Here is a 257446-nt window from a genome sequence, read left to right on the forward strand (position 1 = left end):
AAATAATAGTCAGAGATTCAAATGTCAGTCGCAGATATAAACCAGAATACAGTATGAAATAAACTATATTTCTTTTAGGAATTAAGAGTAACATTGCAAGGGTATAAAGACTCGTTCGCGCGTAATTCGAAACAAAATTAAAACAGATTTTGGAAAAACATTGACACTCCGTATTTAACTGCATGCATCATAAAAAATATTTAGTACCATATAACCGTGCAAGTATAACAGTAAGATAGACTATCAGCTTTGTAATAGAAGTATGGAAAGGATACATTGTGCTCTAGGATTTTTAGTTTCTTAAAAAGGTTAAAGGAAGTTAATCAGGGAAAGTATGGATTTGTAAAATAATTTACTTAGTGACTTCAAAATATAATATGAAAACAATTCATACAAAGACTAAATTCTTCGAACAATAAATCCTTTATACCTCCTGCCATTGCACAGGAACCAAACTCCGTTCCCTAGTGAACCCCAAATTGACCGATTAAACACAAAAGCGAAATGGTTTGTTAATTACGTTAAAGCTCTCAAATTCGCCATTAGTTTTAATCTTCTTGATAGTCAAGAATTCCCTCCTGTTTTAGTTACATTTTATGTTTATACGTTAAAGTATTAAGTTGCTGATGATTTTGGTTTTATAACCGTTAATTATAAATATAAGTTTTTAATGAAGATAAGTTTGTTGTGTACAGGGTGTAAAATATTATAATGAAACCTTGCATGCCTAAAAATTCTTGAATACCTTTCTTGAGGGCAAAGTCCCCAATATGCAATAGGCCATCGTGGTGGACTTAAGGCCGTACCCTTTCATCGGGAGGTAACCCTTGCCTAGCAGTAGGACAGTCATGAGTTAAAAATTCTCGAGTTTAAAGTTGAACAAGACAAAATATTATACGATTTGCCCTTTGCCCAATACGTGACCTTTAAAAAAATGGACAAAGGTTTTAACTCACGTCATAATTCTTGCTCAAAACAGTAATTTTTGGCCTCATTTTCCTATTAGAAAAATATAGCAGAAAAGATTCATAATAAATAAAATTCTGTTCATTATCAAAATCAATGTATTTGTAACTAAAATTTATAGTGCCCGAGGTGCTTACACAATAAGAATAAGCAATATTACTTATGAAAATAAAGCATTTTTCTGAGATATAAGTAGGTATGATTTATAGCGGGCCGCGGGGGTTGGTGTCTTACATAACATTACCATTAGTTGCCAAAACACGCTGTATATACAGTCAAGTGGGTCAGGAATAGAACCCACTGACTTATCGGTATATCATATCCACTAGCTGTGCCTTGCAGCTTCACTTGCAAATATGATCGCTACTCTATTATTGAACTGTATCATTTGCGAGAAATATTTCGTTTCTGTTTAGTAGTTCCTGAGATGAACGTGTTAAGGCAAACCTACTCAATCTCGTTAGGTTATTAAATTTGTGAATGCGCTTGGTTAAGAAGGTTGCCACTTTACTTCCGCTACAAGGTTTATGTAGGGTTCGATTCCCACATTGAGCAAAATATGTATGTGATATTAAAACAATTTTAGGTTTAATTATGGATTGTGTGTATATTCCCCTTCAATATGAAGTTAAACAGCATTATTTGAAACGCAAAAAAAGATAGACAATAAAATAATAGAGTACTGTATGTTTAATGAGATGCAAAAAAGCGATCCACCCTGTATATAAAAGAATGCACTAAATTAAGTAATTTTTACAGCCAAGTAAGTGCGCAATGAGATAGTATCTTAATATGCATTTGAGAGCTCCGTCCGGACATCGAACCCGTATTAATTTACTGGTTTATAAATACAGCAGTATCATTAACGAAATTAACATAAGTGTGTATATTAAAATGTAGGCTTTTAAGTATTAATTCTTTTGGAACTTCATTGGGAACTTTAATTAGTGTTAATTCGTACGGTAACGAAAATATCGTATCTGACTTTTGCATTTTGATTTTGCGTCTGTGTCTACCATAGTATGATGTTCTTAACCTGAATGTGTAGGCAGAACTGTTAGCAAACACCCACGCGGACGATAATATTTTTGACATGTATTAAAAAATACATAAGTTACTTCTTAGAACATCGGAAACTTAACAAACCTAAAACCTTTTGAGGGGGTAACACAAAGGATCAGGAATGGTCGAAGTGGCAGCCAGGCATTAACTGGCACCCCCACCCCTAAGATGAGATAAGATAACAAACCTAAAGTCGTATTTGTCCCACTGGGTAATTCCAAAATTCCATACCTGATGATCTGCTTTTTCATACGTTACCGCTTTAACTCAAAAGACAGACAAAAGCATTTCAAGAATGAAAATTACTAAAACAACTTCATGACCTAACCAAAAATTCGAGCCAGAGAAACATAAATTAGCTACTATAACATCATTATGTTAGTAAAAATTTTTTGACTGCCTCCGTGGCGCAGTGGTTTAGGTCACCACGTCGATACCACTGCATCGGGAGGTCGTGGGTTCGATTCCCACACGGAGCAATTATTTGTGCGATCCACAAATAATTGTTTCGGGTCTGGTTGTGCTTTGTGTCCGTTGTTTGTATGTTTGTAAAAGTCCCCGCGACACAAGAGCAATTCTTAGTGCGGGAGTTGTCTTTTAAAAAAAAAAAAAAAGAAAATACATTTACTCTTGGACATAAAATTCAACTATAAGGTACTATAATTACTTTCCTAAAATACATTAATTATGATAAATCACCATAAATTTTTCAAAAAGTCATCGTCACATATTAAAATAGATTTGAACGCACAATTATTTCCTATCGGTCATAACAAATGAATGATATTTCTACTTCATCATTTTGTCGAACGAAGTCGAAGTAATTACATAGCTAAGTATGTCTCCACCTACGCAAACATTGTAGTAATTACTACAAAAGTTATATTTATGTGACTGATTACGATGGTAATTATACTCAAGCTTGTTATAGTCGAAGATGTATATATATGTATGGCAGAGGTGTATCGAAATACATCTTACCTATTACCAATTACCAGGACGTTACCAAACCGCGAGTTACGAAAGGCATTCTGATTAAAATTTTAAAATACTCATTTCATTTTAAACACGTATATCGGGCCTAAGACCAGGATCAGGAGCCACATTTACTGCCGCTCAGATCACAGAAGTAGGTGGCAGTAATTTTTTTTCCAATACGAAATATCCCCACTCGCAAATCGAACCAGTGTTTTCGTAATCAGAAATACACAACAGTAGGTATTTGGTCCATAGAGCGAATAGACTATATCAGTCTCGTCAAAAGCAGAAACCTAGAATGTCATCTCTGTCTTTTATAACTCTAAAAGCATAATATTTACTATCAACATGCAACTAACTATCAAGTATTAAGGTAAGTTCAGTTTATATTTGACAAACGAGTGTTAACTTGTCGCACCTTTATTTCCGTAATTAATTAAGTAGAACAATGATGTCGGAGGTAAGGGGCACAGCTAAACAACGTTACTCACGCCGTGACAATGATAAATGTTACCTTAAGTAAACCCTTAGAAGTAGAGCGAAGCGTAGATGAGTTAAGTGGAAATAAAAACACACATCACACTTTATAATACTTTTAAATATTCGGTCGGGGAAAAAGTCTTTTCGCATTATAGTATGTATGAACTTGTAATAAAATCTCTTTGGCTTCAAGAATCACAAATGAGTACACGGTTCATTAGGTTTCTTTCAGTGAATTTATTACAAGTTCATACATACTGTAATGCGAAAAGACTTTTTCCCCGACCTAGTATATAATCAAACTCATGTCAGGACACACCTTCATACATGAGACGTTTATGAAGGAAAAGCGAGACCAATATGAAACATTGACACGATTTCATTGTCTATTTTAACTATAATAATTAAGACTAAACATTAAATTAATACATTAAATAATAATTTTATATGTACAAACGAAAAAAATAATAATAAAGGAATTAAACATAAATAAAATTAAAATAAGGCATCATAAAATATCTCCGCATCGCCGTCCTCGGGTAACGTGCCCAGAAGGCTGGCCGCTGTTTATTTTCATTGTTAAGATTAATCATAAGAGATAATACCATGTCTGTTATACCCGAAGGTGTGGGCAGAGTTGCATGAAATACACCCACGTAACAATAAACAATGTAAGTCCTATGAAATATAAGGTTTTATGTTACTTTATAGTATTTTTCTATTATTTAACTACGCTTCGCCCATCTTCGCTACTGTAGCCTCTCTCTTACAGACTTACTAGCGCCTAGCTAACAGCTCACAATTTGTAAAGGCTGAAAAATAAATGTTTCAAATTAATCATTTAAACGTCCCTACAGTAGGAATGTTTGATATCTTTTCAGGAATTTTATTGTTTTTCCGCAAGATTTGTATCTTGATGTTTCGCTTACAAATAACTTTGTTTACGATTGAAACTAGATATTAATCTGCTTGGCGTTTAGTTGGACGACTATTTCATTGTAAATGATAGTAGCACTTTAATATAAGTGTTTTAGCATGTCTTGAGTATTTAATCTTTCTCCTTAACTGTTTCAATTCAAACTTATTAGACAGACAAACTGAATCATTTTTTCTTAATTTAGCTTAAATCTGTGTCGTTTTTTGAAAAGCTTGAATTTTTATTCCGTTATTATGTCCTTTTGGTGTAGACAGAGGTGTTTGTCGTACAACACAAAGGTCTCAAGCCCACGATTTTGTTAGTTAGTCCTATATAATTTTTTCAACTTCCATATTTTGCCAGTAGGTAAATACACAGATGTAGATTTATCGGCTTGCATAGATGTCAGGACAATGTATGGATATTGTAACAAATTTTATGTCAATAAAGTGTTTTTGATTTGATTTTGATTTACCAAAATTCATCAATCCCTATGTCATAAATTCTATAGATACCAAATACAGTACAGTACCAAACCAAGTATAGTACCAAATAATACTACTGGCATACTAAGTACTACATCTAGGACAACTATCAGATCTAACTCGGAAATGATCCGGACTAGTGTCAATCACGTCGAGCTTAGCTTTGATGCAGGTCGTCACTGACATTGAGTTATGTCTCGTCCATTGTCACCCCTGATAACGTCTATCAATCATCGGAGTTTACATGCAGAGTACTTAGCGTAGTGTAGGGTATAGAGAGATAGTTTAGTATGAAACAAATAAGGCGTTATAATGTAGAAACTGTTTCATTAAGGCCAATACAAATTTTCCATAACTCCATATTTGTACTTTTTCACAGTTTCATAGCTTATGAATAAGTGACTGATTACCTATCCGATAGATAGAGTAAAAGCAAATGTATGAAAACCAATTTGAAAATCCAACACGACGGTTTAAAGGATAACTGCTGATCAATTTTTTACAAAATTTGTATTGAGATAGTTGAAAATCCGGACTCAAACAAAGCCCTACTATTTTTAAAATTAACTTCTATATATAAAAACTAAATACGAATGAAGCTGCATGACTATTATTTATATACACTTGATGTACATAAACAATAAATATCTGCAACACAGCAAACAATAAAACGCACTTACTCTCACAACTCAAACTCCGTAGCTTACATAACACATGAGATAATAACAATAACACCTTACCTTACATTATATAGCAATAACACTATGAACTGCTACATAATGTAACAAATAACAGGTAGGTAAGTATCTGATAGTTACCGGAACAGTCGTTAGAATTGGAAATTTCTGAAGAGTAAGGAAGTTTGTCTTTTGAGTGCCAGCTGCAGGAATTGTAAAGGTAGAGAGTCTTTAGACTCTTATTTCGTTGTTATTTCTTCCTTTTTGAAAAGAGGCATCTAACGAGAAGAATAAACGGAGAAAAGATTATTTTAATTTTCAAAAGTGGATCATACTAGTTGTTGAGGGTGTGGACTGTATAATAATAACTCTCTTCGTGGCTTCAGACTTTATTCTTAATGTTCATACTTCCGATGTTGACTGTGCACTGACTTCCGTACAAAAATGCAGGGGTATTTATTATAATCCATAACCAATCACAATTTAGTAATAATTTTAAGTATTAATTCTAACGACGATTCTCGTCCCTGATTGGTCGACGCGTTGCGATGCAGCGACACGTTTCCTTTTAAGGCCGCGCGTCCTAGCCACGCCACGCCGTCTCGCGCAAAACCGTTTCCTTAAAAGGTAACGCGTCGTCGACTGCACGCGTGCATCGGTCGCGCGTCGTTCGACCAATCAGAGACGAGATCGCTTATCGCGACCATTTATGGTGACGTGGCGCTCGTCGTTAACAGCTCTCCCCCCGGCGCAGCCCGCGTAGCCTCTTCTACTTCCACAATACGACGAGCTTCCTGACGGGACGTCGAATGACTTCGGTCTCGGTCCTTTCTTCGACGATCCTTCTTCCTCCGTCGCCTCCGGGGTGTATTCGGTCGACGATACCGCTGAGCCGGTCCCACTTTCTCCTTTTCAATCACTCCTGACTTGGTGACATGTTCAGCTCGACGTGAGCGCTCACTTAGTTGTCGTTTCTCTGTAGGCGCAGTAGGCTGACAATGTTCAGGTATGACAGCCAGGTGATAATTCGCTTGCTCACTTCTGCGATGGTCCGGTCGTCTCGAAGCATTACCAGAACTCAGACTTCTCTGGCTTGCTTTTCCATCGGTGGACGCGCGAGTCTGCGCGCATACTTCTGCTTGAGCTCTTCGTTCGGCGTTCCTATCCAAGCCGAGTATTTTGTTCTGACTTTGTTCTTGCCTTGTGTTCCAGACTTGTTGTGGCGAATCAGACTTTACCACAACGTCGTCGATGTAATTCCTCTTGGTTATAGTTCTAGCTCGTGAGAAACTGCTGTTTGTTTTCTCGTCCGTCTCTCTTGCTGAAGCGATTGCTCGTTGCTCGGCGTCGCTCGCTCGTGGTTCAGATACGATGCCGGGTGCTTCTTTGGAACGCTTCTCTACGAAGTCATGGAGCCGTCTGTTTTCGCTCCGTTCTGATTCGTAGACGTGCAGTACGTTCTCTGTCTTCATCATCAGATGGCGCGGTGCGGTTCCATGCACCACCCATCCCAGTTGCGTCTTGGAGGCGGCCGGTTCGTTAGGGCCTCCAACTCGTAGCTCTCGGGAAACTATTTGTTCCCAGTGGTCAGATCCCACAAGGATACCGGGTCTTGCTAGGTCGTAGCAGATTTCATCTGGTGGTAGATCTCGAAGGTGTTCCAGTTTCATCAGGGACTCCGGTATTGACTGTTGATGCAGTCGAAGATTCTTCATTGTGCGTGCGCGTATCTGGTGAAGTGTGGTCGTCTTTACCCCACGAACGTGCAGAGTGACCAGCTTACTGTCCTTTTCGCTCTGGTTCATGTTTACGCCACGCAGGTGTAGAGGTCGTGCCGGTCCTTCAGCGCCAATTCTCGCGGCTAGGTCTTCATCCACCAGAGTGATGGTGGCTCCTTCATCTAGGAGGGCGTACGTATTCACCTCCCCCTGTGGTCCGGCTACGACGACTGGGCACATCTTGAGCAGAACATCTTGCGGTCCGGCTGCAGATCTATGTGCCACTGACATCACGGCTTCTTGTACAGCTGGCTCTGGTTCCGTAGTTGCAGCTTTTTCTCGCGTCTGGTGCAGCGATGCGTGATGTGGGCGACGACACTGGCTGACGCCGCAGGGCTTCGTATTGCAGTGCCAACGTCGATGTGTACTCTGCGCGCACTTGTAACACATCTTATTCTCGCGGACGAAATCCCAACGCTGATCGGTGGTCCACGCCTCATACTTGGGACACCGAGTCAACACATGATCTGCTCCGCACGCTGGACAGCCGAGTTTCACTTCGCTGTAGTCGGTAACTGTGTATACGGTACTCGCCTTCTTCCTCTGCTCACTGACGACGGTCTTAAACTCCTTCTTCGATGCGGGTGTTGATCCTACAGATGGCGCGTATGTGAACTTCAACGCCCGATCTGCTTCTCGCATTAAGAAACGAGACAGCAACACGATCTCAGGGTCCGTGGTCTCTTCGTGTTCACTCGCGTAGTCGCACCATCGCGATCGAAGATAAGGGCTAAGTTTCTCCAGCACTTCTCGTGTCAGCAGCGGGTTATACAGATATCCTCGGCGATCCATGTTCTCAAGTACACAGATGGCGTTCTGTACCTTAATCGCGAAGCTGTTGAGCTCTGTTGAAGTCGAACCCGGGCGCGGCATCTTCCTTAATTCATCCAGTGTCCGGTCGATGATTACCTCTGGACGCCCGAAGCACTGTTCTAGTGTCTTCATGATCACGTCGGGGTCCGTGGCCGTGTGTAGTAGTGCAGCTACAGCGTCCCGTGCTTCTCCTTTCAAGGCACTTCTTAATCGCTGGAGGTTCTCAGCTGCCGATATGTGATACATTCGGGTGGTGTCTCGTACAGCGGCCTTGAAGGGAAGCCACTCGTTCACGGCTCCAGTGAAGGTCGGCAGGTCGCTGTGCCGTATACGTGGTCGGGCCATCTTCTCCAGCGCTTCAGCCAGTTTGTCCATGTCGCTCTTCTCTCTCGGCGATGGCGGTGATCTGAAGCGTAACGGTCGCGGCTCCTCCCTGCTCCCCCCGGTCGCCTCTTGTGCGCTGAGTGGGTTGGTTTGTAGCCACTCGTCCACCTTGCGGTTATCTTCTGGATGGGTGACCGGTTCTCCGTGCAGACTCTCTTGGTCATCTTGAATTGCCGATACTTCGACAGCTAACCTCTTCTTCACTAGATCAGCTTCTAGTTCCAGCTCTTTTCTTCTGATAGCGGCTAGCTTCTCAGCCGCTTCCAGCTCCGCCATGCGCAATCTCGTACTCGCGCTCGCTGTCGGACGGCGACTGTGGCGTGACCGCGTCGATCTGACCGGCGATACTGGCCGGCGTTGGTCTGTCATCACCTGACGGTCCGTCGTCCTCGTCAGCTCTGTGTTGGCGGTGCATACTCTGGCTGTGTGGTCAGCGGCCAGTCTTGAAAGTGAAGTGCCTGGTGGCTCCAGTGAAAGCCTTTGCACTCGTTCTCGTTCGATGCGCTCCATCTCGCGGCGCAAAGTTTCTTGTGTTTCTAGCTCCCTTCGTTCCAGGGCACTCTTCTGCTCCTCTGTTTCCGCTACGTCACCCTGACTCCGTGTTACTACCATCTTCCAGGTGTTCCAGGTGTTGGCGCAGCTGTTGCAAAAAGCTTGTAGACCGGTCCTACTTTGGTCTAGCTAGCTTCCTTGTAGGTCCCAGACCGCTCTCAGGTGCAGGTCTGGTTCCAGGTCTTCGTCGATCGGCACCAATGCAGCTGTGCAATGTCAGCTCCACCTCGTTGCAGGTTCCCGGCCGCTCTCAGGTGCAGGCCAGGTTCCAGGTGCTCGACGCTCCGGCGCTGATGCAGGTGTAGCAGGTGCTCTCGTGCAGCAGCACAGCTCCCGTGCCGCAGCTCAGCTCCCGCCTCTCCGCAGGTGCAGCAGCTCAGCTCCCGTGCTGCAGCTCAGCTCAGCTCCCGTGCAGCAGCTCAGCTCAGCTCCCGCCTCTTCGCAGGATCAGCAGCACAGCTCCCGTGCAGCAGCTCAGCTCCCGTGCCGCAGCTCAGCTCCCGCCTCTCCGCAGGTGCAGCAGCACAGCTCCCGTGCCGCAGCTCAGCTCAGCTCCCGTGCAGCAGCTCAGCTCAGCTCCCGTGCCGCAGCTCAGCTCCCGCCTCTTCGCAGGAGCAGCAGCACAGCTCCCGTGCAGCAGCTCAGCTCCCGTGCCGCAGGTCGCGCTCCGCCTCTTCACAGCTCCCGGTGCAGCAGGTCGCGCTCCGCCTCGTCACAGCTCCCGGCAGCAGCTCAGCTCCCGGTGCCGCAGGTCGCGCTCCGCCTCTTCACAGCTCCCGGCAGCAGCTCAGCTCCCGGTGCAGCAGGTCGCGCTCCGCCTCGTCACAGCTCCGGTGCAGCAGCTCAGCTCCCGGTGCCGCAGGTCGTGCTCCGCCTCGTCACAGCTCCCGGTGCCGCAGGTCGCGCTCCGCCTCGTTATAGCTCCCGTGCAGCAGCTCAGCTCCCGGTGCCGCAGGTCGCGCTCCGCCTCGTCACAGCTCCCGTGCAGCAGTTCAGCTCCCGTGCCGCAGCTCAGCTCCCGCCTCTTCGCAGGTGCAGCAGCACAGCTCCCGGTGCCGCAGGTCGCGCTCCGCCTCTTCACAGCTCCGGTGCAGCAGCTCAGCTCCCGGTGCCGCAGGTCGCGCTCCGCCTCGTCTCAGCTCTCGGTGCCGCAGGTCGCGCTCCGCCTCTTCACAGCTCCGGTGCAGCAGCTCAGCTCCCGGTGCCGCAGGTCGCGCTCTGCCTCGTCTCAGCTCCCGGCGCCGCAGGTCGCGCTCTGCCTCGTCACAGCTCCCGGCGCCGCAGGTCGCGCTCCGCCTCGTCACAGCTCCCGGTGCCGCAGGTCGCGCTCCGCCTCTTCACAGCTCCGGTGCAGCAGCTCAGCTCCCGGTGCCGCAGGTCGTGTTCACCCTCGATGCAGGTACAGCAGCTGCTTCGTCCTGGTTCTGATGCAGGTGCTGCAGGTCCGTTCTGACCGTTGCAGGTTCGGGCTTGACCGACGGCGGGTTCGTGCTTGACCGCTAGCAGGTTCGGGCTTGACCGTTGGCAGGTTCGGGCTTGACCGCTTGACCTTCAGTCTTGAGGTACTTCTTCGAGCTGGTACTTCCTTCTTCAAATCCTGCTCGATGGACCAACTGTTGAGGGTGTGGACTGTATAATAATAACTCTCTTCGTGGCTTCAGACTTTATTCTTAATGTTCATACTTCCGATGTTGACTGTGCACTGACTTCCGTACAAAAATGCAGGGGTATTTATTATAATCCATAACCAATCACAATTTAGTAATAATTTTAAGTATTAATTCTAACGACGATTCTCGTCCCTGATTGGTCGACGCGTTGCGATGCAGCGACACGTTTCCTTTTAAGGCCGCGCGTCCTAGCCACGCCACGCCGTCTCGCGCAAAACCGTTTCCTTAAAAGGTAACGCGTCGTCGACTGCACGCGTGCATCGGTCGCGCGTCGTTCGACCAATCAGAGACGAGATCGCTTATCGCGACCATTTATGGTGACGTGGCGCTCGTCGTTAACACTAGTTTTAATTATAGAAACAAGCCAATTGTCTTGCCTGCCAATGCCCTAAACGGCCTTTCGCTCATCCTAACTTGGAAGTAATTCAAACTTGGTGATCATAGCAAGATGTTAACCAACAAACTACTGCCATTAGTGGCTCATTCACTTAATGTTATAACACATTTACAAGTTATTATTGAGATCAGGCCTCAAGGGTATGGTCAGAAAGTTAGAACTTATAGTCAGAAATAAGATGATAATTAATTATTAGATTAGTCTGATTATGATTTTATGGCATGGTAGGTAGTGTAGCTCATTGTTGATCAAGAGGTCATGAAGTCTTAGGTTCGATTTCTGGGTTAGGCAAAGTACTACTAGTATTTTTTTACTTTTATTGAAATATTTCCCATTAGTGGCTATTTCATGGAGGTGTCATTGTTAATGGCGAAAACTGGATGAATTTTATATACCTCTATCTTTAAAAAAAAGTACAAAGTTTAAGTGTCAGATTCTTATGGACAGATATATATATATATAATTATTAATTAGTAATTTAGCCTTCCGTTGTGACTCACTGCTGAGAAAAGCTTCCTCTTCATTACTCCAAACCTCTCGGTCCTGGGCGATCTCTTTTCATCACTCAGGACCTTTGTGAGAAACCTAATCTTATAGAAAAATATACCTGTAGGAAAAGAGGCGCTATACTAGTCCTACACCACTAAAAAACAGTCATTATTACCACTTTCAGATTTAAAAAATAGCCCGTAAATATTCTCTTACAAACGAAAGTCATTAATTACAATAGTTTACGAATAACTGTATAAAATATCTGCTAGGTTCCGGACAGTTTCACAGTAATGTTACACCTACGTGCGTAGGACTCTGCTAAATGGATAGTGAGGGGAAACGCTTGATATCGATAACTAATATTTTTAAATGGATTTTAAGAAGATATGAGTATCGGTGCCTGTTATAGAACTGACTACCAAATTAGTGCCAAGCTTTGCTGTGTAGTTTCCCAAATCGGATAAACAGAAATGAAGTGAGCTATAAGTTGTATCGATATTTTATGCATGATTTTCTTGAAAACTGGGAGTATTTAATAACGAAAAAGCCTTGTTCCCATAAGCAAAGGACAACCAGAAGCAAAAAACGCCACTTGGTACGATCCTTACAAACTTCCCTTGTTTTAATAATATCCATACATCTAGTCATACAGGACCGCCGGTTACGAACGCTACACACCCGACCTTTTTTAAGGACTCCATCAATAGCAATAATGTTCAATTTAATTCCTTAAAAACCGTTTAGTTCGGACTACAAGTCTATAAGCACAAACCATTAATGCTACAATATCGCGACAGTGCAATAAATAAAATATCACAACAACCGAATAAAAGCGAAAACACACGATTTCAGTGACTAGTGCTGTTATTTAAATAATAACTTGCACTATCAATAAATGCAGCATGTGCAAAGCGATTTATCCGATTCATTAAATATAAAAACGTACCAATTGATGATGTTCTCGGCGAGAGCTTTGAACACCTCTCCACACTTTGAATGAAAGATGTAGCGCTGCGAAAAATAATGTTAATGTGGGAAAAGATGTTGGTTTTAATGATAATGTTAATATTTTATTTAATAACACTAAATAATGAGAAATCAAGAATTCAATATAAAACTGAAAAATCCATTCACATATGCTGGATTAATCGATGAACAAGCATTAACAATTCGTTAATACGTAGGTATGTACTTCTTTTTAAGTCGATACTCAAGCACACTACACAAACTAATGACTTTTTGAATTTGTAATTAATGTAATTATCCCTCAAACGGTGAAGGAGAATCAAAGTCCACAAGCTTTTGATTACAAAAACAGATAATCAAAAATCTAAATCAAATAATTTATTCATATAGGTCTAATGTTGACACTTATGATACTCAATGATACAGAGACTGAATTTGCCGCCAGTAATCGCCAAATAGAATGTTTGGGTTAAAGTGTTTATAATATTTTCTTTGAGGATATCACGAAGTTTTGGTGATATGCATGAGTGGCATTTACTATGCATTCTGGTAAACTCGAAGGAAGTGTTCTAAAACTTTATTTTATCGTAAGGGCTGTTGTAGGGTTTCTTCCCTTTTCCTAAACGATAAAAAAGTTAAAGAACTCTTCGTTCAAACTATAACAACAACTGTGGTATCTTACCCCCAAATATGCATCGAAAACTTCATGCATATAAAAGAATGATTTATTTTATGAACTTTTTTAAGTATCATTCTTTACATTCTGTTTATCATGCAATATGCATATAGACACAATGCGTGACATATAAAAATAAATACATATTTTTGAATGCCGGTATCTATTTCAATACGTAATTACTCAGTTATATTAGCTAAATCATGCAAACATACAACTAATAACACCCAAAAAATCGATATCAACAATTCAAAATCAACAATCAGGTCTACATCAGCTAAACTTACAAAAAACAAGAGCAAAAATATCTTCTTCATAACAAAATATATACTTCCAAGACACAGTATTTATTCGTTTTCTCGCACAACATTTTCTGTTTGGAGTGACAAGAAAACGAAGAAATCTGACCTACCAATTCCGTATCAGATAATAGGCAACAATATATTTTTTTTTGCTAGAAGGTTGATTTAGATAAATAATAGCAAAATATGCAAAATAATAACAAATCAGAAATAGGTGAACATAAGCAAAACAGAATTCCCGTATCTGGGGTAAACGTTTACTTAGGTACGAATATTTAAACACGTAGAACTTGGAAGTTTTGCACTTATAAATAAGTGATTTTACACAAAGGTATGGTTAAACAGTTACGTTTTTTCAAATCAATTACCTGAATTAAGCTGAATCATATGATCGCAAAGCTAAATAGGAGACATTAATGGGAAAAAAAGGGTAAAGAAAAAAAATCGTCACTACCTTTGTTTTGCTTCAAGAGAACATGGGGGGCTACTAAATTATATTTCCGTATTTATACCTAATTATAAAAATAAATAAATTCTGCATATGTAGTTTTCACGTTTGTAAAAGTCCTCGCAATAAGTTAAAGGTCCAATGCAAACCGACGCGGAGTAAAATCATAGCAGCTTTTGAATTTATTTAGAATTTTATCTCAGTATTCTTCTGACTTGAGATGGGCAAAATTTTTTTATGTCCCATTCTTGTCCCACTGCTGAGCAAGGGTCTCCTCCCAAACCATGGAGGGGGTTACGCCCGGAGTCTTGAGTGATTTTTATTGCTGGAGTATAAAAAAAAAACCATTTATCTCCCACTGCTAGGCAAGGGTCTCCTCCCGTAATGAGGGAGGGGTTATAAACAAAAAAAAAACTGCTGCCTATCGACAAACCTCGTCCCCTCTCTACAAGGTCAGAATCAGGTCATTTCTCTCAATCAGAGGCTTTTTACGGACAATAACACGTAATACCGACGTATTACGAATTTATTCACCCTCCCTAATGCTCGCGTTTATCTTTATACTGTTTTAACTAATGGGACTTAGCCGTTTGTAGGTAATAGCCGTAAACGATCTGTGAGTTAAGTAACCTTTGCCGCGGATGTTTCATAGATGGGTAGTCATTCAGTGGTTAAACTGCTCGCCTTGAACCCCAAAAGGAGGATTTTCTATTAGGTACTACTATCGACTATTGACTATCAGCCCGCTTTCGACAAATTTGTTACAAATGGCAATTTGTTGACAATTATTTTAAAGTTTAAATGAAAATTGTATAAATATGACATTAAAATAGCACTACATAGTAGAAGTTTAGTTAGTCTAAGTTGAGTGGCTAAGTTAAAGAATAAACACAATATCTCACGTCCTAAAAAATACTTGGAGAACACAGTTGATTCCCTTTTTTTGTATAATATTACAGATATACATATCTTTGTATGTATGACTGTATGTACATAATACATACCTATGTCTTTAATATTATACATTCCCAAATACTCAGTTGAAGAATCTAAAATAATATCAAAACATTTTCGAAGAGGACATACAAACAAATTGACTTTACATAACTTCAAAATAGAACTAATTTTAAATGCATCTAGTGAATGGACCTCGTAGTGTAGCTAAAAATAGCTGCACAAGTCCTAAATATTCAATGAACGAATGTAACTGAACGAGTGAACTTGAAGAACGATGAATGAATGATGCAAGCACTACCTACGTTACAGGTTTGTGTGTGTTTTAAACTGAAAACTAGCGTATTTCAATGTTTTACCGACTTCAAAAAGAAGATGTTATAATTTTATTTATGTTTGTTACGTGATTGCTTTAATGGCTGTGAACGAAGTCTTAAATTTTCTAATTTTACTTTTATTTAACTAAAAAGTGTAAGCAGAGGCGTGTGAACACATACTTTTTATGAATTTTACAATAACGGTCCCCGTATTAGGAATCGAATCTATTACCATACACTGAACAGGCACCAAATTACTTTTGAGAGTTTCGCAATAGAGAAACACATCACTCTCCTCTACGTTGCGCAGTTCGGTAAAAACATTCCAGTACTTTGTCCGACAAAGGAATCGAACCCAAGACTTCGTGACTTACAGTGGTTCACACTACCGTATTGTCACAGAAGCAATTATAAATCATACCTACTGTATCAATAACTTCTTAAATACATTTTTCATAAAGCAAATTATATAAGTAATATTATACAAGTAATTCAATAAGCTTGAAACATCAGTATTCTGTATGTGTATCAATTTGATTCCGTAAGGTCATTGACACCGCTGAATAAAGGATCATATCACAAAGCAAGAGTTCGGGAACTTTCGGCCGCTCTCGGCAATCATCGGGAGGGGAAAATTATGGAAATGAAAATGGCGTCGTTAATATTGCAGGATGTTGTTCTGTTTATGTTTTTTCATATGTGTTTATTATGGGTATAGAAAAGAAACTAACTATTATTTTCTTATTACTTTTTTTTTTTAAAAGACAACTCCCGCCCTAAGAATTGCTCTTGTGTCGCGGGGACTTTTACAAACATACAAGCAACGGACACAAAGCACAACCAGACTCGAAACAATTATTTGTGGATCGCACAAATAATTGCTCTGTGTGGGAATCGAACCCACGACCTCCCGACGCAGTGGCTTCGGCGTGGCGACCTAAGCCACTGCGCCACGGAGGCAGTATTTTTTTTTTTGTTATCAATGTGGAACTTTGTGAGAACCGACGTAGGTATATATTTATGGATGTATGTTTGCTACTCAATCTTGCCAAAACAACGGAATTTGATTTTTATTAACTACATAGATAGTTTACGACCTGGATTATCACATAGGATACGGCAGCCGTGAGCAGTAACGCGATTTTTTACAGAAAGTGTGAAATTTAAAAGTATTCAATGATTAGTTACTACGGCACCCGCTAGGTGGCTGATTCAGTTTTCATGAGAAGTTTGTCGTAACTAGCTGGTTGTCGAGAGTTGATAGTGGTAGGAAATCGCGGTACAGAAGCTAGTACCGAACTTCCAAATAAGTTTTTGTATATTTGAATCAAAGACGGATAAACGAAATTCATAATAATATGTAGAGTAGGTCTGTGTGTATAACTTCGATTTTCATATAAAATACTTTTTAACCCAGACGATCTTTTCAGTATTTCATTAGTTTTTCAGGACAGATTTTTGCCTACTTTTTATACGAATGGAGATAGAAGTAGTCAGTTAATTAAGTCAAAAAATATATCTCTAGGCAATTTTACTGTAAGAAACACGTGATGATTTTGTGTATTTACAGAATACATCAACCTGCAAATGTATCCTGTAAATACTCAAAATCACTTTTGGTCACAATCATGTCTCGTAGTACTTGAAAAGATTTCGCTTTACGCACTGTCTTGAAACATTACAAAATAGTGTTTCTATTCACATCTTTTAGTGCAACGTCACACCTGCCGAACCTTCGGCGTTCAACTAAAGGCGACGCAGTTTCGGCTGATGTATCTTAGGTGAAATAACACAGTCAGCGTGTTGTACCCACAATTCGGGGCTGGACGGGGCGCAGGTGTGGTACTAACCTTAAATCTTTTGTTTTTAAAATCATAAAACGTAAAAACAACAAGCCTTGAATACACAAAGAGAATTTAACGACTTTCACCGAGATCAAATACTTTGATATTGAACATAACACGTTTTTATTTATAAACTACAATAGTTATGTGTAAAAATTTCCACAGGTATGAACGTAAATAGTTTACATGATGTAAAGAAAAATAGCAAAGCCATGTGAATGTTCCGTTAATTTTTAGGAGAATTTCAGTTGTAATATAATTTTATTTACAAAAAAAGTCTTTTTTTAGTGTGTTTCTAAAAAGACTAACCTATTCGACGGTTTAAGATAAATTACGCAAAAAGATAGCTGAAAATGACCCATTTATTAAAGTTTGCATTGGTTAAAGTTCACTCGAATGTCATTGCAGTGCAGAAATATCCACATTAAAAACTCTTACAAATAGTTGTCGTATGTTAACATTGGAAGGATAGCAAGAGGACCAATACGAATATCTTAGAAACAACGCCCATGCACTTGTGTCTCAAATTAAGTTCGACAAAAAAATACTCTATCTCATTTCTCTTCTTACAAACACCTCACCGTAATAGAGAAGATAAACTACCGCGAAATGTGCATCAGAAACTGGGCAAAAGGCTAATATCTTAGTCACGAAAGTTACACGTCGTTATCAAAACTAAATACAACGAAAAACTTCCTTATTTCTCTTCCTACAAACATCTCACCGTAATAAAGTTGAACAAAAAGCCTAATCAGTGTACAACAAAGGCGGTGGTTCAGTGTCACAGCGTAGATCGAGGGCAGCCTTGAACGCAGGACATGAGCCGCCATCAGCTCACTCTACAGATCTTCAGTAAGCCGTGCCGGTGTGAATGATTTTCAATCAACGCCGGGCATGTCCGGCTGCGATAGCTGAAACCCTGTTACGAACAAACTTTTATGACGTGCTAACTTCTGCCTGCGACTTCGTTTACTACGTAGTATAATGTATGCTATATGGAGTGATAAGTAATGAGGTCTCATTTTCAATTCTCGGTATAAATAAATAAATACTATTATTAATGTCAAGATATTTTTCATGAAGGTACGAAGCAGGTATCGTACGGATTCATCCGCGTCACTGTGAAATGAACTTTTAGTTCACGCTCGAGCAGCTTGTAGATCCTCCCAGACAGCTGTGAAACCAGCCTCGATAGTATAAACCTTAAACGCAGACTAAAGCTACCTTCTCTGGGCCTGAACTGTCACTGATCAAGTTCTGTCTGCAGTCCCGCCGGATTTGCAGTGTAAGGGAAATCTCCTCACAGCGCACATACATCAAAGTCAATTACATAAGGAGGAGACCTCTCCATAACCGAAATCTGTTAGAAAGCATCATCATCAGCATCACATAGTTCTAGAAATTAATACCCGCGCAGTTGAGTAGTTTTAACAAAACCGATAACTTAAAAATCAGTGAAATTAGACTCCATAAAATGTTATAAAAATAGGCTACTGAGTGTACTAAAATTCTATATTTTACTAAAAACGCGTACAGTATTTGCAACATCGCCTCCCAGGCTATCGCGGCGGCACACTTACGCTACAAAGAGCCACTTTTGTCCCGGATACCTGTAGATGATGACTCCGTATATTACTATCACTTACCGCTTTATACGACTACAAATATTTACTGTAGATGTAGCCTGAGGAAACACGTGTGAAATCTAGATGATAGAGTTTTCGGCCACAGATATAAAACGGTTATTGAAATAGTAGCCAGATGCTATATTTGAGTCAGTTTTGCTTTCTTCATCAAACATTTGTTGAAGAAAATGTTCTGTTAATGTCTTTTAGCTTTAATTTAGCGTTTAAACTCATATAAAAATACACTTTTGAATAGATACACTACCGCTAAATGTACTCAGAAGTAATTGACAGATTTTTTGCTGGTTCTACCGGATTATTACATAGTAACTATTACCGAAATATATAATCAAGACGATATTAGTAACTATAACCTCTAAAACAGTCATAGTGTGAATCAAGAGCGAACAAGCACTTTTTTTTTTAATAATAAAAAAAAAAAAAAAAAATGAACAAGCACCAAACCATGTATATTTCCACAGTTCACTCAGAATTCTCACGATCAATTCAAACCTGAACTCACCTTGAAATTCCTCACCACTCTCATATCAATCAATACTAACTAAAAACTTCCACACATATTTAACAATATATATGTCGTTGTATGTTCACCTGTGTTATGTTTGAACACGAATGTTACACGCCAGCTGATTCATGCACTTTATGTTATTTCTGTAATAAGAGCATTTAACGTACATATGTATGTTTGTGTGTTATGTTTTGTGAGCTTGCGGTAAGATAGATGCGTTTGATACTTGTGAATATAATTAAAAGCTGTGAGGGAAAAGATTGAATAAGTATATTATATTGGTCCAGTAGCATAAATGTACATTATTCATTGGTAACTTACACAAGATATAAAGTATTCTATAAGCCTGCCACTTTCACTCCGACATGGAATAACAAAGTAATTTAGAAGAAAGATTTACTAAGTATATTTAAGATACTCAAATCCTCGATGCCCAACAACTTGCAAAACTGAGGACCTTAACATGGCGACGAATAACGCAATCGATGTCGCTGAGTTCTGATCAAAGACTGTATAAATAACATTATGGTGAGTCGTTTACTGGACAGAAAAGTGCTTAAATCACAAAATAACTATTACCAGGTACAAAACATTCTACCCTATGTAACAAGCTGTCCTACATAACTATCTAACTCTTTGAATCTCCAAGGGTTTCAACTCGGCGACCGTACTGAGAGTCGCGGTTAGTTAACTCAATTTGTTGTTACGTGTACATTTTGATCATTGTGTTATAATAATTGTATTATAATAACATTATTACTATAATTGTGTTTTAAATAATTACGTAATTGTATGTTATATGATGTATTGAACTATTAAAATAATATACCGATTATTACCAAGTAGGCTTTAAGCAGACTTTCTCGTGAAAAGAACTGGAAATTGTTGAATAGCTTTTGTTTACACCAAAGGTGTTAAATTATAATAGTTAATTATATGGCATATATGTTAGTTCCGTGGTTTTCAATTAATATTCGAAAATTAATTCAATCTAAGAAGCTTGTAGAGTCCTTGTTATAAGTAAATAAGTAACTTTATATGTTTCGAAAAAAGGCCCTATTACATAGCACATGTCTTGATATCTCGATAGCTGATACTACCTACTGATATTGGACTACGAGGTTTATGGAAGTCTTTTGTAGCATTCTTGTGAATTGTGCCCATTAAATCAGTCCTTCGTTAGTTCATTACAATTAAACTGGACGCCCGTGCCGTGGTCGAATTTCAGTTAGAAAACCATTATCCTCAGAAAGAGACGCAGGAAACGTCTTTCTTAAAAACACCTTCACAAGTGAATCAGTAGTTAAAAGCTATTTTAAAATAACATTGACTAATCACACAAAGAAATACAACGCACTTAGAAACCACTTTTTTACATTTACGATGTGTGACGTCACCAGTGTTATTTTTAATGGCGCCTTACATTTGTTTCATCCACAAATACATTAATGGGGCCGTAACATCACGACGTAACAAATTGAGACCGGCAGAGTGATTGAACAATTATTTTTATTTGATTGTTTCAAAGTTTTTGTTTGTTTTTGAACGTTTTATTTCGTGAAAACTGTTGTTTTGAACGAAATTGCAGTTGAGTTTTATTGCAATTGTAATTGTGTTGTTGAGTAGAATTTTGAAATGTTTTCATTGTATTTTTACATACGTACTAATTTTGATGATGTTTATTGTTTCATTACAATTATAGTTGAATTTGGAGACCAATATTAGTTTCCAATTAATACAAAAAAATATATATTTCGCTTATTTTCCTCACGGGCGCTAGTTTTCTAATATGCAAGTGACCGAAAGGCATAAATATTTGACCAACACGAATACAATTTCCTGCAATTAATTTTATGTTCATTTAATTTTTAATGTTTTTTGGACTTATTTACTTCATAAAAGCGAAGATTTTATCGCCAAAATTTTACAATAAACTTCAGTATGTGTAATTGTGGGAGTAGAAGACAATATCGAAAGATTTTCGTCTTAGCCTACTTCGATGGGAGAAGGGCGTGATTATCGGAATAGTTTACATGAAGCAGCTATATTTCTAGTCAAACCGCGCTAGTGAAACTTGATGTAAACTTGCACATATTATCAGCGAGTAGTTTTAATTAGCGATCACGTTGTACTGACGCAGTGTGAGCTACCGAACCCTTGAATGTGTTGCATTCGATGCACTTGGGTTATGTATGGCCTTAGAACAAGCGGAAAGATGGTAATTTATAGGTAAGATTGCAAATAAGACTCCACTAATATTACATGGATTTTAACTAATTAGTTTGACGTTCTTGTTAAATAAAACGAGTTAAGACAACAGCTACAGAATTAAAATATGATAACATCATATTTATTACAACACGCCTCTTATGCCCGAAGGTGGAGGCAGATAATAATATAAATAAATAAATAAATGTTATTGGACAACTCACACACGGTCATTTGATTCCAAACTAAGCAGAGCTTGTACTATGGTAACCAAATAACTGATAAACATACTTATATACTTCTAAATAAATACTTATATAGATAAATTGACATCCAGGCTCAGAACTAATTTAATACTCGTGCTCATCACACAAAGATTTGCCCCGGGTGGGATTCGAACCCACCACACGCGGCGCTACGGTTCTTGCGGCGAGGTGACCGCTTAAACCACTGCGCCAAACGTGCAGTTAAATGAAAATATAAATATGTATGAAACATTACCGTGTTTCGCCATTTCCAATATTACAGACCAAGCTTAAACCATGTGGTGAACGAGGGCTCGCTACAGAGTCTCCCCGGAGGGAGCATACTACAATATACACAAGAACAGCAGAGGCGGCTGTCTACATGAGTAACATATACATACAAGAAGGATCCATGTGGGAGTAGTGCCATATGCAATGATGACGTCATTGCATTACTTACTGGTTGCCATTGTACAAGATCTCCTCTAGCCTTTTGTGATCCGATCATAAGATCGGGTATGATTTGTCTAAAAATAAGATAAGGAGAAGTTCACGCTTATTTCATGGCCCCAAGTTCTGAACGCGAGTGTAAATCGAAGTAAGTTTGAAGTATGCAAGTTTTAATAGAAGCGGCGCCGCGGCTTCACAGCTTGTTAATTATAATACATTATTGACGATACGGTGTTACTTACTAGAATACGGTGCAGTGTGCTTCTAGATTTTATGTAAGTTGTGACTTTTCAGGAATGAAAATGAAAGCAATTCGAAGAAAAGAGTAGAAGAAGGCTTGCCACCAAGGTCTTAGTTTGCCAAAACGTAAAACTTTTCATCACGTCTTTTTAACAGCTACGCTAAGTATTTTTTAAGTTGTGTATATTTTTACAATTAACGTGATTTAAAGGATACAACTACAAACAGATGAGGAAAATCTGTTTTAGTTTTAAACGTACAAATTAGTATTTGTTTTTTAATTTCTTCAGAGTGGGAATCGAACCTAACACGCATCGAGAAAATCACTGCACATGACATTGCCATTGAAGATTAATCAATAACAATCATCTTAAGCGTCTCATACACAGAAATATCCCCAAAAAACATACTTACATTTTTCATCTTTAGTTCGACACCGAAACAAAACTTCCAAACAATTTTTATAATTTTCAAAGAATAGAATTTTTATGTGAACTTGTTCAGCTCGGCGACGTGTTCCGAATAACTTGAACTTATTCAATAAAAAACACTACAACTTTTTACAACACAATTTGTACTGACCTTAGGAATTTTGTTTCGTTCGCTTTCTTTTATAGCGCAAGATATATTTTTCTAAAATTTCGTATTTTTGGAAAATGTATTTTGATGTTGGAAGTCTAGTCTGATATCATAACTGTATATTACATTTTAAAATTGCCTTTATGACTGTTCTTTCAATTAAAAATCTGTGTAAACAGTCTAAGGGACTTCAACAAACACAAAAAATGGTCTCAAAGTTTAATTAAGACCAAAATAATTAAACAAATATTTGTTTTCAGTAGGAACCGAACCTACACCTCACTAATTTATGAGTGTGGAGACGAACAACCATACTCAGGACTTCTACAACAAGCTTTAATACGAGGTAAAAGTTAACAAGGTTCTAGCAATCAACTCCTTCTGAAATACTGAGTAATACACAGTACAAGAAACCTCCAAAATAAATAAATCCACATTTACATACAAAAAACGCAAACGTAATTACTCCGCAAAACGGATTTCTCCCAAAACTATCAAATGTAAGCAATAACATACATTTGGAGAAAAGAATTACACTAAAAGGCGGAGAAAAGCAGGGCTTACCAACAGTTTTACTAAAGGATTGTAACAAAAAGGTCACACTAACACTGACCTTGAGGAAATATATTTGTTACCGCAGCTGTTTCGTTTATAGCCGGATTCTCGGGAGAAAACTTACTAGAAAAGGATTCTAAGGACAACAGGAAAACAATGATGACGTCGTATAAAACTGCGACAGATTCAAGGGTGAAAAGGTCATGACCTCGATGGTAAAACGTCCAAATTATAATCTTATCTTTTGTTTAAATCGTCTTTAAGAATCCCTTCCAATTATTCCTGTTTATGTGAGTTGGGCAAGAAAGGTCGTCATTCTTAACCTGAACAATATTATGTCTAAAACTAATGTACTGCAAATAACTCAAAACTTTACAATTAAAATTAAATCAATACGGAGTTAGCGGTATGATCTTGACACGTCCCTGAAGGGCCAAGTAAGCGAAGTAGCCGAAGAATGTAAGTAACCGAGGGTTATAGAAATCTAGTCGTAAGACCTTCGCACAGCGGTGCTGCACTAACAATTTTGGTTATGACTAAACCTAACCAAAGGTTGCAAGCCTCATCGTTTAACAGAATTTGATTGGCATCAAACATCGGCAGCGGAGAGGCGATTGACCAAATTGCACTTTAGCAAATTGAGATCATCTCACGTGAAAACCGTATTCGTTAATACGCGCTCTTATCTTATTTACTTGGAGCATATATTCACTGGCGTAAAGATTACTTTTGGTAAACTTTTATTATAGAGAGATACTCTTAGAATAAGAATTTAAGTAAAGAAGACGAAGGTGATGTAACAGAATTCTGCCCAAACTATATATTTTTATATCTTTTACCCAAATAATATCTTTACCGCTGCGCGGAGTGATATTCGAAAGTATGTGGTATATAAACGGTAAATGAAAACATCGTGATGAAACCATACATACCTCAAAATATCTAAAATACATTTCTTAACGGCATGCAAAGTCCCCAACCCGCACTTGGCCAGCGTGGTGGACTCATGGCATGAACAATACGTAATTTCTGTTTCATAATCAAATGCCAAGCTAATTTAAATTTTAGGTGTACTTAATGACCATTGTTTTTGTATCTTTAAAAATATCACGGCACGAGTACATTTCTTGTGCTAATAAGGAATCTGAACCGCAATAATGGCAATAAAATTATCGTTTTTGAATAAACAAAGACAAAGGTTACAATACAATACAAGTGTAAAAATACATGTTACAGATTCTTTAAACAAAATACAGAAGCAAAACAGGAATATCAATTCATATACAATCTCGTGTTGTAGTGATGGACTTTGCGAAAGAGTAGTTTATTCCATGAATAACTTTGTGTAGTGTACTCATATCAGACGTTCCGAGAGTGAAAGATTCTCGTAATATGATGCTGTTTCTTTCTTTCTTAGAGGTTTTGAAGAAAAATAATATATGTACATATAGAAAAAATGTATAAAAAACAGCCGAAAATGTGTTTATTACACATTTTAGATGGCCAGGTCGACGTATTTGTTTTAAACGTAAAATATTTTTACTATTGGCATATAACAACTTATGTAATAACTTAAGACAGAAAGTCCTTTAAGTAGAGACTAAATTTTAATAGCTTCATCGACTTGGTATTACATAGATCTCACAACTTTTTACGGCCGAGAGATTGAGCTGCGAGACTTGGGATTTTTTACAGGATGTTTTTGATATCATAACAATTACATTATAAAAATATGTTCTTATCAACGGTAATCAGTTACACGCTGCACTACATCAATAATGAAATATCTACTTAAAAAATCTATAACAGAATAAAAAATTGCGACACATTTAAAAACAACGATACTTCAAATCATTTCCAAACGAAAAGAAAAACAAAACAAACACAAAAATATTTATCAAAGCACTATAATAACATCAAAAACAAACTAAAAACATAAAACAAAATCAATATCCATCAAAACAAAACTCCTTTGATTTCGTATTATTTTTGTTTTTCCGTTCAACACCGTTATGTTGCAGTTAAATCATATAAATGAGTGTCGCATGCGACGACAACATGCGGACGTTTTGAGATATGTCCGAGACTAAACTAATAGACATCATATTTATAAATGTAAGAGTGTTTGATGGTGCAAAGTATGAGCGAAAGCGAGTATTTAAATGTTTTGATACGAAAACGCCAATCGTAATATTTTTTTTCATTTCGGTGGCATAAAATAAAAATCACGACTGAAAATGATGAAAATAACGGGGTGTATGCTGTAAAGATAGCTCTTTTTTAGTATGGATAATCCAGCAAATTATAAATACAACATTTATACTTCAAATATTTCTGTCAACTGGAACTCCAGATGACAGAAATATTTATGAAAAACACTTTAATAGTTTTGGTTTGTTTATATGTATACATACAAGATCACTAAATAAGGACACGTCGTTCATTTAGATATAATGAAAACCTGCGACGCTATTTTCTACACTTCGTCGAATTTGAGACTTTAAATAATAAAAAAAATCTTATTAAACCTCTAGAAGCGTTGATTAGGCAAAAAATAATAGCTATTCGGATGTCAATAGTCTAGTGTTAAGAAATCGCCTGGCTGAAATACAAATGACTCTTAATCGTCAAGATTGTTTCCATTGTTCAAATTACTGTCGTTCAACGCTTATATCTTGTACCATTGTCCATGTAATGAACGATACGAAGCACCGCGTAAATATTTATATGAAAGATGTATTTTCGCCACTACCGTGCATATCTTCTTTGTTTACGTGTTTTACAAACATAACTGTCACACATACTGATTTGAATATGCATTTATATTATACAGCATAGCTACTGCCCGCGACTTTGTCTGCGATTCTAGTTTTCCCATTTTCACAACATCTTTTAATGCTGCCCCACTCCAATTCGTCAAAGTGGTCATGTAGCTTAAAGCCTTCCTCAATTCATAGACTTTTCGCTAATTTTGCTACTTGGCTAACTGATCTTTTCTAATTTTATTTAGAATCTTTCTTAATAGAAGCCCGGTGCTAGGTAACATGCCTGGTAAACGGCAATAGGCCCGTCTCCTTTTGGGACTAAGATTGTTAAAGGAGGACTTGGGTATATTTGATACATAGAATCTCTGCCTACACCTTCGGATAGAATACGCATGATATAATGTGTGTATTTTTTTTACGTCCTGCTATAGGGTTCTTGAACTTATGTCAACATTAAAATCCAAGGACATCTATCGACCTCCGTAATCTACAGGTAAAAATGTTAATACCTATAACAAACTTTTATTATGATATTGCAAATTTAATATCTGTTGTAAAATTCACAGATTATGGTCGTGAAGATACAAGCAATTTATTGAAGATTGGCTTGGAAGAGCCGAAGGTGTGATACTTTCAAAATTAATGATAAGATAATAGTAAAGAAAAACTAGAATACAAGATTTTTTTTGTATGTCATGATAATGCTAATAAATTGTTGTTTCAGGTATATTATATTGACTATTCAGTTTAATTAAATCACATTTTTCGATGGCATGCAAAGACCCTAACCCGGATTTGGCCAGCGTGGTCAACTCTATGCCTGACCCCTTCCTCAATTTGAGAGGTGACGTTTGCCCAAAAGAGGGACATAAATGTGGTTAAAAAATATATTCTTTCCATAACCATATTACTCTACAGTCTGAAGATTAAAGATAAAAACCTAAGAAACCGAGACAATTTTTAATGTCAAGTAGTAAAATCGTCTTTAAGATACAAATGTAAGTACTAGTAAAGCAGTACTCCAATCTGGAATGTAATGTTTTAGCCATTAACACGACATAACCCTCTCAGAAAAACAAACATAAAAACGCTTAACGACTTTAATTCTACATCTAAGTTTATCAGCCGTAAAACAGTTTGGTCTCGATTCTTTACGGTTGTCCTACAAAACTGAAGCTCTATAACGCTACCCCTTGAAGTGACCGTAAACTGTCATGTCTGCCCTCCATACGAAGCCTTAATAGCCACCCTTTCAAAGAAAAATCATCCTTGGATCTTCTCAAATATAGTCGAAATTCCCATTGACTTTTCGTTGATAGAAGAGTACTCCGGCCGCTATAAAACGGGCGATAAGTCCCGATGCATATTTATGATGCGACTTTTTTTAATACTCTTGAAGGAATCTTTTTAAAGGATTTTTTATGTTTGATACAGATTATGTCGATTGACGGCAGATGTTCTGACGATGAGGAAAAAGGTTAAAGGGTACCTAAATCTAGAGTAAAGGATAAAATGGAAGAAAGTGATTATTTTTGGTTGAAAACTGGCTTTCTGAATTTGGTCTAATTTAAATTTGATCTCAGATCCTACAACTACTTTTTATTGTATCTTTAAATGTGCCTTATTTGTATAAAATGGTCATGTTTGCATTTAGTAAGACTTAATTCACAAAAAGAGACATACAGAGTAAGGAAAACCGAAAAAGTAGATATCGATTTTGGTATCCGTAACCGCAAACAATTACGTAAAAACTTCCCCGGGACCCTTTCAATTGGTACGCCAGACTTTTGACAAATCCTTTTATGAACAATACAAAAGCGGCTTGGATGTAAGTGTAACGTTTTTACTCTCAAGCCCTTTGTGGTCAAAATAGCGGGGATTACAATTGCTGCCTTAACGGCTGCGGCTTGACAGATTTACGAACTAAAACTGTTTTTTGGGACAACATTTTAATCCTGCTCTGTAGAGAGATTAGATTTTAGACATAGGGCTTTTTGATTCTCAATTTCTGAGCAACTTTAAAGTTTAGGTTAGAGCTCAAATCATACGCTTGCAATGTTCATCACGCTGAATCGTATACTTTAAATGATTACTATACTTTATTAATGTAGAGGTATGATACTATACTTTAAATTAAGAAACTGACTGAAAGTATCATCCCGTAAAAAAGGTTAATTCTCGATGTTTTAGAAATAGGATTCAATTAACTTTTGGTTATTTTAGTCTTTTGTTAGCCTTTGTATTAAATCGTGTTAAACTTATAAATGTTATATTAAAACATAGTCAATTAAACAAAAAGAGAGTTTTTAATTCATTCGTAATTATGGATCTAACGGCCATTACGATTGGCAGACATGATTATGCATTAGCTAATCAAAGAACTCGTAATAAACAGGAGAATTGGCCTAGATTAATGCCATTAAATTATATTCTCATTTGTCTTAATAGACATAGAATCATCTAGAAAATGCCTCAATGAAGAAACAAGATCACAAGTTCCTTTCATATATTCTAGATTAGGTTGATTTCCAGGACCAAATTTGATTAATTCTAGCCTAGCTCTCCTGTACCTAACTGTTATGATTAATTTGATATCAGTCACAGAAAATAAGGCAAATATTAGCCTAGATTAGATTAAATCAAGTTTTCGTATAATCAGCAGCTTTAGTTCCCAGAAAAAGAAATTAAACCGCAATCTATCTCTTATAATATTATGTCGCTGAAAATGTGTTTGTTTTTGTAGATGCGCCTAACTCTGGAACTATCTGCAAGATTTAGGCAACATATTTTTGTCTATTATATTCAAGATGTCTCAGCTTTTGCTCAACAGTGCCCGCAAAACTTCATGTGTACGTTGTGGTACAATCAAGGCTTTTTACTAATGTAGGACTTTGAAACTATACAATTTTTTTAATGTTTTAAATGTAAGCAGTAGGACACAGAACTAAGGTGCTATAAGAACAATATAAGCTAAATAACGCCTAAATGATTTTCCTGTGAAGATAAAAAAAAACAAAAATCAAGTTAGTCAAAATTTAATTATTAAAATCACGACTCATGAAAGCGGAGTGTACTACCCGAAACACGACTGAAATTCTGAGACAAAACTAGTTGTTAACACGCATAAGAAACTATTCACCAAAGTAATCCTACTCCCTTATATCGGTTTCACATAACCTATTTCGTAATATCGAAGCTTAGTTTTGTCTCAAGGTCAACAAAATGTCCCCCTAAGGTCAAGAGTTGACCCTACGCAATAACCCTAAATAGGGAAACGGTTGGGTTCTCTACAGGACGCTTCTGCTAATTGTTTTGGGCAAAGGAAACGGTCACAGATAAAAACTAGTGCGCAGTTGACGGATTGTGAGTGCTATTTTATATGTTTCCTTTTGTTGTTTATTTTGGAAACAACACATTATTTTACTCCAGATCTTTCTGCTACAGTTTAGCGGCATCTGAACATCATTAAAATATATTTTCTATTTTTGTATTATTGCAATCTATACCACATTTCGATAAATTATACTCCAAGTTTTCTGTAACGTTTGCAATAATTATAGTATACTCACTCTTTTAACGTTGACATATTACTATAATGCTATCTAAAATACTCGCAATAAGTCCGATTAAATCGTATTACAAGCGAGTATTACTAGTCAATTCGTTATAGTAAGCAGTCATTGATAAGACGCCATCAGGGGGTAAGCAATCTTAGCGTGGATTTCGCTTATGGTAGGAGGGCACGTAAAAAAACAGTCCTAATTGTTGTCACTCAATGTAACAATTGTTAAACCATGACAAAGATCTTCGACCAGCTTGAACAATTTTGACACTAGGTTGACCATAACCTTACAATGAATTCATGTCACTATTAGGGTCTAAGAGAGTATAAAACTTTACAATTTTATCTAACCATACATCAAGGAGACTGAGAGCAGTAATTAATGGAATTAGGACATTAACTGGACCGTTTACCCTTTTAACGACACGATACATAGCAGGGAATTATATAATGAGACTACTTTGTTACAGTACGGGTTACTTTTTAGGGGATGTTTCCGGGGAAAAGAAAAATAAACACAGGATGTTTTGGACATTAGGATGATTAAAATTAATTATGATAGAAAAAAGGTTCGTTTCATAATGCTGATGGAATTATACTCTGGCATATTTGTTTCAATATTTTACCATGTTATTATTACAGTAGCGCGATTCTTAATTACTTATTTATATATTAAACCTTTTTTTAACACAGTTATTTAGTTTTCTACATTCGGCACAATAGTTTCTATGGCGTCTACTAAAGGCGCTGATTAACTTTTCATACACAGTGTTAATAGCTAGCCCGTTGGTTATAACGTATGTTTCCGTGATCTCTCTATTAAGTGTAAGAAACTACAATTAGTTCTCTACAATGAGGTACAAAAAACTTAAATTAGATATGAGAAAAGCGATTGTTGAAAAGAAACCGAAATTCTCCAATCATGGGGGACTTTACAAACACGTACAGTATCTTCAGAACAAATAACATTCACATGAGAATCCGTACGAAAAAGCAATTTATCCAATTAACAACTGGTCAAAATGAAAACTGGGACTGAAAACAGCTCGGTTGTTGAATAATTTGACACAATTACAGTCTGTAACTACCGCTGTTTCAAAATGGCGTCACGTTTCTTTGTATGCAGATTAATGGCTACAGCTCAAACGATGTAATTTGATGTTTTATATTGCAGGAAATGCAGCGGAATGGAAAATAAAAAGTCCCGTTGGGTTTCCAATAATGGTAAATGTTTAATTTATCTGAAATTGCTTTTTATTTTGAATAGTACATAACCTTTCTGTAGGGCAGAAGATTGTATTTTTTTAAGACAGGTCGTGCTTTATAGCTTAGTATCATTTTGTTGACTCTTTTACAACTGACAATCACAATATAGGATGACTATTTTTGAATCACCCCAATACTTATTGTGTTTCTACACATCAAACGATCTACATTCGCGCGTAGCGCTAATGACAACCTTAACCCAAACTTACGTCAAGATCGGTCACTGATTATGTCAAATTCTTTGAAAGTTATCGTGTTTACAGTTTATTACATTTTTTGTCACATACAAATAGGTAGTATCTGTGTTTATCCGACCTCGACCTCGACCTCGTGGCTCGAACCTGGTACCTCATTAAACCTTGCTATAACTTAGAAAACATTTACGTATTCACAATAACATGTATATTAAGGTACAAAATTGTATCTTCTTTAATCTCGATATCTCCCAAAATCAGCAACCTAACAATTCTAATCTAGAAATACAAAGATTGAAAAAATAAAACGTCCATTTTGTCTGTATTTTCCTCCGAGCCCAATATAAAGTTGTCAATGCCGACTCCCTAAAATTAACTTTCTATAAGTCTGGATGGCTAAGACCTAAAGTTTGTACACTAAAATGAGCGCAAGCCCTAGATTTGTAAACTGAGACAATTTTATTATTTTGCTAAAGTTTTTTGGGACAACTTAAAAACCTCAAGACCCTAATATCCAAAAGTGTAGGCTATGAACCATAAATACTATTTCTATTTTGATCATCATCATCATTCGTCTGTATCCATCTATTGGTGGTATCAGATAGAAGGATACCTGGAGGGAAGGAAGTCTTCGTTTGTGGCTAAAACGTCCTGATAATTTTGATCACGTGATCAGAGACCCAAAAACTGCTCTTCTGAACCCTTCATTAATTAGAACCCGAGACTTTGTGATTGACTATCGCATACACAGTCACAATATATCAAAGAAAATCAAAATATTTTTCTACTATGGTGCTTGTATAGAATCAGCAAAAAAAGGCACGACTCCAAGTGCAAAACTGTTTTATGATTCATTTTCAACTCTCACTCAAAATATTTTCGCTATTTCAAACACTTTTATTGTAAAGAAAATAAATCTAGTAACGTTCTAATACAGATTTTGTAGCTCAATAACAGAGAGAGCGTATAAAGTTTGTCGTAATATACAGAGAGCTGTTTATATAGCTGTGAAAATGTCGCGCTTTATATATTACTTACTGACTTTATACAATACTTTGTATAAAATTGTATTATTTTAGCTTATATGCTTCAATAAAACTAAAAGGTAGAGCACTGAATAGAAATATTAATATCCTAGCCTTTCCTCCAACTATGTTGGAGTCGGCTTCCAGTCCGACCGGATGCAGCTGTATGTTCTTGATGATGATTTGATTGATGCAGCTATATAGTCAGAAACCAAACATAAGCGCAGTCCAACACCTATGTGAAGGAAATCGCAATTGTGGGGGGGCTATATAATACTATGTTTCCCCCAGTAGGACCAGGACTTTATGATTTAAAGGAGGTACTGAAGTAAAATTCCTTCACTAAGGTCTTGTTTCTTGTCTTTCTTGTATATAAAATGGTTTATAGGCGAGTGATTATCTCGGCCCGCTCGTAACGAGACAGTTAGCGGGTCGCAGGTGGTCCGGCGAGCGCTTTCACTGAGGAACGGCAGCAGATAAAAAAATGACAAAAATAGTACAACAAATAAAAATATTTATTATTCTCCTCCTCATAACTTGGACTAAAATGACTCGTGTCATATAATATAATAGGCGGACTCTTTTTACGGGTGTTTTTTCTCGTGTTCTAAGACAAAAATTGAAGAAAATAATTATAACTCTTCGAATACACGATTGTATTCACATTTTATTAAGTCCGAATATAAAAGTAAACCATTGAAACGAATTTAAAAAATATCTTTACTGATATTATAAAGCTGAAGAGTTTGTTTGTTTGTTTATTTGAACACGCTAATCTCAGGAACTACTGGTCCGATTTGAAAAATTCTTTCACTGTTAGATAGCCCATTTATCGAGAAAGGCTATAGGCTATATATCATCACGCTACAACTATTACGAGCGGAGTAGTAACCCATGACCCATTCTCTCTTACGTGACGCAAGCGAAGTTTCGCGGTCAGCTGTATACTATAAATATTCACGTCTTATTTCGAAAAGGTTCCGCAAAAGAGATTGTTTTACAATATTCAAAAGAAGAAATAATACATACACACCCGAAAGTGCAGGCCAAGGTGTGTGAATTACACCCACGTTTCGCCATTAACAATGTTAGTCCCATATAATAGGGAGCGAGCCCTATTGCCACATACCGCGCATGTACTAAGTTCGGCACTATAACTTTTGAGAAATATTGTGAGTAGAAAGTCAAGTTTGTGTTCTATCGGTACTAAAAGTGAGTCTGATAGAGTTCTGAAGCCGTGCATCTGTTGGGTAATACGTAATCGTCTAGATCTGCCAGCTCTCTGGAGACACTTTCCACAGAAATATCGATTTATTGTCCTATATGAGTGAAAACATTCAACCGAGCCTTTCGGAACTTGTTCCGTGCGAGGCTTTTCTATTACTTTTACATTATACCCAGCTTTACTTCTTTATAAAGTCTTATCAAAATCAAATCAAATGTCAAATGTTGACACTTACGATAGTCGTTACGATTACTACCACTAGCTCGGAAAGGGAGTATATCCTTATGGGAAGAGCTGTCAAGAAACTCACGACTACTATTTTAAATCGCCAAAAGATTTACAATGTGGTTGATACTACAATTGATCATGTGAGGAGCTGGCAACAATCAGCGATATCTGAAGGTTTTGACTGCCATTATATTACTAACCCCTAGGAAACACTATCGGAGTAACAAGACAAAATGCAGACGTTTTAGATCTACAAACAATGTTTTGAACACAAGTTAAGCCACCAGTATTCTTTACAACAGTAAAACTTAGCTTCTCAAAGTACTGCACTCTCAATTAATTTTAACTGCTCCAGATAAGTAAATAAAGTACAATCTTTGTCCCCTTTATATGCAGAACAAAGAAGTCATAAACCTCATGCGTATTGTTCACATGCGATGTATTCTTTTGTCAGTAAAAACATATTAAGGTTTTATTTGCTAGTAAAAGTTTAATAGTTACCATATTTTTGGGTATGATGCCTTTTTCCAACGTTCTTAGTCACCTACTTGTGTGGTTTTGAAATGATTAGCAGGTATGGAAAATGTCTGATCACACTGTATATTGGTAGAATTAAGTACTATGATTACTAAGATGCGCAACGAAATAGCAGTTCGCAACGTCGGGTAATAATGAATATGGAATGGTGTATTTAAATTTTCATTGGGGATAAGATCCGCTGCGCGTTTTAGTAGTAAGTGTACATGTCACGATAGATTCAAAACGTTAAAATGCAACTATTATTGATCTATACTACTACTATACCTATTTTTGACGTAATTGTGAACAGAAGGGTAGAAAGGACAGAGCCCTTAGTCCTTATTGTCCCGTCAAGCGTGGAAGAGTCGCGTCTTTATCACCACAGAATCAAGGGGTTCCAAATAGATACTGTTTTTTTATCTCCTACATATTATATAAAGCATTTCCTATCTTCTGCCTCTTATAAGTTAAGGTGTCTCTGATGATCAGTCGGTAAACTGAAGCAAAAATAATTAAATATATTATATATTATACATGTTATTTAATATATTATGACTCAAAAAGTTGTAATAATTTACACATTTTAAACGAAAGCTTCAAACAGAATCAGGGCAGCGGATAGTTTTCCGCAGAATCCATTGAAACTTGTATAAAAAAGGGATTTATGTATAAAGTTTACAGAAGCTGTTGTAATCGTACGCAGTGCGTAGACAATAGGCGCTTGGCTCGTATAGACTTGTTTTATTGAATTGTACTGAGGTTGTAGTGTGAGCGAGTAGCGATCTTGTACACAAAAACTTTTGGTATGTTATTGCAAGTTTTGACTAAAATATGGTTTCGCTTTCATCTATACTAATATTATAAAGCTGAAGAGTTTGTTTGTTTGTTTGTTTGAACGCGCTAATCTCAGGAACTACTGGTCCGATTTGAAAAATTCTTTCAGTGTTAGATAGCCCATTTATCGACTAAGGCTATATAACATCACGCTACGGCCATTAGGAGCGGAGTAGCAACGAGAAATGTTACAAAAACGGGTAAAATTATGACGCATTCTCTCTTATGTGATGCAAGCGAAGTTGCGCGGGTCAGCTAGTTACTCAATATACATATTGTAAGACAAATGCCATTGTAGTATTTAAATAAACTACGAGACATGTTTCGTACATTCCACTAGATAGTCTTTACCTACCTTAAAGAAAGTCGGTTTTTAGACAGTGTGATATATGGCTTGAAAATCGAAATACTTTAATGATCTTCTCCGTAGAGCAGCGTATCATTAGTAAAAAGTATGAAAACTTTATGAAATCCTTTCGTGAAACTTAGTTTTATAAATAGTTTTAATCTTGTTTTTATTAACTACAATTGGTATATTTAAAAATATATTTTTGTCAAAATATTATAAGTAGACATAATTTTAAACAAATTAAGCTGAAAGGAATTCTTTATTAAAGTTGAAAAGCCAAATTAGTCCTGAGAGTAGTCTATAATTTGATTATATTAATATTACAAAATTCCTCCGTTCTTTGTCTATTTTAAGGCTTCATTTGAAACTAATACGGAAAATATCAATTCTATTTAAATTAGGAGTTATTTCAGAGTATAATATTAATTTAAGTATTTACATAAGTCTATTTTCAAATTCAATATAATCATTTCTCGTAATAAAGTTATTTGAAAACAGAGGTGAATGACTTTTTGGTTATTTTAATACCAATTACCCCTTACCGGGAATTATTAGACATCTTGTTTTATTTTAAAGTCAATGCTTGTTATTACAGAACAATTATTTTATTTAGACACTGCTTACCACTCACAATACTATATTAGAGTTAAAAAGATATAAAGCAAAAACCTTGAATTTTATACAAATCTGTTTGACCTAGTCATTTTAAAATAGTTACAAATATCGATTAATGTCTATTGACTAGTATTAACTATCGCTTTAGAACTAACAACTTATTAAGTTTTTTTTTATTGGAACGGAATAATTACAGTTTCGCGGCTTTAGTGTCAAGTAACCAATCAGTAGCTCGATTCTCCATTACTATCGACTGCCGACAACCGACCTGTCATCGAGAAATTTTGTATGAAAATCTGATAAGCGCATCTGACGGGTGTCGTAGGAAACATTTGGCAGTACATTCTAAATGACAAATGTCGATAGCTAGCCGGTTGTCGGTAGTCGATAGTGCTAGAGAATCGAGGTACAGCTACATAATCCCTCGCTCATCGCTACCAGTAAGAGCTATCTCTCAAGTAGAAGTAATGAGCAACAGTCCGGCGTTAAGTCACAATGTACTCCGTCACATATGTGCTATGAAGTACGCACTAATGCATAGTCGAAAGGTTGTGTACAAAACTTGATAGTTTGTACACAGCCTTCGTAAAAATAACGGATTGTTAATAATTTTGAAAGTAAGTACCTTATATGTTTGAGATATGTTATAACACTTTATAACTTATTATGAATTTATTTATTTATAATAGAAAAAATAACCACAATTCAGACATCCTCCTACTTTCTAAAGTCGGTAAAAAATAGATGATATTTTTTTCAAGCCCTTCTTACAGGTTTTTACGCTGAACTTGTGATTATAGCAAGTGTAAAATGCGCCAGAAACGTCAAGCAAACCCAGATAAAAACTATGATGATCGCGATAATTTCCCCGCAATTCAACTCATAATCATGCAACGCAAAAGTTTGAATGACAGCTAAGAATAACATTGAAATATATCTGAAAGTTAAAAGGTTTTTTCATTTTACTTAAATCTACTCATTATGAAAAGAAAAATCTGCAGCAAAACAATCGCTCAAGATTTCATAAATGAATATTGCAATAAGCACTCAAATACAATTTTCATACTTCCGTCTATATCCAAAGAAAACCAAATCAAAGTCAAGAACACATAATAATATTCTAAAAACAACACCATTTCTGCGAAAACATTGTATACGGAAAGCCTAATGTTGTAATGTTATTTTTTCCGGCCGATATCTAGAAAAACCCTGCTAAGTGGTTCTTTGACCGGGTTCCCGTTCCCACGCGTCTTTGCTTGCCTCCACATTTAATATTTTAGTGTTACATATACTTAGAAAGCCATTACGTCACATAAAAGATGTTAAAAAAACGTATTAAGTAATAAAACGCGGGAAAACGACTTTTAGAAGACATTACTTTAGGAATGTCAACGAAACTTTTTTTTTGGCAAAGGTATTAGGTACAGACATCTTGTTGAAATAACTTAGGTCGTAAAGCCTGAAAAATAATTTTAGATCCTCAGTTACAAGAAATTGTATGCTTTTACAATAAGTAATTAAGTATGTACTTTGAAGTGTTTTGATACAAATTATTATTAATCATTAATATGAAGAAGTAAAACGCGTTTATTGAAAACTAAATGATGATTGCGTAAAGCAACTAATATCAAATTGCATTTGAAATTGTATTCGCCAATTAATTAATTCAATGACTAACAATAACTAAATAACACAGAAACCTTCTAAGTTTTAATAGAGCCTTGTTACGTTTGAATGTTTAATTAACTCGCTTATTTAAATTTTCTAGCAGCTTTTACAAACGCGCGGCAAATTTTAATGAATTTGACAGAACGTGAAACGCTGTGGTCTCCATTATTTTAGTTTAAAAAAAAAGAATGCTTGCATTCTTGTTGAGAGGTTGCGTTCGGAAGTCGAATTTATTTTTCGTTCACAAATGAGTTTTTAATGCTTCGTGCTATTGTTTATGGTTGAATTGATATTGATCTGGCTTTAATCTTTTAGTGTTCTCATTTAGGAATGGAAAACATCGTTAATGGATTTTTTTCAACGTAAATATACAGCTGGAAAAAACACGGTACTACATATTCAAAATTATCATCGCGTTTGTAACAAACGTAGATGTATAGCAACATTACTACCTACCAAATGACTGAACAACGATAATTTGAGTAAAGTAATTATGCGATTACTATCTCAACCGGTTAAAGAAGGCCTAACAAAATAGTGAAAACATTGATAGAATATTGAAAAAATCATAAAATTCTTAAGTACATATTAACTTTTTTATTTATACCTAATAAAATCATTCTCAAACCAATAACAGTAGCACAAAAAAGAGTTTATACTGTCTAATGAAATAAAATAATCGACGAATATAACTATTAACAAATATTGCCCAATAAAATACGAGACTAGGCAAATGTTTTCGTTCATTTTGGCAGTTAACAATTGATTCACTACAACGCACTGTGCAGATCTAGCCATAAAATTAATTTATAGCCCATAACTTCCAACTCTATGATAATTTATACAGCCAATGTTTATGATCAGGCCTATTGAAATAAAAAAAAACATTTAAAAATGAAACTAATAATGTATGTTTCGAAACTGATTTAAATCTTTTGAATTTGGAAACAAATGATTTAAGACATCCGTTCGTTTGTAATAAAAATGGTTGCCATAATTATTTATATTGTGAAACTATTATTTAAACGTAAAATAGGATTTATGTAGTTTTATAGCCTTTGTTGTTTTTGCCTGCCCTGATTACATCAAATGCTTTGGTCTTTGGTTTTTAAATATTACCTAGATACATACACTGATGGCCGCTAATTAGCCCTTGAAAAGTTTTGTGTCGTTAAAAGTCATACAGCTTGTAATTATAACTAATGGAACAGTTATTATGCCCGATCAAATGATATCCCTTTATTGACTTAAGGTGACCAATTACAGCACAAAAAATGTAGACCTTAATTAAGTAACATTTACATCAATCAAATGTTCATACGCCACTTTAAATATTTTTTACTAATTTAAAAAATGATGAGGTTTTTAAGTCGTCTGTATATATTATTTTTTCTTGGATATTCACCGGTTAGTCTTTACCTAGTTTACGAGGCATCTCCATCGGTCTGATTTTACTTAAATATATGTATAGACATACATACATACATATAAAATTAAAATCAAATCATTTATTCATTCAGGTCAAATATTGACACTTATGATATTCAGCTACGCTATACTATCGATACATTACATACACATAGGTACACTTCATGAATACATTCGTATAAATCACTTATTTTGACAGATAAATAATGCAAAAGTAGAAGAAAAGTATCAATAACCTTAAAATAGTTATAATTTATGAATCCATGAATAATTGTTTATGATTCTTACATTACGCCTACGCGCGAGAGCCTACGAATGCTACGTGCTACGAAGCAGCTACGAGTCGTAGGCGTAGCACCATCCATCAATTATTATGGACCGTCATGTCAATGATCCTACGAGAATAGGCTTTAATTCAATATTATTTTATTATTACCCTATTTGTCTGTTTGTTTATGAAACCCTTTCGCAGAAATTTACGTCAACAGTGCTATATTTGAAAAGCTTTGTTCGACGAACTTTCTACAATGTACGTTGAATTTATCCGCAAGTCAAAAATATTAATTGTTTGAAGCAAACTGCTTCGATTTGCTACTTTGTTAAGTATTTAGCTTTCACTTAAGATTTACATCTATAAATATGTAGCCACTTGTATCACAAGAATCATCTTGTCCTTAGTTGGGTAGACAGCGCCTGAACGTCACTACCTACGATCCCTACATATTTCTTTAAATTTTGAACAACAAGAAAATATTGCTCAGCCCGGCACGCAAATCCGGAACTTTGTGATCGCATACCCATTCAGTCGTTGCATGTTTGATGAAATTTAAATATACGTATCAAAGCTGCGCCAATCAAGTGATTTTTGAATACCATTTCTTCTTTTGACACCAAAAGAATAAAGAAAATATATTTCAAAACTAATAAATCAAATCTACAAAACTATTCAAATAACGGTCAAAGGAAAGAAATCAAAAGATTTTTTTTATAAAACGCGTTGAAATTAAATACCGTATAAATGGAATGATTGATTGGCCATAACGCTTTTATACAAGTTGGCAGACACGCATCAATCATACCCGGGTTCGACTCCCGGGCTTTTACTTTCACCAGTCACCCCCGTCACAATTAGGGGGTGGGAGTGTAATGGTTAATGTTGACAGATAGCAATTTGAAAACGTTTATGGGGATAAATATGGATTTAGAATAGGGTCGAGAATGAAGATGGGGTCGTAGACATAAGAAAATAAAAATAATGCTTTGCTAGTTTAATCCATATCTTAAAGGGCATTTTTCTACTGCATTTGGCGATTTTAAAGATACATCTATGAATACAGCGTTTATAGAACTTTACTCACGACTAAATTCGCGCGGTCTTTATGAAACAGAAGAGTTTGCATTTTCGAGGGTTAAAGTTTTACAACGTAATATTGTTTGAGTAGTTAGCAGTAAGTGTAACGAGAAGACATACGTTTTATAGGATAGTTACTGTTTAATTAATATTTTATTTGTGTGCTATTTTAATTATTGATTTCGAATGAAATTAACGGTATACTTTTATCCTTTAATATCGGAAAATAAACGCTGGAATCGAAAGTATATTTTATTTAACGCACTACACAAAGCTAATCGCTTTTAATTTATTTTTATGAACACTTAAAGGTTCATCTCATAAACTCGCATTGATACTTTTATCCTCAAATTATCAAGATTTCCTCCGAATTCTTCACCGTTTCTTTAAACGATATTAAATTTAAATGTCTGGAAAACGGTTCCGTTTCAATAAATTCCCTATTCTTTGTGTTTTGCAGTCTTCCGTATATTATCTAAGATATATATCTTTGTAATGATATCTTTTAATAAAGTATCAAGATCTTTTAATCGAAGTTGACTATGAGACGGTCGTCAATGGCCGACAGTTTCATATTTAAGTTAATTTACGATGATTCTAATAAAATTTTCGATAGTTTTTCTTCATAGAAATGCTTGTAAAGTCTATTGTATTTTCAAAGTAAAGTGTAAGGTTTGAATGACACCAAATATAATGGAGACTGACTGTTTAACTGATTGGGATTTCAATTTTACGTAGTTCTAATTATAGTTAGATTCGTTTATAGAAGGAACTTGATAAAGGCAAGAATTAGAGCCAGGTTTACACGAATAATACTCACGTTTTCGACGTATAACAGTAACACAACATAGTAAATATTCGATGTGAATACAATAATGACAAGGTTAAAACGCTTTTGCCAAAGAATAATACTAGCATAAATAATCAGTATTACTTACCGAATGAATAACTTTCAGCTGCCGTACCGTAGTAAGAAGCTCTTCGATCAATCAAGCAGAAGGCTTTTCGTCTGAAAGTGAACAGCTTACTTTAATTTGTTAACACCTTAATACTCAATGATAATAATAAATATCATTGAACATCTCACACGATGTCATTAAATTCCAAACTAAGCAGAGCTTGTACTACCAACCAAACAACGGACAAACATACTTATATACCTTTAAGTACATCCTTATATAGATACATTAACAACCAACAACAATTACTTAGAACAAAACACAACTTTTTACAAAATATATACAAGATGTCACTTACGAGTAACAAACTGTGGTTGGATGACTATTTCTAATGTTGAATAAAGAATACGATTTATTGACGCGTGTTATAAGCAATTTTAAAATACAGTTAGCTTAATATTGCAATAATCTTAAAGATTCGGAAAAGGGAATATACTTATTTATAATTTATTATCATTACTCTTAATTAATAAACCTTTTTAAGCAAATAAATAATTATTTATAAGCCAGCATCTCGATTAAAAATAAAACCAATAGACAATTCTATTTTCAAAACATTTTTCTTAAATAAAACTGTCAACTGTAACATAGGACAAACCTACATGGACCCAAACCTTTTTTAATAATACACGAACATTCCGAAACCTAGAATTAAAAAACTTTTTTATATCTTTACTTTGTTCCACTTCAATTGTTTTTTCCTTTTTCTTTATTGTTTCTCTTTATTTTGTTTGTAGGTTATTTTGTTTTATTTCGGAACGTAATCAACTAATACTATACTAATATCAGTTGGAGAGGGGAATTATTTTGGCTTAGATTCTTAGCATTTTGGCTTTTCATTTAAGAGTTGGGTGTTTCTTATGCACGTATGATTATTAATGTCCACTTATTAAATATTACTGGTTTAGCCGAGGGTGTAGGCAGAAGTGTATTAAATACAGCTGCATTTCACTACTCACAATGTTAATCCCATGTAACAGGGGGCGAGCATATGCCATATGCATGCCATATACACGTTACGTTTATTTGATAATAACATATTACTATTATAATTATATAACCACTATAAAAATACTATCCACCAAGCAACGCATCAAGCCTGTCGCTCTTGCTAATTTATTCCCCAAAATTATACAGTCCTATTACAAAGATAGAAAATTATTAGGTACTCTTTAAAAGTTTACCCGGTTACAATGTCCAAACTTTCTTCTAAAGACAATCTCGGCTTTGAAGCTGGCCAGCAGTCTAGCAATGGCCACAAATAGTAGGGACGCATACAAAGTGCGATGTTTTTTGTCGTCGCGTCTCAATTAGGTCGAGGATTTTTTTTTTTTTTTGTATGTAGATAGGAATAAGTTTTAAGTTGACGGCTTTGGTTAGATCTAGAGGCTGAAATGTAGCAAATGTTGGAACTAAAATTTTAAATATGAAAGTCCGTCTGCAAGCGATATTTACAGGTCTAAACTGCTAGATTTTGAACAATGATATAATTTTCCATTGAGATAATTGAAGATCCAGGTCCGGGCTATTCAAACTGTAATAGGTGGTAATCACTAGAACCTACTTAATAGAGCACAATACGAGAAGTCCAAAATCATGTTTCAAACAGAAAACCCAATTGATAATTAATTTAGTACACTTACTACGTAAGCTAGCGTAAGCTTGGGACTGTGCTGCTTCTACCAAGTCTGTTTCAAATAATGTACTAATGTTTTAATGTACAATGTTTTACTGTGTCCTACCAATAAGTTTCCTTTCGAAGTTTGAATTGTTTCAAGCAAATTGACATTTTAAAAGAGCAAGCCGTGAGTTTCTTGCCGTTTCTTCTCACGAGCAACCAGCTTTTCCGAAACGTACAAAAGAAATACAAATACGTGACTATTTCAAATACTTTGTAAAGAGTTTACGAAATAAAGGATATTTTGAATTTGAATTTGAAAGTTTTATAGTAAAGATAATCATAATCTTTTGAAAACCGTCAAAGCAGATAAAGCGTGGACTCTTTTACCGCGACAATAGAGCCGACACACACGTGATAAAGGTCTGACGTATCCGCGGATCTATCTCATATTCCAATATCATGTGCGACCCACTTCGCTCTCAATAGCGATTTGCGTCAATCGTCGGATTTAAGTTTGCCTTTTTGTGGGTTATTATTATAGAGAGAGTAGGTATTTTGAATTGACTGAGTTGTAGTAAAAATTGGCAGAACTATTTTTTTTATATTTACAAAAATAATTTAACACTGTTCAGGGTTTTCTGACGTCGCGACATCTTTCATTTTATTCGAAGAACATTAAATACGTTTTTACAGATTAATTTATATTTTTTTTTATTACTTACATATTTTTTAAGTCATCAACTTAACCTACACTTGGTCAGAACGAACGGTCAGAACGAACGGTATTGAACGAAACAGTACCTAACAATTTATAAGTTTGTTATTTTACTTTATACCTACTTACATCACAGTCCAAAAACTCCTCAAAAACGAATGGTTTACCAATACCTACAAACTCCACATTTATTTATTAACAGCTCAATCGAAAGAAGAAAATAGCGGGTCTAAATGAGTGCCGGACACATAAATTGATTCAATCAGGGCTGAGAACGATGGCCGCCATTTATAAAGCCCTTTCTGTAAATTAAACCTGTCAATCTTGTCTGTTATATCGTCTCTCTGTGGTTACAGACTGTTGATAGTCGACAGAACTTATAGTTCTCAAATGACCAGGCTCGAAATAAAAGTGATTTATAAAAAAATATAGGTACTTTAAAGAGATCTGCGGAGTTCTTCTAATATTTCGTTTGGTTTTCCTTAACAGCCGGTAAATGTTTATTTATAGACTCGAGTATCAAATTGTTTAAAAACTGTTTAAAACCTAGGAAATTCAAATCAATCAAAAAGGAAAGTTTTCCTTCACCGTCAGAACAAGTGATAGGTAATTTTTTCTCATACACACATACATAACTTCGAAAAGTTATTAGTAATTTTACGTTGAATAAACTAACGTCTGGATTAAAAGGAATTTTCCTCTCATAAAATCCCTAGTTAACGGACATTATTCAGAATTAATAAGTGAAGGCTTTATTACAGTATAGTTGTTAGCTCGAGCTATAAATCTAGCTAAAGTCAAGCTGTATAAAGCAATATAAAACTGTGTCGCGCACTCGCGTCCGCTCGCTGTAAATCTGTCCAGCTAAGTGCTATATGAACTGGAAATTATAATTCCGTTATGGATAGCGTTTTATACGAGATTTTAATTTGATAACTATTATCTTGTTAAGACATATTTCATTTGTTAGCATATATCCTATGTGTCGCGGCGTCTTAAAATACGAAGTTAAAATACAATTTAATTTTTCACATAAGTGTCTGCGTGAATTCCATAAAAGAACTAGGATTCGATGTGGTTATCGAAGCAACCATCCCCCACCCTCAGAGCATTGTCACGTTTTTTAAATATTAATTCATAAGTATTTTTCCACACCTTAAGTTTAATTTATGTAAATATGTGTTTACCTATTTGAACTAACTGCCTTAGTTATTAATAAGCTTAGTTAAGTTACAAAATCATTAACTAGGGATTGGGTATTCAAAAGTTACATTACTTCTAATCAAACAGTAGGCAGAGACTGCACTGACGCGAAAAACACGATGTTACAGTTCTCTCAAAAGTTCCAACGTTTAATTTCAAAACTCGAAAAGCTATCTTTATCCATCCCACTTCAGATAATCCGGCAGACATTAAACTAACAATCGTGTAAACAATAAAATCAATTAATTCTATATTTGTGCACTGGCGGCCATATTTGTCATGTCACTACAAACATTTGTCCTACACTCGTCGACAGTGGAAAACTCTTTCATTTTGTTTTAATGAGAGATTAAAATTGGTTTTCACTTTAGTTCTAATGGCTTTTCACACAAAAATCATTTAGACATATGAATCCTGCAAGAAGAGTCTCAAATATTACTTTTATTTTGATTTTTTCCATTCTTTTCATTGTCCAAGGCATTGTCACTTTACTCTTATGTTGAAATTTTGTTTAGTAGCACGGAGAACAGTTACATTATGTGGCCGGTATTCGACAAAAGGATTGCTTCATATTATTGGGAAGCAACAATACAAACGTTAAAAAGTAAGTTAAAGCTTTGCTTACACCCTTGATAACGACTCAGATCACCATCAGCACCTCCCTCAATCTTGGAGAACACATATGACCTGCAGTGGGACAGTAATGGGTTTTCAACATAATAAAGCCAACGGTCGCTGAAATTTTAAATCTATAGAAAGGTAGGTAGGTACTTGTATTCTGAGTATTTTTACTGTTTTATTTTCTTGTATTTTACATGTTTAGCCCTAATTTAGACAAGTAAAAAGATACCCACACCTACCTACCTTATCATCAAACTATCCAATACACCTTTTACCCGATACGGCCATAAAGGAGCACGGGATTACTTCCAAACATCCATAATCCTGTCCTAGACTAGGCTAATGACCGCACCTGAGACGATTCATTTAAACCCGCCAAAGTGCCGTCTACCGCACTTTAGGCCTACAATTTATACCAGGCCTAAATTGACGTGGCGTACTTTCAATTAATTAGGAAGTAGATTGATATTGTTATGATAAGGTGTCTTGTTTAAATTGTCTTTCAGCTCAAAATTCAATGTCTTGCGCGTGACGCCCTCCTACACGCTTTTTGGATTGCCTGTATCGACGTCTTTAACAAAGTTCTAGTGAAATAAATGTTGACATTTTGTATGTGATCATATAGTTTTGATCGTTCATGGGTTTTTGAGCGAGTTATGATTCGAAATTATAGAACTATGGCTAAAATACATGTCTTTATATGCTGCTTTCGAAGCAGCAATACCGATTTGACCGAAAATAAGTAATATAATGCATTTTAATGCAATAAGTGTGTCATGCAAGTGGTCGAGGTTTGAAAAGAGTCTAAGTTCCTTTAGCAGTTCCTGAAGGAAATCAACCACTATTTAAAAAGCGTAGAGTTTTTAAAAAACTCCTAAGTACTGACTAAACTGCCTGAAAAACAGCCTAATCCGTTACTTATAACCTAAATCGTTCAACAAACTTCAACCGCGCATCGAACTCAAGTTGTTTATGTAGCAGAGTCAAGTAATTACTAAGCTATCAACAGCTTGATAGACTCGTAATACGTTAGTGCAACTTAACTTTATTATACGAGCGTTACGTTGAGATAACTTTTATAGGGTAGGACTACGACACGGTGGCTGAACGACTTTCAGTTCAGTTAGGACTAAATTTACCTCTAAAAACTGATGATAGTTACTGTAATTTGTTTATTTACAATAGAAATATGTTCACAGAGGCATATTAAGGGTTCATAACTCTCTATTACATTTCAAACTAGAACTACTTTTAGAATTAAACCGTTCAGTGCCTCTAGCGGATATCAAAAGAACTATCTGGTCTATGCTGCAACTTTGCAAGCAACTCAGGTTTAGGCAGTATTAATAAAGTACTCTGTGGCAAACTTTCTCTTCGTTTTATTTAAGGTCATTTGCATTGTCTTAAGGGACTTTAACAGAAAGATATTTCTAAAAAATTACAATTTACCACTGTTAACTTTTTAAGTGTCTTCATCCATAACCTTTTGTCTATGAATATATGGACTGCTAGGTGACCGGCGCAACTTCGCTAGCGTCCAATAAGAGAGAACGGGTGAAATTTTCCCCCGTTTTTGTAACATTAATTACTGGTACTCTGCTCCTTTTGGTCGTAGCGTGATGATATACATATAGTAGCCTATGTCCTTTCTCGGGTATCAAAATATCTCCATACCAAATTTCATGCAAATTGGTTTAGTAGTTTAGGCATGATTGAGTAGCAGACAGACAGACAAAGTTACTTTCGCATTTATAATATTAGTATGGATAATCGCAATAACTGCAAATATGCTTTACACTCATATCTTCACCATCTCCTGCCGTGCCCTAGTTATCCCACTAACACAATAAGCCTCACCACATAATAACAACATAGGGTCAACTGAATCTGGAGCGAAACCCTTGGTAATTTGATCACGACTCGATATGCTCCTGTTATGCAGTTAAGTGCCAATATCGAGATCAAATTCAATCAGAAGCTGATAGTAGCGGGCAATTTGTGATATACAAAATGGGAATAACTATAGCCCAATAACTTAGTACAGAGCCTTGTATACAAGGTTCGCGGCTGGCAGATGTATACAAACCTCAGAATTTAAAACATTAGTGAAATTTAACATAGAAATAGCTGCAGATCTCGGAAAAATACTAAAATATGATTGCCTAAAACAATGAAAATTGGGTTTCATCCTAATTTAATTTTTTTAGGCATAAGAAGTAATAATATTTAATTTTAATATGACGATACTGAACTGAATTGCAGTACCCTAAGTTCACAAAAATATCAGCAGCGCCATCTATGATCAGTCATTTAAAACATTGAAACGTAAAATATAAAACAGATTTTAAAGAAATATCGGGCAATTAAAATAATAAAATTAGTAATACCTTTATAGCTATTGCATTTATTAAATTCTTATGTTAATTAGGTATAAATAAATAATTTATTGGTCTGAAGACCAATTTTTCCATAACCAAATAACATAGATGGTCTTAACAGTAGAAAAGTTGGTCATTTTCTACAGACTTTGATAATATCTATATATTTGCAATAAAAACAATGGGTAAGGGGAATGATATAAGGAGTTATATATAAAACATCTTATCACCAAATATCATATTCATGCACACACGCATACTATGTTATGTTCTATTTCTATGTATAAATGTAGTATACCTACTATTACTAGTAAGAAATGCACATTTTACATTACATTTAATTTTGAACAATATTATGTTGATTATAATTACTGGTTAATCATACAGATAGGTAGTCACTAGCAATTCGCAACTGTAGCTAAGGTGACAAAACAATGAAAATGCAACAAAATGCTGTTTGTCTCATGTTTAGTCAAGTTGTCTTCTTCATAGGCTGATGTTTTACACACACTGTAATTTATTTGATTATACAGAGTTACAAAGGTATGGTTACATGGTTGCAAACAACTAGTGACTATAGTAACTAGGAATCATTAAACATGCATGACTTTAACAGTTGACTGTATTAACACATATGTTTCAAACAAACACATGTTTAGTTGGAAATACTGCATTTATAAAAGTTATTTTTTGTTTTACCCCTCACAATTACTTTTTATGGTTTTAGTCATAATGCTTTTTATTTTATCAACTGTCAAATCATGCTTGTGCTTTTTTTGTTATCATATATTAAGAACACTGAATTATCTATTAATGTTTAGAATGGTTGAAATCTTTAAATTCTACACTGCACGCACTATGTTTAGATTGCGAGAGTTCTGTATTTTCTTGTGTATTTTTGACCAAATATTTGTTTTTGTGGCAATATATTGCACGGTTTTCAACAGACTCATTCACTATTATCACTAATAGCATGAATATAAGGCAGGTCAGGTCATAAGCCCTTGTGAAATATTGAATGCCCAATTTTACCAAAATATTCACATTATGTGAATACCAGCTTAAAAACTTTCCTGCAAACCTTAATTTAGATGATAGGGTGACTAACTGAAATAACAAACAAAACCACAATATTCAAACACATATTATAATATGATTTATGTGAAAATTATACCTACAACCTTAACTTAACATCTTTTTCAACAACAAGGCAATACCCCATAAATCCCATAATACTTCGTAACCAATTTTACTCTAATATTAACGGAAAAACCATCATAGGCACTGAAAAATGTTATCAGTAAAATTGAGCATCAATAATTTACATGGGCTTTTAAGCCCATCCTCCATGACTACCACCGACGATATACCGATGGTAGACGTACCTGATTTGCCCTATAAACACACCATCAACCCTACACTAATAAACATGTACCATCCCGTAAATAAACGTCCAGAACAGCACATATGTGAAGAGGGCTCCGAAGAAACCGTTAGTAAGGAGACTCTGTCTAGATACGTAGTATTTGCTCCAGTTGGGACCGGTTTTCACCATGAACATCACCCAGAGGCTGACGACTGCGAACACGTAGAAGGCAAAACCGTATAGACCAGTGAGGCCTAGTACTCCTGAAATGAGAGATAAATTGTTTTCATTAACAAATGCAATGTTTTTGCAGGAGATTATTTGCATACTAACATCTGAAGGTTGTAATTTCTAAAAGAACATAAATACCTACTCATATTATTTGTACTGTGTCCCCGCTATGTTTCATTAAGTTCACATAAAATAGCTTAAGAAACTATGCATTAACTTAGGTCTAAATCTCTTCACATTAATTGTACAAAGTTTCCTTCAGAAATTACTGAGGAATCTGGTATTTCAGTGTTTTCATTTCCCAACTCAACACTTGTGTTTTAAAAACATTGGCTTTAAGAATGCCAAGACACTTTAACTCATGGCACAAGACCTTTATAACGTCCATATTAAAACTATATTGTATTAATTCATGATTCTTTAATTGCATTCAACAATGGTACCTCAGATGACTTGGTAGTTTTTCACAACTTGGATATTATCTTACTTCAAAGTACATTACCTACATTTGCGATTAAGTATATAACTACAAAACCGCTCACATATTCATAGAATAGATACATATTAATTCATAGAATGAATAATTACCCGCAGTCGATCCCGACAATGCAGCCATGGATGTTCTACAATATTCAACAACTACGGCATTGTTTCTCAATGCCGCCTCGCTGTACGCCACTCCCTCAGGCTTATTATCCTTTACTCTAGTTGTTCCCGACATCTTTTAGTCTTTCAGAAAGTTTTCATAGGTTAATTTGATGAAATTCAGGAAACATCAATTTATCGAATTCTAGATTCATTAAGAATTGACGTCTGTCTGACGTTTAGACTTTCACGTTTTGACAGTGATAGCAATGACAGATAGGGAGCTTGTTCATGGTTTATTAGAAATTTCAATAAGTTCAGTTACAGATATTTTCTTGAAACTAGCTGCACTTAGATCCGAAAATGTGGATTTTAGTACTTATTTGAGCTAAATGAAAATTCTTTAGCTCAGTGTCTTAGACTCTAACTGAAAATGTTATGTTTTCTTGATTCAGATTTCCGTTAACAAAGTATCATAGACATTTTCGCATTTGATTTTTATTTGACGTTTCGTTGCACTTTGTCGGTATCATTGTTTTATGTAAAAGGTTCCGTACATAATAACTATAATAATATTTGATGCAAATTTGTAAGCCTATTGATGCCACTTTTTTTCTCTTTATATCTTGTTTTTTTTAAACAAGATCAAGACGCAAACTTAATTTATTTTATTTTAGTGTGAGTGAATGGCTCCTTTAGTCTGTTAATAATAAGCTCAACATATTTTTAATATAATTATTCATATCCTTACTTGGTTACCAAATGCATGTATATTTCTTCGATCTAAATAAAGCAGTTAAATACTTATTAGCAGTTATTCACATTATTCCATAGTATTTTAATTAATAAAATATTAAAACATAACGGAAATCCATTTTCGAACGAATGGTATGAAATGTAACAGACTAACAGTAACATTCGTATAAGTAGGTGCAATATGTGAATATACCTAACAATAATTTGTATTATCAACAATTTTTCAGTGTGATAAAAAGAAAAACAATACTACTTCCTTGACTTTATGATTGTTTTAGAGAACCCTAAAAACGAACTATTTTGAAAGCGTCGGTAAAACAGTTGTGATAAGCGAAGCCATTGAACTGTGTGAAGCTATAGGGATGTGTGTGCATTCAATCTACACCAAAATATTCGTTGTATTTTCACACACACAAACACAACTTATTCATGTGTTTTCGCGGCACTGAGCGTCGGTATTTTTGTGGCGGAACTTATTTTCATTTGATATCTAGAAAATAGTAAATTAAAATTGGTGTTTATAGGTTTATTGGTGAGATAATAAACAATTATGTGTGTATAAGCTGTAGTGATGCTATCCGTAGTTTGGTTTCGCTGACAACAGCGAATGAAATTATGATGGCGCGTGTTTGACTCTAGCACTGGGTGCTTTCTCGTAACAAATTAGGACTTTGCTCGAACGATATTTGAGCGCTGACAATTATAGTTAATATTCCTGTTTCAGTGCTAAAGAACCTTTCTAAAACTGGTGTTGATGCAATTATAAGTGTAAACGTCGATGTGCAAAAAAGGAATTTAAGTTTTCGATCTACAGTGGTACAATTATGCATTGAGACCCCGCCAATCTGACGATTCGTCTTGTGCAAATTGCAATCACTGACGCGACGAAACTGAATTAATCGATGGTGAGTCGACGTAATATTAATTTAATTCATAAAAACTAGCATTTGTACGAACAAAATATGATATTTAGTTCAAATATTGAATTAACCTATTTCAGTAGAAAAACGAAACTTCATTTCGATTCTTTTGTTTCAGAAAACCAAGTGATACGTTTGTGGACAGTTGTAATCCGTAAATAGTGGTTTGTGGGCACGTTTGGCATTATATTATTGGGAAAAATATGGGATTGGATTAAAATATTCTAAATTTTTCATTCGCCTTACGATGTATTATTCTGTTACGTCAGGCGTATTTTAGAGGACTTGTATACTGAATACGAAGTTATAATGGACGATTCTGAGGATACCTTGAGTTCTGAGGACTTGAAGTCTACTGACAGCCCGCTGACAGTCAAGTCTAAACCAAAGAAACGGTCCCTGATTGAGCGGGAATTGGAAACAAGTTTGACCGCTAGAGTCACTTCACCGGTGACTAATGGAGATGGGACTAGTACCAGTAGATATGGCAGGGCTCGCCGTTTAAAATCAGAAATGGACAATCCTGATATTAAGAAAGTGGCTTCTGAACTTAAGTCACCTTTATCCGATAAGTCACCAATGAAAGCACAGACACAGTCACCTGTGTACAAGATGCATGCATCGAATTCTCCTCTGAAAAGGACAGAATCACCTAAAAAGATAGTTGTTGAAAAGTTTTTGGATGATCAAATTGAGAGTATTTATCAAGAGAACATATCATTGAGTCGTTTTAGCAATGAAGACTTGAGTAGCACAACACCATCTCCTGCGAAGAAGTTCCCTAAAGTTTACATACGTAAAGATTTGATTCAGAAGAGGGAACCGGAGGACACAGTTATGGTTATACAGAACATGTTTTCACCAACTAAGAGTGCTAAGAAATCCACAAATACACATTTGAATAATGTTCTTGAACGGTCCTCTGAGAGGTACAGTTTGAATACTAAACAGCAGAATGGATACATAGATAATTCCTCTGTGGTAAAAACTCTAGATTTTGATAGCAAGAGGAAGAAGAAAGAGGTAAAAGATGTGAAAACTCCTTCTAAAAGTGAGTTGTTTGAGATGGAAGCTAAATGTGCTTACCAGGTTGGTGACCTGGCCTGGGCCAGAATGGGAACTTATCCTTTTTGGCCTTGCATTGTGACCAGAGACCCTGCAAGTGGAGTGTTTGTTAAAAAGAAGTGTAAGTATAGAACTTTGTTTATTTATTATGCATTGGCTTATTTGTTTATGGTGTCTGTTTAGCTGCATATTTACCCTCTTATTTATAAACCCACTATAAACCTATTTTAGTTAAACAACTACTATAATATGTTTTCTCTCTTTAATTTCGCTAAGGAGTGAAAGAGACATAACTTTTTATAAGCCTTTTGTAACTTCATATATTTTTATGAAGAAGAGGGTTATTAATTATGAGTATTAGAATGGTAATTAGGCTACTAATTGAATTTAAATAATAAATTTAACCCATGAATGTCCCACTGCTGGGCAAGAGACCCCCCCAAAATGTGGGAGGGGCGAGGTATTTAATTAACAATAAATATTTATCCTCTATTGATATTTGGTATGTTATGTATGGATGAGTAAGGAAGTAGTGATAATATGACACATTGGTCATTAGGATTATAAGTAATCAAATATTTCAGTTAATTTCTGATACTCATTCTGAATGTTCCTTCTGGATAACTATCCTTTTTTATATTTGCTGTCACTATATCTAGTGGATAAGATATCTAGCTCTTATTTTTAAACTTTGAAACTAGCTTCATAGTTTAATTTCATATTTTACCTTTCTATGATATTAATAATTAATTTGATCATTGATAATTACTCAAGATATCAGTATTCTATAATCTCTAAATATGTTAATAAGGCCAAATTCAAATAAGTCTACCAAGTCAATTAAAATTAACAAAACTAAAATCTATTGAATAATGTTTGCAAACTGATAAAAATTATATACATAATATCTAAATATACATACACAGATAGTCTATACTTATATATTATATAACTTTATATTGACATTGAAAACCATTGTATTTACAAATGATAAAAATCTCTGGGGCATTTCAAAATTATGTCATACTCTGCAGCATTTTATTATTACAAATAAACATACATACATACATACATAAATCACTCCTTCTGCCCATAGGGGTAGGCAGAGAGCAGAGAACGCCACTTGGTACAATCCTTACAAACTTCCTTTGCTTCATTCACATCCATACATCTTGTCATACAGGATTTTTTCCTTTCAGAATTATGTAGTACTCTATACTATAGTATTTTATATTCTGAATTATAACAAGATAAAAATGTATTAACTTTTTTAGTTTTGTTGTAGATTTCATATTAAGTGTAGGTACTGTGTAGTAATTATTTATGTACATAATTTAAATATTTTTATTATGTTAATTAATGATATCCTTATGACTTGTTAAAGACATTTTCTTTCATGAATTAATATGCTATCAATAAATATATTAATGTAATAATATGGGGAATGAAAATTATGCAAATTATGTTTTTGATAACACTTGATCATGTTCTCTTACACGAAAGTATAATTTATTAAAGAAATATGTAGGTATTAGCCATATTTTACTATAAATATATAAATATTATCTTCAGAACAAATACTACCTTATTTCTAACAAAAAATCATTCCAAATTCATCTCAAAGTAAAACATTTCTGACTACTCAAACAAATAAATCTTCTCATAAAGGTATAATTATCACAATGTACCACAGCTTCCAGACGCGACCGTTAATCAATATTACACATCCCACCCTCGCACGCGTACACACACGTGACGGGAATTGGGCAGCCCCTCTGTATTATTTTTATGTCTATTTTTTGCATCTGTATGAAGGGTTGCAATTGTTGATTACGATATTTATTTTAGATTGTAGGGCTTTCTAGTAGACGATTCAGTAGAGCAGAACTCAAGCAATAATCATGATTTTCGTGTGAATATTATGATTTTTGCTGTTGATATAAAATCGGCTGTGGATATAAAAAAGTGGAATTGGGAAATTTCTCAACATCCCTCCACCCCCGCAACATTAACCCAAATTCGAATCTCCCGTAACATTTCTCCAAATTCAACCCCCCCCCTTCTCCGACACTGACCTACCCCAAACACTTATCTATCGCCTTCTTCCTGAATGAATTTCTTTCTTACTCTCACTAGGTATAAAAAACGTAATAAAATTAAAATTAACAAATATAATATAAATTAAATATAATTATGTCTGTTCGCAGTGTTCGGTCGTATTGAACGTGACGTGATCCACGTGACGTTCTTCGGGGACAATGGGCGTCGCGGCTGGATCGTGGACAGTATGCTCCGCAAGTACCTCGGGCAACTGGAGTTTGAGTCCACCAGGGACAATTTTACTCCTGAGGTGAGTTCTTATTATGAAAAGTAAAAGATATGGGATACTTATTGATAATTTCTGTTTCTTTATAATAATAAGTTTCAGAAACATGAGTTTGTTCAAAGATATCCATAAAATTGTATACGAAATATTTTTTATCCAAAACAATTAATTAAAAAAGTTTAGAAAACTTCCTAATTCATATTTAATTAGACAATAAGTACCTAGTTCTATATTATACATTGTTAAGTGAAAAAGTACTCACCAAAATAATAGTATCTTTGTAAGTAAAAGAAATAACAGATTTAAATTATTATCTATTCTAGGACAAGAAAAAAGACCCTCGTTTGTACGCAGCATTCTTCATATCAGAGAAGAAACAGCAGCTCTGGAACACGTCCGTCGAAGAAGCAGAGATGTTACTACGCGAACCAAAACGTTTAAGAATAGACATATTTAACGAAATGCTGGAAAAATCACGATCAACTAAAGTAAAACAGCCTAAAAGTAAGATTAGTCGGACAGACAGTGATGTGTCGCTAAGCGAGAGTTTGTACGACAGTCTGTTTTCCGAAGATGATGGGAAGATAGACAACACAGACCGGTCTAAAAATAGATCTAGGAATAAGTCTTTAGATATGATCGATGTTGTTACCGCTTGCCTTGATAATATGGCGGCCAAAACTGGTATTACAAAGATACAAAGACAGTCTCACATGGATAGGTGGTTGCAGAAAGCCAAATCCAAAACGCCTGAGAAAACTAAAGCGAAAACTCTGCCTGTAAAAAAGTTAGAAGAAAAGAAGTCTAAGAAGAAGAGTGTTTCTGCTAAAAGACCAGCACAGAAGAGTTATAGGCTAAGAAGAGATGCCCAGGATTTGGAGTCAAAAAACGATCATGATTATGGTGATGTGAATATGACTGATTCTGATCACACATCAACTGACACTGATTGTAAGAATGTTGTGAAATTAGATCCTGATCAAGTAGAAAATCTCGATCAACAAACAGAAACAAATTTGGAAAATACTCGGGATGATTTTTTAGAGTTTAACGGGTCTTGTGATTCAGAAACGTACACAGAAGATAGCAAAGATTCTAGTGTAAATTCTGGTAATTCAGATGAGAAACCAGAATTGAGGGAAATTAATGATCAAGACTCGGAAACACAGGATAGTTTTGCAACGAAAGAAAATAAGGAAGTGAATAATGAAACGCGAGAAAATAGTAGAACACCTAATGGAATCGATTTAGAAGATTCTCATAGTAATGACAGTCATTTTAAAGAATCAAATGAAGTAGAAACTAATAAAAACACGGATCCAGTTGAGTCAGACCTGGATGGTGCAGACAGTCAGGATAGTGTTGATTCTAAAGGGACAAGCACGGTTACAGAAACGACCATATACAATGAGGATACTAATAGTACAGGCCAAGACGAAAGTAGTATCGAAACAGACCACATTAGTCAAGACACTTTGACTAATCGTGAAGAAAAAGTGACTAATTTAGAAGAGAATTATGAGAAAACAGGTGATGATAAAGCTTATGATGATATGATTGATGATGATGAAGATGATAGTGATAGCGAAAGGCTACCTTACAGTCCTTTGTCTAACCTAGGTAATAACAGTGACGATAATCTCAGTCTAGATGACGTACCGTTTATAAATGAGACAGAAAATGATAAACCCGAAGGTGAGAAAGAGACATCAAATACAAATGAAGATTTAAACGCCGAGATAGAAAAAAATTATACTATGAACGAATCGATGGAGATTGATACCAGTTTGACTGAAAATAATTTAGAAAACGGACATATTATTGAAAATGACAAAAGTACAGAGGCAGATATTGATAAAATAAGAAAAGTAGATGAAGAAATTCGTATGAAAAATATGACAGATCAATTAGAGAGTAGTATAGATATTACTAATAATGGTTATAGAGGGAAAAATGTTAGGGAAATAGAAATGGCTGCAAAAGAAGTGCATTTACCTTTTCATGAGCCTAAAGAGAATGGTTATCATATGAATGGGGACTATGAAGACACAGCCTCTATTCACTCAGAAAGTAGCGTAACCTCTACGAAGTCAGATAAACGTAAGCTACGTTCTAAAACTAAAGATCTTGAAGACCCTGAATTTATTAAATATATGGAATTAAGACAAGATGCGTTGATGGATGAGAATCCGGAACTAAGTGAGAAAGAAATCGTAGCGTATTTGTATAAAACATGGCAGTACGAAGAGAGTTTGAAGTCTGATGACAAGAAAAACGACGATTTGAGAGAATGTAATTTAGTTAAAGGTTTAAATCAGACCGAAATAACTACAAAGAAAAGAGTTATTAAGAAATTGAGTTTGAATAGAAATGCGAATAAACAAAGTACTTTACAAAGGTTTTTGCGACGGAATAAGAAAGTTGAAAATGATTTGGACGAAGAGTTTTACGTGCCTAGAAAGAGAGGTTCGAGAAGAAATATGATTGAAGATGATGATGAAACAAATATGGAAGAACAGTCAAAGGAAACAGCAAATAATGTAGAGGAAAATGGTCCTTATGTACAAGAAAGTCAGTGTTACGATGATATAGAATATCCGTCTAGTGTTATAACTGAAAGTTCTACAGAATTTTCTAACAATGTTCAAGAAAAAGATGCTACTTCTATAGAAACACAAAATATAGATTCTATAACAGAATCTACGACAAATTCTGAAAATATTGAAGCAGTTGAACGTAATAAAACGCCGGTTGAAATATCATCACCTATAAGAGAAACACCTACGTTAGAAAAGCAAAAAATAAAATTGAAACAAGATTTTGATGGAGAATCTATCGACTCAGAAGATAGCGAAACACCTCTAATAAGATGTAAACTAAGATCTAAAGCGAAAAAAGAAAATGACGTCAAAGAAGAGAGTGTAGAACGAAAGATCAAAGATGAAGATGCTGTGTCCATTCATTCAGAAGATAGCGAAGTTTCTACCAAACGTAAGAAGAAATTAACGAGCAAAAAGATCGATAATGCTATGGAAGATCCAGAATTTGTCAAATATCTAGAACTAAGACAAGATAGTTTGTTAGAAGAACACCCAGAATTGTCCCAAGATGAAATCGTTTCTTATTTGTACCAAACGTATTTGTATGAAGAGAATACCAAATCGGAATTGAAGAAAACTGATGAGATTGAACAGTCTACGTTAGTTAAAGGTCTAAATGAGGCGCCACAGCCTAAAAAAGTTAGACGTAAAGTTCCTAAAGTTGAAAAGGTAGAAAAAGACACAGAAGATGAAGTGCCCGTAAAAGATAAACCTAAAAGAAAGAGTGTTAAACCTTTTTATAATGAGGAATATTCCGATGTTGAGGAGGAATTGGAAGTCTACGAAATATTCAAACCTAAGAACAAAGATGTACACAAAACTGAACCGAGTCACGTAAATGGAGAAACTGTTTTAGAATCGGGACAATCTTCAGAAATAGAAGTATACGATGAAGTAGAATTATATTTCGCGGAACTAACTAAACCTAAACCTAATATTTTCAAAGGTTTAGTTAGAGAGAAAGTTTGCGAAATTTGCGAGAAAATCGGCCATTTAGTTAAGTGTAAAGGTTGCAATGGTATGTTTCATGTCGACTGTGTGAAAAAACAGATGGAAATTGTTGAAGTGCCTGTTCCTGCTAGAGGTAGGAGGAAGAAGAAGAAGCCTGGAAGGAAACCAAAGAACGCAGAAGACGGCGATGACGACAAATGCCAAGACTTATCTGAAGAAAACAACGTATCTATTGATGAATTAATAGAAAACGAAGCCCACACAGTCGACGCGGACGTCCTAGAAGCGCAACTAAGCGCGAAAATGAAAGAAATATTAGATAGTACGGAAATAATCGAATACGACTCGTATTCTAGTGACGATTGTCTCGATTGGAACGACACGTTACCGGGGAAATGCGAAATTATCGATGTGAAACTAAAACCTAGACATTCGATATCGGAAATCGATTATTCGGATTTTAAGTGTAATAATTGTCAGAAGTATAACACGCCTGTATGCTTTGTGTGTAAAGGAGCGGTTTCTAAGAAAGATTCGACGAAAAGGCAGAAATGTCACGTGGCCCATTGTCATAAGTATTATCATTTAGAATGTTTGGACCACTGGCCTCAGACTCAGTTTAATGGAGGCGAACCTTCGAAGAATAATAAGAAAATTAATGAGTATTTCGAGGCTTTAACGTGTCCTAGGCATGTCTGTCATACTTGCGTGTCGGATGACCCTAGAGGGTGTAAGACCAGGTTTAGTGGGGACAAGCTGGCGCGGTGCGTGCGGTGCCCGGCGACTTATCACTCGTTCACGAAGTGCTTGCCGGCGGGCACGCAAATACTGACGGCGTCGCATATTATATGTCCGAGACATTATGAACACAGGTATGTGTATTTTCAGCTTTATTTTTGCTTTACTTTTCCCCTTGATAGTTCGAATAAAATATGAGTATCTTCAGTTTTGAAAGTTTAGTATCTAAAAAAGTAATAAAGTGATCCCTAGACAAAATGTTTTTTGTTATAAATTTGTTCCTATCGATAATTATTTACTCAATTTTTGAAATATTTAAAGTAATATAAAACCTTCACTTTGATTAAATAAAATCGTTTTATACCGTTATAAGTATATATTTAACACAGATCTTCCTAAACGTCTCCATAATATTTTATTTTGTCTGTAGGCCAGGCAAAGTGCCATGTCACGTGAACACAGGGTGGTGTTTCATCTGCGCGTTGGGCGGGTCTCTGATCTGTTGCGAGTACTGCCCCACCTCCTTCCACGCCGAGTGCCTTAATATTGACCCGCCGGAAGGTAAGACTCACTATTTTATAATTATACTTCGTTTTTACAACATTTTTTCCCTTTACAGTACTTGTTTCATGTAATAGGGGGCGACACTTGTAAAAACCACGTTAATAAAGTATTGTCAATATCCTTTATTGACAATACTTTGGTATTTGTAGAAGTTGGGTAAATTAACCCAATAGGACTTTACCCAACTGGGGTGATTCCCTGATTCCTGATTTAAATTGATATAAAACTTATAGTTTTGAATTATATGTGATGTGAATTATGAGTACATAAGAGAGACTAGATGAGATTCAGGTACAGTGTTTCTTGGTCTCTGCTTACATCCACGGCAAAAAGCCGTGATTTTTCGGATGCGTAGGTACATAAAAATAGTACGTATTTTTTAAACATTCATTTTCTTATTTCAGGTGGCTACATGTGCGAGGACTGTGAGACAGGTCGTCTCCCGCTCTACGGCGAGATGGTGTGGGTGAAGCTGGGCCACTACAGATGGTGGCCCGGCATCATACTGCATCCTTACGAAATACCCGAGAACCTGCTCGCAGTGAAACACAGTCTCGGCGAGTTTGTTGTACGGTTCTTCGGACAGTATGACCATTATTGGGTTAATAGAGGACGGGTGTTTCCTTTCCAAGAAGGTGTGTACATTGAGCATTGTGTTTTAGTATAAAAATCTTGATTTTAGTGCTTTTTGTTGTGTTTGTTTTCAGTTTAGCTAGTTTCTTTTCTCAATAAGTATGTAGTTAACGAATTTTTTACTTGATTAGTTCATTGAAACTTGAAAAGATTTCGCTTTTTAGTAATTATTTGTTAAGTGCTCTTTGTTGCTTCTTTTTGTTTTCGATATAGCATGTTTTCGCTCAGAATATGTAGTCAATTCTTGAACTCGATAAGTTCACTGAGAACTTGAAAGATTTCGCTCTTGGTTAATTTGGCATGAAAGTAGGTAAATATCATTCCCCTTTTGTTATGTGTCTGTTAGTAACTTACAATGTTATATTATAGAAATGTGTTTTGTTATAGGTGATTCAGGTCGAATATCAAGTCAGAAGTCTAAAATCGACGCCGCATTCACAACAGCTATGGAACATGCGCAAAGAGCTTGTGAAATATTGAAATGTAAGTAATAATTTACAATTATTCATACCTGTGTATAAATCAAACAAAACTGGACTTTATGAAATGCACTTCATAGCCTATTTGTGTATTTTGTTTCTAATTTAAATCCATCACTAAATACTCACCCGCGTATGTAGCATATGCTACCGTTTTCCCGCGACTTCATATTAGTTCATATCCCATTGGAGGTAGAATTGATCAAAATCCTTTTTTAGTGGATGTCTAAGTGCTCATTCACGTTGACTCGCGGGCGCGGTCACGAAATATCAAACATATGGCGATGTACCGAAGTGTTCACGTACAAACCGTTCGCGCGGTCAAAGTCGCGGGCGAGCTAGCGGCGTCGCGCGCTCGCGGCAATATCAAACGCGTGAAGATGTTCGTGTGTGTTCACGTCGAACTAGCGGTGGCGGGCGCGATTCACTCGCGACGTCAAGTAGGATCAACCAGTTTGAGCCAGTTTGAACCAAACGCCCGCCTGGCGGCCAACGTGAACACAATCGCCACGTCCCCGCGCTCGCGACCGCCACCGCGCCCGCGAGTTCCAACGTGAACAAGCACTTAGTCATAACATCTATCTACATGCCAAACTTCAGGCCGATCCGTGTGTTAAGTGGATTGGGCATGTGATCGGGGGTGTGGGCCGTGTTGATAGATCACTAGTACTCAGTCACGCACATTTGAGTTATGTATATTACGATAAATTTTACAAATAATTAACCAATGAGTGAAAGCAATGGATTATCTAGAATATTTAGTACTCCCTGCACAGTAATGTCTAAACACAATCTTTGAGTGAGAGAAGAGAGAAGAGAAAAAACGAGAAGCGCAAGTCTCACTGCGTTTCTCGTTTTTTAAGTAGCAGCACAAGCGTCTAGTTTTGACGAGGGTTTGTAGAATAAAGAATTTGATGTGTCCTCCAGCTGCCCAACCGAATCAAGAAGAGTCTCTCGACATAGCGTCATCTCTCCTCCCGCCGCACTACGTGAAGCTGAAGGTGAACAAGGCGTGCGGGTCGCTGGCGGGGCGGCGCGCCGACCACCCCGAGAGCTCGCTCACGCAGTGCGACTGCAACCCGCACGACAACGACCCCTGCGGGCCCTACTCGCAGTGTCTTAACAGGTACTTGACTAACTACATAGCATCATCTCTCCTCCCGCCGCACTACGTGAAGCTGAAGGTGAACAAGGCGTGCGGGTCGCTGGCGGGGCGGCGCGCCGACCACCCCGAGAGCTCGCTCACGCAGTGCGACTGCAACCCGCACGACAACGACCCCTGCGGGCCCTACTCGCAGTGTCTTAACAGGTACTTGACTAACTACATAGCATCATCTCTCCTCCCGCCGCACTACGTGAAGCTGAAGGTGAACAAGGCGTGCGGGTCGCTGGCGGGGCGGCGCGCCGACCACCCCGAGAGCTCGCTCACGCAGTGCGACTGCAACCCGCACGACAACGACCCCTGCGGGCCCTACTCGCAGTGTCTTAACAGGTACTTGACTAACTACATAGCATCATCTCTCCTCCCGCCGCACTACGTGAAGCTGAAGGTGAACAAGGCGTGCGGGTCGCTGGCGGGGCGGCGCGCCGACCACCCCGAGAGCTCGCTCACGCAGTGCGACTGCAACCCGCACGACAACGACCCCTGCGGGCCCTACTCGCAGTGTCTTAACAGGTACTTGACTAACTATAGACACATTTTTTGTATGACAAACTGTTCAGCGCCCCTAGTGAGCTCTGTTGGAAACTATTTTCAATCTAATTTTCAATGTCAAAGTAAAAACTTGATAGTACCGACGGCTATAGGAGGCTATAAATTATAATATGTTGTGACTAATTTAAAATAAAGTCGTCATCAATGCGCACTGACAATAACGTTTTCTTTGATATGGTCTCAAGCATTGCAAACCTACGACAAAACATCTAACAAGGGGTAAGCAATTTTCGCCCACCCTTTTAAAAGCTTTAATGTCGAAATCAATGTTAAAAATCTATGAAAATAGTACATACATTGGCCAATCACGAAAATGGCTCGATCAATTGAGATGAGATTAAATTTTTAGTGTTTAGTATGTTAATATAGACTGCTGACCACTGGTTGGGAACCAGTGGCCTAGACGGATAGTCCAAATAACTGAAAACTAACTGGCAATTATTTCATAACAAATGTTTTCATTCCAGGATGTTACTAACAGAATGCGGTCCCACATGTAGAGCGGGCGACAAGTGCAATAACCGCGCGTTTGAGAAGCGTCTGTATCCCAAACTGACGCCGTACAGAACACCCAGCAGGGGGTGGGGCTTGAAAACATTGGAGGATATTAAAGCTGGTAAGAAATTAATGTTAATTTAATTCATTAATGTGCGAGATATTATGTGTGATGTTATTTTTCTTATGAATGATTTTGCCCTTGTACACATGACCTTGAATTGCATATAAAAAAGCACTAACTAAACTTAATTTAACCTATTAATATCCCACTGCTGGGCAAATGAAGGAGGGGTTAGGCCTTGAGCCCACCACGCTGGCCAATTGCGGGCTAAGGCTCTTTCCTTCCTGTTAATTTCCTACGTTCATCCGTTACATAGTCATTCACACTAGTCACGTCAGTCACACAAGTCATAAACTGACTATAGTCCTGTTACTTTTTTTAACAATAGTTTTCATGTTGCAATGTCATAAAAGCCTTCTAATCTAACTTCATATTGTAGTTTTAACTATTCATCATACAATGACAACTAAATGAAATGTACGTATGTGTTATATACAGGTCAGTTCGTGATAGAGTACGTGGGCGAGCTGATAGACGAGGAAGAGTTCAGACGGCGCATGCGCAGGAAGCATGAGATGAGAGATGAAAACTTCTACTTTTTGACACTCGACAAGGAGAGAATGATCGACGCCGGCCCTAAGGGGAACTTTGCTAGGTAAGATGATACATAAACCCGAAATTAAGTAATATTTACCTCTGGTTTCATTATTTCTGAATAAGTTACAGTTACCTTATCAGGTGGAATTATCCTAGTTGTTGTGATTATGAGTTAGTAGAGTAACAGGTACCTACCTGTTAAGACTAAGCGTCCGATAACCTTATCCGGAGGCCGTAAAATTCCCTTAGATATTTTATAACAGAACTGACTAATTGACCTTTGTCTAGTGACTAGCAAAGGTTATGAAGATCGCATATCGCATATCGATTGTAGAATTGCATTATTGATATATTATTATAACTCGTTTTTTGTTATTGCAGGTTCATGAACCACTGTTGCGAGCCCAACTGTGAGACGCAGAAGTGGACGGTGCTCGGTGACGTCAGAGTTGGTCTGTTCGCTTTATACGATATACCTGCTGTAAGTATATACATAGCTACTATTACATACATACATGCATAATATCACGCCTGTTTCCAATAGGGTAGGCACTGTAGGCAAAAGACCAGAGATCACCACTTGGTACGATCTTTACAAACTTCCCTTGCTTCATTCGCTTCCATACATCTTGTCATACCGGACCACCGGTTACGAGACCGCACCTGACCTTTTTGCAAGATATCGCCGATATGATCTGTGTATGTCTTTCCAGGGCGGTATCTCCCGGCGTTTTCATAGTAAATTAGTAACGTACTAATTTGTTTACGTAACTAATTTACTTTTATTTGTTTATTTACAGCACAGTGAAGTGACATTTAACTACAACTTAGAATGCGCTGGCATCGACAAGAAACGCTGTATGTGTGGAGCTAAACGATGCTCCGGGTATATCGGCGCTAAACCTAAACAGGTACGAATTATTACTATCATAATACTATTATACCCAAAAACTCAACTCCCTATGGAAAAAATTACATAATTTATGACAATTTTCAGCCATAAAAATGTTTTATATGAGGTATATGATCTATTATTGCTTCTTGTGAACATTTAAGTCTCGTTTCTTTTGAAATATTATTTTGTTTACCGTGACATTGAACTGATGACTGTGCTGGCCTTGAACTTGTTCCTTATTTAACGATAGTTTATAGCGTGTAGCGATAGGCTATAATGTATCAAATCATAATGTCTGATAAAACTACCCTCTAATTCCAGGATGAATCTCAAACAAAGAAAAACAAGCTACCAGGCAAGCGGACATACAAGAAACGCAAGCCTGAAGAATCTCCATCAACTAAGAACAAACCTAAACGACCGATCGGACGACCGCCTAAGCCCAGAGAACTCACAGAGATCGAGAAAGACCTACTAATAATACGCAACGCAACCAACGGTATATCTAGCGACGAAAGTTCCAGAAGCTTAAGTTCAGAATTTGATCGAAATCCGAAAGCGTTGAAGAGAAAACGGGTAAGTTTTTCAACAGAAGAAGTTATAGTATACGACGGTACGGAGTCGCCTAATGTAAAGAAAAGTAAACTAGATAATACTTTAGAAGGGGATTGAAATTTCACGGAAATGTCAACCATTTTGAGAAATAACCAGTGTATAATTTAACCCTATTTACAACGTTTTATATATGCGACTGCAATATATACGACTATTCTTGTCTGATTAAAGTTTCGCTGTATGAAACGGTGGAAGGGTTAACAAAAATGTGCCTGAAAGGTTTTCAGCTGTTATTTAGTGTTGTATAACGTGATAAACGTGCCTTTTATATGTTAACAAAGATTTGTAACAAACATACAAATCCTGAAAGTACAATTACAACAAAACAGTGATTTTGTGTTCAAATGCAATAATGTTTGGTGTTAGTGGACTATCATGTTTATAACAATATGTATCATGTTATGCAACATTAGATGACATTTATTTTTTAAATTGTGAGTAATATCGGTAAAATATCAAAGATTGTATATAGTTATTATAGTGTAGTTGTAGACAAAGTTATGAAAGCTGATATCGCCTGTATACTTAGGAACTCCGGAATAATATGTGTTCAGTGAATGCAAATAGAGTTTGTAATGTAACACATAATGCCAAATTTTTGTAATGGATGAATTTGCTTGTGGTAGCTTTGTTAATAAAGTTTATATATAAATAATAATGAGTATATTATTTTAAATACACTACTTATGGCCGGTTAATGAGACACATTTAGCGGTAGTTTATCTATTCAAACTGACATTTTTATATGAGCTTTAACGCTATTCAATAGATAAACTGCCGTTAAATGTGCCTTAGAAACTGGGGCTTAGGAGGTTAAACAGAACACGTTTATGTAGACATAAAAATATATCTTGAATATAACCTTAAATAAATAGTTTTTAATAAACAATCAATTGAAATTTTACTTGTCTAAACATTTAACTTTAAAAATAGCCTAACATTTTAAAATTACCCTACAAAATTAAATTATACCTCGCAGATTCATAGAGCATAGTAGTTATAGCTACAAAATTTGTGTTACTACGCAATAATTAAAATAGGCCACAAGAAATTCATTCTATAAAACTAGACTAAAAGAAACAATCACTAAAACTACAGATCCAGTACATAACTAAATTAAAATATGTTTTCGAAGAAAAGGTGATGCCAATTATCAATAAATTAACCAAATAAATAATTATTTGGATCTTAAATTGTTCCTTTCGTAAGTATTTAAGTTTGTGCAGCGTCTTCTGTGCATAAAAAACGTTTCAGGTGATTGTTTCGTAATATAAAATCTGTAGAGTTTTGACCCATAGGTCAATATGATCCGAATGTTTGTTTAGTAGTTACAATATCAGGAATAAAACCTGCTTATTGTAAGGTAGTTTTGGCATAATTGAGAACTTTCAAACAAAATAACTGAATATTACAGACGTACATAAGTTCACGCCTCTTCCCTAGAGGTAGGTAGATCAGAAAATAACTGAATGTTCTATATTTTATTCGGGTCATTATTGACCCAGCGGGCAAGAGTAACCATCTAAATATTAAGGTATTACTAATGGGCTAATTTACTATTATGCGTATTAACCGATTCATGGCCAATGACTCAACAGTTGAGTCATTAAAAAACCTTTAGGAAGGCCGATGGCTCAATTGGTGAGTCAAACCAAAATTGTATAAAAACGGATATTAAAAAAAAAAAAACACTTGAACTACCATTTTTCAGATCTCATTAAACATTTCCGTGAATATCAGACCTGGCCCTTCAATTTAGAGAATATTTTTATTAGTCAGGTGTCATAAACCTTTTGTATAACTGCCGCAAAACATCTTGTACACTTTTTTGTAAAATTGATTGACTACAGCTTGGAAAACCTTGATTTTCTTTATCTTCAATTTGTTGATCATGGAAATCAGTAAACATTGCCTGGCTACATTCAGTAAAATCGTCGTAGTCCTGATTATCTACAAATAATATTACAATAATAAATAATGATTGAATACTACTAAAATGTTTACTACCTCTGCAATATTTCATTAAAACCAACAAATACTACCTTGAAACGCCATATTAACTTTTATTATCCACAAATTCGAATAGGAGAACACAGTAACACGTTTCTGGTTGTCAGACTGGCTCGAATGATGGCGAAAAGCATTAAATCATTACAAGGAGCCAATGACTCATCAGTTGAGTCATCCTTCAGGGAGGCCGATGGCTCAAATGGTGAGCCACCGACCAATGAATGGGGCCTGGCTGAATTGTTCACGAAAATGAAGGTGGCAATGAATCGGTTAAACTGTGAAAAAATAATTCTGTGATCGAAAAAATGTAGGAATTTTAGAAATTTGTAATTTATCATTAAGACAGTTTAAATATAAATACAATGCCGCTGAAAGACGTATTTTAAGTAATGACTACAAACTCTTAATAATATATATAGGTTTTAGCCGATCTAGGCTAGTTTTTGGTCTAGTTTTGAATTTAACTTCTTAACCTGATATCCTTCAGTCAATAGAATTTCCAAACTCATATTAAAGTGAAATTTATTGCTCACTAAAACCGGAAACAAAAATCATCCTCTACCGCTGAGTGATTTAAGATGGGTTAGCGCTTAGCCATGCTTTAGAAGGAACATAGGAAGAAGTATTATCTGTACCTAATTACGTTTCTATTATATAATACTTCACAGGAATTAATGCGAGAATGCATAAAACCTTGGTTTGAAAATTCTATTGCAAGAAGGCTCCGTAATCTTCGCTCAAACATTTCTAGATCTTTTTTCTTGTATAAACGGATAGTTGTATTCATAATCAAATGGCTTACATACTCGGACAAAATACATAACTATTTATATATGGGACATATTCTGGTAAACAATAAGAAACATTTATTTAGAGCCCGTACACATGACTAGCACTCAACTACAAATATTTTATTCAGTTCGTAGTTGTAAACACGCGTTCGATGCTTGTCATGGGACCGGGCTAGGCTTGCTACACATATATTCGGTTTGGCATTATTTGTCGGCTTAGCCGCCCGGCTAAAACAGCCGGCAAAGCTGAATATGTGTGGATGAATGTTCGGGAAAAAATGCGGCATCGCCACGCCGGAATGTTCAAACCGAATTGCGTCGATTGTTCGATCGATAGAACTACTCGATCGGTAAAAGCGATTTGTACGGTACGGTTTTGTTGTTAGATAAACAATGCCGAAACGAACGTGCTGAATCGAATATGTGTGAAGCGAACCCATTTTAAGAAAGAAAGATAAAATAATAATAAAGAAATCTTTCTTTCCTTTAAGGTAAATAGCTCTTCCATTGTATAAATTTTAGTTAAGACTAGCTTTAGTTTGAATATATTATTTTGTAATGTTAATTGGATTACTCTATATTTAATCCTAGGATCCTAGGAGTAGAAATCTACTTAAATAAATATATTTGGACAATGATCATCTGGTTCCAAACTAAGCAAAGCTAGATAATTGCTGTTTCGAAGTCAAAGTTGATTGACTGATTACCGGTTGGCAATATCAATGAATATAATATTTGTCTATAGGTAAGTTCCGCTGAATAGGGGTTTTACCGAGATACTAGGCGCCCATTATCCACAAGATTCGTGCGAGTTCAAAATATGCCCCTTATGGACAAAACGTGCGCGCGAAATATGCACAAAGAAATCGCGGCGAATGCGCCTCTTCTCTGGACAAAGTCTTGGATTGAATGATTTACGAGTCATTGTAATATTCTGTAGTAATACTTATCAGTGGAAAGAAATAATATAATTCTGATAAAATGCTGGTCATATTTTGTACTTTTATACAGTAATGTTGCGTTTACTATAAATATAGAGTATTCCCGTTAACGTGTATACGAAGTTACTGAATGCTTGCACTCGAAATAAAATATTGTTTATAAATATTTCTCTTGTATTATTTTTACTTGACGCTAATGGTTTTGATTCCGTAGTTCTGAAAAAAATAATACGCACCAAAGAAGTTTGTGTCTCGGAATAGTCGGAATGTAGCTGCAAGTCGTTGCAAGGAATTAAAATAATTAAAACAAGGGATGTAGTAGAGGAGTACAAGTGATAGAAAGAATAGACACCGTTGTTATTACGTCTCCATCACTCGCTCTTGTGATATTATTTCTTCCTCGCAGGGGCTTGCGGCTGAATTCAGGCCGAAGTCATTTGGCACGTGATATAAGTAAATGAACGATGAGATAATATTATTTTACCACTTACCTTAAACCAGCTTATGCTAAACTATACCTTCCGACCACAAGGAAAAGAAAAAATAACAATAACCAATTTAAAAAAATAATAAAAAAATATTTTAATTGACGAACATCACAATAGAGCACCTTATATAACATTATATAATATTAAAAATATATTTGTAATTAAAACTTAATATTAATCACTAACTTGAGCATTATACCTAAATCTACACACACAAACATACAGACAGACAAACACAATAATAAAGTCAATCAACCCCTCCACCCCCACCGCATGCGTCCGCAGACGATGTACCCCCGCACGTGTCCCCAGTATCACTGTAAAAAAATAACATACATAACAACGCTTGTTATAACTGAAAATGTGTGAAAGAAAAGTGTATGTAATACATCCACTTTTCGCCATTTACAATGTAAGTCCCATGTACTCCCAAAAAATCCGGGTAGTCCCGAGGTACGTGGAACCGATAATTTTCTACAGCGGCCAGTTTAATTGAAACGCCTACAGTCAAACCATAAAATAGTTTTGTAGGAATATGTGTAAATGTATGTGCCAGAATACTGAATAAATAAATAATAATAATAGCCAACGTCGCGCGTGTGTACATAATATACAGGTACGCTGTCTAGTCCATCAGTCTTATAATCCGGTGAGACGGATAATCGACACAAGAGAGAGACACTGGTCCTCCAAGCCACGGAGGTCTGCTATCTCAATTTTTTATCTTAGGGTATTACTCTAAACACTTCTTGACAGCATACATTTTTGGCCCGATTCGGGATTCGAACCCGAATTCTCTAGCACACTACCGACCGCACCACAGAGGTAATATTTTATTATGGACTTCTTTTATCTAAATATAGTCATCATAGTCAAATTTTCTTTCAAATAAATAAAATAAACACTTACTTAGAACAATAATTGTTACTCGTATCACCGCTTGGGCTATAATCATCGTCATCATTATCGTTTATGCCCGGATTGTCATATTCACCAAAAGGTGTATCCCCAAAATCTCCCGTACTATCATGTCCATTGCTTCTATTTCCCTTCTTTTTATTTTTACTGACTTCTACAGGTTGTATTGCACGTAGCAGAGGAATGGAACCGAATATTATAGGTTTAGTATCCCAGCTATTGTGGTGGAAATCACTTACGTCCACGGTAACCTGAAAATTTAACTATGTAAATCTAAAACCCACCCAAACAGCGTGGTGGACTCAAGGCCTGTATAAAAAAAAATTATAATCTACTAGTTAGTTCGCAGGTCTAGCTAAGTTTGCGAGTAACTTGCTTCCGGTTTCTTAGTACATTTAGCGGTAGTTTATCTATTATAATATATACTCATAGAAAAAAACGCTATTGAAGATATAAACTACCGCTAAATGTACTAAGAAACAGGGGACTATTTAAAAAAAAAATTAAAAGCGTGTTTTTCGAATCCAGATTTTCAATCTCCATGCAATCTCCGTCAATATTTTATGCGTATTTGTCGTAAAAGTGTAGCAGATTAACATACAAACTTTTCCAACTACATAATTAGTATGAAATTTTTAATATAACAAAAGCTTAAAAACCACTGAACTCAATTTGTACGTTTTTACGTTACGTACGTTCAAAAGACAGAGTGATTCATAAGGATGGTTTTGGCATCTACCTGTGCTATGCATACCTATAAATGCGTGTTCGCGTTAATTCCCGTATCCTATTATATATTAAACATGCATCGCGAGAGTTTAAAATGTATGAAACGAAAATAGTTCTAGTAGGTACGCTTTTTGAGCTAAATTACTGAACCAATTAAGATGACGCAAAGCTAAGGTACAGCTGTTGGCAAAACATATAATAAGTAGTAGCTAATAAAAATTACCTTTAATTCATATCTGATATGTATAAAATTACATAACTCCAAGTTATACACTTTTATAGGTGGGACGGGCATTTCAAAGTTCCAATTTCTGGTAGTGCGGCTGTAGATAGGACCGCGCCGAGTTGCTGCGACTGTATCGTGCAGTTTCTTCTTACCAGAGTTCGATTTTGCTATGTATGTTGTATGCTGTAGATAAAAGAAATATAGTACTTGTTATTAAATCATTTTTGGAATAAATGTTCAGTTAAGGCCTTAATTTTTTTTATTAATGTTAATAATTTATGTTTGGATGCTTTTCCCCATATTACAATAAATTATGTCTAGAGCTTCGTGTCGTGGTAAAAATAAAGTGAAAATAGTGAACTTAAAAAAAATATTGATTTTAATTTTAATCTTTCAAAAAATTGTAGAGAAAATTATAAATTTCTAAATCATATAAGGTTTGCGATAATTGTCTGGAACCTATTCTCTGGCGCTGGCCCACCAAATAAACACACAAAGCATAAAAAGGTCTAGCCATTCCGTCCACAAAGACTCAAAGAGTGTGACGCGAGATTTTGTAAAATACTTTTTTTATTTAAAAAGACTACTCCCACAAAAGGTTGCTATTGTTTCGAAAGGAAACATAGCACAATCAGATCAGAAACAACTGTTTGTGAATCGCACAATATTTCCGTGTGGGAATCGAACCCAAGACTTCCCGACGCAATAGTAGCAGCGTGGTTACTTTACGCACTGCGTCATGGAGGCAGTCAACCTTTATCAACTAATTATAATTAAATTACCTTTAAAATAGCAAGTCTGACTCCATAAATCTCCACCTTGCTGGGGTTCATCACTGACACTTGCACAGGCATTAGTTGTCCCGGACAGAATCCTCCAGACGGAATGGTGACCTTCACTTGAGATGAACCCTGGCGCACACAGCAGCAGGAGTACGAGTCCACTAAATTAAACTTTAATGGATGCTAAAAAAAAAGTTAATACATTTCAATAGATATCCCTTTGACCGCCACGGTCGGCTATACTCGGCAAATCAGAAAGTGCTCACGCTTTCGTCGGCAAATGTCGACAACGACACGTCGACACGTTCTGATTTGTCGAGTATAGCCGACCGTGGCGGTCAAAGAGTTAAGCCAGAACACAGGTTTTCATCTATTTCCACATAAAATTTTATGAAACTCTGTTCAGTAGTTTAGACGTGAAAGCGTAAAAAACGGATACCTTCGCATTTATAATTCAAGCATCTATCTGCCAGTGGCTTAGTCCGTGTGAAAAAAATCTCGTGGAAAAAATATAATATGCATTAACTTGTGCCAAATTGCATAAAATATCTATTTAAGCATCCACTCTCTTATTCATAAAAATATATGAAGTTATAAAAGGCTTATAAAGTGTTTTGATTCTTTCACGTCTTAGCGAAATGAAAAATAGAAAAAATATTATAGTAGCTTTTTAACTAAAATAGGTTTATAGTGTGTTTATGAATAAGAGGGCCAAACTTTTGCTTTTGTACCCATAGTATTGATGTATCGATTTGAAGGAAGGATTCATATTGTACCTGGCAATAAGGTATTTTATTCAAGTCCACGGCTGTAAGAACAGTAATCATCATAGACTTCTCTCTATCGGCTGAAAATGCTCCCTTCGCTTTAACAACCACTTTGATGTGGTATCTAATGTGTCCATACTTGCTTTCATAAGAGGAAGGCGTGTCTATCGGTATTGGAATAGTAAACGGATACTCGTGAGTAGCTGGTTCTAAAGTGTGTTCACCTGAAAATTGAAAAAAAATTTTTTTTAATATTTTTTACTTCCTAAATATGACACCTGAAAATTTAGAAAAACATGTCTTAAATAGTTATTTCGCATTTCTAACGTCAAAGCATGATAATTGAAAGCGTGAAAGTTTTAGAGCCTGTATTGTTTTGTAAGTAGAGTTAATATAAGTTGGATAGTATTACGTGTACACTTACTGTTAGTGTTTTTTTTAAAGTACATATTAATTTTTGAAAGAACAAACTCACGGGCACGCACGCACATACACATGTACACGCACTTATTAAAAATAGTAGAACTAAGACTAAAAATACATAAAGTTTTTGTTTAATAAATATTTTACCTTCAAGAATAGTATATTTTCTGTTAAAATATTCCTCATTAGATGATCGGACTACACTCGTGTTGTCAGCGGCCACGTCTGTCCATCGCACTGCACAGAATCCCTTGAACTTCACATAGAATTCTGTAATGTGAAAACAATAATAAAAATATAGCAATTCTAAATAAATGTTATCAACTAGTTTTTATTTATTGTTTTTAACTTTAAAATCTTTACGATTTTAGGTGCTTATTGCTATGTCAAGAAATAAATTTAGTAAAACTTTAATTAAGTATATTAATTAACATTTTAAACTTGAGAATCTTCTTTGCGTGTTTTTAAGTGATAATAAAAAAAATACAGGGGTATTAAACTTTTTTCCTTATTGTGACATCAAACAAAAATCCGCTAATTAATTCACCTAGTTTTCCTGATTCATGCATGACGCACATAGAGCTAGGTAGATATAATAATAAAACAGGTTAAAGTATATGCCTACATAACTTAAAAATAATAACTAAAATAAAAGAATAGGCATTCCTGACGCATTTGAAAAGGACTGATCGGATCTTGCCGCCGATAGGGGGATTTGGAAGGGAATGAGGCCAGCAGTGGGACACTCAAACAGGCTAAGGAAAAAAATAATAATTTAAAAATTTTATTTATTTTTCTTCTACCCACTAGTTATCTTCTATGACTTATGTAAATATTATTATTATGCAATAGTCTATCTTAGTAAAGGTCACCTAAGTTTAGAGTAGGTATTAGATAAGTCTAGTAATAGTCCTAGTTGAAACTAGATAATGTGTATGAATCATAAAATATATCCAAGATAAGCCATCAAATAACACTTATAAAGTTAATTTAAAAAAGGGAAAAAACATGAATAAATTGTGGAAATGGTTTTTATGTATAATTATTATGTTTTCTGATAACAATACCTATAATAAAATAAATTAATTAAACGCGCCAAAATAATTTATTACCTAAGTATTAAACTATAAAAATTCAACAATGTTGTTATCCATTAAAAAAAAAAATAACCAGCAGCGGGAAGCTTAAAGGTCTAACAAAAAAGTGTTAAGTAACACTAATCACAAAAAAGGTTCGGACTGCAAAAAGTTTGCATAGGCAGCTACCCAAACACTATCCAGAGACCGGAGTCCAAGTCTTATTTATCATACGAAACAAATAAAAATAAACGTAAAAACCCAATATTTACCTGATATAGTTTTTGGCTTAGTTTTAGTGAAAACAATCTTTCCAATTATATTCTGACCGGCGAAATAAACACCATTTCGATTGTTCAAAATAATAGTACCGTAGTCGAAACCCATAATGCACTAAAACTTTTTAATTTTGAAGAAAATAACCGCGAAAGCGTCCGCGCCGCGGCTAACTTACGAACTAATGACAAAGTCATTGTCACACATAACTTGTATTGAGTGAATGCGGGCATTTTGCTAAGTTGTTTCGCGAGCGATAAACAGGAAAATATCCGTTTTTATTTATTTAATTGAGATGACATTTATCAATATGCTTTCAATTTTGACAGAAATAAACTTTATTTTGATACTCAATGACGTCTGTGCATTTCGTTTTGAAACTGGATGTTAATATTTTTTAGAATAAAGTTTTGAAACGTAGTTATTTATAACTATTAAGCAATGCTGATTGATGATGATTCACACGTATTTATGATACTTAATCGCACGGGATTTCCCTTTTATACGTATCTTGATCTTATAGTTCACGTTGTGTGTGGGTTTCTCTATGCAAATATTATTATGTTATAATATTGTTTATTTATGTTAATAAGCCGCAAATTCCATGCTTGGGATATCCCGACCTGCGACCACGGCCAATATTACTTGCGCCTAATTATTAGGCAATCTGAGATAATAAGCTTTTTAACGTTCATTTCGTATAATTATTATGCATAGCACTGCCTCTGTGGTCTGAGCGGTAATGTACTTATGTGGCAACAGATCATGGGGTCTCAGGTTCGATTCCCAGGTCAGGCAGTGCTTTAATATCAATTTCTAATTTATATGAGAATATTTCTCAGTAGTATAGTAGCTAGAGTAGAGTTCGTTAATACGCCTGGCAATAGACTCGTCACGTTTCACAATTTATACGGACTAACATTGTAAATAGCTAACCATGGGTGTATTTCATGCACCTCCGTTGCACCTGCGAGTATTACAGCCGTGACGCATCATCATGTAGGTATTTATCACACATATATAACAGATATATTTATCTATCTTTCTATAAATAAATGAAATAAAGTGGTGTAACGTAAAAAGATATTTATCATAAATGCTAGGAAGCAAGTGAAATATAAAGTAAACACTACGGTATATAAAAGTTTGTGCCTCGTCTCATTCATGTATATGACGATCTTGTGTCTTTTGTCGAACAGGAACTCTGAACACCATAGTAGCTGAAAAAAACACAAATTACTTTTTATTGCATGGTTACAAAAAAATTAGTTATAACAGAAAATCATTTCTTTCTTCAATTCCTGACACTTTGGTTTTCAGCAAGAAACACAGCAAGTGCTCAAATAAAGTTGTCCAACACAGTAAGGTGCCAGGTTTAGCTTCAGTATCGGTCGAAGTTTAGGCAAGTTTTTGGATAGATATTTGGTGGTAACGTAATGTACTCAGAAATATGAAAATTCTCGGCAAATGGACTATGCTTAGTCCTAGCTATGTTCTCTCATCATACAATATTATTGTTGACTAGATTGGTCGTAACTTGATGATATATAGCCTATAGCCTTCCTCAACAAATAGGCTATCTAACACTGAAATAATTTTTCAAATTGGACCAGTAGTTCCTGAGATTAGCGCGTTCAAACAAACAAACAGTCAAACAAACAAACAAACGAACAAACTCTTCAGCTTTATAATATTATTATAGATATTATTGATATAATATAACACATTATCATCATACAATATTTTATATATTGATGACAACTTACGAAAGTAGTAAATGTTTCATAGTTTTGCGCTCTCATAAGCATAAAATTAAGGTTCGAGCGACTAAAGCAATATAAAAATCATTGTCTTCATACTCACAGCTCCAAAGAAAGCAACAAATATACAGCCAGTTCTCAAACTGAAAGTACAACTAAGATTCTCCGGATTGTTCGAGTCCAAGAACTTCTCGATCATCTCCCTTGATTTGCAAACATACGAAAAGATATCAAAAATTCAGATTTCTGTACATCAACAACGAACAAATACGCTTTAATTTGACATTTCTGAATGTTGACTATGACACACTTTACTTTTTTATATTTAGTAACTATGGTTGATGATGTAAAAATAAATAGGACAGACAGAAAGGTTCATCATTTTTAGGGTTCTGTACACAAAGGGACTATTACTAAGCCTCAGTTGTCTGTCCGTCCGTCTGCTACCAGGCTGTATCTGAGAAACCCCCATAATAGCAAAAAAAATCATAAATGATGTATTTTCGTTGCTGCTATAACAACAACTACCTATAAAAACCAAATATTAATTATGGGGACCCCCCCCATAATTTTTCGTATGGGAATAGAATCTACCACTACTAGCACGCTAACTTGTCTTATTGTCCTCGGTAGAAAAATTAGGCTAAGTTAAATTGAACACTAAAAAGGTCGAAAGAAAATCCTGTTTCAGCCCTCCATTTTAACATTTCACAAACACAGTACAATACTTTGTTATCCTTTCATTCCAGTAAAATCCTAACAATAATAATTTACATGACTACACGGCGGAAGTCGTGCGTATCACTTCTTTACGTAATATCCGGCGAGACAGGATCTCGACGGAGGTTCTATATGATGCGGAAATCATATTTGTTATCGTAAGGTGATTTTTACAATTGTATTGAAACTGTTTAATATTTTAGAAGAGGAAACTAGGAGAAAAAGGCATTTAGATCGAATGAATTAATAAATCAATGTTGGGTTCAAATCTTAAGGTTGTACAGCTCTCTTTAGCTTTCGAAAGTTTATATCTGTAAAAAAAAAATCCTATATTGGATTATATTCCTGTAACTACCAATAAATACACGAATATATAAGTACGAGTAGGTATTTAGTCATCAAATAATTTAATTTGAAGGGTATTTACGCACTTCTTGAAAACAGTTGATCAGAGATAAATAAATGTAGGTAATTTACCGTAGACGAGTATAGATACATTTTAAATACAGTAGGTATTGTTATATTACACCGATAGAATAATTTCTAAAATGACTGTGTCCGATAGCGCGACAACTATTCAAAGTTCCGAGAATCACGGACTCAAAGAAAGCATAATTATCACTATTACTCATCGAATAACACTACTTTACATTGTAACTGACTTTACATTGATTTTTCAAGTTCTAAAGTATTATTTATTTGAGGTTATAATCTATATTATGACTACTAAGTTTCATCAAAATCTATTGAGTATTTTGTGATCAAAAGTAAAATAAACGTTTTTATCAGTATAGTTCACAATTTTAAACCGCGTATCGATTTCAGTCGTTTTCCAAAGCCAGTATTAACACGTAGCAAGCTCTACTAACCCGAGTGCTGGCAGTAAGCCGATTCTAAAGCCGCTGGACGTTTAATACGATAAGCTGAGTATCCAGCCGTGAGTTACTTGCGGGCTTACTGGGAATTGTACGACACATATTATGTTTACAACTGTACCTATATAAGTTTTAAGATTTTTTATAGCTTCTGTTTTTTACTTTGGCCGTGTAAAAGATTTCCTGGGGTAAACCACCTTAAGTTTTACTCCAGATTACAAACAATGTGTGTACAAAATTTCATCAAAATCTATTTAGTAGTTCTTTTGCTTTTGGGTAAAAGAGTAGCAAAACATACATTAATCCTTATAAACTATCGCATTGATAATAATTTTGTGTAGGATTGTAGGATTTACAATATCACGCCTTTTTACCCAAACGTATAAGCAGAGGTGTATGAAATACACTCATGTTAAGCCATTCACAATGTTAGTCCCATGTAATAGAAGGCGAGTCGAGGGTTACCAAACTCTGAGCTACTATTGAGAAGTCTTTTACTACAGATGTTCAGCAGTCTTATAACAATACACATCATCACAAGCTTTTAAACATAAAGCAGAAATACACCACAGCTTTAGCTTTGAAACTCAATATTCCCCACAGCAAACATTTTACATAGCATTTGAAAGTAAGTTCGCTGTTAAATCGAGCGCGCCGCTAAGAATTGAATCAATCGTATCGAAATAAACATCCGGAGAGGAAATGTTGAGACTCTGACGTTTTAGGGAGCGTTTTCATTGAACAAGAACTCGGCAGAGTGAAGTGGAGCGGATTGTAAATCGACCAATCACAGTGCTTGAAATCTCTTGTCTGTTGCGGTAGAAATAGCGTCATTGGTAGATTCGCTATCCGCTACTCTTGGCCCTGTCGTGCTTCGCTTCCGTGGAAACGCACCCTTATACATCACAGCCTCTTTGGTAGCTCTGACGATCGGTAGCCTGTGCGATTACCGCGCAGAGGTCTCGGGTTCGAACTCCGTTCAAGCCAAAGACTCGTTTCTGTAATTTTCTGTCAAAAAATTCTCAGAGATAATTGCCTGGAGTTTGAAAGTAGTGTATGATAGTTCTTCGTATCTCGGAAAGCACATGTCGCTGTTGGTCCTGCGTCTGACCTGTCACTGTCACTGGTCGTGTCAGTTATCAAATAAAGAGAGTGTACCTGTAGCTTGGACACCGAAAATAAAGTCTTGAAAGTTGTCTGTTTTCAATGAGACTGGTTGCCTTAGCCAAATAGGTATCGAGTAGTATCGACCATGTGGACACTATTATATTATCGCCTATAATATGGGCAAAGGCTTTCCTCATAGCTTTTCACTGGAACCAGTCTCCGGTGGTCTTTATACCAGTAGGATGACATTATTTCATTAAATGATCTATCTTTAGTAACATCACGGGCATAAATAACTCATCAAACTCAAGTAATACAGTTAATATAACAAGCGTATATACTTAATCACATAAACCACATACTCAGGTAACACGGCAACTCTGTCTAATGTTTATCGCGAGTGTATCTTAAGTAGTTGTACATAAATACATTATATACTAGATAACGTATACAGGGTGTTCAAATTTAGTTGTAAATTTGTTGAGGCTTGTGATTAAGTATGCTGTAAAAATGTGTGGCTGTTTTGTTTCGGTTCGGTTTTTGGTTGATACAAAAAGTATAGATTTTTAAGACTATATCTACATTTCCAAAGGCAAGCAGAGCTTAGTATAAGTGACCATACCTGCTCTACCTTTAAAAAATATCAGTACGAACAAATAAAAAACACTTACTTTGTCCAAAATGTGTGATAGCACTTATTGTTTGATCCAGAATTGAATATGAGACCTCGTAGTGTGTTTGTGTCGAGGCTGACAGTTTATCAATTGAATACAAAGCAAAACTAATATGTCACGTCTTGAAACACCCTGTATACGTATATAGATGTATGCGTAAGTGCTGAAGTGGTTTGTGGCGGAAACACTAACCGCTGTACGTTTCACAGCCCTTTTATCGGTGACAGGAGTAGGCATTGTTTCGATTGCGCGAATTGTTAGCGGCAGAGTGAAAACAGTAAGCGGCTAACAGTTTGCTCGATATTATGTACTTACATATATACCTGTAGACGAACCCTGCTTGCGTCAAACTCATATTGTCGCAAGCATGGTTCGTTGTGTGGAAAAGCATTTTATTATACAACTTGCTAGTCCCATTAAGTATGTTCAACAGTCAAGAACTCAACATACTTACATTTGAAAGGCATTGAAACTTCGCACTCAGTTTGATTCTATGGTATTAGGTCTAATTAGCAGAAGTACCGTAATTAAAAATCACATAATATTAGTACTAGCAAATAGTTTGCCACAAACAATTTGCCAATTTTAAAACTAACTCCGCACTTAACCTCTCAGTATTAAAGGTTAACGAATATATTATATTATCTTTATAAAAATACTTGCGTATAGTGTATCAAGAAAAGTAATTTGTCTGAGACATTTTTACGAACTTACGATGAAAATTGTTTGACAGCGAATTTTTGTAACGAAAAACAAATTTTGAGGTAACAATGTTTTCGGGGAGGCCTGCGAGGATACCTTTTAGTAATATCGTTATGTTATATTAGCTTACCGGAAAGATATTTTGTTGAGAAGTATTTTGTATGTGGCATTAAAATATTGGAGTTTGTGCGTTAAGAAAATTGATTACAGAAACCTTCGCTACAAATAGTAGGGATAGTATAATAGGAATAATCAAAGGTACCTAGTCAAAAAGTCAATATTCCTGTGATTTCTTATTGTACTAATTTTTCTCTCTATCACATCCTTCTAGCAGAAAAAAACTGATTCGATAGGTTTTACTGCGAATCATAAAATCTTAAATTAGGTATATGCGCAGGTCGGGCAAAGTGCTCCTAAGTTTCTAAATTCCGCTGGAGTAATAGAAAACTTAGGCTAGTAACATATCCGATATCAGGCTCACCAAAGACATGGGACCTCAAAACATAAAACATGAAACGTTACCGTTTTCACACATCGCTCCTATCCTTCGGGAATTAAATTTTAATCGGAACCTAATCATTCTCACTTAAAAAATATAACAGCTAACCATTCATCCCTTATGTTTCAAGTACCATCATTCATCCGTTTCATCCCCACACGTAATAAAGATGAATGAGTTCTGCAAATAACTGGGAAGGCTACGGAAGCCCGAGGTTGTTCAGTCTTCCCTCGGGAGTGTTCTAGAATAATCGAGTTATTTTTATGTACAGTTACGAGCATAAATTGAGCACTAATATTTGGAGTTTACGTCATAGTACACCGGCAAGTGAGAAGCCGAGGTTAAAGCAGGCATACAACTGACAGTAATGCCGAATCACTGATCACTGTAACAAAAAAAAAATTTCTGCAATTGCAATGCAAAAGAAGATTTTAAGCATTTTTTACAGCTCTTTTCATCATTACTTTACAATTTATTATGCACTCAAAGTAAGTAATGTATAAACAAAAATTGAAATTTACTTTTGGATGGTCATCAATGTGCAAATAAAATTTCATTGAACTGTGCACCAATACACAATAAACTAAACAATCAGAACAATTGTAATAAAACAGCATTGTCTTACACCACTGCTCTCAACTCTATCAGACATATATCTATTCTCATAACTGTACATGACCTCAGCTCAGCTAATAACATGTTAGCAGTAAAACAGGCTTGTATCAAACACACTTAATGTGAAGGTTTCAGTACATTAGCGACGACATTGGAGAATTTTTAACTCGATTTCAATGAGGTTAAGAAGATTTATAGATGGCGGAGTTTAGTAAGATTAGTTTCGGAGGCTTTTTTTACAAACGAACAAATAATAAAATTCCTTTCTCTTTATTATATTGAAATATATGGGATGATAGCAAAAATGAACAAAGATGATATTAATTGATATGGGTCTGATTTCTTATTGTAAAAATAATTAGGTCGTCAACAAAATTGTTTTGGGTTTGGTTTTCCGCTGTTTGTATGTTTGTTAGAGTCTTTAGGACACAAAAGTAAGTCGTAGTATTAGAGTTACCTTTTTAAAATCAGAAGATATGCATTAATTTTGAGTGTATTTTACAGTTATTTAAAAACAATACACGAAATAATATACTGTAATTCAGATTGTGATTTAATTAAAGAAAAAAAAATAAACAATTTAGAAATGCAAATCCTTATCCAATTTACGAGACTATCAAACTTAACATCAATTTAAATACATTTTAAATTAAACTTTTCATTATTTATAACGTTTGTTAGTACAAAAGTATAGTGTTACACAAAACACTAATTGTCATTACTCGTAAACTCTCTTAGAACAAAATGATATAAAGTTTCATTTGACTAAGTACTCGCTTGGAATAAACTGAGTCTATTCTCTGAAGGTGAAAAACTACTTAAATACAATACATTATTTTGTAGCTAAAGAAATAAAAAAATGGCAGATAAAATATCTTTTAGAGCTTGAAAATGGATTCAAAACATTGTTTTTATATTAAATATTTGATTTTACGTAATGAGTATAAATCATAAGCAAAAAACTGCATGATGACATGTATTCATAAAATCACGCTATTTTCCCTTAGGGCTGGGCCAAAATAATGCTACCTGCTTAGATCCCTATAAACTTACCTCGCTTCATTCATATGACAAGACTTATGTACAGGACCGCCAGTTACGACAACTACATTTGAAAAAAATGAAAAATTATTTTTATATTAAAAAGAAACCGCCTGTTGAAAAGACAATACTTAACTGAATACATGTGCTACGAAGGGCGAAAGCTGTAACTAGTGCTACGAACACGTACTACGCGAGGTGCTATTTGCTACGCAGCGTTTTAACAATAAGTGCTTATATAGTACTTAAAATCTATGAATATTGGTGATTATGTATAAAACCCAGGACAGTAAGTATTTAGTATCTATATTTCCCTAGTATAGTTCTAATTACATATATTTGTAGTTCTTTACACTAATTCAATGTTTTTTTAACCACGTAGAGGCAATACTGAGTCAAAGCTATAAACTCTCGATACCAAGCTTTAAAATTGTCCTTAACAGGTTTTTTTATACCCTAATCAATAATTTGTATACGTACCTCACTTACCCCTTACCAAATAACGACATCACATCGTCAAAAGCCTTACACCCTCTCACAAAAACCTAATTACCACCAGCCACATCCAATCAATACCCGAAATCACGTAAAAATAAATAAAATAAGAGAAAAATAAGGTAAAAAGCGTACATTTAATCTGTAACCGGAAAGGGCTTGATGAAGGACATTTCATTCGAATAGATATGGAAATGAAATTAGCTGAACGTCCCGCGACGAAATATCGATACGACAGGAATCGAGACGAGAAAATGTAATCGAGTTATTTTTGTACGAAAATTGTGTGGTTTTTTGGAGGGGCGTTTATTTGTTACCAGGTTTTACAAGCTTGAAAAACAAAATTAAAATCATTTGTTATTTTAGGTCAAATGCTGACACTTAGGATAGTCAATGATCAGTCTCATTTGATACTATAGGAAACGTTAAAGTTGCTGAAGATATTTAAATGTAGGTATTATACTGTAGGTATATAATAACTAATACTGAACGGAAATGAATGTGATAACGTTTTTTTCCCAACGTTTCGGCCAATTTACATTTGTCAACGTTGGTCTTAGTGCAATCAGATTTATCAAATAATTTATTCAGCTTAATGCTAAAGCTATGTCATCTTAAGCAACTTTGACTCAAGAAAATCACTTACTAACTTCAAAAAAATACTCTAAAAGCTAATTTTAAATCAAAAATTTCTAGATTTAAAATCAAACCTGCGTATAATGAGTTTAAACCGTGAACCGGTGAAGTACTGTGCAGTGTATGTACAGATATAGAACTGTGTACTTGAACTTTGTGAACACGATCTACATACGATGCGGGGACACAAACTGTTTGTTGTGTAGTACTGTGAAGGAGATGAAGTTGGGACCTGAGTGGGTATATAGGAGTTGAGATCTAAATTATTAGACTTCAGGTTTAGAAAATTACTCTTATTCTAGAATGCTTCACGAAAATAGAATAAGAATAAAAGGCAATAGAAAACGGTTCTATTTGGCTCATAAATTGACATCATAGTCATAATAACCCCATGAAATCAATAGCTGCACAAACGTAAGATCAAAAACCAGACATGAACATAGTGCTATCACTAGTTTAATAATTATCTTTAAGAACCATTGCTAAGCCAAGTATGTAAGAGCTAATGCTCGCCTTAGAAACGATTAACATAATCATTGTTTTATAAACTATGACCCGCGCAACTTCGCTTGCGTCACATAAGAGAATCATAATTTTCCCCGTTTTTGTAACATTTTTCACTGGTACTCTGCTCCTATTGGTCGTAGCGTGATGATATATAGCCTATAGCCTTCCTTGATAAATGGGCTATCTAACACTGAAATAATTTTTCAAATCGGACCCGTAGTTCGTGAGATTAGCGCGTTCAAACAAACAAACAAACAAACTCTTCAGCTTTATAATATTAGTATAGATTAACTACTTACAGTAGCATAAAACTATCTACATCAAAGTAGTATATTTATTATGAATGGTTATAATATCGAATATGAAAGCCTTAACGCAAGTATCAATGTTCAAATTTGGACTAAGCGAAGTCACAGATGTCGAATGAGTGCTACAAGTACTTCGGGCTTTAAATTGAGGTCTTGTTGAGAAACCTAAAGATACCTAGTTACGTAAGCCATATAATAAAGTTTATTTACAAGGTTTTAATTAACTTGCATTGTTAATACGTAGGTGTTAAATCTAGCTAACTTAAAAAGAAATACTTCCATTTTAGTTTGATAAAAACGAGGTACTGTTGCCAGCATGATTAATGATTATAGCTCATGAAAATCGACTATTTTGCAAATATCTAATAATTTTGATCATATTAACATTTTGTATTTTTTTTAACCATGTATGTTCCTGTTTCCTTGATAGCAAAAAACGAGACAAAAGCTACTCTGAGTCCTAGTATGAAATAATAAATAGCATCTAAATCGGTACAGATAGATAGACAGAGTTACTTTCCCGTTTATAATATTTATTTATATAGGAATTTATTACGTTCCTAAAGCTTCCCAGCAGCATAAACTCCTAAATTAATTCAAGCCCTTTAACTTCAATGCAAACACAATAAACAACCAACAACACAACGTACAATAAATACTGCTCTCAGAAATGCACATAATTCATTCAATTCTTAGAACTTCACAATACCGGTGCAAGAAACGCTCCTTGCATAGTACCTACCGAGTAATTCTGTATACCGTAGTTAATAACAGCGGCCATATTTTATTCCTTTGTAACTTATCTATGTGATTCCAGTGCTGTATTTTTGTTGCAGAAATGTACCGGTTTCTAGGAAAATAAGGAGGTTTGTATCACAAAATGTGATAGTACAGAAGTGTTTAATGCATTTGTAAGTAGTTAAGGGTTTTGAACGATGATTTACGAAATAAATAATTTTGTATACTTTAATAAAAGGTGGTGAAAGTTTTAGAAGTCTTGACAATTTTAGAGTCTCTGAACGTCATTTTTATGAGAGAAAAGAAAAAAAATGAGTTTAACGATTGAGTCATAGACTACACCACACACCAAAAGGGTGAATTACGTGTTAGGGAATAACATTACTTCAAGAACTTTAATTCCATACACTAAATAATGTAGCTCTGATTGCTTCTTTTTAAAGAAATTATACAAACTGTTATTATTATTGTCCTATGATATTTGTAGCAAGCATTATTACACTAAGTTCATCCAAGTTTTGACTTATGTCGAACTCTGTCCGTATGTATCGCGTTTTCTTTGTCGATTTACTATCTGTAGTTGTTTACTTTGTGTTTATTTAAACCCCAGTGGCTAGGATAAGCTCAGTTGTACATTTTTTACAGAATCTTCTTTATCTCCGTGTCTGAGAACACAGCCCTGTACTATTTAAGTCAGAGAGTATAAATAATATAAATATTTTGCAACTTCTATCTGTATTCAAGTAAATTTGCTTGCGCTCTTCGCAAATTAAATTCCAAACATACATAGTTTATAAATATTTAATCATGTATTATTTTATTTATAACGTCACCCCTATTACATCCGACCGTGTAGGCAAAGGTGCATAAAACACACCCTCGTTTCGCCATTAACGATATTAGTCTCTTGTAATAGGGGGCGAGCCTATTGCCCACCTACCAGACTCGTTACCAAACTCCGGGCTACCATCAAGAATGTTCTAACATAAATTAGATAAAAAAAGAATTTTGCAAATTAGTACAGCCATTTAGAAATTATCGCTGAACATACATAAAAAAAAAATATCGCGACGAATTGAGAACCTCCTCCTTTTTTTGATGTCGGTTAAAAAGGCTTTTTCCGACTCAAAACCTAGTAGTAAGCAGTAACATTTATAACCACTCAGACCACAAAAGTCAATAATTCATGAGAATATTGTAATAATATAATTAAAATGCACTCTTATTTATTGAAAAACTGATGAAGAGATCATCAGAATGTTTCTCAGAATAAGCTTCTATTAAAGTTTCTCAGTAGAAACCTTGCAATCAGCACTTGAATACTAGAGCTAAATCTTAGCTTGATATAATTAGTTCAGGGTTAGTTCAAATCGAGCAACTCAAACGCCAAATAAACCTCAGTTTAACTCAATAAAGTTGACCTTTAAGCTTAGGGAACGGTTATGCATCGATTCATTTCTATTTAATTGACTTATTGAAAACTGGAGTTGAACTATTATAAACTTTTCCTTTTGAAAGCGTATGATCCGATTTTAGCTGAAAAGAGCCGATATGAGAGGATTTGTGTTAAAGTTTTATTGATAGTGAAAAAAGTGGGATCCATTACTGTTCTACTGCTAGGCAAGGGTCTTCTCGATATGGTAGGGATTTAGTCAGTCCACCATGGACGAGGTACGAGTTTATCATCACGATTTTTATCACCTTTGGAGCAAGTTATACCTACTCATATCTTATTAGCATTTGCCCGCGACTTCGTCTGCGTGGCCACTGCCCAATAATCTTTATAATAATATAGATAAACACAAAACTTCGGAAAAGTCAAGAGCGCAAAATCATGTTTCATGTCCATAGTGATTGTATCGTATTACATAACGTAAGGGTTCAATACTATTCAGTTGCATCCGATGAGACTGGAAGCCAACTGCTATATAGTTAGAAGAAAGGCTAAGCTTATGAGAACTATATGAATTAGCCAATCCTTTATTCATTTTGGTTAAATATTGTGTTTTATAAAATTGAGAATATGACAAAAATATTTTCGAACTACTGAAGCTGAAAATAACAATTTATTATAAACATAGGTTTCAAGGTGAAGTAAGTATAGTAGCGAGACAGTAGAGACAAGTTTTTAATTAGTTTGATGCGTTTTATCGAGTGGGCGGAGAAGAGGGGAGGCTTTGTTACCTGAGGGCTTGGGGTGGCTCTTATTAGTTTAGTGCTATAAATAAACTCATGTATTTAAGATGTTTAATTATAGTTGTTTAGTTTTATAAGCAAACTTTGTTGCTGCCTTAGTATTTATGGTTTCTGCGCTCATAGTTTGATTCCCGAATGAAAAAGTATTTTGAATTTTATAAAATTATACTGTGTGTTTGGTTTCTAAAACCTGGGCGCAAATTCCTACAGTCTGAACGATCGAGTATTGAGAGTTTGACATTTAAAATGTACTGTAAAATAGTTCCGACGGCGCCCGCTAGAGGCGCTGATCAGATTTTCATACAAAACTTCTCGATAACTAGCCGGTTGTCGATCTATGGTCTATTTTGTAGAGGAATATAAAAATGTAATATATCACCTTTTAATACAAACAGCTTTTATATCGGTAGCAGATTGTGTTACCTAATATGTAAAAAAACCTATAAAATATGTACTAGAACACGGAAATTAACACGAATACGCATTTTACCTTAAAATGTCTAACGTTTCGGCGTAGGTTGCACTCGCTGCGGTCACAGGCTGACTGGAGTGACTTGTTTAACTTAAGTCTTACTCATTAAAATAGCCATCAAGGCTTAAAAAATCAAAAATTCTACATTAAATAATTTCTACATCATCAAACTATAGCTATATCATGTTCATTAGCCTAATTCCGTCTCCCACGCTAGCAGCTCAGCACTCGTTGTACAGAACTTTCACAACAAACTTCTATCAACAAGAAGGCAAAGTAAAAATCCCCCTAACTGTTTATTTTCTTAGAAGTATTTCGTGTAAAATGTAATGGCGGTGAACTCGTAATTTAGTTGACTAATGAGATTTTGGTTTTAAGATATTTTTTTGAAATATGCTTTTTATATCTGTAGGTGTAGGCATTCCATATTTTACAATTGTTATAGTGGTCCCATAGGAAGGGTGCGATCGTACTGCCTTAATCAAAACTTAAATTTCTTTAGTGTCATGGAGCTATTTCACTGGTAGCAGAATATATAAAATCAATAATAGAATACGTGACATTTCGTAATTATTTATAATTAAAATAAAATTCTTTTTCTGTTTATCTATAGCATCAACTACGAAGGCAAAAATAAGCTTCCATATGTTTCTGTTCTTTTATCCTAGAGATTATTATAAACATAGCAACAAGTGCAACAACGCATATAAAATACTATCAGTATGTCATGGAAATATTTGTTCCAATCAGTATCAAATCCAGGACCCTTCCTTAAAAGAAAAACTGTAACCTATTTCTTTACTGACCTAGGCGATATACCATCAGTATTAACCTACACAATCTACTCACAATAATTAATAATAACCAACATTTTCACAACCTCTTTATAGGCATAATTCTAGTCTACCCACTTCTAATACCGCTGACCACACACCTACGATACAACAGATAATGATCTAGCCTCTATGAGCTAGCCACTCTCCCCGCTGATTGGATGCTCGCCTTTCATCCGACTTGTTACCCTACCCTCTAATTAGACGAACTAGGTCTACACTTGTGAAATTATGTTTTTTTGTTTGAAATTATAGTGAATGCATTTTTCTTTTCTGGTTGAATGCTGACATGTGATTCAACGTATATCTCTTAAGTATCATGCTGTCGTTGTTACATTAAAGTGTATATATAGCAACTTAGCCTTTCTTGTTTAAAAAAGACAACTCCCGCACTAAGAATTGCTCTCGTGTCGCGGGTACTTTTACAAACATACCAACAACGGACACAAAGTATTACCAGACCCGAAACAATTTCAGTATCACTTAAAATTGAATCATGTTTCTGCATTTAACTATAAGTGTATATTTGTGTTTATGCACTTACAACAATCTTTTCCGTAGATAGAACAGTTTTGGCTCACTCTTACTAATTCTTTAGTAATGTTTCATAATAAGCCAAATGTAATCTTTTGAGACAAGTCACGAACTGATTCCGACGATAAAATCCAGTGAAGTCTATCTTATAAATCTTAATAAAATGCAGCGTGTAATGAGAATATTATTTACATTGATTAATTACATTTTGGACAATAGAAATACAAAAACAAGTACAATTCTAGTTGTTTAAAGACACACTAGAATTAAAAAATACTTTCACATTTTTGGCGATGCTACAAAGTCCTGATTCTGACTTCTATTCTCGTTTTAAATTGGTGGTATATAAAGTAAGCATGCTTTTAAGGTATTTACTACGACCAGGAAGTAGAAGAATGCTGCAACAGAAATAAGAAAATTTAAAACAATCTAGTAAACATAAACTATGGGTCAGTATAGGTAGTATACTTAAGAGCTGGCACACTAGGCCTGTCCTCTTTGGCATTCTAGAAAAATGTATTAATCTGAAATGTAGGCATCCAAATTTGTTGTTTGGAACTACGGGGCACTAACTAGATTTTTAAGACTTAAGTTCAACATGGGAATTGTGTAAGGGCAGTCAATAAAGGTGACTTTTTGGACTAGAACTCTCAGGCCTCCGGCAATTGGATGGCGGAAAAGAGAAATCACTGATTGTCATGGTCCTATGCCAGCACGGAACAAACAATTTATGTGATTAACAAATTATTATTGTTTTGACCGTACTTCATGCCAATGGTCTCTATGTATTTGGACAGAAGATTACTAAATGATAATCGATTCAACTTGCTGCTGCCCCATTGAATAAATTTGTCCTAGGCAAGGGTCTCTTCGCGGAATGAGGAAGGGATAAGGGCTCGAGTCCACCACGCTGTCCAAATGCGAGTTGGGGACTTTGCATACTTTCAGAACTCGTCACGATGTTTTCCTTCACCATGAGAACAAGTGATCTTCTTTTTTTAATACACAGATATCTTCGAAAAGCCATTGGTGTGGTCCCTTAGGTTCAAACGCTTGCACGGGAGGCGATTGCTTAGATAACTAGTCTATAACTTTTACAAAATAGACTTCTAAAAAGATATAGTTTTTATTTGTTACCTGCATGCCAGAGAATTTGCAAAACTATCTTAATAATCACTGATCTTTCAACGACTCCTGTTCTATAAATTTTAAAAGATAGAGCGATGCAAGCGAAGACGAACATAGCGCAATTGAAAAGAAACGCTATCCATATGTACACGAAGATAGCTTTATAGTTGTACTGGAACAAGAGAAATTATAAGGTGTGTTTGTTTGTAGAGATTATAGAGTTAAAATCTATCCCAGTCAAAGAATATTTAAATAAAAGTAAAGTAAGTAAGGAAAAAACAATAGAGAATTGGATATACAGTAAAAACCCTTAAAACGATTCTTGGAATAAAGTAATTTGACTATAAAAGATGGAGTTTTTCATTGAGTTTACTTTCTCAGAATCTGATCAGAAAAAAAGTTGCCCAGTAGATGTCAACAAAAACGATTTCTAGAGCAATTTTGAGACAATATGTTTCATTGTTGCAAATAAATGAAAATTTTGTTGCGTCTGGTCGCAGTATATTATAATTTCATGCGCTACTAAACCTCGCAGAATTTTCTTTGAGATCTTAAGATTAAGAAGATGATCATACACTTACAAATATAATCCCAAGCATCAGAAGTCCCGTAGCGAACAGGAACATCATCACAAGCGTGGAGTACACTAACGCTGTGACCTTGAAGGGCGTATCTTTGTCCTTGAACATATGACCAGCCACATTGTCTGCACATGCCAGTTCTATGGCTCCCCAGATCTGGAGAAAGTGAGGTATTCAGCTGATGAACGATGTGATGATGAAAGTGATATATTTTTCTTTTTGGGAGAAAATTTTAAGGATACCGCGGAAATCTAAGCTTGCAACTGACCGGCAAGTACCGAATAGCGGGAAGAAGTATAGAATCACGAGATCTTCGCCTACATTATCTAGTGGTTCTTAAAGGTACAGGGAATCTGGGCCCTTTGCTGTTTTTTTTTATAAATACTTGAGACTGTAGCAGTGATAGCCGAGTGGTATAAGTTGACACCTCCCACGCAAGTGGTCGCAGGTTCGAACCCAAGGCAACACACCTATGACTTTTCGAAGTTATGTGTGTATTAGAAATTGCTCCAACGGTGAAGGAAAACATCGTGAGGAAACCTTGCATGCCCAAAATTTGTTTAATACGTTTATTGAGGGCATGCAAAGTCCCCAACCCGCACTTGGCCAGCGTGGTGGACTCAAGGCCTAACCCCTCCCTCATTACGGGAGGAGACCCTTGCCCAGCAGTGGGACAGTGATGGGTTAAATTTATTATTATTATTTATTTATTATAACGACTATTATATCCATTTCAACTAACAATAGTAAGTTGTCTTTATAAAAACAAACAAGTTTAGGGATTATCTCATATTCTATAAGATACCATGCCTGCATGTGATAATTTTAACATGAAGAAACTTTAAAAGAATATAGGGTACACCTGGACTTGTTTTAACGACCGACTACTAAAAATATGTAAGAACACTATAGAGAGAATAAATAATTTCGTTCTCGTTTCACTGAGTTCAGGTAGGAATTATGAAAATGTTGAAAACGTAGCCTCTTGCCAAGTTGTCTAGTGCACAGGTATTATGTGATTCAGAGCTCTTTGCATACAAAAATACACATTATGGAGAATCTTCGCTTCTTGTCGACAGAAAAGTGAGGTGCTCTCACACGGAAAATTCTGAAACTCTTTATAAATACTGAAAAGACATTGCAACGAACGTTAAGTTTAAAAAAGTAATTTTTTTAAAGATGAAATTTTGAATGTTATTCGTACAGTCCTAATTAATGCAGATAAATCTTTATATACTTGTGTTCAATGTTTTTCAGTTTAAGGCTGAAAAAACATAGGGGTTTCAGTTTAAGCATACAGGGTTCTAATAACATAATTTATTATAATAAGGACCTTTCTGTTGCCCAAGTAGCACTTAAGCAGAGTGTTTGTAATTATTTTACGCGAAAAATACAACATTTAAATTAGCTTATAGGATAAAATACTTTCTATCCCGAGAAATATTTTCCAGCAGGCCTAATACTAAACAACAATAATTTAGGAGTCTATATATGTACTTACAAAAGATAACATGCAGATGATAATAACAGCCGCTCTCAAAGGTATGCAGTAGCAACATTTGTACCTATACCCGAGGAAGTCTACCGGCGATCTGCTTCGTTCTATCCTTCTAGCCATGATTCTGTGGATACCGCTGTCTGTATGTACTGCTTCCTGGTAACAAAACAAAACAATCGTAGAAGCAGTCTTGTCCTTTTTCATTCGAGATTTCAAGTTATAAGTAAAGAAAATATCGTTGTAAAGCAGTGATAGTCTAAAGTGGTTTCAGTGGGCACTTCCCAAGCAAGTGGTCGACTGAGCGAACCCGAGGTGTATTTCAGAAATAATTATCACTTGCTCTAACGGTAAAGAAAAACATCGTGATGAAACCTTGCATGCCTAAAATTTGTTTAATACATTTCTTGACGGCATGCAAAGTCTCATCCGCATTTGGCTAGCTTGGTGGACTCATGGCCTAACCCTTCTCTCGTTTGGGAGGAGACCGTTGCCCAGCAGTGGGACAGTGACGGGTTAACAAAAAAAAGACATTATAACTTAGGTTAATGTTAATAGGTGACTTCCCGCGTATAGGATTTCACTTTGTTAATCATAGAAATCAGTTTTTGTCGTTTGACCCTTCGTACACAAGACGAATGTCTTTGATACTCAGCAATTTTAGTCTTCAAGCGACTATTGCTTTGCAAATTAATTGGGGTTCTACGGGTTGCGTCCTATCATTCGTTCCGCAACTGAATTTGAATGGCGGTAGTCGCATAAAGATTCAACTTAAACTATCAGTGATAGATATAATTTCTACATTTACATAATAGATTAACAGAATTTTAGAGGTTCAATTGATAGATACCTGTGCAGTCTCCCGTGTCATTAATTCTGTACGTACTACATTGTATATTTTCACACCAAAAATAATGTCAAACCGATGTTTTGACTTTTTACTTTTTCACAGATTGTGCATCATAGACAAATGATTCACAATTTAGACACTATAAAAAGTGTTTTATAATAGTTTTTTTAAAATAAAATACTATAGTACAAAATTAACCGTGAATGGTAGTTATGTATGAAATGATGCATGAATGTGGATGAAGCAAACTTTTTCAGTTTAGGCAGTAAGTGCGATTTGATAACTTAAAATTCCAACCGCTTTTAAAGCCTCAAAAGAAATAAACGGCCACACCCGACACTTATAAATAATTTACGCGGATTGGAATTGAACCTGGGACGATATAGGTACATAAATATTTGACTACAGTTACACCGCATTTAATCCGAGGCCCCGTTTATGTTTATATAAAATTCATGGCTGTTAGAAATGGTGGATATTTCATACAAATTATGTGAGATTTTCAGTTTTATAAATTTTAGTGAGTTTTAAACGTTATAAAGTTATTGTTTATCATCTTCTGATAATAGGACATTCTTTACAAACTATTTTGTACTACAATGTACTTTTTTATATACTTTATTACTTTCTCGAATGAGCTAATTTTTTTACATGGACCGAAAGTTTGTCTGTCTGTATAGTACGGTTACGCGCAAAACCACAGCCCCAGTTTTCATAGAATGATGCTTGGTGTTAGTTAAAGACCTAAGAGGAATAATAAGCTACTATTTTCGCAGTCAGAACCGCGGGCATAAATATAATTTACGAAATCTTTTTTTTCGCTTCGTTAAAAAGACAACTCCCCCACTAAGAACTGCTCTCGTGTCGCGGGGACTTTCACAAACATACAAACAAAGGACACAAAGTACAACCAGACCTGAAACAATTATTTGTAGATCGCAAAAATAAAAATCGTTCCGTGTGGAATTCGAACTCACGATCTCCCGACGCAATGGTAGCGGCATGGCGACTTTAACCATTGCGCCACAGAGGCAGTCAATAGTTTATAGTACCTAAGTAAAAGTTTTGATTGTCTAGATATAAGCCTCCAATGGAACATGTAACCACGTTCATATGAGTTCAGTAATAAGGTGGGCAGAGTTTTGGTAATATGCTACTAAGTTATGTGATATGATGACTGTTGGGCTAAGTTTACTAATAGAAATGTGAGCTTGAATTTTCTCATTTTCCTGCCTGGTTTGGGTGTAATGTAGCATGTTGCCTGTTATAGCCGAAGATACTTATTATATACATACATTCATTGTATTACATATTATGAAAGGAATCTATTGTTATACAAAATGAAAAAATAATAAGGCAACAGCATTATTTATGCTCCACATTAAGTTTAGGCATTTGAGAATCTTTCAATTATCCTCCAGCCCGCACTTACCTAGCGTGGTGGACTCATGGTCTAATCTCTTCCTCATTCTAGGAGAAGATTCTAATGGGTAAGCCTATTTATATGACAATAATACATAAATACCTAAAGGTGCAGGCAGAGGTGTATAAATATAATAATAATAATAAATAAGAATAAAAAAATATTTATTTCTCTTCAAAGGTAAGCACAATTTTTCAGTGTTACAATGAATATACATTTGCCATTTACAGTGTTAGTCCACGTGAGAGCGAGGTGTTTGCTATAAACCGGGCACGTCACAAAACTTCAGACTGTTGATATAAATGAAAAAAGACCAATAGTAATAAGCCACAGAGGCATTCACAACAATAAATTATGTAGAGGTATTTCATCTGCCATTGACTGCCATATATCTCAAGTATCAAATCCACGATTGTATGATAAAGAGCGCAAGTATCAAGTAGTGTTGTGTGAATGTTATAGGCGAGTCGTGTAAGATATAAACTCGGTGTACAGTGCGGCCACTACACACGAGGGCACTCTTGACCCGCATCTCGTATGCGGATATTGTAGGGCTGAACATCTAACATCGGTTCTAGATTAGAAAGATGTTGTGTCAGAAAGTTTACCATTTGAATCGTGTTTTTAGTTTTTTTAATCTATACTAATATTATACATCTATACTAATATTATATAGCTGAAGAGTTTGTTTGTTTGTTTGTTTGAAGGCGCTAATCTCAGGAACTACTGATCCGATTTGAAAAATTATTTTAGTGTTAGATAGCACATTTATCGAGGAAGGCTATAGGCTAAATCATCACGCTACGACCAATAGGAGCAGAGTAGCAATAGACAATTTTACAAAAACGGGGTAAAATTTGACCCATTCTCTCTTATGTGACGCAAGCGAAGTTGCGCGGGTCAGCTAGTAATCTATAAAACGCCTATTGTATGGATTTCGAATCCCGTGTTGAAAAAAATTGTATTTTTCGTCATTGGAATATTTTCGATAGACTGTTTTGTTGTAGAGTTGCCTCATTGTGCAAAACTACAAAGATGAACGGCTTGATGAACTTCAACAGCTTTTACTTAACGGTGGTAGATTAAAAATATAATGACGATTTTAAATACTTGTAAAAAGTTTATGAAATATAGTATATCGTTATGATTAAAAAAGAGAGATCCTAAGATAGTTGTTCGCAGAAAAAAATCGTTTGTGTAACTTTTACTGTTCTGCCATCAAGAACTGAGAAAATGAGAAGAATAATTCTTTCGATATCATATAAACCGCGCCAAGGGGAGTTTGTTCTACTGATTATATATTTAGTAGATAACCATTTAGTGCAACTGGTAAAACCACCATTAGATCAATAATAGTCCAATAAAATAAATCCATAATGCGTATCGTGACAACCCTATATAGGTTCCTCGCAAGTCGGACGTGTGAAGAGCTATGGTTGCCACTTCTTTGTTTTCTTTGGATCCCGTCTTTATAAACTTTATAAATAGAAACCCTAACCGCTTTACCGGAACTCGGCTGTTCTACTCGTCACTTGTCACTCTGCTGGCTTTTTACTGAGTGGGAGGGAGAGGGGAGGGGGAGGAATCTGTAATGTGATGTACTTACATGAATCTGCGCTTAACTATCGCGAGTATCAAGTTAAGGAAAGCATGGTTGTGAAATTGTGACATTGCCATTTTCAAAGCTACGCTTATCATTGATTTCCTTAGATTATAACAACGAAAATGTTTTATAAGAGGTTTAAGAAGGTAGTGAGGCTTTTTGCTGATGATAATGTTAGTACCATGAAAGGATCGAGGCTATTGCTATATTATATGAACAATATTGCCAAAATCTAAGTTACTTCTGACAGTATTTAAAGTACAAAAATACCTGGACTAGGTATTGAACCCGAGACATAATACTCAGCATAGATATATATGCTGCTCGAATCGCAGACGCAGTAAAATAAAATACTAATATGTTTTTAAATTTCAATTATTAGGAAACTTTGTCGACCAAATTGCGACAGAAACAGTTTTAGAAACACATAAGTTGTTCTTTAGAAAATGTCAAAGTAATCTACCTTGAGTGCGCCTGCAGTATACGAATAGGGTTCGTAATCAGTCGCAAAATACGCCACGTGTCGAATATAAAGGGATACATTTTAAATTCAAGCTTTTTTCAACACAAATGTCAACCTCGATGAATATTTCATGAGATTTTTTGACGAATGCCTACTGGTGTAAAGGCTGGAAAAAAGTATTGGGCATGAATGGAGACTGCTTTAAATATTTAAGATACCCTAATTTGTTGAGAGAAGGCTTAGGCTTTAGGGTTAGTTTCGCGACTTACGGAAAAGTGTTGGTTAGTTGTCTAGGTACACGTTGTCTCTTTGTCAATCAGATAAGCTATCCAGCACGTATCTGAAAGTAGTAAAGTTGATTTTTAAGTTATTGAAATTAAGTATCCGCATCTAACCAAGCTTAATAACAAGACAAGAATTCTTTCAATTCCTTATCAATGGCACAATTTTTTTTAACGATCTCGTCCTGTAATTTTGCCAGATGTGTTTTATGTTCATGCTAAAACAATAGTGTGTGAGAAATATCTCAAAAAATCCGGAAGTCAGACGAGGCATTGAGGTTACAAAAAATAATAATAAAGGCAAAAGCGGTAATTGGACTTTCATAAAACCTTACAATTCTCTAAAAATGTTTTCAATAACACAAAAAGTGTTCTATTTTTGTGCAAATGCACCATCTCATTTATATTTCTTAGTGCAAAGTAAATAAAAAACATCACGAAGGAGGTACCATAAATCTTCATTCATTGGAGATAAAGCCGCGAAATAAAAATAAAACAGAAATAAGTGAACGGACAATTTTAAAGCGAAACTTTTCAAAGTATTTACGTGATTTTGATAATACAAGTTACTTTTTGATACGTGGTATTGATTAGTCCTAATTATCTTTGAAATTGTGTTTAGTGATAGAGTATTTTTACAAAACATTTTATATACATGTGTAAGAAAACCACATCTGGGGGCACGGAAGTGCCCCCGCAAGTCGAGCAAAAAAAAGCGGCACGGCCGTAACATCCTTTTCTCGAAGCAATTCGGGCTATTTTTGACACCCCTATAATTTCGTTGTGGATAAAACAAGAAGCCTGGATTTTCAGCAACTAATCAGTCATTGTATAAACACGGTATATTTAAAATTTCAGTCAATTTGAACCAGTCGTTTAAGAATGACAACTTGTTGAAATTTTGAATTTTGTCACTCACTGATTCACTGACTCACTGACTCACTGACTCACCGATCATCAAAAGTCTAAGGTACTTCTAGCAGACTTAGAAGCTTAAAATTTAGAATACAAATAGAGTTTAGTGTCTCAATTATGGGAAAAATTTAATATTTTCTAATTTCGGTCCAGTTTTCTAAATACACCAACTGCAACAATAACTTTGTAATCCCATATAAATGTATAAGATTACAAGGTTACATTTGCAGTTGATGAATTATTATTATGTAGAAAATAAAATAAATAGGTGTAAATAGGTACCTACTATATGAGGCATAACGGGAGGGGGTAAAGGGTGGGTAAGGGTGTTTAGCCCATGAAACTTAACAACATTCCCATAGGAAAATATGTTGAATTATGAAAAAAAACGTCTTTCCATACAAATTGGACTTATGTTTGCTCTACAAAAAGAAGTGAGATGCCATCAAAAACATTCTGTAAAAACCTCAAGTCTCGCCGTAAAAAGTGGTGAGATCTATATAATACCAAGTCGATTAATCTATTTAGTCTCTACTTAAAGGACCTTCTGTCTTAAGTTATTACGTATGTTATTATCATGCCAATTTAAAAAAAAAACCTTTAAAACAAATAGATCGACTTGGTCATCGCAAGAAAACACAAATTCGCCATTAACATTTCAGGAGCGTTAACTTCTTGACGTGCTGTGTAGTGTGATACATACTAATAATCAAATCATGCGATGGCCAGGTCGGTCTATTTGTTTTAAAGGTATTTTTTTAAATTGGCATGATAATAACATACGTAATAACTTAAGACAGAAGGTCCTTTAAGTAGAGACTAAATAGATTAATCGACTTGGTATTATATAGATCTCACCACTTTTTACGGCGAGACTTGAGGTTTTTACAGAATGTTTTTGATGGCATTTTATTTTTCAGACGTGATCATTATATTTGCAATTATTTGAGTCTCATAACTAGCTTAGGTAAGCATTTAAGTTTGATAGCTATATCTAAGGTAGGTTTTTTCTAAAATATCGCTATGTAGTTATTTTTATTGTAACCGATGAAAGACTAAAGTAATAGATTAGATGTCTCTTTAATTAAATGTAAGAATGGCTTAAATGGTAAATTTTTTTTCTTGTCGCCTAAACCTGACTGACACTGTCACGTAACAATAGAATAGTTCAGCCTTACGACAGACCACAAGAATCTTATGACATGCCGAGTTTTCCTATCAAAACTGCCTGAAAGATCAAAAAAATGTCGTTCAGAGTCCATTATCACATTACACAACCGTAAACTGAATGAACAGCAAATAACTTGAAGAAAGTAGGTATAATCTTCTAAGTTTGGACCTCGGATCATCTCGAAACATCCCTATTACGTACAAAATAATAGCAAGAGCCAGCTTTATTTCTATTTACATCACTAAAACATTTCGTCTCGCCCGATTACCTTACGATTAAAGCTTACATACCGAACTTTGTGGCCACTAGAACAGCGATAAGGAAAAATGCTTGTCTGACTATGTTTAATACTATTTTTTAATGTTAATTGACTGCTTCTGTCTCAATCGCTATGCGACTGTAAATCGCAAGGTTCGGTTTCCAATTTGAGTATATAGTATATGATTTTCCAATTTTTGTTGGAATATTCTTGGTAGTTAATCGGAATTTGGTTATGAGCTCGATTTATTTTACGCCTACGTTTAGAAACGTGGGTGTATTTTATTTAGTTTTTCTACATCTGTAGGTAATAAAGGTTTAGCGCTAATAAAAAAAGTTAAGAATACAATACAATCGAAATTTTTTTATCATTTTCTAAAGACATTTTTGCTAATATTGTGATATACCATCACTATGTTGTTTGATATTTTTCTTAACAAAATTTTCGCACCAAAAGTGGCTAAAATTACAATACACAAATAGTAAAAATCACACAAGAAATACTAAAATAGCAGCCTTGCGATTTTCAGTTTCAATCACCATTAAAACCTTCAAGACTGAATAAGTTTTGGTCCAAAGTTATCGTTACAAAGGTCAGCAACTAGGTCACTTCCCGTCACTCAAGGTCACACGAGCCATTGTTGACAGATCGCGAGTCCATTTGAGACGCGCCTTAATCCATTCCTCTTAGTTGAAGACGTTTTGATATCATGATGATTTTGGGATCAAGATATTTAGGGTGTTTTTGTGTTGATGGGTATGTTTGTTTAGTTGCTTTAGTTTTCTATTAGGATATAAATACAGTTAAGAAGTATTTAAAGGCGATTACAAAACATTTGTCTATTTATATATTATAATAAATTACCTAAGTTGAACCAATATTTTATTAACTAGCGGTAGTAAATGTGGTAAAGTTATTATTCTGTCTGAAAACCATTCTTAAAATTTCCTGATAAGAAATTGACTGATATTGATAATGGCTTAAAGAGTTTAAATATATTATATGTTTATGTTTTAAATATGTTATTCCATGAAAATGACTTTTACATAGCTACTGGACACACTTTTGACTATTTGTAACGAAAATGGACTGTAAATCGACCATTGCAGAATATGGTGGAAAATGCAGCGTCATATAATTATTGGTTACAAAGAAGTCCATATTTTTAATGAGAAAGATCACTATTAAAATAAAGCAGAAAATATGTCCCCTGTGTTTTTAAATTATGTAAAACATGGCCTCAATGCGAAGCTGTGGGCTGTAAATTAATTAATATTTTCTACCGGATATTGGAAACAATAATGATTTATGAAGCATCATCAATATGCGTTTGTATCAGTTTCGAGGGTTTTTGGTTTCATTTTGTAGAGCTATTAATTACTTATTTTATAATTAATTTTATATGGAAGAGCTCGTGGCTAAGTAGTTACAGCTAAGCCAATCGATCATTAAGCCACGCTAGCCGAGGTTGGTCAGTGGATGGGTGACCATATTATACATACCAGCTCCTCCGTGTTTCGGAAAGCACGTCAAACAGTGGGTCCCGACTGTCATTTTCAAAGATCTTTGACAGTCGTTACCAATATAGTCAGAAGCTTAAGAAAAGTAATATGTATTATTGAGTTCATAAAACTCATTTAGTCGCGGTCTTAGCGGCCACATACTAAGTTTTCCAGTTTATTTGGCGTATATAAAAGGTTGTGTAAGCGAAAATTGAATAAATTAACTCTTAGGGAATACTTTTGGTTTATTTATCGGTTGGAAAGTATTAATTGCTTTTTGGATTATAATTATGAACGGATTGAGTTCAAATGAATGTTTAAACAAGAATACTTACAGGTAAAGTTGGACGTGTGTTTGATTAGCCGCCATCTTGGATTTACTGTCACTTTTGACAGTTATACGTTGAAGAAGGTATGTTACGGATTTTAATTTGTGTTTATTTTTAGAAGGTATCATACAAGTAAGTTTAGGTATTTACGCCTTTAGAATGTTCCGATTATTTTAAAACTTGTGTTTAGCATCGTTGTTGATAGATATCCATTAATTAGAAAGCGTTATAAACGCTGAAGGAAATCATTACGATGAAACTCTTTTCTGCAATTTTTAAAACAGCTCTTGAAGGAACGTAACGTCATCCATCCGCCCTCTGAAAGCGTAGTAGATTTGATGTCCAATCCTGCTCCGTTACCGCTTGTAGTGGGTCAGTGAAAGGGGAAATCTATTACAGTTTATTACCATACATGCATGTTGCGACATTTTTTCATTAAAATCCGAAGACAACTTTATTTTCCAACTTCGTGTCCATAACAAAAATTAATTTCCCTGCGACTTACAAAAAAAAAGGATAGCTTGGAAGCTGTCTTACAAGAAAAACACAAATCTTGTGCTATAGTTGGTATATTTTTTCTACAGTACACTTACAGAGTAATCTACAAGCCCCTTGAAGGAAACAATCTCGAGTTACGCTAAATTGTGTGGAAACCGCAGAGAATTTAATCAGATAAAGTACGAAGAAGGAGGATAAAGTATCGAATCTTATTAAAGGTAGCCCGCGACCTAGTTAACTTTGTGACCAAGCGAAATTTTGTATTTTGTTGTATTATAAAAACTTGGTGGAAGTACTGCCGTGAGCTCTCTTGATTGGATAGATATTAGAATCATCTTTATCAATTTTATTGATCAGCCTTGTGATCTTTTGGTACATAGGATTGAGTACCCACATAATAATAAATAGCACAGGGCAATTATCGAGAAAAGAAAAGTGCAAATAACGTGAAATGCTCGGTTTGTTTTAAAATTCCATATACTTCACTATTATTATTTCGAAAATCTGCGAAAATCTGTTTGGTGGTTTCTAACTCTTTCATGGTTAAGCTACTGAACCAGTTTTGATGTTTAGTATGGACTGTTTCCATTAAAGGATATAAGCATTAAAGGATAAATATAGTCTTTCTTTTAAAGAATCAACAACTGAATCCTTCATTTTGCACCCAAATTAGACGCCGGCTAAGCCACTTAGCTGACTATGATGAGTATTAGTAAATTAAATATTAATTGAAAGCATCTTTTCGAAAAATCAACTCACGAATTTCTTATTTACATAAATTTACAGCGATTTACCCGCATTTAAATCCCACTAGACTAAGAAATAGTACCGAATGTAGAAAATCTCGCTACAGTTTTCAGTGCCGAGTCTAAATGTTACTCAATTTGTATTGTCAGTTGTCATCAAGTCGCCGGATGGTGAAGTGTTGCAGATTTATGAGATCTCCTCGAAGGTCCGGATGCTGAGACGTTCGCCTTGGCACCAAGGTTGACGAGATAGGATGTATGCCCTAGTTACGGAGGAAGGGATGTTAAGATGTGCGTTTAAGTAAATGGTTATGGTACTTTCTTGCGTTGAGTTATCTAAGAATGATTCCTCGTTTACAAAAATAAATCGCAGGAACAATGTGTAAAAGTTACTCGTAATCGCTTTGTTAAACAATTATTTTTTCTGCTTCATAAATAAACATTTACTGATAGTTTCAGTGATAAGCGCAAACAAAGCAATCTAGCTAAGATTTTTTTAAACTTAATTTTTTTTTTATTAAAACAATTGTTATTATTATCAACAATCAATATAGATACCTATTACACAGGTAACTCGGTGGTACATTATTTGAGCGTCTCCGTGCTATAAGGGGACGTAAAAAGTCGGTCTCGGTTGTTGTTACTTGAGATAACAGCTACGACGTAAAGCCCTATCGCTAACCCATATATCAACAACTAGCTGACCCGCGCAACTTCGCTTGCGTCACGTAAGAGAGAATGGATCATAATTTTCCCCGTTTTTGTAACATTTTTCGTTACTACTCCGCTCCCAATGGTCGTAGCGTGATGATATATAGCCTATAGCCTTCCTCGATAAATGGACTATCTAATACTGAAAGAATTTTTCAAATCGGACCAGTAGTTCTTGAGATTAGCGCGTTCAAACAAACAAACAAACAAACAAACAAACTCTTCAGCTGTATAATATTAGTATAGATTTGAAAAAAGTAGTTCGTATTGTAGTAACACAATTTCGGAATGTTCACCCAATAATAAAGAACAACAAAATATAACCACAAGCCCTCAACAATATTTGTACCGACCACCTTAATTTGTCCGTTCCCTTTGCCCTATTGTTGAATATTCAAACCCTTTCCCTTTTACTTTAGGATTAATTAATTGACAATATGATAGGGCATTTCAACAAATTGTTGGATATCCGACATAATTACTGCTTACAGAATTATTTACGCAATTTTGTGGTTATTTTACTTTTACCGGTAATTAAACAGTATCCCTTCATTTTCAGTAATTATCTAATTGGATGGTAGAAACAAATTTTATGAACTAATTTTTGTAAAGGGTTCCGTCCGTAACATATTTTTAAGAAAAGTAAGCCACATATTTCCATGCGAAGCAGGCTATTTCGCTGCTAATTCGATGTAACGCTTTTGCAGTTTGATCCGTGAAGGTTACACAAACAGGCGGGCGTTCGGGTACGTATTATAGTGTTATTATGAAAATTATATTTTAAGGCCCTTAGAAAGTGTTAAAAACGAAAGCAGTTTAGCTAAATAAATCAAATATGAGATAATTTTTTTATTCGATTAATTAAAGAAACTACATACAAAATCACGCCTCTTTTCCATAGGGTCCTATGGGAAAAATGCTGAGAGAATGCTACTTGGTAATGGTACCAATTTAAGGATCGCCTTACAAACTTAATTTGCTTCATTGACATAGTAGGTGAAGAATGTCCACCATCTTGAAATAAAGTATTTAATTTGTAGTTTTTCTACCTCTACATTATTGTTCCTACACTAAAAGGAGCAAGCTCAAATAGGAAAAGGATATCTAAGTAGGCTTCAAATCTTAAAATATCGGTCAAACAATTAATACTATTTTAAAGACAAACATCGAAACATGTCCTAAACCGATACTTTATTTAAATATACTCACTAGTATTAAAACTGACCTCGAAGAAATATTCAGGTTCAATTCCAAGGCCGGCTTTAAATTTCTGTTGAAAATTGACTATTACAAATTTATAACCACTTGGTGTAATAGCGAAAGGAAAATATCGTTAAGACTTACATACATTTTTGATTAAATTGCTGTAGTTAAGCTGATTATCTTATTTTTACTATGAAATAGATAGTTGTGGGTTCGAATCTCGTGCTGAATAAGAATGTAATTTGTAGATATTTGTTTCGGGTTTCGTGTTCTTTTTTTGTATGTTTGTAAAGTTCCCGTGACAAAAAAATGTTGCTTAATATTTTGCTTATTTAATAATTAAATTTCCTTATATAGTTCCTTATAGAGTATATCATAATAAAATAATTGTAGGAGTTTCTACTTTTGGATGGATATGACAACATTTCGCAAAATCGGCTGGCAGGGTTTAGCTGAAACTTCGCTAACAGGTTACAAAGCCAATTTTTCTTCTGATAAACAAAGTCAGGGGCAAAAGTAAATAAAATATTATTACTATACGTGATAAAAAGATTGAATAGAAATATAAATACGTCCAATTATACCGACGGACAATACAATAAATCTTTACTAATCCGGACACAATGAACCAATATTTTTTGCCAATCAACATGAAATATCCCGTTTTGATTAGAACTCTATATTGTTTCAATACAAAACTTTGTTTATTTAATAAAGCCAATTTATTGTTTCATTAAGTTTATTTTGTATCGTTTCAATTATTTCATGAATAGTTTTAATTTGTAAACAAAAATTATTTTAATGAACTATAATTAAATGATTTCCCGTATAGTTCCATTTCCTGTCAGATTTTCGCGATAAAAACTATCTTATGTTCTTTCTCAACCTCAAACTTTTATCCAGATCGATTCAGCGCTTTAGGCACAAGAAGAAACAGACCGACAGAGCTACTTGCGTATTTTGATATAAAAAAGGATTGATGATATAGTTCAATTCACATCAATGTAACTTCTCAAACAATTTTAAAATCGACTGAGATGTTGAAATGTAAGCGCGTTCAGCCAACATTAATCTCCTTAGGTTCATTATATTAGTAAATTATTCTTAGTAGAATTTGTTTATAATTATATTTACCATCACACGACCTACCGGAGTGATCATAAATGCAAATAAATCTGTAGGAAACAGCTCAAATACAGTAAATCATCGTAAATGAGAAATTAACTGGATATAAACAGTTTCCTTGCAACGAGATGAATCACTGCTCCCACGTTTTATAAGTTATATTATTAACTTCAATAAAAACGCCCCCGATTACGAAGAACTGGACTAAACAGGAGAAGAGATTACATTTATACAGTTTCATTTTAAAACTTTGGGATGATACTGAGAATTTGTGAACATAAAAATCTAAACCTACGCTTGCTCGCAGCATGAGCCAAACGCCAGAACTTCTGGGAATTTGTTAAGAGGTAAAATATATGGTGCATAGAACAAATGGTCTTTTGTCTTCTTAAAAGTTACTTATAGTGAACATTTTTGATTTAGACTATATTCTGATTCATAATACTACTATACTTACTAAACGATCACAAAGTATTATGTTAAAGCTACTTTATTTAGGAACTATACGATTGTTAACTTTATTTTATATAAATCGTGCATGCCAAGGCTCTTTAATAAGTTGTCGCACTATACATGGTTTCTGGCTATAGTTTTAAACTTAGGTCTTGTACCTAGATAAAATAGACGCTTCAAAAAGTCTTTGAAAAAGTGTAATTTAATATCTCGATCTACATTAACTTTAATACAAATACGTAAGAAAATATGCATGACCTTTTGCTAAATTCTATTTTAACCGAAATTCTTTGAAACCCTACATCATTTGTCAGCATTGGACCAAGATGTCATTGAATAAGTAAACAGTGTTTTCTTCTTACTGCGTGTTTGAGTCATGAATATGGATGTCTACGGCTTCACTTGAAGCGAATTGCACGCAATGCTAGCCAAAAAAGGCTATATGCTTCAGGCAAATTGCACGCAATGATAGACTGAAAGTAGAGTCGTTTTTGCGTGCGGTTTGACAAAATAGTGTCAAAGTTAATCAAGTTTGGATCACTCTGACTTAGTTTAACGACTACTATTTTGAAGGATTCCGAGTGAACTGGAGTTTCTAGTATATTCTTACTAAAACTACCTTACGAACTGGCGACAATTTTGAGATTTTCACATAAAATTTAGTACAAATTTGGCAGATTTAAATTACTTGTAAAAATAATTATAATGTTTGTTTGTTTGTACAAACAAACAAACTCTTCAGCTTTATAATATTAGTATAGATTTTACAACATACGAACCGTAAATCTACAAAACTAGACAATGGTTGTGACAACGCTAACAAAGACCTTTGTCTCACGCGTCTACCAAATTAAACCACATACGAAAATTTACAGAAATTTTCCCTAATATCCCAAATTTTTGTCTAGACACAAACAGTTAAAATTGCAGCCCATTCCTAGAAACTTGACTGCACTAAGGCCTTTTTACATGAACCTGCGCTATAGGCTATAACTCACTGCAGCGGCAGTCAGTCTCCCGTCGCGGCCCGCGCCGGTCGTGTACTCTACCTTTACGAAACAAGTCTGTGTCTCTGTGTGCGTACGTGAATATTTCTCGTTGTGTTTAGTGTGTGTGAGTTTGTGCGTGTGTGTTTTGATTTTTTTTAATTCTTGTGGTAAGTTTTTTTGGATGTAATACAATTTATATATATGTAAATGAGAGAAAAGCTGTTGATTAAAATGTTAAAAGTTTTATGACAGATTAAAGTTAAAGTTTGAAATCTTTTGTTCAATACTTTTGTCAATAAATATAGGAATAGTTTTTATTAAATTGGTAAAATATTAAAGTGATATTCTTGATTACCGTGTACAAAAGTTTTAGCTACTCTTAATTTTTCCGGTCACATTTTAATTTAAATAATATTATCAACTACATAAAAATATCTGTGAAATCGAATGAAAATTAATATAATTAATTATTTATGGTGTTAATATGTTTAGAAAGAAACAATTATATAAAAAAATCCCATAACCAAAAAATTATCCTCACTTATGATCAAATTGTGCTAATTAGTTGTGTTTAGAAATATATTTTTAATTATGATAAACTTTAACACTTCAATTTAAACATCATGAAGATTATTTCCTTGTTTGTTCGTTTTGAAATAACATTAACCTAAATAAGATAAGGTAAATTTATTAATGACATTTATTTTAATAATGGTATATCTCATCCTAATGTAGATTGTATGACAAAAATATAAATTTACATACATATAATCACGCCTTTCCCTATACAGACAGGCAGAGTCAAAAAACACCGCTTGCTACGGTTCTTAAAAACTTCCCTTTCTATATTCACATCCATACATCTTGTCATAGGTACATAAGAAACAAAAACATAAACAATTTGTAATTAATAAGCCATAATAATGATTTCATTACAGTTTCATAATAAGTATTTAGGTACTTTTAAAATTTTGATCAAGTGAAGCTACTATTGGCGTATAATAAGGAATGGTGTTATTACACAAAACTTTAATGTAAGCTTAGTAAATTATGTGAAAATTATTAATTTGAATTGACTATAACAAAAATGATTTACTAAACTACTTAGGGTAGTTGACTATCAGTCAGTTTAAAAACACATTTTAGTATAGAAATAGGAGATTATGACGTCACTTAAATAGTATTTACGTTAGAATGAGTTGAGTGCCCTAATAATATAATGTTCAAGTCTGTAATCATTTCGATTTCAATTTTATTAAAAATAAAAATTAGATAACGTGAGCATTTTGGACTAATCTTTTTCAAGTACAAGTTAATAAACTATTTCATTTCAATTGTTAGGTCTAGATCTACAACTACACGCAATTGTTTTCAATTTACTTCAATAATACAATGACATACTTAAGTATGTGTAGTTTCTATTGAAATACTTTAAGACATTATACTGCTTTACTCTTTATCGAAGATAACGCTTTTGTTAGATTTCGTCTGAGAGATGAAATCTCTTTAGTTTTCATCTTAAATTGATAAATAATATATTTTTTATCGCTATGTATACTCAATGATTGAATACGTATTTTCCTTTATAATATTTTGTTTGGACAATATTTTGTTTGAACTGTTCATGTGACTAAAAATTAAAGAATGATGCAACCCAGTAGCTGTAATTCATATGTTATGCTCATTAATGCATGATTGTTATGCTACTTTTGCATACCGGAAAATTAATTGGAACCGAATTTAGATATATATTTTTTTATATACGAGGTTTTTTATTATCACATGCTAGTAAGTGCTCCCAACATACGGTATGATCAGAGACTAATAAATAACCAAGCTTTATTCATTTTCCTTAATTGACGTTTAGTCTATATTGCTGATCTCCTCGCATGATCAATTATTGTATCAACCACATTGTAAAACTTTTGGCGATTGAAAAGAGTGGCCGTGGGTTTATTGCTAGCTCTTCTCATAAGGATCTAACCCCTTTCCGAGCTTGTGGTAGATTTAGTAATTGTAATGACTATCATAAGTGCCAATATTTGTCCTAAATGAATAAATGATTTGATTTTGATTTTCTTGCTAGCTCTCGCCCTAGCTCGATTTATTATAGTTTCTGCCCACAAAATCTTAAAGCAAACATCAAAGACTACTTACACTTTATACAAAAACTATGTAACATGTCAATATAAAACTAGAGGAAAAATTGCGTAGCTATACGAGAGTGAATTTCCTTTGTACTGCTAGTTTGGATGTAATAAAACGTTGCGTGCTAACAGTGTGACTTTTGACGTGAAATTACTTTTCTATCGCGCTAACGTTGAAGTGGCAAATTGTAAGGCAGTTTTAGTTTCTTTTAGCTTTTTGCAGGTGTTGATTTCAATACGTTAACTCTAGCGTAATAATCCTGTAATACTGTAGCGTGAATCTTTACAGTGGATACTGTCGTTTATCGAAAGTTTGACAATTAAAATGTACTGCAAAATGGTTCCTATGACGTCCGCTAGAGACGCTGATCCGATTTTTATACTAAATTTCTCAATAGTTAATAAATTTTCAGGATTTATTTTTGATAGGTGTCAGGTAACGTGTCCGATAGATAATTGACGGCAAACGTGTGAAAAGAACCGCCATAGAATAACAATACTTATCAGATGATATAGAGGCTTTTCAAATGTCACAAACGCGTATATATTAAGATTGTGAATACTCGAACCATTGATTTCAAAATGTTTATTTTCCATGTTACTGAAATTAATTCTGTGTTAAGTTACAAACATACAAAATACAAGTAAATAAGGTTTAAAAATCACCTTTGCCACTTCACCTGTGCCGTTATTACATAGACTTAATTGTTCTAATAAATTTAACTAGGTGTAGGCGCAGGTCTTGGAAACACCCACGCTTTACCGTTTATATCATTACTATGTAATGGAAGACGAGACGTTTTCTATATAACAGGCATATAAACTCCTGGCTAGTATAAAACTATATACATATAATTACGCCTATTTCCCATAGAGGTAGGCAGAGGACAAAGAACGCCAAATGCCTTATATTCAAGAAAGATACTAATATAGTAAGTTGTTCAACACGAAAATCTAACTGAAAATGTAATTATTTGATTGTTCTTCTTACACATGAAAACGACTCAACCGTTTTGAATGTAATTTGGCAGGATTATAGATGTCCTAGAGAAAGATCTGACTGCCTCTGTGGCGCAGTGATTTAGCAATTTAGCAATTTTTAATGCGGGACTTGTCTTTTTAAAGAGAAAAATAGAAAACAAAAAAAAATATTTAATTAAAGTTTTTCAATATTTGGAAAGAAGGTAATTTGGAAATACTTGTTCTAAATTACTATAGTCCGACTACTTAATAGAGAGCCTTGAGATGCACAATCTATTTGATTGACGCTAAACTTGTGTACAAGCCGCTCTACTAAGTTGTTGGACTATATTTTTTTTGGTCGTTGTACTTAAAAGTGCTGCGATGTAAAAACCCTGATTTAATTATTGTTTGGCGTTCAAATGCCTTTGTAATGAAACTAGGGATTTGTAGTTTATTTTATAGGGTTTCTACAAAGATCTTTATTGTACTCTCGACACTCATCTGAATTGCAACTAACTGTTAAGTTTGTGAACATTGTAAGTTTTGAACCTTGTTTAGTTTGCTTTAAATGTTAAAGAATTAATACAAAACGTAATACCCTTTACAGTATAAATGCTATTTTCATAAAAAAAATACTTAACCCGATACTGTCTCACTGCTGGGCAAGGGTCTCTTCCTTAACGGGCTAAGACACCATAGTATAAAGAAAAACCCAGGAAGTATGTTTATTCGTCCGTCTTTTGCGTCCAAACGGCTGAACCGATTTAAATAAAAGGAAGACCATATAAGCTACATAAGCTTTATAGCATTCCCGGTGATATTTAACGTAAGAAGCTTAATTTTAAAGTTAATTTATATAATCGTTTTTGACAGATTTTTCGGGAAAATAATAGAGTAATTTTTTTTAACCACCAAATTAATCTCCCAAACCATTATAAATGTTACAATTTCCATATTTCATTAAATATTAGCCAGATTAGCAGGTGACCCGTATTTAAAGCAATGTATTTGAGCTAATAAAATCTGTCATGTTTCCGTCATGTTATAATGATATTATTATCAGATCGGACGCCGCAGATTTATACTGACTGTATAATATAATATAATTATACGAGATAAAGTTATATGAGTGAGTATGGTAATAAAATTAAAATCTGTTTTTCTTGATAAGTTTTCCTTGTGCATACATACCGGAATAATTTAGTAAATTACAGGTTTTATAGAACCATAATAATAAATGGTGCACTACTTGAGGCGCCCATAGCCAGTTGCGCTCACCGGTCGGTAAACGATCTGTGGGTTAAGCAACCCTTGGCGCGGTCATTCTATAGATGGGCGACCGTATAGTGATATTTGAGCTGGGCGTCTCCGTGCTTCGGGTGGCACGTAAAAAGTCAGTCCCGGTGGTTGCCAATTAAGATAATAGTCGTTAAGCCACGTCAAAGGCCTTCGGGCGGCTTGAACAACTTTGACACTAGGTTGACCACTAACCATACGATATATAAAATAATAAACCGTCTATGAGGTATAGGTGGCACTAGTGTGTAAGACAGCTGACTATTAGGTCTTGGGTGAGATTCCTGTGTCGGGCAAACTGGTCTTTATAATTTCAATTTTTATAACATCACAGGCATAAGTGTTTAAAATACACCTACGTTTTGCCAGTATCATTGTTAGTCTCATGTAATTTTGTGAGTCTAGCAATGTACCGGGCTCGTTACGAACCTCCAAAGAATATTAATAATAGTCTAATTAATATTAGAAAAGTGTGTTAGCTCATTGCCTGACCGGATCGAACCCGAGACCTAGTGATCAGCAATCGTATACTCCACACTCAGACCAGAAAGGCAGTCAGTTCGTATATCTTTTTTTTATCCCTTGGCTATCCCACTGCTGGGCAAGGGTCTCTTTCCCGAGAGGTTAGGCATATATCACACGTAGGTACGAAGCCTTTTACAAAAACACTAAAGTCTTTCATGACTGTTAAAACCTTATCTTCTTTCATTTATATCAAGTTGACAGATTACTTCGTAAGATTACTTCTTAGACTGGAGTTTTATGGGAGTGCTTGTTAAATATAAATAAACATGGTTTTATATTCATAGAGATGAGTCTGAAGATGATTGAAATTTTGAACGAGAATTGTACATTATAATATGGAGATGGTGTTGGTTTTGTGGAGAAAGTGTGATGGAAGCATGGTGTGAGATTGTGATAATACTTGTTTTTCTGTGCAGATGTTATGCTTAAGTTATTTTTTAAATGTTAAATGTACAGTTATAAGTATTCCAAAAACCAAGTAAATGTGCCGTTCCTAGAAAGACGAGATTTTTTTTTATTTATGTATATTGTCTGAATAAAATAAAATGGAATAAGTGACAGATATGGACAGGATTGCGCTATTTATTGTTCAACTAGCTGACCCGTGCAACTTCGCTTGCGTCACATAAGAGAGCCATGATTTTTCCCGTTTTTGTAACATTTTTCACTGGTGCTCTGCTCCTATTGGTCGTAGCGTAATAATATATAGTCTATAGCCTTCCTCAATAAATGGGCTATGTAACACGGAAATAATTTTTCAAATCGGACCAGTAGTTACTGAGATTAGCGCGTTCAAACAGACAAACAACCAAACAAACAATCAAACAAACAAACTCGTCAGCTTTATAATATTAGTATAGATTAGTATAGATAATGTTAAATTTCACACGAAAATCGTACAAACGATGTTTTTTGGCTAAATTGACGTGACATATCACGACAAAAAATGTAAGATCTAGAAAAATCTTTCCTTTATGGGTTTTAGATCCAGGCACTACATTCTCTATCTAGACCGCTAGTTTAAGATAAAACGGTGTTATTATCTTGTGTTATCTGTTATCAAACATGAAGATTACGATAACAATAGTGTAACAATCGTTTATATAATCTTTATTTATTAAGGAAACACCACATAATACCACAACTGTCATAATAAGAGAAGAGATTTATAATAATTAAATTTGATTTGTGACTTTATTGTTATAATATTCTACTAATATTATAATAGGAGGCGCTTAAAACCAGTTTTGTTCATCGGTGGGCAAATGATCTGTAGGTTAAGCAATACTTAGCGCGGTTATTATATAGATGGGTGACCACATTTTGTATTTAAGCGAAACGTTTCTGTGCTTAGGAGGGTATGTATATGTCGGGCACGGTTGTTATCAATGAAGATAACAGTCGTTGAGGCGCCCATAGCCAGTTGCGCTCACCGGTCGGTAAACGATCTGTGGGTTAAGCAACCATTGGTGCGGTCATTCCATAGATTAGTGACCGCATAGTGGTATTAGAGCTGGGCGTCTCCGTGCTTCGGAGGGCACGTTAAAAGCCGGTCCCGGTTGTTGTCTACTAAGATAACAGTCGTTAAGCCACGTCAAAGGCCTCTCGGGCGGCTTGGACAACTTTGACACTAGGTTGACCACTAACCATACGACAAACAAACAAGTCGTTAAGCCATTTCAAAAGCCTTTCGAGGATTTAATTAACTTTGGCACTAGATTTGATACACTGAAGATAAGATAAAATAAATGAATACCGATATCAGTATTGCAATAATTTGTCGGCGAGAATAGGTTGTTTAATAGACTGATTTTTGCCTAGTCATATAATTTTACGTAATCGAACCAGTACTTCTTGAGATTAGCGCGATCAAACAAACAAAAAATCTCTTCAGCTTTATAATATTAGTATAAGATTTGAGTAATTATTTTGACGTTTTAAACATGCATAAAAAATCATAACAGATTTTAAGCTAACTAAATTTTTTTTTTTTTTTTTTTTTAAAAGACAACTCCCGCACTAAGAATTGCTCTTGTGTCGCGGGGACTTTTACAAACATACAAACAACGGACACAAAGCACAACCAGACCCGAAACAATTATTTGTGGATCGCACAAATAATTGCCCCGGGTGGGAATCGAACCCACGACCTCCCGTTGCAGTGGTATCGGCGTGGCGACCTAAACCACTGCGCCACGGAGGCTGTCAAGTAATACTGCGTTTACTATACATTCTTTGAAAGACGGCCATTGCTTCTATAAATAAAGCAAGACGCCCAGAGTGGCGTGCTTAGTTTAAGGTTAACCCATTAATGTCCCACTGCTGGGCAAGGGTCTCCCCCCGTAATGAGGGAGGGGTAAGGCCTTGAGTCCACCACGCTGGCCAAGTGCGGGTTGGGGACTTTGCATGCCCTCAAATAATGTTTTTAAACAAATTTTTAGGCATGCAAGGTTTCCTCACGATGTTTTCCTTCACCGTTGGAGCATGTGATAATTATTTCTAATACACACATAACTTCGAAAAGTCATTGGTGTGTTGCCTCGGGTTCGAACCTGCGACCACTTGCGTGGGAGGTGTCACATTATACCACTCGGTTTATAAAAATAAAAAGATAAAAAATAATAAAGGTATAATGAGATCGAAATATTAATAATGCATCACGATTTACTACTTATAAACGAATATTTGTTTCATTTAAAAAAAAAAAATTGCAATAACTTAGTAAAGTATCTCGTTTAAAGTTTTATTTATGTTTGTTTTAAATATTAAGATAGTTTTATAAAGTGACTTTCACTTGGATTTTTTTAAACAATCAAGTGTTTTTTGAATTTCGTTTTTAATGTATGCTGAAAAGTTTAAGGGGTCTTTTTATTTTGGTTTAATATTTTGTATATATTTGAAAATAGTGGTGAATTTATCGGAGAGTAATTTAAGTACTTATAAAACTGTATTATAAAATTATGATTTTCGAAGTTAGTGTATTATTTTTCAACTAAATGTAGAAAGATTTTTGGGTTTGTATAATGCGTTTGTTCAAACGTCTACATTATTTCGAAATAGAGCCGTTCACGAATTTTAAAGTTTAATTAAAAGCATGTTTTTATAATGTTATCTGTTTAAATGTTTGAAAGCAATCAAGTTTTTGTTATTTATTAATTTTAATATTGTTCTACAATCATACGAGATGTAATTTATTAAAATAATCACCAACTAAATGCAAATAGATTTTAAAATCTTAATATCAGTAATATTACTCATTTGCATGTAAACATAAAATACTAAAAATAAAAACATGATTCTATTCTAAGGAGTATATTTTAAAAAAAATTGATTCGCCTTTTTCAGTACCCCTGAAAAGGGCGTAGTTATTCCATTCAACTAAACATTACTCCGTATTTTTTTTCAAATCTACCTTTTAATTTTTTTCAAATTCTTAATCATAACATCTTTATTTAAATAAGTTTACATTTGCCTCCATCATAAATACGTTACCTATAGGTATTTTACCTAACGTTATCGCGAACTCGCCAGCAGTTTCCCGGAAATTTTCTCGTTGAACAACTAAGTTTGCACGTAAATTTTATAAATGTAAGAACCCGTGGCCGCTTTTTGGAATCATATTCTTAATTTAGAATGTACCTTTTTGTAATATATGGGCGAAAATTTGAGATTATTGAAGTTTGAGTAAGGATATCAAACTTTAAGTTATAGTAGTCTGTACCACTACTGGTCAAGGGACTTGAATGAGGCTGGAATCCTGGAATGAGCGTGTTCAGGACTTGAGTCTATCACCCTAGCCAAATACAAGACATGTCATTCTTTCAAGAACAATTTGAAGACCTGTCATAGCATGCAAGCACGTCATAGTAATGATAATTTTTCCAGCAAAGATAACCGCTTAAAATCTATTTGTCTTGGGTTGAACACTCGACCATTTTCGTGCAGGAAAATGCTATTTCCACTCTACTTCTACATACCGATTTTCATGGAGATAGGCTGTCGACTAAAAAAACACTTTTTATGGTCCTAACATACATTTTTAACTTTAATTACATTCGTACATTTTATCAAACACGATCGCTGGCTGTTATATCTATACTAATATTATAAAGCTGAAGAGTTTGTTTGATTGTTTGTTCTTTTTGTTTGTTTTTACAAAAACGGGGAACATTTCGACCCAATCTCTCTTATGTGACGCAAGCGAAGTTGCGCGGGTCAGCTAGTTATACTATAAAAGAAAAAAAAAAAACTTTTACAAAGTTTCTATAATATGCAGATATTAAAACCACACATGTCCATGAAAAGGCTATTTTCAATAAAGCGGAAGTAATGCAGCGCTAAGAATCGATAGTCGAGTGATCGAAGGCTTCACATCAAACATTCAGGCTCATCAAACAACCTGCTTGAGGTCAGCTATTGTCTCGGAAAATTGTTGTTTGCTGCCGATATATACTGAATATTACTGTAAATTTATGATAAATTAGGTTCTACACGTGTAAGGGAGATTTCGGGGAATATCTATCTGTTCGTCACATACAGGTACATACAAATATATGTATGTATACATTCAGTGGATTTATTTCCTACTACCATAATATAATATATATATATCGTCTGACGGAATATCGACCGTCCACAATTTGTGTATGACAAACTGGTCAGTGAAAAAATAATTCTTACGGTATACATTTAGGCGGCTAAATGCATATCGTAAGAACAACAATTCTTTCGAGTAATTTGGATTGTCAAACTCGCTAGTTGATTATTCGCGCTACTAAATATTTTAAATGCTAAAGTCTGCCTTTTCGTTTGTTACAAATTTACAATTAGGCACTGATTTTCCAAAATGTAGCTTGGAGATACTTTACAGCCCAGTGTTTATAAACCACTTATCTGATTTTACAAACATGCAAAGTACGAACGCAAAAAGTCACTATTAAAACGTACCATTCACTTCGGTTATTTTATTATCCAACTTTTCGATTTTATTTCCTCGTAACAATCGTAAAGGCAAGTACCACGTCAAATTAGCACTGTCAAGTAATCAATACATAAGATTAATGATTCACGAACAAAACATAGAAGTTTGTGTTTATAAATTATGCAAAGTTCCCCCGGCACGGGAGTTTCAAGTCTCATTACTTATTGAGATGGCGTATTATCTGATAATGCCTTCTTTGGGCGACTTAACAGTGCTATTTTAAGTATTTTAAGTCATTACTACCTAATCTCTACCTTACTTTATATAAATAATTAATACATTTCGCACACGGTAATTTAATTCTATATTTAGCTAAGATTTTACTATAGTAAACAAATAAACATATACTTGTAAAGATAATAATTATATCTTTACGTATAATCTATGCCTTAAGAAATATATAAGTTTAGATTTCAAATCAAGACTCAAGAAATAAATGTTGTCCTAGATAGTCAAAAGTTAAATAAAAACACAATTTGCTATGATCCACGTAAAATTTATTTTAAACCAAGTTTACTACGGCGAAAAAATCTATTACATTTTTTTTTGTAAATGTGTAAATATAAACTTTCAGCTTTCTTTTGAGAATAACACAAACATATTTTTATGTGTACATCGAACGCATGGTTCCTACACACAATAGAGTATGATTTCAAGTCACCAAACTAATAATCAAAACCATTACGGCATAAACTACACAACACAATCTACAACCCATATTAAACCATCAATGTACACGTTATCAATCATCTTTGTCGATATCAGCTATCAAAGCCTTGTTTGATGAAGGAGATTTACCCGTTACCCGGGGTTTATAGTAAACTAGCTGACCCGCGCAACTTCGCTTGCGTCACATAAGAGAGAATGGGTCAGAATTTTCCATGTTTTTGTAACACTTTTTACTGTTACCTACTCTGCTCCTATTGGGGGTAGCGTGATGATATAAAATATGCTTTTTTTTTTCACGAAAATATTCTCAAAATTATTTATATCACTTAGTATAACGAAGTTGCGCTAAGGCATATCCGCCACTGAAACAGTTGCCATGGCAACGGAATTTTGTTAATTCAATGTCATTATAATATTGATTTTTCGCGACTTCGTTAAATTTTCTGAATTTTCCCGGGAAATGCGTCATTTTCCCGGGGTAAAAAGTAGCCTATGTCCTTTCTCGGGTATCAAAATATCTCCATACCAAATTTCATGCAAATTGGTTCAGTAGTTTAGACGTGATTGAGTAGCAGACAGACAGACAGACAGACAGACAGACAGAGTTACTTTCGCATTTATAATATTAAGTATGGATGGCCTAGGATTTGAGTTTATCTATTATCCTAAATGATATTTTATACGGTGTGATCGTGAACGTCGTTAGGTTAGCCTTGAAAACTTGAAGCCTCGAAAGCCTTATTTCCATGTGAGTACTGATTTTATTATTTATGTAGTTACTCAAGGCCTAAAATCTCGCTCATTACGGGAGGAGACCCTTGCCCAGCAGTGGGGCATTAATGGGTTATATTTATTTTATTTTACTTATTAGTTTTTGCTCGCGGTTACGTGTGAAAATATTCTGAGCGTAAAAAGTATTTTAAGTACTGAAGTTATAAACTACGGGGTAGGCAGAATTTTGTGTAGTTAATCCACATTTTCCATTTCATTTTTCATTAACAAGTTAGTCTTATATGTCGTGGTAAGGGGGGGGGGGGGGGGTGTCATTTGCTATAATATTCCAGGCGCCATATTAAACTCCTGACTTCTATTAAAATCATTCCAGTAGGAATCATTCAACAATTTTTTCCCGTTTGTAGTCAATAATACAAGGAAAAATTTGCTTTTATGATTACTATCAAAAATTGGGAATCTCAATTCCCACAACTCATGTAATTAATATCAATTCAGACAATATTGCTAATTGTATTGTTTGTCTTATAAATTTATATGTCCTTGTATGAACACATCGGAAATTTTGAACCTATAGTTATATGTTTATTTAATTTTGCGATTTTGTGTGTTTAAATGATAGTAAATTGAGTATGACATGGTCCATGACTTAAATTCATTCATTTATGTGTAGATTCAATTTAAATTGATGAATTTGAGGAGAATGTATATAAAAACAATCTTTGAAGTGTCAGCCGCAGCTAAAGAGATAAATAAGCACGTATTAGAACTAATACTTAAAATATACAAGATTTTATTTATTAGGACTGTTAATTGTATACCTAGGGACGGCATTTTCAAAATAATAGTCATATATGAGTCTATTACTATTTGATAAAAACAGATTAAATATTGAGCGCAAGATTGCTTAAAGAAATTCCTTAGCAATTGTTCATTTGCAATTTCATTTATCTATCCTACAATTAACTTGTAACAGCCTCTATTATCCCAGATCTGTATCACACACATACATACATACATACATACATACAAAGAGACATAGTGAACAAGATAACACGATTATTCAGTGGGGCGTCAATTTGTTAATCTTTGTTTACGGTGTGTCAGTAAATGGAGCTGTGTCGACTGTGATGAATACACGCATTATTTCACTGTTGTCAATACAACTAGTGTGTGGTAATTGATACTGTGGGCAAGTTTCTAGCCCAATTATATGGTTAAGTAAATAAATCTATACAAATATTATAAAGCTGAAAAGTTTGTTTGTTTGTTTGAACGCGCTAATCTCGGGAACTACTTGTCCGATTTGAAAAAATCTTTCAGTGTTAGATAGCCCATTTATCGAGAAAGGCTATAGGCTATATATCATCACGCTACGATCAATAGGAGCAGAGTAACAGTGAAAATGTTACAAAAATGGGGAAAATTATGATTATATTAAGTGACGCAAGCGAAGTTGCGCGGGACAGCTAGTAAATAATAAATTTAAGCCATTACTGTCCCACTGCTGGGCAATGGTCTCCTCCCGTAATGAGGGAGAGGTTAGGCTTTGAGTCCACCACGCTGGCCAATGGCAAGTTAAGGACTTTGCATACCTTCAAGAACTGTTCTAAAGAACTCTCAGGCATGGCTATCGCTGCTCTTTACTAAATACTATAGTAATAACGTTTCAATCGAATTACTTTTAAAGACAGGTAGGGGCAATGCTACACCGAGTTTTCTAGATTTGATTTTTCCGTGAGTAACCCACGACCTCTCGATGCACTGGTATAGCGAGGTGACCACCTTACCTGCGCCACGGATAATAAAGATATAAAATAGACTTTTATAAAATTCAGGGACTAAATAAATTATTGTTAAATCTATATCAAAACAAAACCTTTTAATATGTTACCTAGCCATGAAATTGATTTAGGAAGCTGTCAATAAGAAATTAAGATTGATTACTACCTGTTTCCCTCTATTTTAATATAAACATCAAGTTTGCCGTGCAATGAATCACGTTGAAAAATGAATGTTGTATCAACGATAAATGTACAGACATATCGTTTGTCCATAGATATTGTAGGGAAGAAAGGAAGGTCAATGTTTTGTGGAATACACCAAGTGTATTTAAAATGAATAGGGTTTTTGAAATCATCAAGGGCAAAAATAGGGGTGACTTGACAATATTTATGTTTTAAATGGCCCTGCGACTTTAAGTCCTTCCTTATTACGTGCGGAGATCCTCGCCCAGCAGTGGGACATTAATGTATACTAATATTATAAATAAAATTAAATATTTATTATTATTTATTTATTTTAATATTATAAAGCTGAAGAGTTCGTTTGTTTGTTTGATTGTTGGTTTGAACGCGCTAATCTCAGGAACTACTGGTCCGATTTGAAAAATTCTTTCAGTGTAAGATAGCCCATTTATCGAGGAAGGCTATAGGCTATATATTATCACGCTACAACTAATAGGAGCACAGTACGAATAAAAAATGTTACAAAAACGGGGAAGATTTTGACGCATTCTCTCTTATGTGACGCAAGCGAAGTTGCGCGGGTCAGTTAGTTAATTAAATAAATTGAGAATGATTCTAGTATTATATCAGCCAAAAACATATATACTATCCAAATAAATAATTAACTTTCAATAACAATGTCGTGTGAAGTACAGTGAGAACCAATAAAATGTCATCGCAATTATTCGTGTGTACGTCGAATGAGTGAACGCTTCGCCGGCGTTGCAGCCAATCAACCAGTTTGTTGATGTTGCACACACATACTGATAGTTATTGCTGTTGAACCTTTCAAAATAATTGTTTTGTAAAGGAAATATTTAATTTTAAAGCTATTTTTGTATGTGGTGATAATTTTGTGATAGATTTTGTAAGAGCCTGATAATTAGGTGTAGATTGTTAGAAATATATTGATGTGTGTTTTTGCTATCAATTGAGATAGAAGGAAAATAGATAGATAAAATAGATGTTAAAAAGTGCGTAGGGACATTTATTCGAATTGGTTGCTGGGGCAAGAAAGTCATAAGAAAGAAACATTTCGAAACAGCTCATCAAAATCTTAAGAGTAACTCATTTTCAAAACTCCCAAATTATTTTCTGTATAGCAACCGAGTTCAACTAAAATTGTCATTCCATAGCTCGGTTCTCTACTACTATCGACGACCCGTTACCAATCGAGAAATTTTACACGAAAATCTGTTTAGCGCCTCTACCGGCCTCCGTAAGAACTATTTTGCCCGTACATTTTAAAAGTCAAACTCTCGAAACTGACAGTACAGACTATACAGAATTGCGCTACTGCTTCACAACTACAATACAAAGACCGCGCTTTTACTAACCGAAAAATAAAACAAAAACTAGAGCTCACGGTTTAATAGCAACACACAAAGAAAGTAATAAAAACGGAAGAGGAGGGTAGTTCAAACACTTTGTGTCTTTGAAGTGTCTTGTGTCTGACACAAAGGGGTGACACTGTGACACGCATGTCGCATAATCGCTGACACACGAATTATATTACAGGGTGTAGTGTCAGTTTATAGTTTGCACAGAAGGTACAGTTACAAGCAGAAATATATATACAACTTTCATATTTTATTATTTTCATTTACGAAAAATAGTTTATAAATGCGACTATGAATACATTTTGGTGCTATTGACTGTACATGAGTGTCTTTAAGTTTTTAATTTTGAGGTTATAATTTGTATCTGAATCTGTTCCTTGATTTGGATCGTGTATTGATCAAATTATCAATAGCGACAAACTCATTTAAAATTCTAAACAATTTTCCTCAATCATAATTATTAAAGGGCCTTAAATTCAACCTGTAATCTTAATCCTCGTCGATTAGACCTCCAAGCCCTTATTATTCAAACGTACGCCTTGGGGTTAATTAATAAAAGGCACAAAGGACATTTTTCTAATACACCCCTCTCACTCACTCTCATGCAAAAGTCGTATGCCATCTCTTTCTTTCGTGACTGTTACAAATTACCGTTTTTGTACAGTCGTACACAGCTTTAGTTAAAGCGCAATACACATACAGAGCGTTTGCGGGACGGGCAACACTTATTTCAAATGGTATGGACGACCACTCACAACGCCCGGCCGTCGAGTGACTAGTGAGAGCTATTATAAAGATTGCGCGGTTTCAGTATATATAGCAGTCTCTACTGAGCTGTTTCCAGCCAATATTAACTATCGAGTGGCTGTAGTAAGAGTACTCGGTTCAGAATACTGTGCTAATGTTAGCTGGCTGCCTTTGTGGCACTGTAGGTAGTGTGTGCTAATGCTGCACAAGAGGTCTCGGGTTTGAATCCGGGGTCGGGCCAAAAAGTCTTTTCTGAAATCTACTGTTAAGAATTTCTAATAAATTGCCCGGAGTAAGGAAGTTAAGGTCGTAACCCTCCGTGCTTCGGAGACCACGTAAAGCTGTCGGTCCTGCGCCTGAGCTCTCACTGGTCGTGCCGGTTATCCGTCCCACCAGGTTATGAGGAATAGAGAGTGTACCTGTGTATTGTGCACATACTTGGACACTATAAACCCAGTCCTGCACCGTTGATCAGTTTCAATGAGACTGACCGCTGTAGCCGGATACCGGCTAGAACAATATAATTATTAATGTTAGCATGACTTCCGCGCGACGGTAGTGTTTGGAGTCAATCGATCGCACGACTCACGCACTGAAAACGCCACGCTCTCGTCTTCTGTATGTGTCATGCTTAAGTATTGTACATTCGGTGACACAATTAGTGATGACTGTAATCTTTGTTTCGAGATCATTGAACTGGATAAACGTATGTGTGGGCTTATGTATAGAATTGAGGCGCCCATAGCCATTTGCGCTCACCGGTCGGTAAACGATCTGCGGGTTAAGCAACCGTTGGCGCGGTCATTCCATAGATGGGTGACCGCATAGTGGTATTTAAGCTGGGCTTCTCCGTGCTTTGGAGGGCACGTAAAAAGTCGGTTCCGGCTGTAGTCTACTAAGATAACAATCGGTAAGCCATGTCAAAGGTCTTCGGGCGGCTTGAACAACTTTGACACTAGGTTGACCACTAACCTTACGATAAGAAGAAGACGATAATCTATGTTTCAAGATCATTGAACTGGATAAACGCATGTGGCTTATGTATTGAATGTGGGTAGAGGTTGATCGATAGTGAAGACATTAGCACTGTACCAAAAACAGTTCGCCTTTGATTTATGATCTTGTGTAAGCTTTTTGGTGTCTTACTTGATATCTAATGGATAGAGGTTTGAATTGTTTGGTTTGAAGGTTATATTATACCAATGTGGATTATCGAAAAACAAGTAACTAGAGAAATTGCTTGCATGACAAACTGGTCAACGCCCTCTAGTGTGTTCTGTAGGAACTAATTTTTAGCGTAGATTTATAAAATGTCAAAATTTCTATAGTGTAAAGGGGTATTCTATAGGGGTAGGGTAAATTGTACATGTGATAATTTTTGCGGAATAATACCATGAAATTGTATAAAACATAGATATCGGTCAAAAATACAATACTGAGAGTACTTATTAAAATTGTGAATGAAAAGCACTATACTTTCCAATAACTTTATTTTCATTCACGAAAGCCATAAAACGTGTTTCTATTTCTAAATATAAAAATGCTAAAAGAAAAAATATGTAGCTATTTTTTGTTCAGAATCTCATACATTTACTACTCGCAGTATGAAAATAATATGGCTAGAAAAAGTATTAAAATACCGCTGTAAAAAGCTCCAAGTCATTTGTTATCGTAGCACTCGTAGACCATTGTGTAGCTTCACGTAGGCGCTGCGTAGCGCTCGTAGCTTACAAATTAATAATGGATTTTTACTGATCTTTTACGATGAAGGCGTGACTTTGGTTATTTAAAATGCCGATTCTATGAAAACCGTGGTGTTAGTTTTTAAAAGAATACTTTGGCTTGGTTTCAAATCTCCTGGATAACTATAAGATAGCTAATAAAATGAAATTTAGTAATTATTTTTATATTCGCTGTTACTCTATCTAGCAGGTAGACTATCTGATACTTTCTAATCTGTGAAACTACCTGCCTGTGAGTTCGTGAAAATATTACTTTCAGATTATATACAATTTGTTTTCGCATTTCTATGCTTTTAACTGTACTTTTACTAACAAAATAATAAACATTTTTGAAATATACATCTGAACGTAGGCTTGTTTTTCACGTCACAAGTTGAAAATGGCGGACGATTTATTTCGGTATCTGCTGAAAATAAATGCTTTTGTTCATCGTCAGTGCTATTTCAGGAGCGATTTGATAAACTATTCTCAGTTCGAGTGCCATTCTTCATTCAGTTTTATAAGCTAACTTTGTAGCTTGAACGAACGTATTTTCAGACAATGATAGGTGAAAGGGAAAACAATGAAATTGTGCAAATTTATTGCGCATTACTTGCGCCAAAAAACTTTTAAATACAAACCCTCAAGTGCTTCTGAGAGGAGCTTATCCATTGACTTTTTTTTTGAGGCGCTCATAGCCAGTTGCGCTCACCGGTTGGTAAACGACCTGTGGGTTAAGTAAATCTTGGCGCGGTCATTCCATAGATGGGTGACCGCAAAGTGGTATTTGAATTAGGCGTCTCCGTGCTTCGGAGGGCACGTAAAAGGTCGGTCGCAGTTGTTGTCAATTAAGATAATAGTCGTTAAGCCACGTCAAAGGCCTCAGGGCGGCTTGAACAATTTTGACACCAGGTTGACCACTAACCGTACGGCAAGAACAAGAAGATTGACTTTTTATGTCTGGATGTTCGAAAAGTTTCACTCCCGTCGCAATGGATCACTCAATAATGCATTATTGTTATTTAGATTAGGTATGTATTTCTTAATTTATTTTTCGTTGCCTTAAATTATACCAAATTTCAAGCTCTTCCGTGCAATGTGCTTAAAGGTAGGTCTATCTTACCATCCCCATTAAGTTTTATAACCATACCTTACGCTTTTTTATATACGTGTATAGATTCAACAAGAAACTTTCAATTATACCCCGGAGTAGCTAAAATGAATAAATATTTTACCTTTACTTACTTTTACCTTAAAAACCAATTGGCAAAGTCTACTCCTAAAAAACCTTCAAGGAAAAACCTCCGAAAATACATGTATATTTACTTTATGTGCAAATAAATAGGCAGTCGCCTCACGTACAGTCACAATCTGCTTTCAAAGGGTGCGTAATATGCAAAAATTCCCTGTGAAAATTGCTCCTGTGCGAAGGAAATATACCCCCTGAAGACGAGGTGGATCGTGAGCATTATGGTCTTTCACTGATCGGTGAATGGGTTTCAAGATTTTAATAAAGGCAGACGATTTTTCCATTAAATTACACTCATTTTATTCTTCTCATTTACTCTCTAAAGCGCATCGGCAAACGTCCGATCTCGTGTTTATATGTTTTTACTTGATTCTTCTGTCAGGCAATAAACCGTTCTTATTTAGCTATCAGTACTACCAGAATGCGAGAGTAAATAAAGAAGAAAATGAAGAGTATTTACTAGGAATTTACATATCAATTGACAAATACTGAAGAGGCAATATACAGATACAGACACGTTACGAATTTTCTACAAACAACATCTTCGCTCTCATACTTTTATTATCATTGCTATCGTCAAATTCAAATCATCCAACCACATATGCTCTTATAATTCTCATAATTTGTGCTGTAAATTGATCCGTATTAAAAAGTTTATCTACAAATAAATAGACAAGTCTTCACGTCTAAAAGTGAACATAATTATCTTTTATACTAGTTAACTACTAATCAATTTACTTCATAGAACAAAGAACAAAGTTCTTATTGTTAAACTAACGTAGTTCCAACTTACTTTATTATTTAGTTAGAAAGTCGATCCTAAGGCTTGCTACACACATATTTAGCCGGCATCGACGGTTCGGCAGTATTTATCGAACACCAAGATCGGCGATCGAATATGCCGATCGGGTTAATCATTCGGCTCAACAAATCATTCGATTCGGCAATGTCTGTGGAGTAAAAAGGCCGACCCGCAATAACTACTACATAACGTTTTGGCTTATGCCGATCAAGTTGTGCCTTCGGATCAGATCGTCATAAATCGGTTTTAATTCATGTTGAATTCGGGCGTCATTTTTCTCAAACGTTTGTCTACGCATACTTTACTACCCGGCTGGGCCCGATTTATGCCGGCCCGAATATGTGTGTACAAAGTCTTAGTGAAACAGTACATTAATTAATTACTTTCTTCCCTTAGAGATTAACGTAATGAAACCACATAAGAACAAGAATTAGCTTTGTCGTTAAATAAATATGTAGGAAGTACGAAAAAGACAATTTGCGGAGAGCATTGTTCTTTTTTGGCACACATTGTGTTGGGGAACGTTGAGACGATATTGTTTTTAATGACACTATGAGAAAATGGCTTTGAACTGCATTCTCACTCGCGTTTGTGGTTAAAACTGTGCTTTTGTTAAGCGAAATGTGATTTTAGATACTTTTTAGATTTGTTACATTACATTTCAATAATCTAGGCTTTACTGTATTTTTTCTCAATGCGTGTGGGAATTCCAGAATTTAGCATGTCAAATTAAAAACATAAAAGTAATTACATTTTAATAGAAATACAACAGATTTGAACACGGAGTTTAGGACAACAATAATTGTAATTAAAGCTATCTTAAGTACTAAGCGGAATATAAATCCGTCCAGCTGTTTTGATTGTCGATAGCATCGCCTTAACCATTACGCCAAGAAAAACTATTTATAGTTCATTCTTAACTTTACAATATCCATACTAAGAAAACATTCCTCGAGAATAATTTACTTCACATAAAATCAAGTTAAAAAGAAACATTAGACCCCATAAACTAGCCGCGGCCCTAAAATAAAACATTCGGCAAAACTGTACGATAAATACGCCGCATCTTCTTCAGTAAATATTTTCTTCGGTCCCTTCAATTTATAATGGTTGCCCACACGATTTTTCTTTAAGAATTAAGCACCGAGACTTACAAACTGCTTGAATTGGGACACGTTCTCGTGAAGCCAAGGTAGAGAAAATTGTGTTAGGTTTTGCTGCAAATTGGTTGTCAGTTTATTGTCAGTATTGTTTGGTATAGCTGACTTGACAGCGAAAAAGAAGAAGTTTATATATTTTGACTCCGGATTAGTCCGGATTGACAACTACCTATGAGCAAAATTTTATGAAAATTGGATGAGGGTTTTGCCGTAAAAAGACTTTCGCAATGATTACTGTTAATGTTTATGAATGATAGTGTGTGATATAAAATAATATAGGTATTAATATAACATTGATATTGATAAGATCATGGTATCTGACATAAATATCAAATGCCCCCTCTCAATAGTATGGGATGTAAGCAATCGGGCTAATGATACAGAGCTCACAGTTTACTAAACGAGAACCTACCCTTACCTTATACCCTTTCCATACAAGTTTTTATACTCCTGCGGTAAAACCATTAAACGTACCCTTTTTGTGTAATAATTTTGGACCATATGGTCTGACCGTTTTTTAGATATTTCTCTTTGAAATATAGCGAGGTTGTCTGTAGTTATTCTGAAGGAGGTTGTGGTATACCTCTTTTTGGCCCTCAATTCTGTTTATTGCTATTTTTATGTACTTTTATTGCTGTATCTGTTCTTAGTTTATGTTTCGATGTATTTTTAGAAGATCGTTTTCAGAATTTGCTTTTGTCTGTCATTGACATTGCTTGAAAGTCACTATTACTAGTCACTGTTCATTTCGGTCAACCTTCCCTATCTTTCTCCTCCACTTCGCTCTATCCTCGATATCGTTTTCGGAAACCTCACACTCGCTCTGAATGTATTTAACGCTACAGTTTCTCATCTTGTCTTGGCCCGTCCTGCCAATCTTAATTTTTATGGAGATTAATTTAAATCGTGCTTTAAATACTACGTGCTTCATCACTATACCCGAGAGTCAGTGATGACCTCAAATTCTTAAGAGGCATCTTGAGCCTCCTAGACTTCCTCTCCAAGTCCTTATATTATTCCACATATAATAAAAATAATTCAAAACGAACTACCAACAATTTCACAAAATCCATAACTCAAACCCAACATTAAAATATTAACAAAGTTACAAAACAAAACTTTGTTGTACCGTATCCCTAACCCCAGTGGTGTGAATATTATAATACTGGACAAAAATCAATTGTGTGAAATAAAAGAGGGTAGTGTGGAATCGTTTCTAAATCAGGTCAGAGGAGAAGTTTAACGAAATTTCCTATCGAAATGGACGATTGGTGTAGTTTTTGTTTTATTTATTTGGGAGTAAATTGAATGTGGTATCTTTGGCTGTTTATTTTTGTAATTTTTAGCATGGGTGTTTCTTTGTAAGAAGATCTATATAAGTCTCAATATTTGACCTAAATGAATAAATGATTTGATTTTGATTTTGAAATAGACTGTAGACAAAAGAGCCGGTGATTTTGTTGCGAATTTTTGCTGTTAATTCTCAAAAATCTAGACTATTTGTTTTGCCTGTCTTTTGCATATTAAGGTAAATTATCCATTCCTGCGTTAACTCTCGAGTATTATTAGGTAACAATCATGTAACGCAAAAGTTCATAAATTATTACCTACCAATTAAACTTTACTAGGAATATCTTGAATTGACATCTAAAACTAACGGTTTTTGTTTGTTACTGCTAAATAAATACTTAAAATACAAATCTTTGCAAGACAATATTTTTGTAATTTATTACCAAAACAGTTATTAATAAAACAATATTTTACCAACATTCACAGTCATTCAGATTTCACTACATTATTATGATCTCATTTAGCTAATTTGGCCGTCTGCCAAATATTCAGATGATAGAAATGATTATTCACTCGTATAATACGACGCAGGAATGAACGAGATCATCCATTTTAATTACCTCTGTATGTTTGACATTTCGGCCATTTTCCAGTGGTGGACTTTATGTCAATTGTAAGTAAATATTGAATTATGAAATACCAAGCAAACCAAGGAAAAATGCATGATTTTTGTTGTGTGCTGAGTAATATACCTACATTTTGTGGTCTATCTTTCTTTTTCTTTTCTTATGCTTTCGGATTAAAGAAATCTTTGAATATTATTTAGGATGATAGATTATATTCTAAGGGTCATTCATTTGCTACTATTTTCAACAAAAAAAATCATTGCCAGCTCAAGACTCAAACTGGTACAATAATAATGATATTTCCGTATCTTACCATGCAATAAAAATTGCATATTATCCCACTGAAACACCTTAGTATTAAATCTAGAACGTTCTCCTTACTAAACAGTAGAATTTACAATAAGACACAGAAGAATATATCACACACAAAGCACGCATTAACTTTTATGATCATCATTAAGACATCTGCAGAGATTTGCACACACACAAACACACACACACACACACATACACACAAACACACGCACACACACACACACACACACACACACACACACACACACACAAATACACACACATAGTGTCAGTATCTACCAAATAATACCAACACAATGAGCCTCACGTGTAACCATAAAAGCAAAAATAATGATCACGAAAATTACAAATTATGCAGAATTTTATACAAAAATCCGGTCCCTTTTTTGAAAAATAACTAATATACGAACTCATAACGGCATACGGGTCCCGCAGTTATCGTAAATGTCACCGTAACTTGCCACTTTGTAACGTGTTTGATAAAAACTAACGGCAACGGCGCTTTCGAAACGGTTTCCGGCTACGTTTCGTTATAACGATAACGCAACGAAAACGAAACGGAAATTTGATTTGAGATTTAGCGTTTTGATAAAAATAGTTCTGTTTTGTTATTAGTGTGACATAGGGTTTTAATTTAGTTTTGAAAATATCTATTGTTAGAAAATGTGTGTTACGCAATGCGTAAGAGTGACTGTTATCGAATTTTGTGAGATTGATTCCCCGTAATTTTAATTATTTATATAAAAAGAATATATAAAAATATAGTTATTATAGTGTATAAAATAGGTACACCCACGTTTCGCCTATTACCAAATACCACGTTGCCTAATTCCGAGATGCAATTGTGAAACATTTAAATAAAATAGTGCCCAAATATATTTCTATTTTCCATGGAGGGTAGGCTGAGATAAAAAAACAATGCACTGAGCTCGTGCATAACATACTATACATAGACATTTTAAAATAATTGTAAATCTACCTAGTTTACTAGGATTTTATCATACACACTAACGCACACAATCTTTCCATATAACTATATTCAATCTATCCAAACTTAAAGATAGTTTTATGTACATAAAATAAATAATTCATACATTATAATAAAAGGTTCAATATCAGTAATACATAAACACTAAAGATGAAATATCGATGACAAAGCTCAGTAAGACCTCTGTCAGCTTACAAAAGGACGGAGGGCATTACAATAATCCCTGCCACAACGTTCTTATACGTCTCGGATCAGGCAACGACGCGGGATTTTACTATATCGAATATTCTTTGTGATGTGAAAGATGAACAAATAAAGCTTACCATCTAATGGATAGATTAAAGTATTTTTTTGAGAAATCAGTAGAAAGGTAGGATATTATTATCGATATTATATTTTTGTGCTCATCGGTTAGTAACGATCTATGTAAAGAAGACACCCCTTAGATGAGTGTCCGCTTAGTGGTATTTGAACTGAGCGTCTCCATGCTTTCGAAGCCACATCGAGCGCCTTGCAGGCAGCTTGGACAATTTTGCCACTAGGTTGATCATCAAGTTTGTTTCAACATTTGGCTGTTATCCCATTGCTGTGCAAAGGGAAAAAAGGGTTAGGCCTTTATTCCACCACGTTGCGGGTTGGAGACTTTATGCTCTTAAGTTTGTTGAAAAACTTTAAGGCATGCAAGGTTTTATCACGAAGGTTTCCTTAACCGTTAGAGCAAGTGATAATTATTTCTTATACACACGTAACTCGGCTATCAATGTTTGGCATTAAGGAGTTAAGTTGAAAATATCTCTTCTATATTGTATACCTAGCGATCTACTAAACCAAGCTATTCTTAGACTAGAAATCAACCTAAAGTTAAGCAAAATTCTAGGAAAATATAAAGTAGGAAAAGCAATGAACCCATAAGGATTGTAGGGGTAGTATTACTAGCATCTACGGCAGTTGTACCCTTCGAGGAAGGTATGTCGTAATGTTCGGTATGAATCGCGAGGAATTTAATATGTTCAGTTGTGAAGGCCGAGGCACTAACATCGGTATCCTGTCGTTATTAGTGACGATTATGAGTTATAGCAGCTACGGATTTGAATCTTGGTGAAGGGTTTATTTTGTTAATGCAGAGTAATATCAGAGGAGCTATTTTCTACTGCTATTCAGTAACGACAAGTAACTAGGTGTAGACAAATATTATGCAAAAAATCTGATCTGACACCTCTAGCGGGCGCAGTAGGAACTATTTTGCAGTCCATTTTAAATGTCAAACTCTCGATACTCGATAGTACCGATTGAAGAGAATCGCGCTACCGTATATTATGTAGAATTTGTAGGTAAGAAATTTGACTTGGTATGTCGAAGCAATAAAAAATTCCCCGAAAGACTTATATTCCAATTTTAGCTTGATGACTGATTGACTCAATTTATTAGGTACATTATATAGTACACAAACCGAAGGTTTACGCGTAAGTAGATACAGGCTATTTCACGATGTTTTGAACAATGACAATTTAATTTTTTTATAAACAAACACGCTTTAAATTTGAATTGATAACTAAAAGGCGAAGCAATACTAATTATTATTCATAGCTTAACAAATCAGGCTCATTGCCTAAAAGTCCCACCAATTAACCTCAATCTTAACATCATTATCACCAAATCAAGTTACATAGACATTAACACCGAAAACATTACTTATCCGGCAAACTAGGTGAAACAAGCCATTACATTTAAACAGATTAAATAGCCGCATTTATCATACAATACCATTGTATAACAATACATAATATAGATTATAATAATGACCTCCTAACCGATATTCGCCTACGGCAGCCAGTTTCATTGAAACCTGCCAACAGTGCAGGATTTTGTTTATATTGTCCGAGTGTGTTCACAATACATATATGAGTACACTCTCCATTTTATTACTCTAATGGCCCGATCTGACGGCAAACCGCCACAACCAGTGAGAGATCAAGTACACGACCACGACGTATTCACTCCCTTTCCATGGCCCAAATGTTCTAAAACCTACAAGATCCGAACTCTATACAACGATTAAAATTTCTTGACAGCAAATCTCAGGTATATAAGCTCCAGCATTGGCTCAACCCAGGATTCGAACTTGACACCTCTACGCGGCTGTTACATACATTAACTAGTTAAATATATAGTGGACATTATTAGAATCGATAACACTCGATCGATATAAACTGAATATTTCAAAACCTTTTACACACTACCTGACATACTTACTTGTGTGAAGTATTTTTAGCCGTAGATCTATCTATTCATTTATAATAAGCTTTCGAAGGTCAGGGTTTAATTGTTTGCTTTCGAAAGAAAATGTCAATTGGGTATCGAAGATTCTTGAATAATATTTGACTTTTTGAGGCTTATGATATAGTCGAAATAATTGAACGATAGATGCTTTTATTTTTAAGTAATTTGTCACTGCGTATTTGCTTGTGAAGACTCTTTACGTCATTATGGAAAAGATACGTTCTTTAACATTTCCATACCCCACAATAATAATAGTCATTTCTTATAAGTTCTTAAATTCACATCTTGTACATAGGGCTACGCAGAGACCAATGATCGACGTTTGGTCTCTACAAACTTCCTTTGCTTTATAAGCAGGTAAACAGTCTATCATTTTGATGAATCAGATCTTAATTTCTTTAGGCATTTAGCGCAGCAGACAGATATACAAACAGAGCAACTTTAACATTTATTTATAATATTGGTAAATCATTTTATATTTCAATATAGAATTGAAAATCCCAACATTTCAATAATAACTATCTAAAAACCAAATAACCCATCCCATTATATTGGGTCCGGCGTACCAAAAAAAGGTTAGAAATATATAATATATTCCATGTACCGTCCATAAACGATTTTTCACGAATCGCTTGGTCTATTTACCCGAAGGCAGGACCCTCTATGTATAAACTAAGTGTGCTAAAATAACAGATAAGGGAAGAAAATACACGTATCTTAAAATAGAGACACACGGGATACGGATAGTCGTTGAATGCATTATAATAAAAGGGTTTCCTGACTTCTAAAAACGATTTTGCAATGCCATTTCCTCACAAAATATCTGTTAAGTCTTTTTGTTGTCTCAGATTCAGTCAAAAATAAAGAAAAGCTTTTTTATATTTTTCTTTCACTGTTTGATACATTAGTCGTAAGCTACTATTGGTAAACTGTAATATAAATTAGTATGAGCAGTTTCCTAGACCCGGTAATCATACTCAAGGTCTCATGATTTGTAGCCGCGAATTAACACCAGTAAACTTTACTTGCCTATGGGTTTTTAAAACAGATTTTTAAAAGCAAGCGTAGTATTAACCTCTAGACTAAGTCAGCAGATAGATTTTTAAATAATCCCTTGCTCGTTCCGAGTGGAAACCCTTGCCCAGCAGTGGGACAGTTATAAAAATATTTATGGTTACAGTTATAAAAACATTGCTTAGAAATACTATTTGGCTGCCATTATTTGTCTCCGTATCAGCCATTTTCTGTTGCCCAAAAGTGGTTCGCCTACTTCAGTCATGTTGGTTGTCAAAATAAAGAATAAATAGTTAAGATGTGTATCTATTATAATTTGGTATTCTTTGTGTGATACAAGACCGTAATGTGTGTTTAGATAGTATTTCAAATAAGGCTTTGGGATCGTATTAATGTCCGGATTTACATATAAAAGTATGTTTAGAGGATCTTTAGTAGTTTTATATTTGTACTGTAGGACAGTTTTTTATACCATTGTGGGATATAAAAGATTAAGTATGTAACTAGCTGCTTCAAGTTATAATATACAACTACTATTATCTCTACTAATATTATAAAGCTGAACTACTGGTTCGATTTGAAAAAATCTGTCAGTGTTAGATAGCCCATTTATCAAGGACGGCTATAGGCTATATGTATATACATATATCATAACGCTACGACCAATAGTAGCAGAGCCGAATAAATAAAAATTGTACTAAGCAATTTATGAAGATCAGCTAATGTAAATAAATTTTAATATACTGTAGTCCACTGGGTTGAAATTTATTTAAAAGGAAACTTTTATATTGTTTCTCAAAAGATTTTTATTTTCCAACACTCGTATAACTGCACGTGCATTAGAAAAATCTCTCATAATATCAAAGAATTCGCAGGAAATCTATAAAACCGTACGATTCAATAACATTCGTGCAAACGGCTAAAGCGTGCTGAAAACGGCTGAAAGCGCTGAAAAAGGCTCTGTTCAGTAGAGCGGTAATACTCAATAATCCGACATAATGCCGTTTGGAGTTTTTCTCAACGGCATTTTCAGTTTTACGAGTATAATGAGAGGCTGTGTTAAATGTTTGAAAGTATTTTCATGAAACAGATATTTTCAATTTAAAGTGGTGATTAAATTTCATGTTATTTCAGTTATTAGTGACTTCAATGCCCATTTAAAATGAATTCCACTTTTTGTATGTTTGTTATTTTTATGACGAAACTACTGAACGAATTTCAATAAAATTTGACACACAGATACTTTATAACCTAGATTAACACATGATACACTTTTTACCACGAGAAATCTTCTCACGCGAACAAAGTCGCCGTCAGAAGCTAGTCTTTAATAAAAATAAAATGTTGCCTTAAAAATACGTTTAATAAACTCGTAGCACGCAGTTATTTTTACTGAAGCTTTGTGCAAAGTCCGACCTAGTTTTAACAGGATCAATTTGAAAGCACTTACTGCGGCCTGAATTAAAACTGTAACGTGTATATTACCTTTTGTTGCGTTAAAAATTGCCTTTTCATATATCGACTTTGATATCGCGGGGTATTTATAGAGCACTTTATTTTATTGTGGCTTGAAATGTTTCTAACACAATATTAAGTACAATATTGTTTTATTACTTTTGATGAACTGTGTAGGAATATAATGCAAGATTTAAAATAAATGTTTTGGAAATAAACACGAAGATAGGCGGTTAATAAAGCATAATAACTTAAAACTAAAAACTTTTAAAATTATTTGAGATTGTTGATTGGCGCAATAGCAGCTCGTGGCTCTGTGTTTCGGAAGGCACGTTGAATGTTGAGTCCTGGCAAGGCTGGTCCCAAGGATCTTAGACAGTCGTTACCAGTAATATCAAGCTTCAAAGTCTGACAACCACTGTTATCGATGGGTATTGTGTTATGACTCCGGTAACTGGATTGTGGAGGTCCGATAAGCAGTCGCTCCATGTAAAACACTGGTATTACCTGCATTCGGTGAGACTGGAAGCTCCAACAAAGGAGAACGCAAGTTTCCTTCATACTATTCTCTAGATCGTTAAAGCTTATTATTATTGAGCACTAAAATTATCTTAATTTTATTTTAGAAAGGTAAACGGGTAAGAAACTGTTAAACAATTAATAGGTCAACTTCTTATTTTCAATCTATTCCTTAAAGTCAAAACAATGATGACTTCTTATAAAAAAATCCCGCCGTCGATCCTGCTTCTATATAACATGACGTTTATATAAATGAAGGGATAAAGGCCATAAGATCCTATTATTGACCTACTGTTAAGAAGCAAGGGTCTCGTCTGAAAGAGAGGGATTAAGGCTGTAGTCCATCACGATGGTCAAATGTGGGTTTGGGTATTGATAGGCTTACAAAATTCACCATAATAGCACTTTTAGTTACCCCCCATTAATACCTTGTTTTGTGTTTGGAAATACTTCTTAACTAAATAAAAGACGAGAAGAATAATCGCAAGTTTAGCTTTATTTATTGTGCTTATAAAAAAAACTAAAATCTAAATATTAAAGAAATGTATTCGGATGTTATAAAAACTCGAGATCGATATCGAAAAAGGCTTCTAATATTTTTAAAACTACAGGTTCGCTCCTATGTAAGGCCACTAGCATAAATTCATAGAAATAAGCAATAAAAAAAACAACAAAAATCGGGAATCATAAAATATAAATAGCTAGCTTTTACCCGCGACCCCTATGTCCAAATTTCATGCAAATTAGTTCAGTAGTTTAGGCGTGATTGGTTAACAGACAGGCAGAGTAACTTTCACTGTTATAATATTAATAAAATAGTATGGATTATTAAGGAATCTTTAAGTTCGCCGTTTAGTTTTAATCATCGTTGGGAGCTTAGCTTGAACAGAATGTTATGAAGTTAGAGTACTAACACACACATTTTCCCTAATAAACAACATTATCCAGTGCCAATAACTAAACGAACACCTAACTATAGTACCACACTTAACCCTCAAACGCTTGTGACGTCACAATAAAGCGTAGTGTAGGAATGAGAACAAAACATCGTAGTGGTACCTGTTGATGTCTACGCAAATACTCGCTCAGCGATGTCGAGTGTTAAAACGTCGGGCCATTACATGGCGGGGTGTGTGGTCTAAGTCATAAGCTGCAGCGGGGTAGTATTTCTTTATTGAATTTTACATATTTAGAACTGATTTAAGAAAATAATTGTATTTAACAGTTTGGATTTGCCTGTAAAGCAGAATGTATACGGTATCTACGAGTATGTAAGTGAAATTGAGGTTTTCAATAGAAAGTACGAAGTCATACTGGTGTCTAACAGTGGCGAAGGCTCCCTATAACCCGATTCCTACCGGCTTTACCTTCGAAACACTCCTAATGCGTCACATAAATGTGTATTACTCTAAAAAAAAATCGTTTATTTAAATTAAATTCTATATTTATTACGACATTCTTAATATTTTCAATACGACTAATTTAAAATAAAAAAAAAATGAAAAAACGCCTGTTCTATTTGTCGTAGCAAAAGTTATTTTACCGAAATTGCCGTCAAACAACTCGACGGCGCGCGCAGGAATCGCGTAAAGGGAAAAAGATGTCGATGACGTCACGCGGACGTACTTTTCTATGGCGCGTTTTACCGGCGAGGTAACCCGGAATTCATCGGCTTATTGGGCGACTAGTAGGTACGACAGGCGCAGCGGCGCGGGCGGCGCGGCAACTAGCGAATGTGTGAGTGAGATGCAATGATATTTAATGAGAGAGACAATGAATGCAATTGTTGTGAATAGTTGTGATGACATTTATGATTTTAGATTTAGTTTTGTTTTCATTTTGCGCGCTATTTTAGGTTATTTTGGATTATTTTGTTTATTATATTTGGATTAGTTAAATTGTGTTAAATTATCGATGAATGTTATTATTTTGTGTAAAATCGTGGTGATTGTGTGAATGTACTGGTCTTATCTTACGTGTATTTGTAAGTATTACTTTCATTGTTATTGTTTGTGTATTGCGATCATGGACAACAAGTAGGTAGAAGTAGAAGCAATAAATATTGTTAAATTAGTTATGAATCAGTAAATTAATGTTGTAGAGTGTAGACATTGTTTTCAAAATGCTCCTAGTGCCAACATGTACGTACTTATCTACCAAAATAAATAATACAGAATGCAAAGGACATGATAAGTATTTTAAACATTCCCTTATGTTATTCTCTACGATATAACTTTATAAATTTATCAATGGCTTATTGGTACCTAGCTGTAAAGTGTTTTTATTATTTCTCAGATTGTTTCTAGTAGATAGCATTTGGAGTCAATCAAAGTTGTATTTAAATACGAAGACACTTACCTATTAAACACGAAATTTGAAGTAATAGGTAGGATAGAATCATTCCTCATTAATAATTTCGGTCATAGGTACTTAGTTCTTACCTACTATGAAAGTAGTTTGGTAGATCGGATCGCAATACAACGATTTATTCTGTTAACGTATGGTTAGTGGTCAACCTGGTGTCAAATTTGTTCAAGCCGCCATCGCGTCGGTCACCCACCTATGGAATGACCGCACCAAGAGTTGCTTAACTTTAGCTTAAGCAGTTTTAGCTCCGGCTTGCCTTTTAACAAAACTCACCCTTCGTCACTGGTGTCTAATAGTGAAAAGATAATAGTTTCTCCGTGGTACTTCGCCTTAAGTTTATGTTTATAATAGATGACATAGATTCTGTAATTAATTGACGATATCATAAACTTACAATATTTAATTCTATGATTTAACTCGCATTGGTAATTTGCATCCAAACATTTTTCAAATATTGCGCTTTACCGGATCAATTCCATAAATTAAGCTTAAGATTGATGGTTGTAAAAATTACCATAATAAACAGTAAAGGTTCGTTTTTTATTAATACATTTAAGTCACATAATATTTAGACTCAAAAAAAAAATTGACCAAAATAACAAATATTTATCGCTTATAACTCACTCCACAAATCCATGGGCATTGTCCTCTCATTATAATAATGAAGGCACAACCGCACGTCGCCACAAGTAACATAACAACGACATAAAGGATTTTAATTGTGCCCTTACACTCCTATACTATAGGCCGACAACTTTGTAGAGAGTATTAACAAGGTTCGTAGTTGTAGGAAGTATGACGACTGAATTTTCATGATCATTGATGAATGTTGTATTGTCTCATAACCTCTCTTACCGAGGGTTGTCGTACCCAGGTAATTGGGTTGTGGAGGTTCGATAGCCAGTTGATCTATATAATATACTGTTACTGAGGTGCATTTGGTGAGATTGGAAGCCGACTCCAACATAGTTTAAAGAAAGGCTAGGCTGATTTATTGATGTTGTATTAAAAACTAGCTGACCCGCGCAACTTCGCTTGCGTCACCTAAGAGAAAGGGGTCAAAATTTTCCCCGCTTTTGTAACATTTTTCGTTGCTACTCCGCTCCTAATGACCGTAGCGTGATGTTATATAGCCTATAGCCTTCCTCGATAAATCGGCTATCTAACACTGAAAGAATTTTTTAAATCGGACCAGTAGTTCCTGAGATTAGCGCGTTCAAACAAACAAACAAACAAACAATCAAACAAACAAACAAACAAACTCTTCAGCTTTATTATATTATATATTAAAAAATTAAAAATTAAAAATTAAAAATTTAGGACATTAATGACCCACAGGTTTGTACAGGTACCCGCAGATTTGTAGGCGAACTAGGCGACTGCTTATCATAAGGTGTCGTGTTCGATTTGCGGGTTGGGCAAGTGCTAACGGTCTGTTCAAATTTTTATAATAATATATAATAATTTATATTTATATAATAATTAGTAGCCCGGAGTTTGTAAATTCGCGCAATAAATGATAATATGCTCGCCCCGCAATACATGGGACTTACATTGTCAATGGCGAAACGTGGGTGTATATCATTACATTTAATATTATATCGAGCAAGCCAAGCCTCTCTACTAAGTTGTCGGACTATATATTTCTATACTACTGTACTCTTGTATTGTGTGTTAATGAGATTATGACCCGCACTGGTTTAGAGCCTTCGTTATGACTATATTTAGTCTAGTACGGGGCTGTGGCGTAGATGCTGTCTTTGAAGATATTATTTTAGTAACGAAAGGAAGTTTGTTGTGAAGTTTATTTTTTTGGCATTTTATAGGTTCACCAATCAATTGTTTTAATAGGTAGATTTAAGAATACTATTTATACTACTACTATTACTATTCTGTTGTTGAAAAATCTGCCTTAAACTGTGACTACGGAAATTAATTAATAATATAAAATAATAATAGAGAGTGCTAACTATGATAAAACTAACTGCAAGAAAAACAAAAGATCTCAAATCTAACTAAGTTTTATACCTACACTGTGACCGAAAGTTTTTAAATCAAAATAATTTTAACAATATTCCAAAAAAATCACTATAGTCTTAATAGTCCCCACGACACACAATCAATTATCTTCTTTACTAGTTACCTAAATAACAATACTTGACAGTTTATATCCGCAAGTCTGAAGTATCTTATAAACTTTAATCACGTAAGAAAAATCTAGGAGGAGCAACGACGCAATATCTTATGCAGGCGTCGTATCAGCACTTCCAACCCCCCACTATCAGCCCCTTTATATAGGGTTAGGTTTACACCCCACAAGCAGATCATAATATTTACATTGACATAAAATATGCATTTTATTTTACGAGTAAAGTAGGAAGGTATAAAAGTCTATCATACTTAGAGCAAGTTTTGCAGTTCATGGATAAGTGCCGGATAACTTATATAATAGATAAAGTGGAAATTAAACACCTATCCTAAGTTCCACATGATAACTTAACCAATACTAAATCAGTAGCACAATTTTGTACAGAGTTCGTAAAATACTGTTGATACTCGATAGAATAGGTACTATCGAGTACTTTGACATTTTAAATTTACCGCTAAAATAATTCCTACGACGTCCCCTAAAGGCGTTGTTGATATTTTCATAGTAAATATCTCGATAGCCAGCCGATAGTCGATAGCGATAGAGCACTGCGCTACAGACATAGTGATACCGGGTCTTGACGTAGCAAAATAGTTATTTTGTTTGTCGCAGCTGCAAGTTTATTTTCTTTTACGACGTATGTATATAAACAAACATACTAGCTGACCCGCGCAACTTCGCTTGCGTCACATAAGAGAGACATAATTTTTAACAATTTTCACTGGTACTCTGCTCCTATTGGTCGTAGCGTGATGATATATAGCCTATAGCCTTCCTCGATAAATGGGCTATCAAACACTGAAAGAATTTTTCAAATCGGACCAGTAGTTCCTGAGATTAGCGCGTTCAAACAAACAAACAAACAAACAATCAAACAAACAAACTCTTCAGCTTTATTATATTAGTATAGATATAAATAGATGTCCTTAGATATAAAACTGTATTGTCAACTTTGCTTGACGTGTTGATAAAAATATTTTTTTATTCGTCGATTGTCGGTCAAATTTATAATAGACATGGAGGTGTGGCACTATACTATGCTGTGTATGAAATAAGTCTCAATAAGTCTAGTTTTTTATTAAACCTGGGTGGCAAGCTATAAGTTGATGCCTAAGACATGACTTTCCTTTTAAAATGTAAATAAATAAGCACTTGCAATAAAAGTTAAGTTTAAACTACATGGTTTAACGGCGTATGAAAGCGTTTGCATAAACTTGCACTTCTGTAGATTCTCTTAAAATATATTTTATGCTGATTTCTGCTCCCAGCTGTAAGTTAAAACCAATAATAAATAGAAAATGTAATATAACTAACAAAATTGCTTAAAATATGTGGTTTTCGGAAATTCACTTTATTCGCTCCTATGGTGTAATTCTGCTCTATCAAACTTTAATAAGACAGTCAGCTTCCAACGTAAAATATCTTTTTTTATTTACCCCAATGACTCAAACATTGTCAAAATAGTACGAAAATTTACACAATTAGCTTTTTCGTATAGTACAGCATTCCTCCTCCTTGCTTCAATAGACAAGAAGTATAATTAAATTATATTCCATGATAGTTTATTTTATTAAATACTATGTTTATGTTTCGTTTATTTAAAAAAAAAGGAACCAGATGTGCCTGAGGCTATATCCGTTGTGAGGCAGTTCAAGGCAAAATACGTGTTGACGTTTGTTTCTCATTTCTGTCATTAAAAAATCTAAATCAAGACAAACATACTATCTAAGCATTCACAGATAAGTACGAAATTTCACACAATCCGGCTCCCAAAATCCACAATTTTAGCCTTGAAGATAAACCAATGTTTACCACTAATGTACTTATCATGTAAATACTACGTCTATGACGTCACATTCCGCGGAGTGGGGGTACAATAATGTCATTAGTGTAGAAGACGCGTTCGCGAGCGGCCGTTCTTATTATATACTAGTCTTTGCCCGCGACTTCGTCCGCGTGGTTTGTGTCTTAGGACAGAATGTTCATTAAAACTGTTAATCCTTTTTTTATCCCCTTGGGGGTAGAAATAACCAAAATTATTTCATAGCGGATGTCTACGTGATGACATCTACCTGCACGCCAAATATCAGCCCGGTCCGTCCAGTGGATTGGACTGTGCGTTCAAAGATCACTATGTCAGTCAGTTATCACCTTTGCGTTATATAATAATATATTTAGATACATACATAATATCACGCCTTTTTCCCATATGGGCAGGCAGAGACCAAATAACACTTATTTGTGCGATCCACAAACACTTGTTTCCGCTCTTATTGTGCTTTGTGTCCGATGTTTGTATGTTTGTAAAAGTCCCTGCGTCATAAGTGCAATTCTTAGTGCAGGAGTTGTCTAAAAAAGAAAACCTTCATTCTCTCTACATGACCAAACCATCTACTTAAGTATCTCTTTCTCAGTCCTTATCACTTCACCTTCTTTCAAACCACAACGATATCTTACTATGCTATTCCTCAATCTGTCATTCAAAATCTTCATTAAATATTAATGTATGTATATAAGCAAGGTGATAGGAAACAATTAAATTACGGCCTGTTTACGTTGTGTTAAGATGAATTATTGTTTTTCCGCCAGATTTTCCTTATAAGAGGATTGTTTTTTTGGAGGATGTTTTAATCGTCTTTGTGTGTTTATTGCGTTGAATAAGAAAATGTGTTTTGTAATGTTATTACAGACACTCTTAATAAATAATACCGAGTTATTTTCATGCTAGAATTTATTTACATTTAAAGCACTCTCTTTTTTCGACGCCGCGCTTTGCTCAAATACTTTATATTTAGCAACTCTAAAATCAATAGGTACCTTCAAAACATATTTAAAAAGAGTTTGGTACGTAAAATCATAGTTTTTAATATAACTAGCTAGTTTATGCCTGCGGCATCATCCGTGTGGTTATTTTTAACTTTGAACGTTTTTAGCCGTGCAAGCTTAACATACAAACTTTTGTCTCTCTACTATCAATATAGAGACATAACCAGACCGCTGGAGTGGGATACCGGCTAGGACAAAATAATCTATACTAATATTATATCTATACTAATATTATAAAGCTGAAGAGTTTGTTTGTTTGAACGCGCTAATCTCAGGAACTACTGGTCCGATTTGAAAAATTATTTCAGTGTTAAACAGCCCATTTATCGAGGAAGGCTATAGGCGTGTATATAATATAGCGACACGCTAAAAAAATGTTACAAAAACGGGGAAAATTATGACCCATCCTCACTTATGTGACGCAAGCGAAGTTGCGCGAGTCAGCTAGTTATTAAATAAAAATATCAATATAGATATTTAACTTTACTATTGAGAAGCGAGAAAATTTCGAACTAGAATGTTAGCCACACATTACATACTCCATAATCGATTATATCTCTGTGCTTCAGAGGGCACGTAAAAAGACGGTCCCAGCTGCTGTCTACTTAGATAACAGTCGTTAAGCCATGTCAAAGGCCTCTCGGGCGGCTTGAACAACTTTGACACTAGGTTGACCACTAACCATACGACAAACAAACAACAAACAACATCGATTATAATATTTCTATAAATTATTTTAAAAATGTTACTTTAGTATTAAGAAGCGAGAAAATTTCGAACTAGAATGTCATATTACATACTCAATAATTGATTATTATATTTCTATATATTCATATACTATTATGTTTAAAATATTACTTTAGTATTGAGAAGCGAGAGAATTTGGGAATGTTAGGTATTACATACTCCATAATCGATTATCCGTAACCCAGTATTGGCGGCACAATAATGACGTTGATGACTTTCAGCTGAAGAATCGCGAAGTCAAGTGTAATACCGGCCTCGTTAATGCTGAATATTTCACAAAGATCGCCTCGACCTCTGAATAAATTTGAATTGGGACTTTTTTTGCGATACGCTTTGTTTCGATGACAATTTGGGTGGAGGAAAAAATGTCTAGAAAGATTAGTCCATTGAAATGTTACATGAGATTTACATTTATTAGAGGACGCAATTTTATTTTTGGAACATGTAGGGGGGGGTCAATAGAAGCTTAACTTGAAGTTTGTGGGGTCGCCACTCTTGTCCCCCGGCCGCCATCTTGGAAAAGGGGGTAGAAACACTTTTTTCGCTATATCTCGGAAACTATGCGTCTTACAATGAAATTGTAAAAGCATAATTGTAGCAAATTATTTTGTCTACAAATATGTTTCATAACTTTTTGCCCTAAATTAACAATTAAAGAAGTTATAAGCAAAAAAGTGCATTTTTTTTTATAATTATTTTCTTTATTGCTCTATAACCTTTTTTAGCGACAGCCGCGCGGATGGATCTCTGAGGTTAAGCCACGCTTGCCGAGGTTGTTTTGTGGATGGGTGACCATCTTACACATATCGAGTTCCTCCCTCTTTCGAAAGGCACGTTAAATTGTGGGTCCCGGCTGTCATTTTCAAAAATATTTGACAGTCGTTAACAGTACTCAGAAGCTTGAAAGTCTGACAACCAGTCTTAACCAGGGGTATCGTTTTATATCCCAGGTAAATGGGTTGTGGAGGTCAGATAGGCAGTCGCTCCATGTAAAACACTGGTATTCAGCTGCATCTGGTGAGACTGGAAGCCGACTCCAACATAGTTTGGAAAAAAGGCTAAGCTGATATGAATAAATAAAAAAAAATTTACTCAGACCAATCTTGTAGAGTATTTTTCGAGGAAAATTTTGCCTTATATATTTTTTTCATTTCATTAATTAGAAACTCAGTAACAGCGCTCCGAAATAGACCGGATTTGGAAAGAAAATTTTTGTAAGAAAAATTTCACTAGTTTGCTTATAACTTCTTTAATTGTTAATTTAGGACAAAAAATTATTAGACATATTTGTAGGCAAAATAATTTGCTACAAATTATGCTTTTACAATTTCATTGTAAGACGCATAGTTTCCGAGATATAGCGAAAAAAGTGTTTCTACCCCCTTTTCCAAGATGGCGGCCGGGGGACAAGAGTGGCGACCCCACAAACTTCAAGTTAAGCTTCTATTGACCCCCCCTACATGTTCCAAAAATAAAATTGCGTCCTCTAAGAAATGCAATATTCGGCCCTCAAATTGTAACATTTTAATGGACTAGATGTCGGGTTAATGATCGTGTTCGGTATTTTTTTGTTTTAATTGGTAATTATGAAATTGTGTCCTGTGTCATCATAGTCGAAAAATTCCTGCCAGTCATAATATATATTTTTTGAGCTTGTGTTTTTTCCCACAATCGTTTGTGAGTATTATAAGATAGAGATCTGTAATTATAAGATAATTACAGATTTATAGAAGGAATTTGCTAAGAATCTGATATAATTTGAATTGAAATAGAAAGCACAGCTTTTGCTTTCCAAATCCTGAGTAGAATTTTTCATAACTATAATACTCTTGCAGAACTTTAAAAAAAACCAAATGAAATATACAAAATTACAGCATGTTTCTTTACCCTTAACTGCACAGTTAGTGATAATATATTATCTCATACCTATCCGAAAATGCCAAAATATTTACCAAACTATGGATTCTGGATCTTTTAATTCAAAAACACAGTCTTATACACAGCTGAAAGCCGTTTTATACAAGCACAAAAAACATAAAAGTTAGAATCAGCGCTGTCCATTAGAAAAGTATTTCAGTACACTCCAACATTCTGTTCATTAAAACTTTTTGTGCTTGTGTTTTAACGCGAGTATTAAAATAGCGGGAAATAAGCGAAATAATGAGAGGAGCCGCGGGAAACAACTTGTTTTTGTACACGTGGGTGGGATTATTTAAATAGTGGGTAAAGGTTAGATTTAACTTTTCATAGTTTTGATTTGGTTTATTTTTGAGTTCAAAATAAAAAATTATTCTATCTCTTTTTTTTATAAAAAATTGTGATGCATAATATGGAATTTCGCACATTGGAAATGGCGTTGCTATATTTAACTTTTCGATTCGTTGGAAGTTGCACCTTATGTGGGCGTTAATATTATTTTTATAATAGTAGGGAGTACTGCCATCGAATATTATTATTAGATTATGCAAAATATTTTAATTTATAAAGTATATTAATGCTAACTTTATACCCCAAAGTTAGGAGAGTGTAGTTTTGTTTGCATGGTTCTTGGAAAAAAAGGACTGCGGCTTCATAGTACAAGTACTAAGGTTCTGTTGTCACCTGTTGGATACCCGAACCTCAAAAAATAAAAAGTATCTGGAAATATAGGTACAGTTGCCCCCAAATATATAAGGAACGATTTCTAGGTCCGCTTTGAAAGAATAGCAGAGCGCGACGGCTAGGGCTATAGCGCTTCAATCGCTTGTTTGGTAGAACAGCCAACCGAGAGTCCTCAGCACTGGGTCTACGTTTAGTTTGCTTTCTAAAATAACTACTTGTGTTCAAGTTGTTTGGCGACACCTATACCTGTTGTAGAAAAAAAACTGCTTATGTTTCATACTGAGATATGAAAAATAAGCAGTTTTTTCTTTATGAAATACACAACGATATTCGGACCTCTAAATAAAATATTATATTTCAAGGAACCTTGTCTTATTTCTTGGGTGTCCATCTTTATTTTGCCGAACTTAGTACCCACTTCAAAAGTTTTTGAGATGAATTCCCCTGGCGAATTATTGCGATGAGTTTAACCTTCTAAGTTAAGGATATAATCGGTATTTATGTAGTAGATATTGACTAACTGTTGCTGACTCCAACTGTGGTCTGGTCGATAGTGAGTACGACTGCAAATCATGAGTTCAATTCCCGTGTCGTGTAAAATGATATGGGAATTTTCTTATTTAAATTAGAATACTGCTCAATAGAAGTCCAGTGTTATAGCGCGCCCAGCTTCGGCAATAAGCTTATAAGCTCGCTTCCTAATATGGGACTCAATTATGCTTTACTGGTTAGATTAGTTGTGGCCTCTGAAAAACGCGTTAATTTTTGTTTTTATTCCATTTAGGAGTTAAGAATATACTGTATAGAAATGCACAAAATATTGTTTGGCCCTACCATTGATGGCAGCATACTCTGCCAGTCTAACATACAATACTTTTACATATTAATACATCAATCAAATTTAACTAGGTACATTAGCACAAATTATCTCCAAACATACCAAAAAACACAGCCTTTTAAACAACTCTTTTATACCAAAAGTTTATCACCTAGGGACGTATTACTAATGACAGATTCAGTGTCGTTATGGGACCGTAACACAAACTTATTACATTTCAACTTAAACTTACTAAGCACTGTTTTATAGTTTTAGTCTTTTTGTGACAGGTTACTAAATTATGTACGAGATTTTTAGGCAAATCTGTCAAACCCCCGGTTTCTGAGGTACATTAAGCGGTAGTTTATCTATTCGATAGCCGGGTCCTGACTGAGCGAGCATCCTCGCGAGGCAATATCTAGGTCTCTTTTCTTTCAGATCGAAATGAGCAGGACCGAAATATTGCCAGGTCAGTGCCATCAGTCAGGACCTGGCTTAGCCTTTTTTTTCTATGAGTTTTAACGCTATTGAGTAGATAAACTACTGCTAAATATACTCTACTAAGAAACCGGGGGTAAGACATCACAATGCTATTTTGACTGTGAGCACATTAAAGACTCAGTAAGTCGATTTAATTAGTGTGTCTGAATTTGGCAACAAGACTAAATACGCAGGTAAGAAGTGTGGGTGTTGGAGACATCCATACTTCCATACTTATATTATAAATGCGAAAGTAACTCTGTCTGTCTGTTACTCAATCACGCCTACACTACTGAACCAATTTGCATAAAATTTGGTATGGAGATATTTTGATACCCGAGAAAGGACATAGGCTATTTTTTACCCCGGGAAAATGACGCATTTCCATGGGAAAATTGAGGTAGCGGATGAAGTCGCGGGTAAAAGCTATTACCATATAAATTAGCAAGAACAAAAGTTTATATTAAAATAAAATAAAATGTACCTATGATAAATATGTATCTTTTAATGATGTTTTACTTAATAAACATTAAAAATAGTAATAAAATACAAGGCTTAAGATATAAAGTCGTATTTCTAAAACATATTATGTAAAACGAAACTAAATCTGTTTACTTATTCCGAACTTGCGATGAAGATTAAGAACTTTAAGAACTAAAGCAATAAAAGTTCAAAAGAAAATGTATTTTATAACAATAAGAAGGTTTAGCCTTTTAGTAAACTAAGTAGTTTATACCTTTGACGGTGCTCGAACTATACATATACAGTATGACTGGTGAGATACCTTCAATATTTGTGGACGTGATAGTAAGCGAACATATATCATGAAATAAAATAACATAAAAACTAAACATTAAATAACTTCTAAGTAAACTTCGTACACAGTACACCGAGAGTCCAGTATTTAACTGTGGAATAATTGGACTATCGCAGCGCATTGCGCTATCAACACAGAATACATGGGCGAGTCCATTTTTGACAGCTTGTCGCTTAGCAACAAAACTAGTAAAGCGTGTCGTGAGTATAATATCCAAATTTCACTTATTTTTAGAGTAATTTCGAAAAAAATTAAGCTTCTATTATTTTAATATCAAGTTAACGAGAATCGAGTACCGAGTACTCTCCATAAGTATTGAAGGAATCTCACCAGTCATACTGTATACTATTATTATAAAGCTGAAGAGTTTGTTTGTTTGTTTGAACGCGCTAGTCTCAGGAACTACTGATCCGATTTGAAAAAATCTTTCAGTGTTAGATAGCCCATTTATCGAGGTAGGCTATAGGCTATATATCATCACGCTACGACCAATAGGAGCAGATTACCAGTAAAAAGTGTTATAAAAAACGGGGAAAATATGACCTCTTATGTGAAGCAAGCGAAGTTGCGCAGGTCAGCTAGTACATAATATCACGCCTGTTATACCTAAAGGTGTAGGCAGAGATGTATGAAATACACCCACGATTCACTATTAACAATGTTAGTCCCATGCAATAGGGGGCGAGTCTAATGTCATACACCACGTAAGCTAACTTTGGGTAACTATAGATTAACATTCTAAAATTAATTAGCAAAGACCACTAGGAATTTCGAGGCATAATTTGCTTAACCTACTGGTTTCCCCGGATATTTATTTTATCGTACAGTTAGCAGTCAACCTAGTGTTGAAGTTTTTCAAGCCGCCCGAAATTGACATTGGTTAACGACTGTTATCTTAGTTGACAACAACCAAGACTGAAATACAAATAACCACTATGCGGTTACCCATCTATAGAGTGACCGCGCCTAGGACTGCTTGACCCATTGATCGTTTACCGAACGGTGAATGTAACTATGAGCCTCTCTTCCCGACTATGAAAATGTAACATTCTATTGAGATTAAACATTTTCATAAGAAAAGTTATTGCTTTGTCAAATAATCTTCAATTATAAGATATTGGAATACCATCCGTCTTTGATGACTTTATTAGAAAATATCTCAGCGAGGTGAAATTGATCTAATAGGCTTGAGAGAGCGTGGGTTTTCAGATTCAGATATCCATTTCGTGTTATTTTTGATTGTTCAAATATCTTATTACTCTGACTAGTCTTTATTACTTAGGTTAAATTTCTCACTTTAGAGGGGCTCATAGCCAGTTGTGCTCACCGGTCGGTAAACGATCTGTAAAGCAACCGTTGGCGCGGTCATTGTATAGATGGGTGATCGCATAGTGGTATATGAACTGAGCGTCACCGTGCTTCGGAGAGCACGTACAACTTTGACACTAGGTTGACTACTTACCATACGATAGATAGATATCTTCTCACTGAAGATTTTTTTAAGTTCTAGGGCTCTATCATAAACGCTTCATATATTTAGGTCTATAATCTAAAAGTTTTTAGGAGAGACGCCTTATACTGCACTCGGATTATCCCCCTCCGAAAAAGTCTAATTGCGCTTTCTCTACCCAACTACTGCACGGGTTTCAATGAAAATCTGTAAACTGATAGGTTTCATTTTAGAAAAGTCATTTTCTAAATAATTGCTATATGGACTTCAATGATCAAAAGCTTGTAATTCTTACCTTATATTTTTGGACCTAGTAAACTTTTTCTCTTATTATTAGAATCGAATTTGGGACCATTTGACTGGTAGATATTATCGCTTTTCTAGTGAGGTTTAGTTTATTACTAAGCGTTTATAACAAAGGATTTTAGAGTTGATTAAATTTTCGAACGTTGATAAATACGAGACTTGGTTCATTAATTTGTAAAACAATGCTTTGTAGCTTCCTGTCTAAAACTAGATATTGTACTATATTATTTACAACATGAATTATTTGACAGAGACTGCGCGAATGGAAGTAACTAAATTAATAACATTGACAAAAGTGGTCTGAAGAAGGAAAGAAGGTGATGCTAGGTGCTTGCTTATAATAACTAGATTATCGACAAATGACAGCGAATGTATGAAAAAGCCAATATATACATTAAATCCAGCCCTTTTCGCAAAAGAAAGCCAATATCTAAACATATAACTCAAAGGTGACTGACTGACATAGTGATCTATCAACGCTCAGCCCATACTACTGGACAGATTGAGCTGAAATTTGGCATGCAGGTAGATGTTATGACGTAAACATCCGTTAAGAAAGGATTTTGATCAATTCTACCCCCAAAGGGATAAAATAGGGGATGAAAGTTTGTATGAAAATTCTGTCCTAAGTCACAAACCACGCGGACATCAACGACGCGCAAATCTTTTGAACAATTAAACTCGATTAGATAATTCCTGTTGGCTATTAATATATTTGTAACTGTCGGGACAAGGTTTGTACGCTATCAAAATTTCCACGGGAATGGAATCAATGGGATAAAATTTTACTATACCCCTGAACGAAGTCGGGCCAGTGCGCTAGTTAACTTATAAAGTTAAACATCTCAGATGATTCAATACCAGCTGTGAATTTTGATTATTCCACAGCTTACCCTTATCTAAAGGTAGGTACAGAAGGTACACGTCACGTTCTAAACACACTGAACACTGATTACTGTTCACAACTTGTGTAATCAAACCTGCTTTAATAGTACAACTTACTATTTGTCTTGGACTCGACACTAATGATTTATCTTCAAGATTAAACTACCAATATACGTAGACCTTCACACACGTTGGTACAGTCAGAAGCATAATATTAGGCACTGTCACTTTTGACGTTTTCCGTGGCGTAGCTGTAGAGGTGGTAGCCACACTAATACTAGCGCGTCGTAAGTTTGTGGGTAATTCTTTTGTCGTTTCGGATCTGGTTGCACTTTGCCTTTGTGGCGCGGTCGGTAGTGTATGTGACTGCCGTGCGAGAGGTCTCGGGTTCGAATCCTGGGTCGGGCCAAAAAGTATTTTCTAACCGGAAATGCAAAAGCCGAAGTTGGGAAGTTGAGGTCGAAGACCTCCGTGCCTCGGAGAGCACGTAAAAGCCGTCGGTCCTGCGCCTGACCTTTCACTGGTCGTGTCGGTTATCCGTCCCACCAAACTATGAGAGTGATGGAATAGAGAGTGTACCTGTGTATTGTGCGCACACTTGGACACTATAAACAAAGTCCTGCACAGATGGCCAGTTTTGAATGAAACTGACCGCCGTAGCCGAATATCGGCTACGAGAACTATGCATTTTGTGTCCATTTTTTGTAAGTTTGTTAAAGACTCCGCGATACAAAAGCCATTCTTAGTGCTGGAGTTGTCATTTTAAAAAAGATCAGCGTTTATGTCAATAAAAAATGTTACATTACTATTTTTGTTAAGTATATAGTCATTTTACAATTTATGTATTTTCTGTTGACTAATAGCACGAATTGACGTCTTTGTTTATGATAGGTCAGTGTATAACGGTTTATGCTTGAAATACCACCAGTTTAATATAATCTCTTGTCGTTTTGACATCTTTGCATAAAGTGGTTCTTGTTATATTGGTGATAATGTCCAGTTTTATTTGAGCTTTAGTTAGTTTGAGTAATTCAGTTGAGAGAGGTCTACAAATATTGGTTAAATCAAGTTCAAGTTTGAGATAGATTGATGTTTCAGGTGCGGTATTTGAAGTCAAGTTTTCTATTGAGATAATCTTAAAATCTGTTATATGTATTTAAAAGGACAGTATGTTTATCTGTCCTATTAGCATATCAGAATTGCTGAACCTATTTGAATAAAATTCTGCGAGGTGGTTGACAAAATTTCTAAAAATATATTAGTTTACTTCAAATTTTGAATAGCATGAAAAAAACGCTACCTAACACGGGAATAAAACAGAACATTTGTATCAGTTTCAGTTTCAGTTTCATTTCCTTTCATTCCATCTTGGTAAGGCAGAAAATCAGCATAGAAAAAGACCTTGCTGAAATTAGAAATCGAATTTACACTCTCCATTCTCCATTCACCCTGACTTTACCCAGGAACCTCATTTACAATCAGATTTATTCACCAATCTGTCTTTCATCACTGGGGGCGTATTAAAATTATATATTTTTACAACCTCCACGATTGGGCTTGTCCTACAGCAGTAAGAGTTATAAACGTGACTTATTTCCCTCGAGGAGTACGACTCATCAATCTGCATGAATTATTGAATTTATTTTACATACTCCTATGTTATTCTACTGACTACTGTTAGACTGTTTGACAGCCTCCGTGGCGCAGTGGTTTAGGTCACCACGCCAACACCACTGTGGCAGCAGGTCATGAGTTCGATTCTCAAACGGAACAATTATTTGTGCAACCCACAAATATTTTTTTCGGATCTGGTTGTGCTTTGTGTCCGTCGTTTGTTTGTTTGTAAAAGTCCCCGCGACACAAGAGCAATTCTTAGTGCGGGAGTTGTAAAAAAAAAGGAAAAAGGAAAGGAAAGACTACCTCTGTCAGGGTAATAGTCATGAGGCACCGAGTTAGATTCCCAGATTGGGCACAGTGCTACCGATCTTGGCTAAATAGTATTTCACTAATGAACCTTAGGTGACGCGCCCTGTATATATATGGTAGTATGGTCGCCTTCTTTTACATGGGACCAACTCTGCGAAAAAGACGTGGTCGTATTTCAAATACTTTTGCCTATACCATTTTCTTTTTCCTATATCTTATGGTCCTGAAACCGTAAATACTGAAAGAGGAATTCTCCAAAGATATGCCTTTCAAAATTACAAATAATTACATCATCGTTACACATAAAATAAACAACATAATTAGTTACCAAAAGTTTTCATAGAATACCTAATTACTAACTCAAAATAAAAGAAATCGTCAAAATGAACTATGTTTTAACAATCCAGACACCGTTGTCTATGAAGTATAAAGACTTCAATTATGTCTGAAGACTTTCCCAACTTATATAGAAGTTTAAAAGTGACCCATTCGAACTTAATTAGTAGAAAATTGAACTAATTGATAGTAATTTAATAAGTAATAGATGGATATTTAACGAAATGATTTGAAATTAATGTAAGTTAAGATAATAAGCGAATAGAATTTCATTATTAAATGACGCTCGATATAATTCAGTAACTGATAAAGACATATACATTCTTAAAAAGTTTATTGTTTGTTTTTTAATACTGTCCCATTGCCGGGCAAAGGTCTCATTCATTCTCAAGGTCTTTCTTAAAAAGTTTATTGCCAAAATAAAATCTAAATAATATTTATCCTCCAAAATCGTATTTGGGACCTCACGATCAGCTCACGTTCTATTGACTTCACCCAACTATACGTTAGGCACAGTTGTAAACATGGTCACTTCGCCGCAATTACTGTAACGCCCCGTGTAGTGGGTCCGAAACCCACCCAGGACAAATATTTGTGTAATAAGCATGAGTACCTGTTCTTAACTTGGTTGTTAATTCATCTACATAAGTATGTATTTGGAAGTATATATAAGTATGTTTATCAGTTATTTGGTTACAATAGTACAAGCTCTGCTTAGTTTGGAATCATATTACCGTGTGTGAGTTATCCGATGATATTAATTTATCAATTGACTATTACACATCACAATACTGCCCATAGCGTAGAGGTCCTAGCTTAACCGAAAAACAAATTAATAACACAGAATAAAAACTTCGGAATCTGAAAGGTATAAAACCACATTACGTGGTGAAATACATTGTGTGTTACGAAACGAGATTTAGGCCAAAGAGCTTTGAGAAAATAGAGCAATTTCCTCTAGTTTACAATATATACGTAGTTTGTCAAATTCTGTTTGTTGGCAGAAAAAGCTTTGTGTGATAGGTTAACCGCATTTTAACGTAGGTGAAGGAAAGATGTTATTATTTTTTTAACTTAGTTTAAATAGTTTCAGATTAAAATAAGCCATCACTGTCCCACTTATGGGCAAGGGTCTCCTCCAGTAATGAAGAAGTGGTTAAGCTTTGAGTCCAGTTTCAGATTAGGTTTGATAATTTTCGATGAGTCAGGATTTCAATAAATCTATTTTCAATTGCCGCTTGATGGCATTTGACTTTGGCTTAACGATAGATTTATCACAACTCTTAGATTATCGCGATGTCATGACTAATAACGTATAGTAAGTAATAATATGCTATAATCTAGGTAACTGGGTAGTGGAGGTTCAACAGGCAGTCGCTCCATATAAAATACTCGGATCTCCTATGTGGACACCAACATAGTTATAAGAAAGGCTGGGTTCATGATGTAATAATGATTAAAACATTTTTGCTTTAGCCAAAATAGATATTATAATTAATAATGTTAAATCGGGTCAGTCATAAATAAGCCTGTGTTGACCGAAACTTTAAGATAATCTACGTACTTGTATCTACTGCAGAATTATGTAAAACCTCGACATTAAAATAAAAATAAAAGGCACATAAACATTAATATAAACCTCACAAAACATCTCAAAACCATTTTAAAGCGAAGAATTCCGCAATATTGTAGTTGTAAATAGAAAATAGATAACAATTCGTCAGTGTCGTCGCGTACAAACAGATATTTCGTACATTTATTGCTTTTGTAAAAGGTCACTGTATATTGTGTATTGACAGTTGAAACGGATGGTAAATATTGCACGTGAGACTGAATGTATACATATTTCAATGGATAAAAGTCAATAAGAATATTTTGATATGTTTTTATTGACAACTAGTTGACCCACGCAGCTTTTATCCCTTGCTTCGGATTTGAAATGCACTTTTTTTAAAAGTAAGTTTGATGATTCCTTTTCAACTATCTTTGTCGTAAATTAAAAGTGGTTTAGCAATTTAGCTGTGAAAGCGTAACAAACAGATGTTAGCATTTATAATAATTTATTAGTATGACAAGATGTATGGATGTAAAAAAAAGCAAGGAAAGTTCATAAAGATCGTACCAAGTGACGTACTCTTGTCTCTGCCTGCTCCTATTGGAAAAAGGCGCGATATTATGTATGTATGTGTTAGCGTCTACTGTGTATACCTACCTATTAATAGCTATTGGTACATCTGTAAAGCTATGCTGATAATAATCGCTTAAAGAAGTATAAAAATCATTAGTTCTATACATTTGCAGTTGAATACACGTCTTTTTCTTGCAAAATCATTGTCAAAGGAGGCCTTGTAGATTACTATATATTTTCCATTTCTACAAATAACCTTTGCGAAACACCGATATTTTAATATTTGTTATCAATATTTACCCCAAAAATACACCGACAGCTGACTGACAGTGTAACGCGATATTTCAAATGAATATTCTCTTTGATAAAACAAGGATTGTACCGGTGGATGTTTGACGTATAAATGCTGAAGTATTGACGGGGCGACGCATACCAATTAGCGCAGGATTTTGTAGCGAGAGTCACTTGTATTCGATACAAGTGCGATTGCTTTTTGACCAGTAAGGTACCTGGGTCAAATATGGCCAGCCGAAAAATATGGCCACATACCATTATTAGAAACACAATATATTGCAATACGATCATAAATTGTCGCTAGTATCGCTTGTATCCGAACGGCGTAAAAAAAATTATGACCTTAAAGAAAATATCGAAATTGTGACTTAAAACGTTATTATTACATGACAACTAAGTAAAGGTAGGTTCTGGTTAGCACATCTGCTAGATAAAGAGACAGCTAACGCATGAAAAATACTGGCGAAATTCTATCTGATAAACTATCTGATGCTTATCCAGAAGGGGTGGAGCCGGGCCCTACTCCTCTTGCGTTAAAAAAGAGTTGTTGGCAGTGAATTCTGACAAGAATCATTGAGTATCAGAAGTCATCAACTTATATACGGGAGACCTAAGTTGTGATAGTGGAATGCCTAGACGTATTTTAAAATTACTGTCTCCAACTCATAAGCCTTGAAACATGCAGCATTTAGAATAACACAACAAAATCAGAACTCTGAATACCAAATAATAATTAAATTTGACACAGTTATAAAAATAAATTTAACCGCCAACTTCAAATAATAAAACAACTTTGTAAAGAAAAAGCCCCAGAATCTATCTGCCCTTACAAAACGTTTTCAAATCCGTATTATATTCGTTTCAACCCTCAACACATACGTACTACAATAGCTTGAAATAACCTTTTATTTGCTTATCAGCATAATGCCTACATTTTTGGCTCATAATCTCCAAACATAAGGGTTATTGTATCACGGATTTTCAGGCTGTTTTAGGGTTCCTTACCCATTGAGTAAAAGACCTTATTTCTAAGACTCTACTGTCCGTATGTCAGTCACCAGACTATATCTCATGAACCATGACAGCTAGATACTCTAGGTAGTTGAGATTTCCACAGACGATGTATAAATTTTGCCGTTATAAAAGCAAATACTAAAATTGAGTAGAATAAATGTTTGATTGCGGAAAAAATCAAGCAATAAAATATACATATAAAATTATTATTTAAAGTATTAATAAATGTATAGTTTTAATTATTGTAGTAGACATTGTAAAATTAAAGTAAGTGCATAAATAAATTTAAATAACCAAGCAATGAAAATAATAAATCACAATAAACGTGATTTTGTTTATATTTTTATAGGTAATGTACTCTACATACAGAACCCTAGTTGTGCGAGATCGATTCGCACTTGGCCAGTTTTTTTACAACATTTACGGTCATGTAAACATTGTCCATGTTGTTATAAATATTCATGAGTTCGTGTATTATTTTCGTTTCCATTGCTATTTATTTGGGGATCATGTGATTGAAATGTAATTATGAATTTGTAGCTGTAGGTTTTTTCGAAAGAGTATTGGTATTTTATTGGCATATATTTTGATTGGAACATATTGGATTGGGAAAGCGTAATTACCAGAAATTTAATCTTTTATACAACATACATACATAATATCACGCCAAAGAATGCCTTTTGGTACGATCTTTACAAACTTCTCTTGCCTCATTCATATCCATACATTATCATACTACATAATGAACGTTAACTGGCATCATACATATCATATTTTTTATACAATCGTTTCATTAATTGCAATTGGTTTTGTATTGGAATCAAATATTAAAAAAACATTTTCAAAACCTAAATAGACTATAAGTGTTGTCGAATTATGGGAACACCATGCAATCAGCAGCTTTCCCTTTTGTGCGAGAAAAACGAAACAAGTTTTCAAATTCAACTTCACCCTCTAAACCAAATCCAAAATGAGTCAGCTCAGTTCAATTTCAAATCCAAGGACAAATCCGTATCCTCGTGTACCTTTGATCCAAGCACCCTATAACCTCACAATAATCCCTCACAAAAAAACCTCTGAACAAAAGGAAATTTAACATTTTTCTCTCCCTTTTCAGGTACAATGGAAAGTGTTCCGGAGCCTCAATCCAACGCCCTCGCACTCACAGTTAATACGACTTGAAAATATGTGAAACATGAAAGTTGAAGTCGTGTTGGAGGCAGACAACTTTACTATAGACCTAGCGGACTTATCCACATCAATGTATCTAACAGATACATATGTAAACAGAACTTTAGAAGTGAACGAAACGACAAACGATTTTGTTTTCTACAATCAGTTCGAAGACGACCCGTTTGTCGTCTTTCTAGTGATACTAAAATGTTTAATCATGCTGTTTATAATCCTAGCAGCGATTTTCGGGAACTTATTAGTGATAGTGTCGGTGATGAGGCACAGGAAACTGAGAGTGATCACGAACTATTTCGTAGTGTCTTTAGCCCTGGCTGATATGCTAGTGGCTATATGGGCAATGTGTTTTAACTTTAGCGTAGAAATAACTAATGGTGAATGGTTGTTCGGTTACTTTATGTGCGACGTCTGGAATTCTTTAGACGTGTACTTCTCTTCGGCTTCAATTCTTCACTTGTGTTGCATCAGTGTTGATAGGTATTATGCTATAGTGCAGCCTTTGGACTATCCATTGATTATGACGACGGCTAAACTAGGGATAATGTTGGCTGTAGTCTGGTGCAGTCCTGCGTTAGTGTCGTTTCTGCCAATCTTCATGGGATGGTACACGACCGAAGATCACCTGAACTTTAGGAAGAGGTTTCCAAATGTGTGCAGTTTCACAGTGAACAAAGTTTACGCGGTGGTGTCGAGTAGTGTTAGTTTTTGGATCCCTGGGGTTATAATGCTGTATATGTATTACCGGATTTATATGGAGGCTGATCGCCAGGAGAGGATGTTGTACAGGTGAGAGTTTTATACATATTTCTTATAACATAATGTAGGTAGTGTTCATAATCTTATTCTTCTTTTTCCTTTTGCAACTTTTATGATGAAGTATTGGTTACAAGCACTCACTGCTCAAAACTATCACTACGTAACTAATATAGAAAAAAGTAATCTCGATGCGTCTGTCTCTCATTCCGTATGCGATAAATCTATAATAAATAAAATGATTCCGGAGGTACGTTTTAGGTATATCATTTGTTTAGGTTAGTCTGGTGCAACCTGGATCGCGTCGCTAATTTTAAGTAAAAAATACTTTTACCCGAATTACTTAAAATCTTTAATAAGCACCATTTCAATATCTGTCAACGTATGAAATCAAAAGCAATCTACCAAGAATAATTTACAGATTTATGTGTATTGGAAAATCGTGTTATCAATTCGTATTCAGTCGACTGTATTTATCTTAGACTTTGATAATTATATTTGTCTTGAAAACCCGTGCTCTAGTAAACAAATATTAGAAGCGTAACTTATCATAAATTAAATATCAATTACTGGGAAAATCTTATATAAATATTTTCTTATGAGAGTTAATTTTCCTGGTTATTTGGCCGCATTAAAAGCAGCGTATTTCGCCATTAACAATTTTTCTCTCATGAAATAGGGGACGAGCCTATTGCCGTTTACTGGGCACTAACTCCGGGCTACTATTAGGAAAACAAAAAAAAATAAAAATATTGTCAAAAAATCTGTTACAATATCCACACATTGTCCTGACATCTATGCTAGCCGAAGGCGTGTTACAGATGCCATTGTCTCCACCCTTATTTTGGAACATGACGATATTTTGGTATAAAACAAAAAGAGTATTAAGAAAACATGAAAATAAAACTATAACTATAAATCTAATGTTGTGAACCCGACCCAGGAATCAAACCCGAGACTTGAATCTCGAGATCAGCAGTTAAATACACTGTACTATGTTGTTAATAAGTAAAATGAAATAATTCTCGATTAACATGAGACTTTATCTATACAGATAATAAATAGTGTTTTAAATTGAATTTGTAGGTACAGTAACCCGCCATATGGCACGGACAGTGTGCTGCAACGACACGCAACTTACATAACTTACATATTACATTGAATTTCACAATGGATATTTTTGGAAGGAATTTTGTTCGCAGGTTTAGAATAGCGACTAGATTTTTAGGATTTACAGATAAATATCGGATAGTCTTTTGTAAGAAATGTTATGTAAAAATATATGGCAGATTTTACGATTGATAGATAAATGCCAGAGTCTATTTGTTAAATGAGTTATTTTTAATGCTATGTGAGAAGGTCGACTAAAATTCTATTGATAAACTAATCTGTACGAAATTCGTCGTAATTTGTGGTAAATTAAAATGCGTTCCCTGGTCTTAGCCCCTAAGAAGTAAGAAGGCGTGATTTCATGTATGTATGTAAGATGTTTTCTTAGTCTACTATGTTCATATTACATAAAACTAGAATTTATTTAACATTATAAACTTAGCTAGGTTTACAAGAAGACAAGAAAACCAAATGAACTGAAAACCACAAAAAATGTAAAAGTATCAAAATCTTAATACAATACTATTGTGCCAATATTAGCTCTCGATAAAATTTCTAGCCCGTAAACCCGTATTTTAACAAGCATTAAACCAATATTACGTATTAGTACATTTTTAAGAACATCGCTCCTAAAATAAAATTCCGGCTACTGTCCACGTAAAATTTGTTCCCTATTTTGAACTTTTTTTAAATTAACCACACGGAAAATTAAAACATTCGGTCGAAAACATAAATGAATTGTTAATTTCATAACCTCAGTTAATTAGTTTTAAATTCATTTAATGTTAGCAACAACGAAACGGGGTACGAAAATTTGCATATCGTAACGATTTCGTTTCAAAATAGAATTTGAATTTGGACCCATTTTTTTAATCATAGTTTAGTTTTTTTGACAATTTCGTTCGTAAATAGAATTTGAATTTTAATGTCACACTATTATTAAGTCTACTAGTTTTGGGTTCCGTATCAACAGTCTATTTTTCTTGAACATAGTTGAGATTATTACATAATATTCTAATGATACATTTTTGTTGTGATTATAACAATAAATACAAAATACAGATTGGAATAAATATGAATTCCATAAGTATCTACGACATTTTATACCATTAAAATATTAAAGTATAACACCACATGGGCACTGCTTATACTTATGTATATTAAAAAAAAAGACAGTATACTGAACTCCCAAAATGTGCCGACCTCGGCATTCGAAGGCCAGAAAGTCTATCTGATAAAGAAAAGAATACCATAAAGACGAAACAAACTGTCAACATTTGAATTTTAAATCTTTTAAAAATAGAACTCTATTATTCCCTCTCGCTCTTTCCATTTAACTGTTTATTTAAACAAAGAACATAAAGTTTGTTTAAAAAGCAGTTGTTTTTAATTAAAGTGAAAGCTTATTTTGTATTGCAGCCAGTTATTTTCTTCCTGGTTTTAATGGAGCGAATTTGTTTGGAAAAGGGCAGTTTTTTTTCTTATTTGTTGGGAGTGATTATGGAAGATGGAGACTGAAAAATAGTTTAATAGTTGTATTTTATCTAGAATTAGACAGATATGCCTTCTATAGTTTATATGGTGCGAGGGCTATAGCCAGTTTCAGTACAAGGTGTCGTTCAATTAGATTGTGCAAAATTATTGTTCTTGTAGGGACGGCCTTAGATCTAGAATTATTTGAGTTTATATCTGTGTTATTCGCGAGATAAGAGCTATATTTATAATTTTAAGGCCCTGAGTCTACTACGCTGACTAAGTGAGGGGAATTTGCATACCTTTAAGAACTTTAAGGCATGTAAGGTGATAAGTATTTCTAATACACACGTAGCTTTGAAAAGTCGTATGTGCGGTTTGCTTTGGTTTGCTTGTGGTTGCTTGTGTTCAAATTTCGTAAGATGTGCGTGGAAGGTCAAAAACCACTTGGCTTTCATTATTCTAAAGTACACACTATCAAACGAATAGTTAGTACCTTTCAGTAATGTTCAATTTGTCCCGACCGGAAATCGAACTCTATAGTACTCTATACTCACAATCCATTAGCAAATTACAGCAATCCGATACTGGTAACACACCATAAAAAAGACAACTCCCGCACTAAGAATTGCTCTTGAGTCGCGGGGACTTTTACAAACATACAAACAACGGACCCAAAGTACAACCAGACCCGAAACAATAATTTGTGGATCGCAAATGATTGTTATGAGTGGGAATTAAACCCACGACCTCCCGACGCAATGGTATCGGGACGTGGCGACCTAAACCACTGCGCCACGGAGACAGTCAAAAGCATGACCATGCTAAAAATAATTCAATTTGCCTGAAAAATATGCACAATTCCCTGAAGAATGAGACAAATTCAATTATATTCGTTAAGGCGAGAGCAAAAAATGTGCTTGCATTTTTAATTGATGCAAACTTTTATAGTGATTTGAATAGAATAGCTTTTAAAATTTCATGTTGCATGATCATTATCGTATTTTTCATGGAGTTTTTCGGGAATAGTACGCCATAAACGGTGTAACATTAGGTCGAGCAAAGCAAAATAAATAAATTAAAATTGTGTGCATTTTCTGGATTGTTTAGCGTACAATAAATATATTTTTAAATACAGGCCTGATTATTAATTGAATGTTCCCGTTGAAAATAAACATTAAACATCGATAATGTAAAATATCGACATCTGGTAAATAAGCATTATATTTTGTTCCGAGTGGGTATCGAACCCACAACACCACGTCGTAATGGCATCGTGTATCGTGGTATCCATTACCACTGTGCCATTTACGTCTTCAAAATAGTTTGTATTTTTTAAATTACGCTTTATTTCCCTATTTAATGTTCTTATATTTTCAAAAACTAATATCATAATATTGGTACAACTCCGCATTGCAGTAAAACTATTAAGTAATGACTTAGGCCTCAAATTGAAAAGCCGACCGCATCGACCATACACGATGTGTATTTTAAAATAACTATCATTCCAGATATTACCAAAAGACTAGCGAGGGTACCCGTATTTGCTCAGGTTTTTCTTTAATAATAATTTGATGAATGCCTTATACATTTGACCAGCGTGGTGGACTATACTATTGTGGTTAAGATGATATTAGATAGTGCCATAGTTAACCTGGGGATAGTTAGAACCCCATTGTAAATATCACAAAATAATTCTGGCCGAGTTTTCACGGATCGCTATCAAAACTTTCTAATCATAAAAATATATAAAATTTTAAACGAATCGATTCTCACACTCAACAAAATATTAGTTTTTATCTGTAAAAGTCACAAGAGTTCTTCTTTACGGCCTTTAAAATCAGGTTTTGTAAAATTAACACGGAACTATTTAAAACCATTTAGTTTGTGTAAAAGCACTTGATAACACTACCAACGCTTCGGCTTGCGCCTGATTCCCAAAATAGAGATTTAAAAATAACTGACCCCATTCTGTAAGCCGTGACCTATTTTAGTTTTTCACCATGAAAAGGTTTTACCACATCCTTTATAAGTATTGCTTAAGGGGCTCGGACTATATACTTTTGATAAACATATTTATGTTTTTTATTCATCGTATATTTAGTGGTCAACCTTGAATCAAATTTGGCCAAAGCTCTTTATAAAATTGGACATGGCTTAATGATTGTTATCCTAATTGACAACAATTGGCAACGGCTTTCACGTACCACTCAAGCATGGAAACGCTTAGCTCAAATATGTGGTTATCCATCTATAGAATGTTTACGCTAAAGTTGCTTAACCCACTTGCTCGTTTATCAACTAGCTAAGCAACTTTTTCTTAGCGCGGCTTTATAGCCTTTCATCTATGGCATAAACTATTCAATACTTGATAGTATGTTGATCATCAGATGTTACCATGTTGTATTCGTTGGTTTATTCACAAAAAGGCAGACAATCCATTCGTCTTTTATTGCGTTATGGTTCCAACGGATCAAGTAAAGTTTATTTAGTTCAAATAAATTAGACACACATACGAAAACACACCGAAGTACTCATTTTCATCCTAACAATATCAAAGCAGAACTAAAATTAGAAACAGAGAAAATCCCTTCAAACTTCATATTATTATTCAAAGCTCAAAACTTTCACTGCACTTGCATAGTTGAATATACTTCTCAATAGATGGCGCTTAATCCAATTTAATTAAAACCGGGACCACCTGTGAAAACAATCCGGGTATTCCAACTTTCCCGGGTATCTAATTTAAACATTTCAAACTATTACACCCGGCTGTTTTAAAAGGGTTGTGTACAAACTTAATATATGTTTTGTTAGTTTGTTTATTGGAGGATTTTGGGATAAATAAAGTTATTTTGAGCCTGTGGAAGGTCGCATGTTTGTCAAAATCTTATTTAAATACGTGGGGATGTGTTTTTTTTATTCTAGCTGTATTGTGATAGTACGTTGAGTGTTTTTTTTGCGTCTATGGTCAGAGTGGCGACTGCAGTTCACAAGAATTTGGATTTGATTCTCGAGTCATTATTCCTGTACGCATTAAAAAATAAATCTTAAATATTATACACGAATCACAATACAATCAATGTATTTGAGATGTACTTTGATACGACTCACCTTTCTTGCCGAATAGATAGGCGTAAACTAGAATAGAAGATATTATCAAACACATTTTATCAAGATTTGCTTAAGAACTTCATTAAAATACTATTTAGTGAAGACACAATTTTTGTTTCATTATAAAATACAGTTAAACTAAGGATATAATGAACTTCATTAAAAACAAAGACTTAAGTCCTACGAAATATAAAAAGAAAAATACCTTTTTAAATTATGCCTACCTAAATAAGCCCGCTAAACTTAACCCATAAATTATTTATCATACTCAACCCAGACTTAAGTAGGAATAAAACAGAGCATCCCTAACCTCGTTTACTTGCAAATTAAATAACGGACAACCCTAAATTTAACTGAGAGGAAAATTGTACAGTTAACTACAAAAGTTGCTGAACAAAACATATACCTACAGCACGCCTGTATTACCCGACGGTTTAGGCAGAGGTGTAAATACCCTCTCGTTTTGTATCTTACTATTTTAGTCCCACATAAGAAAGTGCGAGCCTTCTGCTATTATACCGACTATATAAATGCCAACTACCATTGGTAACAATCCAATAATAACTCGAAAAAGTCCAATAGCACTGAACTGGGAATCGAACCCTGAATCAGAAGTCGCATAAACTGACATACTGATCGTGCTGGACAATTCTAAGTTTCCACAAACTTCTTTAAATTATGATTTAATGCTTAGAATTACAGGACCTAAAACGATCACGGTTTTGATTTGTGTTGTCCTGGAGAGATAACACGTTGATACAAAACGATGTAAGATCAAAATATGGGGTATCAAAAATACAATTTTTTTCAGCGACTTTTGTAGCTGACTGTACAATAAAATTAACAATACTTTTGGTTTTTGACTTAGGGATATAAACCAGTGAATAATGCGACCCTTTGATACGCACTCGTTAAGCCGAGAAGACCCAGGTACGATTCCCAAATCTCGTAAAATTACAATTTGGGGTTGGTAAAGCTTTCGTTACAAAGTCACACGTAGACAATTATTTGTAGTAATAAATCTAACTGTAGAATCCATATAAAAGTGTTCCTTAGTCGAATTTAGTTAGTTTGAAGCTGAAAATAAATCTAGGATCAAGAAAATCTAGTGCCAAATTAAGATATCTATTTTAACTGGGTTTCCTTCAGGTAGGTATAAAAAACTTCGTTTATTTTATATGGTTGCTTGTTAAACTAGTAGTAAAGTTGTTTGATTTTCCTATAATTTTACATATGTAGTTAACGACTGTTAGGTATCTTTATTTATAACAATATTAGATTCTACCCGTGACTTCGCGTGAAAATATTTTCCAGGAAAAAAAGTATTCAATGTGTTAATCCAGGTTATAAATGATCTGTGTACTAACTTTTATAAAAATCCATTTAGTAGTTTTTGGTGAATAGTCGTCAGAAAGCTTGAAAGTCTAATAACCAGTCTTACCGACGGGTATCGTGTTACAACCTAGGTAACTGGGTTGTGTAGGTCCGATAGGCAGTCGCTCCATGTAAAACACTGGTATTCAGCTGCATCCGGTGTGACTGGAAGCCGATTCCAACAGAGTTTGGAGGCTAAGCCATGATGAAGTAACAATTACATACATGCATATATCCATCCTCACAAACTGTATCATTTATAACATTTTAATAGCATAAGATGAAACTGACTCTTTCCAAAGTATGAAGTTAGCTTGAATAATATCCATAAATATGACTATATATCCATAAAAGTGAATGCTAATGGTTGACCGGTAAGAGTTACTAGCTATAAAAGCCAGATTAAACAGAATTTATGCTTCCTACAGACTCTTATAAAATCCTACTACTATTATAAAGGCATAAGTAAGTGATTATGAATGAATGTTTGTTACTTTTGCAGTAAACTACTAAATGAATAGATACATAGAGGCACATAGAGAGTTTAAAACCTAGATTAACTCAGAGGATACTTTTAGCCCATAGCCAGTTGTGCTTTGCGGTTGGTAAACGATCTGTGGGTTAAGCAATACTCGGCGTGGTTATCCTATAGATCGGTGACCGTATAGTGGTAATTGAATTGGGCGTTTTCGTGCTTCGGGGGGCACGTAAAATACTTCTGGTTGTTGTCAATTAAGATAACGGTCGTCAAAGGCCTTCGGGCGGCTTGAGCAACTTTGACCCTAGGTAGACTGTACTAACCATACGATAAGAAGAAGAAGCCCGAGCTATCTTTTTATGCACCCGGAGTTGCGGGCAGAACTTATACAGGCTATTAGAGGCCACCCGCGATACCGCCCGCGTGGAAACTCTTCCCGGGTACATCCCGATCCTTCTATAGCTTATGTGTAATTCTGGGTCTTCACCTACCTTTATACCACATTTTATCGTAATCAGTTCAGTAGTATTTGCGTGAAAGAGTAACAAACATCCATACACATACATTCTCACAAGCTTTCGCATTTATAACATTAGAAGGATACACTACATGACAGTTACGACATCTTACACCAAACTTTACTTAAGATTCTTTCCACACGGAATCAGTGTTCTAGCCTAAAAACTTTATCAATTTGGCCTCGGACCAGTTTAGGATGTAACAAAAACATCAATTTAATTTGAGATGAGACTGTAGGGTCCAGCTAAATTGGTCGTCGTGGTCCCAAGCACTCTTGACAAGGGAAATATTTTTTTCACAATGGAACCATTTTTATTTGAGGTTCTTGAGTTTTATTTCGTCTCATTGTTGTGTATGAGTGAATTAAAAATGTCTTTGGGTTAAGAGATGTTGTTATATTTATAATTTGATGTTTAAGAATACTTGCCGTGGGTTATTACGTAATGGTAAAGATAGTCACCAAACGTTGGGTCGCGAGTTCGTTTCTCGCGAGCTGTCCTAAAGCCCTCTAAAAATTGCTTTTGTGTCGCGGGCACTTTTACAAACATACAAACAACGGACACGAAGTACAACCAGACCCGAAACAATTATTTGGGGATCGCACAAATAGCTACTAGTAAGACTACTGGGAACTGCCTATAGTTGTTACGTATGGGAATCGAACTCTCGACCTCTCGACGCAATGGTAGCGGCGTAACGACCTAAACCACGGTGTCACGGAGGCAGTTTAATAGAAATTGGTCATAAATTAACACCTTTATTATATACCAAATTTAGTTTTCACGTACTAGGATACTCTGTAGCTCGATCGTCTACTACTATCGACTACTGAGAGCCGGCCTGTCATCGAGAAATTTTGTATGAAAATATGATCAGCGCCTCTGACGGGCGTCGTAGGAACTATTTTGACGGTACATTCTAAACGTCAAACTTTCGATATTCGACAGTACCGACTGTACAGAATCGCGCTACAGTACCTCAATTCTCTACCACTATGGACTACCGACAACCGTAGCTAGCTATCGAAATTTTGACATTTAGAATGTACTGCCAAAATATTTCCTACGACACCCGTCAAAGGCGCTGATCAGATTTTCATACAAAATTTCTCGATGACAGGTCGGTTGTCAGTAGTCGATAGTAATAGAGAATGGAGCTACTGGTCTATATGATCTACAGTATTTTCAGGTCTATTAAATCAGTCTTCTTAAAAAGAAAAGTGTCAGGCAGGTCGTTCTATATAAACCACAGAGGTTAATTACTTTAATTTGGGTCACTGTTATTTGTCGCGTTCATTATATTACCAGCCATTTGTTCAAACCAAAATAGACTTGAAATTAAATGAAATGCCATTAAAACGTGACCGCACGATATTAATGCGTTAATTTTTTTAACCTGTTGCCTTTATGAGGGGACGTAGTGTGATTTTATGTATGTGTTACGCGCCATATAACTTTGAGTGTCTGATTATAGGAGTAAGTTATTGCGGGGAAGACGAAAAGTAAAACCTAGAGACGTAAGTATGGTGTTTTTGTGGATCGCACAAATAATAGTTCCGTGTGGGAATCGAACCCACTACCCGAAGCAATGGTATCGGCGTGGCGACCTAAACCACTGCGCCATGGAGGCAGTCATATTGTTTATATATGCATCTAAAAAATCCCGCCCATTTACAAACTGACCCGAGCGTTTCAGTTTGCAGGTGTTGATATAATTTAACTGTGTTTAATACGACCAGATGTATTAAATGAATTATGAAATTATAATCTTCATGCGATTTCTTCACAATCGGTTCAGTAGTTTACCAATTGAAGCTTTAAGGACATAAAGGCTTTCGTATTTATAACATCCACGGAGTTTTCCAAAATTTACCTTTATTTCCGTGCTTTTTGCTTGACGAACAGCGAAACGCATGCTCCGCAGCCTTGATTACCGAGACTGTAAAGAACACTTGTTCAGTATTATTCAGACTACCTACTGATTACACACCAATAATCTTACTTATCCTGCTTATAATATTGTACAAGAAGTTATATAGGTTTTCAAAGATTAGAAGAGGGTATGAATGTTTGTGTGGAAATTCTGACCGAAATCCCTTAGCCATGCGGACAGAGTCACGGATTAAAACTATTTAAAAAAAAACCAGGATTTATGTATTCGTAATAAGTAACAGTATGGGTGATTAAACATGGTTTCAGGGTATATTCAATTCACGTTGATTCCTGCTAGACGTTTCAACGTAGAGATCCACTAGCCTCGCCCAGACCGCAAAAAATATTTGATCAGTATTATTCAGACTACCTTCCGATTACATACCAATAATATAAGTACAAAGAAAATCAATCTCTCATAATATATGAGTTTCGTTCGTGATGGATGTGAGGTGTTATTTGACCGTTTTCCTTCTCAGTTAATAGCTGTTCCGTGTTTTGTTGAGTGTATCACTTAATCTCTCAGTAATCTTTGTTTGATAGCCGTAAGTGATGGGATTATTTCTTCTGTGTTCGTTTTATTTTTGTATATGCTATTTTTATCACTGCTATAGTACATATTAATATTTTTTCTTTACAACTCTATCTACATAGTATTTTATTATTGGCTACTCCCGTTCTAAGAATTGCTCTTGTGTCGCGAGGACTTTTACAAACATATAAACAACGGATACAACCGGTACAACCACGAAATAACTATTTGTGGATCGCACAAATAATTGTTTCGTGTGGAAATCAAACCTTCGACCTCCCGTTGTAATGGTAGCGGCGTGGAGACCTTAACCACTTTACGGAGGCAGTCTAATATCAAACAAATGCTTGCAGTCGATTCGCGAAAATCTCGAAACCTGGTAGGAAATTCATACCATAATTACCAATTGATGTAGTGTGATTCAAGAAGAACATATACATACATAATGTCAAGTTGTTATACCCGAAGGTGTAGACAGGAATGTATGAAATACACCTACGTGTCGCCATTAACAATATGTAGAGGTAATAGGGGGTGAGCTAATAACATTTACTTGGCAAGTCAAAACCAAATATGTTTTATTCCATAAACTTTTGAAAAGTGTTTGAAATCGTCATACCTAGTATTTTAAATCTACCACCGTTTCGGAAAAGCTGTTGCTCGTGAGAAGAAACGGCAAACGGCTTTTTTAATGTACGTTAAAACTTTATAACAAAAACTTAGTAATTACGTTATTTCATTTGTCAAATCTATGAATGAATTTAATGTTCGTAGGTCGTTAATAAAAGTCAAAGAACTCAAATATAATTTAAACCTAATATTATTACATAATCAGAGATACTGAAGGAAAAATTAAAGAATCCAGACAAAAGAAATTACAGGTATTGTAATTCTCCACCATTTTACCAATAAGGCTTGCTCCACACAGATTCGGATTGGCACGTTCGGTTCGGCAATATTTATCGAACAACAAAACCGAATCGAAGCAACAACTGCACTTTTTTGTATGTGCAGATCTGTAGCTCAATTCTTTAATACTATTGACTACCGACAGCCGGCTAGTTATCGAGAAATTTTATAATAAAATCAGTTTAGCGTCTCTACCGGGCTCCGTAAGAACTATTTTGGCTGTACATTTTAAATGTCAAACTCTCGATACTCGACAATACCGTATTATACGGTATTGTCGAGTATTCTCTATATACGGTCCGTATATAGAGAATTGCGCTACGGGTTCCTTCGGGTCCGATCGTCACAAATAACTTAACAATTCGGTTTAAAAATTCAAGCGCGGCGACTTCTAGAGCCATTTTTCCCGAGTGTGTCATCATGTTCGATATTGCCGCCCGGCTTGGCCATGCCGAATGCCAACCCTAATATGTGTGTAGTGTTGATGCCATTTTTTCCAAACATTCATCTATACCATGTTCGATTTTACCACCCGGCTTGATCGATTAAAGCCGAATATGTGTGTTACAAGCCTAAGCAAGCAAAATTTCTTCGCAATTTTACTTTTTTAATATCAATTACTTTATCTCGGTACTATTATTTCTTTAAGCTTCTAAGTTATTGGAAAAATATCTTTACTATAAAATAAGAGAATGAAAAATAACAAGCGATTAAATAAAGCAGTTTTTATAAAGTTGTCTCTTTATAATCGTAGCTCGTTATTTTTATAAAAGGTTTGCATTTAAAATTTATATGATTTTGCGAAACAACTTTATCGGGGATTTAATATCAGTTTTATATGTTTAGAAATGTACTTTATTATACTTACATAGTGTTTTTTTGTCCTTCAGCCTTATATTTTCTGAAACAAAAGAAATGGAATATGAATCTATGTCTTTCATCAAGACCTATACTGCCTCTAGCCTGTAGCTTTCTGCCTGCCATAATCTTTGTTCCCGGGATATATTCTATCACTCTACCAAATCTTATCTAAATTGGTACCGCCGTTTTCATTTGAAAGAAAGACAAATACATTATTTTCCATTTTCGATAACCGTATCGTCTATCTATATCTGATTTTAGTTTAAAAGAGAAAGTAGAGAGACAAAAACGTATGTACGTATATACGTTTGTAACAAATGGCTCAAAAGTGGACCCATTTAAAAAAAACACTATTTAAATGTTTCATTATCACTGATTAATATAGGTTATTTTAATTGCAGGAAAGAAAATAAATACATGTCTAGTATGTAAAGCCGGGGCGGGTCGCTAGTATAATATAATAAATAAGTAAATACATTTACAGTGGTGACGAAGAATCTTCGAATAAAAATAAATAAAACCCTTGTTTTTAAGAGGTCAAAGAGTTCATATAAAAAAGTCATAAATACAAATAAATTATTTAACTTTCAAACAAAAGTCAGCTCGTACAAATAAATAAGACCAGGCAAAGATCACCCACGTACAGCCTACGTTATCACAGTTTACTTAAATGTGGGTAGATGTAAAAATTATACTCCCACGTAAAATAATTATTTATCTTTGTTATGTAAATCTGTGATTTCGTATCAATATTGAAGTAAATAATCTTTGGAACTAGACCGATTATCAATAAGCTTTTTAAAAGGAAACTACTTTATACGTGAATGAAAATGTAATAAGTTATTTTTATTTAATTGACTGAATTACAAATTAGGGACTTTCGTTGGAAATGTTTCCTATTTTTATATATTTTATATTTAACATAAAGTCTCCAAATATGTAGGCGGAAGTGTATGGCATACATCAACGTTTAATATAATATAATACGGGAATTAACGCGAACACGCATTTTACTTTGAAATGAAAATGCGACCACGGCAAGTGTAACATGCAACGCGAGAGTTAAAAGTTACGATACATCAACGTTACAAACACTTCGGTAAGACAACCAGTCTTACCGAAGGGTGCTATAACCCAGATAACTGGGTTGTGGAGGTCAGATAGGTAGTCGCTCCATGTAAAATACTGGTAGTCAGATGCATCAGGTGAGACTGGAAGCCGACTCCAACATAGTTTGGAAGAAAGGCTAAGCTAAACTAGGTTGTAGAACTATAGTTCTAAAATTAACCGTCATCCGAGTTCAGACTAATCTACAGTACACCAAATGGATAGCTGTACATAGCTTCGTCGATGATACAGCGTCACTAGTCCGAACATTGTGTAGGTATCAGGTTGCTCACAAATTGACAGCTCGTATGAATGCGATATTGATAGCCTTGTAACTGATATTGTGGGTTTAAAACCTTTGTTTGGAATACTAAGTAATACTAGAATGTATTAGGTCGGGGAAAAAGTCTTTTCGCATTATAGTATGATTCAAGAATCACAAATGAGTACACGGTTTATTACGTTTCTTTCAGTGAACTCGTGAGGTACCCAAATGTCGAGCTTTTTTGTGAAGAGAAAAGACTTTATTACAAGTTCGTACATACTATAATGCGAAAAGACTTTCACCGACCTAATATTTTTTTAAACCCATTACTGTCCCATTGCTGGGCAAGAGCCTCCGCCCAAACGAGAAAGGGCTCAGGCCTTGAATCCACCACGCTGGCCAAGTTCAGGTTGAGGACTTTGAGTTTGAATGCCCTCAATAAATTTATTAAACAAATTTTAGGCATGCAAGGTTTCATCACAATGTTTTCTTTCACCGGTAGAGCAAGTGATAATTGTTTCTATATATTTATACTAGTATGTGTCATGTGTAATTATATTATTAAGATAGTCGCAAAGCTGATCCGATGACAAAAACATCTTTTTTTATATTGTATACATACAGACATAATATCACGCCTTCATCCCAAAGGGGTAGGCAGAGACCAGAGAACACCACTTGGTACCACCCTTATAAACGATATTTAAATTATATTTTAATTTTCATTAAATCCCAATTTACCTATAAACAATGAATTACGCTGAACTAATTGTTTTTTACTTTAATGTAAAATACAGAATTAGTAAAATTATTGGAATTGTTTTCAGTAAAATTTCCATGAATTTCCATAATACGTTATTAAAACTGCAATCCGGATTCCAATAAAATGGAATTTGATTCAAACGAAATGTTCAACATATATTATTCTGGATTTTGTTGATTTCAGTGAAATATCGTCATCAAATATAAAACTTAGTTTTGCCTGTGGCTCTGCCCTCACCTTTTTTAAAATATTAAGACTTTTTGAGCTTGATTCCTGGTTTTCTTTTTAGGGTTGATATTTTTATTTCTGTGTAAAGTGTAATTTTTTTTTTCTTTTCAATGCATTGAATATGTGTCCGTTAGATAATTATGTGTGTATATTTCAAACTAGCTGACCCGCGCAACTTCGCTTGCGTCACATAAGAGAGAATGGGTAACATTTTTCCCCGTTTTTGTAACATTTCTTACTGTTACTCTGCTACTACTAGTCTTAACGTGATGATATATAGCCTAACTTTTGTCGATAAATAGGCTATCTAACACTGAAAGAATTTCTCAAATCGAACCAGTAGTTTCTGAGATTAGCGCGTTCAAACAAACAAACAAACTCTTCAGCTTTATAATATTAGTATAGATATTTAAGGTATTTCTCATCCAAGAATACATAAAATAAATAAGGACATTAAAAAAGGAGTATACGACTACACCTAGACAACTGAACACGTTTCAATATATGGACTGTTGTAATAGACCTCGAAACACACCCTGTATCCTTTGGGGTTAAAAATATTGCAAAATAACGTCGAAATATACACTCCCTTGTGTTCTCATAAATAAGAGAATATTTCTTCATGCCATGTGGAGTATGAACATTTATGACTATCTACAGAGGAGCTCAACCTTTCGAATGTCTGCTTCAAATAATACATACATGCATACTTACATTTGACTGCCTCCGTGGCGCAGTGATTTAGGTCACCACGCTGGTACCACTGCGTTGGGAGGTCGTGGGTTAGATTACCACACGGAGCAATTATTTGTGCGTGTATATATGTTTGTAAAAGTCCCCGCGACACAACAGCAATTCTTAGTGCGGGAGTTGTCTTTTTAAATAGGAAAAAAAACATACATACATAAATTAAATCACACCTTCCTCCCATAGGGGTAGGCAGAGACCAGAGGACGCGAATTGGTACGATCCTTACAAACAATAGTTTTAAAGTCTAAACAATGCTTTCATTCGATTCCTGAAGTCCATTATTATTTATTGTTATAAAAACAATGATATTTTTCGCATATGAGCTGACATCATTTTATTTCCGTACATGCACACGTTGTCAGTATCGGTTTTATAAAATGAAATATCGGAATAAACAGAGCAGTGTAAACAATGCATATCGAATATATTGTTTTAACAATATTCATAATATAGAAAGGATCGCCAGCTTTGGATTAAAAAGAATAGATTTTATTTTTTGAAAGGAATAAAGAACTTTTCTTTTATTTTTCTATTAATTAACAGACATACATAATATCACACCTTTTTTAAAGAGGTGGGCAGAGACCAAAAATAATGCCACTTAGCACAATCTTTACAAACTTCCCTTGCCTTACTTAGATCCATACATCTTGTCACACAGGACCACCGTTAGTTCTTTTAATTGAATGACCGATAAATTAGATTTTAGTATTCAAAATCATAATCAAATCATTTATTCATTTAGGTCAAATGCTGACACTTATGATAGTCAATGATACAGAGAGTAAATTTACCGTCACTTCGGAAGGTAGGGCCTATGAGAAGAGCTGGCAAGAAACTACTGGCCACTCTTTTTTATCGCCAAATAGTTTTAGCAATATTTCTATTAGGTATACATAATTGATAATGTAGGGAGCTGCTACCAACACTACCGAACACACATAGGTCATAAGATTTTATTATTACTTTGGAAACATCATTATTATCATTGATAGCAAATAGACTTATCGTAGAATCAATACATCTAGAAAAGCGACCGCCAATTTCTCAAGGTATTTCAATATCTTCCTTCCAGCAGATATCCTTATCATAATTACTAGTTGCGCGTAAATCTTAAAATTAATTACCGAGACCGCAAATAATACTTGCTCACTATTATTCAGACTACCTTCCGATTACATATCAATAATATAAGTACGAATAAAATCAATCTCTCATAATATATTAGTTTGGTTCGTGATGGATGTGAGGTATTATTTGACCGTTTTCCTTCTCAGTTAATAGCTGTTCCGTGTTTTGTTGAGTGTATCACTTAATCTCTCAGTAATCTTTGTTTGATAGCCGTAAGTGATGAGATTATTTCTTCTGTGTTCGTTTCATTTTTGTACATGCTATTTTTATCATTACCTAAGTACATATTAATATTTTTTCTTTACAACTCTATTTACATGTTATTTTATTTTTGGCTACTCCCGTTCTAAGAATTGCTCTTGTGTCGCGAGAACTTTTACAAACATATAAACAACGGATACAACCGGTACAACCACGAAATAACTATTTGTGGATCGCACAAATAATTGTTTCGTGTGGAAATCAAACCTTCGACCTCCCGTTGTAATGGTAGCGGCGTGGAGACCTTAACCACTTTACGGAGGCAGTCTAATATCAAACAAATGCTTGCAGTCTATTCGCGAAAATCTCGAAACCTGGTAGGAAATTCATACCATAATTACCAATTGATGTAGTGTGATTCAAGAAGAACATATACATACATAATGTCAAGTTGTTATACCCGAAGGTGTAGACAGGAATGTATGAAATACACCTACGTGTCGCCATTAACAATATGTAGAGGTAATAGGGGGTGAGCTAATAATATTTACTTGGCAAGTCAAAACCAAATATGTTTTATTTCATAAACTTTTGAAAAGTGTTTGAAATCGTCATACCTAGTATTTTAAATCTACCACCGTTTCGGAAAAGCTGTTGCTCGTGAGAAGAAACGGCAAACGGCTTTTTTAATGCACGTTACCAAACTTTATAACAAAAACTTAGTAATTACGTTTGTAATTTGTCAAATCTTAAAATTAATTTAATGTTCGTAGGTCGTTAATAAAAGTCAAAGTATTCTAAGATAATTTAAACCTAATATCATTACATAATGAAAGATTGAAGGAAAAATTAAAGAATCCAGACAAAGAAATTACAAGCATTGTAATTCTCCACCTAACGAATAAGGCTTGCTACACACATATTCGGGTAGGCACGTTCGGTTCGGCAATATTTATCGAACAACAAAACCGAATCGAAGCAATTACTGCATTTGTTTGACTTGTGCCAATCTATAGCTCTATTCTTTAATACCATCGACTACCGACAACCGGCTAGCTATCGAGAAATTTTACAAGAAAATCTATTTAGCACCTCTACGAGTCTCCGTCAGAACTATTTTGGCTGTACATCTTAAATGTTAAACTCTCGATACTCGACGATACTGAATATAGAGAATTCCGCTACGGTTTCCTTCGGGTCCGATCGTCACAAATAACTAAACAATTCGGTTTAAAAATTCAAGCGCAGCGATTTCGAGGGCCATTTTTCCCGAATGTGAAACATGTTCGATATTGCCGCCCGGCTTGGCCAATGCCGAATGCCGACCCTAATATGTGTGTAGTGTCGATGCCATTTTTTCCAAACATTCATCTATACCATGTTCGATTTTACCACCCAGCTTGACCGATTAAAGCCGATTATGTGTGTTACAAGCCTCAGCTAGCAAAATTCCTTCGTAATTTTGCTATTTCAATATCAATTACTTTATCTCGGTACTACTATTTCTTTAAGCTTCTAAGTTATTGGTAAAATATCGTTGCTATTAAATAAGAGAGTGAAAAATAACAAGCGATTAAATAAAGCAGTTTTTATAAAGTTGTCTCTTTATAATCGTAGCTCGTTATTTTTATAAAAGGTTTGCATTTAAAATTTATATGATTTTGCGAAACAACTTTATCGGGGATTTAATATCAGTTTTATGTGTTTAGAAATGTACTTTATTATACTTACATAGTGTTTTTTTGTCCTTCAGCATTCTATTTTCTGAAATAAAAGAAATAGTATATGAATCTATGCCTTTCATCAATACCTTTACTGGCTCTAGACTGTAGCATTCTGTCTGCCAAAATCTTTGTCCCCGGGATAATATATTCTATAACTCTACCAAATCTTATCTTAATTGGTTCCACCGTTTTCACTTGAAAGGAAGACAAAAACATCATTTTTATATTTCCGATAACCGTATCATCTATCTTTATCAAATTGTAGTTCAAAAAGTAAAAGAAAGAGAAAAACGTGTATGTATGTTTGTAAAAATAGCTCAAACGTTTTGGGCCGATTCAATTTTTTTTTATGTTTATAATGATTATTTTAATGTTTCATTTTTATTTTAATTACAAGAACAAAATGTCCACTCGTGGGAAGCCGGGGCGGGCTGCTTGTATAATCTATACTTATAATAAATCTGTAGAGAGGTCAATTCTGTACATTGAATATATTTAAAAAAAAACCAATGGGGGATGTTTATTAACGGATACAGATACCGAATCTGCAATTTATAATTTTCTTTTCTGTCTGTCTGTCTGTCTGTCTGTCTGTCTGTCTGTCCTCCGTCTGTATGTGTCGCTATCACGTAAAAACTACCGGATAGAATGCACTGAAATTTGGTATATGCATAGAATAAGTAGTGGAGCAATTTCTAGGATACTTTTTATAGCATAAAATTTCAAAGATTTTTAGAAAATTGAAAAAAATACGTAGAAATCGTTTGAACCTGCGTTTCCCTATAGAGACCATAGATGGCGTTACAATCCATTTCACAACATTCGCATCATAGTTAACGCGGCGCCTGCCGTATCGATACCTGTTGTTTGCACCAACCAATAGATGGCGTTATAAACCGCAACAAAGCATGTTTTTTCTAATTAATTTATTTTGATGGCTTTATTGTAAAAAAATACCTTTGAAACATGCTATACATTTATAAGATTTTTAAACATAAATGTTGTATGATGGATTACACAAAAATGTTGGTTTACGTGGGTCCGGTGCGATTGGGATATCCTAGATGGCAAACCGAGTAATTTCGTTTGTTGTCGTTGTTCGCCGCAACTGACAGATGGCGTTGTTAATCGAATCACATAATATTTAATAACCAAATTAATTGGTTGCATTTGGATAGCTATGAAACAGACTATGTGGTAAGTTTTAAAAAATAAACAACGGATGATATAAGTATAAAAAATAATTACGGGTTACGCGGTTTCGGACGTATCATCGCAAGTATACATTATTACGCGTCTGAAGAGCTCCGGCGCAGATAGGACCTATAATAATATTCTGAATCCAGACGGGTAAGCAATGGTCGGTCTATTATAAGGTATTATATTTTACACTGTAAACTGCTACGGATACAGACGAGATCGGAAAAGAAGGTAACCACAGGAAATCAGGCCTGCCTGAGCCTGTGTCACATTGTGTGCCTTTCGGGTCCCTTTCGTAAATAACCATTAGATGACAAAAGAGTTGTTAACATTTTTATGTGTAGGTGTATCGAGTGCTTCGCAATTCGCGTGCTCAAACGAATAAGCAACTGTACGAAATTCACGCGAGCGGAGCCGCACGGGTCAGCTAGTATAATAAATAAGTAAACAAGCTTACAATGCTGACGACGAATCTTCGAATAAAAATAAATAAAACCCTTGTTTTGAAGAGGTCAAAGAGTTCATATAAAAAAGTCATAAATACAAATAAATAATTTAACTTTCAAAAGTCAACTCGTACAAATAAATAAGACCAGGCAAGTATCACCCACGTACAGCCTACGATATCGCAGTGTACTTAAATGTGGGTAGATGTAAAAATTATACTCCCACATAAAATAATCATTTACCTTTGTTATGTAAATCTGCGTTTTCGTATCAATATTGAAGTAAATAATCTTTGGAACTAGACCGATTACAAATAAGCTTTAATAAGGAAACTACTTTATATTTCAATTAAGTATATGTATTAGGTATATATCAGAAATGAGGAGATCCGCAGGAGAACCAAAGTAACCGATATAGCCCTAAGAGTTGCGAACCTCAAATGGCAGTGGGCAGGGCACATAGCTCGCAGAACCGACGGCCGTTGGGGCAGAAAGGTTCTGGAGTGGCGACCACGAACCGGGAAACGTAGTGTTGGCAGGCCCCCCACAAGATGGACCGACGACCTGGTAAGGGTTGCCGGAGTCCGATGGATGAGGGCGGCCCAGGACCGGTCCTATTGGCGCTCGATGGGGGACGCCTTTGTCCAGCAGTGGACGATTCCCGGCTGAGATGATGATGATGATGATTAGGTACTTTCAGGGGTTACTGTTTGCTATTTTTACCGAAAGTGTTGATTTTTATAATTCTAATATTTATTCTGTTTATAGCAGAAAACACAGTGACGGTCAAGTGGACTGTGCATTTAGCTATCAATATTTATTTAAATCTTTATTTTATAATTGTTTTTACTCTATGGGCTTGGACCAGTTCCATAAATACTAAACCTATTAATCTACACAGTTATTTTCTTAAAACTACATGCATAATATCACGCCTATTATATATACCCTTAGATGTAGGTAGAGGTGTATGACATACATCGGCGTATTGCCATATACCGGGCTCGCTCTTCACACTTTTGAGAATATTCTAATAATATAATTCTTCTGTAAGTGTGTATGTCACTGAACTTTTCCTAAACGACTGGACCGATTTTGATGAAATTTTTGTGTGTGTTCAAGGGGATCTGAGAATGGTTTAGATTCACAATTTTGTCCGCTGAACAATGTTTTTTTATTTATTTTTTTATGGCAAAACAACTTTTGCCGGGTCACCTAGTATTCTAATAAGGTAAGACCCATAGCACTTTGCTCAACCCCAGAATAGACACCAAGACTTCGTGATGAGGTGTCGTTTACACTTTCACCCAGGCCACAAAGACAGTAGCAAAATAGTAAGTAATCAGATAGTAAAATTAACCGTCATCCGATTTCAGACTAATCTACAATATAACAAACGAGCAGCTGTACATAGTACCGTTGATGATGCAACGTCACTAGTCCGAACATTGTGTAGGTAGTGTAGGTATCAAGTTGCTCACAAATTGACAGCTCGTATGAATGCGATATTGATAGGCTTGTAACTGATATTGTGGGTTTAAAACCTTTGTTTGGAGTACTAAGTAATACTAGAATGTATTAGGTCGGGAAAAAGTCTTTTCGCATTATAGTATGTATGAACTTGTAATAAAATCTCTTTGGCTTCACGAATCACAAATGAGTACACATTCATTAGGTTTCTCTCAGTGAGCTCGTGAGGTACGCTAATATCGAGCTTTTCTGTGTAGAGAAAAGATTTTATTACGAAGTTCATACATACTATAATACGAAAAGACTTTCACCGACCTAATATTTTTTTAAACCCATTACTGTCCCATTGCTGGGCAAGAGCCTCCGCCCAAACGAGAAAGGGCTCAGGCCTTGAATCCACCACGCTGGCCAAGTGCGGGTTGGGGACTTTGACTTTGCATGCTCTCAATAAATGTATTAAACAAATTTTAGGCATGCAAGGTTTTATCACGATGCTTTCCTTCACGGTTAGAGCAAGTGATAATTGTTTCTATACACTTATACTAGTATGCGTAAATATATTATTAAGAGAATAGCAAAGCTGATCCGACTACAATTTTTTTAAAATATTTTATACATACAGACATTATATCACGCCTTCTTCTACCCAAAGGGGTAGGCAGAGACCAGAGAACACTACTTGGTACGATCCTTACAAACGATATTTAAATTATACGTATTTCAATTTTCATTAAATCCCAATTTACCTATAAACAATGAATTACGTTGAACGAATTGTTTTTCACTTTAATGTAAAATACAGAATTAGTAAAATTATTGGAATTGTTTTCAGTAAAATTTCCATTAATTTCCATAATACGTTATTAAAACTGCAATCCGGATTCCAATAAAATGGAATTTGATTCAAACGAAATGTTCAACATATTCTAGATTTTGTTGATTTCAGTGAAATATCGTCATCAAATATAAAACTTAGTTTTGCCTGTGGCTCTGCCCTCACCTTTTTTAAAATATTAAGACTTTTTGAGCTTGATTCCTGGTTTTAGTTTAGGATTGCTATTTTTATTTCTGTATAAAGTGTAATTAAAAATATTTTTTTTCATTCAATGCATTAGACATTGCATTTTACCTTAAATTACATAAACACACATATGTGTGTATATGTAATTTAAAGTATTTCTCATCCGAGAATACATAAAATAAATAAAAACGTTAAAAAAGAAGTATACGGCTACACCTAAACAACTGAACACGTTTCAATATTTGGACTGTTGTAATAGACCTCGAAACACTCCCTGTATCCTTTGGGGTTAAAAAATATTGCAAAATATCGTTGAAATATACACTCCCATGTGCTCTCATAAATAAGAGAATATTTCTTCATGCCATGTGGAGTATGAACATTTATGACTATCTACAGAGGATCTCAACCTTTCGAATGTCTGTTTCAAATAATACATACATGCATACATACATTTGACTGCCTCCGTGGCGCAGTGGTTTAGGTCGCCACGCCGATACCACTGCGTCGGGAGGTCGTGGGTTCGATCCCCACACGGAGCAATTACTTGTGCGATCCACAATTATTTGTGCGATCCACAAATTATTGATTCGGGTCTGGTGGTGCTTTGTGTCCGTTGTTTGTATATTTGTAAAAATCCCCGCGACACAAGAGCAATTCTTAGTGCGGGGGTTGTCTTTTTAAATAGGAAAAATAAAAACATATGTACATACATAAATTAAATCACACCTTCCTCCCATAGGGGTAAGCAGAGACCAAAGCACGCCACTTAGTGCAATCCCTGCAAACAATAATTTAAAGTCTAAATAAATCTGTTTTTATCCGATTCCTGAAGTTTATTATTATTTATTGTTATAAAAAACAATGATATTTTTCGCATATGAGCTGACTACATTTTATTTCCGTACATGCACACGTTCAGTATCGGTTTTATAAAATAAAATATCGGAATAAACAGTGCAGTGTAAACAATGCATATCGAGTATATTGTTTTAACAATATTCATATAAAAAGGGACCGAAAAGAAAGACTATATTTTATTTTTTAAAGGAAATATAATGTTTATTTTATTTTTCAATTAACTAACAGACATACATAATATCACACCTTTTTAAAAGAGGTAGGCAGAGACCAAACGTCACTTGATACGATTCTAACAAACTTCCCTTGCCTCATTTACATCCATACATCTTGTCAAACAGGACCACCATTAGTATTAACTGAATAACGGACGCTAATTGAGGCGCTCATAGCCAGTTGTGCTCACCGGTTGGTAAACGATCTGTGGGTTAAGCAACCGTTGGCGCGGTCATTCTGTAGATGGGTGACCGCATAGAGGTATTTAAACTGAGCGTCTCTGTGCTTCGGAGGGCACGTAAAAAGTCGGTCCCGGTTGTTATCAATTAAGATAACAGTCGTTAAGCCATGTCAAAGGCCTTTCGGGCGGCTTGAACAACTTTGACACTAGGTTGACCACTAACCATACGATAGATAGATAGATAGAACGGACTAATTAGATTTCAATATTGTTACAGTGGAAATATCGTTATCATCAATGATAGCAAAGAGACTTAACATAGAATCAATACATCTAGAACAGCGACCGCCAATATCTCAAGGTATTCCAATATCTTCCTTCGAACAGATATCCTTATCATAATTACTAGTTGCGCGTACTAATCCCTAAGACGATAACCTCAGACAACAAGATCTTCGTATTATAACAGATAATCCAATAAGCGCCGTAATCTTATCGCGATTGAAACTGATTTCAATTAACTGAATAAAATATGAGCTGACTCGACTGATTGAAAGGTGTGATTTATTATTAATGCAAAGTGATTTAGTGATGATGACAAAAGGAACGGTTTTCGAACGAGTCACAATGGCTGTATATACTGTGTATAATGTGTATGGCTGTATATAATGATATGGCTAGGCCAGCATGGTACACTCAGGACCTAACCCCTCCCTTGTTCGAGAGGAGACTCTTGCCCAGCAGTTAAACAGAAACGGTTTAAAGAAGAAAGTTACTTAGCCAACGTAATGATTCCGCTAATAATATAATACTAAAAATATTTTAAAATGAGGATAATAATCTCAAATATCATAATATATGTATGGGTGTTCTAACAATCGCCTGTTAAGGCCGAAGGTGTAGTCAGGGGTGTACAAAATAAATCCCAATTTTGACGTTTACTTTGTTAATCCTTGCGAACCTTTTATCAAACAACTGTCTCAGAACAAAAAACCCTTAATCTCTTATGTTCAACTGGGAGCCGTCCTCGACATTTTGTAACGTTCAATAAAACCTTTAAATACTGCCAATCAGACCATCTCTTTGTAGAAATTTTTATAAATAAGTCAGACACATAGTATAATTATACTAAACTTTCTTCTCCATTGTTCTCAGGAGTAAAGTAGCAGCACTACTCCTGGACAAACACCTGCAGATCAACGGCATCTCCATGGGTGAGGTGATGAGAGAGCGGCACAGTATACAGATGCAACCCATGGCCAGCAGCAAGATGAAGAGGGAGAGGAAAGCAGCCAGGACGCTGGGCATCATTATGTCAGCTTTCTTGGCCTGCTGGCTGCCTTTCTTTTTGTGGTAAGTAATTGCAGATAAATGTTATTAGCTTTTTTGCATTTTGACAGTGTCTCCAACCCGCAATTGGCCAGCGTTGTGGACTCAAGACCTAACCTCTCCTTTATTACGAGAAAAAACCCTTGCCTAACAGTAGGACGTAATGGGCAAAATTTATTTGACAGTGCAATCGCTAGGATAACAAATAGCTGATGAAAAGTGACAGAATCGCACCATGTCACTGCTAAACATCCGTTTATCGTTATTCGTATCCAATAATCCTATTGGATACGAATATTCTTTGAGAATTTAACTAAAGATCCTTTGTATAACAGTCTTTTGTTTCATACTTTTAACAATAAAATTATTTATCCAGGTACATAATAACAGCCCTGTGTGGCGAAGCATGTCCATCACCTCCTCCGGTGGTGGCAGCAGTTTTCTGGGTGGGTTACTTCAACTCGGCACTGAACCCGCTGATCTACGCGTACTTCAACCGTGACTTCCGGGCTGCGTTCAGGAAAACCCTGGACTCATGCTGCAGGTATTTGTTTTTGTAAGTAGACCACCTTTAGTACCTATTAGATTTAGTACCTCTTTAAAACACTTACCTAATTAATTAATAAAAGTTTCCTCTTTCTGTAGTTCCTTGGCTGTTTTATCCAATTAGCAATTTAGAATTTGGAAATGAGCATATCTTTAAATCCTGTTTCCTATGAAGGTAGTTTGACGAAAGGCGAATACAAATTCGTTGCACCTATCTTAGGATATGATTAACTTGTTACGAAAGTATCTTTAGTATTTCACATTTATAAGTATTGATCAACAGTACGAAAAATAATATTTTCCAGCACCTACCAATTCTGTATTTAGTCCACCACTGCCACTGTCATACTCTGTGTAATTTCTGTACTTAGCGTATAGTTGTAGCATGGTTACTTCCGCACTAGTTTAGATTTTGTTACATGCGTGTAGGGTCAGACATTTGTATGTCAGTCTTCAAGAAACAAAATTTTCACTTTGCACAAAAAGCTCCTTAGTAATTTTGTGCCAAAGACTGCTTCCAAGTCCTGAAGCTTCTTTTTCTTAAATTGTGAACGGGTTTTTTTCCACGAGGTCTCTCTGTGGAGACATCGGTCGTCGCTACTGCTGCCAGCGTCCCCGTCGAGACCAGCATCATTCGAATGCCTCCTCAGACATCCACATGAACAACTGCGTCAAGTCCACGTCGGCTGATGTCCTGAGGGCCCATCATGCTTCGAGCTCGAGGCCGGAGGATATCGTGTTTGAGACTTAGAGATATAGACTTTTATTATACTTTTAAGGACGTTGATTGATCCAAGGCTATGGTGAAAGACTTCGTAATTTGAACCAGTTGAATGCAGGTGGATTTTTACTTGATTCAGCTGGTAAATTCTGATTTCCGAATTTAAAACTAATATAAGTTTTATTTTTTCCTAATTTAATCCATTACTGACCCACTGCTGGGCAAGGGTCTCCTCCCGTAATGAGGAAGAGGTTAGGCCTTGAGTAGACTACGCTGGCCAAGTGCGGGTTGGGAACTAATTTAACTTCTTTTTAGTAGGTGAAATCTTCATAAAACTTCAATTATAATTGTAATTGATACAAAATACAGCAGTAATTTCTTAATAAATAGATGCTGCATTGCGCTTAAAGCGTAAAAATGAACTATGAAACGAGGAGCAAAGTAGAGTTGTGGCAAAAATCATGTCTAACTGACACTCACGGCAACAGACATACATGTAATATTTTTTTTGACGCATTAAGGATGAATGTTTTTTAGCTTTTAGCAAGGTAAAAATGAACTCTATAAAAATACTATCACGTAGTCTTGGATCTGTTAATGAACTTAATTAAATAATAAGATTGTCACTTTGGTTTGGAACTTAAGTTGTGTATATAACAGATGAAATTATTTTTCATTATTATGGGTAAAATACAAATATTTATTTTCTGATATTGAAGTGCCATGTGTTACAGCTTTATTTAAAGAAGAAGTAAGAATATTTATTTTCATTTGAAACTTCGTAATATATAAATTGACTTAAAACAATATCTGCGCTAAGAAAGGCCACTAAAAATTAAATTAGAAAAGACAAAATAATCAAATTATAATTCTCGGATCTCTGCCTACCCCGATGGGAAGAATGCCTGATTTTATGTACAAACATATTATTATGTAAAATTTTATTTAAATTTCAGTGGCGTTTCTAAGTGCGATATTAAAGTGTATCAAAGTACTCTGATTGATATGCACTTCCAAGTGATATTTGCATGCAATATTTTGTGCAAATATGAACCAGTATAACAAATCAATATTGGTATACGTCAAAGGCAGCCGCCTATAGGCCAGAGTATATTTTATTTACACAGAATCAATATATGCCTTCCCGAATATCTGCAGTTATACCATATTCTTGAGGGGGAACCATGTATGTAGGTTGTACAAACAGCCTTTGAAGGTAATTTTAGACATATGGTATCGCTTATTACATATATATCAGCTTAGCCTTTCTTCCAACTATGTTGTAGTCGGCTTCCAGTCTCATAGGATGCAGCTATATACCAGTATATTTACATGGAGCGACTGCCTATCGTACCTCCAATACCTATTTACCTGGGTTATATAACACACGGTACCCTTTGGTGAGACTGGTTATTTATCAGACTTTCAAGCTTCTGACTACTGTTAACGATTGTCAAAGATCTTTGAAAATTATAGCCGGGGCCCACAATTTGACGTGCCTTCCGAAACACCGAGGTCGATATGTATAAGATGGTCATCCATCCATAGAACAACCTAGGCAGGCATAGCTTAACCTCAGAGATCGTTCCGCGCGCCTGCTTGTTACATACAAACATAAAATCACGCCTTCTTTCCAATTTGGTAGGTAGAGACTAAAGAACGTCACTTGGTACGATCCTTACAAACTTCCCTTGCCTCATTTACATCCATGCATCTTGTCATACAGTACCGCTAGTTAGTTACGAGTACTACGCACCTAAACTTTTTGCAAGACTACGCTTATATGATCTGTGTAGCATATATCCTATATATTATATTATATTCCACTTATTGATAATGTTACTATGCCCGCGTGATCTTATGAAAAAATACTAATATCCTTTACCTGGATATAATCTATTAGCTTTTCACACTTGACCTAATTCAGTAGTTTTGTCATCAAAGAAAAATTAATTAGCAAACGCATAAAATTTACTATATTAGTATAGATTATTATGTACCCCAAGAGTACGCAATTAGTCGACATTTACGAACAATTGCATCATAACTTTTAGACTTTCGCGTTGCATGATTATTATAGGTATTCTAGCAAAATCAGTCAAAACTACTTTTGACTAAGTAATTCAGTCAAAATGTTTTTATTGTATAAATTAGAATACGAGAATGAATGCAAACACGCATTTTACTCAAGAATGCCCGACGTTTCGGCGCGAATTGCACTGGCCATATTCGGGGGTTGAGTGCTGTGGTGTAACCTGCGCCTAAACGTAAGGCCTTCAAGGCAAAATACGTGTTCGCGTTAATTCTAATATTATACGGCACAATCACATGTATGAAAAATTATATTATAAATTTCCTACTAACATCAGCCAGCATTATCTTCAAACTTGTCTACACGTGACTCACAAAATTTCCTCCATCAAATATAATATTATATACGTTATACCTCAAAAGTTATTACAAAATCCTTGACTGATATCTCTTCAACTTTCCAAAAACATTTTGTTTTACTAAAACTTTGTACTCATAAGATTATGTAATGTAATATCGGACTTATTCTTCTGGAGTTGGTAGTATGCTTCACTCCAATATCAGTACGGTTTTATTCTAGTAAAACTTTATTTCTATCATTTATTCAAGTGAAATGCATTGAAGCTATGTGTTTTGAACAATTTGAGTGCCTTTTCAAGGTTTGTAAGATAATATAGGTTTTGTGTAAAGCATCTCACAAACTTAAACAGCATGTTATAGTACCTTCAGAAACAGAAAATAATTTTAAATTTGATTTGAAACTTGGACTAGATGTAGTCACAGAAACTGCAAAATTTAAGATTATTTCCCTTTATATGTATGTTTGTAAATCCTTTATGTGAAAAGATTTAATCAAAGCAAGTAATTCTAACAACATTTTTTTTCTAAAGTTTTTTAAATACTGTATTTTCAACGAATGAAATTAACCCAAGATTATTAAATAGATAAACAAACTAGTAATCTTATAAGAGTTCCGTATTTCTCCTTTAGAGTTACGGAACTCCAGAAATACTGAATTTGGAATTGCAGGAATTTACCACAGTCTAAGTCCATATTTCTGGAATTGCAATAAGTAAGGAACTATGAGCGGAATAACTCCACGGTGATATTCCAATGAATTTCGGACCATCCAATTTCGCAATACCAAATTCAAGATTCTTAGTTGAATTTGCATCGTTATTTAAATTCAAAGCGTGTTGAGTCTGACTCGAATACTAAATGTGGATTTACTTTTTCTTTTCTGATCTATTGAGGTTCTATTTTGTTTTATTGTTTTTCTTAACACCTTTTCTTTGCAAGTGGTTTGTTGTTTGAAGAACTTATGCTGAATTCGAGATAGGTTTTGCAACAATAATTAATCTTTATTATAAGTTAAACCACGTCACTTACAATCAGACCTAACAGTGCATTATATAGAAAATCACAAAATTATTATAGTTCAACAATATAGAAGAGATAGACTGAGTTGCCTTGTCTGCAACATTTTGAATATATGACATAAATGATACGCAGACCCATGCAGCGGGCAGTTACCGGTTTGGTACGGCGCTACTTTATTTCAGACATTGGGACATGTAAAATTATTCTAGATACATATATTATATCGTGCATGCCCATGCTCTTTACTAAATTACCGAACTGTAGTCATGGGGAATTAAGATATTCGACTTTAATTTGAAGTCTGAAATAATTAAAGTCCTATTCACATGTGGTGGAACAGTAATGCATAAAGATTCTTACTATGAAAGATCTTAAAAAGACTCTATGTTTTTCTGTACTGCAAGACAAATTTTTAACCACAAACAAAGAAAAGACAACAACTAATGTTATTATTCTCTCCTTATTCCGTCAATTATTTTCACCCTCAAAGTGGCTGGTACAACAGATCTCCCATCTCCCTCTAACACACTATACCGATATACTCTGTCTCTTTTCCTCACTGGTTTAGGAACGATATAACGCGATTACATACACTTTAGCTAACGATATCATAGCGATCGTCATTAGTTATTTAACAGGATCAACACTTACGATATTAGGTGCTTTAGCTAAATATACACATGCCTTTAGTCTAACAAATTTGTCCACCGGAAAAAAAATGAGGGATAAAAAGTATTTACTGTGTTAATTCGGGTTATAAACCATATTTGTGTTAATTCACCCTAATAACCTGAGTCGGTTTTGCAGAAAGAATAACAAACGGCTGTCTTTTGAAAATACAATGTTGATACGACTAATAGTTAGAATAGTGAGAAGAAAAGTGTATTATTTAGATTTGAGGCATATTCTAATGTAAATGCGATAAGCACAGTAACTCTTTGCCCGACACGGGAATCGACTCCGAGACCACATGATTGTCAGTCGTATACTCTACCGCCCAAACCACATTGTGAGGCATTTATTACCAAAAAACCAATGCCAAACATACAGGCAACGCCTGAAAATACAATTAGAGTTAGCAAAAAAGACTTTGTGACATTTTCATTTCTATCTACTATTCTATACATCAGAAATTTTACAGCCTCAAGTAAGAAAGGCGTTTGAAAAACATTCCAAGAAAACCCACACAGAAAAGTTAATATCATTAATGTTCTATTAAAAGACGTAACAGGTATTGAAGTCTATTTACCCGTGGGTTTTCAAAAACTTGTGGAATCTTACACGTTCCCTTATATAATTGAATAAATGTAGGTGTGAAAACCAACATCTAACTTTCTAGGAAAAACAGGTTTAAAGGCGGCATTACATTTGCTTGGAATGTATTACTTTATTTCTTTCGTTAGATGGATAACTAACACCTTTATTTATAATGAAGTAATTACTCGAAGTTATTAATTTCGGATAGAATACTAAGACCACGATTGTATTATATAGTTAGGTATAGGTATGCTTGACATAAAAAAAAATAGACAGCAACACATTGGTGCTACGTTTCGTTCAAAGATCTTGTATGCACTCCAATAGTTTGCTTTAAAAATATCAATAAAAAATCCGTATGAAGAGTGTCGTAGGGACCGATTAACCTAGAATTTAAATATAGGTACATAGGTACTTCTTTTGTCTTTCAAAGTGCAACGTGCAGTGGAAGATTTGTTCAGTTTTCAATCCTAGTTCTTGTCACATAAAGTGCCAAAATGGGACTACTTTTAGTCAAAACTACGGTAAAGCTCATCTCTAATACCACTAAGAGCTCTTTATCCCATGGGTCGTTGACCGACAGTTAAACGCAATTGACTTCGATAGCTCTAGAGGCCTCCCTTTCAGGAACCAAATTAAGAACCGTGGTGTGGTTTCCTCAAACATCGCTGCCGTTTCTTCTCACGAGCAATAGCTTTTTCAAAACGGTGGTAGATAAATAATATTTTGACGATTTCAAATACTTGTTAAAGTTTATGAATTAAAGCATATTTGACTTTGACTTTGACATCTATCCTGTAAAAACATAAAACTCATGCACTGGTAGGAGTATTGTGACAACCACTTTAAAATGCCACACTATGATGTTTTAAATGCTCTAAGCTATCTTGTCATTACCTAATATTACACGGGAATTACAGGAAACATGCATTTTACTATGAATTGCCCGATGATACATGCAACGCAAAACTTTGAAAGTGGCTTATTATGCCCTAGAACTAATTTTCTATTGTCCCTAGTAGTTACTATAGTAATTAGGAACCCTAGTACTACTAGTAGTTACCCTAGAACTACTCATAGGGACCCTAGTATTACTGTAGTCACCCTAGTAGTAGTTTTAGTGGACGTATTTATCACCATTTTATGCTGTTACACGCAAATTTCTGAACACCTTCACGAAAACTTATTCGAATTTTACCTCAAAAACTTAAATGAAAGCGAGACCTTTACAAAATATCACCTTATTACGTGCTTCGACACGAATTACATCGCTAATGGAAATAGCTCGGTGCTTATTTATAACGATGCCGTTGAATTTATTAATATCCTTATAATGTTATAATTATAGCAGGTTTTTAAAGGAAAATAGAAGGCTATTTTTAATTAGGTTAAGAGAACATTTTCTTTGAAGGGAAAGTCGGTGAAGTGAGATTGTAAAAGAGTTTGTAATGTGCTCATGTAAGCGTGTATGACAAGATGTCTGAATGTGAATGGAGTCATAAAATATGTATGATGTATGAAAAAAAATCCTTCCCGGTTTTTTTTAGGTTTATTAGTTGTACGAATTTGGTTTTTATATGAAAATTAAAGGCATATATTTAGTCTCTGCCTGCCATTTTGGGAACAAGGCTTGATTTTATGTATGTTTAAGTAACATGAGTCCCAGGCATTTTTCTGAGTCGCTTTCATCTATCAAAACCGGTCATGTGTCAACTCTATGATTCTACTCGTATACTTAGTTAGCAAGAGGAAGATTGTACCAAGTGGCGGTCTCTGGTCTCTGACTAAACCTATGGGAAGAAGGCGTAATTGTATATATGTATGTATGTATAATATTCTTGTACACAATATTAAATGTATTAAAGAACGTTACTCTAAGAACACACTCGTGATAATGTCACAAGATAATGTCACTCTAAGAACCAGCTCGTGGCTTAGTTTACAACAGCCGCACGGATCGATATCTGAGGTTAAGCTACGCTTGCCGAGGTTGTTCCGTGGATGGGTGACCATCTTATACATATCGAGTTCCTCCGTGTTTCGGAAGGCACGTTAAATTGTGGGTCCCGGCTGTCATTTTCGAAGATCTTTGACAGTCGTTAACAGTAGTCAGAAGCTTGAAAGTCTGACAACCAGTCTTACCGAAGGGTATCGTGTTAATACCCAAGTAACTGGGTTGTGGAGGTCAGATAGGCAGTCGCTCCATGTAAAACACTGGTATCCAGCTGCATCCGGTGAGACTGGAAGCCGACTCCAACATAGTTTGGAACAAAGGCTAAGCGAATATACTCTAAGAACACACAACATAAAATCTCATACTAAAACTATAAAGAAAATTAGAAATTTAATAATGATGGAGCAATAATTTCAAGGCACGCAGCTTCGCGCAAATTAATGGCTTGGTTGAGTGCTATAATGAAAATTCCCGCATTCCATCCCACCGGACATCATAGAGAACCATCTATTTTAGGAGAAGGAGAGGGTACTATAAATACTTATGGATAATGAACGGTTTGAATAGAACCTTAGATTTGTATACGGAATCATCATGAGAGGTTGGGAATCGGAAAGGTATATTTGATTTTATTAGGCTAGTAATGTTGTGTAGTAGATATTTTTGGGTCTGCTATAAATCTCATTTGATATCAGTAAAAAAGGTTAAGTATGCAGAATATTCAAATTTGTATACTATTCCGCTTGATCACTTTCATGTCACATCTTTTAAGAGCTAATTAGCGTCAATATAATTGATACGATGCATTAATTATGTTTCGGTAGGTTTAACTATACCATACTATACCGTGTTATATCGCAAACTTAACTCTCCGTGGTAACTGATTTAGTTTAAAGTAGTTTCGAGTTTATTAAACTTCACAACTTTTCGTCAGACCTATCAACAAATTTAGGTTTTATTACTTACGAAGGTTCTCCTTATGGCCTATTTTTTTCCTAACTATTCCCTTTTTAACGTAATCCAATCGATTATATGTTCAGGCTTACCAAGGGTATACCTCAAACGTTTTCCTGAACCATGAATTCTGTCCTTGAACCTAATACGAGAATAATACGTCATTACCTATTTGTTTTCAAACAAGAATAAAAAAATATTCTGCATAATTTATACACGGATTCAGTGCAAAGTTTCAGAAGGCTCTAATTTCGTATTCGTCGACTTCCGCCTACACTTCCGTCTGAAAGCAATTCTTGTTCTGATTCCCTTTGTTTTGTTCTATCTAGTTTTTGTTTTGTTTTGTTTTATTGTTTATTTTTGTTTGATTTCTGCAATTGTTTTGTATTTCGTCTCGTTGCGAACAAATGATTGTTGATATTGTTTTTGGATTATTGAATTTTGCTGTTACTGATTTCTGTGAAGTGTTAAATTTGGTAGTGTATTCTATTCTACTGAAAATAAAACATGTTGCAAAAATATTTTCCGACATTCATAAAACATAGAGTTTTACTTTATTTATTTAAATACTTGTTGCTATGTTTTATTAGTTAAAAAATAGAAAAAGACAGTTAAATTATTAAAAATACTTTTATATTAGCCTTCGTCGGTCGCTGAGTCTGTTTATGTTCAAAATGTATTGCGTTTTCTCAGGAAAAAGCCGATCGCTTTTCTGAATTTCTATTTCCGACTTAGTAATTTTGCTTTTGCTATTACAATAATACTACTGTAAATATAATTACTCAGGCTTTACAATTACTGATTTTTAAAAGCGTTAATTAGACTTTCATAGCTCTTTTAATTTTCTAAAGATTCTTTTCAAAGTGTCCACACCTAAATACACAAGATAATGTCAGTCGTAAAGCTTGTCAAACAAATCTTATAAACCGAGGGGTTTCAATTTAAAACTTTTTTGTAAGACCCACTCCAATTTCCTTCGGAGAAAATAAATGAGGGATTGTTGGGTTCTTGTCGTTTTCGGGTTAATTTTAAGCAACCGCAAAATTAGTTATTTTAATTAGTGAGGTTTTCTGCTATTTTGACGTTTCGGCAGGGTCTAGAAAATAGTTTGGCTAGAGATTTGAGTGCGTATCTGGTCTAATATCTTAGAAAAGTACAGTTATAACTTTTAAACTCTCGTGTTGCATGTTTAATGTATAATAATACGGGAATTAACGTGCACATGCATTTTACCTTAAAATGCCTAACGTTTCGGCGCACTCGCCGTGGTCGCAGGCCGACTATTTTTATGGTAAAATGCGTGTTCGCGCTAATTTCCGTATTTTATCATACATTAAAAGTACAGTTTGTAAAAGCTAATCTCCGTAAGTAGGTACTGAAACGTGCTTAAAGTCGTAGGAAAAGAAAAGTTTTACCCCAATGTTATATTTGTATCATAATATACGTGTTTAGTAAATTAAGTTTATGTCAATCAATTGTTTGAAAGGTTACGGACAAAGCCAAAGCCATTTCTTTCTTTCTTAAAAAAAATTAAAGTGTTAACTTGTAAACAACATTTTAAGAAAAGTGTTTACATTATTTTAATATTATTGTCTACAAAGTTATTTTCAAAGCTCCAATATTTCAATGCTTTATTTCTTTTATTCTGATATTATAAGCGGATCTACGTTTAGTATTTTATTTTCCTCTTCTATCTTGTAATATTTTTATTCAGCGAAGATATCTAAAATAAACCTGTTTACGAGGGAGTTTTATATAGAAGATCGATATTTCCATTCATAGTACATTCTGGGTAGTTCTACGTATAATACTAGGTCAAGACTGTGGCTTCGCTCACATTTTGTAGTTTAATAGAAAGAAAACGTTTTAAGTTTATATTTTAACTGTTAAGCTATATTATACTTGTCTGGAGGTAACTAAGCCGACCGTAGAGGCCTCTGTTTATATAAATTAATAATATATTATGTATAATAATAAAAAGTTTGTGAGGTTCGTACCAAGTAGCGTTCTTTGGTCTCTTTTTACACGTATAGGAAGAAGGCGTCATATTATGTATGTCTATAATGTATAATTTTGTTTTTCCGTATGTATACAGTTTTACAATATTTTAATATTTCTCTACTCAGGTAAAATATTATTTGTCGGTAATAATATCTTAGGCTACAACCTTCCCTTGGAAAGTTATTTTTGATGGGCTAAAAACATACATGTTTCCCTCTTGAGAAACATATTTACAATATTACAAATTATGAAAATTAATCCACAACATAGTTATATTTAATGTATTTTGTTAAAAGCTTTAAATTAAATACCTGTCAATGCATAAGTACAACCAAAGTGTAGACAATATAATACCAAAGTATATTATTATTTAATAAAAAAATATTTAAAATAAATAACAATTGAAATTATTGATAATTCGATCAATTATGAAAGTAATAATAGATGTTTAATAAAAAATGTAAATAAAATTATATTTAAAAATATAAATGTTTATTTATTGTCGTGATATAAATATTTTAAGGGGAGATTTTTTTATTTATTTTTATTAAACACTGTAAATATTTTATTAAAAATTTCATATTAAAAATATGATAATTATAAAAAAGAGATTATTATTAAATATATTAATGAAACTCCCTTTAAAATATTAATTAAAATAGTTTAATGATACAAATTGTGAATTTATAACATATCGGTGTAATTTGGCGATAATGTGCCAAAGTAGTTGTTCCTTGTACATAGTACCTAATGGTTATTTACATAGATCCCTATTTTATGATGTATGTACATTACATTAATGTTTCATAAATATATTATAATATTCTGTAATTCTATCGTATTGTGTGCGATGTTGATAAATAATTTACACTAACATAGTAATTTAAATTTATTAGTATACCCGTTAAAAAGTTTATATTAATTTGCATACATTTATCTATCATTCTTGTTCCAAAATTTCATACACAGCTATTTTCTAATGACTTACTTATTTTTTGTAAGTGACATTGCAATTAGTAAGATGGCAAAGTGTCTAATGCTTGAAGACATTTTGCATTTTACTAAAATATATTTTTTTTCAACAAAAATATAACACAAATTACATAACTATGTATTCATTATCGTTGTTGTATGACTCCAAGGGTAAACAAATATTAAAACAAAATCAAAGAATTATTCAAGACAATATCGTTACTAATTTTTAATTATTTTTAATTAAAATATCGATATTTTAATGTTTATCGTCATCGCACACAGTACATCCCTATTGTAAATATTCTAGTGTTGTACTACATTCCATGTCACGGGTATTAATTGTAACTAGATATTATTACATGGTAATAATTTAGGTTTGTACATAATAATGTAAGGATTGTATTTAGCGAAATAAATTCGTTATGCGTGATTGTTGTTTTATATACCCCATATTAAATACCTAATAATATATTTGAAATTAAATCATTAAAAACGGGATTTAAGGGACCGCCCAATTACGAAAATAAGGCTCTTGATACAGAAGTCTACGCAAGTCCTCGCCTTTTCGCCTTCAAGGGACTACCGCCATACAAATTCAGTCGCGGGACGAATGTTTGCAACGCGACTCGCGTCAATTGAAAAGCAACATTTAGGCTTGCGCTTTTCAGAAGTCACAATTTTTTTATGTGTATAAGGCTGCACAATAAAATACAAATACAAACGAATAAAAAAAATTCATCCTCTCATAGTTCTTGAAGGAATGCTAAGTCCCCAGACCACACTTGGCCAGGTAGACTCAAGGCCTAACCCCTCGCTCGTCATGGGAGGAGACTCTTGCCCAGCAGTGGGACAGTATGGGTTGAATTGATATATGACTTAATGTTGTAATTTATATCCGGTTAAAGGTGAGATAGAACAACGATTCATTTTCTAGAACGTACATATGTATTTAGTGTTACTTTAAAATTAAATATTACTAACATTAGTTTAACCTTTAACTACGTGAAAATTCAACCACGGCGTATTATTCAGTATTTAATTAAATAGTTCGTTATTTATTTATTCAGTTAGAAACAAAATGTTAGCCATCAATTAGTAATGGGGGAGAAATATGAAATATTCAGGAACAGCCGGTGTGTTTGTTTGAAACATAGTAACAGTAGTGATTCACTGAATAATTAGTGACCTTCGTCAAAATGTTAGAAGTTAGTATTGTATATCAATTTAAAGTATAATTTGTCTGTGGTTAAACAACAATTAAAAATATTTTTATTTTGGGCACTTTGCTTCGTCGTTTTGTGACAGACATATTTAAAAGCCGCTATGCTGTACATTGTTTTCTCCCTTAGATTATAGTGATTAACACGTTATGTCAAAGCAGCAATGTACTGAATACTGACCATCAATTTGACGTACACTAGTTGTCAACTGAGAAACATGATACGCATACAGTTGTGGATAAAAACATAACACAATATAAGAAAGCACCATGCTTGAGCTATGTGCATTAGAAATCATTTTCACCTGTCTGAAGGGTGAAGAAGAAATTCTTGACAAGACCCTAAATACCTGAGAGTTCATTAAAACAGTTATGTTGAAGGAATGCTAAACCTGCACTAGGCTTACACGCGGTACTCTCTCCTTACAAGAAGATATTCTGCTCAGCAATGGGATAGAATAGGCTTATACATTATGTATGTTCTTTATTAGTATGTATTTAGAAGTATATACCTATATGGTAACTATATAACCGATGAACATACCTATGTTTGCTCTACTTAGTTTGGCATCAGATGACCGTGTGTGAGTTGTCCCAAAATATTTATTTATTTATACTTTTTCATTGTAACTAGTACTACCTACCACCAAAATTTTTAAGGGTAATTGTCTTTCTTTATCCTTTTTTTCGTAGAGTAAATATTTTCATCTATTTATCGTAACGTTTATATATATATGAATGTAGTTTATCTATCTATATATGTATATTATAGAGTTTCTCAAAATACACTTAATGTCTCACAATAAGATTCATTTAAATAATCAATTTATGTGCTCATTATATTCACGTAACCGAAACCTAAATTGCTTTAACATAAAAAAGTTCAAGGCTAGCAAAAATAATATCTGTAAAATTACTTCAACTTATCAGATTTACATTGCGGTACTTTGGAAGTAAGTACACAGCCGGTACATCGTACTAGCGTTAAATAATAGTGTTAGTAGCTTTGCGGCTAACTGCCGTAGTCGTTAGTATATCACGCGATTTTGGGGTTAGCAGTTTCTGAGCTGTATTTTATATGAGGTATAATCCTCTGTGAAATTGTTTTTAGATCGTATTTTTTTGAGTAGTTAGTAAAAGAAGTGTTTTATGTGATTGTCATTTAATAACAACTGGGTGTAGTGATAGCGGGTTCTACTTGGTGTAATGAGGCGCCCATAGCCAGTTGCGCTCACCGGTCGGTAAACGATCTGTGGGTTAAGCAACCGTGGCACGGTCATTCTATAGATGGGTGACCGTATAGTGGTATTTGAACGGAGCGTCTCCGTGCTTTGGAGGGCACGTAAAAAGTCGGTCCCGGTTGTTGCCAATTAAGTTACAGTCGTTAAGCCATGTCAAAGGCCTTTCGGGCGGCTTGAACAACTTTGACACTATTTTGACCACTAACCATACGAAAGATAGATAGACTTGGTGTAATTATTTCTGTGATGTACTAAAAGTGCTTAGAGTCTGTTTATGTCCGTATTTTTACAACCCCATAATTAACAAACGAAACACAAAGGTTCAGTATGTATGTTTAGTTTTAGCATGTTTTGTTATTTTGCTGAACGGGAACATCAGGCGTAGTACAGACCGAGTTCCAAACTATTTAGATTGAGTCTCTTTATATCACACATAGCTGACAATTTCTCTACAGAAAACACGATTGTTTTTTTGCTATAACTCAGGATATAAGTACAATCAAGCATGTACTAGGAAATATGCATTAATTCCATTATAACCAGGTACAGTGCAAAATAATCGCTTCTCTTAAGTATCCAGGTAATCCAGTTTTACAACAGCTCTGTATATTCCACGAACATGTTCAGCATACTTCAGTTTATTGGAACTATACGGAGAATACCTGCAAAAGGAGAACGTCCATCGCTTGTTTACCGGCATTCGATTTATTTAAAGGAAAACTAATGTTTATTCTGTGTAAAAGTTTATGGATAGCTTTCATAAGTAATTTTGTGCTTTTTTATACCTTTGGTACTATTGAGTTCATTCGTCGTTCATTCGACATAAAAAATGACTCGAAGAAAGTTTTTCTCTCGAGATCAGTTTTTTATACAATATTCTTATAGTCTATCTGTAGATAATGGCCTTGGTGCCGCTTATGGCGCTGTTAAACGCGTTTAAATTAAATTGAGCTCATTTCAAATAAAACAATCTCATTGCAACATTTTGAAACAGAAGTAAACAATCTTTGGCGTGTTTTACGACTTAGGAATCGAACTCAAGGCCTTACATACATAACACTTGGACAAGGAAAGTTGTCTACTGTCGTTAAATAAAAAAATAACAAAGAAATAAATACTAAAAGAAACCTCACAGTCTCAAAAACGTATAAACCTCTATTATTTTGTACGCCAACACATACAAAGTATTTGAAAGCGATCGTGTGGAAAACTCTTTTTGTTACACCAACAATATCTGTCGGGCCTTACGTCCTACACGCTTTGAATGTGGGAATACGAGAATTTAGCCGTCTACGGTATTAAATGATGATGTACCTAGGTTAAATGTATTGAAGACTGTGGGCTTACGGTTGACTGTAACGAATTCGATCTAGTGGGATTCAAGCTTATGCCAAATTGTACTCTTAAATTACAAACTTGCGTATGATTGAATGCTGGTTTTAAAATAAAAATAATGTGAGTCAAACGATTAATTAATTCGACACCTGTCAATAAATTTCTGCAAGAAAAACTTTAGTCAAAGTCAAATAATTTATTCATATATTTATACATACATACCTAATATCGCGCCTTTTTCCCATAAGGGGTAGGTAGATACCAAAGAATCATTTATTAATTTAGGTCAAATGTTGACACTTATAATAGTCGTTAATTACTTAATCTACCACTGTAGCATGGAAGCTAAAGCTAAACTAAGCTTAAGCTAGCAAGAAACTCACGAACTCTCTTCAAAAACTAAATCCCAACCGAATTGAAAACCTCTTTCACTCCGAAGTTGCATAAAAATTTAATCAAAGCTACGCCAGATATTTCTTTTTATAAAGTCATCATGTAATATAAATATCACCCACATGTCATCGAGATTCAGTATGAAATTGCAAACAGATCGTCGAGCTACTATTATCGCAGTCAGCATTGGAAATGAATGCAAAAACTTACACGTGCCGACGTTATTAAAAATTCTCGCGATTCCTTTCAATGTTTCACCTTTTTGTATCGAAACAAAAAGGACTTTCAGATTGGAAAGTTGAAATTGTGGCCGTATGTACGTATTTGAGATTGAAATTGAAATGTTCTTTAAAATACTGGTTTTATTGTACCGCAGTAACTTAATAGTGTACTAGGAGAATTTTGCTGTATTATATTTTTTTATTTTAAACTGGACTGGCTCAATTTCGTCCGGGTAGAGTGCAATTTTATCCCGTTGATTCCATTCCCATTGGAATGTTGGTTCCATTTATCTCAATAATCTTGTTCTGACAGTTACAAGCATATTTATTTAAAAAAAAAACATATTCAAATTCCAATTATCCAATTTAATTAAGTTGTTCAATAGTTATACAACACTAGCTGACCCACGCAACTTCGCTTGCGTCACATAAGAAAGAATGGGTGAAATTTTTCCCCGTTTTTGTAACATTTCTAACTGGTACTCTGCTCTTATTGGTCGTAGCGTGATGATATATAGCCTATACCCTTCCTCGGAAATCGGACCAGTAGTTCCTGAGATTAGCGCGTTCAAACAAAGAAACTCTTCAGCTTTATAATATTAGTATATATTATACTTTTCGGTGATTCATTTTTACTAATATTAACTAGCGGCTCGGCCTGTCTTTGTCCACGTATATTGCTGTTGAGAATTCTTAACAATCGTATTATCTAGCAGTTTTAAGTATAAATTACTTAAAATCCTTCACATTTATAGATCCAGTAATCCTTCAATACTATCAACTTAACTCACTACAAAACAATCATCCACTAATCTGATCATTGAAAGTTAAGAGAACCGACAGACGTTCATTCCGTCGGGAATATTGCAATATTGATGAAGCCTTCAAATGATGTGACTAAGCCCTTGGACTGTCTTGTAATATCCAGGGTTAATACTAAGGTTGTGTTCATGGAGTTTTAAATTAAGGTCACTGGGATACTGCGCTTTATTCTTTTACATCCCGATATAATTTATTATTTTATTAAAAATACTTTTGCTTTTCATGCCAGTGGTCGTGAAATCCGTGAAATACTTTAGTAAACATTTTTAAGTTTTCAATGCCTTGCAGTATCGATGAATGATAATGAATCATGAAAAGCATTAAGAAATCGTCGTCCATTTTTTGTGAAGTATATTTGAAAACTGCGAGCCCAAAAAAGTAATCAAATCTCTAAGATTATACATATCTGGCAGGTGCTACGATAAGTGACCAAATCTCTGAGCAAAGTCTTCAAAGAATGCAAGCTAACCGGTCTCTTATTCCGATAGAAGGCTTTATGTGTTTGGTTAATATGTTAACTTGTTTTATTTGCAATATGTATTATTTACAAGCTAAAGTTTCGCATACGTTCTTATATCATAATAATTTTAGTTAAACAGCAATAAAAAGCCAGCCAGACATAGTCTGATAGAGTATAAATAGTCCAAGTAATTCGATTTTGAACCACAAAGAATTCTATCAATATATTTTTATCATTCGTCTAAAAAAAGATGTAGACTGGACAGAATTTTAATGTAGACTATAATAGATCTGAAGACCTCTGAAGATTAGATTATATTAAGATTTTCTTGAAGGACGGAGAACATCTGTTGCTATAAAAACTATTCTTCATACATATTATATTTTCATTCAATTAGTAATGTAATTACAGAGAGACAAAAACTGTGTCATCTGATCGTATATCTTTACTAGTAATATAGAGCCGAAAAGTTTATTTGTTTGTTTTACCGCGCTATTCTCAAGAACATACATAAAATCATGCCTTCTTCCTACAGGGGTAGGCAGAGACTAAAAAAGCCACTTGGTACGATCCTTACAGTTTCCTTACTTCATTCACATGCAAACATCTTGTCATATGGAAAACTACTGGTTTAAGGTTAATTATTTTTGTGTTTGATAGTCAATTTATAGAGGAAGGCTATATATAACAGCACGCTATGACCAATAGCAGTGGAGCAGCAATTAAATATGTTGCGAAAACGTGAAATATAAAGTCAACAGAGGCGAAATCGCGGGGCGGTCGCTAGTATTTATACAAAAACCGTCCTGTTTCGTATTAATTACTCGTTAATTACCCTCGTTATATTTGACGTTAATTATGTTTTTTCTTGTCGAACATATTGCTTTATGGAAATTATAATATCTTGGAATAAAGAAGGGGATGTTTAACGAAGTGTCTTTTCTAAGAAACGGTGGAGGCATGTGAGCTTAGGTCGAGAGATCGTTGGTTCATATACTACAATCTATTGCTTTTATATGTACCCTATTATCTTTAAATTGAGCCCTACAAAGCTACTCAAAGCGCGTTAAAGGATTATTTATCCTAATCTCAAAACGAATAGTCTAGCACATCTAGACGGAAACCATAACCATGTCATAAGTGTCGACTACTCATTATGTTGACCAAAACTTATTCTAATTCTGTCTTAAGTCACAAACCATACGAACGAAATCGCGGGATAAATCTAGTCATTCTTAAAAAAAATAGATGTAGAACGATTATAAAAAAGGTTTTTCTACATTTTCTTACACAAACAGATGGAAAAATAACCCAAGCTACTTTCATACGAGATATAAATAAGTCTGTATCAGCTTGCACCGGCAGAAGCATACTAAACAAATTGCAACAAGATATTGGTCCGGCTCCAGCATCCCCTGCGACCAGTCTCTTTGTAATAAAACGATATTGGTTCTGTAAAATATTATTTTTGTAATAGCAAGAGTGCAGTACTTTGGGAAATTACTTTTATTTAAGTAACATAACATTGAAAGGTACTTAACCCGACGGCTTTAAGGTCTCAGGTTCAATTCCCGGGTCGTGCAAAGTACTATGGGTGTTTTAAGGGTTTTGTAACTAAAAGGTTAAAACGGAACTCTATTACTAAGCCACCGGTGTATGTCTGTCCGTCTGTCCGTCTGTCACCAAGCTGTATCTCATAAACCGTAATAGCTAGGTAGCTGTAATTTTCACCAATCAAATATAACCGCAGCCGTTATAGAAAATAATACTTACAATAAAAAAATATATATTAAGTTTTTTTTATGATGTTACGGAACCCGTGCGTCGTGCACGAGTCCGACTCGCACTAGGCCGGTTTTTTTATTATTCTGTATTAGTATCCTGGAGTTTGGTAACGTGTTCAGTAGATGTTTACGTAGGTACGTTATTATATTTATAATAAAAGGCTTTCGTAAGTTTTATCGTAAATAGCTTTGTTGAGCATAAAAGCATACTCAAGTCAATTATTACCTTAAGAACATAAATGCACTAAAACTCTGGCTTAATAACATAAGTTATACCCGATTTTATTCGTCATAATTACAGGTTAAAAATTCCATTACACAGCATAACTAATAAAATAATTTTATACCTTCGATAAAAGCATAAAACATTAAACTAAACTTTAAATAATTCCCCTCTATATAATTGCACACACATTAAACTAAATTGCACGTCATTCGAAGCAGAAAAGCACACACTCACACACATACTTTAAAATAAGGCTGGCAATTTACCAAATCGTAGCAGAGGTTTCTCATTCTATACATACGGGCAACTATTTGTGGCCAACTTAAATACAAAAAGTAGCCAATAGTAGCGCAATTCCTTCAGCCGGTACTATCGACTAGCGTTTGACATTTAGAATTTTATCGAAAATAGTTCTTAAGTAATACGCTTGAAGCGCCGTTGAGTTCTTCAAACAAAATTTGTTGATAGCTACTCAGTTGATAGCAGACAGTAGGAGGAAATTGCGTCTTTGTAGTCTTTTATGTTAGCTATATTTGATTTCTACATAATTATATTCATGCTAAATTTCAATAATATAAATTAAGCGGTTTAGCCGTGAAAGGGTAACAAACAGATCCGAGCCTTTATTATGAACTAGCGGTCGTTGCGTGCCCGAGTTATCCCTTAACAATTTATAAACTAAAACTTTCCTCGATCTCATTTTAAAACCGCATGAAAATCTGTTGAATATATTTATTAATTTATAGACCAAAATCAATTCTCCAAGAACAGTAGCGACAGTATAAAATCGCTGATAGAAAAGTTGCTCGTGTATTATCATCTGTAACGAACAGATCCAACAAACTACTCGTACCTGCAGTTAAGATAACAATGTCATAAAAATTTAACGTCCCCCTGACCTTACTCTCATTTGTTCAGTCAGTCCGAGTTTCAAGGTGAAACTAATTGCAGTGACAATTTCATTGGCATTTTTATAAAGGCGCTTTGTGACTGAAAACATATGTGTGGTATTGAAAAGTTTGACTTATACATTGGTTCTAATATTGGTTAAAGAATTTCCTTGAAGTGTGACGGGAAAACTGAAGGATATCCAAACCACTATCGAGTGTATTTAAGCCTCATTTATGCTTATTATAACGATTGATGCATAGTTTAGAAAATTTGAAATTAAGTAACACGACGATGCTGAAAATGTTTGTACTTAGAAAATAATTTTATGTGGACCTTTTTGTTAACTGTTTACAAAACAGTGTTTTTTTTTCATACTGACTTATTACCTTCATTTAAAGATTAACTGAATATTTGTACATGTTTCCTTTTGTCACGTTAGAATGACAACAGTATCGAATTATGGGATGATTTAACACATCTTTGGAGTGGGACTATGATATTAGGAGAAAAACAGACGGTTTTTATACTATTTCCAGTATTTTTTCTAAACCAATAAACTTCAACCGTTCAATGTGTAACCGACTTTATTGGTACGTTAAGAAACTTTCAAACACACCAGTAGTTTATTGGACCGGGAGCTAAGAAAGCCAATTAGTTTGACGATTGAGTTCCCGTTTTATCTACGTTTTAAAATACTGCACTTTATTGCGAGAGCGGAGATAAAGTGAGATTTAACTCAGTGAATTACAATCGAAATTTTAATTACTTTTAATGTCGTGTAAACAGTAATTAACACGCTTAATTATTATCGCGCCTGTTATATTCCAAATACGTAGGCAAAGTTGTATGAACAACTACGAAGGAAGGCGCCCATAGCCAGTTGCGCTCACTGGTCGGTAAACGATCTGTGGGTTGAGCAACCGTTAGCGCGGTCATTCCATAGATGGGTGACCGCATAGTTGTATTTGAACTGGGCGTCTCCGTGCTTCGGAGGGCACGTAAAAAGTCGGTCCCGGTTGTTGTCGATTAAGATAACAGTCGTTAAGCCATGTCAAAGGCCTTGGGGCGGCTTGAAAAACTTTGACACTAGGTTGACCACTAACCATACGACAAGAAGAAGAATGAACAACTACGCAGCACTTTGTTTACACGATTCTTGTGTGTGAAATTTTGCACAATATAGATAGATACAAATATCTATTCCATACTTTGGTCATCTATACAATTTTCTATTAGCTTAGAGGAATAGTTGTTGGCACGATCAGTTACCTTTTGAACTCAAAAAGCTGTATTCTTCGTACCTACCTCAAGTATTTTCCTGTTACCTAAAGTACCGCTGCGCTACAAAAGCAGTCTAGTCTAATACAGAATGGTTGTTAAAAATTATAACATTAATACGTACAGTTACAATAAAACTCGTAACTTAATAAAAACACATAATAAAAGATCTTATTATAACAATAAGCACAATCTAACATCGCAAAAGTAACGAAATCTTTATTATTTTTTAATCTTTGCGAATATTTTTAGCGACTCCTGAAGAAATTCCCTTTGTTTCAGGTTCTTATTAAAGCAAAATTGTCATTCAAAAGGGAAAAAAGTTAATTAAATTGCTTTTGTGTTAAGACTTGAGGCTCGTGACATTGTTCGTCTTTGCGTTACTCTTTGATAAAATTTACAATAAATTTTAATTAATTACCATAGCTAGTCTGTAGCGTACCTGGTGGTTTCAATCAGGAGTTTGGGGTTTGATTACAGGATGCGTAAGAAGTGGCTTTGTAATTTTACTTCAAAAAAATCAAATTGATATTTTTTCCATTAAAACTATTCAGGGTAACTGACCCTTTGATACAGCCCATAAAATAATTGTAGTATGAGTAATTTTCAAGCTATAAATTGTCTATACTGTGATAAATTTTCGCTTTACTGTTTCCTAAATACAAAAAAAAGGTTTCACAATAGCAACCATATAGCTGAGTTTAAAAACTTTACGGCAAACACAATTAACCACTATCCAAAAACAGGAAAAAGAACTTTACAAGGAAACCTTCAAATAAAACATAAAAAAGCTACTTATCTTGAAAACTTTGTCATAATCGCCAAACAAAGCAATAAAGTAAAATTTAGTTCGTAAAGTTTTACCAAAATATATAATATAATGATGTTTGACGCAAACAGAAGTTTATGAATTTGTAATTATCTGCGCTGGCATAATAAGATCGGATTATAGGAATTATTAAGACGACCGTTTAATAGACTTGCTGGTTTTAATTTGTTTGTAAAGCTCGCTATGAGAAATTGGAAGGTAATTTCAGTAATTTGACCGCCTTCGTGGCGCAGTGGTTAAGTTAAGTTAAGTTCGCCACGCCGCTACCATTGCGTCGGGAGGTCGTGGGTTCGATTCCCACTCGGAACTATTATTTGTGTAACCGACAAATAATTGTTTCGAGTCTGGTTGTACTTTGTGTCCGTTGTTTGTATGTTTGTTAAAGTCCCCGTGACACAAGAGAAATTCTTAGTGCGGGTGTTGTCTTTTATAAAAATAATGAATAAGTAGTTGATATATTATAATGAGGATGTGAAAACTGTGATTAGCGTGAGTTTGATTTCCAATTTGAGTAAAGTTTATGCTCGAAGACGCTCGAATAGTTGATAATTATGGACTTGATAGTAGAGCAACTGTTTCATAGGTATTCATTGTTATAACTTAAAAAGATTTATTTCATAAAGAAAACTTCACAGTGTTTGCCTTATTAAAGAGTTGTGTAAAAAACTTCGTACCTACGAAAAATATAATTACACCTGAAGTATAATAATTTATAATCCTAAATTTAATCTTCAAATAAATTTGCTTAAATATAATTATTGAGATTTGAAGGTCAAATACCAATTACGAGATGGAGTCACATCTGCGTGTCTAATGAAACAATTATCTAATGATATTAATTTGTATATTGATATTCTATTTCTGTATTAATCTTGGAAATATTTCATAACTTCTATGAGTATTTTATACCTTTTGTATCTAAAAGGACTAAGTGAAGAATTGAATTAAATAAAAGTAAGAATTTAAAAAATCATAGCCATTAAACTCTCCTTGCATGTATAATGTTTAATTTTTCGTAGGAATTACTATGTAGTATAATATGCATGTAACCTTACATTATTTCTTAATGTTTTGAAGCAAGTTACACTTGCCATTATCGCAACCTAACTAGCCCCACCTGCGATGAAATTATCAAAATGCACATCAGGCACTCTCCGCCCGCGCTATCTTTACCAATTGTCATTTGTTGTTAAACAAATAACGATCACACCGCTGCACATACACTAGTAATGTCGAACTGTAAAGTCTATCGTATCGCCGTCTGTTATACCTACTTCATTAAATATGGACTAATCCATACTTCCATACTAATATTATAAATGCGAAAGTAACTCTGTTTGTCTTTCTGTCTGTCTGTCTGTCTGTCTGTTACTCAATCACGCCTAAACTACTAAACTAATTTGCATGAAATTTGGTATAGAGATATTTTGATACCCGAGAAAGAACATAGGCTCCTTTTTAAATCGTCGAATCGAAAAATCGTCGTCGAAAAAAGGAGTCGAATTATTATGCGTACTTCTAAATAAATATTAGTTACTAGTATGTAAAATGTTTTCGTATGTAGTGAATCAGGCCTCAAATTAAATACCTAACTAAATTTACATCCAAGTCTCTAATAATACATTAGCTTCAATAAATTCTTAGTGAGTTGATAAAGTAAAGACGTCGCAGACATGTCTCCGATAAATTTAACTTTGAAATAATTAATAGTACTCCGAACTTAAGCAAACTCATTTAAAATGAAGTACTCATTCACTGCAATTGGACGCTGAAAAATGTTAAGTGCATTTATTTAGTTGAGAGCTATTTTGGATAATTGTATTGTAGTATTTGAGAAAGGTGTTGGGATAATGAATAGATTAGAATAATAAATTAAGTAATTGAGTACCTATTTTGTGCCTAAAACAATTAGAATGAGAAGAGCTTCATGATAAAATTACTATTAAATTAAATTTTGGATTTTTAAACATCGGATCTTTTCTTGAAGTTCCAAAGTTACAAATAATTTACATTGTAAAAACTAAAAGAAAATATTCATTAACACAGTGTATTTTCAAACATACTACTATACTTACCTTTTTGTAATGAAATATGTATTCTGAACATACTTAATGTTTCCGTAGCCTCAAAAAAAATTAACTTCCAAACAAATACCAAGTTACCAAAAAAAACTTTCAATATAATATTAAATGTATCCCATCACAATCCCACTACTGGGCAAGGTTCTTCCCCCGCATAAGAAAGGTGTAAAGCGTATCAAGTTCACCACGCGTAGGTTAGAGAGACTTTCCATTCCTTCAAAATCTGTTTAAAAACTACTGCCAAATTTTGAACAACTAAAATAATTTAGATTTTATCTACATAATATATAAAAATGAATTGCTGTTTGTTAGTCTCGCTAAAACTTGAGAACGGCTATTTGTGGAAGTCCAGTGAATGTGTAAAAGGTAAATAAAAATGGAAATGCTCAGAATTAAATCAAAACAAGAAAGCGTGAGCGGAGCTGCGTGGGTCAGCTAGTTTTTTAATATATTCGTAAATACCAGGACAAGGTTTTTACGGGAGCAACGGGATCCAAAATCCCACAGGAATGAGATCAACGTGCTATATAACTGGACGAAAACGGTCCAGTTCGCTAGTTTATCATAAAAGTGTCTTCCTAAAAATACTGTTTCATAACAGCTCTATTAAAGGTACTATCTACTCTCAACACGTAACAGTTCTAGTACAAATTCAACACAAACGGCACAAACTGCAAGTTTCTCAAACACTTCGAACACAGAGCCTCTCAATTAACTGCAAATGGTTGTACGTTTCAATTGAAAACTAGTTGATTTCCTACAGATATCTGCAGTCGACTGTTACGAAACGAATTGGTTACTATCTATGGCATATAATGTTATAGTTTTACTGAAATGAAAAAGAGAATATATACTATAGTCGTTTTTTAACTTAAATAGGGTTATAGTGTGTTTATGAATAAGAGGGTTAGAATACAAAACCAAGTTAGTTATAGGTTGTTTGAGTCTCTTGTCTAAATATAGCCAATATATCCTCTAATGATATTAATTTCCAATACAAAACATAGTATATTACGCTTGTATTGGTAACAGACTTGAATGAAATAAATATAGCATACTCGTACTTACAACTTCCTTTTTATAGCAAGTAGCTAGTTATAAAGTAACTTTAGAGATCAAGGTAAGGTACTTTTGTTTCTCTAGTTTAATGTCAAAGGGTATTTTTTCATATCCCCTAAAAAAATGAGAACTAGGCAATTAATAACATTACGATGTTATTACCCAGAAATAATAAATTGTCACTTGATTTTACCATGCCGATTATACCAACCACATGATTATACCAATCTTCAGGCATATAAGGTTATTCTAAAATTGTATGCCTGACGGTTGTCTGAACCATTTTCGAAGACACGCTTCAATCAGCGTGGTGGACTTAGACATAACCCTCTTTCGTTCCGAAAAAAGACCCTTAATTCATAATTGGACCAAAATGTCGTAAATTTTACTTTTATTATACTTACATAAAAACATTTACAAAGCAAATGAGTCATAATTATTTGTGTACTTCATTCATATTGCATTTCTATATTTTAATTCAAGCGAGATTTCTAACGAAGCACTTTTAACTAGAGCCCGGCTTTAAGAAACTAGGTCAAAAGTATTTTGAGTGTGTATGCCACGATGTCTGAAGTTTTACATAAAGTATACTGTCATATTTCCTAGTGAAGTTTTTGTTCGTGTGCAGTCTGGGAAAAAAGCGGCTTTTGCTCGCGATTTCGTTTGTATCTAGTCGCCTAGATTTTGAGTTATTTATATTTTTGTTTGTATTTGTTTAAGAAGTAATCCGTTGTGCCACTATCGACTAAATTTCGATACATAAAGTATAAAAATATGTTCAACACCTCTAGCGGGCGCTGTTGGAACTATTTTGGCAGTACATTTTAAATGTCAAACTCTCTAATCGCGCTATCGTTCTTGTTGTTACCCGGGAAATAATGTATTACACTGACAAGGGACTGAATTTGTATTAACCGGACCTTAGGTCCCGGGTTGGATTCCTTATTAGGGTAAAGTCGTCTCAGGTTTTTCCAAATAAATTAGATTATGGTTTTTAACCTCTCAAGCGCCCGGCCACCGTGTCACGGTTGAATGTTCTACCCCCGTCAAGCGCCCCGCCACCGTGGTACGGCAAAACGATCTTACATTTAAAAAACGTAAAAACGAAATGCTAAACCTATGTTTATCCCTTTCAAACATATTTGACATTGAAGCTGATGAAATGAGACGACGATCTAATGCACACACTAGAATAAGTGGTTGATATAGGCCAGAGAGCACCTTAAACAACATCTGACCCAACGACATGTTCCTTTATGACCAATATTGTAAATCCTTTTTTTAACTAATTTTAAAGATTTAAGTATATTTTACAGTTGGATTTTAATGTCATTATTCATTAACTACACGATAAGACCTTTCGTCATATTATTTTTTTTGCCTAAAAATATTTATTAGACTTTCTTCAAACACATGGCTAAAGCACACAATATTCAGATTAAACCGACTATTGTACTACCACTTTCAAATATTATTTGTGGTTTATTTTTTTAATCTATAGCAAATTTTATGTAGATTTCAAATATATATGGTATGACTAGGGTGTTAGTATTAAAATATGACGGAATCGGCGCTTAAACGCCAACCGCCAATTCAATTCCGCGCGCCATTTTAGGCCTGGACGCTTAACGGTATATTTGAATTTTGACGTTGGGGCGCTCGAGAGGTTAAGCGAAGCTCAAAGCCTGGTAACTGGCCGGTATGAGTATTAGGCAATAGGCGCGCCTCACTTTCATAGGACTATTACAAGTAACTGCCTCTGTGGCGCGGTCGGTAGTGTATGCGACTGCCGCGCAAGAGGTCTCAGGTTCGAATCCTGGGTCAGGCCAAAAAGTCTTTTCTGAGATTTTCTGTTTAAAAATTTTCAGAAATTGCCTGGTTTTAGACCTCCGTGCCTCGGAGAGCACGTAAAGCCGTCGGCTGGTCGTGTCGGTTTAGCCGTCCCACCAGACTATGAGAGTAAAGGAACAGAGAGTGTACCTGTGTATTGTGCACACACTTGGCCACTGTAAACAAAGTCCTGGACAGTTGGCTGGTTTCAATGAAACTGGCCGCCGTAGCCTCTGCTCTACATCTTTGGATATTACTTTAAAAACATGGGCAAATTGAATAAATAAACTAGCAATATACTCATACTCTTGCCACTTTGACACTGTACTGCAATAACGAAACTGTACAAAATACTAGTCCAAAAATAATCTATCATAATTGTTTTCTGCGAATACTGACAGGAATATATCCTCAGAAATTGGTTATTGTCGTTTCTAGGAATAATCTCTGTAATCTCAGTTTGTTATTGAAGGATATAGGAAACAAGTAATATATTATTATTCTCATGTTTTTATTTAGCATCTAAAATATAATTCGTTTAACTGTCTTTTTTGTCTGTGCAGTAACGTTACGATGTGTCGATGGGTTTGATTCTCAAGACAGCTATTGTTGCTATTTTTTTTCTAATGTTCATGATTCCTGAAATTTTGTGATGGCTTGTTCGTCATCATCCCTATTTTTTAATAACGTGGGTGTATTGTGTACCTGTATCGTCGGGTATAAAAGGTGTGATGTTTTTTACTATCTTAAGTCAAAGATTTAGAATGTATGGAAATTACATATGTATAACGAAAATGTTTAATGTACAAGTTCATTCATACTATAATGCGAAAATACTTTTTCCTCGACCTAATAAAAAAGAATACATTAAACATACAACGCGAGAATTTAAAAGTTATGATAACGAAAATGTTGTACAGATTCGAGTAAGTACGGTAAAAAAATCAATTTTTAGTCAAACAGATAAAAGTAATCAAAAGTTGTAAATTCAACAATATACTAATAAAATGAATAAATGAAATGTCGAGTTTTCTTGTTACAACAATAGAATATACATATTTTGTAATTTGCTATTAATTCGATTCGCAAGTCTTGTTCCGAAGCAAGGGACCCAATCAACGGAATATGAATAATTTGTTTGAAAATGCTAACCCGTTTTTTTATTATGCTATTAATTCTTTGGATTCTATCTGGGCCAATCGGAGTGAGGTTTATTTAAGCCAGTGTTTGAGGCTAGAGATAGGTACGATGTATACCTATACGTGCGCTAATCATAAAGTTAAAGATCTCGTCTCTATTTGTGACGATATAACAAGTTAGATTCGAGAAAAACATTACGTTTATCCGGAAAATTGTTGTAGTTAGCATTATCGTTGGTCTATCCCCACGACACGAGAGCAATTCTTAGTGCTGGAGTTGTCTTTTTAAAATAAATAAACACTTGATTTAACATTGCTTTTTTGGGCGTTAAGTGCTTAACTTTACCAATAGAAAATATGACATGAGATGGTACAAAAAGATGTAAGATACGTTTTTTTAGGTGACAAGAATTCGATTAAATACGCCTGTCCTGTATGATAAGATGTATAGATGTGAATAAAGCAAAGAAAGTTTGTAAGGATCGTACCAAGTAGCGTTCTCTGAGAAAAACCCTTATGAGAATAAGTCATGATTTTATGTATGTATGTATGTATATGAGACTTCGATTTACGTATTATAAGATTCGAAGCTTAACTTCACATTAACACTTCTATCCTCACATAAAACAAACAATATCAGAAAGAAAATGTAAAATACGATCGTTTTCTCAAATACAGGTAGAAAACGGCATTAGTTGAGAAAAGTGTTGACCTTTTCACACCTTTTGTGAAGGGACTACACGAAACCTTTTCTAAGTGAGTGCTCATATTATATAGAAATAATGACGACCATTTGTAATGTCGTTAGTAGGCTTTGATCATGATATTGAAATAAAAATGTATATTTGGTTTATGTTTTTTGTCTTTTATTGGTTTAAGTGTGACATTTACTAAATAACTGTTATAAAGATGTTTAATAAATAAATAAATAATAAGTGATAGTGTATTATAATAATATAATGATAAGGAAACATGAGGTGCCAGGTTAGGCTCCCTCTTATGTTTAAGGGTTCCTTGTGTTCATGTACTGTAGGTATAATGATTAGAAAGCATTAGGTCTTGGATTCGATTTTCATGTTAAGCAAAGTGTTACTGGCTTTTTTTAACCTAATTAAAAGAGTGGTTTTTTGATTTAAGCAGCTATTTTCTACATTAAGAATATTATTTCTACTTAAAACTTATAAAAACCAGGCTTGAAATAATACTGTTTCTTCTTCGAATCGAACTCACAACCTCTCTAGTGGAATGTCTGCGACTATCTAAACCACTTAGTAGAAAATCTATCACGTAACAACTAATACTATGTGTCACTGAAACCCAAATATTTCGTGCGTGAAATATATCACACGTTCACAAAGTTTACAATTTATAATAGAAGGTTACATTTCGTAAACACGGTGAACTAAAAACCAGCGGATAGTATCGCAGGTGACACAAAGAGTAGGAAATACTAGATATGATACTGGCAAACTAACAAAAAAAAAACATAATTTTGTACGTTTCAAAGGCGCGATTTTCTACACTTAGTACTATTGAGAATCGAAAGTTTGACATAACTAAAAAAATATTTTCTTTGGCGCCCGCTCGAGGCGCACTTGAGTAGCGGGATTCTCCACAGTCAGTTCTCACAAGTTACGAGAAAAATAGTTGATACGCCGTCTGCTAGAGACGCTGATCAGATTTTCATACATAGCTGGTTAGCTACCGGTTGTCGATGGTGGATAGTAATATGAAATCATAAATGGGCCCGGCCCTGCGGTGAGCTTTAATTAAAGATATTGCAATATTGTTGCTTTAGGTAAGATTCCCGGAAATAACAAAAAAGGTAATTTAACATTTTTTTGGATCTTATTGTTTGTTTTTAAAGTAACATGAAAAGGAAAAAAATTTTTTTTTTTCAATTCCCGTTGCGTAATTTAATTATTTATATTTATTTGTGTAAACTTGCACTTTTAGCTTTTCCATAGATCAAAGACAGACAGGTAGCAAAAACTTTGTTTGGTTTTCACGTGAAACAGTAAAGGTGGACCCAATTAATCCAATTAAATTGAATGGGCGTGAGCATTAGTTGGAATCGGGTCGCGGGTTCGATGTCGGGTTACATAAATTACTAAACCTGGGTTTGTAAGCTATCGTGGACTGATTGTTACTGATCCGGTTATTTCATGTTGATCTTGTTTGAGATTCTGTTGGGTTTATGTAGAATTGTAATGTTTGGTATATTATAGATAAATATATAGAACGAGGTGGTTTACTGCTGTTTTCAATAGGCTATCATTAATAAGGCGATATTTATCGAACAAACCAACTTTACTCACTTGTTCGGCTTGTGCCGATCGTGTCTATCTACACATATTCGGTTTTTCCGTCCGGCTAGATCGATTAATACCGAACCGAATATGTGTGTAGCAAGTTTGAGAGTACACGCTGTAATAAATATCGTGTTATATGTTACTGCATTAAAGGATAAACTAAGTACATTATTTGGTTTCTATAAAGAAAATAATTATTAGTGTGCGGAAATCAAGGTCTTGATTATTGAGATATGATGATATGTAATATTTAATTTTAATTACAATAATATGTTTAATCAAATCCTGCATCTTTGAACAAAGAAAATTTATGTACCACACGGACGAAACTCTACATATGTGCCAAAACAAAACATTTGGTCCATCCAATCTTTTAACGCTATAATAAAACATATTTCACCAATAACCACACAAAAAATATGTCCCATTTGAATATAAAACGACGCCCAACATTCCGTCAAGGGTGAACAGTCAGGTAGAAAGAATACCTACACATAATCGGATTCTCTTTCAAACGATCTGTTTCACATGTGGGCGTTCCTATTAAAACTTGTTTATTTTATCTTTACTTTCTCTGGAACAAAGTTCGGGGTACGTTGGTCTGATGTTTTTGATAGACGATTTGCTGATGAAAGTGTTAATTATATATTAACAATTAACTACAGAAGTCCCTAATAACGATGATGTGTGAATTTTTATTTAATAAAAATATTGTGTGAATTTTTACTAGAAAGCACAAAAAATTTGGTAATGAATGATTCGGATCGTGAAAAAGGCGATATGAAAATGATTTTACTGGCTCAATTTCTAGTTCGACAAATTATATTTCTTGTTAATTTTGTCATTGCAGAAACAGCTAAAGAAAAGTGTGGGTCTCTAAATTTTTGATTTCCTTTTGAAATTAACTAGCGAGACTTTAAGAAGTTTACGTTTACATTCAAATTTCAGTAATTATTGAACATTTATTTTTCTATGACTGACTGTGTAGCGCTCTGCGCGATCGATAGTATATCCAGCAGAAGCCCAGAGTTTGGTAACGTAGCCCGGTAGTATAGCAATAGGCCCCCTATTACATGGAACGAATATTGTCGAAGGCGAAACGCGACCGAAACACCGTTGCCTACACATTGGAGTACAACAAGCGTGATATTATGTTTGTATGTTATCAATCTATCTTGAGTCTCTATTGTACAATATAGAAGTTTGTTAGTCCACTTCATTTGACTTAGATAATAATATAAAAGTCTCTTTGTATATTTTATTCTGATCGTTCAACTGTTTATTGATAATGAAGGTTTTTTCAAGACTTCTGTAATACGCTTTGCAAATATCTCAGATACTTATTTGTTTTCTATTGTACTATGTTATTGTGTTGTGTTTGAAGTAAATATGTTTGGATTCAGTCACCTGTGAATGATATTATATTGTAATAGGGTAAAAATATTTTTTGAGAATTTATTATTTTACTCGAAGTATATTCAAAGATTCTTAATCTATTTGAAAACTTCTAGAGAAGTGCCGAAATACCTGCTTTACTATTGCTTTTGTATACTAGGAGAATGTATTTTTCTATGAGCAGCTACAATGACGTGGTTATATTTATAATTGAATGCATATTATAAAATAGGTTACGTCGCTACATAATTGCGTGTGTATTATTAAATAAAACGCATATACGACTATTTCTTTCTGCGGAGTCACTCCACTACTACAAAATTAGTGTTCTGTACTTAAAAACAGTTTAACTCTTCTAAGCCACAAGATTAACGATAGGCATCTTTAAATTGGCAATTCACACATTGTGTTTTACTCGTAATTAATTAGAAAACTGAATCTACTTTTACTCCTGACGTTTTGGCGCAGGTTACATTTCGTTAGGTTCAAAACTTATTAAAGTTATGAATAACAATAATATTGTATATGAGTAGGAAGCATTAAACATTCCTTTTACATAATGACATAGTTTTTTTCATCATAACAACATACCAGCCGTTTATACAATCACAGTAAGTAATCATATACGGCACATAAATTTAAATTATCTGCGTTTCGCGTGTGATGGTAATTTATTGCATGTTTTCTGAACAAATTAAATGTAACCTTATATATTTTGATGGGGTAAATGTCGGAGTTTTTCGGTTGATACGTTTTGGACTGTTGCTAAGGTGATTTTGGAAGGTAAGTAGTTGAAATTTGTGAGAAGGAGTTGTAAAACTAACTTGAAATTCTAGGTCATTAGTGATAAATGGATTTTGCTATTAGTAGTCATGTTTAAAACGGTAAAAATAGAGGAAAATAATGAGATTACAATGAGATAAAGTACAATTAAGAACCAGTACTTCGGCATACAATAAAGAAAACAACAAAGTTCAAAAAAAGTTTGCCCTTTAAGCCCTGAATAGTCCTTTTTCACACAATACTGAACTAGAATAATCAGTGTTTGTTTTATATAAAAGCAGTCAATTTATTATAAGTATAACCGCACTCTCCCTTTTAAAATATAGTGTTTCATAGAAACGTCCATTCAAAATCGAATTTTTATATACATACATTTTAGCAGACAACACCAAATACCAATATTTCAAATAACACCATCAATTTACACATTACCACTGAATCATCGAATGACCCAAATACCACACCTGTACATATATACAGTATGTTCTATATAGTCAACTGAAGGTCAACATTGTCGATATAGGTTGTATTACTGTGATTAATTACTACTACACCCTGTATCTATGTATGTACCGGTGACATTCATCATATTTGATTGGAGTTGTACATTTTAGGGAATTATTGGCTTGTTTATGTCTATTTAAGTAATTGGTGACAGTTTGGTTGAAGCCGACAGAAATACGAGGGAATTTGTTCGGGGCGACTAAGTGTGTACAGAATACATAGATACACTTTATTTATGCAGATATCTATCGATCTATTGAGCCCATTTTTGCCACCATTTTTTACGTCATCTTAATTTATAGCTTATATAACTTACAAAATCTATAGCAATAGATTACTCACGAAACGTAAACACACCTAATCGATGGTTTAGTTTGCTTGCCGAGTCACAGAGGTCTTTAGCGGGATTCTCTATTACTATCGACTATCGACAACCATCTAGCTATCGAAAAATGATGTATGAAAACCTGATTAGTGCCTCAAGCTGGCGCGGTAGGAACTATTTTTGCAGCACATTTTAAGTGACTTTTCGGTAGTCAATAGTACCGACTGTAGAGAATCGTGCTACTTAACCCTTAATATAATAATAATAATTTTTAACACAGGATTTGAACCCGAGACGGTTTTGAAAACGAATATAATAATTTTGTTCATGTTTACTAGGAGTATCTGTCATCCGCTTCATATTGTTTACTAAACAAACAAGTTAAAATGCATAATAACAAGTTAAACCGTGTCTCTGTAGACATAAGGGTGAAAATACAATCTATTAATTAATCTCCGATCAAATAATAATATTGACATTTACGACCACTTTGTGACACTACAGAAGGCTTTTGTTATTTTATACTACGACAATATTAATTAAATTTACCGCGTAGCATATTGCTACGCTTAATCGTAGCTGCTACGCTGTTGCTACGTAAACGCTACGAGATATCTACGAAAGCTGTTATCTGTGTGTATTGGAATTGCAATTTGATTTATTATGGAAAGAACTATCTGGTACTGGAGCTGTCCGTCCCCGGAAAAAGACCAAGAGAGAGACCCAAGACCACGTGGACAGAAGTGTTGCGGCGAGACATGAAGGCATGTGAGGTTGAGGAAGACGATGTCAAGGATAGGGCGAAGTGGAGGAAAAGTGTAAGGAAGGCTGACCCCACAACCATATGGGACGAATAGCCAGGAAGAGAGAGATTGAAAGAACTATCTTATGCCCGGAAATTTACATACGTGAACTTTTTAGACATTAAAAATTCAAGAATGTTTTTCTTAAAGATAAAACTCGAGCCATAATAATTAAATACCTGAGGGGAATTGTAACTTTGGAGAACTAATATCTAAGGTTCTAACTAGGTCGAAACCTCTAAGTGGTCTAAATATTAAATTGTTTCAAAATTAATAACTTTTAATAAATATTTGAAGCTACAAACTTTGATAATAAACGATTAGGTTTAAGGTAATCTATTGTAGATTAAATTATTATATTAGCAGCTTTAATGGTGTTCAAAATGTGTGTTTGCTAACAGTGTTTTTAAATAAACTCTTGAAAAAAAAAACATCGCCCATGGGTAGCCGAGACTTCTACATACATATATCGGACACAAAGCTGTGTGTGATTAATTTATTATGATTTGAAGTTGCATTACAGAAAAAGAGCTTTGCAAGAAAACTATACCTACAGAAAAACTCCCAAACTCACAAACTGAATAAGAAAATGCTGCTAGTAGTTACAAGTTCATAATATAAGCATACATACGTAATATAGTATGCGTAGCTTAGTATAAAATCACGCCTTTTTCCGAAAGGGGTAGACAGAAACCAGAAAAAATATCTTGGTAGAAAAGTCTACTATTAAATCCTAACCGCAGTCGAAGCTATAGTTAAAAGCTAATATACAGCTACTTTTACAAAACCTTAAGCCAGACGATGTATGACGATATAAATATGAAACACAAAGCTGGTTCTGTTTTTGTGAGGTTCCACTCACCTGCCGCGAGGTCCCCCGGGGCCCGTAGAGCACCACTAACACGATTACAGGGGTATTTTGGGGGACCGGGTATGAGCGAATAGCGTGTAAGATGTGTGGTAAAATTCATTTTGTATATTGAAATATTCTGCCAAAAGAGAATTGTTAATCTTCTTTTTAGCTAATAATTAGTTAACTTGGTTAGTCAACTTAGCATCTAAGTTGTCTAACCATCCGAATGACATTTCATTTGGCTGCTTTTTGGTAAGGTTCCTTACAAAAAATCGCTCTGATCCATATTTTTTAGGTTAACTGAATCAAATGTTGCTCTTGACTCTAAGTAATGGCCACAACTGGCTGTGATTGCCGAAAATCTTTACGTTGAAGCTGTACAATGTGATAAAGCAAATATATTAAAAATTGATTAGTTAATATCCTGATAATATATAAAACTACGAGTATACTGTCAAATATTCACATAATTTCGCTTACTCATAACTTGTCCCAAACATCACCCGACCAAGAATGTGTGAACACACGTGCACGCCACTGTAATTTGATATATCGAGGCTGTATACTTATTTGTAGAATATTTACAATCTCCATTGTTTGACACAACACAATACACAGCTTGTCAAGTAAATTGGATACAATCTGTCACGTACTAGTAAGTGGAGGTCGTGACTTATTTAGTTTGGAGTATTGTGACTTTGTTTATGACTTTAGGTACAATTAATAGATTTAATTAGCTTCTTTTGTAAAGAGTTCCTCAAAAGTGAGCGATTAAGGATCCAAAACCGAGGAAAAACTAGGCTAAACCTAAGGTAGCAATATCTTGAAAACCTGGCAGCATTTTTTTTAAGTTTCTGAAGAAATGATTTTAGCCAGCGAGATGTACACAAGGTTTCTTCTCTTCTTTCATTATGAGAATAGACCCTTGTTGTCTAATAAGGCAGTTATAGGTTTAATGTATTTCTTCTTTATACATGACTAGCTGACCCGCGCAACTTCGCTTGCGTCACATAAGAGAGAATGGGTCAGAATTTTCCACGCTTTTATAACACTTTTTACTGTTACTCTGTTACTCCTATTGGTAGCGTGATGATATAAAATATGCTTTTTTTCCCGAAAAATATTCTCAAAATTATTTATATCTCTTAATATAACGAAGTCGCGCTTAGGCATATCCGCCATTAAAACAGTTGCCATGACAACGGAATTTTGTTAATTCAATGTCATTATAATATTGATTATTCGCGACTTCGAATTTTCCCGGGAAAAGCGTCATTTTCCCGGGGTAAAAAGTAGCCTATGTCCTTTTTCGGGTATCAAACTATCTCCATACCAAATTTCATGCAAATTGGTTCAGTAGTTTAGGCGTGATTGAGTAGCAGACAGACAGACAGACAGACAGACAGACAGACAGAGTTACTTTCGCATTTATAATATTAGTATGGATAATCGTTACATTTTCTAAATTAACCACACATCAATAAAAAATCCTTTATTATATAATCAACTAGCTGACCCGCGCAACTTCGCTTACGTCACCTAAGAGAATGGGTCAAAATTTTCCCCGTTTTTGTAACATTTTTCGTTGCTACTCCGCTCCTAATGACCATAGCGTGATGTTATATATATATATATATGTTATATAGCCTATAGCCTTCCTCGATAAATGGGCTATCAAACACTGAAATATCTTTTCGAATCGGACCAGTAGTTCCCGAGATTAGCGCGTTCAAACAAACAAACTCTTCAGCTTTATAATATTAGTATAGATAGTATGGATAGGACAGCTCCCAAATAACTCTTTCTTAGTATTCCCAAAACCCAATAATTATTCTATTCCTAAAGTATATTATGGTAGGACGGTAGTCAAATCAAATACGGTCAAATGAATGTTGATCCAGTCATTGCGGGCCGACCCACGCGCCCCAATTAGTGAGGCTCTTGGACACGTGTGGTGAATAGTCTTTACCTAGGAACGAAGTATGATAGAAATCTTTACGTAGGTTGTGTAGGAGTGATGGAGTATATTTGAATCGTGAAATAGTAATTTTGTTTTTTATGGAGAACTTAGCAATGAGCAATAGAAGGTGAGCTTGCGGTGTTTTTATGTTAAGAGTTGTGGTTGTAAATGTATTTTTCTGGTTTTAATTGTATTTAAAAATGGTTCAGCTGACATGAATGATGGACAAAAAAACAATGTTATATTTATAGTAATATAGATCAGTAATATTAAACGGTGATAATGTGAAATGTTTGCGAAATACTCTGAAATTGGCCAATATAAAAATTACACCATACTCAAAGGGATACTAAATATCAAATTATCTAAGAATATAAATAATTAACTTGTGTTAACTGTCTTGAATTATTTGTAGTGTTTTTCCTTTTATCAACGTTTAACAGTTCGGTGTTCGTCAACATCATTTAATGGGAGGTTGCAAACTCACTCTTTAATATGCAGAGCCTAAAAACACCGGCGGTAATTTCGTCTAGGGACATAATAATTATCTTATAGGGAAATAAACTCCCTATTCTCACACACAAAAACTTCAAAAGCAATTTAACCAGGAGTCCCCGGGAATCCGTAGAAATCTCCAGAAATCCTTACATTCAATATCTATTCGCACACCTAATAACTATTTGACAATATTTCATACAGACGTATTCATATGAAGTAACATGTGGAGGAAAATTGAATTGTCACGTTCGAGCTTTTTGTGAGAATCCGATTACGATACGGTAACGATTTTAACGTTAACGACCATAATATGTCGACAGCGACGCGTTTTAAGGTTTTCAAGGCACTCGAGAGTTTTCTTAGTGAAAACGTTTGTGCCGTCCGAAGGCCTTGTACAATAGTATATTCTTATGCATAGGCTTTTTGAGCCACGAACGAAACTGCAATAATTTTCCCAGACTTCATCTTTATCATCTGCAATAGATGAATAAATTATAAATCAATGACAAAATCCATCTGCAGTAGTGGTGATATTCTCATGGCGACTATTTTTTTTTTTCAGAATAAAAGACAACTAAATAATTTTTGTTCAACAAAAATCTTTACGGTAGTCTATGCGATTGTTGATGAGGGTGTCTTAGATTCGATCCCACTATTAAATAACTGTTATATGGATTTTCAAGTTTCAGTTAAATTCTTTTTAACCGTAGGCTAGAGTTTTAACAAAAAATTACTTATGATGACTATTTCTAAAATGAATAGATAGATAATCTTGATATTACCGATATCGTGTCGTACATTGCAAATAAAACACTTACAGGAAATAGTAAAACTGTTCGGTGAAAGATTTATACATCTTTGGTTACAAATAATATAATATGGTCTCGTTCTATGAAGCATCGGCAGTGAATATTTTGAGGATAATAATACAATAGACTTTTACTTTCAAGTAAATGGTATTTCGAATTAAAACGAAAATCTTTACTGCCGTTTAGTTACTTCTAGTCTATACTAATATGTATACCGACAAATAAAATGTTTGTTAGCTTGTTTGTTTGTCTTTCGCTGGAAAACTTTAAAACCAATTTGATTATTTCCCAGCAAAAAATATGACTATAATAATAATGAATTAAAATTATTTGCCTTTAAAGATTTTAAAGAATACGGAATAAAATATGAGACAATTAAACTAACTAACTCTTAATTAAAAGTTTTTAGTATAAGCATGAACCAAACGTGCCCTTTAAATCACTAAAAAAATCAAGTGATATTTGATTCCTTTGAAATACAACCGTGGGTAGTTTTACAAATAGGCGTAGGTTTTCTGAACGTAATTAGTAATATAATTTAATTCATTTCACCCACTGAAGTAGGTACTGACCTCTTCAAACACGTGGGCGGGAGCAAAGATACGTCAACGAGATAAAGACTGGATTAGGAATGAAGGAGATCTGTGGTTAATACGTCTTACAAAGTCAAAGAAACTTTAATGGCTGGTTGTATTACTTCTGGATAAATGTCAGTTAGCTTATATAGGGGTATAACTATGACTTAACTTATTAGATTTACGCGATCTACAATTACGTTTGCTTCGCTTTTCCTTGAACTTGATGACACTAGTTGCACTTGCCATGGATACAAAAAATGCTTAATATTTAGGATAAATGCGTATTTTACTCTTGTATGTCCCAATGCTGGGCAAGGATCTCGCCCCAAATCAGGGAGGGGTTAGGCTTTAAGTCCTAGCTTGCTAAGTAAACAAGGTCACTTATTGTAATTTAAATTCGTCGCAGAAGAGTTAACAAATTTAATATAACAGACAGAGATTGAAATCAAAGCTAAACAACTACGTAACTGATAAATTATTATTTTCTTCTCTAGGCAATGTTGCCATAGATGCGAGCATATACATAGACATACAAAACGTCACGCCTGTTTTACCCGAGGTGTAAGCAGAGATATATTCTAGCACGATACACCGAAAACGACTAAGCAATAACCTTATTTATTCTTCACCGACATCAAACATCACACTTTTCTTATTCTCAAAGGTATAGTAGGTGTAACACCCACATTTCGCCATTTACATTCGTGTATAATAGGAACTTATTGCTACTGACACAATATTTCACAGAATGATTTGTTAACCCTTCACTGCCCACAGCTGGTTATTTATATTATTGTTATATACTAACTTATGTTCTTGGCTTTACTCGCACGATTATTTGAACGTGTTAAATGTTTGAACCCGTCTCTTCACCTGTCTCCATACAAAACAAAAAAAGACCGGTCTGGTAACAAATATTCTTCAACAGAAGTCTACTAGTAGTTTGCCCTTTATTAGCACTGATAAATAATCAAATAAAAATATTTATGATTCTATGATGACTGTAACTGAACCTAGGCATTTTGGTTATATCTCAAAAATTACGCGTAGCATTTGGAATTAATCTTAGTAGGGCCACATGAGAAGCATCATCTGATAAATTAAATAATAATTATCAAAACAGATTCACCCAATAAAAATATATGAGGTAACAAATAAAAGAAATGGCCCTTATTTTAAGTTGGTAATTTTTTTATGAAAATCGTTTCAGTGGATAAATTGTAAAGGCGTAACAGATACACAGACAGACTTTCACATTTATATTATTATTGTTTATGAATATTCAACTGGCATTATTATTCATATTGAAGCGGTTCTTTGTTTCTGAGGGGCACGGTTGATTAAATTCTTATCAATTAATTAATTTACCTAACTCAGTGGGACGACGCTCAGTACTGACAGCGGGCGCCACACTGAAGATGAGGGCTAAGGCATAAGTTTAAAGCGAGTGTAATAGCGATTTTGGTATTTGCAGCAAAAGAAAAATGGTTCTCGTATCATTAGCTTCTATTTTAAAAAATGTTGCTTTTGAAACTATTTCGTCATATCAAACGTAAATAAGAAAGTTTATAAAGGCGTAAGAAAAAAATCTTTATTTGTCTACTCACTAATATTGTTTCATGCCTGGTATACCTGAAACTGTATGCAGAGGTGTATGAAATACGTCTATGTATGGTGGCGCGTATTTTGCCATATACTTAATTTTATAATTAGAGTCTTGTAATTTTAACCTTCAACAATAAAATACAAATAAGTGAAAAGTAATTTTTCGGAGACACCATCATCAAGAATAGAAAAAATATGGAAAGCCACGTGTGAATATAAATTAATATAAAAATCAAAATCTGCATTCACCACCTTTCATGCTAATAAAACAGTGATAAAATTATACGACATTCAAAGTTTAATACAAAACTATGACAGACCACACCCACCCAAACTCCTCAAGTGACACACCAAATATCTGTTGGTACCGGTCAATAAAGTGGGCATCAATTAAATCGTTATCAGTTAATTTACCTCGATCACGGAACGACTCCCGGGCATTGCGGGACTGACAGCGGACACGTCCTACAAGCTATGTGTGGTACAAGTCATAGGCGATAGCGATTTAAAACAATAAGTGGATTATTCTAGATTTTTGTCGTTGGATAGGCTTAAAAATACTGAGAGACTTTAGAATAATTACATTTAACCGCTTAGTGTCTTAAAACTACTTAGTTATAACTTCTTTAACAATGATTTTCTAACATTTTTTTCACGCAATTATTTCACTCTGAGGACGTTCTAATTTGACTATACATAAATACTATCACGCCTATTATACCCGAAGGTGTAAGCAAGGGGTCAGAGGTGTAAAATACACACGCGTTTCGCCACTAACAACGTTAGTGCCATGTAATAGGGAAAGAGCTTATTATCATATACATACTACGATTATTGGGAAGTATTCACTACTAATACGTGTGGCCTGATCCGACTTCGACCGGGCATAGTACAATTTTATCCCGTATATTTGATTCCCGTGGGAATTTTGACCACATCGATCACATAAACACCTTATCCCGACAGTTACAAACATATTTAAAAAAAATATCCATTATGTTTAGTTTTAAAAAATGTATGCACGTGCATAGATTTTGATAATTCTTATAGCACTTTTCCTGACCCGGGATCCAGTGATCAGCATTCGTTCTACTATTCTTACCAAAGGGACTGTAATTTCGAAAAAAACTTCTTTCAAAGGTCGCTTACCTTAGACCATATTCTCCATACGCCTAAGGGTCGAGGCGAGCTCTCGTGTGCTTAGTTTTTCGCCTGTTGATCCCACTCGAGTGGGGCAAGGTCAATGACATGTGATTTGTTACGCGCCACGGCCTCGGCTAATTGGTAAAAAACCTCCCTTCAGAGGCTATTAGAGAGGGTCTAAAGCTATCTTGTAAGCTTTTTATTAGAGAAATGTATAGGATAAATAAGGTAATAGAATTAAATGTGATGAAGATGGATTTAAATAGTGTTTTTCTTATTATTTAGAAAGATAACTTCCAAATGATAGTTAGAACTAGGCCGGTGCAAGGACATTTGCGAACACACATATTTTAAGTAAATGAACTTTGAACAGCTCTCAAATATTTATTTATGAGTTACAGGGGTTTTTCAAAAATTTAACGAATCATATCTTTACTAGCCTCACTGAAAATTCAGAGTAATTTAGGGAATTATAAAAAAAAGGGAAAGGGAAAAAGGGATTTTATAAAAACTCTTATAATAACTCTAAATATCCTTAGTTGCAATAAATTCCTGTTTGTTCGTATATCGTTATCTTCATAACCAATTTACACAATTCTTAACATCAAACATTTTTTTCACGTGAACATTACAAAGATTGGCAAGTGAAACCGCCGAAACCAACTAGTCATATCATATAAACGCTTGGTCATAACATTAAAGCCTTAATGGGTCGGTAACCGAACCTGCGCACCTGCGGCGAGACATAAAACTTGATGCGATGGGCCATAGTGGTCTTAAGTGTGGGTTGTGCAATTAGTGTGTGTCTGACTGATTGGAGGCTTAGAGTACTATTGAAGCGTGTGGTTTTGTTGTAGGGATGTTTGAAGTTGTGTTTTGATAGATAGAAATGTGTTTAGGTAGAATATATAAGAAGTGTTTAGTGTATGAACTATATTAGTATTTAAAGATAAAATTTACAACGTGAAAGGATGAGAAATTCTTGAAATATGATATCGAAAATGATTCTTAAAAAGTACATACCCAAGCTACATAATCTTTTAAACTGCAATTTGCTCTATATTTTCAGTCAGTCAAACTTTAGCTTTTCTGTGACGTGATCGCCAGTACTTACCTGCTATAAAATACTGATCATAAGACCTGGATTCTCAAAACCCGACATCGTGAAACGGTGGTTGAAATTTCTACCAAAATTAAGCAATAGCAACTCAAAATTAGGCAATGTACGCCCTACATAACTGAATCCTTAATAAAATATATCAATAGATAACCAATGACACTAACCCGGCTGTAAATAACCGCTTCTGCTTACACCCTCATTCATAACAAGCGTCATAAAGATACCCTATATAAAACACAAGACACATTCCTTTATATTACAGCTAATAAACGAATGTAACGTCAGAAGTAGCGCAGTTGATAAAAGGCGGTAATTAGAACGCCGCACAGACGAAACAAAACTGATAGGTATTATTTACTTCCAGCCTCCACTATTGGCTTAACGAATCGCGAACTTGTACGGCTATGAGATCCGCGATCTGACGAACAATAAAAAAGAAAGAATGAAAATTGGGATAATGTAACAAGATGGTGTTTAAGTAAATATTCATTAAATTAAGGATATTTTTTTCTTCTAGTCTTAAAATAGTCTAAATTCTGAAAAGCTTGGCTTGTCGACTTTTTTGGTATGCGCTCAAGTTTTAATGAGAAAGACACATTTGATTCACTATTAGAAAAATCAAGGAACCGGTAAGTACTTTATGGTAGTTTTTATAAGCTTACTGACGATTATATTTTATCACTAATTTAGAAAATATACTTAAGTACACGGTAAATGTGTTAATTGTAAAGTCCATATTTGTACCTCCAAAGCCCTTATCTTCATCCTTACCTAGTACTATCTATCTTTTTATATCATTTTTTCTTATCGCACAAGCATTATTGAATTACCCAGGCCTTTGTGACTTTGATGTTTTGGCACACCTGTATTTCAACCTACTTAGCTCAACCTCCTTAATACACTTATCTTATACTCGCGAAATATAATTACTACATCTTACTCGCTCATTTCGAGGCCACACAGCCGTCTGCACCAAGCGGAGCAACAAAATTTATTACATTGCAATCAACCCTCAGACGTTATTTTATCGCCAAACAGTCTCTAGTTGATGCAAACACTTTGTTATGTCCCACTGCTGGGATAACACTACACCTACTAAATTATGCACTGTTCGGTTTCCTTTGTGGTTTGGGAGTTCGGCTTATTGAAAACTAGCTCTTGTCTGCGACTTTGCGTGGATTTTAGTTACATGGCTTATTATACCTGCAAAGTACCCGATCCCGTGGGATTTCCAGGATAGAAACTATGCTACATTTTTTCTCGAGTTCCAAACTATCTTTGTGCAATATCACATCCCAATTGGTTCAGTGGTTTAGTAGCAGGAGGAAAAGACAGAGTTATTTTCGAATTTATGATATTAGTAAGGGCTAAAAGAGATACATTTTAGGGCTCTAGTTTCCTAATAAACGGGTTAGATAAGAGGTTTTCGATTGGCTAAGAGGTGATAACTGTTATCATTTAGTGGAACTGTTATAGTATTGTAAAGTAGCTTTCCCAGAAATTACAAACCATTACCGAGGTTTAGCATTATCGAACTAAGAAAGATGGATCAGCTACTAATTTACAAAACTTTTGTTCAGTATCAAATTTTTTGCTAATATCAGACTTTAAAATAATTTAAAGTTTCTTAGTTGGACTGCACCTCCAAATATTGGATATATCAAGCTGCACTTAGTACAAAAATCAAAGTATAAGAGCATTATGTTAAGAGCATTACTCAGTATAATCTTGTATGAGATGCACCGCGGCAAGAGCTCGCGACTCTGAGAACCAATTACGTGCCCGGATGAGATACAACTCAGAATAAAACTAGATGAATCTAACGCAGATGTGGGGATGCTGGATGGAGATTAGACTATTGTTATTTATTTGATTACTGAGATAGCGGAGTGGTATAGCTTGATACTTCGCATGCAAGTGGTTGTAGGTTCGAACCTAAGGCGACATAGCAATGATGTTTCGAAGTTTTATGGGTGTTAGAAATATTCATCACTTATTCCAACGTTATCATAAAAAAAAACATTATTATTTATAATACATACAGGCGTAGATAATTTACATTTTATTTAGTGTAAGTAATTAAATAGACAATTAAACACTAAAGAGAGTATGTGAGCATGAAATTGTAATAACTTAGTGTTTAGCAAATCTCACTAATATGCCTAACAACCACAATAAACTAGAAACTAATAAACCAAATACTTTAATAAAGTAACCTTTTCCAGAGATTGCCTAACCCAAGCAGCCGTCCTGAAAAAACCCCAAAAACAATTTACAAGCTCAAACAAGTTTCATACTAAACTTGTTCTTTATAAATCTGGATCAGAATTTCTCGTTTACCACACAAATTGTTAATCCTATTCAATATATTTCGTAACTTTTCTACAGATTAACAAACTCTTTGCCGTCTTTTTTGAAGTTCATATAAAATTTTCTGATAAATTTCCATATTGAGTTCCGAGTTTTTGGGATTTTTTTCCTGCTTTATGTAGAAGATGTTAATACTGTAAGGCGGGTATACATAAGAAACCTGAAGAAACGTTTAAATATGACCTGTTTTAAGAGCTACATAACAGTTATATTGAATATTACAAGTGGGTAACCTTGTGTCGAACCTAAAAATCATGTCAATTTTTGGCAGAATCTACTAACTAGTACTGTAATTATTTGCTATTCCTTGCTTGCATTGACCCCATGTTGGGCGCCAATGTATATTTTGGTAGTTCGGAAGTAAAAGAAAATGATATAGATTAAGATTAATTGTTATATTATCTTTTGGGTATTTGAGCTTCCGCACAAAATATTATAAGCAAAATTTTAAGAGTCTTCCCATATTTCATCCATATATTTTATTATCAAAACTTAAATTTACAGTAAAAAACCTCTGATGTATATCCTCTTTTTTCCATTTACAGCCCAAAGTTGTAAAAAGATTATAAAACACTGAACTTAGATGATCTATAAAGTTAAATATAAACAAGGTTTTTAAAACAAAAGTTTAAATTATGAGCCAAAGAATGGAGAAATGAGGAAATTCAAATTGAAAGCGTACTTTGATGTTAAAAGCATTTTTTCACTTTATGCCTGCAGCAACACGGGTTCAAAAATCAAAGAAATAATTTTTGATGAACAATATTGCGCTTCGAGGAATGCCCCGGTCAACGAAGCCTTTTATTCGAATAAGAGTTTTTATAAGCAGTAATTTTGTCAATCTAAAAGTCATTGTTTCGTTTAGCTTTCTTGAATTTTTTAAATGAAGATGCCTAAGTAAAGTTAAGGTATATTTTGGTGCACTTATTTCTAATTCAATGCCAACACCAGGAGCTATCTGTTACCAAAATACTAATTTTCCCTGCAATTCTCAATGGTATGTAAAACTTTAATATTATTATTTGTATTATCATCACCTCTAAGAAATGTTGTCTGCGTATTGTTTTTTGCCCTGCGGACTTTCGGGCAGATTTCAACCAAATGTAATGCAGAAAATAGAATATCAAGAACAAACTAATATTAAAAAGTAAGATTTTTACTCTATCACCTAAATAAACACATAAGACTTTTTACCTCGGTAAATGTATTCACGTGGACGACATCGTAGGCTACTACTAAAAAATACAAAATAATAAATACAATTGCTACTCAAAAATATAATAGATACAAAAGATCTGAAAGACCTAAAATTTAATTCAGTAAAAGTGCTATCTTAATGAAATCTTCGTAACTCATCCAGATAGAGGCTATCTCGGTCATCTGTCGATCTCACCCGTCGTCGTTTCGACTTCAGTTTGTTTTTATTTTGTTCAGCCTTGCTTTGTGGCATTTTACATTAATTAATTAATATATGCTGACAAAGGACTTGGGTACAAAGGAGGACATTTTATGGATTCCCTTTCTACGATTATACTCTGGAGATAAGAGGGAAACGGATAAGGGTTATAACACACACGATTACATTGGCATCCAAGACACTCAGCATCGCGGACATTTTAGAAGTACTTTTGGAACTTCGATGGTCGTCAAAATGTTGAAGACCATTTTGAATATATGCATACATAGGTACATCTAATTTTGTTTAATTGAGATATAATAATAATAATTGTTACTGGCTTTAACGGCAAACAAAAACTTTGTGATGAACCCTTACAAGCCTAAAAGATCTTTAGCACTATGTTTCAGTATGCAAAGTCTGAACAAATCCCTGATTGCTGGAAGAGACTTGGCACGCAATAGAACAGTTATATTTTAATCCTACTTATAATATAAATGCAAAAGTTTGTTAGTATGCAAGTATGTATGTTTGTTACTCTTTAAAAAAAGAACGTGACGAATTTTAATGAAATCTGATACATAGATAGTTTATAACCATCTCTTCACGCGGGCAAAGTCGCGGTCGAAAGGTAGTATTATTCAATGTGTTCTACCCCTAAATGCAGTTCTAAGCTTGATTAACGTTCTAGATTCTCATTGGTTGGAAACTTCCACGTATTTCATTACACGGCAAAGATCCAGTGCGTTTCTTTTACATTCATCAAAGGATTCTGCGAACTGGCTGCTATCAAACGGAGATGAGTTTTACAGCTCCTATTTTAAATGGATGTACTATTGTAAGAGATACTTATTTCTCGAAAGTCTAGAAATAGATTTTATACTGAAATCTGTTATGTGTATTTAAATAAAAATTACCTACTTTCAGACATTACAGTTTTATAAGGTCATACTTATAATGTTATTGAAATCTTCATACATTTCTGCTTGCAGACGCAAACGGCGGAAACATAACAGTAACTTCTTTTGGTATGAAATTTGTTTAAAAAAGTGATAATACATATTTCTTTTAACCGTTACCGTCCCACTGCTGGACAAGGGTCTCCACCCAAACGAGGGAGAGGTTACTATAAGATTGAACATTTAAAAGTATTATAACAATATTACATTATATTACGTTACATTATCCATACTAATATTATAAATGCGAAAGCAACTCTGTATGTCTGTCTGTCTGCTACTCAATCACGCCAAAACTACTGAACCAATTTGCATGAAATTTGGTACGGAGATATTTTAATACCCGAGAAAGGACAAAGGCTATATATCATCACGCTACGACCAAAAGGAGCAGAGTACCAGTAAAAAATGTTACAAAAACGGGGAAAAATTTCACCCATTCTCCCTTATTGGACGCAAGCGAAGTTGGGCGGGTCAGCTAATAAATAATACGTATACAAGTCCCGGGTGTTTAAAATCGTTAATTTAAAAGTGTTTTAGCCATAAACCCTGTAAAAATCATCCCATATAACTGTTTAAACACAAAGCCTCCGTGACTTCCACGAAACTGAAACTTCATACTTAAACTTACCTAGTATGTAAACTACAAAGTTTAGGGACATATTGACAAATTGTACTTGTAACTAAACTGACAGTTAGACCGCAAACTTAACCAGCACTTCATACACTTAACTTACTTGTTAGTTATTATTTAACTAATGGATAGCGGTTTTGCTCAATCATTTTGATTGTGAAGGGTTCACTGAAAGGACAAATAGAGTTAGTTAATGTGGTGGTAGTACTACTACTAGGGATTTAGGGGTCGTGGGTTCGATTATCATATCAAAAATTTGCTTGATTGAACTATAAGTACATATTTATCTGCCAAAAAAAATTATGACTGTGTTTAAATACTTTACAAAATTTGCACAGTATTATTATGTTTTTTTTTATATTTTAGAGGCAGGCAAGAGTGCCCTCATTTAGTATGAGTAATTTTCATTTAACATTAAGATACCTTAAAGTATATTTCCCAGATGTTTATTTATTTCAATCAAACTAACTTAATCAAACCTCCGGGCCCGAAAATCTAACCTAGGACCACGTTCAGTAGTATCACCTCTTAAGACAGCTGAATCAATAAAATAAAATCAAATCTTTTCTAAAATATAATTTTCAGACCATAAACTGACATCAAAATACAACTAACACCTACATTCTAAATCCGTCAGAATTAAAATATCAAACACAATCCAAACCCACTCTTAACCACTTTACAATAAGGTTTAAAATAGCTCGAACAAGTTTAAAAGCTGACATGAGATGCAACCGAGTCCCGTTTCTATTGTTAGGTCAGATTTAATACCTAGACTTATGTAGGCTATCTATGCTATCCAGGCTTCATCTTGATAGCCTGTAACTGATATCTGTTATTGACGTTTGGATGTTGTAATATTATACGTTGAAGCTATGCTTTTTGAAGGCTTCGGACGTTTCTAGGACTGAATTTCAGTGTTTGTTTATTAACTTTTATGTAAGTACTAGAAGATTGGCCAACTTTGTTCGGGTATCTTACAATTTTATTAATTACTAGCTGAACCGCGCAACTTCGCTTGCGTCACATTAGTGAATGACCGAAATTTTTCCCCGTTTTTTGTAACATTTTTAACTGGAACTCTGCTCCTATTGGTTGTAGCGTGATAATATATAGCCTATAGCCTTCCTCGATAAATGGGCTATCTAACAGTGAAAGATTTTTTCCAGTACCAGTAGTTCCTGAGATTAGCGCGTTCAAACAAACAAACAAACACTTCAGCTTTATAATATTAGTATAGATATCTCATTACCGTCGACATCATACAAACTATGTCCCGGCAGTTACGAACATGTTAAGAAAAAACTATCCAGTTTGGTTTAGTTGTCCAAATCATTCACGTAAATACATTTTAGTGATTCTGTTTTATTTAAATATATATTCGGTTTTCTATACTCGGGGAATTTTCTTTGTAATCTATACCTTTCTCTAAGGAAAGTTCGTGAAAGTTATTTAGTAGTTAGAAGGTAAAGTTTGGAATTATCACTAAAGTTTTTAACTTTACATTGAAGAAATAGGAGAAATTACATTTTCATATTATAGTAACATTCTATGAAATAAAAAATATTACACGCGGGCGGTGGCGCGTAAAGAAGTTAGTTTTTTTATAAAATAATTATCCAATAATACCAACATCCCTGTCAAAGTTAGCCATATTTGTTTAATATTATATTATATAGAACAGTTTCACACAAAATGGTATTATTTACTCGCGATATTCTCCGGAGATTACGGAAACTTTCTCACACCTACTTTTTGCCGTTTATTAAACGTTAGAGTAAAGTGCACCTAATTTGTAAGACATTAAGGTTGAATTTTCTGTGTGTGTTGGTAAGAGTAGATCATTAGTTCTATTTAGATAGACAGGGAAAGACAGATGTCTTTTTTATAGAAATGAAATATTATCTTTTACAATTGATGGCTGATTTTGCTACATTTAGAGATCAAGATTTTATATTTATACTAGCTGGCCGGGGAAATGTTGTTTTGATGAAAGTGAAAGTACTAAAATTTGAGATAATAAATTAGCTCGCTGGGAAAAATCGTAAAAATCTTAAAAAAAAAATTAAGATTCTTTATCGCCTTTGATATTTAAATACTTTAGACCTATATTTAGATCTAACATATGATACATACAGCTAGACACAATACAGGCAAAGTAGTATCAAAGACAGATACGTTTCACTATTTACATATTTGTCCCATGGAATATAGGATGAGCCTCTCGTCAAAACAATTATACAAAGAAAAACTGTTTCATAGTAATTCGACCATGAACGAAAATTAAAAAAATTATAACTTCCTTTTTCTGTTAGTATATATATATATCAGCTTAGCCTTTATTCCAAGCTATGTTGGAGTCGGCTTCCAGTCTCACCGGATGCAGCTGAATACCAGTGTTTTACATGGAGCGACTGCCTATCTGACCTCCGCAACCCAGTTACCTGGGATAACACGATACCCTTTGGTAAGACTGGTTGTCAGACTTTCAAGCTTCTGACTACTGTTAACGACTGTCAAAGATCTTCAAAAATGACAGCCGGGACCCACAATTTAACGTGCCTTCCGAAACACGGAGGAACTCGATATGTATAAGATTGTCACCCATCCACAAACCAACCTCAGCAAGCATGGCTTAACCTCAGAGATCAATCCGCGCGGCTGTTGTTAACTAAGCCACGAGCTCCTCTTTCCTTTTTCTGTTAGTATGATATAATTATAAAATTACCAAATTTCTTACTGTTATTTAAATTGCAGCTTATAATATTGTAAGCGCACTTAAATCAGTACAATTGTTCAAGGTTTGAACGTGAAGAAGCGAAGTGAAACGTTGTTACGTGACACAAATTGGTCGGCGGCGTGACAGCCGTCTTGTCACGTTACACTGGATGTGCAATCTCTTACATTTTACTGTTGTTTGTTAGCAATGGAGTTTTTTATTTCAAAAATGTGTAAATCACATTTTTCGGGCTACCTCGATTAGTATCTGCTTTGCGGTACCAAATTATTTATTTAAATAGTGCTTGAATCGGCTTTATACTAACTAATTGTTGCATTAAACTTTTCACAATTACACCAATTTTTTTTTTAAAACGATTATAATATTTATACACTATCATTATGTCAAGAATACAAAGTAAATAGGCCGGTGTGTCAAACAGTCAAATACATACATAGGTTCTAGCCTAAGATTTGTGATTTTTGGACACATAATTAATTTATTTATAAATATTGACAATTACTTCAAATTAAGTAGTATGAATTTGTCTTGTAGATGTGAACATCTTAAGGTGATACTTAATATTGAAGTATGTAAAGGAACGTTGCTGCGTGACCCAAATTTGTCGGCCATGCTATACCTTAAAGTAAAATTACGATTATATAAGTATCCTACACTAAGTTATTTGTGGGAAGCTACTCTGAACTGCAAGACTATTTTCGTCAAACTCCCACTCCTGTACAAGTAAGTCGCTCTGGCTCAGACCACAATGCGCTTAAGACTGTCATGTTCAGTTCCCGGTAGAGCCACAGTATCTGCTCTTACACTCAGTAGTTCAGTTAGTTCACTCAGTTTAGTAACGTTTGAACTTTGTGATGCTGTGAATGTAATCCTTTTAGTGTTTGTTAGTATTGAAGTGTATTTTGAGATAGCGTGCAGTTTTGAGTTAAAGTATACGATTATTATATTGTAGTACTATGATAAATTATCTTGACACAAATAATTGCATATGATTGGGTATTTTTTTTGTAATTTAATAAAGATATAAAGATTTTTTCGTGTCAATAGCAGGTGACATTTTATAAATTTAATATATTGCCTAATTTAAAATACCTAAGATCGACTTTAATGTACATATCTGAAGCACGGTAGGAATTTTACGTGGCCACATGTCTACAGTCTTAAGTAATTATTGTAATCTAAACCCAACTATAAAGCAAAATTATGTATTATAATTGTAAATACCTTTCACACAGAAAACACCATTTAATAATCAATAAATAATTAAGTACACTTTATTAAAAAAATACTACATCCCCCAAATTTCGTAAATCCCCGCTGTCAATATTGTTAATGCATCAACAACAACAACTGATCCCCTGAAACGAGATGAGCCGTAAAGGTCGATCCTGATTAAACCTGTAGCTGACACACAAATTGTACACACGGAATCTTTGATTACCTGCCCGCTGTGATGATACACGCTCGGTGACTGTAGGGCGTACATCTAATAGTAAGTTAAATAGGACAGGTCGAGATAAATTAGATTTATTTAACGTGCGATTGGATAAAATTTATAATTTATGCAATAGTTAAGTATTTCTATATTAAATCATGCTATGCGTTTTCTTATGGTTTACTAGCCTATGCCCTTACCTGTGCTTGCGAAAATACCCCTGCTATTTTCTAGGTAAGTATGATCTGTCATCCTGATCCTGATAATTTCAATCCAACGGTTCACTTTTTATCGCGTGAATATAGTTCACACATTTACATTTGTTTTTTATTTGTCTAAACACTGAAAAGTTTATAACTAAGCTTTTTGCTATTCCCGTTCTTTTAAAAAACTGTAGATAAGTACCTAGTTAGTTTTATAATAAAAAAGATGATAAATAGTTGATGAGAATGATTTTCAACATATAAATGAATTTTCCAAATATCGTAGATTTCTGTTCATTGAGCAATGTGGTACGCGATAAATAGCACTAAATTATTTTCTATTACTTAAAGCTTAACAATTTATTATAAGAGTTATTTCTTCTAGTCAACATTCTAAACAAAATACTTACTACAACTTCAACCAAAATCACAAAAACAAATCTTTTCCTATTCAAAATCATCAACAAATATCTATCCCGAAATTCGTTGGTTACATTAAGGCACCCCTACCTAAGGGCCACTTGTAAATTGTGGGTATATTTGCGGTAAAATTATATGTTAGCTATGATTTTATAATTTGTGGGTCGAGTATCTTGATGTGATTCCAAGGGAATGAGTTTATGAGTTTTACAATTTCATTTTGGGCATGTTTTACGAGTTTGGAATGTCTCGGTGCGTTGCTTACTTTAAGATTTTAGATAAATTTTGAAGACTACTGGACAGCGTCTTCTAGTTTTATAGTCCACTATCTTGCCCGTGCTTCCTCGGTGATGAAAGATTAAGATCAAAATAGAAAGGAAGCTATTTTTTATTCCAAATTCTAAGCTTCCTTGTTTGCCAATGATAAATGTATCACCACATTAATGAAAATTATCCCTTAAAACATATATTACTACACAAATCAGTATCTTTACACAAGCGTTTCATATTATTTTTTCGTAGTTGTATTGTTGATGCTTATTCAAACACAATGAAACTACATTATGAACATCGTTTCAGCAATCTCAAAAAAGAAAATGTTATGTTGCCTAAAAGCAAGCTTGCTACCCCAAATGTCGACCTCAAAATCCACCTTTAAAATAACTCAAGTAAAATTCAAAAGCGTTATAAAATGTGTAATAAAACATAATAAAATATTATGTTCTCATAAATTCATTACATGAACTACCTACCGTTAATGAGACGTACAGTTAGCACAAAATTTAACGTGAATTGCTTTGCATAATAAAGCTGTACAGTTGCGGACATGTTTCTTTCATATCTGAAACGTGTGTGGCGTGCGTACTGATAACTACTGCATGTTTGATTTCAAAAATTTCAATGGCTATGTTAATAACCACCAAGCAGAATAATTCCATAAGCTTCAAACTATTGCATTCATGAAATTGGAAATTAACTTATATATTACCTAACCTGCAAATTTTAGTTTTCTTAAGTTTTTACACCTGAAACGCAATTCTCAACAGTCAAATCAACAGTGGATTATCGAGAATTTGACATTTAAAATGTACTGTAAAAATAGTTCCGTCACCGCCCGTTAGAGGCGCTGATTCGATTTTCATTAATTTTTCGATGGCTAGTAGGTTCTGCTGTGCCTATTCTGTCAAGTATTGCACAGGATTAGTCCCAATAACAATGAATGAAGTTTTAGACGTGAAGAACTGGATATCACATGTCAATGTGATGTGTGTGAATGTGCGACTGCCAGAGTTGTCATAGCGAAACGCTAGATGTCGCTCTTGCAAGTTTCAGAGTCGCGTTTTACGTCGCGAGTCATGTCGCTCTATCATGTTCAATGACGGACGCTAAGCCCTGTCGAAGCCGCAGTTTTTAACAAAACTTGGTTGTCTAACGGCATCGTACTTTCGATTTCGTTATAAATATGAAATGAAAAAAAATGAATATGAAAAATATGTAGGTAAAATAAAATTATTTATTAATAAAATAATTGTCGACTACTTCGCGACTACTAATAAAAATGTTAAAATCACTAACAAAGATTGCTGGAAATCGGAAATATCTCTGTAGAATTAAAGACTATATCTACTTTTTAAAACCAGTCATAGAAAGCTGAAATCTAACCTACACATAAATATAAAAGTTATATTAGTATATATAACTTTTATATTATATAATCTAGTGATTCTTTTTAAGAATTTTATAAACATCAAAACGTCCATGACTGTACGTTAAATTATGCATTTGTATCTGATTTGCTCCCACGGAATTTGAATTTGTATTCATACATACATACAAATTGAATACATCACCGTCTTAGTGGAATGTTTCAATGAATTCTGAATGTTATTCGCAATTTCAGGTGGAACCTCGTCGTATAACAATGGGCCTGTCTAGATTAGGGTTAGAGGTACAATTTAAGTCAATATTGGGTCTTACGCTTTAGAGATTTCATTGTCATGTATTAAGGTTTATGTAGAAAGATTTTGATGAATTCATCTATACTAATCTATACTAATATTAATATTATAAAGCTGAAGAGTTTGTTTGTTTGAACGCGCTAATCTCGGGAACTACTGGTACGATTTGAAAAATTCTTTCAGTGTTAGATAGTTCATTTATCGAGGAAGGTTATATAGGCTATATATCATCACGCTACTACCAATAGGAGCAGAGTACCAGGGAAAAATGTTACAAAAACGGGGAAAATTTTGACCCATTCTCTCTTATGTGACGCAAGCGAAGTTGCGCGGGTCGGCTAGTTTATTATATAGTACCTAATCTTTATGAAACTATAGTGAAACGAGAATCAACAATTTCACAGATTCGGACCCGATTAATCGATATGTCAAATACTAATCGATTTAACTTATCACTCAATTTTTTTTGCAAGTTTATAATCGCTTGTTATAAGCCCTAGTTATAGCAAGTTTATAAGCCCTAATAATTTGGAAATGAAGAATATACATATTCATTTTGTCAAGTAAGTTTATTACTTATTATTATTACAAGAAATGGAACCTACAATCATTTGAAAAATAAATGAACACACTGAGGGATATTAGTAACGACCTACATGTTGAGTCCATTATAAAGAAGATTCTCTCCAAAATTGTTTATCAAAATTAAACTCGACTTTGCGATCGTCACCATAGCACCCTACCATGTCCCTACCTGTTAAAAACACAAATATCTTAATAACTCACATATTTTATTCCAAAGCACCCCATTAGCTACATGCTGACGCTACACTCCCTCATTACATGCGGCCGAGGTAACTGAGCTAACACATTAACGTTTTTACTGCTCGCTCGTACTTAACGCCCAAACCAATCGTGTAAGTAATGGCTTCAACACTTACTCGTATTTTTAATTTTATGTTTAAGACTTAAATAAAATAAATTAACCCATTATGTCCCACTGCTAGGCAAGGGTTGAGTCCACTACGCTGGCTAATTGCGGGTTGGGGACTTTGCATACCTTCAAGAACTGTTCTAAAGAACTCTCAGGCAGGCAAGGTTGCATCACGATGTTTTCCTTAACCGTTGAAACAAGTGATGATTATTTTTAATTGAGGCGCCCATAGCCAGTTGCGCTCACCGGTCGGTAAAGCAACTGTCGGTTAAGCAACCCTTGGCGCGGTCATTCCATAGATGGGTGACCGCATAGTGGTATTTGAGCTGGGCGTCTCCGTGCTTCGGAGGGCACGTAAAAAGTCGGTCCCGGTTGTTATCAATTAAGGTGTATCACATTGGAATAAATTGTAAATATCAAAACGTGATACGTCAATATGGTAATTAATTGTAATTGTGGTTATTGGCGATATTCTTTATATACGTACATCAAGTTTAATGAAGAAATAAACGAAGCATTTAATTAAAAGGACTAGCTTTCTATTTAGATTTATCACTTTAATCAATTACGTGCAGGGTTAGTGAAGAAAGTACTCACAGTTTTGTACAGGAAGCAGAAGAAAGCAGAAGAGATACACACAGGCACAGAAGAGAAGATAGAAGCACAATAATTCACAAGACACAGAGAAGCACAGAGAATTAAGCACGGAAAACACACAACAAATACACTTTAGTTATTTATTAATTTAAATTTATTATTTTTGAAAGCGAGGGTAGTTGAACAAAGCGGTGCGCGCAACAAGCGTGCGCTTCGCGTCGAACAGCAAGATCGACTGAGGTTTCTTAAAGGTTGATGCTCGCGCGCATCCTTTGGTCCTATCCGACGCAACAATAGCGATATAATTGGAAAGAAAATCGCACTATAGGTCGATTGTCTATGTCTATACCAAAAATTATAATTTTTAATGATTATATTATTTATCGTGTAAATAATACGCTGCTTAAATCAATATTAAGGAGCTCGTAACTCATGAACAACAGCCGCGTTGATCGATCTTTGAGGTTAAGCTACGCTTGTCGGGGTTAATCTGTGGATGAGTGACTATTTTTTTAATATGATTAATATGCCGGGACAAGGTTTGTATTCGATCGATGTCATCAAAATTCCTACGAAAATTGAATTAAAACGGCAGATTAAAATAGGTTATGAAACAAATATTTTATATAATTACTCTCTTACGAGCGGAGCCGCACGGGTCCAATGGTATTTCGTGAAAAGCCTGTGTAAAATACTAATTTTAAAGCACATTACTGTCAAATATAATAACTATCCAAAACTACAAGATAAACGTGTGTCTCGCTCATTAGAAAACATCATATAAGTCTGGTACAATTACGACATTTTTTGCTAAAACCCAGGTAATATGAACACAGGGCACGTATGTGTGTAACTAAAGTCACAAAGTTACCTTAGTATAGTACACATGATATTACAAACGTGATAATATTCTTTATTAAAATATTTTAATTAGTGGTTAACTTGGTTATTGTACTATAGTTTAGGAGTTATAGTGTGTGGCCGCTGATCAAGAGGTTTCAGGTTTGGTTTCCGAGTCGAGCATAGTTCTATTGGGTTAATTAACTTCTATTGGAATAGTTGTAATACGTGTCCGATAGGTATTTATTAGCAGGTTTGCTTCTCATCACATGAGACGGGGTATATAAACGCCTGATTAAGTTTTTTGGGTATACCTCTGCACAGCTAGCACACAAAGTAGAAAGAGCTAAAAACAACTGTCTATTGATCCCAAAAATAATAATTTGGTATGAAAATAAAACTTATTACGACAACCCAATACAAGCAGCTTTTATACCTCTTTAACCGCTGCGCCAACGCTACCAACAAATTAAACAATCTTCCCAAAATCAACTAAAACTCCACAAAGCGAAACGCCTACAAAAACTGTAAGTTACTAACTAAACAGATAATTATAATCAGCCACAAACTTTCTGCGACGTTGCTTAACAAGGCCGAACTCCCTAATAGTGATTTAAGCAGCGTATTATTTACTCGATAAATAATCATTAAAAGTTACAAACTTTTTGGTATAGACATAGACAGCCGACCAAAGGAGCGAATTTCAACCACTATTGGCTCACCGCGTAGGAAGCATAGCAGTCTGTTGACTAATTTTGTATGAAAAACCTAATGAAACGCCTATAGCGTGGTGCGTAAAATTTTATGTTTTAAGTAAATTTTGTATGTCAAACGCTAGATACTGTATAGTGCATGATAGGAGCCTCCCCGCGGCGCACCCTGAAAGCAGCTAGGTTCAGTAACGCAGAATCTAGGCTGACTAATCCTTTCACCACAATGATACACAAACACTAGGCAAAACATCCAGCCTCTACCTCCAGATACCTCGTAACCTAATAACTCGTCTCAGAGTCTTGGAGAGCAAAAAATCCGGTACTGCTAGTACAATTTCCTATACCCGATACTATCAACTAGCAAGTGTTTGACATTTTAAAAAGTACTTACGCGAAACTATAGCTGAATAAGTCAAGGGCACTCTTGCAAGATTTCTCAATACTGTATCATTACTAGGATAAATTTGGTAGATAATTGCTGTACAGGATTCGAACTGTGGGATTAGGGATGCTTACTTTTAAAATTTGTTTATTAGTCTATATGGCGAAGACTTTACAAACTAAATTAGAATCACATTAGGTTATGTACCGGACTTGACGCCACTACCCCTAGATCTGAAGACCCCCCTAAAAGTGAGTTTATCAATATTAGATTGCGTCACAAACGCCAAAAAACAGCGACAATTTAGTCGACTATATTTATCGTACGACTGTAGACTTTAATATTAAGCAAGTAGGCGGTTACAAATTGTAAAATTAGCTGAAATATTACTAAACTCGGATACAAGATAATAACTTGGCAGTCTCGAGGGAGTACTAAGTTTTAACTTATCTGTATATTGCTCTTGATACTGAAACCTATTTATATATTTTCTAGTGTTAAAAGAATAAAGGATGTTGGTCAACTCGTACCTTTTAAGGTGAGCTTATGGCGTATGCCATTTACTCGACACTTTTCTTAACAAATGCCTATTGATTATAAAGTACCTATGTATTTTAAACTAGATTTACGCATTTAAGGATTTATGGATGTTAGTTTGTTACACCTTTTGATTTAGAACTGCATATTTGATTTAGATTAAATTTATCCCAATGATAGTACACTCACAAACGAATAAATTGTACACTTTTTTAAACCGTCGAATCTTTACTTGTAAAAAATATTTACATATCTTACGTCTGCAAGTAAGCAACAAAAAAAATTAATTCGAGCCAACACTTCAAGACTCGAAAAGCTACGCCTGCGCCTAACACAGTAATCTTACGCTTCACATTCTAGATTCAAACCTAAGTCTTCTCAAACAATACTACAACACCACACCCCCAACAATACAAAGTTGCCGCATCCCTCGTCATTACGTTAAACACTTTACTTATAAACTTGAAGTAACTTCAGAGATACGAAGCCTTAATTACAAGCGATTATCATCTATATGATAGCCGCAAGTTTTGGGACTGAAAACTTTGAAACGTCTTTGTTATCTTTCAACGGTCGGTAATTTTTTGTATAATTTATACCTAGTTTACCCTTTTTTATGGGTAATTATGAGTTTTACCTGTTTTTCTTGGAAAAGAAAGCACGTTTTGTGGATTGTTTTATTACTCGTACCTCTATTTTTTTATATGTTTTTGGTAACTAGCAACATTTCAGGCGTGAAAAGCTTTGATTATTTAACTAAATTAGCCTATAACTAATTTCCGATCTCCGACTATCTCTATGTTATTTTTTTTTTTCAAAAATTGTACCCGGTAGTCAGATAGGCCAGACTTTCGCATTCAACAATTATGAATGTAATATGGATGGATTGCGGATCTTCACAATCAACAGAAACAACTTCTGGTAGATCCTGTAACAATATTGTTACGTGCAGCATTCGTACTCATAATATCCGACGGTTATCGATTATAATAATTGACAGAGGTATCGATCTACTTAATAATCTTTGGATATCTCGGCTCTGTTTTATCTCCATATAATTCCTTCCCTTAGGAATCCTTCAATCAGTGACGTCACAACTCTCCACAGTCTCAAACTTACAAGTCCCGTACAGATTGTAGTTGGTAATTTATTCTAAATCTGTTTTCGTGAGTTTCTAATTGAAAATTACGAGAGTTTCTTGCTTTATGTGTTCAAGGTGTGTGTCTACATAAAAACGATTTTATGTTAACAGGTGCATCGCAGAAATGAAAACATATTGTATTTTGATATCTTTCAGGCCTGGGACTGATTTACTTAAAAGACCACTGCTAAAAATATTAATAATAAGTTTTTAATAATAAACACAATAGCACTTCCCTTAACCCGAAAACCAAACTCAGGCTCTCATAATCAGGAGTCACAAACCAGCAGCCACTAGCCTGGACCGTCAACCAAGGCTGTTTACTGAATTGCTACTAATTAATACAGATGAGAAAAAATACAAATCTCGCTCCATATATTCGTGGTTTGATCGTTCTAAATTGCTTATGATAAATTCGTAATGGTACAGTATTCGTGGTTCTTTCTATCGGGATTCAAACCTAAAATGCCATGTATAGACAAAAAGTGACCACATTCCACGTGCCTTCAATTTAGCTCGCGACATCAAAATACCACAATATCATACAAATCACTGAAATGATAACATTTCCCTACATTAACGCGACACCACAAATTATCCAAGCCTAAAGCTGCGTCTACACTAGAGAAGCCGAGCACAAATTTTTGTAGTGTTGACTAGGAGCCTCGAACGAGCGTATCTTTAGAACAAATTTGTGCTTGGCTCGTGCTCCGCTCGTGTTCTGCTCACCTAGGGTAGACGCAGCTTTTATTCGGGTACACACATAATCAGGCATATCTTTAACAGATTTTGTCGTACAACAAAGTTGATCTGAGTAGCTCGTGGTTGATTGAACAATTGTGACGACTATCATAAGTGTCAAAATTTTTATACTTGGAGCCATTAATGCACTTGTTCTTTATCATTCGGCTGACGCGAATCCTGTGTATGACCAACAAATACAAAAAAACACATCGGCATAAGTCGGTAGTTGCGAAGCAGAATGACTATGTGCGACAGTAAGTGGTAGAAAATAGATAGGGATACTTGTAGTCTTCTTGTCTGTTATTCTAGTCTTCTGTTCTTCTGTGACTGTATCGATTAAAACATTGTACACACAACCATAAATCGGTGCAATATGAATTTACAATGTAGAAAACGCAATATCTGCTTCAAGGATTCGAGTGCCCATCCGTTTGCGAAGCAAAACAATTCGCAAATTCTTGTCGAGCGAGCTCATTGATTTTCTCAGTTTTGTGTACAAGCCCTAACACCGATTATGTGTGTATCAAACCTTACCTGTGCTAATTTAAGTAGGGTAAACCACTGCCAACTAAAACTCAACCTTAGGTTTAGGTCATAAGGTCTTAATTCCTTTACAGTAACATCCCAGCATGCATTCCATTACATGTGGTTTTGTCACATAAAGAGCATTGCGACCGAAATTTGAAAGCGGATTTTGGGCTTAAATCTAGATTTTAACTGGAACTTGGTCAGGCTCAAAGTGTTTATTTTCTCAAAGAGATAGGCGAGAATGAATGGTTGTGGCTAGTCCATGAATTCAGCGCGATACTGGTATATTGCAGCAATACTCTGTAGCTGGCATATCTGATTAATACTTTGGTTGACCCCGAGTACTGTCATTTATGAAGTCATACATACTTTTCGATGATTTTAAATCGCATAATATTACTTTCACGCGACACCCAAAAAGTATTTTTTTGGATAATAATTAGATTTTATACGAAAAAGGAAGTTATATCTAAATATGTACATTAACTGTATGTATACAGACAGATATTATAATATTCTCGATGCAGTTCCATTCTTCAGTATGTCAGAGAAAAAGACAAATCTATTCTATTCTAATATTATAAAGCTGAAGTTTGTTTCTTTGTTTGTTTGTTTGTTTGTTTGTTTGTTTGTTTGTTTGATCGTGCTAATCTCAGAATCTACTGGTCCGATTTGAAAAATTCTTTCAGTGTTACATAGCCCATCAAGGAAGGATATAGGCTATATAACATCACGCTATGGCCTTTAGGAGCAGAGTAGCAATGAAGAATGTAACAAAAACGACGAAAATTATGACCCATTCTCTCTTATGTGACGCAAGCGAAGTTGCGCGGGTCAGTTAGTAATTAATAATAGCATTTACAAATCTTAAAAGATTTTTTTACTTTAACTTCATGTAGAAAAAAGTAAGTTTGCAGACATTATTTGATTAGTTCGTCTCTCCTATGAAAACAAGATTTTTTTTTGTTTAACCATATAAATTTTTAACGAATTTTCTTTTCGACTTTGTCATTTTAAAACCGCCTGTTCTTACATCTTGTCTAGTAAGTGTGGTCTACAGGTGTTTCTTACTAAGTGGACAAGACTTAGCGTGTGCTTTGCTTCATTAAAATGTAAAGTCACAGCGTTTATGAGGGGGACTTGAAAGCCTATGTAAATATGCTGTGTAAAGTTGATTAATTGTAAAAAATACTTTTGGGATAAAACTTTATAAACGTACAAAAATATTATACTAATAACGTATTCTTTTAATTACGTGATTAAACATTATTGCCTTATTATAGTCATCGTGATAATAACAATAAATATTCCAGCAAAGATGTTATGAATTAATAATGTTCAAAGGCTACATAGAGATTATTTTTAAAAACTCGTAAATAAATAGTACAATATAGTTTCAGAGAGTATACTCTACAAGCAGTAAATTTTTTACTTGGAACTTTGAAATTATTGGACAAAAAAAAGTCTATGTATCTTTTATTATATTTTAATTAAAAAAACATGTCTTTAACTTATTTTTAATATTGTACATCTTCTTCAAAGTATATAAATAAGTATAACTATTTAAATTGAAAACGTAAAAACTTTAACATAAATGAACGGAGAAAGCATTTAATTTATTTCTAAGTGCAATTTCTAAGTGGCACTTAACTGCAAGCGATGTCTTAGTGTTTCTGTGTTTTATTATACAGTTCTCTGAAGAAAGTTTCAATTCACTTTTTGTGTTGAACTTATACACAGTCGTTAGATATAGCTACCGGGAAGAAACATTAAGAAAAACTGGTAAAATTATTTTTATTTGTAAGTTAGTAATTGTTTTCAATTTTGTTTAATTTAAAAAACAAATTAAAATTAAATTTATTTGTATTCTGTAATGTTATGGCGAAATGTATACTGCTCCTATTAATTGTTTTTAATATCTTTGTTACTACCACATTCCTTCAAATAAATGAATTATAATTATTATGATTATAAAAAAATCGCTATGATGCTGATGAATTTTTTATTACATGCAACTTTCACGCATGTATGTATGCATTACGATGTTTACCTTCACTGTTAGTACAAATGATAATTATTTCGAACCTACACATATTTTTGAAAACTCATTGGTATGCTTCGGGTTTGAACGGTCGACCACTTGCGTGCCAAATTATATAACTCGGTTATCACTGCTTTTAAGTAAAATACATGTCCGTCTTTGTGTCAATCTATAGGAATATTATAAAGCTGAAGACTTTATTTGTTTGTTTGAACGCGCTAATTTCATGAACTACTGGTCCGATTTGAAAAATCTAAAAGGAACAGAGTAGCAATAAAAAATGTTACAAAAACGGAAAAAAATTTGACCCATTCTCTCTTATGTGACGAAGTTGCGCGAGTCAGTTAGTATTATAATGTTAGGTAATAAGCTTTTATATTGTAAATCCTTCTTACAATGTTATATTTTAAGATGTTGGCCACAGCATAAATAAACATTGCAACATTTTCACGACACCATAAAAAGTAAGGTTGTATCTCAAAAACGCTGACTGGTTTTAATCATAATTCGTAACTTTATAGACTCAGCACATAAACCTCTTCCGTTGTTAGTCTTTGTGTTTCTTTTATGAGATAAAGAGATATTACTTGATGACCTTTATCTAATTAACAAGTAAAATAAGTTGATTAACTGTGTTACTTAGTCCTCATAGTAAAAAAAACAGTAATTCTGCAGAAACATATCTGAAAATATGCCTAATAATCATTTTTGCACTAAGAATTCCTCTTGTGTTGCGGGGATTTTTACAAACATACAAATAACGGACACAAAGCACAACCAGACCCGAAACAACTGTTTGTAGATCGCGCAAATAACTGTTCTATGTGGCAATACTCTTAACTACTGCGCCACGGAGGCTGTTTTAACTTATAGCTCTTTAACAAATAAATTATTGTAAATCATCAAACTCACAGCAGAAGTTAAAACAGCAGAAGCAATAGGTCATCAAACTGAGACCTTTGTCTCAAAGAGAGCAATTTCCATTGTTTTGTGTGAAAACTGTAAGACGTATAAACTAAGATGAGACAGATAAGATGATTAATATTCTGGCGCGCTAGTTACCAGCTATTTGAATGCAAATTGATGAGGATCGTGCCTTCAGGCTCTGACTGATGGAGTATACGGGCGATTTTGACAAGTGAACAATAAAAATTGAGTTTAATTCAATTTAAATACATTCGTAATCATGTATTTAATGTTATGTATTGTAATTAGATGACAGAATTCTCGTACGTAGCACTATTAAACTGTGGTGAAGTTTATCATAATCTCAAGATTCGTTAAGAAAATATTTAAATACAGCTTTATCTATATCTGAATTTATGAAGAGGTATCAGTTTATTATTTAAGTAAAGCTACATTTCTCTGAATTCATCCTGACAACATGAAAAATGTATGCATTTCAGGGAACATCTGCGGTGCACATTAGCACTCACTACTCTTGACCAACGTCTGCGATGGCCGTCAGCTTACGAAGAAGCCTTAGCCTCAAGCCTTAGATTTCATATTTAAAGCCACATATTTAATCGCTCAATGTCATCACATATATCTACTTTCAATTGTCTTCAATAAACACCAAACTAAATCTTGCGGCACTAACAGCAACTCACAGCAACTAAAAGTTGCAAGTCTACACTCAAATCTTAAGCGTAGCGCTGACGTAATTTTGATGAATCTCCAAATACAGACGAGGTATTTAGCCTTAAGTTAAAGGCGAAGACTCAGCATGTGACAGGTATTAGACATAAAGGAGACCTGGGTTACCTGGATACATTATCTTAGAGGTATTTTGACAGGCAGAAAATTTACTTGCCTAATATGTTTCGTACGCGGTCATTGCTCCCATATAGAGGTAAGTTTTAAATACAGGTATTCTTGTTTTCACTCAGAATTATGTCATAAATGAGTTTTCAATTTGTTTAACCCACTGCTGTCCCAGTGCTAGGCAAGGGTCTCCTCCCAAACGGAGGATTGATGAAGCCTTGAGTCCACCACGCTGGCCACGAGCGAGTCGGGGACTTTGCATGCCCTCAAGAAATGTATTAAACATTTTTTAAACATGTTAGGTGTTATCACGATGATTTCCTTTACCGTTAAAGTGATTTTTATTACTTACATAGCTTCGGAAAATCACTGATGGCTGACTTTGGTTTCGACCCACTTGTGTGTGAGTTGCCGACTTATACAACTCAGCTATCATTGCTTAGTTTTTAGTTTCAAGTAATAAAATAAATATTGCGACCCACACTTCCATTCAGTTTTTCAGGAAAATACTCTTAACTTTAAACTAATTATGCCAAGAAGTACTTAAGTTATTCAGTAAAATCAATTAAGTTCGCAAATGTTACAACTTTGGTTTATTGCATAATTTAGCTGCTATAACTTTTATATTACTATTAGTTTTATAGGTACCCTTAGGGCATGTAAATAACAACTGTAATACTAAAGATTAAAGGAAAAGTTATTATTTATGAGCTTATTAAATACTTTTATGTTAGATATTAAGATTTAGGGCAGGAAATAAAAAATACGATAAGAAAAAGACAAATCTATTCTATTCTAATATTATAAAGCTGAAGTTTGTTTCTTTGTTTGTTTGTTTGTTTGTTTGTTTGTTTGTTTGTTTGATCGTGCTAATCTCAGAATCTACTGGTCCGATTTGAAAAATTCTTTCAGTGTTACATAGCCCATCAAGGAAGGATATAGGCTATATAACATCACGCTATGGCCTTTAGGAGCAGAGTAGCAATGAAGAATGTAACAAAAACGACGAAAATTATGACCCATTCTCTCTTATGTGACGCAAGCGAAGTTGCGCGGGTCAGTTAGTAATTAATAATAGCATTTACAAATCTTAAAAGATTTTTTTACTTTAACTTCATGTAGAAAAAAGTAAGTTTGCAGACATTATTTGATTAGTTCGTCTCTCCTATGAAAACAAGATTTTTTTTTGTTTAACCATATAAATTTTTAACGAATTTTCTTTTCGACTTTGTCATTTTAAAACCGCCTGTTCTTACATCTTGTCTAGTAAGTGTGGTCTACAGGTGTTTCTTACTAAGTGGACAAGACTTAGCGTGTGCTTTGCTTCATTAAAATGTAAAGTCACAGCGTTTATGAGGGGGACTTGAAAGCCTATGTAAATATGCTGTGTAAAGTTGATTAATTGTAAAAAATACTTTTGGGATAAAACTTTATAAACGTACAAAAATATTATACTAATAACGTATTCTTTTAATTACGTGATTAAACATTATTGCCTTATTATAGTCATCGTGATAATAACAATAAATATTCCAGCAAAGATGTTATGAATTAATAATGTTCAAAGGCTACATAGAGATTATTTTTAAAAACTCGTAAATAAATAGTACAATATAGTTTCAGAGAGTATACTCTACAAGCAGTAAATTTTTTACTTGGAACTTTGAAATTATTGGACAAAAAAAAGTCTATGTATCTTTTATTATATTTTAATTAAAAAAACATGTCTTTAACTTATTTTTAATATTGTACATCTTCTTCAAAGTATATAAATAAGTATAACTATTTAAATTGAAAACGTAAAAACTTTAACATAAATGAACGGAGAAAGCATTTAATTTATTTCTAAGTGCAATTTCTAAGTGGCACTTAACTGCAAGCGATGTCTTAGTGTTTCTGTGTTTTATTATACAGTTCTCTGAAGAAAGTTTCAATTCACTTTTTGTGTTGAACTTATACACAGTCGTTAGATATAGCTACCGGGAAGAAACATTAAGAAAAACTGGTAAAATTATTTTTATTTGTAAGTTAGTAATTGTTTTCAATTTTGTTTAATTTAAAAAACAAATTAAAATTAAATTTATTTGTATTCTGTAATGTTATGGCGAAATGTATACTGCTCCTATTAATTGTTTTTAATATCTTTGTTACTACCACATTCCTTCAAATAAATGAATTATAATTATTATGATTATAAAAAAATCGCTATGATGCTGATGAATTTTTTATTACATGCAACTTTCACGCATGTATGTATGCATTACGATGTTTACCTTCACTGTTAGTACAAATGATAATTATTTCGAACCTACACATATTTTTGAAAACTCATTGGTATGCTTCGGGTTTGAACGGTCGACCACTTGCGTGCCAAATTATATAACTCGGTTATCACTGCTTTTAAGTAAAATACATGTCCGTCTTTGTGTCAATCTATAGGAATATTATAAAGCTGAAGACTTTATTTGTTTGTTTGAACGCGCTAATTTCATGAACTACTGGTCCGATTTGAAAAATCTAAAAGGAACAGAGTAGCAATAAAAAATGTTACAAAAACGGAAAAAAATTTGACCCATTCTCTCTTATGTGACGAAGTTGCGCGAGTCAGTTAGTATTATAATGTTAGGTAATAAGCTTTTATATTGTAAATCCTTCTTACAATGTTATATTTTAAGATGTTGGCCACAGCATAAATAAACATTGCAACATTTTCACGACACCATAAAAAGTAAGGTTGTATCTCAAAAACGCTGACTGGTTTTAATCATAATTCGTAACTTTATAGACTCAGCACATAAACCTCTTCCGTTGTTAGTCTTTGTGTTTCTTTTATGAGATAAAGAGATATTACTTGATGACCTTTATCTAATTAACAAGTAAAATAAGTTGATTAACTGTGTTACTTAGTCCTCATAGTAAAAAAAACAGTAATTCTGCAGAAACATATCTGAAAATATGCCTAATAATCATTTTTGCACTAAGAATTCCTCTTGTGTTGCGGGGATTTTTACAAACATACAAATAACGGACACAAAGCACAACCAGACCCGAAACAACTGTTTGTAGATCGCGCAAATAACTGTTCTATGTGGCAATACTCTTAACTACTGCGCCACGGAGGCTGTTTTAACTTATAGCTCTTTAACAAATAAATTATTGTAAATCATCAAACTCACAGCAGAAGTTAAAACAGCAGAAGCAATAGGTCATCAAACTGAGACCTTTGTCTCAAAGAGAGCAATTTCCATTGTTTTGTGTGAAAACTGTAAGACGTATAAACTAAGATGAGACAGATAAGATGATTAATATTCTGGCGCGCTAGTTACCAGCTATTTGAATGCAAATTGATGAGGATCGTGCCTTCAGGCTCTGACTGATGGAGTATACGGGCGATTTTGACAAGTGAACAATAAAAATTGAGTTTAATTCAATTTAAATACATTCGTAATCATGTATTTAATGTTATGTATTGTAATTAGATGACAGAATTCTCGTACGTAGCACTATTAAACTGTGGTGAAGTTTATCATAATCTCAAGATTCGTTAAGAAAATATTTAAATACAGCTTTATCTATATCTGAATTTATGAAGAGGTATCAGTTTATTATTTAAGTAAAGCTACATTTCTCTGAATTCATCCTGACAACATGAAAAATGTATGCATTTCAGGGAACATCTGCGGTGCACATTAGCACTCACTACTCTTGACCAACGTCTGCGATGGCCGTCAGCTTACGAAGAAGCCTTAGCCTCAAGCCTTAGATTTCATATTTAAAGCCACATATTTAATCGCTCAATGTCATCACATATATCTACTTTCAATTGTCTTCAATAAACACCAAACTAAATCTTGCGGCACTAACAGCAACTCACAGCAACTAAAAGTTGCAAGTCTACACTCAAATCTTAAGCGTAGCGCTGACGTAATTTTGATGAATCTCCAAATACAGACGAGGTATTTAGCCTTAAGTTAAAGGCGAAGACTCAGCATGTGACAGGTATTAGACATAAAGGAGACCTGGGTTACCTGGATACATTATCTTAGAGGTATTTTGACAGGCAGAAAATTTACTTGCCTAATATGTTTCGTACGCGGTCATTGCTCCCATATAGAGGTAAGTTTTAAATACAGGTATTCTTGTTTTCACTCAGAATTATGTCATAAATGAGTTTTCAATTTGTTTAACCCACTGCTGTCCCAGTGCTAGGCAAGGGTCTCCTCCCAAACGGAGGATTGATGAAGCCTTGAGTCCACCACGCTGGCCACGAGCGAGTCGGGGACTTTGCATGCCCTCAAGAAATGTATTAAACATTTTTTAAACATGTTAGGTGTTATCACGATGATTTCCTTTACCGTTAAAGTGATTTTTATTACTTACATAGCTTCGGAAAATCACTGATGGCTGACTTTGGTTTCGACCCACTTGTGTGTGAGTTGCCGACTTATACAACTCAGCTATCATTGCTTAGTTTTTAGTTTCAAGTAATAAAATAAATATTGCGACCCACACTTCCATTCAGTTTTTCAGGAAAATACTCTTAACTTTAAACTAATTATGCCAAGAAGTACTTAAGTTATTCAGTAAAATCAATTAAGTTCGCAAATGTTACAACTTTGGTTTATTGCATAATTTAGCTGCTATAACTTTTATATTACTATTAGTTTTATAGGTACCCTTAGGGCATGTAAATAACAACTGTAATACTAAAGATTAAAGGAAAAGTTATTATTTATGAGCTTATTAAATACTTTTATGTTAGATATTAAGATTTAGGGCAGGAAATAAAAAATACACTTACAATTTATAGTCTCTACTTTCGAGCGGCGGTATAGTAATAACTATGTTTATCAAGGATACTTATACTAAAATAGGTTTAATTACGGGTCCAGTGGTATTCGAGATTACCGCCTACAAAAAAAAACTAATTTTAAACGTATATACAACTGTTTTTAATTTTATCAACTACCAAGCGCGGAATTTTCCCTGTATTTGTCTTTCTTGAAAATCGTACTCATCTTTCAAATCAGTCCAGCCATTTTTACGTGTAAGACCCAACACACATTTACATAAAATTATAACCATAATCAAACCTAAACCACTTCGAAACTAACATTTCCACTGTCAATATATTTAATTGCTCAACGGAGTGAATGAAATGAGCGAGTGAAGTCATTGAACGCGTCATTTGTTGTTCATTGTGTTCATTCGCGAACTGTTTGAGCACCAAATAGTTCGTTCAAGTTTATTACACAATACTTGGAGAAGTTTGAATGAATGTTCTAGCTAGATGAATGTTATTTAGATATCAGTAGTAAGTTTCTAGACCTTTAGGAATATGCTTTACTGGCTGACTTGTATTCTCGGCTACTTTTGAGTTATTTTATTGGTTGGAAGCTATGACTGATAAACATTCAAAATTTCATCAAAATCTGTTGTTCCGTTTAGCCATGAATGAATAACGGGTCAGAGCCCATTCGTCCCCTAAGATTCGCACCCTGTGCCCACTCGTCCGCTGGAACTTTTGAGGGGCCCATTCGTCCCCTGAAGAATATTTATTTTTATTCATTCTTCTAATATAAGTACATGTATATGTGTATACTGCAGCTTGGTAGTCCTGGTACAGTCGCGCAGAAAAGGCTATAATAAAAAATATAGTATTTCGGTAGATATCATGTTTATTTCAAATAAGATTAACACATACAAAATCACAATGTCCTAGAAACTAACAAAATACAACTCTTTTACAAAAATCAGTCTTGATTGACCATCATATAAATCAACATATGCAGAAAAAAATAGAACACATAGCAACAGTAAGTAATTACTTATTATTTTTTTGTATATTTACCAACTACATACATGCAAAATCATAATAGCTTAAATCTAAAAAATTATAACAGTACAAAAAAAATACTAAAATCACAGTAATTATTGAAGACTAGATAAATCAACATATATTTTTTTGTATATTAACCAACTACATGCAAAATCGTAACAACTTAAATCTAATAAATTGTAACTAGTTTTCAATTATCTGTTATGATTTATTAAATTAATTCCGTTAATAAACTGTTCACAAGTGTATTATGTTAACCGTTTCTTATGTAAAATATAGCTAATTATATCTCAGGGGACCAATAGGCACCTGAATAGGTGCCGAATCTTTAACTTATATTGTATATATATTAAAGGGGACGAATGGGTACCTTAAAAATAATATTTTTTATTAAAATATTAATTGGTCCCCTACCAGGAGACCAATGGGCACCTATGTAGGGGCCGAATCTACAACTTTTATACTAGGGGACGAATTTTAGGGGACGAATGGGCTCTGACCCTGAATAACGGATAGACTATGGATTTTAAGGAGGCTATGATTAATTTCGAATCTTCAACTATGCTATTTGCATAGACGGATTTACAATTTTCGGATAGACTTTTACGGATATAAAACCAATTAGTGTTATTTTACCTGTAGTTATAATCGCGCTGATCATTTAGTTAAATAATTATAAAAAAAATGTATTCCCTTATTTCTTGATCAATTTTATAACAATTTTCTATGTGAAATTTTCAGTTTATTGAGGAACATTAAATACTAAACAGACCAAACGCTACTAAAATTAGTAGCACATAAAATATATATGTGTAATAAAATTAACATGTCTGTTTATGTACGACACGGGCATGTGAATCCAATATCCGTTACGACCGGGAAATGATACCCGGATGCAATAAGAGTAAACACACAGTCTACTTTCTAATACAGTGAAATTTCTATATTTTGATATCAATTACTACGAGTACTTGTAGGCTATAAAAGTTATAGAGGATTGCCGATACATCAATTTAGATCTAAAATTGGTTATCAATACGACAGTTGGTCAAAAGCCTCCTTATTTGGGTTAGACCTTGAGTTCACCTCGCCGCCTGCATTTTCCCAAGAATTTTCTCAAATGTCTTATGTAGTGTTTCAGCACTATGTTTTCCGTTAGAAAAATTAACTCAATTAAATAACTGTTACACACACATAACATACAAATTCTTTAATGTGTCTTTTATTCTTCGATCACTCGCGTGGGAAGTGAATGCAACCGTTGTTCTTTGTAAAATA

At 34.6% G+C, this 257446-nt stretch overlaps 6 protein-coding genes across 10 annotated transcripts; 3 read left to right on the forward strand and 3 right to left on the reverse strand.

Moving 5' to 3' along the window:
* The first annotated feature begins 9275 nt into the window (after positions 1 to 9275).
* On the forward strand, positions 9276 to 11065 carry LOC142983653 (uncharacterized). The gene is made up of 2 exons (XM_076130636.1): positions 9276 to 9365; positions 9421 to 11065. The coding sequence occupies exons 1-2, from the start codon at positions 9305 to 9307 to the stop codon at positions 10542 to 10544; spliced, it is 1185 nt and encodes a 394-aa protein (XP_075986751.1). The 5' UTR covers positions 9276 to 9304; the 3' UTR covers positions 10545 to 11065.
* Positions 11066 to 48103: 37038 nt separating this feature from the next.
* Positions 48104 to 50555, reverse strand: EMC6 (ER membrane protein complex subunit 6). Its single transcript, XM_076130635.1, has 2 exons — positions 50300 to 50555; positions 48104 to 49743 (listed from the first exon to the last, which is right to left on the reverse strand). Exons 1-2 carry the CDS (start codon positions 50430 to 50432, stop codon positions 49535 to 49537), a joined length of 342 nt encoding a protein of 113 aa, XP_075986750.1. The 5' UTR covers positions 50433 to 50555; the 3' UTR covers positions 48104 to 49534.
* A 773-nt stretch (positions 50556 to 51328) lies between these two features.
* LOC142983442 (uncharacterized) lies at positions 51329 to 69614 on the forward strand. Of its 2 annotated transcripts, XM_076130307.1 has the most exons (14): positions 51329 to 51584; positions 51777 to 51957; positions 52091 to 53158; positions 55245 to 55387; positions 55687 to 59786; positions 60083 to 60213; positions 60621 to 60851; positions 61237 to 61332; positions 62256 to 63003; positions 63510 to 63658; positions 64100 to 64256; positions 64580 to 64679; positions 64999 to 65109; positions 65415 to 69614. In XM_076130307.1, exons 3-14 carry the CDS (start codon positions 52282 to 52284, stop codon positions 65763 to 65765), a joined length of 7194 nt encoding a protein of 2397 aa, XP_075986422.1. In that variant the 5' UTR covers positions 51329 to 51584; positions 51777 to 51957; positions 52091 to 52281; the 3' UTR covers positions 65766 to 69614. The 2 variants fall into 2 exon arrangements, with proteins under 2 accessions (XP_075986422.1, XP_075986423.1); XM_076130308.1 differs by having other exon boundaries at positions 51473 to 51957.
* Positions 69615 to 70022: 408 nt separating this feature from the next.
* On the reverse strand, positions 70023 to 75328 carry LOC142983555 (arrestin domain-containing protein 17-like). Its single transcript, XM_076130494.1, has 7 exons — positions 75132 to 75328; positions 73931 to 74053; positions 73370 to 73584; positions 72594 to 72776; positions 71809 to 71994; positions 70848 to 71107; positions 70023 to 70255 (listed from the first exon to the last, which is right to left on the reverse strand). The coding sequence occupies exons 1-7, from the start codon at positions 75244 to 75246 to the stop codon at positions 70186 to 70188; spliced, it is 1152 nt and encodes a 383-aa protein (XP_075986609.1). The 5' UTR covers positions 75247 to 75328; the 3' UTR covers positions 70023 to 70185.
* A 14792-nt stretch (positions 75329 to 90120) lies between these two features.
* On the reverse strand, positions 90121 to 241857 carry LOC142983556 (uncharacterized). Of its 3 annotated transcripts, XM_076130496.1 has the most exons (7): positions 241640 to 241857; positions 177962 to 177994; positions 171793 to 171825; positions 93058 to 93210; positions 91557 to 91712; positions 90985 to 91147; positions 90121 to 90245 (listed from the first exon to the last, which is right to left on the reverse strand). In XM_076130496.1, exons 4-7 carry the CDS (start codon positions 93172 to 93174, stop codon positions 90178 to 90180), a joined length of 504 nt encoding a protein of 167 aa, XP_075986611.1. In that variant the 5' UTR covers positions 93175 to 93210; positions 171793 to 171825; positions 177962 to 177994; positions 241640 to 241857; the 3' UTR covers positions 90121 to 90177. The 3 variants fall into 3 exon arrangements, with proteins under 3 accessions (XP_075986611.1, XP_075986612.1, XP_075986610.1); XM_076130497.1 differs by lacking the exon at positions 177962 to 177994; XM_076130495.1 differs by lacking the exons at positions 171793 to 171825; positions 177962 to 177994; positions 241640 to 241857 and adding an exon at positions 93902 to 93959.
* On the forward strand, positions 107611 to 187790 carry LOC142983554 (octopamine receptor beta-1R-like). 2 transcript variants are annotated; one of them, XM_076130492.1, is made up of 5 exons: positions 107611 to 107739; positions 158658 to 159517; positions 184505 to 184702; positions 185055 to 185234; positions 185795 to 187790. In XM_076130492.1, exons 2-5 carry the CDS (start codon positions 158736 to 158738, stop codon positions 185973 to 185975), a joined length of 1341 nt encoding a protein of 446 aa, XP_075986607.1. In that variant the 5' UTR covers positions 107611 to 107739; positions 158658 to 158735; the 3' UTR covers positions 185976 to 187790. The 2 variants fall into 2 exon arrangements, with proteins under 2 accessions (XP_075986607.1, XP_075986608.1); XM_076130493.1 differs by having other exon boundaries at positions 185055 to 185222.
* Positions 241858 to 257446: the final 15589 nt, after the last annotated feature.

This window comes from Anticarsia gemmatalis, chromosome 24, assembly GCF_050436995.1.
Source record: "Anticarsia gemmatalis isolate Benzon Research Colony breed Stoneville strain chromosome 24, ilAntGemm2 primary, whole genome shotgun sequence".
NCBI classification, from domain to species: Eukaryota; Metazoa; Arthropoda; class Insecta; order Lepidoptera; family Erebidae; genus Anticarsia; species Anticarsia gemmatalis.

What these genes read in the sequence shown, in the direction of transcription:
- LOC142983653 (XM_076130636.1), top strand. Translation starts at nt 9,305, where the DNA reads ATGTCAGCTCCACCTCGTTGCAGGTTCCCGGCCGCTCTCAGGTGCAGG. An exon ending in GTGCAGGCCAGGTTCCAGGT is followed by an intron (nt 9,366 to 9,420) that starts GCTCGACGCTCC and finishes TGCAGCAGCACA; the next exon opens with GCTCCCGTGCCGCAGCTCAG.
- EMC6 (XM_076130635.1), bottom strand. Translation starts at nt 50,432, where the DNA reads ATGTCGGGAACAACTAGAGTAAAGGATAATAAGCCTGAGGGAGTGGCG. An exon ending in ATTGTCGGGATCGACTGCGG is followed by an intron (nt 49,744 to 50,299) that starts GTAATTATTCAT and finishes CTCTCATTTCAG; the next exon opens with GAGTACTAGGCCTCACTGGT.
- LOC142983442 (XM_076130307.1), top strand. Translation starts at nt 52,282, where the DNA reads ATGGACGATTCTGAGGATACCTTGAGTTCTGAGGACTTGAAGTCTACT. An exon ending in TAATATTGACCCGCCGGAAG is followed by an intron (nt 60,214 to 60,620) that starts GTAAGACTCACT and finishes TTCTTATTTCAG; the next exon opens with GTGGCTACATGTGCGAGGAC. An exon ending in TACTCGCAGTGTCTTAACAG is followed by an intron (nt 63,004 to 63,509) that starts GTACTTGACTAA and finishes TTTTCATTCCAG; the next exon opens with GATGTTACTAACAGAATGCG.
- LOC142983555 (XM_076130494.1), bottom strand. Translation starts at nt 75,246, where the DNA reads ATGGGTTTCGACTACGGTACTATTATTTTGAACAATCGAAATGGTGTT. An exon ending in ATAAAATACCTTATTGCCAG is followed by an intron (nt 72,777 to 73,369) that starts GTACAATATGAA and finishes CTTTTTTTTTAG; the next exon opens with CATCCATTAAAGTTTAATTT. An exon ending in TCAGACTTGCTATTTTAAAG is followed by an intron (nt 71,995 to 72,593) that starts GTAATTTAATTA and finishes TTTTATCTACAG; the next exon opens with CATACAACATACATAGCAAA.
- LOC142983556 (XM_076130495.1), bottom strand. Translation starts at nt 93,922, where the DNA reads ATGACACGGGAGACTGCACAG. An exon ending in TGATGCTTGGGATTATATTT is followed by an intron (nt 91,148 to 91,556) that starts GTAAGTGTATGA and finishes CTCTTGTTCCAG; the next exon opens with TACAACTATAAAGCTATCTT. An exon ending in GCAAATTCTCTGGCATGCAG is followed by an intron (nt 90,246 to 90,984) that starts GTAACAAATAAA and finishes TTTCTGTTGCAG; the next exon opens with CATTCTTCTACTTCCTGGTC.
- LOC142983554 (XM_076130492.1), top strand. Translation starts at nt 158,736, where the DNA reads ATGAAAGTTGAAGTCGTGTTGGAGGCAGACAACTTTACTATAGACCTA. An exon ending in TGGCTGCCTTTCTTTTTGTG is followed by an intron (nt 184,703 to 185,054) that starts GTAAGTAATTGC and finishes TTATTTATCCAG; the next exon opens with GTACATAATAACAGCCCTGT. An exon ending in TGCTGCAGGTATTTGTTTTT is followed by an intron (nt 185,235 to 185,794) that starts GTAAGTAGACCA and finishes TTTTTCCACGAG; the next exon opens with GTCTCTCTGTGGAGACATCG.